General features: G+C 38.5%; 1 non-coding gene across 1 annotated transcript; it reads right to left on the minus strand.

Annotated features, from left to right (window-relative positions):
- Nucleotides 1-67,450: 67,450 nt before the first annotated feature.
- TRNAT-UGU (transfer RNA threonine (anticodon UGU)) lies at nt 67,451-67,523 on the minus strand. Its single transcript has one exon. It is a non-coding gene; the product is annotated as a tRNA-Thr (tRNA).
- Nucleotides 67,524-288,358: the final 220,835 nt, after the last annotated feature.

The following is a 288,358-nucleotide window of genomic DNA, read 5'->3' on the forward strand; positions in this document are numbered from 1 at the left end:
TTACATCTTTGGGATCATGTCCCAACTCAATGACTAAGTCCTCTAAGGACTTGATTATGGTATCTTTGGCCTGTGAAGAGGCCTTCTCCAACTGGAACTGCGCTGATATATTATTCATGGAGTTTTGCAATTGGTGGGTAGCGATGGCTTTCCCTGTCAAGGTGGAGTAAATCATCTCCCCTGTTTGCTTGTGCAACTCAATCTGGTCAATAGGATGAATGTCCTTTGCTAGTACTTTGAAGTCTATCTTTTTGAAGTCTGCTGCTATTCTCGGTTGCTGAGTAGTGGGCTTTATGAATGCCATTTGCATCTTCCCCTCTTCTACATCATAGGTTGACATAAGCCTTGTCTGATTGGTAGGGGTCATATTTAGGTACTGTGCATAGATTTGGGCTTTCAACTTCTCATTTCTGGCTTTTATTTCTTTTTATCTTTCTTTGATGTCCTGGTCTTTGTCTGTTGGCATTCTGAAAGAGGATACCTCCACACTTTGCTGTCTTTCCAATATCTAGGTATGTGATGTGGAAGGCTCTATGATGCCTCAAGAGGGAGTGGCATGCCTGATCGCTTCTCTTTCTGTGATTGTAACATCAATTATTTGCCTTGTATATTCCTGTTCAGAGACAGGATTAACTCTTTGTCTCTTTGCCTGGCTTGTCTCCACATAGGCCTGTGATGTTTCTCTTCCTGAGGTAGTGGCCCCTTCCTTGTTTCTCTTCAGGCTTTTCTCCTCATTTAGAGGAGTCTGTAAGACTATGGGGTTACTCATGGTGGCCTTTGGTCTGTCTGTTTTCTCTGATTGTTCTGGTTCTTCTGGTGCTTATGAATCTTCTGGTACTTCTGATTCTTGCTGTACCTGTGATTCTTCTTGGGCTTGTGATTCTCCTAGCACCTACAGGAAAGAACCCTCATCAACCTGTTTCTGTAGATCAATTAAAGTATTTTCCACAGCAACTTCAGTGATATCCATGTCTTCTAAAGTATTCTCGACCCATTCCAATTGATTGGCATATTTTTCTATTTCAAGGATTTGGTGGTGAATGTAGGGAGCCATCTTGTTTTTCTGTCTTCTATTGCAGATGAAGTCCAAGGGATCATATCTCCACATGAAGCTCTGTTTCAGATTTAGTCTTTGAAGGATTTGGTCTGCCTCCTTTCCAGCTTCTCTACTATTACAAATAAAGGGGCCTAATTGGTCTCTGATCCTGAGTTGGGCCTTTTTTTTGGCTCTGACAAAGTGCACCTCATCTGAATTGATTATCTGCCTGTAGTACTCTATAGCAAATAACCTCATTGGGAGGTATTTGGGTAGTCTGTATGGGGTCAGCTCATAGCCATAAATTCTAATCTCAGTGTGGTTTTGGTATAAGTACCAATCCCCCACTTTGTGCTGCTTTGGGAGTTGTAGGATCCTCCTTATGTTTAAACTGATTCTTGGAGGATGACTTCCTAGCAACATTGTCACAATGGGATGTACAAATAGGTCTATGAAGTCTGTATATGAATATGGAGAATTACATTTATGGATCAATGGAGTCTAGAAAATTACTGATCTAGGGTGACCTTTTGTGTCAAGTTTCTGGAGAGTAAAGGGGAACTTATCTACTTGGTAGTATAGAAAAAGGTGATACAAGATAGAAGAATACTTAAAGACTCTCTCATTACTCATCCTTAGAAATTGGTCATGCATCCTATCAGCTATAAACTTGGCATAATCATACATGACAGCAGGAGGCTGTCCTGGAGTGAAGATGGACATGAAAGCCAGGATGATTTCATCTATATACTCACTAGTGGTGTAACCTAGGACACTAGATATCATTGCTACAATGTCCTGACCAAATGGGGAAAATATGGTAGCCACATATGGAGGAGGATCTTTTGGGATATACTTTTCCTCCTTGATGAAGGTTTGGAACATCTCAGCAAGTTTTGCAGTGGTAAGCTTGGGGAATTGGTCTAATAGGTCTCCAATTGAGATAGGGGTTAGGTTTTGGCTAGGTTGAAGTTGCAACATCTCATTTATTGATTCAACAGTGATGGTGAAAAGTACAGTCTAGTTAGGGGACATCACTGCTCTTTGGCTAGGGATATAGTTTGCATGGCAGTAATGGAAAATTTCTGGGAAAATGTGAACTTCAGGGAATTGGTACTTAGGAAAATTGGACTCCCAAAGACCAATTTTATCAGCATGGTTCAGGTATTGATCTCTATATCGGTAGTATAGTTTGAGAGGGGATTCAAGGATAGAGGTGTCCTTGATTTGGAAATCTTTATCAGCCAGGGGGAGGTGGTCTAGGTCCAGGTGAGGAGTGGAAATAGGTCTCACATCCATGGCAATTGGGGCAACCATTCTCAGTTCTTGTGGATTTGAGAATGGGGGAGGTGATTTTCAGTTTTTTAGGGCAAAGGTGGTTGAGTACAGTGTAAGGTCAAGTTACTTGAGTTGCTTTAATTAATTTTTACTTTAACTAACAAACTCAGTAACTGGTTCTGAAATTTGAGAGGTTTTCCAGTGAATTATGGCTTAAATACCTGGAATTAGGGAGAACTAGCTCTGAACAGGTCGGCTGGCAACTGTGAATGGTTGAAAAGGTTCTGAGTAGGCTGGAAGGAGCTTTGTGGCATCTTCAAGGTGCAATTGTATGTGGGTTGACAGCTTCGACATCTGTAGGTGCGTGCATGGAGGTTTACAGTTGAAAAAACGATAAAAATGAATGATTTGGGGCTTTTTGGCTTTATGCGGGAAAGTCAAAATTGGCGGGTACGGGTGAACATCGGTCGTTTGTCATGTAGCGAGGTGAGCAGTAGTTATTTTGGCGTGTAGCAGGGTGGCGGTAAGTGGTTTCCTTCACACCGCTTTTGGGTGCTTGGTGGTATTGGGGGGAGGCTGCCCGATTCCATTCATTGATCGACACGTAGCCTCAGGGGCCCAATGGAAAGCAACTCTTTTCGGGCAGGTAATGTTCGGACATCGGGCCCTTTCGAAATGGATGAGGACTTTCAGATGTGGAGGGAAGCGATCGGGCAGTGGAGTTGCACAGAAGGTAGTGGGGGGCCCGACGAGTGTTTAAGCACGGTGGTTTTTGATTTAATGAGGGATTAAGGCGGGGTTAAGGTATCGGGGTGATTAGTGGTGGGATTTAATTAGGTTTTTAGACTAACTTAATCATAGGTCGATTAGTTAGTGGATTTTCGGGGTTTTGTGTAATATTATAGTTTATATAATTAAACTAGGGTAGGGTTTATTAATATTGCGGGAGTTAAATATATATGGAGAAAAGGGGTTTTTATTCAGGATTTAATAAATAAATTAGTAATTAGTAAAATGAGAGGAAAGGGGCACAATACCCTAAGTATTTGATATTTCATGTTTCAATGCTTTTCCGAAAATAACATAAAAACTTAGGATATAGTGTTTTTGTGGGTTTTTGATGTGAAAATGAGTTATGTGGGGGAAAAAACACCTTTTCCTAGGTAAAAGTAATTTAACCTTAGGAAAGAGTATTATTTAGGGAAAATGAATGAATTGAAGGGGGGGAATGAATGTTTATGAGGGGATTTAGTACTTATTGCCTATAAGTTATTAAGCCAAGGGTTCGGTCCCTCTAGAAGTCAGAGAAATGCTCTGAGCATCTTTGACTTAGGGTTTTTAAGTACTTTGAACTTTATTGTGGGAAATTAGTTAAGTAAAAGGTGAAATGAATGAGGGAAATTAATTAATTGACTTTGATATCCATCTGCATGCTTGAGTGCCCATTCACATTTGGAACTTTTATGATGAAAAAGATGATACACATGCTTTTGTCTAATCAATCAACATAATTTTGCAACCTTTCTACTACTTACCCATCTACTCATCCTACCATTTTTACTTCTCTTTATTAGGGTACATTTGAGCTAGAAAACCCTTCTCAAATATTTTTCTTTCTCTTTACAATAGTAAACTAACTAATTCTAACCTTATTACATCCAAGGGCTCAGATTAAACAGTTGAGCTCCTTTTATTTACTCTACCTATCTACTTATCTGCCAAGGTTAAACAGTTTGGTCAGATCTTTATTCTCTAGCTATAGACATGAAATTGAAACATGAAATAGCCAAGTTTAAACATTTTGACTATCATGGATTGTGGAAAAGATTAAAAACTGCACACAATCATTTATTTTGCACAAAAAGTAAATAGTAGTGGCATTTTGACTTGCTCACTTTCATGGTCTTTTTATTTTCTTGGGGTTCATATTTTTTTTTAATCTTTTTTAATATTTTTATTCTTTTTGTCTTTTGATTATTATTTTAGGACATACCCTCTTTACATTTTTTAATTTTTTGAATATGGAAAACATTTGCAGAAAGCAAAGGTATGTACATATTACAGGTTTAATCTCAGCCATTAAAAAATTATGACTCCTATTGGTATAGGAACCTAACAGTGGCTCCACTTGGGGATGGAATTTCCTGGTGAAATGTCAAGAACTTTGTAGACTAATGGCCTTCTGAATTGCTATGATGTTATCCTGCAACTTTTATTTCTCACATTTCTGCATTATTACTATATATGAAAGTAAGAACTTTTGAAGCTTAGGGCCTTCTCTTCGAGCTTCAACTTCAAACATTACCATCCAATCAACTCTAAACTTTGAAAGTAAAGTATGTATAGATGATTAGTGAAATCAGTAACTAGGCTCAATATAGTGTTTGAGCATTCGACCATTCACTGGTCCTCCTTCTGCTTCTGTGCCATCCATTTCTCTGAGGAAGAAAGCATTATTGCCTCTGAAAGCATAAATAATATATGGGCCTTTCCATAGGAAATCAAATTTCCCATGTTTACCTTTATCTTCTCTCCTTGAATCCCATTTTAGAACTTTGTCCCCTAGGTAAAAATCTTCTGCCTTAGTCCTTTTATCAAAAGTCTTTTTGATCCTTTCCTACACAACTTGAGATCTGATGTACACTTCTTCCCTGGTTTGCTATAAGTGAATTGTTTGGTTGATTCTTCTTTGGATGTCATTTGGTTCAACTTGTAGCTCTTGGAGTAGCTTCATCACTGGTGTTCCCACAGAAGATGGGAAAATAGATTCCATCCCATAAATTAGTTGATAAGGACTAGTACCAATGGATTTCTTTATGGTTAGCTTGTCTGCCCATAAGGCATTTACTAGCTTCTTGTTCCATGTTTTCTTGTTATCCTCCAATAATTTTTTGATGATATTTACCAGACTTTTGTTTGAGGACTCTGCTAGTCCATTTCCTTGGGGGTAATAATTTGTGGAATGGCCCAAGGTTATATGATACTTATTACAGAAATCAATCATTCTCCTAGATTTGAAAGCTGCTGCATTGTCAGTGATGATTTTGGTTGGGCACCCGAATCTAGATAGGATGTTGGACTCAAGGAAGGTTATTATAATAGTGTTAGTGGCTTGCCTTGATGGTATGGCTTCTATCCATTTTGTAAAATAATCTGTAGCAGTGAGGATCCATTTGTGTTGGGCAGAGGAAGGTGGGTGGATTTCACCAATGAAGTCAAGACCCCATTGTTGAAAGGGTGCTTCAACAAAGATTGGTTTTAGGGGCAGGGGTAAAAGATTTTTCTTTCCTTCAAAAATTTGGAATTTATGACATGAGGTTACAAATTTCTTTACATCAGAAAATAAAGTAGGCCAATAGAAACTGGCTCTAAGAATCTTGTCAGTAGTGGTTTTCCAGTAAAGATGTCCTCCACAGTCACCTGCATGAAACTCTTGTAACACCTTGTCAGATTCTTCTTTCAATAAACAGTTAAGAAGGATACCTTCATGATTCCTCCAAAACAAAGCATTGTCAATTATGCAAAATTTTAAAGATTTCATTTTTAAAAATCTGCTTTTGGTCTTGGATAATTCAGGAGGAGCTTGTAGATTTTGTAAAACATATATGATGTTAGCATACCATGGTGATTCAATAAAGGCTTGGCTGATTGGTGGAGTCGCCATCTCCTCTCCATTATCCATTTCTGCAATAAAATTTATATCTAAGGCCTGACAGTTTGATTCAGCCATGAGCTTGGCTAAACCTTGGCCTTTGATTAACTTTGTTGGCTTGATTTCTAGGTCATATTCTAATATAGTAGCAATCCATTTCCCTCTCTTTCCATCTGGACCATCCTGAGTTAGGATATCCTTGACTACTGAATTGGGGACATAGGCTATTACATGAGAATATAAAATGTAAACTCTAAAATCTTTGATAGCTTTGACCAAAGAAAAAGCTTGCTTTTCCATTATATTGTATTTTGAAAGGGCATCCCTCAGGGCTTTAATGAAAAAGGCAATAGGTTGTTCATAACCCTCATCATTTTTCTGCAGTAGGACTGCAATAATTGTGTGTTTTGAAGCAAAGGAAAATATAATGAAATCTATATCAAACTTTGGACTGATCAAAATTGGTGTTTTTGTTAAGGCTAGCTTAATATCTTCAAAGGACTTCTTAGCCAACAATCCATTTTATGGTCGAATCTTTTCTCAACATATTGTTTAATGACCTGATTAATTCTGCTAAGTTAGAAATGAATCTCCTAAGAAAGTTGATTTTCCCTAAAAAGGCTTGTAATTCCCAAATTCTCCTAGGGCGTTGTATCTGTAAGATGACTTCAATTCTTGCAAGATCTATTCGGATACCATATTTAGAGATTATGTGGCCTAACAACTTTCCCTCTTCTAATCCAAATAAATATTTTTTAGGATTCAAAGAAATTCCATACTTCCTACATTTGATGAAGACCTGCCTTAGATGATCTAAGTGTTGTTTGCTAGATTTTGAGAATATAGTGATGTCATCTAAGTATATTACTAGGAAGTCATGAATTTCCTTAGCAAAAGCTATGTCCATGGCTCTTTGTAAAGTGGCCCCTGCATTCTTTAATCCAAAAGGCATCTTCACATACATGAATGTGCCCCAAGTAGTAGTAAACACAGTTTTAGCTTGGTCATCTGTGTGAACTAAAATCTGATTGTAACTAGAAAACCCATCCAATAATGAGATTCTGGTTGAACCTACTACCCTTTGTAACATATGATCCATTTTAGGGAGAGGGTAATTGTCTTTGAGTGAAACTTTATTAAGATTTCTGAGATCAACACCAAGTCTAATCTCACCACTTTTCTTCCTTGTTAGCACCAAATTTGAAACCCAATCAAAAATCTAATTGGTGCTATTATCTTGGCTTCATACATCCTTCTGATTTCATTTTCAATAGAAGGCAATAGGATGGGATTTATCCTCCTAAGATTCTACCTGAAAGGTTTCTAGTTTTATTTTATAGGGATAGTATGTTGTATGATGTTGGTGTCATAGGACTTGAGGTCTTCATAACTCCAAGAAAAGACATCTTGGAATTCCTTTAATAGTTCAATGTATTTCACTTTTTCGGTAGGAGGTAAGGACTTTGAAAGTTTGATCAATTTGGGATTTTCCTTAGTGCCTATATTACACTCCTCTATATCAGATTTTAAGGGTTCCATCTTTGGTTTTCTAGGGACATCATTTGAATCAAACAAGTCTTCCAAAGGGGTTAATCCTTTGGGCAAAAAGTTGTCTTTGAGATTAATGATTTCAGAATCTTCGTTAATTATCTCATCAATTTCAACTTGCTTTAGGTTTTGTACATCTAATTTTGTAAATTTAGTGGGATGGAATCTATATTTCTTCATCTTCTATTTTATTAATTTCTATTTCATTTTTAAAATCAGGATCTAATGTTATGTCAGTATCTATATTACTATTTACAAATTCCTCCTCTAAGGTTAAAAAATTGTTTATTTGTTGGTCATTAGCAAATACTTGCCAGTTTTTCAAGTTATCTGGGATAGCAGGTCTGTGCCTGACCTCAGCAGTGTACTGATGGTTAGGTTGGAATGGTAACTTACAAGTGCTGGCAAACATTGCTAAACTATGAGCCTGCATATTATGCTTCCTAGGAATTACAACAACTTTGGTTTCTAGGAAAGTGTTTAGTATTTCTATAATGGTTCCTCTGTAACAACTTAATCTAGGGTCTTTGGTCATATATACAACTTTAATTTGATTTATCACTAATTCAGAGTCTCCCATAATAGAAACTCTTATAGCTCCTAACTTTATAACTAATTTAAGACCTAAAAGAAGTGCTTCATACTCAGCCATGTTGTTAGTGCATTTGAAATTCAATCTGTAAGCATGGCCCTCTGAGTGATCATTATCCAGATTATATATCCACACTCCTACTCCTACTCCTAAGTTGTTCATTGATACATCAAATTCAAGGTGCGATAATATCTCATGTTCATAATTTTCATTGTCAAGGGGAAGAAAAGTTTCCTTGTTTGAGGTGTTTTGATCATCTTGTTTATTGGAAATCTCATGAGTTTGGACAGTTTCTTTTTTAGTTGTAACTGCAATTTCTTTTGGTTCTGAAATAATACTACTTGAAGTGGTTTGTTGTGTTTGTTTAACATTATACAAAATGAAAGAATCAATGTCAGAATGCATGGAGTAGATAGGGAAGTTTTGAGGTCTATCCCGGCTACTCACCACATATTTCATTAGGGTCTCTCTGTACAACTTTTTAGGTTGTCCAAAGACTGAGATTGTGGCATATGACATGTCAAGTTGCAAATATCCTTGGAGTTTGGCCCCCCATGATCTAGACAATATCATGCCATATTTAGGTGGGATGTCAGCTACTACTATATCCATGAGAATAGTCTTAGCAGGGTATTGTACTAAGGAAACACATAGGTCTTTGATTAACCCTAGACACTTTACTTGACTTGAATCAAATGAAAACAAGTCTTTGTAAGGTCTAGTGATATCCAAGTTTAACTTTTCCATAACTGATTTAGGCATTAAATTGTGTGAAGCTCCTGAATCTAACATTGCATTGTGTAAGATTTTATCATGAATGCTAAGGCTAATATAAAAGGGTGGTATCCCTCCTTCTAATGGTTTTCCATTAACATCAGAACCGAATATAAGCTCAAGCTGATCATCAAACAAGTTGACAGAGTCTTCATTCTCAATAAAGTTTAAGGTTTTGTTTATTTGAGACTTGTAGGTTTCATTTTTAATCAACTCTGTTAAGGGAACCAAAATTATTAGTTTAGCTACCTCTGCTCCCAAATTGAAGGGCAAAGGGGCTTTCTCTATTTGAGTGCTTGGAATTTTTATAGCATGATTTGGAGTAGGTTGCTCTTATTTTTCTGCATTTGAAGTCTTTTTCTGTGAATTTTCTAATATGGTGTTTGGATATTTCTCCACTGTCTCCTTGGAGGGGATTGAAGTGGATGATTGATCATCAGGGGGTTGGTCATTGGTTATATCTACAATGGTGGGACCAGAAGGGTTCTGATTTGGTCTAGGGAGGATTTGGAGAGTCTTAGTAATTGGAGCTGTTTTGATTTTCTTAGGTTGATTTGGCACTATTTTCTTGGATTGGTCAGGAGTATCAGAATTACTTTTACTCCTTAGATTGTATTTTTTATGTACTTCAAAAATGGCAGAATCATATGCTTTCCTATAATCAAATGATTCTCTAGATTGGGTTTGCAATTGCTGCAGCATATGTAGTTCCTACTCATCTTGGGTCAAAAAGACAGTTTCCTCATCATCTAATCCCATCAAGTTAATTTGTGTGTCTTGTTCAGGGTCTTCTGAATGGGATGTTTCAACATAGTTTTCTTGAAAAGGAGGCCTAATATTCTGATCAGGTCCATTCTTTCCAGTGTTTTGATTTTGATTCTTTCTAAAGTTTGGATTTCTCACTGGAGGTGCCTGTTGATTATCCCAGTGAGGCTTCCTCTCAATGTTCTCTACTCTATCCATCAGTTTTTCCATACCCTTGGTTAGAACATCTATTTTAAGGTCAGAGGGTGAGGCTTCATCTTTGGCAGATCCTCTCCTCTCATTCCTAACCCTAGCTCTTTTTGCTAGCAAGTTAGCTTCTACACTAACTGCTACACTCTGCATATCTTCTAAAGTTGGAGGATTTCTCTCTCTGAGTTGGAAGGCCATATTAGTATCAAACCCATCAGGAAAATTTATCAGAGCTAAGCCAGGTGGGGGTCTAAGATTGACTGGTATTGCATTGTATATATTGTTAAATATGGTATAGTAATGCTGGACTATTTCATTTGGTCCTCTCCTAATGTTTTCATATTCTAAAAGGATCTGCAGAGGGTTCTTTTTCTTTTCCCATCTATTTAAAAATTGCTGATAAAATATTTCTAAAGTATCTATGCTATTATCAGGTAAAGCTCTAAACCATCTCCTTACATCACCAGCTAGAGTTTGAGCAAAAAGTCTCATCTGAACATCTCCAATATCAATTTCATGTAATTCAAAGTAGTTTGTCATTTTGTTTACATGATGTTGTGCTGTATAAGGTCCTATGCCATCAAATTGGACAATTTTGTTCTGGAAATCTTGTGGCATTGGTCTAAGTGGGGAAGGTAACATAAGAGAAGCATATCTATTTGCCATGGATCTAAGTTGGGAAGGGCTAAGAAGTGGGGTTGGGGTACCAGGAGATGATACAGTAGTTGATGAAGAACTGGGAGTAATAAGTGATTGATGTGTATTGATAGGTTGGTAGGGAAGTGAGGGTATAAATGGAGGTGAGGAATGAACTTCAGAGGTGAAAGGGAATATGGGTGAACTAAGGGTAGTTGACACTGGTTCAGAAAGATCAGGGATCTTAGCAGTAGTAAGGGATGACTGAGGGGAATTTAGAATATACTCATCAATTGACTGGTTTTCCTTTTGGAATTCAAGATATGCAATAAACTCTGGATCTAGAACTATGTCATCAAGTGCACATTTAGACCTGGTGTTGGCTAGATGGGGCCTGACCCAGGTTCATAATTGTTTTAGCCAAACAAATCCTGTACTACCGACCCTTTCGGCAACAATCCGCGGAGCGTGGACTGAAGTCTCACCCGAGGTAGTATGGGAGGGTGCTGGAACCAGGTTTCCACACCCTAGGGATTTCTTGATGAGGACTGGAAGGGTCGCGAACCGATCTATGCACTCGCGCTACTCTTCACAGCTCGTCTGGCCTTCGCGTATCTCAGTGGCGAGGCACTTCTTAGATTTTTATTATTAATGTGTTTTATTAACGATCAGATCTAAGTCTTAAGGTCTTCAATCAAGTATTTAACATTTATAACCAGTGCGCGCACCCATAAATCTTACAGATTTGCATAAACTCAAAACATAAGCATAAACATATAGATCTGTGATAAACCACACAATATTTCCAGAAAAACTTATCTTTTATTAACTTTGATCCAGTACAATCCCATTCCACCCAGCACACTCAGCTACAGGGGTCCACACACTCAGCTGCGGACTCTACCAAGCCTCTGCGCACACAACCGTAGAACCTTTATCTATGTATTAACACCCAAGACTCCGACTTACAGAATCAGAGTGAATATTGCAATTACAAACCCATACTACATCAGTTCTTCCAAAAAGCTACCTTCTATCCTTAGAACTTTTCCCTATCGCGGACCATGGGCAGGCCAACTCGCTTTCTATTATTTTACATTATTTTCGGGCGAACAACCCTTTGACTTGACCCATTATAGTTCGCGCTCCACGCACTTCACGGAGCTTTTATAATGTCGTTACCCTAAACTGTGGGCTTTAAGCCCCAAAACCGTTATGCGGGGGATCCGCTACCCAACAGGCCCCCAACACAATCATTGTGACTCGTCCCAAGTCACTCATTAGTGTGGCAAGACACGTAGTCAAGGCGTCGCGATTCACCACCCCTGTTGATGCAGGAGCATCTAACCCCTCCTAAATCAAAGAAGAATTCAAAGCAGAGCGAGGATGACGTGGATAACAAAGTTGAATGAAGGGGGAAAAACACAGAAAATTTGCTTTAAAACAGATTTAAAGCGGAAAAGATGTGATTTTTGCATTGAGATAAGCATGAATCGAGATCCTTACGAGGTCTTAGGGATTCATTGGAGTCGTTGATTACATGTAGGAGGAGATTTCGGATCTGTTGTAATCCATGCTATTTCAAATCTTATATATGTAATGAGACAGAGATCGAAAAGAGAGATATATATCTATAGTAATAGATAGGCATTTGGGAGTGAGTGAAATGTAGTCGAGCAAGCTTGTCTCTAAGGCTGAAATGTCTGGAATGTAAACTGTTATGTATTTATATGAAAACCTATTTTATTGTTGTATATACCTGCGTGTGTGTGTTTTGTAATTGAGTATTGTGAACTTATTGATCGACCATCGATCACTTACAGGATTGATGGTGATCTAATATCGTTTAACTGTTATATATGGCGATCGAATATAATTGTGTGTGTATAATGCGGTTCGGTTTAATGTTGAATTGCCACAGTCGAACATCGTATCGGAACCCAAAAGGTAACCCATATCACAATAGATCGGATGCGAAAAGGCTGTAAACTGGTTTAAATTGAGATCGGGACCGAAAGTTGAATTGACGATAATCAAGTAACACATAACTCGGCGATTAGCGTTTTCCAATGGTAATCACAATCGAAATTGGTAGGATTACTGACGGTTATGATTTTTGCATCCTCCAACTTCCGACTGATTGGATCAGAGAATTGAAGACTGGCATCGGATCAGAGCATAATCGATTAGAACCGAATCGGAGTAGTTGGACGGAGTTGTGGATCGCCGATTGTATGGATCAGAATTGTGGTTAAATCGGGGCTTTAGCATTCAAGTCTTTGCAATGCGCGACTTCCGATTACTTGGATCGGAGGTGCAGAACTGTTGTAGGGTCTTAGTACGTATTTTGTAATATTGCAGTGGTTATTTTAAAAGGCGTTCAAAGACTGCTTTATATAATAAGGGATGGTTCGATATTAATTGAAGATCCACATTTTAAAAGTTTAAAACGCTTCTGATGAGGTTTAGTGGGCCATAACCCACAGGCCCAGGATCGAAATTTATACATGCAGGGGGGTTTTGGCCCATACCCAAGATCTCTCTACGTCAAGTGGTATCAGAGCAGGGAAAGGATTTCCTGCGAGAAGGAAGAAGAATGCAAGCAGAAGGGGAAAAAGGTACAATTGTGTTAAAACTGGAGAGTTTATGGTCTTACTATCGTGCAGATGGCGGCAGCGGAAGGTAAGAAGATTTGCAACAACCTAGAGCAAGGTGTGCTCAATTGGATCTAGAGAAGAGAACTAGAAGGATGCCAAAAGACCGAGTGTGGAGGGCTTGGTGAGGTATCGTGTAACAGAGGAGACTGTTATTGCAGAGGTTGGTTGCAGCTCACAAAATATCATGAAGGTAGTTCCACTGAAGAAACACAGTGGTTAGAATTGCTAAGGACAAGGAGAAGCATATGACCAGGAGGTCATAAAATTTTTGTACCTCGGGAGTCTAATGCAGGAGCATCTAACCCCTCCTAAATCAAAGAAGAATTCAAAGCAGAGTGAGGAGGACGTGGATAGCAAAGCTGAACAAAGGGGGACAAACGCGGAAAATTTGCTTTAAAACAGATTTAAAGCGGAAAAGATGTGAGTGTTGCATTGAGATAAGCATGAATCGAGATCCTCACAAGGTCTTAGGGATTCATTGGAGTCGTTGATTACGTGTAGGAGGAGATTTTGGATCTGTTGTAATCCATGCTATTTCAAATCTTATATATGTAATGAGACAGAGATTGAAAAGAGAGATATATATCTATAGTAATAGATAGGCATTTGGGAGTGAGTGAAATGTAGTCGAGCAAGTTTGTCTCTAAGGCTGAAATGCCTGGAATGTAAACTGTTCTGTATTTATATGAAAACCTGTTTTATTGTTCTATACGCCTACGTGTGTGTGTTTTGTAATTGAGTATTGTGAACTTATTGATTGACCATCGATCACTTACAGGATCGATGGTGATCTAATAGTGTTTAACTGTTATATATGGCGATCGAATATAATTGTGTGTGTATAATGCAGTTCGGTTTAATGTTGAATTGCCATAGTCGAACATCGGATCGGAACCCAAAAGGTAACCCATATCACAATAGATCGGATGCGAAAAGGCTGTAAACTGGTTTAAATTGAGATCAAGTCCGAAAGTTGAATCGGTGATAATCAAGTAACACATAACTAGGCGATTAGCGATTTCCGATGGTAATCGCAATCGGAATTGGTAGGATTGCTGACGGTTATCATTTTTGCGTCGTCCGACTTCCGACTGATCGGATCGGAGCATTGAAGACTGGCATCGGATCGGAGCAGAATTAATTAGAACTAAATCGGAGTAGCTGGACGGAGCTGTGGATCGCCGATTGTATGGATCGGAATTGTGGTTAAATCGGGGCTTTGGCATTCAAGTCTTTGCAATGTGCGACTTTTGATTACTTGGATTGGAGGTGCAGAACTGTCGTGGGGTCTTAGTACGTATTTTGTAATATTGCAATGGTTATTTTAAAAGGCGTTAAAAGACTGCTTTATATAATAAGGAATGGTTCGATATTAATTGAAGATCCATGTTTTAAAAGTTTAAAATGCTTTCGATGAGGTTTAGTGGGCCATAACCCACAGGCCCAGGATCGAAATTTATACATGCAGGGGGGTTTTGGCCAATACCCAAGATCTCTCTGCGTCACCTGTGAGTGACGCACTTCGTTCTGTTGCTCCATCCTTGTCTCTTGCAAAACTCCTTCAAGCTCCTGTTCCATTGCCTGTACTACTTCGCTCAACCGATGATGCTCATTCTGCTCTGCTCGGTTAACACAAAGTGACCCCTCATAGGATTTTAGCTCTAGCTGAGGCACCAAAGGTGGGACTTCTTTGTGCCAAAGAAGCAAGTTTCCAATTTCTGGTCCACTATTCGTACTGTCTATTGGAGCTTGTGTTGCATTTTTGCAAGAAATATGTTGCTGTCCGCGAGATCCCAATCTTCAAGGTGCCTTAGAGACGAACTGTTAATGACAATTCCATCATTTGTCTCAATATTCACGGTCTTTCCCTTATCTTTCATGGGTCACTAGCCAGCCCGTGGTTTAGGCAGCAGCATCCGGACCAGTTCTGCTTCGTGTCTAAGAATTTCCGGTACATCCCCTACCATCGGTGCTAAACTCGGTGCGGCATCTGTAGCCATCGACATCACACTATCCAGAAGGTCCTGCATCTCCATTGGCCATATTACAACCCCTGGGCTTACTCCTTTAGTGTCAATGATCAATAGTTCCATACTAGTGGGAAGGCACAATAGCTCACTTATCTCAATATCACAGATCGTTCGGTGGATACTCCCCTTCAATTTATAGATGTGTTGAAATTCAAATTCAGCCATTCCCTCCTTTTCTGTTGCTTTAACATTAAACCTATGGTAGATCGTTCTAGATCTGGCTCGTACTTTGTATCTTAATTGCCTGCTGCCCGCTCCTTTTCACCGTAACTCAAACATCTTGTCATGAACAGTGACATCAATGATGACCTCTGTGTTTATCCATGTAGAAGCACAGCCCCTTCAACGCAGCTGCGGCCCTTGTGACATGTGCAGCTCCTTAACAGTTTGTTTTACTGTTCCGCGCTCTCTTTCAACTGTCCGAAGCGGTGAGAGAGTGCTTCGGTCGATTAGTCAAGTAGCCGGCCCACCTGTGTAGAGCTTCAGGTGATTGCCATTTACTCTTCCTAGGAAGGGCTCTCCATTAAGCTTGCCAAGCTGGACCGCGCCTCCATCTTTGACTTCCTTGACTACATATGGTCCCAGCCAATGCATCCGGAGTTTTCCAGGGAATTTCTCGAACTTGCTGTCATACAACAATACTAAATGATTTTCTTTGAACGTGCACAACTTGATATGGCGATCATGCCAATCCTTTTCGCGTTGCTTCTGTACCTACTGATGGAATCGTGCTACAAATCATTCATCCTCTAGTTCTTCCATTTGCGCGAGCCTTTCTTCCAGTGCTCCCCAGTTTTCCATGCCTGTCATCAATGCTATTCACAAACTGGGTACAATGTATTCCATTGGCATGATGGCTTCCGTGCTGTAGACTAACCGGAAAGGTGTCTAACCCATCAATTTCTTGCAAGTGGTTCGGTATGCCCATAGCACAATAGGTATGCACAAATCCCAATCGTTTCGCTATGCATTACAGACCTTGGTCAACACAGTCTCTAAAATCTTGTTGAAAGCTTCGACTATCCCATTTTCTTGCGGATGATACGACGTACTTTGTTGATGATATACCTAGAATTCCTCAGTGAGTGCACTGATAGTTTCATTTAGGAAGTGCGTTCTACGGTCGCTCATTAGAATTTTCGGGCATCCAAACCGTGTCAACACATTCTCGAACAAAAATTTCACAGCTGTAGCAGCCGTGCAGTCCTTAACCGGCTGTGCTTCCGCTGAACGAGTCAAGTATTCTGTGCGGTGATGATATAGTGTGCACCCGTCTTTTCTTGAGGTGTGATAGGCCCCAGAAAGTCGATTGCCCATTTTTTGAACAGTTGCAATGTCATTTGTGGATTGAGCAACATTTCGTCCCTTCGCAATGGTTTCCCAGTCTGTTGACACACGTTGCAGGCCCGACAGTGTGCTTTTGAATCTTGATGTAGAGTTGGCCACCATAGTCCGGTGTGCAAAATCTTTTGTGTTGTTGCCTATCTTGCATAATGTCCTCCTACAACCCCTCCATGTGCTTCTGTGAGGATCTGCCCTCTTTCAAATTCAGGTACATATCTACGTAATATTTCGTTGGTTCCCATTTTGTACAGGTGCCCCGCAATAACAGTAAAGTCCATGCACGTATCACCGATTCTTTCTTCTACTGAACTGAATATCCCTGTGGCGCGGTCCCTGTGGTTAAGAAGTATATTATATCCTCGAAGTGGCCATTCGCGACATGTACTGCATAGAGCTGTGCATCAGGTAGTCCTTCTTCTAAATTTGTTGGCTCTTCACCATTCTTAATTCGGGACAGGTGATTTGGGCCTGCGTTTAAGCGTGCCGGCTTCATAATGACTTTGAAATCATACTCTTGAAACAGTAACAACCATCTACAAATGTGCCCCCCCTCCCGCCCCCAACACACGCTTATTCATTAAGTATTTCAATGTAGAATGATTAGTATACATCTTAAAGTTCCCACCGAGTAGATAGTGGCAGTAATTTTGGAGCGCGTATACCATCGCCAACCCCTCTCGCTCAGTAGTGGAGTAGTTATTTTCAGCTTTGGAAAATCGTCGAATTGCGAATGCGATCGGGTGATCAATTCTTCCTGCTCCTTCCTGTGTGAGTAAGTGCCCAGCACGATACATGAAGCATCAACATGGACATGAAATTTGATGTCCCATTTTGGGCAAACCAAAATGGGAGCGGATGCCATTTTCTCCTTGAGAATATCCAGACTTTTCTTACAATCATCATTCCAACAATATGTAGCGTCTTTCTTCAAAAACTGTTCCATTGGTGTCGTGATTTGTGCATAGCCCTTAATAAACTTACGATAGTAGCCAGTGTGTCCCAACGTGGTGCAGAGTTGTTTGACACTGCGTGGTGCTTGCAGATTGAGTATGACAGCAATCTTCGCAGGGTCCACCATCAGGCCTTGTCTGCAGACCACATGACCGAGCAAGTTTCCAAAGGGGACGAGGAAAGTGCACTTCTTGAGATTTAGCGCAATCTGGTGCCATCGGCAGGTATCCAGCATCAACTGTAAGCTCACGATATGTTTCTTGACTAGCCCAAATACATTCCAATCGTCAAAATAAACTTCCAAAAACTTATGGATGAATTCCTTGAATGCGGCCACTACTACGCATGAAAATATCGCTGGGGCATTCTTTAACCCAAAGGGCATAACCGTGTACTAAAAACATCCCCATTCAGTTGCGAAGGTGGTCTTGCTTCTATCTTCTGGCACGATCTTGATCTGATGGTACCTTGAAAACCCATCTGTAAATGAGTACACTTCCTGTCCACCAACATTCTCCAGAACTTCATTTGTAAATGGCGTTGGGAATGGGTCATGAACGCAGGTGTCATTCAGTTTTCGGAGGTCCACGCAGATTTGAATTTCACCCTTCTGTTTCTTCTCTTGCACTATCATAGGACTCACCCAATCAGATTCTTCCACAGGTTCAATAATTCTTGTTGCAAGCATTTTGTCCAATTCTTCACGGACCTTTTCCTTGTACTTTGGATTCAAACAGTAAGGTCATTGCTTAATTGGCTTCGCATCTGGTTTCAGAGTTATCTTCATCATCCCTGGATTGTCGGGAATCCCTTTTAACTCGGTTATTTTGGTTGGTAATAAGTCTTGATATTCACGGAGTAATTTGACGACCTTATTTACTATGGCATTACCCCAATAGTCCCTAAGCATTGCATACTTCAGCTCCTCCTCCGTACTAATGTTCACTTGTTTCATTTTCAGTGGCACGGTGATGTCGAGATCCTCGATCACTAGTCCACGAACCTCGCAACTCCCCTCTGTTTCCAGAATATTGATGTTTCTGGGGTCATCATCATCATCTTCTACCTATACATTGTAACATTCGAGGGCCTGGCTCAGCTGCTGAGACCATACTGGCTGCACTATTTCTTCTGGTTCCAGTGGTATTTTGAAAATGGCGGCCTTCACAATTTGCAGTGCATTGTCAACAGTATCCATCCATTGGTCCTCAAATAAGAACGTTAATAAAAATCCTTCACGCAAGATATCCCATTCGCCTGTACCATGTCGGAGTTCTGTTTCAGTATACCAATTCCTTGGGATGACATCCAAGGTATGATAAAATAAGTGTACCCACTCCGGCTGGGGTTCTTCTCCATAGGCCTTGGTCCATTTGGTGAGGTGCATGCGCGGGTCATCACGTCCATCGTATTTCTCGGTTATTCATAGTTCCAGCTTCCCAAACCTTATCTGCATCATCCGCCTGCAGTCGCACTAGTCTTCAAAGGTTCCTTCATGTGTTCCCCACCAATGTGCAGGCGTTGCGTGCAATGCCCATTTTAATGCATCGAACCTCTGGTGCTCTGGTACCGCGTTCTCAAACTTGGTCAGGAATTTGTCCACCGCTGTCAACCCATCATACGTCGGTAGATCTCGATCCTGAACTGATACACAACATAGTGATTTAGTCATCATATTACAGTTTAGCGTTGTTACTCTGTTCAACCGATTATGCCATCGTTCATCTTCTTCATCTGAATCTGAAGTGCAGGACTCTGCGCACTCCCATGATATTCTTCCTTCTGCAGTCAGATTTACCCAATCCTAATCTCGCGCAGTTATCTTGTAGATATGATCCAAGTCATCATCACTTTCATCGTCGTGTACAGGTTCAGTGTAGCGCACTCCTTCAGCTGGATCTAGCAGAATAACTATGCGTAGGGACTTTTTCTCAAATACCATCTTCCGTCTCTTTAAGTTAATGACTCCATTCATATCTGTGGCCCAATCTATCCCTAAAAATGCGGGGTAAGGGTTGCTGTCATCCACAATTTCTATTACCTCAAAATTTATTTGTGTACTTGCGTCTTTGATGTCCACCGTGACTCCTTGCAATCTCCCCATGGGCAAGATTTTTTGTTGGTTCGCCATCCGTAATTCAATAGGAGACCATTGTAATGCAGGCCTGCCCATGTGTTCCCATGTCTATTTAGGTAGCACATTCACATCCAAACCCAAGTCCAGGATGACCCGATCCATCCCAAAGTCGCCAATCTGTGCCGTCAATCGCATTTCCTGCCCAGTGCGCAAAGCATGCTTTCCTAGTTTTCGAACCACACGCAGTTCGCCCGACCCTGCGCACCTAGTTATTAGCTCCTGTAATCCCTTAACTGCTTTATTGTCCCGTAGCAGCTTTATGCATGTCTCTAAAAAGGTAGTTAGCATAGAGGGATCCATTTCCGGCTTGGGTTGCTCCTTACTACCTAAAGTAGAGACCTCCGCGAAGCTCTTCTTAGCTTCCATAAACGTATCCATTTCACATTCAAAGTCGAACTCAGGTTGCTTTGTAGGGGCCTTGCGAACCCATGTATTTTTTTCCAGGTTGTTTCCCTTTATCTTCCCGTGTGGCGGTGCCACTTCTAAGCATCATGTTCATGTTAGGGTCTTCTTCGTACGGTTCAGACCTCATCATTTGGACATTCTATGTTGGCGTAGGCTGTGTTGCCCTTTTCTTGTGTATCCGTGCTATTAGTGTGGGACAATCTATCATTTCGTGATCGAACTACTCATAGTATGGACACGATATTCTAGTTGGGTTTGTACAATCACGCGCGTAGTGCCCATGTCCTCCACAATTGTAGCAGATTAACTATCCACAGCCTCGTCCAGGTCCCATTCCTCCTCGTCCTCGTCCTCGCCCCTGGAACCCACCACGCACTATTGTTGTGGTTGGATCCTGACCTCACGCCTTAGTCTGCATCCTGTAGGCAGGTGTTCAGTCCATCCACAATTCATAACTCTGACAGTCTCCTTCATTGTGGCCCACAGATCTACAGAAATTGAAAAATAGCTGCTGGGGGATCTGTGTAAAATTCTGCAATAGATGACAGTTGTCTGTAGTGTGCTTCCCTCCCTCCTGACAGATCGCGCACCAAAGCGTGGGCACTGCACTAGGTCCTGCCTGCGCCTCTGGTCTCAACAGCATTGGCCCTCCCCCAGTGAAATAGTTCACGAATACCAAACAATGATCCTTATTGTGGCCTTGGCTTCTACATTTTATGCACCTCACTTCATCTCGCGCTTCTAGCCAGCGCGCCCTATCATGTTTCAAATTTAGCATCTCCAAGCATAGGTTTTGTATTTGCGTGTGGATTTGCTAAACTCCCAACCCTGGATCTTGTATTGGAGTTTCATGCAACCTAATCGCTATCTCTAATGCTTTAGCCTGGGTTGAGATCTTCTACTGTGACAACGACGTCCTCAGATGTGGTGTCAAGGATGCCACAAACCACACGCAGTGCTGTGCATCCGTCAGCATCATGTTAGCTTCGTGGATCGTGCTCTTCAAGTGTTGATCCAAATCCCATGGAGTCTCGCCTGAAAGCATCACAATTTCCTTAAATCTGATGATGGACCAAGTTTCAAATTTCTGTCGACTAAAATCTTTGTTCAGTGCATCCTGGATCTCCGTTATTCTGGCATTTGGATGATTGCTAGAGTGCTTAATATACCACGTCAATGTATGATCCTGCAACACGCTCACCAAAGTAGTCTTTTCAATGTTATCATCCGTAACACCTTGGGCTTCCTATACTGCCTTTACCACAAACTAGAACTGGTCTGCTTCCTCATTTCCTACGCCTCTAAATATGGGCAACTTGATTGCACTCACCATTCCAACCCTTGGAGGTGGTGGAGGGGGGGTAGTTTAAGATGGGGTTGATGTAGGTGAAGTGGGCGATGGCGTGGATGGAGGTGGTAGCTGCGGAATGCGCTGCTTTATCAACCGGACCACACTTCTCGGAGAGAACCTAATGATCTCCTCTTTGCTTTGTCACAAAAGTGAAATAAGGGGATTGTTCTCTAATCCTTTGATCCCTTGGTAGCCTCTTCCGCTCCACGTTACCCCAAATATCAATGGATTCGCATAACCCGTTTTTCACATAACAACATTTTAATCCAGGTATTCAACGATTTGATGTACTTACCTCTCGGTCCTTTGATAAAACGCCACTCGGCTTCGCTGTAGCTCACGGTTCTGTCTATCGTGAACTCATTGATAAACCCTCCTATTATCTGATCCAACCAATGATCTACTGCTCGTGCCATTTTATCTTCAGATGCCTCTAGCCTGTGCACCAACTCCGGAGTCCATACGATTGGCTGTTCAATTCTATACCTCCCGTGACTGTTAGCTAGCCTCGCGATCCACTCATACAATGCTGTCGAGAAGGATGCGAAGAAGATCTCGTGGATTTCCGTGTATAAGTAGTGATCCAGCCACCTCTTCTCAGATATCTGTGGAGTTTTGTTTTCTTGTACCATGAACTCGTGGAGCTTCTGATCCAACCAATCTTCAATCTCTTTCTTTGTAGGGTTCCAGTGTTCCGACATCAGACATACCTTAGGTAGATCCCGGTCCTGACAACGGAACCATTTGTTGGCTAGATTGGGCCTGACCTAGGTTCGAAAGTGTTTTAACCAAACAAATCCTGTACTACTGGCCCTTTCAGCAACAATCCGCGGAGTGTGGACTAAGGTCTCACCCGAGGTAGTATGGGAGGGTGCTGGAACTAGGTTATGTCTTGATGAGGACTGGAAGGGTTGCAAACTGATTTGCACACTTGTCACAACTCGTCTGGCCTTCGCGTAGCTCAGCGACAAGGCACTTCTTAGATTCTTATTATTAATGTGTTTTATTATAGATCAGATCTAATTCTTAAGGTCTTCAATCAAGCATTTAACAGTTATAACCAGTGCGCACACCCATAAATCTTACAGATTTGCATAAACTCAAAACATAAGCATAAACATATAGATCTGTGATAAAACACACAATATTTCCAGAACAACTTATCTTTTATTAACTTTGATCTAGTACATTCCCATTCCACCCTGCGCACTTAGCTGCAGGGGTCCACGCACTCAGCTACAGACTCTACCAGGCCTCTGCGCACACAGCTACAGAGCCTCTATCTATCTACTAACACCCACGACTCAGACTTACAGACTCAGAGCGAATATTGCAATTACAAACCCATAATACATCAGATCTTCCAAAAAGCTACCTTCTATCCTTAGAACTTTGTCCTATTTATACCTTCCCATGGTCCATGGACCATGGGTAGGCCGACTCGCTTTCTATTATTTTACATTATTTTCAGGTGGACAACCCTTTGACTCAACCCATTACAGTTTGTGCTCTGCACACTTTGCGGAGCTTTTACAATATCGTTACCCTAAACTGTGGGCTTTAAGCCCCAAAACCGTTATGCGGGGGATCCGCTACCCAACACCTGGTTCTAAATAGGGAAAGGTCAAATGAATCATCAAAGGGGAGGTCTTCTAAAAACAACCACTCATCAAGGCATGAATTTGATTTGTTTTAAGGTGTTGGACTTACTAAAATTTCTTGTCTTCTGGATCTTCTCGAAAATAGGTTGGGATTATCCACTACTGGTGCAGGATTTGGATTTGGATTGGCCCTAGTATAGTGAGTTCTCCTTGAAGCCAGAGTTTTGAATTTTTCTAATTACTTTCTTTTATGAAATTTTGTAAATAAATTCTAATAAACCCTTAAAGAGGCTTGAATTAAAGATTTGAAATTTTCTCAAAGGTTTATTAACACTGAGGATTTGAGTCCTCAGCGGAGTAGCCACTATGTTATCACTCAGAAGTTTTCCCTAGAAGTTATTAAAAGAAGGAATCATTCGAGGTAACCACAAACCAATCTTTTAGGCTCAGGTTCTAGCCAACCTAAGTCCAGAGAGGGCTCTCTCTTTATGATTTAGCTTTGTTTTTATTAGATTTTAGGCTAGTTATTAGTGTTCATGGGGTTTTGATTGTTGAAAGAAGGTTGGGTGGTGGAATTCTTGGAATAGATGGATAAAACTAGGTCTTCAAGCCATTGGGCTATGGAGTTAATCAAAGGATAGCATAACTGGACCAGATCATTAAAGGGAATGTTCACAGGGCAGGCTAGCAAAGCAAAAGGAAAATCTTTAGGTCTAATGGATGAAATGATTCTAACTAGGGTGAAAGGACAATGAAGAATTCTTGGACCAGGATCAGAATGGAGAACAAAGGGTGATCATGAACAAAGGGTAATTGAGAATCCTTTTTTATGGGCCAAGGGGGAAACTACGGAAGCTAGGGAGCAGTTAAGAATTCCCTAAGTAAGATAGTTTAGTAGAAAACATTTAAAATGTAAACAGTCTAGACAAAGTGCATTCAAGCAGTTTTTGAAATATCATTCCATGTAATACATTTAGATTTTAGACAAACAAACAAGATTACACATAAGAGAAATAATAGTAAACATGAGAAAATACTTATTTGTATATCACTTTACACAAGAATCCTGAAAAATATCTGATCTTTATTCCTTGATCCAGCAAGCCAATCCAATCATTGATACAATAGAGCTTTGAGTTGAGAGAAAAAGTCTATAGAAATGTCATTGAATCCACACCAAATACTTTGAAATGTGAAGTATTTATACAAAAAATATTTACAAAATATCTCATAACAATCTGAGATTTAATCTAGGGAATCAAATTATCTTCAAGCATGAAGACAGAGACAGGTGGAAAACTGCTTCTTGTTGTCCCTTTTATTGTGGTAGTGTTAGCTATTGCAATTGAGTTGGAGCCCTTAAAGCTAGCTGATATTTTTACGCTGGAAATTTCCTCACTTTGATCTTTCACTGATACTCTTTGACCCTGTTACTCTTTGACCCTGTTGATCTGTCTTACCTATTTCATCAATCTGCCTTTAGATCTACTGTGGTAAGTTCCTGATGTAAAAATTTTCATAGTAAATCTGTCATTTTTTCCCACCATTCATCCTTAGGTAACTTTAATTTCAACATTCTTCTGTAAATTTCATCTGCGTCTGTGTATTTTGTAAAATTGGGCTTGGTGACAAACAAATGTTCCACCTCATGTTCTAGAAAAAATAGATTTTCCAAAGTATCATACAATACTTTTCCAGTTGGCAGAGCTTTTATACTTGAAGTACTGGCTTGTTCCTTAGCTGATTTCCTAAGTCTGTCAGTGTAGTCCAATTGGGTCATGAGTTTATCATGGATGACCATAGGATTGGGAAGGCCTTTGTCCCTTCAAATTTGAAATTTGGCCATAAACCTGTCAATGACCACCTACATGTTGTGGCACTTTTCTTCCAAGTTGAGCATAAGGTTTCTTTTGGAAAGAACCTTTTAAACCTCTAGGATGGCTTCGGTCCTATCCTCTATACCAAGCTCATTAAGCTCATGTCTGTTCTTACTGTTCAGGAAGTGGATGAGTCAATTGGCATCCTCAGGCATATCACCCAACTCTTCCCTTACTTTTTGGATAGCCTCAGTAGCTACCTTCACCAATTCAATTTTCTCAAATATAACTTGAATTGATGGCCAAATATCATTGACAGAGTCAATGATATTGGCACAGAGCATTTCTTTAGTCTGTACTAATGACTTCTACAGTGTTAAATCTTTCTCTAGGACTTTAATTTTCTCACCCCATCCTTAGGGCTTTCTGTGTTTCTTCTCTCTGCTGAATTTGGGAAAACTTACAATTAGTTTCTAAGATTGCCACTTTCTCCTTTAACCTTTTGAGCCTTGTTTCTTAGATTGACATCTCCTCCATGGCTTTTACTAGCTCTGTTGTTTTCTCTGTTGGTGTGCTTGCTGTTGTAGATTCAGTTGTGATTGGCAGTGTTGTGGCAGGTGGAGCTATAGGTGCCAATGATGCTACTAGTGTAGAAGGAACTGTTGTTTTCATTGTGGGAATAACAGTTGTGGAAGTTGTTGCTAGGTCAGTTTGCTTGGACTGAATCAAAATGTCCAACTCCTTCTCTATCTCTTTTAGTTGGTCATTTAGCTTTAGGACCAAGTCCATGATCTCTTCATGTCCTTTTTGTGCCTCGAGGACTTCTTATGTTTGTGGGTGATGCAACGAGGGAATCTTGAGCTGTTTCTTTAGAGCAACTATATCATCATTCTTCTTCTTTATTAATTTTTCTATGGCCTTTACATCTTTGGGATCATGTCCCAACTCAATGACTAAGTCCTCTAAGGACTTGATTCTGGTATCTTTGGCCTGTGAAGAGGCCTTCTCCAACTGGAACTACGCTGATATATTATTCAGGGAGTTTTGCAATTGGTGGGAAGCGATGGCTTTCCCTATCAAGGTGGAGTAAATCATCTCCCCTGTCTGCTTGTGCAGCTCAATCTGGTCAATAGGATGAATGTCCTTTGCCAGTACTTCAAAGTCTATATTTTTGAAGTCTGCTACTATTCTTGGTTGCTGAGTAGTGGGCTTCATGAATGTCATTTGCATCTTCCCCTCTTTTACATCATAGGCTGACATAAGCCTTGTCTAATTGGTAGGGGTCATCTTCAAGTACTGTGCATAGGTCTGGGATTTCAGCCTCTCATTTCTTACTTTTATTTCTTTATATCTTTGTTTGATGTCTTGGTCTTTGTCTGTTGGCATTCTGAAAGAGGATACTTTCATACTTTGCTGTCTTTCTAATATTTGGGTATGTGATGTGGAAGGTTCTATGATGCATCTAAAGGGAGTGGCATCCCTGCTCCCTTCTCTTTCTGTGCTTGTAACATCAGCTGTTTCCTCTGTATATTCTTGTTCAGAGACAGGATTAACTCTTTGTCTCTTTGCCTTGCTTGTCTCTGCATAGGCCTATGATGTTGCTCTTCCTGAGGTAGTGGCCCCTTCCCTATTTCTTTTGAGGCTTTTCTCCTCATTTAGAGGAGTCTGTAAGACTGGGGGGTTACTCATGGTGGCCTCTGGTCTGTCTGTTTTCTCTAATTGTTTTGGTTCTTCTGGTGCTTCTGACTCTTCTAGTACTTCTGATTCTTGCTGTACCTGTGACTCTTCTTGGGCTTGTGATTCTCTTGGCACTTTCAGGAAAGAACCCTCATCAATATGTTTCTCTAAATCAATTAAAGTATTTTCCACAACAACTTCATGATATCCCTGTCTTCTAAAGTATTCTCCACCCATTCCAATTGACTAGCATATTTTTCTACTTCAGGGATTCGGTGGTGAATGTAGGGAGCCATATTATCTTTCTGTCTTCTTTTGCAGATGAAGTCCAAGGGATCATATCTCCACATGAAGCTCTGTTTCAGATTTAGTCTTTTAAGGATTTGGTTTGCCTCCTTTCAGCTTCTCTGCTATTACAAATAAAGGGGCCTAATTGGTCTCTGATCCTGAGCTGGGCCTTCTTTTTGGCTCTGACAAAGTGCACCTCATCTGAATTGATTATATGCCTATAGTACTCCAGAGCAAATAACCTCATTGGGAGGTATTTGGGTAGTATGCATGGGACCAACTCACAGCTATAAATTCTAATCTCAGTGTGGTTTTGGCACAAGTACCAATCCCCCACTTTGTGCTGCTTTGAGAGTTTCAGGATCCTCCTTATATCTGAACTAATTCTTGGAGGAGGACTTCCTAGCAGCATTGTCACAATAGGATGTACAAATAGGTTTATGAAGTCTGTATATGAATATGGAGAATTACATTTATGGCTCAATGGAGTCTAGAAAATTACTGATCTAGGGTGACCATTTGTGTCAAGTTTCTGGAGAGTAAAGGGGAACTTATCTGCTTGGTAGTATAGAAAAAGGTGATACAAGACATAATAACTTAAAGACTCTCTCATTACTCATCATTAGAAATTGGTCATGCATCCTATCCACTATAAACTTGGCATAATCATACATGACAGCAGGAGGCTATCCTGGAGTGAATATGGACATGAAAGCCAGGATGATTTCATCTATATACTCACTGGTGGTGTAACCTAGGACACTAGATATCATTGCTACAATGTCCTGACCAAATGGGGAAAATATGGTAGCCACATATGGAGGAGGATCTTTTGGGATATACTTTTCCTCCCTGATGAAGGTTTGGAACATCTCAGCAAGTTTTGCAGTGGTAAGCTTGGGGAATCGGTCTAATAGGTCTCCAATTGAGATAGGGGTTAGGTTTTGGCCAGGTTGAAGTTGCAACATCTCATTTATTGATTCAGCAGTGATGGTGAAAAGTACAGTCTGGTTAGGGGACATCATTGCTCTTTGGCTGGGGATATAGTTTGCATGGCAGTAATGGACAATTTCTGGGAAAATGTGAACTTCAAGGAATTGGTACTTAGGCAAATTGGACTCCCAAAGACCAATTTTATCAGCATGGTTCAGGTATTGATCTCTATATCGATAGTATAGTTTGAGAGGGGATTCAAGGACAGAGGTGTCCTTGATTTGGAAATCTTTATTAGCCAGGGGGAGGTGGTCTAGGTTTAGGTGAAGAGTGGAAATAGGTCTCACATCCATGACAATTAGGGAAACCATTCTCAATTCTTGTGGATTTGAGAATGGGGGAAGTGAATTTCAGTTTTTTTTTAGAGCAAAGGTGGTTGAGTATAGTATAAGCTCAAGTTACTTGAGTTTCTTTAATTAATTTTTACTTTAACTAACAAACTCAGTAACTGGTTCTGAAATTTGAGAGGTTTTCCAATGAATTATGGCTTAGATACCTGGAATTAGGAAGAACTAGCTCTAAGCAGGTCGACTCACAACTGTGAACGGTTGAAAAGGTTCTGAGTAGGCTAGAAGGCAACCTGGGAGCTTTGTGGCGTCTTCAGGGTGCATTGTACATGGGTTGATAGCTTCGACGTTCGCAGGTGTGTGCATGGAGGTTTATAGTTGAAAAAACAATAAAAACGAATGATTTGGGGCTTTTTGGCTTTATGCGGCAAAGTCAAAATTGGCAGGTACAAGTGAATAGTGCGTTAGCCCCCTAATTTGCCCCCTTTTTACCATTCTTCCCTTGCTAAATATTAACCATTTACCCCTGTTTTGCCCCTCTTACACACCCTCATCCTGCACTAGTGCAAGAACGATGACACATTTTGCATTAACTATATATTTTACATTTTAAAACTTAACTTAGCATTTATTAATTATTCATTACGTGATTTCTTTCTTATAATTACTTTCGTAACTTATCAATACCTCCAATGTTATTTGGTAGTTAAATGCTTACGTGACCACTGATCTTAGTGAAGGAGCAGATCTTGCACTAGTGCCAGCATCGCGAATCCTTGCAGCAGATCCGTATCTCCTTAATCACCGCCCAGTTTTGTGCCGCTTTAGCCACGACAACAGGTTAGATCTGAAGGCAGTCGAGCTCCAGTTACGACAGAAAGGCAATCTAGAGGTAGTTGAGATCGGATTTATGAGAAATGAATAGCTAGAGATTGCTACGGTCTGTTCTGTTAAAATGCCTAATTTTGAAGGCCGAAAGCTTAATTCTGCAATCGGTTATGTAATTAGTTGAACGATTTGTGATTGGTCATGTAATTAATTGAACAATCTAAATTCTGCAATCGGTTATGTAACGAGTTAAATGATCCTTTTGGCCTTCAGCCAAGGATCTATATAACGAGAAATGTAAATAGGACGAGATGGTGAATGGTTGATAGAGTTGTATAGAACAGAGATAGAACCAAGAAGGCAGTAACAGGCCTGTATTTCGTTATCGCCCAAATCTGGGCTGGATATGTAATCACGCATGTATTTTCCTTTATGATTTAATAAGAAATGGAGCTTCGCCTTACGTTTCATGAATCTCATTTTTTATGTTTAACAACTGATGAATTGATACAGTACTGAGTAGCGTTTCCATTTGAAAGGGAAATGCACTGGTTGTCTAGGGCCCAACCAACCCAACACATTCTCTCTATTTTCTATTCTTGTAATTTATGTTTTATACTACCAAGTGTGATTTAATTTATAGCATCTGAATTCCTGTTTGAGTGAAAGTAGATCTGCAATGTGAAGTAATTAAATTTCCTTTCCTTGCATCTGATTTTGGATTGGTTTTCCCCGCCTGGTCCGAGTAGGAGAAATTACCTACACCAGTGCACGTTGGTGTGCTATTCATTTTCTGCAAGTCTGTTTGATTTGGTTTCCCGCCTGGTTTAAGCAGAAGAACTGAACCTGCACCAGTGCAAGTTAGTGTGATGCAACAAGCCTTTTTAGTTTACTTCTAATAGCTTTCTTGCTTTCACTAATATTTCATGACAGGATAAATTATAAATATTGTTTATCTATTTTTTTATGCTTTGATAAAATCAGAAACATTCATCTTTTTGGTATGCAATTTGGTTTCATAACACTTGTAGTAATTAAGCATTGAATTCAAGAATTAAATGTTCAAGTGTAAGAAGCTTTGATCTAGTACAAGAACCAGTTTCTTGTTACTGGATCTGGGTGCTTTAGACTTGAGAAAGTTCAAGCACTTGCACGAAGAAAAAATATTTTAGTACAGACATCATTTTACACCCTCTGCATAAATCGTTGTTCCTGCACTAGTGCAAGCAGACTGCACTAGTGCAAGATAGATTCTTGCGAGAAGGAAATCTTTACATAAGCAGGTTTGAAGGGCCCATCTGTTGAAGACTGCTAAAGTGTCTTTGCTAAAGAAAACACACACTCAGTAGTTAATCAATAGTTAGCTAGAGTGATTGCCCTTTATTTCTAAATCTCTTTTGCAAGTGCATTTTCTCTTGTTCCAGTCCTAGATTATTTTGATGATTCAAGTTGCCCTTTTTCTCCCTATAGTTTGATTCTGCAATCCTTCCTTTAAAGAAAGTAGGAATTGATATTAGAAATATTCATACCAACTTTGGCATTGCCTGTGCTTCATCTCTAAGTTTATGAATCCCTCGGGTTGACAATTTAAGTGTTGAGGAGTTTACTTAAGTGTAATTCCTGCACCAAACATTTTGGCGCCGTTGCCAGGGAAGCGATTTGATTTGGAAAGATTTTTCTGATTATACAATAGAGGTAATTTTTCTTTATTTTTTCAATATTGTTTGGAAAAGATTTTTTGAAGGAATTTTACTGGTGTTAATTGATTTCTGACAACATTTTGATTAGAAATTACTTGTTTTTGTTTTTTGTTTTGTTTGTTGTTGTTGTTTTTGTTTGTTGTTGTTGTTTTTGTTTGTTTGTTTGTTTTTTTGTTTGTTTGTTTTTCGTTTTGTTTTGTTTTTTTGAAATGAATGCCTAAGGGTTCAAAGCCCACTAAGGGACGAAAGAATTCTGAAAACAATTCTCATATTGGGTCTCCTTTTGTGAGCAAGAAGCCCAATCCAATTTAAACCCATCACGCAGGAACAATCCACCTTGATTCTGGTGACAACAGCTCAGGTGTGGTTCATCCTATTGAGACTAAGAGAGAAACAATGGTAGATCATGAAGATTATGTGAAAGGGTCTGGTGAAAACTAGGTAAGTGAAGAACAATCCCATTTTGTGTTTCCAATTGTGGATCCTGATACTGTGGCGCAAATGAAGAATGTTCCACAGTTAGCTCTCTCCCATTTCCATGGTAAAGTTCATGAAGACTCTGATTCTTTTCTATTCGAGTTTGATATTCTGTGTAGAAGTTATGATTATTCATCTGACGCTCAGAAGTTAAGATTATTTCCTGATACTCTCAAGGACTCAAATTTACGCTGGTTCATGGGGCTAAAATGAAACTCTATAACCTCTTAGGATCAGATGAAGAAAGTATTTTTGTCTAAATATCACGAATATTGCAAAACTCGGGACATGCAGGATGAGATTTTTACAATCATACAGGATGATGATGAAACTCTTGAAGATTACTTAGAAATATTTTTGTATATTTTACAAAGGTCAAAACTTAAGCTTGATTCTAACACTATTAGAACCTTGTTCTTAAGAGGACTTACTGATAATGCTAGAAATAATCTAAATCTGCTAGGACAAGGTGATATTTCTCAACAAACTTTTGATCAAATTTGTGAATTATGCAGGAAATTTTCAAGAAATTAGTATAGATCTGGTAGAGGAACTCGAAATAGAAATAGAAAAACTGAATCTACTGATGCTATGATTATTGGACTAGAAAATAAAATGGAAAACATGAAAATTGATATAATGAATGCTGTTTCTAAATAGCCAGACTCTTTAAAATTTCAGCAAAAACTTATAAAGGAACAAGAGTCACTATGTATTTTCTGTCCTAAATGTAGAGACAAGCATCCTCCTAAAGAGTGTCCTCTTAATTTAAAAGAAACTAATAAGTGTGCTATTTGTGCAGAAGACCATATCACAGAAAAATGTCCCTCTATATCAAGACTTAAAGCTGTATTTACAGGGGGACAACCTGAAGCTGAATACTTGAATGCTATGGGAGCAAGAAGAAATTGGCCTTAGGTAGGTGCAGGTATGGCTCCTGAATTTTCTCCACATTATTTTGGTTATAATTCACATGCATATTATTATCCTAACACTAATCAACAGTGGCAGTATGGAAATCAATATCAGCATGGGCAACCTTCTCAACCATGGCAGCAAGGTTGGAGAGGGCCAACTCATGCTCCATATTCCTACTAGCCACCTATGCAGTCATATCCTCATACACAAAATTCAATGCCCCAGCTTCTGAGTCAGTCTACTCCACCATTGCCTTTACCTCCACCCTTTCGACCTCCTCAATTGCCTGCTCAACCTATGCCCAATCCTAACAATAACAAGGTAGTGCAAATGATTTATGTAACAAACCCACCTTTACCATTTAAGTACCAATCTATTCCAGTTGGGGTTCATGTAACATCAGAAAATTAGAACCAACCCGCAGTGATTGTTGAAGAGAAAGAAGAGGAGGAAACTCCTAACCATTCTCTGAAAGCAGTCACCAAGCAGCCCTTACCCTTTGGATCCTTGCCGCCTTCTTCAACTAACCTCCCATCCCAGAGAGGCTAGTGAGGGAAAGAAGTGAGCCTATTTCTGAGACTAGCTTGGCATTAGAGCTTCAGAATCTTTTCATTAAGATACCTTTGCTTCAAGCCATCAAAGAGATCCCCATTTGTACCAACATTATTAAGAAACTTTGTCTCAAGAAACCCGGGAGGAAGAAATTGGATCCCCAAACCATTCAATTTGTTGGTAGGGCAGCAAAGTTGATGACAAGATGTGTATCTATGGAAAAATATACTGATCCTGGAAACCCGATTGTCTTAGTTCAAATTGGTAATGTCTGTGTCTCTAATTTTCTTATAGACCTGGGGGCAGCCGTTAATGTCATGACTAACCAAACCATGGATCAAATTCGGTTATCTCATCTTCGCCCTACTCCCACTGTGCTTGAATTAGCAGATAGATCTAAAATTAATCCAGAAGGAGTATTGGATGATGTGATCATCTCATTAGATTCTTGGGAATATCCTGCTGATTTCATTGTGCTTCAGCCAAAGAACCCAGTAGGAGGACATCCCTTGATCTTGGTTCGACCATGGCTTGCTACCCCTGATGCATATATTGGATGGTGATATGTATATTTCACATGGAGACTCTAGGAGGAAAGTTACCTTATATCCCATTGCTAGATCCATTCAGGACCTTCGAGATACTTTATGGTTGGATCAAAGTAGTGATGATGAGACTCAACCCATCTCCCTTATCCATCATTATACTGGGTCTTCACAAGAAGATGAGATTCAAGATTTCCTGAATAATCTAGACACTATGCCTAATTTTGAGCCATTGAGCCAAATTTTTAGCCTATATTTTCAAGATAATCATGATTCCCATTCTTCTGTACCATTGCATTTGACCACTCCCTTGAGTACTCCTGAGCCTGATACTACTCTTGTAGAGATTAGCCCTGATAAATCCTTGTATATTAGTTTATCTTTGGACTCATCTTAGTGAGAGCAGCTTGTGAATTTGTTGTGAAACCATCTTAGTGCCTTTGCATGGGGCTATGAAGATATGAAGGGTATCCCTCCTGAAACCTGCACACATCATATCTATATTCAGGAAGGATCCCGACCTATCCGACAACCCCAAAGGTGAATGAATCCAGCTCTAAGAGATATTGTGAAGGAAGAAGTACAAAAACTCTTGGATGCCGGTTTTATCTATCCTATTTCTGATAGTCAGTGGGTCTCTCCATTAGTACTAGTACCTAAGAAAGATGGAAGATGGCGTATTTGTATTGACTATCGAGAATTAAACAAAGCCACTCTCAAATATTATTTCCCTCTCCCATTCATTGACCAGGTGCTTGATACCCTTGCAGGAAAGGAATACTTTTCCTTTTTGGATGGCTTCAGTGGCTATAACCAGATACAAATTGCACCCGAAGATCAGGACAAAACTAATTTTACATGTCCATGGGGTACATTTGCTTATAAAGTGCTTCTCTTTGGCTTATGTAATGCCCTGACTACCTTTCAAAGGGCAGTCTTGGCTATTTTTGGTGATCTGGAATTTGTGGAAATTTATATGGATGACTTTTCTGTGTTTGGTGATTCTTTTCAGGAAGCTCTTGAAAACTTGGAAAAAGTAATTCTTCGTTGTGGGGAAGCCCATCTCGCTTTGAGTCACAAGAAATGCAGATTGATGTGCAAAGCGGGGGTGGTACTTGGCCATTTTATTTCTAGTAAAGGTATCCAGGTTGATCTAGCAAAGATTGAAATCGTTTTGCATCTTCCTGCACCCAAAACTCAAAGGGAAGTAAGAGGCTTTTTAGGACATGCGAGTTACTATAGAAGATTCATTGAAAATTTTTCTAAGATAGCTGCTTCTCTTTTCTGACTTCTAGCTAAGGATAGTGAATTTTCTTGGACTACAGCTTGCCAACAGTCTTTTGAAACATTGAAGGAAAAGTTAGTACAGGCACCAATTCTAAGAGGTCCTAACTGGTCTCCGCCTTTTCATATTTCCTCTGATGCTTCAGATTTGGCTATTGGTGTAGATTTAGGACAAGAGGAAAATAAGAAATCCTATGCTATTTATTATATTAGTAAGAATTTGTCTTTTGCTGAATTAAATTATACAGTTACAGAGAAAGAGTTTTTAGCTGTAATTTTTGCAATTAATAAGTCTAGGGACTATATTACAGGATATGAAGTATTTGTACATAATGATCATTCCGTGATTAAATAACTCATGAATAAACCATTAACTAGTGGTAGAGTGACTAGGTGGTTACTATTCTTACAGGAATTTAATATTACTATTGTTGATAGACCAGGAAAATCTAATGTTGTAGTAGATTTTCTTTCTAGATTAGATAATCCTGGTGAAACAACTCCTGTTAATGATGATTTTCCGGATGAACATCTTTTTGCTATGTCAACAAATTCTCCGTGGTTTGCTGACATTGCTAATTATTTGGTTACTGGGAAAACACCACCCCACTTGTCCGCTCATGAAAAGCGGAATATTATTCAGAAAAGTGTTGCATACTCCTGGATTCAAGGAGATCTCTTTTACACAGGCCCAGATCTGATTATCCGTAGGTGTGTAAGAGAGGAGGAAGTGTTTGACATATTGAAATCTGCTCATGATGAACCTTGTGGAGGCCACTTCGCTGATAAGCAGACTGCATATAAAGTATTGCGCGCTGGTTACTTTTGGCCTTCCTTGTTTAAGGATGCCAGATAGTATGTCAAGCATTGTGATAGCTGTCAGCAAATGGGCCAGCCTAATCAAACCAATGAAATGCCTTTATGCCCTCAAGTTATGATTGAGCCATTTGAAAAATGGGCTATTGATTTTATAGGGCCAATAAATCCAACATCATTAAGTAGAAAGCATATTTTGGTTTGTACAGATTTTGTTAAAAAATGGGTAGAACTTAAAGCCGTTTATTTTTCTACAGAAAAAGTTGTTATTGATTTTCTTTTTACTGAAATCTTTACTAGATTTGGTGTGCCTAGGGAAATTGTTTCTGACAATTCCGCAGTTTATTTCTAATCTATTATAGGGTGTGATGGAGAAATACAAGATCTGGCACATGAAATCCACGCCGTATCACCCGCAAGCAAACGAACAGGTGGAATCTACAAACAAAGTGATCGAGTCCATTCTTACAAAGATAGTCAATATGTATCGAAAAGACTGGGCTGAAAGATTACTAAAAGCTTTGTGGGCATACAGAACCACTTGGAGAAATATCATGGGACATACACCATATGTGCTGGTATATGGCAAACAGGTTCTGTTACCAATTGGATTCCAGATCAAAACTTTCACGACTGCAGTTTAGTTAGGACTAGATCTCTTTGAGGCACAACAATAGCGTCTTCTCCAATTAAATGAGTTAGATGAGTTTCGGAGGGATGTTGTTCAGCTAAACATACTAATTCAGCAATAACATAAAATATGGCATGACAAGTTTATTCAGAAAAAGCAGTTCCAACCAGGTGATTGGGTGCTCCTTTATGATTCTAGATTTAAAATTTTTAAAGGGAAGTTCCATACATGTTGGATGGGACCTTATGAAGTGATCCGAGTATTTGAAAATGGAGCAGTAGAAGTTAAAACTATTGATGGATAGAATTCAGTATTCTTGGTAAATGGACACAGGTTAAAGAAGTACTTTCAACCACTTACTAGGAAAGATTTTACAGAATAAGTCCAACAACAATTTGGGACAGTAGTGGAGAATGGTAATACCAACCTTTTGAAAACATGAATTCTTATTCTTCTCAAAAATAAAAAATTGTATATAAAGAAAAAAATAGAAAAAAAGTAAAGAAAAAATATTTTCTTGTAATTATGAAAATCAGTTAGCTGACATGATTGCAGAAGGATCAACCTGAAAACCAGCTTCCTGGTAGGGATATCAAAAATTTCTAATAAAAATAAAATGTTGCTTGATCTTTAGATATGCTAGCTACCACCAAGTAGAAGTAGGTTCAACAGAACCAACCTTTATACAATTGGGGTAATAAGCATGGATATTTTTTTATTCAAGTAACGCTTAATTTTTGCTGTAGTTATTTTTCTTGCACCAGTGCAGGCAAATCTTCCAGAAAATTTTCTGCCTTTCTTCATATTCCACTTTCGTAATATCCCTCAGTTTTCTTCTTTAATCCTAGAATTATTAACCTTCCCACATTCTTATGAATTTACCCTATCCACTTCGAAGAAATCCCACTTTACCCCTGGATTTTTTGTTCCCTATCCCACTTCTATTTATTCCCTCTTTTGGTACTTTCTTGGAATCCCTGTAACAGAATTCCTTCCCATTCTAAAAATTCCCCTTTCCCACTTCTTTATTCCCTCATGAATTTATTGCAGGATCTTGCACACAAATAGCAAAAGGATATGCTTTGAAGCATTAAGGAAGGGTGAAGCAAATTTCCAGTATAAGTTGAGGAAATCATGTGAAAATCTAGCCTATACTTAAATTCTCTGTTTAGATATTATGCTTGCACTAGTGCAAGTGTGATGTCCTATGTGATAAGATAAGCAGAAAAGTACCAACAAAACAGTACGATTTTAAGCGGTGCAAGATTAACAGAAGCATGCACCTCGTCAATAGCATAGTACAAGTTATTTTTATATCATATGGCATAAGAAAGTGGTCATTATGGAAAGTTATATGAAGTCTTTTCATTTCACCGACAAGTATTATGCTATCATATTAACTAGGAGGAAATTAATTACAAGTACAAAGTTTTTTTAAGTAGAAATCATGATTTTTTAATGAATGCTAAGTTCCTTTCTTAAATTATGAAGAAATGTGGAAATGTTTAACCGTTGCTTGCACGTAATTACCCCACTCTGCCATAATCTTAAACGTCCTTCACTCATGATTACCCACTCCACCATAATCCTAAACGTCCATTCACACGTAATTATGACTTCAGCTGATTGTTAAACCGCCGTTGCGAGTACCAATTCAGCCAGACCTCAAAGATGTTGTGTATCTATGGTGGATGAACTGGTGATACGATGGAAAGGATGGATGAACAGTTAGATTTCTATTTATGAAGGCTGATTTCCCCAATATTTCATGCAAAGTCTTAGAGCTCGACTGTTCATAGCCGCTAGCAGCAATGCCGCCTGTCCGGAATGAACCCCTGTCTCTCAGCAAAATTGAGCAGACTGCCGAGTATCGCAATAGTCTTGCACTATTGCGAGACTTGGGTTTTCTACAGTTCCTGTAGAAGTTTGATGGGTATGACAAAGAAGTCGCCCTACGGTTTGCAAGAAGTTTTAAAAACGGCCGAGTGAAAATTGGGCCTCTTAAATTCAAAATTACAGAGGAATTCATAGCAGCAGCAACGGGCTTGGACAACACGAGAGAACAATGGTTCAAGAATCAGAAGCTAGAAAGGAAACGCTGGCAGCATTTTGTCATTGATAAAAAGATAGAGGTGGACTGGAAATTAGGAGTTCCGCGCAAAGCCCTGCTGGGACAGTGGCAGGACCTCCTCTTTATTTTGCAGAAGTTTGTGACCTGCGAGGGAAGATACACCCACACCTTGGTGTATCATTTTAGAATGCTCCAACATTTTGAAGCAGGCCAACACGTCCGATGGAGGATGAACTTCCCCTACTTTCTGCTTAAAAGCCTGGAGAAAATGGCTAAAAGCGTACAGGATGGAAGGGTAGACCAAGTCGATACAAGGTTATATCATCATGGCCTGATCAAAATCTTGGTCCTGAAGTAGCTGGAGAAGAAAGGAATGACATGGGAAGCGCTGTTAAAATAGCTGCACGAAGGGACAATCGCTGGAGAAGAGATAAAGGACCCCGCCAGTACGAGCAAGGGCCTGAGCAAAAGCGAAAAGGGAAGTTCTTCTCGCACTGGTGCGAAAAGGAAGAGGTCGGAAGAGAAGGCCTCGTCTTCAGCTAAGGAGACAGCTAGCGCACCCACTGAAGAAACCCCTTCTATGCCATCACCATAGGCACAAGTCCCCGAGCATGAAAACCTTTCAGTCCTTGTAGATGCGGCAAAGATTGCAGAGTTCAAGGACGATACTCTGCTGGCTGATTTTATCAAAAGGCCCTAGAAGAAGAGTAAAGTCTTTGATGCAAGAAAAGAACCACAGCCCCCATAGGGTGTGGAATCCCCTCCTGCACCAGTACAAGAAGAAGCACTAGTGCGAGAGGAAGAACCAGAAATAGAAGAAAAAGCAGAAGAAGAAGAAGATGCAGGAGGAGGAAGAATCGAAGGAAGAAGAACCAGAGTAACAAGAGTCGAAAAATGAGGGAACAGAGGGAGAAGAGTTCTCTAATGTGACCATGGCAGGTATGGAGGTCCTTGAGGAAGTTATAGTCCCTGCTAAAACAGAAGGGGGAAAAGAATTGGTGACTCCTGCTTCTCGGGTAGCTGAATTAGAGCTTCAAGTGCAAAATTTGGAACAACTTGTAGCCGAAGCGTAGGAGGAGAAAGAACAGAGAAGAGGAGAGTTAAAGGCAGAGCTCCAGAAAAAGAAAAGCGAGGTCAAAGTTTGGAAATATTGAGCTGCACAATGTTTCAAGCGATTGAAAAAGATGACAAAGAAGTTAAGGAGCATCAGAAATAAGCAGGCAGAAACAGTGCAGCCTAAGGACAACATGCTAGAGTAGGATTGAGTTGGAGTACTTAAAATTTTGGAGTTTTTTGTAGAGGTAAAGAAGTTGTGTGAGGACACACAACAGTTTAGGGATGGGAGGATGTTAGCCCCCTAATTTGCCCCCTTTTGACCATTCTTCCCTTCCTAAATCTTAACCATTTACCCCTGTTTTACCCCTCTTACACACCCTCATCTTGCACTAGTGCAAGAACGATGACACATTTTGCATTAACTTTATATTTTACATTTTTTAACTTAACTTAGCATTTATTAATTATTCATTACGTGATTTCTTGCTTATAATTACTTTTGTAACTTATCAATACCTCTAATGTTATTTGGTAGTTAAATGCTTATGTGACCGTGATCTTAGTGCAGGAGCAGATCTTGCACTAGTGCCAGCACTGCGAATCCTTGCAGCAGATCCAGATCTCCTTGATCGCCGCCCAGTTTTGTGCCACTTTAGCCATGACAACAGGTTAGATCTGAAGGCAGTTGAGCTCCAGTTACGACAGCAAGGCAATCTAGAGGTAGCTAAGATCAGATTTATGAGAAACAAACAGCTGGAGATTGCTACGACTTGTTCTATTAAAATGCCTAATTTTGAAGGCCGAAAGCTTAATTCTGCAATCGGTTATGTAATTAGTTGAACGATCTGCAATCGGTCATGTAATTAGTTGAACAATCTAAATTCTGCAATCGGTTATGTAATGAGTTAAACGATCCTTTTGGCCTTTGGCGAAGGATCTATATAACGAAAAATGTAAATAGGATGAGATGGTGAATGGTTGATAGGGTTGTATAGAACAGAGATAGAACCAGGAAGGCGGTAACATGCCTGTATTTTGTTATCGCCCAAATTTGGGCTGGATATGTAATCACGCATGTATTTTCCTTTATGATTTAATAAGAAAGGGAGCTCTACCTTACATTTCATGAATCTTATTTTTTATGTTTAACAACTGATGAATTGATACAGTACTGAGTAGCGTTTCCATTTGAAAGGGAAACACGCTGGTTGGCTAGGGCCCAGCCAACCCAGCACATTCTCCCTATTTTCTGTTCTTGTAATTTATGTTTTATACTGCCAAGTGTGATTTAATTTACAGCATCTGAATTCCTGTTTGAGTGAAAGCAGATCTGCAGTGTGAAGTAGTTAAATTTCCTTTCCTTGCATCTGATTTTGGATTGGTTTTCCCCGCCTGGTCTGAGTAGGAGAAATTACCTACACCTGTGCACAAAGGTGTGCTATTCATTTTCTGCAAGTCTGTTTGATTTGGTTTCTTGCCTAGTTTAAGCAAAAGAACTAAACCTCCACCAATGCAAGTTAGTGTGATGTAGCAAGCCTTTTTAGTTTACTTCTAACAACATTCTTGCTTTCACTAATATTTCATGACAGGATAAACTATAAAGATTGTTTCTCTATTTTTTTGTGCTTTGATAAACTCAGAAACATTCATATTTTTGGTATGCAATTTGGTTTCATAACTCTTGCAGTAATTAAGCACTGAATTCAAGAATTAAATGTTTAAGTGTAAGAAGCTCTGGTCTGGTACAAGAACCAGTTTCTTGTTACTGGATCTAAGTGCTTTGGACTTGAGAAAGTTCAAGCCCTTGCACGAAGAAAAATGCTTTTAGTACAGACATCATTTTACACCCTATGCATAAATCGCTGTTCCTGCACTAGTGCAAGCAGACTGCACTAGTGCAAGATAGATTCTTGCGAGAAGGAAATATTTACATAAGCAGGTTTGAAGGACCCATCTGTTGAAGATTGCTAAAGTGTCCTTGCTAAAGAAGACACGCACTCAGTAGTTAATCAATAGTTAGCCAGAGTAATTTCCCTTTATTTCTAAATCTCTTTTGTAAGTGCATTTTCTCTTGTTCCAATCCTAGATTATTTTGATGATTCAAGTTGCCCTTTTTCTCTCTATAGTTTGATTTTGCAATCTTTACTTTAAAGAAAGTAGGAATTTATATTAGAAATATTCATACCATCTCTGGCATTGCCTATGCCTCGTCTCTAAGTTTACGAATCCCCCAGGTTGACAATTTAAGTGTTGAGGAGTTTACTTATGTGTAATTCCTGCACCCAACATTGTGGTCGTTTGTCGTGTAGCGGGGTGAACAATAGTTATTTTTGCGTGTAGCGGGGTGGCGGTAAGTGGTTTCCTTCGGACTGCTTTTGGGCACTTGGGGGTATTGCAGGGAGGCCGCCCGGTTCCATTCATTGATCGACACGTAGCCTAAGGGGCCCAGTGGAAAACAACTCTTTTCGGGTAGGTAATGTTTCGAGCCCTTCCAAATGGATGAGGACCGTCAGATGTGAAGGGGAGTGATTGGGCGATGATCGGGTAGTGGAGTTGCATGGAAGGTAGTGGGGGGCTCAGCGGGCATTTAAGCATGATGGTTTTTGATTTAATGAGTGATTAAGGCAGGGTTAAGGTATCAGGGTGATTAGCGGTGGGATTTAATTGGGTTTTTAAACTAACTTAACCGCAGGTCAATTAGTTAGTGGATTTTGGGGGTTTTGGGTAATATTGTAGTTTATATAATTAAACTAGGGCAGGGTTTATTAATATTGCGGGAATCAAATATATACGGGAAAAAGGGTTTTTATTCAGGATTTAATAAATAAATTAGTAATTAGTAAAATGAGCGGAAAGGGGTACAATACCCTAAGTATTTGATATTTCATGTTTCAATACTTTTCCCAAAATAACATAAAAACTTAGGATATAGTGTTTTTGTGGGTTTTTGATGTGAAAATAAGTTATGTGGGGGGGAAAACACCTTTTCCTAGGTAAAACTAATTTAACCTTAGGAAAGAGTATTATTTAGGGATAATGAATGAACTGAAGGGGGGGGGGGGGGGGGGTGGGGGAATGAATGTTTATGAGGGGATTTAGTACTTATTGCCTATAAGTCATTGAGCTAAGGGTCTAGTCCCTCCAAAAGTCAGAGAAATTCTCTAAGCCTCTTTGACTTAGGGTTTTTAAGTACTTTGAACTTTATTGTGGGAAATTAGTTAAGTGAAAGGTGAAATGAATGAGGGAAATTAATTAATTGACTTTGATATCCATCTGCATGCTTGAGTTCCCATTCACATCCCATTCACATTTGGAACTTTTATGATGAAAATGATGATACACATGCTTTTGTCTAATCAATCAACATAATTTTTCAACCTTTCTACTACTTACCCATCTACTGATCCTACCATTTTTACTTCTCTTTATTAGGGTGCATTTGAGCTTGCAAACCCTTATCAAACATTTTTCTTTCTCTTTACAATAGTAAACTGACTAATTCTAACATTATTACATCCAAGGGCTTAGATTAAATAGTTGAGCTCCTTTTATTTACTCTACATATCTACTTATTTGCCAAGGCTAAATAGTTTGGTCAGATCTTTATTCTCTAGCTATAGACATGAAATTGAAACATAAAATAGTCAAGTTTAAACATTTTGACTATCATGGATTGTGGTAAAGATTACAAACTGCACACTATCATTTATTTTGCACAAAAAGTAAATAGTAGTGGCATTTTGACTTGCTCACATTCATGGTCTTTTTCTTTTCTTGGGGTTCATATATATATATATATATATATATTTTTTATCTTTTTTGACCTTTTTATTCTTTTCGCCCTTTGATTATTCTTTTAGGACATACCCTCTTTACATTTTTTAATTTTTTGAATATGGAAAACATTTGCAGAAAGCAGAGGTATGTACATATTACAAGTTTAATCTCAGCCATTAAAAAATTATGACTCCTATTGGTATAGGAACCTAACAGGGTATATGGAAAAGAGGGGCTAAGAAAAGTTTATCAACTGATTACCGCCATGATGTGCCGCTTGTATGGAAAAGCAGATTGTGATGTATTCCATGGTACCTGGGTCCCTCTCATGTACGTTGTCACCACCTGTGGAACAATATTCAACTGGGCGAGCATTCTTGTGTCGGCCCTAAGGACAAACATCATTGCAGCCAAGCATCCAGAGCCAGAGCAGCCACCAAAATTCTACATGGCTTCATACCTCCTAGATGCCATCTACGCAAGATGCCAGTTCAATAACTAGAGCTATAATTGGGATACATTAGTAGCCAACCCCATGCACCACCACTACAAGGTCTTCTGGGACACCGCCTATAAGGGTATGATAGATTTTATTTCCAAGTCTTTTATCACCCCACTATAACAACAACTATTCATGAAGGAGCCACCATTCATGTTGTGGAGGGATATGGAAACCATTGTCAAGGTGGCACATTGGTTCCCCATCTAGGAAGGTACGTTCATTAGAGTTTTCGGTACCCATAAGGCCCCTCATGCTTTGCCCAGGTTTGTCATAGATAAAGTACTCCTGCGAGAAGTATGCTACCAGATGATGCAAGGTTTCTTGAAGGTACTAAGCAAAGGAAAGAAGAAACCATGGCTGGCCTTCCCACTCATCATCAGAGCATATGTAGTTGAGAACTTCAAGAAAGTGGAAGAAGAAGATGAAGCTTTGAAGGGTAGTCACTTTGTAAACCTAAACTATTGAACATACGATCTTGAGAAAGTTGTGGCTGCCCACTGCAATAGGGAAAAATTTAACTGGTCATATTCGCACACCAGACAGGATCACGAAGATGGGGTCAAGAATTGGTATAACGCCACTAGGGAACTCAGCCCCAGTGAGAAACAGGAAAGAGATGAGGAGCTCCTTGAACACTCCCAGGAAAATGTCAGTCTTCAAGAGAGAGCCTCCACCCTGAAGAAGAAACAACAGGAGACACAAAAATCCATTGGGAAATCTAAGAAGTAAAAGGAGAAAGAGGTCAAAGATATCCCAAGAAACCTAGAAAAGGAGGACAATAACAAAACACTGGAACAAAGGAATGCCACCCTAGAAAAGAAGAAACAAGAGCTCAAGAGAAAAAGGGAGCAAGATCTCAAGCAATCTCAAGAGTCCAGTGACCAGGGCCAGCTCAAAAAGAAGAGGTGACAGGAAGAGGAGGAAAATAAGAAACAATTGGAAGAAAAGAAGAAGGAGGAACAAAGGGCCAAGTTAGAAGAAGAAAAGAAAAAATAGCAAGAAGAACAGAAAGACAAAGAGGAGGAAGAGAAGAAGAGGCTAGTACAAGAGATAAATGAGAAGGAAGAAAAAATTAAGCAGGTCGAAGAGCTCAAGAACGAACAGGCGCTAGTAGAACAAGAGAGGAAGCGACTGGAGGAAGAAATAAGGATGAATAAGGAGGAAGAAAGTAGGAAAATTGAATGGGGAGAGACTAGTAAGACGTCTAAGATGGACACAGAATAAGGTGAACTAGACCCATTAGATGTTCCTCTTTCTACTCCCCTCACTAGAGGGCAGCTTCCCTTATAAGAGTTGGGATTTTTGGAGGAGTAGGAAGAAGAAGTCCTAGATCTCACTAAGCTTACCTTCGACCAAGTCAACCTCAAAATCGTGCAAGAAAGGAAAAGGTATTATGCTAGAAACCCAACGGAGTCCTTATCGGTCACCACAACCAAGGAGATTGTGCCTGACACCACTGTGAATCCTAAGATGATCGCCTCGACTCAAATGACTTTCGTGAACACAATGGAACATAATGTGGCCTGAATGAGAAAACTTATCATAGAACTTCAGAATAGGCTTAACGCATTAGAACAAAGGGTTGCTAGAGCAGAGCAAGAGGGAAGGAGAGTAGAAGAAGAAAATGCAACCCTCTGTTTAATTCACTCCAGCACAACGAAATTCTAGGCAGCAATCAAAGGAGAGGCGGAGGCCCTCGGGGAATCCATGGTGATGGTCTATGAGGAGATGTCAAAGATACACCACATAGTGGCCCCAATCTTGGCTATACAAGCTCACACAAAAGAGAGAGCTGTGATGCTAAAGTAAGTCATGGTCACTCTAGATAGTATGGGTAAGTGGTCTATCAAGTACCTAGGAGCACCGAAAGTAGTCCCCAAGAAAGATTGGATCACCATGAAAAATGCCAAGTTCCAGCTTTGTATCAAGATCCAGTCAAAAGACAAACTAGCCAAAGATGTGGACAGGGTGTTGGCTTCATACAGACACCTTTTTAGAGGCCTAGAGTTTATGATCCAAATTCATGGAGTTCCATCCATCAAGGAATTCAAACATGTAAGGAAGCAGGAAGATATCTCATGAGAAATGAAAACCTTTGTTGATACATATAGACGGGCAACCCTTGCAGAAGATCTTCCTGTTACTAAAGAGAATATCACACACTATGTGGTGGAACTGGTAAGAATGTACACCAAATTGGTAACCTTGAGTAATCAGGTGAATGCCAAAAGGACCACCCTCATACTAAATGCACTTGAATGCCTTTACATACATGATGAAGAGCAGCCGCAGATCACCCACATTGCAGTTGAGTACAAGTTTTGGCGCACATACCTAACGGAGTAGCTCAACCTGGACATCCATGAACTTACTATTGTTAAATTGATAGATTATATTAACAACTTATTTTGTGATTTTGGTAATTAGATAGGATAGGAAATTTTTGGAATGTAGAGAGTGATAAGGAAGTCCAAGAGTCACCAGGTAGTTGAAAGGTCATGAGGAAGCCCAAGAGTCAGGGGTAGGTCAAGAGCCACCCTCATTCTATAAATACACCCTCATGACACATTGTAAAGGACTTTTAGTTGAGGACCCTTTTGGGACAATATTGTTTGAGAGAACTTATGCTCTTCTAATTGATGCAAGGAGTAATTGTTATGTTCCACTATTGGATTCCACAAATATTTTATGTCGTAATGCCATGAGTATTTTTCGCTTGATGGATCATATGTTCTTGAGAGTTCTTTGATATATGATCTGTTCATGCACTGTCTCGTACTACAAGCCTATTTTTGCTATGCGTAGATGGTATATGATTTTCAAACTATATGCTTGTATTGGTGAACTATTTCGTTGATATTGGCATAATCTATCATTGACTGTATGTTTACTTACACTTATAGATGTTTGATTGCTATGAACTACTTTAAAATTGTTAAGCACTTTATTTTATGGACATGAGTCTTATCTGAAGTCTGCTGACAGTTGCTTGGTGTAAGGTTTATGTTGTTTATAATATGGCTATTCATGGTATGCACATTATAGGAAGTTTTTCAATTATTTCCTTGTGTTTATTGAAGTTCATGCGTTCAATTGAGCCCGCATTCCACTTTTGTTTGAAGCAAGCTCAACTCATCTGAGCGGTAGTCGGGCCTACATATTGGAAGAGATCCCTAAATCAAACGGTGTAGGGTCTAATTGGGATTGTACATGGAGGAGAGTTTTGACCTGTTAACAACATGGTGCACCTAATTTGGGACACATCCATAGAGAAACAAGCAATCCTTCCTTTTATATTATCCAGCAAAATGAAGAGATACAACCTACAACATATTCGCTGTTATTTCTTCTTTGCTCTCACACAATCTCCTCTCTCTTTCTCACTCAAAATAATAATCATGATTCACAATACAATTCCCTCATATAAACTGAGGGGTTGCCTTCTAGGGAAAAAACCCTAAATTAAACATAACTTCTACCATCAGTTCATCACCTAATAAATGACCCAGAATGACTACAAAATTACAATATTTTACAAGGAAAATTTTCATCTATTTGTAGCTTCATGGGTGGTTCCCCTGAACCCCCACTAGGGGGGTGGCTCCAAACATGCACCTTCCCCCTCCTAGACCCCCTCGAGAAGCAATAGTGGGGAGGAAAGGCCCCCCCACCCCCTCATCAGTGATTGGGATCCAAACTCGAATTAAACAAGACCTCTGAATTAGGAAAATCATCAAGCTCCACATCCAACAATTTATATAAGAAAAAATCCATTATATATCTAATTCCCCATTCTGTGGACAGTGTTTCCCATTTTTAGGAGTTCTTAATTTGGAATAAAAATGTTAATCATATTTTAGTGATATGCATTAGTTAAATTTCAATTATTGTATTTTTTATTTATATGTGATTAATGAAATTAAAACCACAATAAAATAATACATATGCATATCCATACATTGTGACATTCCTTAAATGATGTGACTTATATCATTAACCTCATCCCTCATTCTTTAAATCTCATTTGATCTATTTTTCTAATTCTTTCTTTTTCATATGGCTAGGAGTAAACAATAAGGATTTGCATATGATCCCAAGAGGTTAAATTAGGCTGACAAAAATAGGAAAATTCCTGCGAATGTCCAGTCTTTGAGGAGGTTTAGATTTGGTAACAAAAGACGCCATAAGGGATAACAGGAGCAATCTAACTCTTAGCCCAATACCCTCTAGTACACAATTACCCACTCAATCAATTAACTATTACAATAACCATCTCTCATTTCCCCCTCAACCCACACAACTCAAGAGGGGATCATCCCTTCTCTATAACTGTATTCCCTCAAGTTAGCTCCCTCTACCAGGGCCCTAATTCATGTTAGCCATGAAAATCTCTATGTTGGGACACCATGGATGCTTCCATGGCAATTTTTTATTAATTCTCTATGTAATTTAGCTCTCTATAATGCACCCCCTTCTACACTTAGAAATCCATATAAATTGGTATGATTGAATGGTATTATCTCCCTAAGATAATACCCATTGCACAACCTTTTTCATGCATAGCTCTAACTTGACACTTGTGATAAGGAAAAGTCTTTCCCAATTACATGGAATAATTCCCCAAAGTTGATCTCCATTAAGGTCAAGGGACTTTAAAATATAATAAAAAAGCGTTTTATCCCTTGATTGTGGCTTTGGCCGCTTTGGGCCCCCTTAGCCTTCTCTTGTTCCCCTCTCATGAAGCCATGGCCCCCCATATCCTTTTCACCCTTCAATAATGCAACTAGTGTGTATTATTATTATTATTATTATGTTCATTGTTTACAATTACATAGCTTTTCCTTGGTCTAATGATCCAACTCACCAACATATATGGAATATTTATATATTAATATAAGCCTTTGATAATCACTTAAGTTCATTATTTTAATGTTAACCTTTCACCTTTATTTTTCAATATCAACCCTTGATATTTATTTTCAATCTTTACCCTAGGTCTATAATTAATCTTACCCTATAATATCACTAGTAATATTACCATTATTTATTTTTATTTTTATTTTGGCTTGACCCATGGGGATTTGAACCTTGAGTCTCATGGTTTACACAATACTTCATAACACAATGATCACAAATTGAGTTGTCCCCCATGGGCTGATGATATTGCTGTTATTATTAATAGTAGTTAGTTTAACTTAATTTTAATCTTTAACCAAGGTTGAGTTGATTCTTAGCTCCTATAATACACTTGAAACACTCCCCCCCAATGTTTCTTGGGGATATTCAATGGATTATGCCAAATTCATCACCATCAAAGGGTCATCATATGTGTTCTTGCAAACCAAAACAAAATCTCTTATGATTTTCAAAACATGCACATTGAGGGTCTTTAACACTTTTCCCTTTTGGGCAAAGTCAACATGTAAGCTAAAGTTTTATAAAAACTTTTGGACCAAGTCAATAGGCCTATTAAGTGTCTTTAAACACTCTTATTTTGTTGTCCAAGTCAAAATACCCCATTGAAGGTCTTTAAACACATCCATGAAGGACTTACACCACATACATCTATGTTAAGCTACAACATATGCTCACATGCCTTTTGAAGCAAATAAAGATGCCCATTGAACGACTTCCCACAATATATGTACCATAGGTTTTATAAATCGAGCATAAACCAACAAAACTTTTAATCATAGAAGAAAGAAGAGGGAGGAGAGAGAGTAGATAGGATTAAATATTCTTATGAATGGGTACAACCAAAAATAGAAGGAGATAATATTAAGAGTTATATTAGAAGATACCAAATGAGTAAATATTCTTATGAATGGGTACAACAAAAAATAGAAGGACCTAATACTAAGAGTTATATTAGAAGATACCAAAGGGTTATCTCAAGTAATAATTTCCAAGTTCTTGGGTATTTGATTAGTTCTATGTTGGTATTTGCTCAACTCGAATTCCCTCTACGCAAGGCACTAGTTTACATCGACCATTTTACTATGGATGCCATCCAAAAATGTGAGAAAACATCCCCTAGATTTTCCTATGAAGTTTCCCTTGGAATAAAAAAGAGATAGATAAAAAATTGTTCTTCAATAAGCAGGAGTAGAAGAGGTAGATATAACATCCACATTCCCCCTTGACGATTACTCTTTTCCTTACATTAGCATCCTTAGCTTCACAAATTTGGGTTCAATAAGTACTTTCCGAATTATATTAACAACATGGTCTTTTGTTCTACAATATTTCAAAACAATGTTTCTATATTGTGCTTTCTTGTCAATGGAATGATCATACACTTCAATATGCTTGGTTCTTTAATAAAATATTATATTTTTCACTAGTTCAATGGAACTATGATTATCACAAAACAATATAAGCTTTCAATTTGTGTGAAAACCATTATGTAAGTACACATCTTGGCCACATATTTCTTGAATTAGATGGTAGAGCTTGTATATTTAATAATGGAGAAGAAGGCAATGATAAATTGCATTATACCATTTTAGGAAATAAAAAATAAACTAATGTGAAACATGTAGCAAAATATTGATTTCCCATTATTACAACTATTGATCTAGTCATACTTTTCGTAACAATAAATTTAAAATAAAAGTTTAAAACATACTCAATACCAAATTCATAAGCTTTTTTGACATCATAAAAAACTTTGTGGAATATTCAGTGTTGAACATATATGTTAGACATGAATCTAGAAACACTATGAAAAGAAAAATAAATATTTGATTCAATGATAAAGACATAATATGTTTGTGTTGTTAGAAAATCATAAAGGTGGGAAAATTTTCTTAGCTTGATAATTACTTGTGATATTCTTGTAATCTTATTATCCTCTTTATATATTCTTTTAACTTCTTTTCATCAAGCAACTATCGAAACATTAATGCATGAAGATCAAAACAAGCCACTGCCCAGAATTTCATGAAAATTCCATAAATGAAAAGTAATATCGAAGCAATGATATTAATGCAAATACTTGAAAAAGGCTTGATTGGACCCCTACTAGACATGGCAAGCATTTCATCAAACATGTCAAAAATATGCATTCTACAGGTCATAACAACAAATCTGAGCATAGAGGTCTCATACTTATCTGAGAATCACTAAGAAGAATTGATGCCTTATCACATTATCTACATTATTATCTTTTAGGTCATATATTCATTATTCATTCATGTACAAATAAAAACATGATGAAAGTCATACATCATCACTGTCGTAAAACATGCTCATAAGCAACATATAACCAATAGAAGTAACAAGTATATAATAGCCATAAAAACCACATATAAACAAGTATATTTACCCATCAATACAAGAGGAAATAAGATCTTATTAACATATGCAAAATGTCACCAGGTATGGGACTTCCACAAACCACCCGACCATAGATTAGGTTGAACCAAAACTCTCTTTCAGCCAATCACTCTTGTGCCATATTCCAAGCATGAATGCGAGGTCTCATGAAACAGATCCAACAAAACCGAACCAGGGATTCCAGAGGCCAAACCACCTCAACCCTCAACCAGTGATTCCACCTCACAGTTGGACATCACTAACCACCACCATATTGGTCTCCACTCAAGGTGTATAGGGCTCCAAAGCATTTGTTCCAAACAGGGCTTCCAAGACTAGTAATTCAACCCACAGTTGTTGTCGGGCTCCAGAGTGTCTGTCCAACCAAGGCTCCAAGGGTAGTAACTCAACCCACCAAGGGCTCCAGGACTAGTAACTCAACCCACCAAGTGCTCCAGAGTGTTTTTCCAACCAAGGGTCGAGGACTAGTAACTCAACCCAAGTTGTTACAGGGCTTCTAGAATGTTTGTCCAACCAAGGCTGTAGGAACTAATAACTCAACCCACAACCAAAGGAATATGAGAACCAAACAGAAAGAAAAAGGAAAACCCACAACACCATGGTTATCTAGGAAATGGAAAGGCTAGGAAAAACCACTATCAATCCAGTAAATCTTCCATTGCCAATGACATAACATTACCAAATAACCACATGCATATGCCATGTATGGCAAAACTAGCAAGGAAATCATACATGAAACTTGATACTTGCAAGAAAAACCCATTATAGTTGTTGATCTCGATGTCCTCTTATTCTTTCCTACCTTTCCTTTGCCTTATTGCTCCAAATCCCACTTATTCCACACTCCTCCAAGAGTGCTGCCAAAAAAATATAAGTGTCCAAGAGTATGAGAGAGAGAGAGTAGAATAGAGAGATCCAAAATTGAACTAACAAAACTCTCAACTGAAAAAAGCTACACACTGATCCTCAGAAGCCTTTTTATTAATTAGACCTTTATTTTCTTCAATTTCCATTATTTTCCTTCAATTTCCTTCTCACACCAACCTGTAACCTTTCACCTCCCTTTTCTCCTAATTTCCATTATTTTCATAAATAAAATGACAATTAATGCCTCATGCCTTTCCAAATCCTTTTCCATTGCCTTTGCCGATTTCAATAGCCATTTATTAATCACAAGTGATCCTCATCACTATGTTTTTTCCCAACATTCATCTTGGAATACATGTCCCATGATCATGGATATTATTTTGCCTTTATTAACTTTTTACATGGATTTTTTGACCAGGGTTGTTGCATTAGGGTTTCACTCATACCTAGGGTTTCATTTTTATGTCACAAACCTAGATACTATCATCCAAACTTTAATATCAAACCTTAAATCAACAATTAAACCATGTTAGGGTTTCATTCCTAGGATCTTATATCAACTTTCTACAAGGGTTTTGTCATAAACCCTAATTATTATCATCAAACCCTAAAAAACCAGGGATTAATTGTATGCCCTATGCATCATCAAAAATCCTAAAAGGATAAGGTTTTATAGTGAACTCTAAAGGTTATGGTTTTACCAAGGTGAACGAAAGATATAGAGTACGAAAAGGGTTGATATGATCAATCACCCTAACAAATAAGAATCTTCATGATTCTATAGCAAAACCATAGACATGAGAGACTTAGTAATATAAATCAAACCTTAAAGAAAAAATGAGCATAAATTTTTATATGAAGAATAATTTCTACAAATATTTATACATACCTTAATTTTATTCTTTTACAAACCTTCTTGGGTTTCCTCTGCAACAAGGATTTTTTCACGATTAATGTATTCCCTTTGAAGGGATCCCTTTTACATAAGAGCAACATTTATTTATGTACATTAGTCTTCCATTATCACAATACGTCTATTGCAATGGTTTCTTCAAGGTGACAAGAATACTCCAAAGATGTCGAAGGCAAGGGTTTCCTTCAAAGGTTTTGCAACTTTCTTTAAGATCTTCTCAAGAGGAATGCTCTACACAAGGTGATTAATTGTGACTTCATAATCCTTCAAGCTTGGTACCAATTTTCTTTCAATCAGGCATACTTCCTTCACCAATATGAATGAAATCTGTTTTTTATTTTTGTATATGATATTCCTTTATTGTAGAAAATGGCTTTTCTTGTGAACTTTAGTTGCCTTGATTGTTGGACTTTATTTATTTTAAATTTGGTCTCTTTCCTTTGGGATTCACTTATATTTGTAACTCTCATGCCACTGAAATGACTTGGAGTCCTTTTCATAATGCCCAAACCTTCAATCTATCTTTCAGAGTTGACTCGCATCACATATTTATATTGTATAGAAAATATTGTTACCATATGAAATTATTGGATAGAAGCCTTAGGATTTCAGATCCTTATCACAAATTTCATGATTTATATTTACTTGAAACTATATACTATAACATACTTTGATCTTCAAATTACTTGTTACGCTCATAAATTTATTAGACCTTCTTAAACACTGAATTTGTTGTAACTCCCTTTTAATGATTCGTCCATCTTTTCAATTTTGACCTAATTGATGTAGATATTGCCTAAATTGTTGTTACCCATGCAAGGTAAGGTCACAATTCATTTTTATTGTTAGATATTGGCATAAATTCACATCACTATCTTGTATCATGTACCTCACATCTATGTATAGTTATGTATCAATCTCCCTTCTCATTTAAATCACACTATAATCCATAGTTAGTAAGGAGCTTGTATCACTAGTAGCCCATAATTCGTATTGTTTCTAGTTAGTCAACCAAAAATTGCTTTATAATTCTAGAAGATCATTTGAATGATTTAACGTTGTGCCAATGATGAAAGAAAAATATTTCAAGCTTCATTTTCCCTTCTACTTCACAATGGCTTTGATACCATGTTAGAAAATCATAAAGGCATAAATATTTTCTTATTTTGATAATTACTTGTGATATTCTTGTAATCTTATTATCTTATTTATGTCTTATTTTAACATATTTTCTTCAAGAAACTATAAAAACAGTAATGCATGAAGATAAAAACAATGGAGACATGAGATGTAGGCTCTTAGCTAGGAAAAACCCCTCTCTAGGGGAAAACCAAAATTATTCTCTTCTTCAAGAACCAAATCAAATGAATCGACCAAGACCCTTAGAATAAGACAAAAACTTCCTCCAATTCACCAAGTCAGCCTCCTAAGATGATTATCCAAAATCCAAAACTCAACTAAAGTCAAACTGCTTCAATCTTGCATCAAACTCAGATTTCGACCCTCCTACATCAAATTTTCGGCCCTATTGCAAACCCGAAACTTCAACCCTCCCACAGCTTCATATTCTTCACATGTGAGTCAAATACAAGAGAAAAAATGTCTTCTTCCTTCGCTAGTGTTCGTCCTTGTTTTCTTTAGGGTTTCTGCTTCTTTTATAGACTTTCTCGCACCTTTTTCACCTTCTTTTCTTGTCACTTCACATTATTCAATTGCAGATCGAATTCCTTGAGTGAATGAACAAATGAGGTTGAGTTCTTGCTTATTTATAGTGGTAGTAACACCCTTAATGAGGTTGACTTGATGAAGGGAAAATTGACTTGGTGGAGGAGCTATAATTGACCACAATACATAAAATAAATTTTGTTTCTTTGACACAATAAGCCAAAGAAGGGTCTAGTACATATGATACATACAATGGCTCATGACATAAACCCTACAAGCACACAATGGGTGCTTTACCCTAGAAAATAAATAAAGCATGAAACCCATGCTTATAAAATATTTTTCTTTTACAATGAATTTTTTTTCTTACTTTTGACAAATACATAAAAATTACATCATGTCATGAGCTAGACAATGATTACGAAGACCAACACTAATTTAATGCCTATTTCAAAATATGTAAAAATGGATTTATAATTTTGCATTTGAAACTTTTTGATTAAAATTAATGATATGACTCTAAAGGGGCATATATGAAATTAAATGCATATATAATAGTGGGTGACTTAATAATGGACCTGCATATGAAATGAGCAAGAACAAATATATATAAGTCAATAGGGTCATTATTGGGACATGAACATATAATTTGCATATATGGTTTTAATCAATGGTACTGAGAGGAGGTTCTCCTGCTTTATAAGGAACAATAAGGACTTATATTTATTATCTCTTTAATAATTGCGTTCCATATTTATATTTTGTATATATTGTGTGTACTTTGGTTTATTATGTTATTTTCAGAATTTGATCTTTTCAAAATTGTGTTCAATGCTTACATATTATGTAAGTTGCATATACTCTAGTTTATTATATCTTTGATAATTATGTTCTATTTTTACATTTTGTATATATTGTGTGCATTTTAGTCTATTAAGTTAATTTTTTTTTTAACTGGAACGGTTATGTTTTATTGATAGAAAACAGGTTGGGCAGAGCCTAAACAACCATTACAATTTTCAGAATTTACATTAGCTCTCTTTCTACTTAGGGGATGATTGCCATGGTTGATGTTTATGCATTTATGCTAATCATTTCGTCCTGTAAAGTGCATCCAATATTCGCCAATCTGTCTGCTTCCTTGTTTAATCCTCTAAGAATGTGGAAGAATTGAATCGATGGAAAGTCTTTCAGAATTCTGGTCACTCTTGAAAGTTGTTTGTTTAGCACCGGGTCCTTGAGCCTTTTCTTGTTTACCATCGTTTTTATTAGCAGTTCTGAATCACCAAAGATTATAATTTCTTATGGATTTCCTTTTCTGGCCATTTGGTAGGCTTTCAAGAGGTTGAGAATTTTAGCTTGATTGTTGGTTTTCATTCCAAGACCCCAACTGAAGTCGTCTTTTTTCCCATTCTGAAAGAAGATCACCCCTCCTGCTCCAGACCTCCCTGGATTGCCTTTTGAGGCTCCATCGAAAAAATGGTGCACTTGCCCTGAGATTTCCAGCACTGCTAGAAGCTATCCTCTGATTCTTGGATCTGCCATTTTCCCTTATGCATTGGGCGGTTGAGTGCTGGAAGATTGGCCTTTCCTGTATAAGCATCCAACCACACCCTTTCTTCGGTTCGCAAGGAGTTGTCATCTTTGACTGAGGAGTGGTTCAGAGTTTCTAATAGGAGATTCTTTGCATGTTCCACCACTTTTGCTGCGGGCAATTCTGTGTTGTTAAATATTATTTTGTTCTGAGCTAACCAAAGTTTCTAGCAGACATACTTTGGTGCAGCTATCCACACCTTTTGCCAAATTGAGTTACTGACTATGCTAAAGGGATATCTGTCATTCCAAGAGGAGAACATGGTGTCAATCGTGCTTTGAGTTGGAGGACACACATTCAGCCTGATGAGGAAGAAAGACTAGACCGCCTTTACAAATTCGCAGGCTAAAAACAGATGATTTGCAGTTTCCGAGGCTCTTTTGCAGAGGACGCATCTATGTGGTCCAGCAATGTTCCTCTTACACAAATTATCTCTAGTTAGAATTTTGTTGTGGAATAGAGTCCAGAAGAAGAAGTTGATTTTGGGAATGCCGAAGCTGTCCCAAATTTGCTTCCACACGGCTTCCGGGTGTGGAGAATCCTTTTTGCTCTACATCTGATAATATCCTTGGCTAGATGTGTATACTCTGGTCTTACCCCAACCCCAAACGTCTCCGTCTTCTGTGTGCACCGGGGCAAAGTCAGAGATTGCGGCTTGAAGGACGTCTAGCTGAGCGTTTAAATGTTCAGGGATTCTGGGGAAAGTCCAACGTTGCTAGTTCCCTTTTCTGTCCTAGCTAGAGATGTCCTCGATTTTCCTTATGCCTTTTGACTGTAGCCAGACTCTTACCTCAGTAGTCTCGTGGTTTTCTGCTAGATGGCGATGTCCCATAACACTGTCTTTCCATAGCTTTGTATTTTTTCCATTACCGGGGATTCGATACAAGTGGGATCTGAAAAATTCAATACCTCTATTATACAGTTTCCAGGCCCGCGTTCCTTTTGGGGATTTCTCCATGTTGTAGCTTTTTATTGACTGATTTTTAAGATATTTCAATTTAAAGATCTAACTAACTGGATGAGAAGGATCTGTGTGGATCTACCATAGTAACTTATAGCCCAGAGCTAAATTTGCATGGACAGGGTCACGGATTTGAAGTCCACCTTCTGCCAGCGGACGTTTCACCATATCCCAGCTTATTAAATGAAATTTGTTGGTGTTTCCTCTCCCACCGTTCCACAAGAAATTGCGCATGAGTTTGGAGATTTGATCTGAGATTAGTTTTGGAGCCAGCATGAGAGATGCTTGGAATGTGGGTAGAGCCGAGAGGACTGATTTGATGAGCGTTAATTTGCCCCCTGAGGTTAGCCAGAAGCCTCCCCATGCAGTGATCTTCCTTTTAAATTTCGAGATAACTTCCTCCCACAGGTAATTTCTGTTGGAGCCTAGCGTTATAGGAAGGCCCAAATCTTTTATTTGTTCCCAATCTGCATGTCCTGTGTACCCCAGATCGTTTGCAATTGTCTCAATCTTGTGTTGCTATGTGTTCCACCCATACACAACACTTTTCCTCTCACTTACCAGTGCTCCCGAGATGCTACAATATTTCTGGAGTATGGTTATGAAGGATTTAGCTATTCTTGGAGAGGCCCCTCCAAGCAATAGTGAATCGTCGGTGAAAAGTGCATGGTTCATAGGGTCTATGCCTTTCACAATTCTAATCCCTGGTAGGCAACCCTTTTGTTTTTCCAAAGTCAGTTTTCTGCTCAAGGAGTCTGGCATCAGAATGTAAAGAAAGGGTGAAAGGGGATAGCCTTGTCTCAAGCCCCTAGTGGCTAAAAAGAAATTAGCAGGTCTACCGTTTATCATGGGCGCAATCTAAATTTTCTCCAGACATGCTTTGATAAGATTAATGAAGTCCTGGCTGAAACCAAAGGATAAAAGGACCCTGTACAAGAAGGAACGATTAACTCTGTCAAATGCATTGCACATATCAAGTTTTATGAGCATACCTTGTTCTTTGCGTGAGTGACTGGAATGCAGAGCTTCCTGGACTTGAATGACATTGTCCAAAATGTGTCTTCCTTTTACAAATCCCCCTTGGGCAGGAGATATTAATTTTTTCAAAAGCGGTTTGATTCTATTCACCAGCAGTTTGGCCACAATCTTGTAGGATGAGTTACACAAAGAGATTCGCCTATATCTGTCAAAAGAGCTTGGGCTTGCTTCCTTTGGAATTAGGGCGAGGAAGGTGGAATTTATACCACCTCCAATCTTTGCCTTCCTCTTGAAACCGTGAACCATTATAATGAGATCAGTTTTAATTAGCTCCCAGCATTTTCTGTAAAAGTGGATTGAAAAACCGTCAGGCCCAGGTGCTTCATCTGGCTCCATGGACCAGAAAATGTTTGCAATCTCTTCTTCTGTGACAGGGCTCAAGAGAGTGTTGTTGTCATCTGCGCTGACTAGATGTGGAATGTTTGTGAGGAATTATGCAATATCCTCCTCACTCCCGTCTTTTTCTGCACTAAGAAGGTTTTGGAAGTGATTCACAGCGGCTTCTTTAATTTTTTCAAATCCTCTGCATACCTGTCCCCTAGTTTTGATGATTTCTGCAATGTGGTTTCGCGAAAGACGAGCCCTGTATTGTCTGTGAAAATATTTAGTGTTTCTATCCCCAGCTTTGAGCCACAAGCTGCGGGACTTAATGCGCCAATATTCTTCCTCGCTTCTAAATGAGTTATATGTTTTCCTTTGAGAAATTTTTTCATTATCTAGATCCATGGATGAGATGTCTTTCTCTTCCATTTCCACTTGGAGATCTTCCAGCTGGTTGACTGCATCTTTTCTCTGACTAGTGGGAGTGTTTGTGACTTTCTTTATCCATTCTTTTAATGCCTTCTTAGTATTTTTCATTTTTTGTTCCCAAACGTAACTTGGGGAGCCTGGAACTTCTATTCTCCATGCAGTTTGAATTGTTTCGTGGAACCCTTCCCTTTCTGCCCAAAGAGGGCTGAAACGAAAAGGAAGGGGGCCGAGGTCTTCTTCTTCCTTTAAGCATAATAAGATTGGCTTGTGATCTGAGGTTAGTTTAGGAAGAATCTTGGAGAAAACAATTCTTTTATCCATCATAATAGAACTACTGGTGAGGAATCTGTCCAGCCTTGCAGAAATGTGGTGTTCCCCTGCTCTATTGTTAGTCTAGGTGTATTCTCCTTTCACTGGTTTGAAGTCTACTAAGTCCCATTATTGGATGAGGTTTTCCACTGTGGCGAGGAAGGGGTCTCTCAGAGAGGTCCCTCCTATGACTATATTCATAGGATTGAGTAGCTCCAGATAGTCTGAGAGTGTTTTCCAACATTCTTTCTTCTCATCATAGTGCACAGGTACATACAAATTAAACAGGGCTAGCTTAAAATTACTTGCTATATGGCGCAGTTCTGTATATATCCAATGTTGGGTCACAAAGGAACTTTCTAAAGAGAAGGAGTTTTTGGACCAGAATGTGCCTATTCCTCCAGCCGAACCTCTTGCGCTAACTACCTTTCCTGAATCAAATTTCCATCTTGTATTGCTAGTGTTTAGAAGGATTTCCCCTTCTATTTTTGTCTCTTGGAGCATGAGTATGTCTATGGATTCCATCTTCATTATATCTCTGATAGCCTCTGCCTTAGTGGGATTCCCCAAACCCCTGCAGTTCCAAGAGACTAGCTGCATCATTTATAACTTGTTGGGGTAGGTCCACCTCCCTTAGGGACCCTTGGTCTGGTGTTCCTTCCGAGAGTCATTTCAATGGTAGCTTGTCTTCCCAGGGTTTATTGTCTTTTTGATTCTTCTTCCCTAGTTTCTCTGTTTGATTTCCTTCCAACTCGCTTTGATGTCCTTTCTAAGGTCTCTTCATCCGATGAGCCCTCATTTTCTACATTCTTCTTCTTTTGTTTGATTATATCAGCATATGAAGGGGATGAAATATTACATGGGTTTGAGTTTGGAGTGTTACTTGGATTTGAAGATTCGATATTGGTCTGCTGGGGAGGATCTTCTCGTTCTGCCTCTGGAGGATCTGAGGGTGGAGTGAGAGATTCAAAAGGATTTTTTTCCTCCTCTATGCTGATGGTTTCCTTGCTTCCAGCATTTTGAGTGCTTTCATTTTCTTGCCCTGGTTTGTTCCCTGTCTCTTTGCCTTTGTTTTTGTTGTTCTGCCTATTGTTTGTTGGTTTCTTTACCTGTTTCCATTGCTCTCCTTTTTGTTTCTCTGTAGTTTCCTCGTTTTTTTTCTTGCAATATCTTGTGAAGTGCCCATATTCATGACAACGTCGGCATTTAAAAGGCAGCTGCTCATAGTCGAGCTCTTGGAAATGAGTCCAGTACGCCACTAAGAGTTTGATGGCTTCGGGTAAACCGACTTCAAGATTGACCTCAATGCAGATACGGGCACAGGAGTATTGATCCTTCCTCGACGCCTGATCTATGTATCTGCCAAGAGCGTTACCTATGGATTGCAACGAATTCTGACTCCAGCAGTGGAGGGGGAGATGTGGGAGGCACACCTAAACAGGTACCGCCGTGGGCATGTCTTGAGCTGGATCGAAGTCAAGAGACCATTTGTTTAGGTAGAGCCCTTGAGGGCCCATGAAGTATGGCCCGTTTCTAAAGATCAGACTTCTATCCTCAGCGTTTTCGAACACAAACACAAAGAAACCTTTGCCAACGAAATGACTTTTTATTCCTTCTTTGACCAAAGGTGTCCAGTTTCGCTTTACCCATTCCTCGACAGCTTTCGGGGATGGCCATAACCCTGTGAACTGGCCGATAAGACCTCTTTCGGTGAGATTCAGCGCTGTTCTACATGTTTCTTCCACCGACAGTGTCACCGTGGGAATGCTTCCTAGTTTTTTGACAAACTTAGACTGAGAGCCAGTCGTCCATTTCCCAGATGCTGCGACTAAGGATTTGAATGCTTCTAGTTCTGGAGGTATTGGGGGGGAAGCACTAGAGCCCCCACCAAGATCCATATCGAAGTAACCCAGAGTGGAAGGGACTGGCTTGGCGCTGCTAGGTCAACAACAGCACCTCCATGCAAGAACGCGATGCCAAAGAGCTCTTGACCAGAAAAACCGAGCAAAGCAGGACCTGGGCCAAAGCGTTGCGCTGATGACCCAGTGCGCCGCGGCAATCCTGAGCGCTGCGCAGGAGCAGGAGAACACACAGAGAGGCGAGCCAATCCGCCACATGCACTTGGTGCGCTGCAACAGTAGCCCTGAGCGCTGCGCGCAGATGAAGCTGAACCTTGACAGGAACCCTAAAAGAGTTGTAGAGCAAGGTGAAGATTTTAGTCTATTAAGTTATTTTAAGGATTTGGTATTTTCTGTATTTTGTTTGATGATCACATCTTGTGTAAGTTGTATATACTCTAGTTTGTAATACTACTTTAAGAATTTGGTCCATAATAACTAATGTATGTTCAAATTACAAGATAAATATATACTTTCTTCATCATAACACTTCAATTTGAGAAAATAACCTAGCAACCATAGATCAATCATATGATGAACCTCACATATATTTAACATATTTTGATGAAACTAACACCATGGGTTAACTCAATTGGTCGAGTTCCCATTGTTAAAGCATCTTGCCAATGGGAGGTCACAGGGTCAATTATCTTCGACGCTCTTAGAGTTAGGCTCTGCTAATAAACTTGTAAGAAATGATCCCTTTGGGTAGATCTACTCAGATAATTTCCATAAACATAGCAGCCACCGATCAATGATGTTCATGAACGACATTAATTAAAAAAAAATTATATATATATATATATATATATATATATATATATATAAAACAAATTATAATAAATTTTATAAATAACAACCCTTACAATATAATATCAATAATATTTTATATATAAATAAATATCAAATAACATTGAAATTAGACCAACACTATGAAATAATTATTAAATTTTCTATATAATCCGTCAGCTTATTTGACTTAATATATAAAAATAAATAAACAAATTTAAGAACTAGATTTCCATTTCCTTCCTAGCAAATAACACTCTTTAATTTAATTTTGAAATAATGCACTCGGAGATTTTAGCATCCATGTCATAGATTTTTACCTTAAAGTTGATACCAATAAAATTATTAACTTAAATAATTTACCATTTTTGAAAGCATTAAAAAATTATGAATAATCAATGATATTTTCTCATAATCAAGTTATAATTTCAACTTTTCTATCATAATTATAACACACCACCATTAATGTTATATTATATAACACACCATTGATATTATATCATAGATCTATTTTTATATTTACATGTAGTCCTAAAAGAAAAATAACCAATTCAAGCACCGTGAAGAGCAACGAAGGTCCATAGACAACCTAACTGACACCAACGAGTCAAATCTCCTTGTGCTTCGAGACCCCATAATAGCAGCAAAGAATGTGCTAAACTATTAGCAGGAGTAGAAACTGCGGCAGTTAGGAAATTACAACCTTCCAGATAGGAACTAGCCAATCTGTGAGTATACCATGAAGTCACAAAGGTTGTACCCGTGAACCATCCACCTAAGGCAAAATAGGCACAAGGAAAGAGCAATAGACTGGACCAACCCACAAAAACGAAACGGTCTCTGCGTAGCCAGTCATCCAAAATATCAAATAAAGTTTTTTCTTCTTTAGAAGACTTTCCAAGGGCTATAGACATAGCGATCCTCCTATTTCACTATTTTGACCATTTCTGAGCACCCTATATGATCAAAAGGTATACGATGAATTGGGGACAATTTTTCATCCATCATCCTTTCAAAAAAAAATAGGGTTCCAAAGATTCGTTGTTGGAACAAATATTTGAAACTCGACCGAACCGATTCAATATAGGTAAATGCATGATCGCTCGATCCTGAGTTTTCAGAGTTCCTATCTGATCCTTGAATCACCTATTGAATAACATCGATGGAACAATTTAAGGGGAGGGAAGTGCGCTTTCTGCCTTCCATTGACCAGATTCTATTCACAATATATATTCCATTCAATATTTTTTATTCATTCTCGTCTTGAACCTTCTGCAATGCAACAAAATGAAAAGGAGTATTTCAATTCTCTCTCATCCATCTCTATGTATACTACATGGTGGTCTGATACGAATGAGTCTACGGGCAGGAACGAGTCGATTTTTTCATAACTCATAGAGCTAAATGAAATGACTCCAAAGTTCTTCTCCTTCTATAGCAAGAAGTTATATATTGAACCATTGTGATCCAAAAGTGAAACCCTTTTTTTCCCTTTTGTTTTCTCTTTTCACATCTTAATTTCAATCCGTTTCTCACCGGTGTAATCACCATACGGTACATTCATATGAAAATATTTAGTACATCGTAACAGAATCACATATTTTATTTGTGTATCAATTTCTTCCAAATAGAGAAAATACGTTGTCCATAATTCGGCTCAGAATGGACTTACTTCAGGATCTATATCTCTTTCTGTCCAGGGAAGGGAGAAGAGATCATAAAAATCGATGCGACGAAACATTCAATCAACAACCAAATAGGGAGTTCGATCAACTAAATAAGATCAATTAATTTCGGATAGGAAAGGTCCACTTTCCAAATCTCCATCAAATTTCAATAACAGAGTAGCTTATATATTCATAAGCCAATGGGTCAGGTTCACTTACTTCTCCTCTGTTTTTTCCACTTCTTTTGAAGACTGGTAATTTGAAATTACCAGGTATCCATAATACCTCTGATATGTTCAAAATTGATAAAGATCGAGTAAACTATATACTGATCCTATAGTAGCATGATGAAGAAGACTATTATTGATAAAAATATAGTGGTCCTCCCCCCATATTAGTTGTGAGACTCCGTCATAACAAATGTTTTGCCTGAAACCTGTCATGACAGATAATTTTCATCCCTGAAAAAGGGTTTTCATCTTGAAAAGATGTGGATCATACGATGAGAAATGGACACCCGAGCCTTCTTTCTTTGTGGGAAACATGAGCCCTTTATCAGACTTGAACTGATGACTTATGCCTTACCATGGCGTTACTCTACCGCTGAGTTAAAAGGGCCCCCTCATCATATATGAATGAGTGAGTCTACTATGGTAGATGGACAAAAAATTGGATATGGATGATCCATCTATCTTTATAGATATCAAGTTGAGAACATATATTATAGTAGCTCGTAGGGTAAGGATCTCTATACTGGAAATTCTGGGCTGAGTTGATACGAAACGAATGGAGACAAGTTATGCCTGAGAGCATTTGCTGAAATATGTTCGTGAGTCCTTCCATCTCTTTTATGGCTCTATCGTCATGTTAGGCCCATGGGATTGACAGAGAGGGTAGGGATGGCTATACTGGAAACTCCAGGCTGAGCTTATATAAAGCAAATGGAGACAAGTTATGCTGAGAGATGATGTTGAATCAACCTTGTCCACAAGGGAGCTATAAGTAATGCAACTATGAATCTCATGGAGAGTTTGATCCTGGCTCAGGATGAACGCTGGCGGCATGCTTAACACATGCGAGTCGGATGGGAAGTGGTGTTTCTAGTGGCGGATGGGTGAGTAACGCGTAAGAACCTGCCCTTGGGAGGGGAACAACAGCTGGAAACGGCTGCTAGTAAGAGATCTCGGTCCATTCTTCAGTCCATTCTTTTGATAAAAAATTTCATTGAATAGAACCTTTTTCAGATTAATTGTACACTTTTATTTCAAAATAAACCAGGTATTCACTGAATCTGAACCAATCGTTTTTTTAATGTTGATCCCAATATGTTAAAACTTCCCTTCGATCCGGTATGAATCTCTGAATCCACCAGAGACATTCCAGTTATAGGAGAGCTATTTATGATCGCGATAGATTCAATCCGCTCTTTCATTGTGGTCGTCCAATCATCTTGATCTTTCACATTAATTGTTTGGGTTTCATATCCAAATTGATCATTAACTTCGGATGAATCATTTGCACTACCCATAGGGGTAGTCTCACTTAGTAATTTATTTTGTATCCAGTCATTAAGTTCACTCTTGTCTATATATCCAACTCGTGGAACGCGTCTTATTCCTGTAGATCCCATCAATCGTCTCTTCACTTTTTTGAAGATGGGTTTTAAAAATTTGGAAAAAATTCCTAGCTTTGAGTTTGGATCACCGAAAGGTATGTCAGTTTCTAATCCAAAGATCGTTAAATAACTCCAACGCAATCTTTTTGCAGATTGGGGTTTGGATCTATGCCAAGGCTTCAAACGAAAAGGAAATAGAAGCTTTATCTGCATACCTTGTGTTTCCCATTTGTTTGGGAATGTTGTTTCAGACAATTATACTAGGAATGGAAACTCTAACAATTTCTTTGTTCTTAACGCCCTGTATTCTCCGGGGATTAATCACTTCAACAATCTCCGATGGTTCCATTATAAGGGTATCCGAAGTACAAACGAGATGGATGTTTGTTGTCCCAACCATTTTCACTACCCTTCAGAAAAGGGTAATGCATATGGGCTATAACGAAGCTTTTGTGTTGTCGATTTCCATACGTAGTGCTTTCTCCCCTCATGCGCACCTATCAAATAGGTTCAACTATACAAGCAAGGCCTATTGCATAGGTGTAACCTTTCGCTCGGTACTAAAATGCTCAGGAGATGAAAGCATCTAAAGGTGCATTGATCGGGGATACACGACAGAAGGAATTGTTCTATCTCCAGAACTCACCTTCACTGAGTGTAAGTTTTATTTTACCCAATTTTTATTCCTGAATACCTTACCTTTTCTTTCCCCAAAAAAGAAGAATGGAAAAAATATCAAATCACACCATCTCTGTAATAGGTAAATGCTTCTTTCTCCCCCGAGCCATCGAGATTATTCGCAATAATATATCTGCTACAATTGTGAAGGTCGTATCAATAAAATTGTCATTTCTCTGAGATCTAGGCATAGTCAATTACAGATTTGATAATTTCCTTCATTCCCTTACGCAAATGATTCCATGAACGAAATTTTTTTCTGGTGCACAATACCATAAAATGGATTTCCTTACAATCGTAAATATGTTCTCATTCTATCTATTCCAATCTATTCTTTAAAATTAGAATAGATAGGGAATAAATTGAATAATTGTTCATTAGTAACATGAATAATAATGGAAAAAGGCTCGTATTGAAAGAATAATAGATTGGGTAAACTCGGGAAGTCCAGTTCGATTATGATCCGAACAAAGAAAGAGTTAAACGATCGAGCATTGCATAATGAGGATGAAATGCCTACCCAGCAATTGTGTGCTTTATCCATATAGATAAAAGAATATCGGGAAAATATAGTCATCATGACACAGGATCATTGCCAAAGAATTAGTTCTTATACAATTGATAAGATGATCACTACAGATCTATATATTATCATAATATGGAACGGATCAGTTAATCTGTCTTAAATTCTTGATTAGGCGATCCGAATATGTCGGATTAATCGGGATGATTGAGGATTTCCTAAAATAAGAGGAAGTTGTAAAAAATGTCCTTTCGTCTTTCTGGGGGGGATTGAATCATTACCTTATTTATTATCTATTTATTTCTGAAAGATTGAACTATTCGTACCTGAACAAAAAGAATTCGTTTCGTAAGGAAGTTGCTATTGAATCATTTTATTAATTAGAACCAAGAGATCTCATAGCAAAGATGGCCGAGCGGTTCAAGGCGTAGCATTGGAACTGCTATGTAGGCTTTTGCTTACCGAGGGTTCGAATCCCTCTCTTTCCGTATCTTCGCCCTACTATCTAGTTTCTTCTCATCCATTGTTTTTCCAATCTATTGAATCCCAATAGGACTATTTCCTAATTCCAGGATCAATCTACCTCTATTTGTAATAGAGAAAATAGAACGAACATCGGTTCGTGGTATGGGAAAAGTAAAGACTATTTTAAGAAGCAATAAAAAAAAAGTATCGCGGATAACAAGTAACGTACGTAAGGATTATAAAATGTCTCCTTCGGGGAAGGGAAAAAGAAGGGAGAAGAACATAATTTCCAGATGCCCAGCAACCAACCCACCCCTCTCTTTCATTTCATTCTCAATTCAAGCTTGACGGGAATAATACTCTACGACCAACAATTCATTAATCTTCAAATTGATCCATTTACTATCTATTATTTGATTGATGAATCCTTTATATTGTAAGGAATGAAAAGTCAAATGATTTGGCAATTTATCCCTCTGGAACAGATCTATATTCTTCTTAATGATAGCTCTCAATCTTTGTTGATCTCTTATAGTAATCACATCTTGAGGTTTGCAAGGGTAACCTGGTATATCTACCATATGGTCATTGACCCGGATATGTCCATGATTCACTAATTGTCTAGCTCCGGGAATGGTGGGAGCCATACCCAATCGAAAAAGAATATTATCCAAACGCATTTCAAGTAATTGCAATAGGACCTGACCCGTTGAGCCTTTGGCTCTTCTAGCAATACGAACATATTTCAGCAATTGTCGCTCCGTTAGTCCGTAATGAAAACGCAATTTCTGTTTTTCTTCTAGTCGGATACGATATTGAGATATTTTCCTGGAAGAAGACTGGTTCATATAATCCTTTCTGTTTTTGGGTCTTTTACTAGTGAGACCTGGTAAAGTTTTCAGACGACGTATTATTTTTAAATGAGGTCCCTGATAACAGGACATAGAAACTCCTTATTCAATTAACAAATAGTGCTAGAAAGAAGAAAGAATAGTATAACCCGTATGAGTACTACTGGAATTCTTTTATATGGAAAACGAAGATCTTTCTCCAATTTGTTATTGATCCTAATAGCTCCAATCATTTCATTCATCCCGTTCCTAGTTGGGAGTAAATGATCATGGCATGACGGACCCGACGAACGATCATAAGAGTATTCTCCATCTTGATCCTAACAAAACTTTGTGGATTATGGAAATGAGAGGAACGGAAAAGAGCCAGCTATCGGGATCGAACCGATGACCATCGCATTACAAGTGCGATGCTCTAACCTCTGAGCTAAGCAGGCTCGATGGAATATCACTCCCCATTTCATTGGGGTGAGATCCATAGATTCCTTTGGAATCCTAACGATTATAGCGCGAATCAGATTCAATGACGCAATCCAGATTACGATTACAACGGAACATTGTTTGAATGTAGATTCTTTCAAGGGAAAGAAAGGAGAAGTAAGGGTCAATTGATATCGATCGTTTTACTCACTCTTCCAAATCGACTAGGGGAGGATAATAACATTGCATTTCAAATGGATAAATAATATAATGATTCCCAGTCATATTCGATTGGGGTAGAGATAGAGAAGGGGAGAGAAGGGGAGTAGGGGAGGATATTTCTCCCACCCAATATTGAGCAAATATCCAATGAATAATGTTGATGGATATTACATAATAAGATTAGATCAAGGTATGATCTTGTTCTTCGAGAAGGGGATATGGTGGAATTGGTAGACGCTATGGACTTGATCGAATTGAGCCTTGGTATGGAAACCTACCAAGTGATAGCTTCCAAATCCAGGGAACCCTGGGATATTTTGAATGGGTAATCCTGAGCCAAATCTGGTTCATGAAGACAATGTTTCTTCTCCTAAGATAGGAAGGGGATAGGTGCAGAGACTCAATGGAAGCTATTCTAACGAATGAATCTCATTTGGTCCAATACTGTAGTTATAGAACGATCTATTTACACCTGAAAAATGGAGAGAGCGTTCGTACATAGTTTTCAATGCAAGTACGTATTTTTTGATCTTCTCGGAGATCTTTGGAATAATTCCTTTGTTGTGTGAACCAATGGGAACGCTCATTTTGAGTTACACAAAGTCTAAAACCAAGTGGATTTATTTTTTGCGCCATACATATCCTTTTTTTCGGGATTCTATTGACATAATCGAATCATTCGATCTGGAGATTTCCTCCAATACAATAGTTATATGACAAGTGGGTTTTTGTATTGGATAACCGCGTCCCTGAGCTCTAGGTTGAATCCTTTTAAAAACAACACCCTCATTCACTTCGACTCTACCAACGAGTAAATTGGCTTTGTTCAAACCCGTATTGTGATTTGCATTCGCCGCCGCAGAATGAATTAATTGTGATATGGGATACAGGCCCCATAAGGCATCAGTTCCAATATCATAAGTGCTTGTCCATATGAACGACCACGAATTTGATTAATTACTCTACGCGCTTTATGAGCAGACATACGTATATTTCTCGCCAAAGCTCGTATCTCTGGACCTGGACTATTATTTCCCATTGACTCCATCCTCCCTAATGAATGACAAGTCTTTCTCAATTAACGACGAGATTTCTTATCGTTTCTTGCATGTCCCTGAAAAAGTAGGGTAGGTGCAAATTCCCCCAATTTGTGGTCTACCATACGATCTGTTACATAAATGGGTAAATGTTCCCTCCCATTATGAATAGCAATTGTATGACTGATCATTGCGGGTACAATGATGGATGCCCGGGACCAAGTAACTATTATGTTCTTTTCTTCTTTTATGTTTAGATTTTTAATTTTCCTCAATGAATGATTAGCCACAAAAGGATTTTTTTCAGTGAACGTGCCATGATCAATTACCTTTCTTTCCTTTTTTTTTAATGGATATCCAACCATTCTTACTCACGTCAACGAAGGATTGAAGCATCACTGTATCTATTTCTCTTCTGACTTTTCTTTCCAAGTGCACTATAGCCCCAGGGGGTCACAGGTTTTTTTCCTGCCAATTGGGGTTCTTCCTTCCCCACCTCCATGAGGATGGTCTACAGGGTTCATAGCTACTCCTCTTACCTCAGAACGCTTACCCAACCAACTTTTAGCTCCGGCTTTACCGAAACTTCTATTGTTTGCAGTGATATTACCCACTTGTCCAATTGTGGCTGAGCAGTTCTCAGATATTAAATGAACTTCTCCAGATGGTAATCTTAATGTGGCCGATCGATCTTCTTTTGCAATCAGTTCTGCTACAGCACCTACCGCTCTAGCCAATTGTCCACCCTTTCCAAGTGTTATTTCTATGTTGTGTATAGTCGTGCCTAAGGGCATATTGGTTGAAGTAGACTCTTATTCCGATGAATAAAAATACCTTCCCAAACTGTACAAGCCTCTCTCAGGGCATACAACTTTCTGGATGTATATTATATTCACATATATTGAATAAATATAATCGAGATGAGAAGGAGCATCTATTGTATTCTCTATGTCCCGATTCTCTACATCCTAGGTCTCTCCTCCAATTTTTTTATGTCGAGCTTCTCGATCTGTCAAAATTCCTTGGGAAGTAGAAAGAATTACGATCCCCATTCCACCTAGAACTTTTGGAATTTCTCGATAATTAGAATAAATTCTCAAACCAGGTTTGCTGGTACGCTTTGACGTGGTCATATATGTCCTTTTCTTCCTTCTCCGATATTTTGAAGTCGATATCAAAAAATATTTTTGGCCTTCCTGATGTTCCCTAACATCTTCTGTAAAACCTTCTCGTAAAAGGATCCTTCCAATGTTCTTGGTAATATTAGTAGCTGTTACTCGAACCGTTCCTTTTTCTACCATGTCAGCGTTTCTTATAGAAGTAATTAGATTGGTAATATTATCGTTACCCATGACGAACGAATTCTTAGGAATTCATGGTCTCGATATAAAAGGTATGTTCTATCTTCTTTGAGGAATATGCCTGAGGTGCAATGAATTTAATTGATCCATGTACCATTTGATGAACCTTAAGTCAAAGATTCTTACAAGATCTATCAGTACTTATAATACTTTGGGAGCCAATGAAACTATTTTCGTGAAATTCAATTGTCTCAATTCCTGAGCAACCGGACCAAAAACTCGAGTTCCTTTTGGATTTCCTTCCTGATCGATGACAACGACTGCATTGTCATCAGATCGTATCATCATTTCATTGTCACGTTCAAATTCTTTACAGGTGCGTATAACTACGGCTCTAGCTACTTCCGATTTTTCCAGGGGCATGTTAGGTACTGCTTCTTTAATTATAGCAATGATAACATCACCTATATGAGCGCATTTACGATTACTTGCTCCTAGAACTAGAATACACATTATTTTTCGGGCTCCACTGTTATCCGCTATATTCAAATAAGTTTGAGACTGAATCATTTTTCCTCCAAAATATTTTTTACCTCGGCAAATAACATGAAAAAAAAGGAAGAGTTCTTACAAACTAGTAATCTTCTTCCACCAGAAATAACTCTTTGATTCTGTATGGATGGGTTGGGTTAAGTAGTAACAAATTGAGTACGTATAGGCATTTTGTATGCAGCTATTCTAGCATCTGCTTTAGCGATGGTTTCAGATACTCTGCCCATTTCATAAAGTATTCGACCTGGTCTAATGACAGATACCCAATATTTGGGAGATCCTTTCCTGGAACCCATACGTGTTTCTGCAGGTCTTATTGTAATAGGTTTGTCGGGAAATATACGTACCCATATTTTTCCGCCACGACGGGCATAACGATTAATCGTTCTTCGTCTGGCTTCTATCTGCCCAGATGTGATCCAAGCGGGTTCAAGTGCTTGAAGAGCGAACCTACCGAAACAAATGCGATTGCCGTGGTAAGATACTCCTTTCATTCTTCCCCTATGTTGTTTACGAAATTTTGTTCTTTTTGGGTTATAGTCGATGGTTAATAGTATTTTGATCCCATCTCTAATCCAGAACCGGACATGAAAGTTTCTTCTCATCCGGCTCCTCGTGAATAATCAATGTGTAGATAAATGAGTCTATATCTATGCATTACACATATTGTATATAGAATCTAATTTATAGGACGAATAACTCTTAAATTTCCAAATCATTTTTGGGGTGAGAGTAGGTAGCTATCATAGTTACCTGTCAAAAATTCTGCTACTATATTGATTCAACCAAACCTAAAAATAAGAAATCGGAAGTCTCGCACCAGGAGAAGAATGAAGGGGAGGAATAGCTAATTCCTGAACACAGAAAACACTTTATTATTCTGTTTCAATTGTTTCGGCCGGAGAAAACAACCTACCTATTCTTTATTCATTCATCGAATGATAAATTACTACAAGTGAAGGAGATATACGATTGAAACGACGGAAGATCCAATATTTAAGAATCGTATCTAAGATGACTGGAAAAGTTGAAACAAGACCAGATATGATTCGTTCATTATGGGCAAATCCATAACTTTCGGAGATCGAATCGATCATCAGTTCCCAAACATGGGGTGAATGAAACCCAATACATAGATCGGTTGCTAAAAGAATTAGAAAAGCTTTCATTGTATCGCTCAGACTATAGAAGAATTCTTGGATCCAAGAATTGATAATAGCGAGTTTATTCTTACCCAGAATGATATAAGCACTTATAAAAGCAAAACCTATTAGATTTGTTAATAAATGTGATATTATCTGGAGACAATCTTCATTGTACATTTCGACCAACTGGATCGTTTCTTTGTGAATCTCTATACAAAGAGATTGTGAATGTGTTCCCAAAGAATCTTCCACCATTCTTTCTAACAAGAATAGTTCTTCTATTTTCTCAAATCTTCCAAATGTTATTTTCACTCGTTCAAAGCATTTATTTCAACCTATATAACATTCTTCATGTGAAGTTTTGATACTATTAAGCAACATCATTAAATACCCATATCTTTGCATTATCACGAAAATATAAAATAATATTTTTAATTTAATTATGATTATTATTTTTTTTTTCTCTAAAGTTCTTATTTTATATATATATATATATATATATATATATATGACATTAAAACACACTTTGAAACCATCATTATTTAAAATATTATTAAAATAGTGTGACTTTTAATTTCTTTTAAAATATCGGTGGTATTTTGAGTTACTATGTAGCACTCATAAATAAAGACTACAATTACAATCACATTGTTTAGTAATGACTATATTACTATTCAAATTTTAATGTTTGGTCTCAATTATGACCTAAATTATTATACAAATTTACCTTAATTACCAACCAAATTGTTCTCGAATTTGGTTGTAATTGTGTGTTATAGTGCATTATTACACCCCTAAATGTATCACAAAATGTATTTAGTTAGAACTAGATTTTTGGTCTTAAATATGTTTCAATAGTGATTTTTTCAATGTCTAGGTTGTTTCTTGTTTTTTTTGGGTTTAAAAAAACTAGATAAATTGATAAAAGAAAATGGGAGATGCATAAATCCTTGCTCGCCATGTCACATGGAAAATACTTTTATATTCCATATGAGGAATATACATGTTCTCATTTTTTGTGAAATTTCTGCGGTTGTAATAACTGGTATTTAATCTTCTACCTACTAGAGGTTATTTTTCTTCAGAATTTTTAATTCGGAAAATAACAATCAAATCACTATTACAATCTTCACAAATAAAAATGTTGTAGAAGATAAAATACTAGGGCTGAGAAAATAATGCACACACACATAATAATATTGACACCATTGTTTTTAGACAAATGCCCTTGGAAAAGCCTCGAAGGGAAAACCAATGCTGCAGATGAGGGTTTTATTATTATTCAACAATGTGAGAAATATTACAACTGGTTGTCGTTAGGGAAAATTTTAAGAACCCCCCCTAAATTTACATGTATAATAAATGGGTGAATCTCCATGGTATATAGGAAAAATGGAAGGCGATTTTATCAATAATAAGATATGTATATATAATTTTTTGGCGAATCTCTCACCAGGCATGGTGAATATTTTACTCAATTATAAAATATTGTGTTTATTGAATACACAAATGAAATCATTGCATTTCTTTAAAATATCTTTTGAAATCAAAATTACCGAAATTACATATCGATAACCTAGTGGGTGTAGGATAAAATTCACCCATGCCATTCACAGAAAGCATGAGAAAAAACCTAATACTATATATGAAACCAAGAAAAAGTCAAATTCATCACTTCTAGGGACCTCGTAACCACCCTGCCAATACACAAGTATGTTCCTATTTGCAATTAGAAAAATTACCCAAATTGCAATCTGTTTACTCCACTTCTAGGGACCTCGTAACCACCCTGCCAATACACAAGTATGTTCCCGTTTGCAATTAGAAAAATTACCCAAATTACAATCTGTTTACTCCAGCATATGTTGGAAAGTTATAGAAGGATGACTAGTGCAATCAATCCATTCCTTTTAGCCCTGGATTTGTTTCAGTTTAAAACAGAAGTATACAAATATACTTGTCCAATGTCTATGCTTTAACCATTCACCTTAAGATGTTTTTACAATATAATTTCCTAAGTCTATTTAATATCTTCATTATCATAAAAACCAACCTATATCCATCTTAACTCCACATCTACCACTCTTAGGGGGATGAAATCTATTTATCCCTCTAAGCACTTGGTAGACCCAGAATTAAGATGGATCTAAGATAGAATTTCCCCTTTAAATAGTCTATGCTCACATGAATACCATGGGTTATCATAAACCTGGAGCTTAAAAATTACTATTAGTAATTTATAAAATTAATAAAACTAATAGTTGATTTTTATTTTATTTTTTATTTTAACCAAGCTAAAATGTTTAACATACATTAAGTTACAACATCCATTTTTACTCTTGATCGGATCAAATATTTTTTCACTCTATCCTAGTTTGCATATCACGATATTTGATACCTCTCGGGGGTTAGTAGATCAGAGTAAAGATGGATCTACGTTGGTTTAATTCCCCATTTAAATAGGCTACATTCCAGGTGAATACCATGGGTCAATACCATGTGCCATTTTGCTGAATACCATGGGTCAATACCATGCCATTTTGGTGAATACCATGGGTCAATACCATGTGCCATTTTTATTTTTGTTAATACTAATATTAGGGTTAATAATGTTTTTTTGCATGGTATTAATAACAATCCAGTCCATGGTATTTGTCCCATAGTATAAATATAAGGTGACTTATGGAGTAAATATAAAAAATGTTTTATTTGTTTACCATACCTCTTGTTTATTTATATTTTTATTACTTTACCATACCATTCATAAATACAAGGTGACTTATGGAGTAAATATAAAAAATGTTTTATTTGTTTACCATACCTCTCGCTTATTTATATTTTTATTAATTTACCATACCTCTTTTACAAATATGGTATTTGGCCCATAGGATTCACTTAAATAAAACCTCTTTCTTGAGCCTTCATAAATAGCATGAGGGTTATGGACTAAATATAAAAAGAGGTTTTATTTATTTACCATGTGTCTAGTTTATTTATATTTTTATTTATTTACCATACCTTTTGAGTAAGTATAAAAAGACGTTTTATTTATTTACTATACCTCCACTTTACTTATATTTTTATTTGTTTACACCCTTGCATGTATATAAGGTGACTTATGAAGTAAATATAAAAGATGCTTTATTTATTTACCATACCTCTCATTTATTTATATTTTTATTAATTTACCATACCTCTTTTATAAATATGGTATTTGGGCCTTTGGCCCATAGGATTCACTTAAATAAAACCTATTCTTGAAAATGGCCGAATGATAGGTTGTAACTCCTAATTTCAAGGGCTAAATTTACCTTTTTTACCCTCTCCCTTAAAATAAGGTGGGCTATTTGAGGTGATTTGTAAAAATGTACTATGATACAAAATATTCACCCGCTAAAAATTTAAAACCCCTTAATTTCGCCAAAGGGCAAACATTCGCCCCTAAAATCACCCCTAGTTGTCGTAGAATGGAAAACCTCTGGAAACTGATAATCTCTAGTAACAAAAATCACTGGAGACTCTCTACCTCCCTATGTAAATAAGTTGGGCTCCTCCAACCAATTCACACTCCTTCCCAACACTTGCACTCCTACCCAGAAATGCACACTACTAGCTTTGGAAATTCGCTTAGCCACTGGGATCATTTCCTAACAAGTTGTATTGTCTCCCTCTGCCTCCTAGACCCACTCGCTCTACCTCTAGGAAATAAATTCGGCCATGGAAATTGAAACGTGGCCTCTCCAGTAACTCACACCGGGAAAATTTCCTACTCACACTAGCTGATGTGCCCTCCTTCTTTACAGATAAATTGATCCCTTCCTGCATTTAGAAACTAGAAATCGTTGTCGAAATTTTCTTTAGAAAATTTCCTCCCAAATCTCTAATCTACTGAATACCTCACTATTGATGTTTCCCTAGCTTCAACTGCACCCATGTTGAATCATTGCATTTGTGTAAGTCGAACTACTTGAACTCATTCGAATGCTTCTCCAAATGCCATCGACTTGGTATCACAATATTGTATTCGGAAACCAACGACCATGATCACATCTCAAACGATGGCTATGATCATATTGACTACACCAATTCACTTTTCCAGAAGTGTCTAGAGAAAAATCAGCCTCCCTCAATTAATCTGATTTAATTAACCACTTTTCCTAAGTAAGAATTAGGAAATATTTAAATATTGGCTAATTAATCTATTTGAGGTGTCTCTAAGTCTTTTCTCATGAAACCTTTTTTTGGTTTTGGCGATTTTGTATTCCTTAACCTCTTAGACACCATAGAGACTAGAACACATGTATATGTCTAACATTTGTTGTGTTCCATGCTACTTGTGTTTAACATATATGATACAACTGGTTGCGATAAATTAGCAATCCTTTGGTAAATTTATTCCTTCACTTTTGCTAGCTGATTTGACCTCGTGGAAGCAACTTGGCCATTCTAAATCAATTTGACCTCCATCTAAGACCCTGAACCAATTCTGCAACTACGTTATGGCAATTTACTGTGTCCTCTTCGGAAAAATATCACTTTTATAAATAACTATGGCCTCCATTATAAAATCAAGCCACAAACTAGGAATTACGTCTCTACTGCCAATTTATTTGATTTGCAACACTTCTCTTTTCCCTAGCAGATCGCTCTGCCTCAACCAAATTTCACTTTTGGAGAGACCACGTCCTCCCTAGAGAAAGTCACACTCTTATTCTGTAGTTAAAAAATTGATCTCCCTCTACCATTGAGAAACTGGAAATCTTGTGAAGAAAATCCTCTGATAATCACTATCCACCATGCTATCATTGTGCTACTTTGATTCTTTTGCTACATGTTGTAGTTGAACCAATTTGTGCTTCCACTACGCTAACCTAATCTCACATTGTTGATGCCCCTGCATTGCCTCTGCGCTGCTACTATCACTAAAATAGTGAGTCTCGATCTCTCATTAAAAAATAGCTAATAAATCTCTTTTCCTTCCAACAAATCAAATCAGACTGCTACCTACTAATTGCACCTATTCCTGCAACTTGCACTAGCTAACTATACTGTGCAACACTTCGCTGGGAAAATTGATCTTGCATCCAAAAACTGTTTCCATCAGTCACTCTACCTCCTGTTGCTCATTGAAGCTGTTATCACTCAGGTTGTCCCTTGGCTCCTTAAGGGATACGGCCGAGGTAACCACAAACCAATCTTTGGGCTACAGGTCCTAGCCTACCTGCAATCAGAGAGGGCTCTCTCTTTATGATTTAACTTTGTTTTGGTGTAATTTTAGGCTAGTTATGGTGTACATGGGTTTTGTTTTGATTTTGGTGGGAAGGATGATGTTTTCAAGCAGAGTTGGGATGCATAGTGTGAGAAGTTCAAACCATTGGGCATGGAGTCATGGATTAGGGCTTGTTGTTGCGTTTTCTTGGTCACAAGAGGAATACAGAGCAGGATAGCTACACATAGAACAATATCAGGCTAGAATAAAGATGGAATGAAGGTAAGAGATGAAAGGCAACTAAGAATCTTTCATTAGCTAACCGAGAGGGAAGGTGAATGAAAGTTTGTCTAGGAGCAGTCAAGAATTCCTAAATAACAGTCATATGTGAAAGAAACAGGGTAAACATGATCATTTAAGTATGCATATTCATAACCATTTCTGAAGAAAACATATAGAAATAACAAGAACTGAGCATAGAGTGTAGTCAAGCAAAGCCTAAGCTATTCTTCTTTCTTGCTATTTAGATGGTAACACAATGGTGGCGTAAACATATATAAACTGTAAACAGAGGTAAGAAAACACTTATTGAGCCATGTAGTAACACAGGAATTCCACAGTCACTCTTTGGCCATTAAATAACACAACAGACAGTTCTTCATCCAAAGCATTCCAGCAGTCTTTGATTATAGAGCTCTCAAAGTATACAGCGCAAGTCTAGAATGAGGATTATCAACCAACGACCCACCCCAAATATGTTCTGTGGGGAAGTATATATACAAAAAATGAGTTACAAAATATCTAGTTGATGAGTTAATAACTCATAACTTCTTTACCAACTCTTGAGGAATAGTAGATGAAAGAGTAAATGATGCAGTAGATATTTAGGGTATTAGCTATCCGTTCAGTCAGAGAATTTAGACTTTTGGGATCAACTGAGTCGGCTGAGGCTGTGCTTTTAATTTGCGTTTTTTGGGCCTGCTGCCCTGGTGCTTCGCTGAGTCACTGCTTTGTTATCCTGCTTTCGGTATGCATACTTGGCCCTTTTATAAAATTTTCGTAGTCATATCTTGACTCTCTCTGCCTGCTGTCTTTTCTTTAGTTCTCTGTTTCCAGCATTGCCTCTTGCGAATTTTTTGGGTTTTTGCAGGTAGCTGAGCAATAGGAAGCTCTCCTTTTTGAGTAATTTTTCTTAGCGATGCGCGATTAGCGCTAAGCGTTAATCGCACATCGAAAACTGCCTCTGTTTTTCGTTTCAGGCATTCTTTGATGCGATTCTCGCCCTTTGCGCCTTTTCTGTGATGACATCAACATGACATCATCGGCAGGTCGCGGGTACTATAGGGTGATGTGGAAGTGACATTAGCGGAGGACAGGTGGCGGATGACATGGAAGTACGGCAGGGTGACGTGGCAAAGGACAGAAGGCGGGGTAGGGACGCTGACAGATGAGCTGGCGGTGACACGGAGCAACGGTGGGTTGACACGGAGGTGACGTGAGCAGCGATGTGGCACAGGACAGAAGGCGGTTTGGGGTTTTATCGGACCGCCTCCTGTACGGGGGTGGTATGTGTTAGAGCCCTCCTGATGCAATAAAAGGCAGACACCTGTCTTCTGTACTGCAGAGAAACCACTACAGCATCGGAAGCTAACTGTCGAACGTCGGGGTGGCTCCGAAATTGCCGAGGGCTGTCGGATGGGGAGGGCCCGATCCAACGGTGGACGGAACTGTGAGCTGCGGGTACGATAATGTACAGGGGCCCGCTATATTATATTGATTTATTTATGCGGCGGGGGTTCAAAAACTTTGGGTTTGTGGGTTATATGGGTTTTATATGGTTTATGTGCCGGTGGTTATTAATTTGACCGAATATCAAATTAATCCCAAATAACATGTATGCGCGGAGGATATTGCTATAAGGTTTATGTGTGAGAGAGGGGGGGGTATGGTTATTAATTTAACCAAATGCTAAATCAATCCCAGGTTTGAACGCGGAAAGGCTAATGCCAAGCCCCAAATGAACTTAGCATTTCCCCAAACTGATGTTATAGGGCTATAGTGCCAGGGGATGGGAATATGTATTATTTTTGGGTTTTTATATAATTTTTTGTATAATAGGGGATAAGGAAATGATCTAGGGAGCTAGATAATAGAGTTAGGAGTTAATATGACCTTGTGAAGTGAAAGTGTAGGGGCATGAAGCTAAGTTTATGGACTGAAACTTAGACATAAGAAGTGAATGGAATGTGGAGAAATGATTTTTACACAAGAAATGTGGCTTCTTTTTATTGAAGAAAGTCAAAGCTTGACTTAGTATTTTACAAAAATGAAGTGATAACAGGACTGGTTGGGCAGATCCCAAGGTCCTCAAGGGGATGTTAGTGAGTGATTTATGGGGGAATAGAAGGGGAATTAGACATTCTTCCAAAGTTCTGCCATCAAAACAACTGCTTTGCCACTTCTGTCATTGATGAGAGGAGCTCTGATTGACAATACATGAGGTGATCAAAACCTTGCTTCTGCAACCTTAACTACCTACCCAGCCTAATACACCTAACATTTTTTCATCCTTCTGAATGGGTGCACTTAGACTTGCAGACCCTGATTATCTTCTTTTCTTTTGACTGCCCTCCTATCTAAGTGTACCCTTATCTCTTCCAAGGGCCCAGATTAAGCAGTTGGGCTCCTTCATTTCTCTACCTAGCTACTCATCTGCCAAGCTTAAGCTGTTTGGACATATATTCATTCTCTATCTTCTAAAACAAGCAATTTAAACCTAGGGAAGCCAAGATTAAGCTGTTTGGCTTTCCCTTAACTGTAAAACTCTTCAAAAATGGTATGATTCTTCAAAATGGAACTTCTTGGAAATATGGAACCTTGCAGCATGAAAAGATGACATATTTGGCATGTAAAACAGTCAATCATGAAATATGAAACCTATTGCAATAGGAGGCTAACAGAAGCTTCTTTCTCTTCCTCCAAATCACGTTCTAACAGTGGCACATGATCTGTAGCCTCTACAACACACATTGGATGACTGTCTAACTTGCACTAGAAATTCATACTACTTTCTTCAGTCTCTTCTGCTGGAAATCTCAACCTCCCTTCCTAACACTGGAATGTTAGACACCTTGCTGGTTGAAATTGTGCCTTGCTCTCCGCAACTTGCCAATTCTCACTGCCTCTCTACTACTTTAATACTTGGGATCCCATAGCAAAGGTATTGGTCCACCTAAGGAATCACATGCAACAATTGGATCGAACTCACTGATCAAGCCCTCCTTGGCTATGATCTAGATCTCCTTGTTTCTCCTCCTCTAACTGATCCAGATCTCTTCAACTTCTAGAATTAACCAAGATCTTTTACTTCTATTATGTTAGAAAAATTTCAAGTGAAAGAGAATAAAATACCACATGTGCATACTGTAAGAAAGATGAAACATAATGATGACCGTCAAATCAAGAACACAAACACATTGATAATGGAGTTCACCCAATGTGGGTTACATCTCCCAACCCTAGTGTCAATAGTGGGGAGGTCGTTTCATTAAATATTGCAAATGATGATGATGTACATGACACAGTCTTTATCATTACAAGGATGAATACCATAAACCGGATTGGCGTGTCTCTCCATGATACTTTCTCGGGAACTCTCACTCATATGGGAAAATCAACAAGAGTGGCATGTCTCTCCATGAGATGTCCTATATGAACTCTCACTCAAATGGGTCTTCCTTCAACATGACAAGACATAAAATCTCACAAGATGTGGCACACAAGTATCCCTCCACTTTTAGGGATGGCCAAAAAATCAAAGATGAGCTGTTGAAACAAACACCACCGTTGAATTCGTGGCACAAAATCATGTCAAAAACTATAAAATTTGCCCCTTTCTAACACTGTCAAATTCTTGACCCTTGGGCATCTTGAAGATTCACCCAAATATTCCTTCCTAAAGATTATGAGCACACCATTGCGCTCCTTGTGAAATTTTGTGAAAAATGACTATAAAGTTGACAACATTCTTCCTCGGTCAAAAATCAGCCTCCAAGGGAATCTTTATTATTCCACAAGATTCTCCAAATATTCCTTGTTGCTGGACACATGCATTTCTGCTGCTCAGATGGAGATCCTGACTACACAGTTGGACTCCTGGTGAGAAAACGTGCAAAAATGAATATTCACTTTTCAAATTTTTTCACTGGAACCTCTGGCCCTCAAGGGAATCTTTTCAACATCTTAAGATTATCCATGTTCAGGGTTTCACACCCTCTGGTCGCTCATGGTTCCGCCTCTCCTTCGCGTTCTCCACCGTCGGTCGATTGAATGAATGATTTTATATGGTGATGTTCAAATGGATATTCCAACGAAGGTCCACTTGGTGCCTTGGTTAGCCTGTCGAGGATAGGCCATTGAGCCCCCTGCAGGTGAAGGGTTCAAACCCCCTCCACGTTTGTTTTGTTTAAATTTTCATTATTTTTGTTGGGCAGTTGGTGCGTTAAAAAAATATGCGCTGTTATAAATTGGTGGTGGTCTTGATCATGGAATTTGTTGCATAACATTTATGTGGAATTACATTATTTTGGGGCAATGTTTGATGGTGTTCGGTTGCACTGCCCATGGAGTGGGCCAACCATGTGGTCAGGTGGGTTCGATCCCAACCGGCCCATTTAATATGGCGTCCGTTGTAATATTTATGTTATATAACATGGTTCCATTAGGGGGTGGCGGGGGTTGAGGCCCACCACCCCGACATTTGATTTTTATAATATATTAAAATATAACATGACTGGTGGGGTGGGCGGGTCCGGTAGGCCTTACTCGCCCTCCATTTTTTTAATATTTATTTGGGTTTTATAACCAACTTAGCCTTTGTTGAAATTTTTCAAAATAGGGGTTAGTAGATAAATTAGGTAGGCAACAATTTTTCTCGTCTCGATAACCAGATTCCGTGCATCGGGTCTTGATCAATTTTGTTGCCTTGTTAAGCCTGCTACTTGGACAAGTTTGACCCAAACTTTCACCATGAATAACTTGACCATATGAAATCGGATTTGAGTGTCATTTACACCATTGGAATCAAGGTGACGAGCACTGTGATAGGGTTGTATTTTTTCTTCCATTTGACCACTTTGATTTTTGAGTTATTTTGAGCCCTCTTTGACCTCTGAGCGTCTTTGGAGCCACCTAGATCATTCCTCTGCACTAAGGATATTTTGGTCCGCTAAAAGCATGAACATAATTTGCAACTGTTGTGTACATCATCTGTGCCACAAGTGTCATAACAGATCACTCTTCCTTCTCCATCACCTTTGTTCTTTGGAGCCATAAGCGATGAACTGACACCTGCATCCCCTACAAACCTGTAGTACATATTTTCAAATTACATGCTCAACTATATGACCAATAATGACCCAGAATCCCTATACTTCTCAAGAGTTTATAAGACACACTCTTTTTTCAAGTTTACATCCTCATATAATTCAATACCCTAGCTATCAACATAAGACAAAAAACATCATTGTTGCTCTAATAACTGATGGAAAACACATCATCACTTTTACAATTTAAATTGCAACACATTATTTAAAAAATGTGGATATGACAAGTTACCAGATCTATTAAAACCATTTCTTACTCAATAGGGTGAACCAACAAGAATGTGGCAGATTTTCTTGTTGAACATCTTCACCAACTAGTTTCTGCATGGGTGCTTTGTCCTTAAGATGCTGCTCTGGATGGAGCCTCTAGCATGTGGTTTTTTTTATGACCACCTCTATTGCAATGACTGCAAAAAGTATTCTTCCTCTAGACCTGCTTAACCTACTTCCTTCCTTGATGTGGATAAGGCCTTTCACACTTTATCCTCTTTCTTGTTGCCATTCTTTTCCAGCACTCACCAACCTAGTGGTTATGTAAAATACAAAAACTACATGTTTTTTTATACCACAATTTTTGTTCATCATTAACATGCTTTTAATCAAAATGAACTCTAGAATAATGAGACTGTCTATACCTCTCTTGAATTTCTTTGATGTGATTCTGGTGATGAGATCTTGCCATAGATCTCCCTTTGCAATGTGCACTGTCATGGGAGGATGGTGATGTGTTCCCATCACCCTCTTTCCTCAATAGTTTCAAAAATATATCGGAAGCTTCTGATACCTTTGAGCACTCTCCTTTAGCGTACCCCAAACCTACAAATCGAGGTCTTTGTACAACCTCAAATCGCTGAGTCATTCCTTGGCGATTAACACCAAGTCCTCCTCCTTTATACCCCATCTTGGTAAGGAGTCTCATGCCAGTTCCTGTAATGGGCACCTCCATGTTTTCAACATAAATAGTTTCATGTGAATATGAAATTGAAGAGTGATCAACATTGTTTACCTTAGTTGTCGATTCTGAAATAGGCGATGATGGTTTCGCTAAGCCTTCGATGCACTTCAATTTTTCCAAGGCCTCTTCCGTGACTTGTAGCTAAAGATGCAATCTATGCTTCTCCTCTTTTGCTTCTCATAGAAGTCTCCTTAATTCAACATTCTCTACTTGAAGGCTCAAATTGATCTCCTCATTTGAATGATGAGAAGTCGATGAAGGAGATGAATGTACACTCGAGGGGGTAGATGGACCATTCTCTTCTGCTCTTTCTTTTCCCCATTCCTCTATTTCCATCTTCTCCTCATAAGCTGCATACATTATGTCTACCATTTTTGACATCTTGAGGAAGTCCTCGTACATATCTCTGTCATCCTCCATTTTCTTTCTTGTTGCACATTCAATTATTCACACTTGAAATTCACATCAGCAAGAATACTGCTGTGATACCAAACTTGACCTGGATCTCTTCAGCTGCTGGAATTAACCAAGATCTTTTTCTTCTGTGATGTTAGAAAAATTGCATGTGAAAGAGCATAAAATTACCACATGTTCATACTGTAAGGAAGATGAAACATAATGATGACCATCAAATTGTTGAGTCCCAAACCTGCATCTTCCCTATATACCTTTTCAGCCTTCTTTTGCATTTACTTGATCCACCAAGCTGCCAAATCATTGCATATTAGTCTAAAAAGAGCTTATGAAATGGTTTCCTAACTATGTTTATGACTGCTGTTTGATTTAGATTTTTGTTCAAGCAGCTGCGGAAACTTGTCACTTTCCACAGCCAGCTCAAGTTTCCGCAGCCATTTTGTTAAATACTATGTTACAGGTGTCCAATGGAGGAACCGGCCACATGGGCAAGCTGCAAGTGACATGTACATGGAGTGTGTCCCCTCAGTTCAGCTGAATCACTCACAAACAGCCATGGTCAAAGACGGTCAAAGGAGGGGTCAAACCAAGAGTTTTGCGGTGGCACGGCTCTGTTTTACCCACGTGAAGGTTTGCGTGGCACGATCCTCAATTTCCGGAGGTGTTGGCACACTTGTGGATCAACCTGTGAGCTGAATCGAGCAGCCACCACTCCATGGATTTAACTGTCATAATTACCATACCGCTAGATCTCAAGCCGTGGAGATTTACGTGTCTGTTTGGCAGCGTAGAATCTAGGAATTAGTTGCAGCACTTTCACTTATAAACAACACATTGGTATACGCTGGATAGTTAGCTTTTCAGATGTAATTTTGACTGTTGTTATAAGCCCACTGTACCGTGCTTTACTTTTGTCTTATTACTGCACTTTTATATATGAGAAGACAGCATTCTTGAATTCGATTTGTGACTGAGTATTGACTGGCTGAGGTTGCAGAGGGCCCCTGTACACCAAGGCTCTGTATCTATTGTATAGTTTCTTACTTGCTTTCATTTACTGCTTTTATAATCATTAGCTTGTATATATTACGCTGTTTTGATAATCATGTTAACTGCTGTCCATATTTTCTTTTATGTTTTCTCATGACTGTTAGCTGATCAGTGCTTTTCTTACAGGTTTTTGTAGGCAGCCCGGGCAAATTTACATATTTTTAATGACTACTGACATGAGATCATCTTGTCCTTTCTGCTGATTTTCATTTACTGAGTTTTAATTCCAGCATTGTCACTTCTTTCAATTTTTCTTTGCTTATTTACTTTTCTGCCACTTAGATATCATATTACTCATCTGTTTATGATTTCCTTCCTATAGCCAAGCGACTCAATTAGTGAGGAATCAGAATATTACTTGATGTAGTATGATTTAGTTTGCTTTCCTGCAAGTTAGAGATTAAATTACTTATGTCATTTTCAAGAAGTGAAATATGAATGAGTAGTTAAATCTTAGTTTCCTTTTATGCAATTTGATTTCCTGCAATTTAGATATCATATTACTTAGCTTGTTTATGATTACTTCCTATAGCCGGAGCGAGTCGAAAGGTGAAGGGTCAGAATGTGGGTTGAAGTAGTGTGATTTAGTTTGCTTTGCTTTCAGTCTTTGAGTTGCTTTGAGTTCAGTTTTTATTTTCTTTTCATACAACAGTAAGGATACTGGACCATTGTCACTAGTTCACTGTTTTGGTACATTTATTTCCTTTTGAGAATTGATTTCATCACAGTCAGTTTGAAACCTTCTTTTTGAGAACTTTAAAGTTTGGGAAATCATTGTAGAAATCACCATTACCATCCATACTTGAATCATTGTAGAAATCACCATTACCATCCATACTTGAATTTCAATTTTGCCATCTCACACTAGGGAATCCACAGAAGATAAACCCAAAAACAAACTAAAAAAACTCAAAAACGACAAAATACTAAGAAATCGGTTATCTCGCATATACAGTGCACTTCACTTCAGCAGTTTACGACTCCCGGATTAACATTTTAAATAGCAATTTAGGACACACTAAATTGACCAAACATTTTGGCGCCGTCGCTGGGGAAGTGAAACTAGGTAGCCAATTTCTTTATAAAAAAAAAGAAACAAGAAAATTTCAAGGAAGGAAAATTGATAACCCCTCAAAGTATGCTCTCCTCTTGCACTTAGTGTGAACTGGAGGATCAGAAAAGAGAAAGTTATTTGTTTAATAATTTCTTGAGTATGCTCTCTTCTTGCACCTAGAGTGACCTGGAAGATCAGAAAGAGAATTATTAGCCCGACTTGAAGAAAAATAAAAAAAATGACATGCATAGAGCAAGAGATTCTAGGGGAAGGTTTTTAGCTAGGGCCAAGTGTTTGATTTTTACAACTCCATCTACTTCAAGGAATAGACAAGAGACACCTCCATCATCTCCAACTCACACTCCTAGCCTTAGGATTCCTGGAATTCAAGAGGCAGTAGTTGAATTAGGAGACTCTCCCACACCATCCATCGAATCTGAATTAGGAAAAGATCCTTTCTTTCCTTCTACAGGGAGACACATTGTAATTGAAGAATTAGAATCACCTGAGGAAGAAGAAGGAGAAATTCCTCCTCGTTCACCATTAGTAGAGGAACCAGAGGACTCTGAATTCTCTGAGGAAACTATCATGACAGAGGAAGTAGTAAACAGATTTGGTAGAGGTAGAGGAGGAGGAGGAGGAAACAATGGAGGAGGTAGAGGTAACAATGGGGGAAATAGGGATGGAGATAATTCATTCGGATTTCCTATAGTTGATGAGGATTCTCGAGCAACAATGAAAAACATCTCACCATATGCCCTCCCAAACTTTCATGGGTTAAGAAATGAGGATCCTAAAACATTTCTATTTGAGTTTGAAGTCGTGTGTCGAACTTATGATTATCTGGAAGACTCTCAAAAACTCAAACTGTTTCCTTCAACATTGAAAGGAGCTGCTTTGAAATGGTTCATGGGATTACTCACTCAATCCATTAGGACTTGGAATGATATGAAACAAACATTTTTGGATAGATACCTGGACTATTGTATGCCCACCAATCACAAGGATGAGGTATTCAAAATGGTGCAAAGAGAAGATGAAAACTTGGAGGATTTACTTGAAAGATTCCAATACAACCTGAAAAGAGCAAAAATGAGTAACTTAGATGAGGAAACCTTGAAAGCCCTTCTATTAAAAGCCATTAGAGATGAATGGATAGATATTTTGAACATGATGGGAAAAGGAGATATATCTCAACTTCCACTTCATGATATAGCAGAGCTATGTGTCCATCTCTCAAGGGGAAAATCTAAAACTAGAATAGGGCCTAGAGATCCTTCTCTCATTAGAGCAAACAAATCTGCAACTGGATCAGTAAGTAGGGTTGAGATTGGCAACATGCTTGATGAATTCAAAACTGATATCTTAGGGAGTCTTAGTGAGCAATTAGACACCCTTAAAATACAAAACAAGCAGAAAGCAGAAGATGAAGCTTTGGCCATCTTTTGCCCAAAATGTAGAAAGAAACATGCTCTAAGGGAATGTCCCTTGGATGCAAAAGTTGTAGAAACATGTGTGATTTGTTCAGAAAACCATGAGACCAAGGATTGTCCTTCAATTCCTGGGCTCAAAGCTATCTTTCAAGAAGATCCAAATACAATTGAGTCTCTCTGTTTTGTTGCAAGGAGACCTTGGCAGGGGCAACAAAAACAAGGGTTTAATAACTCTATGAACTTTCAACCCACCAAATTGGAATCCTTGGCAACAACCTTGGTCCCAACCTCAAAATCCTTTTCAATCATGGGTACAAGGTATGCAAAATCCTTATGGGAGATTTGCTTAATTTTATCAATATCCTCTTCAAAACCAACAAGCTCCACAACTTCCAAATCAAAATCCACAACTATCATTGCCATTTCAACAACAACAACAACCTTCTCAACAAAATCCAAATTCTCAACTCTTGCTTCCATTCCAACAGAAGCCAAATCAACTACCTTCTCAGCCATTGCCAAACCCCAACAATAAAAACCCTCAAAATGCTTACATGGTAGAAGGACAACAATTTCCTACCTATATGATTGTTCCTCTCAATGATGTACAACTCAGATATGGTAGAGTTTTAGATAAGCCTTCTATAGATGCTCAAAAGCAAAGCATTTCTGAGGAAGATTCTCTTGAAGCCAATAAAGGTTCTGAAGCATCTCTTCAAAACCCAAGCATTCAAAAAGAAAAAGAAAAAGAATCAACCCCCACAACTCCTATAGTTGAGCAACCTGCATCTTTATCCACACCTCCTTTTCCTGAAAGACTACAAATTGACAAAGGGGTGGAAAAACAAATCATGTTGCCTGACTATGATTTCCTAGATGAATTAAAGAATGTCTGTATCAAGATTCCCTTGTTACAAGCCATTAGAGAGATTCCTATTCTAGCAAAAACAATAAAGGAGTTGAGTCTTAAAAGACCAGGAAGGAAACCAAGAGATACAAGAAGAATCCACCTGGTAGGAAAAATTGCAGATATCATGATGGGAAAAATTACTATGCAGAAGTATGTAGATCCCGGTAGTCCAATTGTCAAAACACATCAATGGGGTAGAAATTCCAAATACTTTGATTGATTTAGGGGCTGCTATCAACATTATGAGTAGACAGACTATGGAACAACTGAAACTTCCTAATCTTCTTTTTACACCCACTTTACTGCAACTTGCAGATCGATCAATTATCAAACCAGATGGTGTATTAGAAGACATTTCGGTCTCCTTAGACTCTTGGGAATATCCAGTAGATTTCATGATTTTAACTCCCAAGAGTAATTTAGGAGGACACCCTCTCATCTTAGGAAGACCTTGGCTAGCCACAGCTAAAGCTTTTATCAGTTGTAGGTCTGGGGATATGTATATTTCTGATGGTAATTCGACAAAGAAATTCAATCTGTATCCTCCAGCAAAAGCAATTACAGAAGTAGGAGATAATGAGTGGGTTGATGATGAGGATACTATACAACCTGTCTTTACCATTTCTGAAATCAGTGAAGATAGTCAAATTCTGAACACATTAGAAAACTTTGAAACATCTTCAGAATATGACCACACACAATTTCAGTTAGATTCTAACATTGAGTATCTATCATCTAGACAAATGTCTGTTTTCTCAATGGAAGAGTTTGGTAGTTGATGAGCCCCAAAAATGGATAATTATTTGGGCTCATTCAACCTCCTAATTCGACTTAATCCACCATTCTCATTAGTTTATTGCATGTTTTTTATTATATTTATGCTAATAGAGTGAATTGGGTTAGTCATTTTGTAGCCAATGGTTAGTCATTTTGTAGGCAAAAGTTAGCTAGTTTGTAGTTCGATTTTTATGCAGTAGATTAACTTTGCTTTCAACACATTTTCAAGTTTCCATTGTGGACAGTTTTGATGTAACTCTTCTTTTCTTGCTCAATAAAGATGAATCCAGCTTTGTACCAGCTCTAAATCTCTCTTAGGAGGCTGTAGCTCTTGGGGTTGGGCCCATCTCAAGCGCCCAGTACCTCCTTTGTTTACTTTCATGTGTCTTTGCTGCATTCTTAGAGTAAAATCTGCTATTTAGATTTAAAACTTGTTGTGTTATTTAGGTTGCTTTTGATGATTAAAGTAGATTTTCATGTTCAGATTGATTTGGATAGATTAATAACATAAAGGATCCTTGGAAAAAGGGGCTCAAGCACCTCTGATCTTACCTCTCCCTCAGTGGGATCGTGAGTTGGGACAAAGGTGACCTTGCTGCCCACAAAAACGTTGTTTTGCTTCACCATGCAAGTATTAGTGTTGGATTCTTAGTTGTCAAACTTGATATCAGTTTTGACTGCATGCTTCGGGTTATGATTGCTTAGTTGCATAATTAGTTCATCTGATTTTGTGCAAATAAACTTCTGTTCCATTTCTTTTGCTATTATCTAGGTCAGATTAGGTCAAGGTAATTAGGTTCTTGATTTTCCAAGTCTTCATTTGTTAAATTCGAAAAATAACTTGCAGAGCACCTGTTATCCTTCTCTCTCTACCCATAATCCATCAGATAATCTGCTCCAACCCTTAGTCCATGATTCGTACCCTTCATTTGCCATACTTTCCCCACCTTGCCCTAATTCCTACATTCTTGTGCATCATCGCTTCCTCCATCCTTGAACAAATCCAATCGCTCCTTAGCCTCATCCACCAAGTCCTAGACCTCTTCACACCCCTATTTCACCTCCATACTCATTCCTCCACCTTTTTCCCTCCATCCATGCTCCAAAATCCCATTTCGAAACATCCTGTAGAAGAATTACAGAACATCCTGTAGAAATCCTGAACATCCTGTAGAACCCCTGCAGACTTCCTGTAGAAGCTCATAAACACGGTTTCTTGGCAGCCAAACTTTGTGAGACTCTCTGGAAGGGTGTTAGGGACCCCTTAGACCCTCTCTGAACCTTCCCAACCTTTCCCAAGCATTTCTCCTCCTTGATCCACCTCTGCACAGTAAAAAATAGTTAGAAGCACATGCATGATAATTCCAACAACTTAAACAAAAATACAAAAAGATGTTTTCTTCAGATAGAGGTAGTCTAGACACATGTATTTTACCTTCATAGAAGTAATGGCATCTCTTTTAGTAGTTTGCATGCTCTCCTTTGCGTCAGTAGGACTAGCTGGTAGAATTAGGGTTTGCGTTTCTTTTTGGTTTTCAGTTCTTTCCGCAAGTAGATCAACTTCCTTTGAGTTAGATTTCATCCATCAGTTAACAAGCTTCTTCTAAGAGCTCATAGAAGCTGGCTTAAGCCCCTAGCAGACTTGTGCCAGTTGACCAAGTGACAGCTGCGGCAAGAGCTAGTACTTGTGCATATAGCACTGTCGCTTCCAAGTTTGTTACGAACTGCCGGGTTGATAAAATTAAAGAAGGGAGTTCCAGGAGTTGTAGCATTATTGCTACAATACTGGAGCCCACCATCTTTTTGGCGCCGTTGCCGGGGAAGCGTCAGAGTATTGGTGATTGCTGCTTTTCTTCTATTTTCCACTACAATTTTCTGCTAAGTAGTTTATTTCATTTCCATTATGCAATTTTGTTTATGCAAAAGTAGATTAGCATTTCCCGCTTTCATAGATTAGCATTTCAATTCCGCAATTTCATTTATGCAAGCGTAGATTAGCATTTCAATTCTGCAAGCATAGACTAGAATTTCATTCCTGCAATTTCATTTGAGCAAAATAGATTAGTCATTTCCTGCTTTCATTTCAATTCCGCATTTTCATTTCAGCAAGATAGTTAGTTGCAGTTCAATCTATTTTAGTTTTTGCAGGTACAAGCAGAGAAGAAAAGAAAAAAACAACCAAAAATATTTCCTTTCATGCCTTGTAGGAGTAGAGATAAGTTAGAAAAATGTTTGCACAACACCCCCACTGCTTCACACAGCCAACCTTCTCTCTTCTTCGATGGCTGTGATTAAAGAACCCTTAGGTGGATAGCAAGACATATTTGAAGAACCTCAAGGGGAGAAGAAGAAGAAAACATTCCTCTGGAGCGAATGGCTACAAGCAAAAATGTTGGGAGCAGTACCTTATCCAAAAATGAATTTGAAAATCAGATCGAAGATTTCAAGAGTGATATGAGGCAGTTTCTTGCCATGCAACTGGATACATTGCGGATCCAAAAGAAGCAAGAAGAAGCCAAGAGGGCTTTGGCCATTTTTTGTCTTAGGTGCACTAGAAAGCATCCTAGGAATGAGTGTCCATTGTACTCCATAGAAGTGTGTTTTGTCTGTGAAGAATACCATCCTACAGATCAGTGCCCTTCCTTACCCAGAATCAAAGCTGCATATCAGAGAGCCAAAGGAGCCACTGAATCACTCTATTATATGAACCAAAGGAGGCCACATGAACCTAGATCTTATTAGCAGGAACTGCAAGGGACATCCGAGACCTATTATGACCCCTATCAAGCCACTTTCATGCCTTCTTGGGGTCCCCCTGCTCATCCTTCTTGGTTCACACCTCCTCCTTGTACCTTCATAGATCCATATTATGCCCAACCAGCTGCTCATTCGTTTCACTCTTATGCTCAGCCACAGCCTCAGTGGAATGCACCTCATCGGGGGTGGAGGCCCCAGTACAACACTCCTCCCGCTTCTTTTCCTCCACCACCTGCTCAACCGCAACCATCACCTCCTCCTCCACCAAGGCAACCCCAAATTCCTACCCAACCACAACCCCATCTGCATCCATCTCAAATATACACCCCCACTCAGCTACCCATACCACCATTTCCAAACCCGTATATTGGAATAGCTCAACCTAATTACAAAGCTGAGGCACAACATGTCCGAACAACTCCTCTTGAGCTCAATGATCTTCACCATAGCTCAGGAAGAGTATTGCAAAAAAGAGGCTATATTGCAAGCATTGAAGGACCACATCCAGCAGAAGAAGATTCAAAAGGAAAGATCGGAGAACGATGGGCTGCACTTGATGAAGAGAAGGCATCAAAATCAGAGATCGAGAGAGTTCCCTCATGGTTACTGTCAAATCTTCCATGTATTCAAGAGAAAGATCAGCAAAAAGAGGAAGATGAGGAAGTCATGTTAGAAGGTGACATGAAACATGATCCAAATCAGCAAAAGGACCAAGGATATTAGAGCTATATTGAGATATGGTTTCATAAGGTCACTAAGTTGCAGTGGTACTCTCTTCCTCAGCTATGTTTGATCCCTTCAAAGTCAGATCATTTGGTCTCTAAAATCCGAATAGCTGTCCAAGCATGCATTTCGAGCCTCCACATCATTTTGTCTCTAATCTCGATGTGCACATGGCTCCATTGGAAGTATTCTTATACTTGAGAACGATTTTGTTTTTCAAGTAGGGTAGGGTAGAAAAAAAAAGAAAAAAAGGAAAAAATAAATGAAATGAAAAAATGGAAATAAGAGGAAAAATCTAAGGTGAAAACCTCCTCGGAGGCGCCTTAGATTGGCTCATTGATTGAAAACCTCCATGAGGCAGTCAATGGGTTGGGAAAAAAGAGAAAAGAGAATAAGATCTCTGGGTGAAAACCTCCCTTGGAGGCACCCAGGGCAGGCAATTAGGGTGAAAACCTCCATGAGGCGCCCTAGTTGTTTTTCAAAAAAAAAAAGAGAAAAAGAAAAAGAAAAATAAATCTAATTCCCATTGAATAATTTCAGGTTGCAGCAATGACATTGCAGGTCAAGAGGATCACTCAAAACAAAGACAAAGGAGTTTTTGTGCCTTCTAGAGGAAGTTCTATATTTCTACAGGAAACATCCTGTAGAACCTTCAAGCGAGCCAGATTCGATTTTGGAAGGGGATCTAAAGCTTGGAATCCATTGGTTATGCCTGCAAGCATCCATGTTCCCATTCCTCACCCTTTTCCATCATCTTTTCCACCTCATTGTGCTTCTTCATTGTGCTTCTACAGGAAGTTCCTGTAGAAATTGTAGGAAGCTAGAAATGGATTTCAAAAAGGTGGTTTGGCGAACATGGTAGCTTCCTCAAGGGTTCAAAAGTCCTCCTGCACTTTTCAAACTCCTCCTCCATCATCTCCATGCCTGCATCACAACCCAAGCTCAGTTTTCTTACCATGCAACAAAACTGCAAAATGCCTTGAAGAAAAAACACATAGAACAGAATTTGTTTCTTCCATAACTTGAAAACCATGCATCCATTTGAAAAACCGTTTTATGGGGAATTGTACAGGGGTGATGGCAACATGCCTGAGCAGTTTCAGCCAATTCCGGTGCACGGTTTCCAAGAAATTAGCCTCCATCACCATCAGCCATTTTTGCATTTTATCCATATCTGTGCATCTGTTTCAAAACCTATTTCATGGGGAGATGCACATGGGTGATAGTAGCCTACCCAAGAAGTTTCAGCCAATTTCGATGCACGGTTTCCGAGAAATTGATCTCTGAAATCTTCAGCCATTTTCCATTTTTCTCGAAATCTGTGCATCCATTGATCGCGATTTTGCTATGGGAGGTGCATCATGATGATAGGAACATGCTCAGAAAGTTTCAGATCGATCCAGTTTACCGTTTGGGAGAAATGGCGAAAACAAGTTCCAGTCCTGTGAAAATTCAGCAGCAACAGCTTGAAGGTGCAGATCTGAGCGTGGAAATGAACTCTTGCAGCATGCATCTGGCCAGAGGACACCTGCACAAGGAAAACAACCAAAAATTAGCAGCCAAGACACATGCAACCACAAAAACCAGTGCATGCAACAAATCACAGGTCACAGCAGCCATTTGACTTCAGGTACGTGACTAAAACTTGTTCCTCTATTGCATGAATCTAATTAAAGAAATGCATGAACGAATGGAATGGTGGGGTAAGCCATGAATCTAGCAAGGTTAACCCCGCATACAGTTCTCTAGCGCTCAGGCAAAAATCACGCAGCATACGTGTATGGTCATTCACGTGAAATTTGAAAAAACACAGACAGTTGTGGATATTTTAAACTCCAGTGCAACTAATGATAAGAGATTACAGGCAGAGAACAAACAGTTAAGCATTGCAGGGGACCAACAGTTTGCATGAGTAGCGCACGTCTCTGCCACCTCACCACAAATCACGCAGTAATTAAAGGAATGCTCGGCTGAAGACTCACATTAACTGCTGATTCATTTACACTTGCAAACCTCTTCGGCTAAATCCTCTGCCTCTGAATTTTGTTAAACTGACGTCCTTCGCCAAGTTTTTCGGCTTGTTGAAAATTCTCCTGCATACCAAGATCGTTCAAAGGCGCTGAGACATCCTACAGAAGCCGGCTAGCGTTCTACAGGAAGACGTCCTACAAGAAATACAATATATCCTTCTAAAGCAGAGAAACTCGTGTCTGTTGCGTCAGAATTGGAAATCTCAAAACGAGGTAGGCTCGAAACAACCCCTCTATGCATGGTATGTTTTGAAAAGGTGGTGAATTGAACAGCATAAGATTGGGGAATCAGAGAAAAAATTTGCCTGTGAATTAGAAGAAAAACGTTTGCCTGTGTATTGCACTGGGTTTCCCAGTTGTTTATGCATCAAGATTCTCCTCCACGTTTCTTGTTTTTAAAAAAAATTCTCCTATAGGGAAGATATATGCAGCTGTGGAGGCCAGCCTTTGTATGAAAAATTTTAAATTTGCATATCTGTATGTTTGCTGAGAAGAAAACTTGATCTCTGTACTCTGTTTGTAAAAACAAAATTCTTCTTTTCAAAAGCACAGAGTCAAATTCAAGATAAAAGCAGTTTAAAACAAAGGGAAATATTGCAATTTGATGTTGTAAGGAGAAGCACATGGGGAAATTCCTTGTTTGGTTTCAGAAAAAGGTGAAAATTTAGCTATCCCTCTGTTTTCAGTTCTACCTGCTTTCTCACCTGAGCATTTCATTTAGAAAAAAACACTCAACACCACATGGAGGACAAGCTAAAGGAATTAAGAGAACAATTGACCATGGTGAGACACATTGAAAGCATTACAAAAATCCCAGCTACAGGAGGAAAATGCGCTGCTGAAAAAGCAGTTAGAGCAACACGAAGGCATAGAGATTTCTACAGGAAGTGAAGGGAAAGAACAGCAAAAAGAGAAATCCCCTGAAATGTTGGAAAGGGAAGCAACAGCTGTGCTTGCTGCATTAAGGCCAAGAAAAGCACAAGAATTCAAACAAGCAGAATAGGAGGAGCAGTGGAAGGACATGGAAAAGAAACAAAAGACAGACCACCACAGAAGGAACAAGAAGAATGAGTGAAATGCCAAGCTGCTGAGGCCAAAACTGTGGGTGGAATGAAGGCACAAACACCAAGGGAGAAACGATTACAAACATGGGCAGAGAGGACTGAGAATGTCCAAACAAGTAAGGGCACACCCAAGGTAACCAAAATGCAAGTCAAAGAGAAGGCACCCCCAGCTAAGCAAGCCAAATCAAGGAAAACTGTTTCTACAGGAAGCCAACTGACTGCTTCTACAGGAAGCCAGAAAACGGCCTCCCAACACAAGCAAAATGGTCCCTACCAAGTTCCCAGGCATCCTCACATCCATCCCCTCCATGAACACTCATTTTTTCAGGGTTCGGGCACAATTTAGTCATGGTTCAACCTTCTACAGGAAGCTACAGGACTTTCTACAGGAAGTTCTGTATTTTTACCAAAAACATCCTGTAGAAGCCTTTGGGCAGGCCAGAATCAATTATGAAGAGGGATTTGAAGCTTGAAGTCTATTGAGGAGGCATGCAACCACTCTTTTCTTCCATCCTCCAATGGTTTCATCTCCTTTCATATGATTGAATGAGCAGGCAGTGGGAAGAAGCAGAGAGAAAAGCATGGTTTCATGACCGAGAAGAGGAAATCACTTCAGAAGCTTGGGATGATAGGGAGGTCACCAGGGCCATCAAAGATAAGGAGATAAATTGGTTGCTCAGAGGATGAGCAACACTTTCAGTAGGGGGGTGATGGTGAGCCCCAAAAATGGATAATTATTTGGGCTCATTCAACCTCCTAATTCGACTTAATCCACCATTCTCATTAGTTTATTGCATGTTTTTTATTATATTTATGCTAATAGAGTGAACTGGGTTAGTCATTTTGTAGCCAATGGTTAGTCATTTTGTAGGCAGAAGTTAGCTAGTTTGTAGTTCGATTTTTATGCAGTAGATTAACTTTGCTTTCAGCACATTTTCAAGTTTCCATTGTGAACAGTTTTGATGTAACTCTTCTTTTCTTTCTCAATAAAGATGAATCCAGCTTTGCACCAGCTCTAAATCTCTCTTAGGAGGCTGTAGCTCTTGGGGTTGGGCCCATCTCAAGCGCCCAGTACCTCCTTTGTTTACTTTCATGTGTCTTTGCTGCATTCTTAGAGTAAAATCTGCTATTTAGATTTAAAACTTATTGTGTTATTTAGGTTGCTTTTGATGATTAAAGTAGATTTTCATGTTCAGATTGATTTGGATAGATTAATAACATAAAGGATCCTTGGAAAAAGGGGCTCAAGCACCTTTGATCTTACCTCTCCCTCAGTGGGATCGTGAGTTGGGACAAAGGTGACCTTACTGCCTACAAAAACGCTGTTTTGCTTCACCATGCAAGTATTAGTGTTGGATTCTTAGTTGTCAAACTTGATATCAGTTTTGACTGCATGCTTCGGGTTATGATTGCTTAGTTGCATAGTTAATTCATCTGATTTTGTTCAAATAAACTTCTGTTCCATTTCTTTTGCTATTATCTAGGTCAGATTAGGTCAAGGTAATTAGGTTCTTGATTTTCCAAGTCTTCATTTGTTAAATTCGAAAAATAACTTGCAGAACACCTGTTATCCTTCTCTCTCTACCCATAATCCATCAGATAATCTGCTCCAACCCTTAGTCCATGATTCGTACCCTTCATTTGCCATACTTTCCCCACCTTGCCCTAATTCCTACATTCTTGTGCATCATCGCTTCCTCCATCCTTGAACAAATCCAATCGCTCCTTAGCCTCATCCACCAAATCCTAGACCTCTTTACACCCCTATTTCACCTCCATACTCATTCCTCCATCTTTTTCCCTCCATCCATGCTCCAAAATCCCATTTCGAAACATCCTGTAGAAGAATTACAGAACATGCTGTAGAACCCCTGCAGACTTCCTGTAGAAGCTCATAAACACGGTTTCTTGGCAGCCAAACTTTGTGAGACTCTTTGGAAGGGTGTTAGGGACCCCTTAGACCCTCTCTGAACCTTCCCAACCTTTCCCAAGCATTTCTCCTCCTTGATCCACCTCTGCACAGTAAAAAATAGTTAGAAGCACATGCATGATAATTCCAACAACTGAAACAAAAATACAAGAAGATGTTTTCTTCAGATAGAGGTAGTCTAGACACATGTATTTTACCTTCATAGAAGTAATGGCATCTCTTTTAGTAGTTTGCATGCTCTCCTTTGCGTCAGTAGGACTAGCTGGTAGAATTAGGGTTTGCTAGGGTTTGCGTTTCTTTTTGGTTTTCAGTTCTTTCTGCAAGTAGATCAACTTCCTTTGAGTTAGGTTTCATCCATCAGTTAACAAGCTTCTTCTAAGAGCTCATAGAAGTTGGCTTAAGCCCCTAGCGGACTTGTGCCAGCTGACCAAGTGACAGCTACGGCAAGAGCTAGTACTTGTGCATACAGCACCGTCGCTTCCAAGTTTGTTACGAACCGCCGGGTTGATAAAATTAAAGAAGGGAGTTCCAGGAGTTGTAGCATTATTGCTACAATACTGGAGCCCACCAGTAGTTTCGCCATTGAGATCTTTCCAGGTAAAACATTGAATATCATCAAAAACTTGGAAAGATCACAACAGGGAGAGCTAACCAAAATCTTGCAAAAACATTCTACTACATTTGCATGGGAGTATACTGATATGAAAGGTATTGACCATAAAACTTGCATTCATCACATCTACATCGAGGAAAACAGTAGACCAATCAGACAACCTCAGAGAAGGATGAATCCAAACCTTAGGGAGATAGTGAAAGAAGAGCTCCAAAAACTACTCAATGTAAACTTCATTTATCCAATTTCAGATAGCCGATGGGTTTCTCCTTTGGTTATAGTACCTAAAAAGAATGGTAAATGGAGGGTATGCATTGATTACAGGGAATTGAACAAAGCAAATTTGAAGGATCACTTTCCTTTACCCTTTATCGATCAGGTATTAGATACTTTAGCAGGAAAATAGTATTTTTCATTCTTGGATGGTTTTAGTGGCTATAATCAGATTCAGGTAGCACCTGAAGATCAGGATAAGACCACATTTACCTATCCATGGGGAACTTTTGCTTACCGAGTACTTCCTTTTGGATTATGTAATGCACCCGCAACATTTCAAAGGGCAGTACTAGGAAACTTTTCTGATCTAATCCATGATTGTGTAGAGGTTTATATGGATGATTTTATAGTTTATGGTAATTCATTTGAAGAGGCATTAGAGAATTTGGAAAAAGTCCTTATAAGGTGTAAAGAAACAAACCTTTCATTGAGTCATGAAAAATGCTTCATGATGTTTACTGATGGGATTGTTTTAGGACATCATATTTCAAGGGATGGGATTAAAGTTGATAGATCAAAAGTTGAAGTCATCTCCAAGTTGCCTATTCCAAATTGTCAGAAAGATGTTAGAAGTTTTCTTGGATTTACTGGATACTATAGAAGATTTATTGAAAACTTCACCAAGATAGCATCTCCACTCTTCAAATTACTTACAAAAGACTGTGAATTCAAATGGGATCCTGATTGTCAATCTGCATTTGAAACTTTGAAAACAAGAATATCTGAAGCACCCATTTTGAGAGGCCAAATTGGAAACTTCCTTTCCATATTTCTACAGATGCTTCAGATACAGCTCTAGGAGCTGTGTTGGGTCAAAAGGATTTAGCTCCTTATGCCATTTACTACACCAGTAAAAATTTGACTCCCACCGAGTTAAACTATACTGTGACTGAAAAAGAGTTCTTAGCTGTTGTTCATGCAATCAATAAGTTTAGACATTATATAACAGGCTATGAAACTTTTGTCCATACTGATCATTCTGCAATTAGATATCTAATGAACAAACTTGTTACGAATGGCAGAGTTACAAGATGGCTCTTACTTTTACAAGAATTCAATATTACTATGTTGGATAGACCAGGGAAACAAAATATAGTAGCTGATTTCTTGTCTAGAATCCAAAATACTAATGAAGATTCTCCTGTAGAGGATAATTTTCCAGATGAATATTTATTTGCAGTAACTACTAAGACTCCTTGGTATGCAAATATTGCTAACTATTTGGTTGCAAGGAATCTACCTCCACATTTATTTCCTAGTGAAAAAAGAAGAGTTATTTAGGAGAGTTCGAATTATTCATGGATTTCTAATGAATTGTTTAAAACAGGGCTAGATTATGTGATCAGAAGATGTGTTCGGGAAGATGAAATGCCTGACATCCTTAAGGCATGTCATGATGAACCATGCGGTGGACACTTTGGTGACAAAAGGACGGCCTATAAAATCCTTTCTTTAGGATATTATTGGCCTTCCCTCTTCAAAGATGCAAAACAATATGTCAGAAGGTGTGACAGCTGCCAAAGATTTGGGAGACCAATTCTTTCAAATGAAATGCCATTACAACCACAGGTACTCATCGAACCCTTTGAAAAATGGGCTTTAGATTTCATTGGACCCATTAATCCACCATCTAAACAGAAGAAGTATATATTTGTATGCACTGATTATGTTACTAAATGGGTAGAAGCCAAAGCATTGCCTTCTGCCACTGAAAATTCAGTTGTTCATTTTCTTTATGAGGATATTTTTATTCGTTTTGGTGTCCCAAGAGAAATTGTGACAGATCAGGGAAGTCAATTTACATCTAACTTGATGGAGAAGCTGATGGAAGAATACAAAATCAAGCATAGAAAATCTACTCTTTACCATCCGCAAGAAAATGGCCAACTGGAGTCTACAAATAAAGTTCTTGAGAGCATCATCACCAAAACTGTCCATCTACATAGAAGAGATTGGGCCGAGAGGCTTCCTGAAGCCTTGTGGGCCTATAGAACTACATGGAGGAATACAATAGGGAATTCTCCCTATGAACTTGTTTATGGGAAAAAAGTCCTGCTCCCCATTGAGTTTCAAGTCAAGACTTTCAAGATGGCAGTTCAGTTGGGGTTGAATCTATCAGAAGCCCAAAAGCACAGAATGGAGTTGCTGAATGAGCTAGATGAGATCAAACAAGAAGCAATTTTAAGGACTGATCTAGTTCAACATCAAAGAGCTAAGTGGCATGACAGATATATCAAAGAGAAAAAGTTTCAAGAGGGAGATTGGGCGCTACTATTTGATTCCAAGTTTAAAGACTTCAAAGGTAAATTTCAGACCCATTGGCTTGGGCCATATGAGATTGAAAAAGTCTTTAACAATGGAGTGGTAAGAATCAAGACCATTGCTGAATTTCAAACTCCTCTCATTGTGAATGGCCACCGATTGAAAATTTATCATAAGCCACTCTCAAAAGAGGAATTTGTAAAAATGTTTCAAGAGAATTCTGCAATAAGGCCGGTGAAGAAGAATCCTTCTTCTCCACCAGCCTAGCCTTTGTTTCTTTTAGTTAAAAAATAAAAATAAAAAATAAAAAAATAAAAAATTTGTATAAGCCTGAAAACCAATCATAGATTGGTGGTCTTATACAGAAAATATAGAGTGAAAATCAGGGACACCTAACACTCTATATTTTCCAAAAAAAAACCTCTCCTCTCCTTCTTTTTCCATCTTCACTCCATCTCCATTTCATTCTAATTTTCATTTCACTTCACTCCGCTTCACTTTCACTCCATTCCACTCATTTCATTTTCATTTCATCAATAAAAGTCCCTTTCAGGACTATTTTCACTCAGTTAGTTCTTTTCTAACTATCTTTGTTCAGCTAAGTGGGTGTTGTCTCAGTTTCCACAGCTGGAAGCAGTTTCCACAGCCAGAAACAGTTTCCGCAGCCAGAAACGATTTCCGCAGCCACCACCACTCTGTTTTTCAAATTCACAGTCAAAATGTTAGTGCAATAATCATGAAAATGCAGGTGTAATTGAGAAAATTCTATGAAGACATGGAGCATCTCCAAGACATCAAGGAAGAGCAGTTGGTTAAAAGCTATGAGCAAGAAATGACAAGGTTTCCAAAGGTATGAGCAATTTTTTTTATCAAATAGCAATTAAAGTCATGATTATGCATAGTTATCAAACCATAAAAGCTCTACTATGTGCAATGATTCGGTACGATAGCTCCATTACCCACTCCTATTCCACGATATTATTCCACACACCATGCATTCATTTCTTAACGGTCTCATGATTGATTTTCGGGTTTAAACTCAAGTCGACTGCACTTTCATTTACCACCTGTACTCATGAGATGTGACCTATCCCATTACGGCTCCTCTCCACCGCATTTCCCGCAGCCATCCATTAAAACGTGTAATATTTCGTACGTAGCCATTAATTCAAAAATCTCGACTTCACTCCGTTCACTTACCATTCTATTAAGATCATCCTCTTCACATACACACATTTCAACTTGTGAACTCATTTGCGGCTGCTCATCCTCTGTTCCGCCTGTAATCTGAAGCATTCCCGTTACCTACTACCGATTGCAGCCACTGCATTTTACCATAAACCCTGCAACCGAGCCACCTTCCCTCTGCTAAACCCTCACACGCAATTGAATTCTCAGTTGAAATTCAAAATAGAGGAAGGAATGGGAAAATTACTAAGGGCAGAACCAGAAGGACCGAAATATTTAGAAGGTTACCCTCAAGCAAAATATTTGCTGAAGAAAGCCAAATGGTTACGCTTCATCCAAAAGTTTAAGGGCTATAATAAAGAGGTAACCAAAGCTTTTTCACGGTCTTTCGATGGCCAAATGGTGGAGATTGGAGACTTGAAGCTCACGGTGACTGAAACAACAGTAGCAACTGCCACAGGCTTACCCCAGGAAGGTGAGCGATGGTTCAAAAACAAAAGCGTGGATGAATAGGCATGGAGAATTATGCTAAGAAACCCAGGTATGGACACCACTGTGTTTACTAAAGGAATTCCTGTTCATGCATTGAAATAAGAATGGGCCAGTCTGCTGTTAGTTATCCAAAAATTTATCACTTGCGAAGGACGCTTTGGTTCAATGTACATGTACCATGCTAGACTGTTGATGAATTTCTTAGAGAGTCAAACTCTTAATTTGCCTTATTTCTTACTGTTGAGTTTGAAAAAGATGAGTATTACAGTCCAAAAACACATAGGCAATATAGAACCTCATCTATATCATCATGGACTCGTAAAAATTCTCATTGAGGACCAACTAAAGAAAAACAAAGATACCTGGGAACAATTCTTGATAAGAAACTACTTTCAAGAGCCATCTGAGGCATCTGAAAGTAGTACACCAAAGACACCAAGAAAAAGTAGGAGAAAAGAAAAGAGTGCCATAGTCCAAGACTCTCCTACTACAGAAACTCAAGAAGTTGGTCAAAAAGAAAAAGAAAACAGAACTAAGGACAAGAAATAGAAAAAAGTGAAAGGCAAAAGAACCATCCAAGAAGTCTACCAATCACCTGAGCCATCCATAGAGGAGGATTATCAACCACTGTCGGAGAGATTAGTGCATCTTCAAGAACAGACTGCTATAGCAAAGAAAAAGGAAAAAGGGAAACAGAGCATACAAGAAGGGAGTACTAGTCCACCATACTTAAGGAGAAGCACCAGGCTAAGAGGAAAGGGCAGTAAAACACAAGTAAAACGACCCCATTTCATTGACTTGGGCGGTGAGACACCCGAGAAACCTCCAACTGGCCGTAGTCCACCTCGTCCTCAGCCAAGTATTGGAACTAGTCCTCCACATATTGATGAAAGCCCTTCTCGGCCAGAGCTAGAGAGCAGTCCTCCTCCTCCACAAGATTTTGAGCTCAGTCCAAGAAAGACACCTGAAATAGATCCCAATCAATAGGAGTTATATGACTACTTGGAATCTTTAGAAAAATCAGCAGCAGGTCCAAGTACGATTCTGCCCCACATGACACCAGATGCACAAGTTAAGTCCTTAAAGTAGGAGGTATTTGAATTAGAGGTTCTAAACAGGCATATCAAGCAAGAAAATGAAGCACTTAAGGAGTAGAGCAAAGTAGATAAAATTATTCATGATAACACTATGCTTCATTTAGGACTATGGCAAAAGAAAAACAAAAAACTGAAGAAAAAGTGCAGAAAATTGAGCAGAGAATTGATCAATCTCAAATTCAGATGTCTAATAAGGAAATCCAGGATGGTGGTAGCACCAAAGAAGAAGAAAAGAGGGCTAGATGTCCTAGAAGAGGCTTCAGAACATATGGATTAGAGGGGAATGATTGAATTTTGGTTGCATGAGGACATGCAACACCTTCACAGTGGGGGTATGTTGAGTCTCAAACCTGCATCTTCCCTATATACCTTTTCAGCCTTCTTTTCCATTTACTTGATCCACCAAGCTGTCAAATCATTGCATATTAGTCTAAAAAGAGCTTATGAAATGGTTTCCTAACTATGTTTATGACTGCTGTTTGATTAGATTTTTGTTCAAGCAGCTGCGGAAACTTGTCACTTTCCGTAGCTAGCTCAAGTTTCCGCAGCCATTTTGTTAAAGACTATGTTACAGGTGTCCAATGGAGGAGCTGGCCACATGGGCAAGCTGCAAGTGACATGTACATGGAGCGTGTCCCCTCAGTTCAGCCGAATCACTCACAAACAGCCATGGTCAAAGACGGTCAAAGGAGGGGTCAAACAAAGAGTTTTGTGGTGGCACGGCTCTGTTTTGCCCACGTGAAGGTTTGCATGGCATGATCCTCAATTTCCAGAGGTGTTGTCACACCTATGGATCAACCTGTGAACTGAATCGAGCAGCCACCACTCCATGGATTTAACTGTCATAATTACCATACCGCTAGATCTCCTGCCGTGGAGATTTACGTGTCTGTTTGGCAGCGTAGAATCTAGGAATTAGTTGCAGCATTTTCACTTATAAATAACGTGTTGGTATACGCTGGATAGTTAGCTTTTCATATTAATTTTGACTGTTGTTATAAGCCCACTGTACTGTTCTTTAATGTTGTCTTATTACTGCACTTTTATATATGAGAAGACAACATTCTTGAATTCGATTTGTGACTGAGTATTGACTGGCTGAGGTTGCAGAGGGCCCCTGTACACCAAGGCTCTGTATCTATTGTATAGTTTCTTACTTGCTTTCATTTACTACTTTTATAATCATTAGCTTGTATATATTACACTGTTCTGATAATCATGTTAACTACTGTCCATATTTTCTTTTATGTTTTCTCATGACTGTTCGCTGATCAGTGCTTTCTTACAGGTTTTTGTAGGTAGCTCGGGCAAATTTACATATTTTTAATGACTACTGACATGAGATCATCTTGTCCTTTCTGCTGATTTTCATTTACTGAGTTTTAATTCCAGCATTGTCACTTCTTTCAATTTTGCTTTGCTTATTTACTTTTCTGCCACTTAGATATCATATTACTCATCTGTTTATGATTTCCTTCCTATAGCCAAGCGACTCAATTAGTGAGGAATCAGAATATTACTTGATGTAGTATGATTTAGTTTGCTTTCCTGCAAGTTAGAGATTAAATTACTTATGTCATTTTCAAGAAGTGAAATATGAATGAGCAGTTAATCTTAGTTTCCTTTTATGCAATTTGATTTCCTGCAATTTAGATATCATATTACTTAGCTTGTTTATGATTACTTCCTATAGCCGGAGCGAGTCGAAAGGTGAAGGGTCAGAATGTGGGTTGAAGTAGTGTGATTTAGTTTGCTTTGCTTTCAGTCTTTGAGTTGCTTTGAGTTCAGTTTTTATTTTCTTTTCATACAGCAGTAAGGATACTGGGCCATTGTCACTAGTTCACTGTTTTGGTACATTTATTTCCTTTTGAGAATTGATTTCATCACAGTCAGTTTGAAACCTTCTTTTTGAGAACTTTAAAGTTTGGAAAATCATTGTAGAAATCACCATTACCATCCATACTTGACTTTCAATTTCGCCATCTCACACTAGGGAATCCACAGAAGATAAACCCAAAAACAAACTAAAAAAACTCAAAAACGACAAAAGACTAAGAAATCGGTTATCTTGCATATACAGTGCACTTCACTTCAGCAGTTTACGACTCCCGGATTGACATTTTAAATAGCAATTTAGGACACACTAAATTGACCAAACACAAATCAAGAACACAAACACATTGACAACGGAGTTCACCTCATGTGGGTTACATCTCCGTGCTTTGGTGTCAAGAGTGGCGAGGCTGCCATTAAATTTTGCAAATGATGATGATGTACATGGCATAGTCTTTATGATTACAAGGATGAATACCCTCAACCAGAGTGGCGTCTCTCTCCATGAGATGCTATTAGGAACTCTCACTCATATGGGCAAATCAACAAGAGTGGCATGTCTCTCCATGAGATGTCCTATATGAACTGTCACTCAAATGGGTCTTCCTTCAGCATGAAAAGCTATAAAATATCACAAGATGTGGCATACAATTATCCCTCCACTTTTTGGGATGGCAGAAAAATGCAAAGATCAGTTGCTGAAATGGACACCACCACTGAATTCATGGCACAAAATCATGTCAAACAACTACAAACTTTGTCTCTTTCTGACATTGTAAAATTCTGGACCCTCGGGCATCTTGAAGATTCCCCCAAAGATCCCTTCCTGAAGATGGTTGAAAAATCAACAACTCTGATGAAGATTCTGAGCACACCATTATGCTTCCTGTGAAATTTTATGAAAAATGACTATAAAGTTGAAAACATTCTAGCTCAGTAAAAAATCAACCTCCAAGGGAATCTTTAAGATTCCACAAGATTCTCCAAAGATTCTTTACTATTGGACACCTGCATTTTTTCTGCTCAGATGGAGATCTCGATTGCACGATTGGACTTTTGGCGAGAAAATGTGCAAAAATGACTATTCACTTGTCAAATTTTGTCACTGGCACCTCTAGCACTCAAGGGAATCTTTTCAACATCTTAAAAATTCTCCATGTTCAGGGTTTCACACCCTCTACTCGCTCATGGTTCAGCCACTCCTCCACATCCTCCACCATCGGTCGAATGAATGAATGAGTTTATATGGTGATGGTCGGATGGATATTCCAAGGTAGGTCCACTTGGTACCTTCGTTAGCCCGTCGGGGATAGACAGTTGGTCCCCAGGCAGGTCAAGGGTTCAAACCCCTCTATGCGTTTGTTTTGTTTAAATCTTCACTACTTTCATTGGGTAGTTGGCACGTTACAAAAATATGCATTGTTACAAACCGGTGGTAGTCTTAACCATGGCATTTGTTTCATAACAGTTATGTGGCATTACATTATTTTGGGGTGATGTTTTTGGTGTTCGGTTGGGTTGCCCGTGGAGTGAATCGACCACGTGGCCGAGTGGGTTTGATCCCCGCTGACCCATTTGATATGGTGCCTGTGTAATATTTACGTTATATGAAATGATATTTTAATGTCCATGAGACTAAAAATAGTTGATGGGACCATTAGTTCCCTTCTTTTTGCCTTTTACAATTCAATCCTTTTCTTATTCAAATTGATGATGAGTTTTCCCAACCTTCCAACAATCCCCTTGTTGAAAAGACAATTCCAAGAAACCGATTCTAACATATTTCCATAACTTTCTCTGATGTCTTTGAATGCCTCACATTCCAAAATGAAATTTTTTTCCAATTCCACTACCCTAGATGTGTAAAATGTGCACACCCATTCTTCCCAAGCTTCTTTAGGCCTTTTCCACCGTCCTCTTTCATGTCAAATTTGATGCGAGCTGGTTCTTAATTGAACAATAAGAACCTTTTCACTCCATAGAATGATAGCTCCAATGAACTCTTTTTGTTGTAGATCACACGTAGGGTTGAATTCCTCAATGTAGTACTTCTTCTTTCTACCCAACTCTTTTCCCCATACCCGTTTACAAAACTTCTCCATAAAAAGATTCTTTAGCTCCTTGCTATTTGTGGGACATGCATTGAGGTAGATATTCCATTTTTGCATCCATGTATATTTTTTTTCATTCATGTTTTCATTCTTTCACTCATTCCTTCATTGAAGATAACATTAGGCCATCTACTTACTCCCATTTTCTTAATTATTTTTAGATATCTTATGAGCCATGCCATAGCAATTGCTTCGATGGGAGTTTCTCTTGTTTCACTCAACATTATCTCATAAGGTACCGAACATTTTATTTTGAACTTGCTCATGATCAAACATTTTTGGATTTTCTCAATTTGTTTCCATTTTGAGACGAGGGTGTTGTTGGCCCACAATTCACACCCATATAGCATCACTAGACAAAATAGGAGTCCAAAAATCACTTTAATCATTTTTTGTTTGGGGGTGGTGGGGGTTGCGGCCCTCCACCCCGACCTTTGATTTTTATAATATATTAAAATATAACATGACTAGTGGGGTGGGCAGGCCCCACCCACTCCCCATTTGTTTAATAATTTTTTTTTTTTTTTTTTAATTTTTAGAACCAGCTCAACCTTTTTTAAAATTTGTCGCAATAAGGGTTATTAGACGAATTAAGTAGGAAAAAAATTTTCCCACCACGGTGACCAGATTCTATGTCCCAAGTCTCAGTCAATTTGTTGCCTCGTTAAGCTTGCCACTTGGCCAAGTTTGTCCTGAACTTTGACTGTGAATAACTTGACCATACAAACTTGTATTTGAGTGTCATTCACACAGTTGGAATCAGGGCAATGAGTAATATGATCTGGTTCTAGTTTTGCTTCCATATGATCACTTTAATTTTTGAGCTATTTTGAGCCATCTTTGACCTCTGAGCATCTCTGGAGCCACCTCGATCCCTGACCCAACCATATATTTCATACTAGAGTTTCATGTTCCTCCTCCTGAGGATAATTTTTCTATAAGTGTGAATATATCCTCCAGTCTAGAAGACAAATGCTCGATCTTTGTTGAAGCAATTGTATTCTTCCCCTTCTTATCCTTCTTCCTCTTAGGTCATTGGTTGACATAGTGACCAAGTTCACCATAGCCAAAACACTTGACCTTTAACAAGTCCTTCTTCTTCTTTTCTCCTTTCGATTCTTATCCCTGGCTAAGACCTTTAGTCTCTTTTTTTTTTCCTGCAAGAAAATGTCCCTTCTTCACCTTCTGTCCCTTGCCATTGTTGTTAGTAGTGCCCTTGACCTAGTTTAACCTCATCTCCTCCTAAGTGAAATCACTCCATAAGCACTCCAAACATAGAAGTTTGTCTAACCCATAAATCACTTGTACAAATGCACACCACTCCTTGGTAAATCCATTGAGTGTTATACACACTAGCTTGCCACCAACCAATTTCTCTCCAACTACTACAAGTTCATCTCTGACAAACAAAATCCTGGTGAGATAGTGTTATAGACATATTTGGGCACTGCAACCCCAATCAAATATGTAAATAAACCAAGGGCTTCTAAGTCCCTAAAAGTGTTGTTTCGTACCCTAAAGAAGCAAGTTCAGCTGATTACATCATCTCCCAGAAGTTTTCCATGAAAAACTACTCAGAACTGGTCAAAGCAGGACCATACAAACTGCCCAGTGCAAATGGTGTGATGCATCTCACCTGCAGCATGCAAAAAGTGTGATGCATACTAGAAAGCCCTTCTGTAGGGTGTGATGAGCGAGAGTAGACAAATGGCACAAGCAGTTTGCTAAGTGGAGAACCTAAGAATCTTCTAGAAGCTGCTCATTTGACACTTGCCTCCCTAAGTTCACCCAGGGATGAGTAAGAGATCTAAAATCTCCAACTGGAACCAAGAACTACCAGAGAGATGACACTAATCAAAATCCTAGAAGCTGACTCACCCAGCTACAAATATCTATAAATGGATCCCTCATCCCAGAGATCTAAAGGTTGGAATTTGGTAATTTGCAAAGAGGTGATGCTGGTTTCTCTTTGAAGACATTGTTGGGTGATCTTGCTTTGTGTGAGGTGAAGAGGGCTTTCAATCTGGGAGGATGGCGCTGGGTTAGACCAAGTGGTTGTAATCCTCTCTTCCACAACTTTTACTAATAAAGCTACTTGAGTTTCCCTCCATGTTCTTGTATATCTCTGAATATTGTGTTGTTATATGAATTTATATGGTCAATATATATCTAATCCTATATTGTTTACAATAAAAGATCTCTATGCTTTGATGGTATTATGCTGTTGTGAATCTACAGGTGCTCTTTGAAGCTGAACAAGTAAGGAAGCAGTGGCGAGATTATGTCAAAGGGGAAAGGAAAGAAGCAAGGAGCCAAGCGGAAGACTGAGGTTGGTACTCTCTGCTTCTTTCCCATCTCTCTCTCATAAAGGAAAAAGAAAGTAACTTTAATCTGTTTGTTTCTAAGATAGCTACCCGTCTTAGTGGGACTAGCAGCTCTGCATAGACACTAGATTTCCCGGTAACAAAATGGCGACTCCACTGGGGAGCGATTAGTTTGATTGCTTGTCTCTATTTGTTTGATTCATATACCACAGACGGAGCCTGAAGTTAAGCCAGCTAGCCTTCGAACTGCATTTGCTATGCAAGTGCAAAGTAGATAAACGCTGCTTCAGTCAATCTCTGGGTTTGTTTATGAACTGAACAATTGACTTGAAAACATTCTAAGTGCCCTAGAGGTAGTTTGAGTAACCTCATTAGATCAGCCCTGTACTTTGTAGTTACTGACTATCATTTGCTCGGCCTAAATCCTTGAACTAAACTACAAACTATGACCAAGAACCAAGTTGAAGTCTCGTCCCTGGACCATCGCACACTGTCTTCTTGGAAATCTGGATGCATCGCATCTCCCGTGTGCGGTAGGTGGGATGCATCCATGTTTCCCTGTGTTACAGGTGTGATGATCAGACAAGACTAAATCTACCTCCAGATTTTGGTTTCTTCTTCACTGTCTTCAGTTTTATTCAGGAGTTTTGTTGCCTGTGATCAATAGACCACTGTTGAAACCACCTTCTTTGCATCATCCAACCTCCATTGTACAAAGAATTGTGAATGTTTTTATGTATTGTGCGCCATTTACAGTTCTCTTTTACAAAGAAGTAGCTTAATCGAACTATCGTTTTTTGATTTGAAAGTGTCGCAAGTGCCGTTTTCAGTCAAAGAAAAGAATACTACTCTTTTGATAGTCGATTACACTATTAATCTTGTATTTGATCTGAATTCATAAGTATTTCAAGTGTTGAAAGCAGTTTTCAATTCAAAATTGCAAAGTGTCGTCTTTCTTTCCTGTCGTTTTTTGAAAAGAAAATCGTTAGTACTGTCGCTTTGAAAGAAGAAATAATTCAGATTTGTATTTAGCATTCTTTTTGTCATTCACACATTAAGAAAGTAGGAAACAAATACATTGCACGTGCATTTGCATTTATATTTCTTGTTGATTTTGATTTAGGACAGTGCATCTAGTGTGTGCTCTCTGCTCTATGTTGAAAGGATTTCATTTCTCTTTCCTTAGTAGCTAGGATTTTCATTGCAAAAAGAAGATTAAACAACTGTTTATCATCTTAGATTGCATTTTAGGAATTATATATCTACATCACGCAGTGAACCTGAAAGGCAAATTTCTTAAGAAAGATCAACTATAAAATAAATTTAATGAACATAAAAATGCTTTGGAACCTAACGCACAACATTTAGAAGTCTAGGCTAGAGACGTATTCCGGCGTCGTAAAGCTTGGTAACTGTTGCTTTCATTGTAGGTTGGGTGATTCCTCCTCTTTGAGATGACAAGTGCCGATACAGACTTGTTCTCCCACGTACCGTCAAGTATATATTGGGAGACCACAATAGGCTATATCCTTTATCCCTAGGAAGCCATGTCTGCTACCATATCGATCGCAATGCACTGAACACAACATTTGGGAAGATTGACTGCCGTACCATAAAAAGTATTCTGTAGTTTTGTAATTGGTTTGGTAATCCCTCTGTCTAGATTTCCAGAGTAGTCTCTTTCATTCCTTTTCAAACTCTTTAAAGGAAAAGGTCCATCTGAGCACTTGTCACTTCAGGCTCATTAAAATCGAAGGCGACTAGAGTCATCTTTAGCTTTTTCTTGACTCTTAAAAATTGAAAAAGGAAGTTGTGTCAAAGCGTCTAAAATTCATTTTAATATCGGAATAACATCACTGTTCCCTCGTTGGTCTTAGGTTGAGAAAATGGAGTCCACCAACCAAGTATTTCCCCTTGGGGGAAATCCTAGTCCTTTCTCCTCTTGGGGAGATGTTGGTGCGCCTCATATGGCCACATTGTCCCTTCCAGGTCTAATAATTGGCTTGCCGGTATGGATTTTCTCGACCTCTGTCATTCAAAGCACCGTGATTCCTGAGCAATCAAATCAGCAACTAGATGATACCAGAGTTTCCCCCCAACCTTCTACTTCATTTATCTCTCCCTCTCCTTCTTCCTCTTCGCTTGGTAAAGATAATAAAACTAAAAACCAAGTAACTGAGAAGAAGAAGAAGGGGAAGGAGAAGAAGAAGAAGGAGCCAACGGAAAAAAGGGGCAACCGTACATCGTCTAGTGAAAATCCACACATTGCACCGTCCAAAACTAAATCTCCATGTGTCATCTGCAAAGGAGACCACTATCACCGAGATTGTCCTTGCATCCCATGGATCCTAAGGGACTAGTCTCCCCACTTGCACAATCCGGTGTCATCAACCTCTGACGATCATGTTGAAAGTACACCATCAACTAGTGAAAACGAAGTCACCGGTGTTATGAAACCAGCTCACAAAAAGATAGAAAAGAGAGATCCACGCCTTAGAATTCAGCCTCTTCGAGGGGGCAACCTCCTTTACATTACATAAATGAACAATTCTTGGATGATACAAATGACAAAGCCTCCTTTCTATATATAGGAGTCTAAGGAGTCACAATATAATCTAGCCGACCTAACAATAATAATATAAAGCCACAAAAATAATAATAGAGGGATTCTATGGGGCACAGAAATAACAACATGGGGGTAATAGGGGCACAACAATATAAATAAGGGGTATAACTACAATAGTAATGGGGTAATCACTAGTATTATAGGGACCCAACATGCCCCTCTCCTTCAAAAAAGTGTTGTCCTCAACGCTTGAGTAGTTCTGGATACTTCTGCATAAAATTCTCATCCTCCCATGTGGAATCTTCAGCGGATAAGTTCTTCCACTTGATAAGATACCCTGAAATTGATCGATTTCGTAGCTGTCGAGTTCTTGTTTCTATGACTGCTTCCAGTTCCAATATAATTTTTCCTTCCTCATCAAGTTCTGGCAATATTGTTTGAACTGGGAGCTTGTCGCCTATAACCTTCTTTAAACATGAAACATGGAAAACTGGGTGCAATCGAGAAGCTGCAGGAAGCTCCAATTTGTATGCCATAGTACCAATCTTTTGCAACACCTTGTACGGACCATAATACTTTGGTGATAATTTATTATCCTTCTTAGCTTGCTTTAGGGACATTTGCTTATATGGTTGTAGCCGTAGGAATACCCAATCACCTACATCAAAACTTCTTTCACTGCGATGTTGATCTGCCTGTTGTTTCATTCTATTTTGTGCCAACACGAGGTTATCCTTTAAGAGTTGGAGGACTTGTTGTTGATGTTCGATGTGATGTTCCACTGCCTGAACCTTAGAATTTTCTCTTAAATATGATGTGATGGATGGTGGTTGATACCCATAAAGTGCCATAAATGGGGTCATTTTTGTTGCTGTATGGAAGGAAGTGTTATACCACCATTCAGCCAGAGGCAACCATTTGACCCATTGTGTCTGTTTATCAGATACAAAGCAACGAAGATATCCTTCCAAACATTTGTTTACTATCTCAGTTTGCCCATCAGATTGAGGATGATAAGATGAGCTATGAGCTAACTGAGTACCAAGACAAGAAAATAATTCTGTCCAAAAATTTCCAGTGAAAATGGGATCTCTGTCACTTACAATAATCTTTGGGTTTCCATGTAGCTTTTGAATTGTTTCCATAAATGCAGTAGAAACTGTACTGGCTTTAAATGGATGTGATAATGCACAAAAGTGTGCATACTTGGTAAGTCTGTCAACTACCACCATGATGACACTCTTTCCCTCAGACTTGGGTAAACCTGTGATAAAATCCATTGAAACCTCCTCCCAACGTTGGCTTGGAATGGATAAAGGTTGTAATAGACCCGGTGTCTTAATTGTTTCAACTTTATTTTGTTGGCAAACCAAACATTCCGCCACAAACTTTTGAATATCTGATTTAAGGCCATCCCAAAAAAATTCCTTCTTAACCCTGTGGTAAGTTTTTAAAAATCCTGAGTGCCCTCCTAAGGGAGAAGTGTGCAATTCCATAAGAATCTTTTGTTTTAGCTGGGAATTCTTACAGAGGTATAAGCGATCTTTGTACCATAACGAATCATTTTGCCAGCTAAATGTATCAGACGTACTGGAATCTTGTTGTAGCTTTCGAATAAGTGCCCACACTTCTTCGTCATTCTTCCATTCCTCCCTTGCTTCGTTTATCCAATCTGGTTGGATAATAGAAATGGCGCACAACAATGCTTCCACATCCTCATCCTTTCTTGAGAGTGCATCTGCCACCACATTTTGCTTCCCTTTTTTGTAGATGATTTCAAAGTCATAACCCAACATCTTTGTGACCCACTTTTGTTGCTCTTCAGAGGATAATCTTTGTTCTAAAAAGTATTTAAGGCTATCATGATCCGTTTTTACCTTGAAGTGTCTTCCCATTAGGTAGGGTCGCCATTTCTTAAGTGCATGGAGTATTGCCAACATTTCCTTCTCATAAATAGCTTTGCTTAAAAACTTTCCCTTGATTGGACGACTTTCAAAAGCAATGGGTCTTTCATCTTGCATTAGAACAACACCAATTCCATTTCCTGAAGCATCACATTCCACAATAAAGGTTTTTGTGAAGTCCGGTGTAGCTAAGACCGGTGCTTGGCACATTGCCTCTTTAAGATGTTCAAAGGCCTTTGTTGCTTCCGGAGTCCATGAAAATGCATCTTTCTTCAATAATGTTGTTAGAGGTGCTGCTATTCTCCCATAATTCTTAACAAACTTGCGATAATACCCTGTCAACCCAAGAAATCCTCGCAGATGCTTTATGGATGTGGGAATTTTCCATTCCTTAATGGCTTTAATTTTGCTAGGGTCTACCTTAACTCCTTCATGAGATACAATATGACCCAAATATTCCACCTCCTGGACTCCAAAGAAACATTTGGATCTTTTTGCATATAATTGTTTCTCCTCCAATAGTTGTAGCACCCTGTCAACATGTTCAACATGATCCTTCCAAGACTTGTTGTAGATTAGTATATCATCAAAAAATACTAACACAAATTTTCTAAGGAATGGTTTGAAAATTGAATTCATCAAACCTTGAAATGTTGAAGGTGCATTGGTAAGGCCAAAAGGCATGACCAAAAATTCATAATGACCCTCATGAGTTCTAAATGCCGTTTTCGGAATGTCTTCAATCTTCATTCTGATTTGATGATATCCCGAACGAAGATCCAACTTGGTGAAGTAAATTGATCCATGCAATTCATCCAGTAATTCATCAATGACAGGAATGGGGAACTTATCTTTAATAGTGAGCTTGTTGAGCTCCCTATAATCCGGACACATGCGCCATGATCCATCCTTCTTGTGCACCAATACTACTGGAGCAGAGAAAGAACTTTGACTTGGTTGAATTATACCAGCCTCTAGCATTTCTGCAACCATACGTTCAATTTCACTTTTTTGGACATAGGGATATCTGTACGGCCTGATGTTTGGAGGAACACTTCCTGGAATCAGATGAATAGCATGATCATGATCACGCATAGGGGGAGACCTTTGGGAGTCTCAAATACCTTGGAATGATTGTCCAGGACTTTTTGGAGATCTGGAGAAATAGATGATTCCAATGTGGAAACATCTAGCGAACATAATTGTGCAATTACACCTCTTTGCTCCTTTTTTAGAAGCTTTGTCATACCATTAGAGCTGATTATCTTTCCTGGTTTCCCTGCAATACCCCTTAATTCAACTTCCTTTCCTTCCATAGAAAATTTGATGAAAAGTTCTTGAAAATTAAAAGCTATTGTACCCAAGGATTGTAGCCATTGGACTCCTAGTACAACATCAACACCTCCCATTGGAATGGAAAGCATTGGGCTAGTCAATACATATTCTCCCATGGATAGCTTGATATTATGGCACTTTCCAGAGCAATTTATTGTTCCTCCATTTGCAATCATCACTTGACACTCTGGTGCTGGATATAGGAAGCAATTCAATTCTTTTGCTACCCTACAATGAATAAAATTGTGGGTGCTTCCTGAATCAATCAACACTATTACCTTTTTCTTCTTGATTTGTCCTTCTATCTTGATGGTTTGAGGAGTGGTAATTCCCGCCAATGCATTACAAGATATGGTCGGATTTATTTGTTCTTCATCTAGGCTTTGTTCCTGAAGTATATCTTCTTCTTTTGACCTTTCTTGCTCCTTTTCTTCTTCCTCTTCACAATCTATGTAGAATAATTTCTTCTCAGCACACTTATGACCTTTAGTGTATTTGCTATCACAACTGTAACAAAGCCCTTTTGCTCTTTTTTCTTCCAATTGTTGTGGTGTCAACCTTATAGGTTGTGGAAGACTAGGGGCAACAACACTTCCGTCTTTATAGTTGTGAGTGGTATGCTTCCTGGTTGCCATAATTTTGCTTTCCATTTTTCTTGCTAACCTGAATGCCTTCTCTAATGAATCAGGTTCCCAAAGGCGAACATCATGTTGGATATTATCCTTTAAAGACCCTATGAACACATCAATCCTATGCTCCTCTGGAATATCTTTTACCCTTATGTTCAATTTTTGGAACTCCTCAATGTGCTCCATTACTGAACCCTTTTGTTTGAGACTTATCAATTGGCTAAAAAAAGTGTTGCTTTTTGTATCTTCATAATGTGCTATCAATTCTTCCGTAAAAATTGCCCAAGTGATAAATTTTTTACGAGAGCAAAGCCATTGATACCATACAAACTGATTTGGTTCCAAATATACAGTTGCCATACGTACCTTTTGTGTGTTTTGCACATTATTGAGATCGAAGAATTGCTCCATCTGTAATATCCATGTGGCGGGATCCTTGCCATCAAACTTCCTCATATCGATTTTTGGAATATGGTGGTCTTCGATCCAACATTAGAATCTATGGAATCATGATTAACATTCTTTTGTTCACATCATGAGTTTCCTTTACAACCTTTTCACCATTAGTAATTATCTCTTGTAGAAAATTTGTCAAATCTGTCTTCAAATCTGCCATGTCTGTCTTCAAATCTGTCTTCAAATTTACCATGTCTTTCTTCAAATCTGTCTTCAAATCTATCTTCAAATCATCCATCTTAGCTTCCATGCCCTTTATCTTAGATTCCACACCATTTATCTTAGATTCCACACCACTTATCTTAGCTTCTGTTAGCTTTTGTGAGCGTGACATTTGTTGCACTTGTTCTTGTAATTTTGATATATCATGTAGCATTTCTTCCTCTTCTTCATGAGTCATGCTAGAGCTTTCAGGTTCCTTACTAGGTGTTTGCATTTTCTTTCCTCGGGGCATCAGTTACCGATAATAATGCTTTACTATGCCCTTTGAATTCCGTTAAACCAAGCTTACACAAAAATTAAAAAAAAAACTACACAACTTTTTTCACTTTATAGAAGACTGATATTGCATTTGATGTATCTCTGTAATTTCGGATCATCCAGTTCTGAAATTTCTACCTGTAGTAGCCTTCTGCGTCCTCTTTCCAATGCCACAAGTCTGAGCCAAATTGGATTCTCCAAGGAAGAGTTATGTGAAATCTCCCACAGTGACTTGCTTTTAGACTGGTTCAGTAGAGCAAACTTGTACAATGTGCCACGAGTCACTGTTTCAACCTTTGAATCTAAAACAGACACACAAGGAACTACAGTCCGTCCTCCTTCTGTAACTTCTTACGAAATTTCAATCCGATCCCCAGAGAGAAAGTTATGACGATTTTCCCCAGGTCACCTGTTTTGAATGTAATGCAGGAGTTTGCAAAAAGACCAACTTCCTCAGATCATATCTCCGCAAATATCGCGCGAAAAGCTCTGAAATTTGGTCTCAATGTTCAGCGTAATTTATTCTCAAATGGGTTTTTTTTGTGACTTCTGAAACATCACAGAAAAAAAGTTATAGAGAAAATTCCACGATGACCTGTTTGGAGCAGCGAAACCCTAGAATCCAAAGCTCTGATACCAAATGTTATGAAACCAACTCACAAAAAGATAGAAAAGAGAGATCCACGCCTTAGAATTCAGCCTCTTCGAGGGGGCAACCTCCTTTACATTACATAAATGAACAATTCTTGGATGATACAAATGACAAAACCTCCTTTCTATATATAGGAGTCTAAGGAGTCACAATATAATCTAGCCGACCTAACAATAATAATATAAAGCCACAAAAATAATAATAGAGGGATTCTATGGGGCACAGAAATAACAACATGGGGGTAATAGGGGCACAACAATATAAATAAGGGGTATAACTACAATAGTAATGGGGTAATCACTAGTATTATAGGGACCCAACAACCGGACAAAAGGGAAAATCTAAATTTCCCTGCAGACTGTGCGAAGGCAATCATGCCCTCCACCGTTGTCCCTTCCTGGACGAAGCTAAAAGAGTCTTGGATAATCATCCTATATCACCGCAACGACTCCCTCCTGGGTACAAGAAAATATTGCAAAGTCCATTGCTAGTAGAAAATCCGACTGACCCACCTTTGGAGTCGGTCGAAGAACCTATCATTGAAGATAAAACCTCTAAGTCCACGTCGGACCAAAGTCAACAGGCCAAGATGGCAGTCGACCCCATCTTGACTTCAGAAGATTTACCTTCGGATGATACAGTCACCAAAGAGATTGAGAACGACACCGTTCAAATTCTTTTCGTAAACACAAACTCCGATGAACATGGGGGCAATCTGACCGTTCTTTTACCACAGCAAGGAAATTCATCAGAGTTGTATCTGGCCATTTATTCGGTCCCACCTCCAAGCAACCTAGTCGTTTCCTTCGATTGGAATCTACTAGGCAGACCCTGCTTACCATCTAATGTACCATTACGAATCATAGTACAAACTTATAGAATGGTCATGGTTGGTACCATCATAGATGAAGGGGCTTCTGTGAGTATCCTTTCCTCAACTGCTTCGAAAGTGCTTGGTTTGCCATTGCTTTTGCCTGAGATGCGAAATCTGACAGGCTTTGATAAAGGAACCAGTCGACCGTTAGGGATCCTTCCAAATTTACCTATAACTTTGAGAAGGAAAACCATTTATCTGAACATAACGGTAGTCTAAGGACCTTTAGATTGCAATCTACTCCTTGGGCACGACTACATTTATAGCATGGGAGCCATCGTCTCCTCTCTCTTTCGAGTAATGTGTTTTCCGCATGAAGGCAGAGTGGTCCAGCTCGTAGACTAGATTTCATCCCCCGGTTCACACATAGCTAATAGTCAAATGCCATCCTTAACAGGTCTTTTTGCACAAGGAATGTCTCGTCAATCTCCAGTCTGTCCACCTGATGACTGCGAGTGATTCGGTGGTCATGATTGAAACCTAGGGGGCATGCGCCCTGGTCTGCTTCGGCAGGAAAAATTTAGGTATAGGGTTGGTTTCCACAGAGGATATATGACTGGCCTGACACAACCGTCCGTTTAGGAAAATGGGATTAGACCGGAATAAGATACCTCTGTTAGAAGGTAGGCCTTTCCCGATAGAACAAATGTTTTGTCTACAAATTGAGAGGTAACCTGGGAAACTCTACTTCACTATACCTGGGGGCATGCAAACCTTTTTGCATGCAAGTGAAAAGTGGCCAACGTGAGTCTAACCCCATAGTTTTTCTAACTTCGACTACTTCAGTTAGGTGATTGGTCTAATGAACCATTCACCTTTGTCGGGACTAACGGAAATGACAGAGTAAAGGATATGTTTCTCGACGGGAAGCTATCCTACCTAATCTTAGTAGTCCTTTAACCCGTAGGACAGTAGTTGGTCATTCTTGGCTTGCATAAAGAAAGGATCCGGAGCATAATTTCGAATGGTGAAAGCTCCCTAAAAAATGAACCTATCGATGAGACATCCTTATTATACGACTGGCACGAGCAGTTTCACGCGAAGTTCAAGCTCGTTAAAAATTAAACCTAACAATGAGCATATGTTCCACCAGAGTTTAAGCTCATTAAAAAATGAACCCACCTCCGGTAAATCACCATTGTGAATGACTATCTTCAACTTTTGAGCCTTGGTCGTGTTCTTACCATCACCTCCACTCTGTTTTAGCTAATCATTCGCCTCCATTTGATTGTTTACCCCTTTTGAGGAACAGCTACGATGAGTGATCCTATTAGCCACCTTTTTACACTACCATGATTAGAAAGTTCCAAATCTTACCTGGAACCAGCTGCTATCTGAAAACATCACTCGTTCCTCAAAAAATGAGTCTCCTTTAAGCTCTTTTCATTTGACTCGTAAAATATGAAAAGATTGTCGAGCAATTGGCCTCTCCAGCTCGTTAAAGTGATCGGAAGTGCTATCCCTCCTCTATATTTTAATCTTTTTGGACCCAAGGGATTATTACACAAAAGATCAAGCTTTTGTCTTGTTCGGCTCATTAAAACTATCGAAAAGTCATTCCTTTCATTTTGTTTTATACTTTTTCGGACTTAAGGGATTATATTACGAAAAAGGAATATTGGAGTCTTCTTTCCGTCTCTTTTTAGACTCTCTAAAATTGAAAGGGACCGAGTTATCCTTGTCGTTAAACTCATTAAAACAATAGCGACAAACTTGTCCATTTAGACAAAAACGAGTTTCACTGTCGCTAGGCTCGTTAATACATAGCGACGGGTTTGCCCGAAGGGAAAATTATAGAACAAGCATATGTTATCCTCCTCAAGCTTGACAAAAATAAAGAGGTACTGGTCAGAAAGGACTGGGGAAAATTGGTAAGAAAACTCGAGGAAAATTTATTGGTAGCAGGTCGCTCTTGAACATGACACTTTCACTCCATCACCATGATTGAGTCAGGTTGGGTTATTCCGTTCACTGGTCATATCAACATTGGTCCACCGCACCATCCACTTTTGTGGTTAACGCTACCAATCCATTTCAGTGTCGCCGATATGTTCAAGAGAAGTCGCTCAGAGAATTCACCTAACCAGCTTGTGTCTCATCCGCTACAATACCTTCACGCTTCATTCTTTCATGACCGCCACCCTGAACCTTGTATCATTGGATCGTTTTCACCTCTACAAAATCATTTGGTCTGTTCCGTGTCATAGATGTGGGATCCATTAATGCCCTCCTACTAGGGGTCACTTCTTGTCGACATCAGCTCCTTATCTAAGAAGCCGACCTAGGGGCAACCCTTCTAGTACTTTGAAGCTTGCATGCCTCAATGGCAAGTTTCTCACTTCTGGCGACAGGTTTACACTAATGGCCTTCGACAGAAATATTTTGCGTGGTGTTCGACATCAACTCTTGTATTCACACCATGTGAATTGTACTGTAATACCTTGAGGATCATCATCATTATCAGTGATTCCTCTCACGTCTGTTAACAACTTACATCATTGGCTGGTAATCAGACGATGTCCTTCCATGTTCGACATCAGAACATCTATTCACATGGATCGACTTGTACTTTCGGGTGAAGATTGAACGAGTTTTGAAGACCACGGATCTAGTTTCATCCATCCGGGCTGCGATATATTCAGGAAAATAAAGACATCAAATGTACATCATTTCTGCACAAATAATCATCCAAACTAAGGGATGATGGCTCTACTAGAATCATCAGTCTGCACACAAACGGTTGTCTGTCCTATGTACATGAAAATGAATTTATCAAAGCTGAGCATGGGAATGCCTGCCTCAGCTAGATCATGAAAATATTATGAAGATAATGTATTGTATTGTATCTTATTACAGGTCACCTTCCAGCGCGAAAAACCTCGGATCCTCACCATAAAGCATTTCACTCGACATCAAAAGATTTACGACCTCATGCTTTAGGGGGCAACTGTTATAGACATATTTAGGCACTGCAACCCCAATCATACATGTCCATAAACCAAGGGCTTCTAAGTCCCTAAAAGTGTTGTTTCATACCCTAAAGGATCAAGGTCAGCTGATTACATCATCTCCCAGAAGTTTTCCATGAAAATCTACTCAGAACTAGTCAAAGCAGGACCATACAGACTGCCCTGTGCAAAGGGTGCGATGCATCTCACCTACCGCATGCAAAAAGTGTGATGCATACTAGAAATCCCTTCTGTAGGGTGCGATGAGTGAGAGCAGACAAATGGAACAAGCAGTTTGCCAAGTGGAGAACCTAAGAATCTTCTATAAGCTGCTCATTTTACACTTGCCTCCTTAAGTTCGCCCAAGGATGAGTAAGAGATCTAAAATCTCCAAGTGGAACCAAGAACTACCAGAGAGATGACACTAATCAAAATCCCAGAAGCTAACTCACCCAGCTACAAATATCTATAAATGGATCCCTCATCCCAGAGATCCAAAGGTTGGAATTTGGTAATTTGCAAAGAGGTGTTGCTGGTTTCTCTTTGAAGACATTGTTGGGTGATCTTGCTTTCTGTGAGGTGAAGAGGGCTTTCAAGCTGGGAGGATGGCACTAGGTTAGACCAAGTGGTTGTAATCCTCTCTTATATGACTTTTACTAATAAAGCTATTTGCGTTTTCCTCCATATTCTTGTGTGTCTCTGAATACTGTGTTTGTTATATGCATTTATATGGTCAATATATATCTGATCCTATATTGTTTACAGTGAAAGGTATTTATGCTTTGATGGTATTATGCTGTTGTGAATCTACAGGTGCTCTTTGAAGCTAGACAAGTAAGGAAGCAGTGGCGAGATTCTGTCAAAGGGAAAAGGAAACAAGCAAGGAGCCAAGCGGAAGACTGAGGTTGGTACTCTTTGCTTCTCTCCCATCTCTCTCTCATAAAGGAAAAGCAAGTAACTTTAATCTGTTTGTTTCTAAGATAGCTACCCATCTTAATGGGACTCGCAGTTCTGAATAGACACTAGATTTCCTGGTAACAGATAGGTGGTTACATCTTTTCCCAAGTTCATCTTGAATGTCCTCAGTTTCTCCTTGAGGATCATTTTCTCGTTCTTTAATGGATATTGGTACATCTTGGCGATGGCATCCCACATCTCCTTTGTTGTTCCCTTTTCTACGATATGTGGAATCAGGTGATCCCTGACTCCTTTAAGGATCATCCTCTTTGCTTTGAAATTATTCCTCCTGTATTCATGAAACTAGATGGGATTTTTGGCACAACAATATTTTTTTTTGGAAACTCCTTCAGACCATGCCCATCCAATAGAAGCAACATCTTGGCCTTCTAGGAACCAAAGTTGGAGGCTCCATCCAACCTATCCTGATCTCTCAATTCTATCGCAACCATCTCTAGAAAATCTACTAACCGCAAATAATCTGGAGAAATTAATAAAATGGCTTATAAAACCCTCATACTTTCTCTTTCAGGGCCTACACTGATTTCCTCTTGCAAAACCATTTTACGGAAAATACTTTGTGATAGATTTGCTTTGTTATATTCGATTTTCCTCAGAAAATCCTTTCTGGAAACCTCACTACCTGTTGCTACTCACTGACAGAACTCACACTTCCTCTGGATCACCTCCCTGGAATGGAAATCATTTTTTTTTCCTTTGAAACACGCATTGGTTGATTGGCCTACACAAATATTCTCTTTAGTGCACTAATTTCTCTAATTTGTGCCATCCTCACTCTATACCTTCTCTGATCTAAACCTGGCTCTGATACCATGTGAAATTTCCATGATTGCAATAACTAGAATTTAATATTCTATGTACTGAAAATTATTTGTCTTCAAAACTTTTAGTTAAAAATATAATGATTAAATCAATATTACAATATTCACAAATAAAAACATTATGGAAGATAAAATACTAGAACTGAGAAAATAATGCACACACACAATAATTTTGACTCTTTTATTTTTGGACAAATGTCCCTAGAAAATCCTCGAAGGGAAAATCAGTGCAATGGATGAGGGTTTTATTATTATTCAAAAATTTGAGAAATATTACAACTTCTTGTTGTAGAATGGAAAACCTCTGTCAACTAATAATATCCACTAACAAAAAAATAATTGGAGAATCTTTGTCTCCCTCTACAACTCATCTAGCCTCCTACATCCAATTCACACTCCTTCCCGACACTCGCACTCTTGCCTAGAAATGCACACTACTAGCTCTAGAAATTCACTCAGCCACTAGGATCACTTCCTATCAAGTTGTACTAATTCCCTTTGCCTCCTAGAACCACTCGCTCTACCTCCGCAAAATAGATCTGGCCACTGGAATTTGAAACATGGTATCTTTGGTAACTTGCATTGGGAAAATAGGCTACTCGCACTAGTTGATGTTGCCTCCTTCTCTATAGACAAATTGATCCCCTTATTGCATCTAGAAATTAGAAAGCAATGTGGAAATTTTCTCTAGAAAATTTCCTCCCAAATCTCTACTGAATACCCCACTATTTTGTCTCCCTAGCTTCAACTACGCCCTTGTTGAATTACTGCAACTGCATAAATTAAACTCCTTGAACTCACTCAAATGCTTCTCCAAACCCCATCGACTTGCTCTTATAATATTTTTTTGGGGAACCAACAACCATGATTACATCTCAATCAATGACTATGATCATATTGACTCTATCAATTCACTTTTTTAGAAGTATCTAGAGAAAATTCGACCTCCCTCAATTAATCTGATTTAATTAACCACTTTTCCTAAGTTAGACTTAGGAAATATTTAATTATTGACTAATTAATCTAATTGAGGTTTCTTTAATAATTTTCTCACAAAACCTTTTCTGGGTTTTGGAGATCCTATGTTCCTTAGCCTCTTAAACACCATATAGACTACAACACTTATTTGCTGCTACCTCAAAAACTAACATCCTTGAGGGACTATTCATTCTCAACAACAAGGCTCGAATCCATTACTTAAAGCTCATCATGTCACTAGAGAAGATTTTAATTTGGGTGGGGAGGATCCCAATCATTTCTCCTAACCATTCGACATAAACCGAATTGACACACACACACACACATCACCTTAAAGGTTATGTTTTCATTCAGAGAAGGGATAAACAATTGGGCAAGGGTAAACTCTTTATGAATGTTGATGTGTCTGGCTATAAAGAAAGGGGCCTTACAAATTCATACTATAATAGACTCTAAGTTAATCATAAACTAAATCAATGTGAAGGAAATCTTCAAAATTTAACCCTCACTTTAGAGTTTGAAAAAAATTCAAGGATTTGAAATAAATAATTTTAAAAATATCCTTTTAACGTATTTATAGAGAAATTAATGTCCAAGCTGATGAAATATTAAACAACATCTAACTCTAAACACAAGTATAATATCTATAAAGGAATAACAAACAATATTTTAGTATCCAACCATTCTTAGATTCCTATATGATTAACCTTAAGGTTGATACCAACTTCAGTAGCGAGGCACAAATTTAGGGGAATACTATAACATTTATAGTTTATTTTTTTAATTATGATTTATTAGGAACTCTAAAGACATTTTTATTGTTGGAGTAGAGTGGAAACTAAGTTGGAGTTGTGATGTTTCCATCACTATCTCATGACCATTGTCAGGAGACCAAGAAGCTCAAGGAGTGAGATGGAAAAGGCCAGCCATAATATACAAGGAGAACACATAGGGACATTTGCATCATTTTAGAAAGGCCAGGTCATTCATTTGAGAAATCTTCATTCCTAGGTCTTCCAAAAAACGAACCTTAGTCATGGTATCTCATCCATGGCACATCCAGAGTTCATTAAAGATGTTGTTTCATGCTAGCTAGATTTGGAGTAGAGTGAAAATTGCAGTGGAGTTGTGACGTTTCAATCATTGTATCGAAATCATCGTAAAGAGGCCGAGAATCTCAAGGAGTGAGATGGGAAAGTACAGCCATAAAAATATGAGTAAAACACATAGGGACAGTGTCTCTGCAACATTTTAGAGAGGTCAACTCATTCATTCTCTGATAAATATTCATTCTTAGGTTTTCTAAGCAACAAACCTTAGTCGTGGTATCTCGTCCATGGTGTGTGTAGAGTTCATTAAAGACGTTATTTCACATAGGCCAGATTTGGAGTAGAGTGAAAACTGCGAGGAATTTGTAACATTTCGATCATTGTCTTGGGATCATCATCAACAGACCAAGAAGCTCAAGGAGTGAGATGGGAAACGGTAGCCATTAACATATAATAAAAACACACAGGGATAGTGTTTCTAGAGTGTTTTAGAAATTCCAAGTCATCCATTCTCCAAGAAATATTCATTCTTATTTTTTCCAAACAACGAACATTATTCACGGTATCCTAAGATTGAAGATTTCTTAGAGAATGAATGACTTAGCCTTTCTAAACTGCCACAAAGACACTTCCCCTTTGGTTTTGTCACATATATTAAGTTTTAAGCTCAATGACAAATTGCAATCATGGGACTAGATTCTTCTTTTCGAGAGGATCAATTTTGACTTTTGAAGTATTTGATTTATACAAGGGAAATTGTATTTTAGAATTGAAGCCCACATGTGCACAAAAGGACAGGTCATCCAAAAAGATAAATTGGATGACCTCGTATGGCATAAATACAAGTTAAGTGACCCTCATTTGGACATCATCATGATCATTCTTCTTTATTTTGTTTGACTGGCATAGGTCTGAGGTGGTTCACAAAGATTGGTTTGTACATAAATTGCAAGGTCTGAAGATCACACGTGAGATCTAGGGTTTTGGTTTCCAGTTGCAGGGATGACACAAACAATTTTTGGTTGCAACTGCAGGTCCATGAGTGTGGTTGGAAGGTTTTAGTCGCACGCATGTATGTGCAGTTGGAAACTATGTTTTATTTTTCAGTTGACCGCAGTTGACTACAAAATTTGGTTTTGATAAGCTTAGCAATTTTGTCAATATGGTAAAATTGGATGTCTCGACTTGATGGTTGAATAATATGATTATGATCCTTGGAGTATGATGATACATTTGTTAACTGCCCTAATTATATGAGACTAACCCTTTATGAAAGTTTGATATCATGTTCATATGTAGCTAATGCTAATATGTTATGATATTAATCCAATATAGTTTGATTTCATGATCTAACAGTTTTGTTGATGCATGACAATATTATGATAGACAAGTTGATGTTTTGAATGATGATGACTAAAGTGGCTTCCCATTTAGAGGGAGAAACTTTTCATGAGATTTTAACACCTATTATTATTTGAAAAGAAGATACTTGACTGTTGGAGGAAGGATTCTAGACATGAATATACATCTGATGTGGTGTGTTACACATCATTTTGTCACTATCCCTATACTCCCCGTCTACGATCCTGGAGGACCTCTACAGTGTACCCAACATGATTTCCCATCATGAAGAAACTCCCAGTATGTCCCTCTTCATGAGCAGAATAATTCCCCTTTGCATCATTTCCCAAGAATCTTCCTTCTATCCTAGTTTACAAGACCAGTGCTACTAACCAGTTTTCTCCTCACGCCGATTTACAGAGGTTAAAACTAACCCTCGCACTGATCGGATCAACTGAGCCCTTTTCCAGTTGTGCCGATCCTCTTTTGGAAGGTTTTTTAAATAAGGAGCCGAAGCTTCCATGTCTAGAAGCTTCGTAACGGAAGTCTGGTAGATGGTTGGGCCAGATAGAGCCGAGGAAATTAGTTTGGGCTCCTTTCCCCTATTAGGATGGAACAACCTCAAGAGATAAGACCTTCTCCCATGATGAGAGGAACCATCTCCCATCCATCCAAGCTATATAAACCTCTCTTTTTCCCAAGCAAAAGCTAGTTGGAGTTTTGGAGCAAGTTTGAATAACCAACAAGTCATTTATAGCTTGTAGCTTTCTAGTGTGTGTTTGAGGGAGAATAGTGTGATTTTGGTTTGGTTTGAGACTAGAGGGAAAGAGGCCTTAAAACTTCCATTGTTGGGGCTATCCATGAAGTGCTAGCAGAAGTGTGGGAACCTGGATACATTGGAGGAGACCAACAACGTCAAGGCACCGATTGTAATCTCTTTCTGATTTATATTAATGCAACTATCGATTGATTTCCTACATGAAGTATCATTTTACATCTTTATGGCTTAATGTTCCTTGACCTATTAAGTAGGTTGAATACAATATTGCATGTTGTCATGTTTGTTGTTGTTTTTGTTTGCTTGTTTCAGGTATTCGAAGGAAGGAAACAGAAGATAGCTAGAGTGAGGAAGCGGGATCATCACATAGATTGTTTGTTTGTGGCTAAACCCGCTCTCTCTGGCTAGAGGAAATTTTTGTGTCAACACTGAGAATTTACCTGCACCACAAATTGGCGACTCCACTGGGGAGCCAATCCTTCTGTTTGATTGATTGTCATTTTATGGTTTTGTGTGAACTTTTCTACTATCACCATTTCCATTTAGTGTTCTCTGCTTTGCCTAGTTTACTGCCCTGAGCTTGAAATTTGTAGTGGCAAGTCTGGTCTTAGCCTTTGAAAATTTTATTTTTTTCTTTGAATCCTTGGTCAACGCATTTATTTTTCTAACAGTTGCACCGATCAGCGCGAGTTTCTCAAAAACAGTGGCGCCAACCCCCTTTTGGCATGTGTTGTCAGTTAGGAAGTCATGCTGATTCCTGTAGGTGAAGATCCGGGTTTGCCCTAAATCATAGCCAGTGTGTCTTTCCCTTCTGATTTCTGCCTCTTAGCTTGTTTTGACTGTGTTTTGCTTGGTTGGAAAGCTCTTTTAGCTTGGTTTGTATGATTAGTCGATTTGCATTTCCTTCACTTGGTTTCTTGAGTTCTTGAATGGTGTATAACCCTAGGGCATCTAGGTCGTCTCCCATTCACCTTTTTGCTTGCTCAGAAAGTCAAGTCAATAGTCAAATTTTCTCCTTGCATTTTGTTTGATTAGTCCTTTTGTTGCTTCGATTTCCATTTAACAAGTTTGAAAAGTTTCGTTTAGTGTTTGAGCATCTCTTTTCGGGCATAGATCACATTGCTCGTATTGTTTCTTGGTTCAATCTTCGCTTCATTAGTTTTGAAAGGAATTCTCTTTTATGTTTGTTTGTGAGTAATTGTATCATGAATATTTCATTGAAGTGTTTGTGAAAGATTCATTCCGTCATTTCATTGAAAAATACACAATTCTAGTTTGCTGCATCAATATGTTGTTAGTTAGCATCATTGAAGGCTAGCGTTGCATCGTCACTTGCATTGGAAATGAAATGAATTCTCTTTACCAATGAAAGGGCTACTTGAAGTGCATTTGATAGGAAAGTTAGGAATTGGAAAGAGTTTTTCATCATTTTTGTTTTGAAAAGGCGAATTAGTGAAAAACCATTTTTCTTTCAATTTCTTGTTTTGTTGCAATTGAGTGTGTTTTCTACTCTCATTAGTGTAGACAATTCATTGAATTGAAAGGGTCTTGTCTCATTTAGCTGCATATAGTTGTTTTTGAGTCACATCGATAAGGCCTGAAAACTGAGACATAATTTCAAGATAAACTCTAAAATTACTCAATTAACCTATGGCACATTTGAAATCTAATTATCACATCTTAGAAGGTCTAGGCTAGAGACGTGTTCCGGCATCTTAAAACCTAGCGGTTGTTGTTCACTTCTGCACTAGACAATGCTAGTACGGACTTGGGCTACCATCGAGTATATAAAGGGAGACCCCACTAGGTTGCAATCGCTTATCTATAGGAATTCGAGTTTGCCGCCTTTGTAAACGTGATACACCGAACACAACATTCGGGGAGATTGCTTGCCCGTACTTCTCAGTTCGCTGGGAGGTATTCAACAGTTCATGGTTACTTGGTAATCCTTTTTACCTAGTTCTTCCTGAGTAGTCATTTTGATCTTTTTGACTCCCTAAATATAAAATATCATCCGAGCACTTGTCCTTTGAAGCTTGTTTCAAACCAAAAATGATAGAGTCACCTTTTATTTTTTCTCGACTCTTAAAACATGAAAGAGCACCAGCTTGTTTTTGCGTCTTAAAAAATTGTTGCCCATGATCTTATAACGTCCCTATTAGTCTTTTTTAGACCACATCGTGAGTATACCTTTAAATACATTTTAAAGCCCTTGAAATAAATCTCTCTTTTGGTTATTTGAGACAAGATCATCGTGCTTGAACTAACTGGTTCGCCTAGTTCCTCTTCCTCTCCTCTGCCTAAAAGATTGTCTTAGGAGCCTTTTCCTGAATTGCCGCAATCACTTGAGGACCAAGGTGTTGAGCTTGGAATTGTTTTGAGTATTCAAATTTTGTCAACTCATCCTCCCCCTTCAGATACTTGGTCACTTTCTGACATTGGCCTGGAATCTCTGGATAATCCTATCCAGACACCCGAGAGTGCGCTGACTTCTGAACGTCACCTTGGACTAGTTGTTTATCCTTCGAATCCTTTGTTTGATCTTGTTGTGATATCACCGCAGCGCCCATGCAATCCGTACGATCAGCCCGGTATTCCTTTGGAATTATCCCCTCAAACATCTTCGGTAGTTTTTCGTCATCTGTTTTCACCCATGGAATCAGAAGGCGGAATCCCAGTCTCCTCTTTGGGTCACTCTGAGGTTTCTACTCTGCGCACAGTCGAGGAGCAGGAATATTCTTTCCCTCTTGAAGGTTTCCCTTATGCAGGAAGCATTCCGACTAGTGTTCATCCTGAGTTACCACATAATTACGTGACTTTAGCTCAGTTGGTTTCAGGCATGCCTACTACCTCATCATTTTATCACAACCCTATTTGGGTGTCTAGAGCTATGCCTACCATAGGTCCATTCATTCAGAACCCCAACCACCAAACAAACGATGATTTCTGTAGTTACTTCAGTCCTGGTGCAACCCACCATTCCCAATCCTCTTGTTTCGTCGATCCAAGTGACCCATCCGGTTCATCTGGTGATCTCGAGTCATGTAGCTATCAGTTCTTCGATCCCTCTAGTAAGTGGAAAAGCTATTCCACCGCCTGGGGGGTAGAGTTCGAATGTTTCTATGATGTTTGGCACAACCAATGTGAGTGGCTCACAACCTCACATGGTTGGGATGAACCAACCCTCTTCGAGTGTGATTTCAAATCCTACCAGATCAAGTAATGTCGAGTACCAACAACCTAATGTTGGTTCGTTTAGGTGAAGTCATGTTCAGTACCAACAAACCAATGTTGGTTTGTCTGGGACAAGTCACATCTAGTGCTAGCAGCCCAATATGGCTCAAGGTCAGTACCAACCTCCTATGTTCCATATGGTTCACAAGCGATGGCTAATCTGTCACACATCCCTTAACCTGGACCCTATGTCCAACCTAGTCCTTCCGTCGTGCCTAATGGGTATGGCCAGATACAATTCAGTAACTTTCAAGCTGTCATTCGGGGAACTGTTCAAGTACCTTTGCAGCAGCAAGGACAACTCCTGCAGTAGCAAGGGCAACCTTCGTTACAGCAAGGGCCATCCATGCAGCAGCAAGGGCAACCTTCGTTGCAGCAGGGGCCATCCATGTAGCAACAAGGCCAGATCATGCCGCAACAAGGACAATTGCAACAACCGCAGGGGAAACCCTTGCAATAGTTGCAACAAACCATGTAGCCGCAAATGCAGTATGCACCACAATCCTCCCAGCCTATGCCTTTGCAAGGTCAACCTCTGTAGCCACAGGGACAACCTTTACAGTCACAAGGTCAACCCTTGTAGCCACAAGGTCAACTTGGGTAGCAGCAACCCTTATACTCATATCAACAGGGTCAACCCTTGTAAGGGAAGGGCTAGGGTCAAGTCCTGCAGCAACAGGCATAGAATCCTTTTGTCCAAGGACAACAAGTCCAAAATCCTTATGTCCAAGGATAGCAAGTGTAGAATCCTTACGTCCAAGGGCAGCAGGTCCCAAGTCTGTTCGTCCAAGGGCAGCAGGTCCAAAACCATTATTCTCAGGGACATCAGGTGCAAAATTCATATGTCCAAGGCTAGCAGGCTCAAAAACCTTTTAACCAGTATGGTACTTATCAATAGCCTTTGACCGGACAATTTCAAGGATTTCAAGGTCAAAATCCTCCCTACAGGCAAGGTAACCTACAGTGGGGACAAAACCCTCCACTTTGGGGACAAAATCTTTACCAGCAGGGATGCATCCTGCTAGTTGGACCCCCTTATTGACCTCAAATGACTTTCAATACTCAATTGCCATTCTTGGCTATGTTGGAATTGCCATATGTGTTTAGACTCATGATAGATTGTCCAAAGTTTGAAGGAAAAGCGAAGGAGGACCCTCAAGCCCACGTGATGACATATCACCTCTAGTGCTCCTCGAATTCCTATGTTGATGATTCCATCTGTCTTCGAATTTTCCAACGAACTCTTACAGGGGCTACAGTCAAGTGGTATATCGAGATCCCTCAGAATACCTATCATGACTTTAACACTCTCGCCATGGCCTTCCTCACACACTTCCAGCTGCCAGTTCACTATGAAACTGGCACCCATCTATTAACGTCACTCAAGCAAGACACTGCGACTCACATCTTCGATCACATCCATGAATGGAGACGTAGGTGCCGTCTAATTAAGTTTGAAATTGCTGATCAGTTGTTGACCAAGTGGTTTACCAAATCATTTGTCAACAAAATTGCTGAGGACATTGCTATGGGTGGATGCATCACTGAGGAACAAGCCATCGCACGTGCCTAGTATCTAGACCTTGTCTATTCATAGTTCGACACATTATATGATGTGTTACCTGATGTGCCCAGACCATCATCTGATCTGATGACATCTAAGTCTCCCACTACCCCTCCTGTTGATGGAGTAATTGGTTCAATGACTCAGACCCCTGCAAAATATTCTTCCAAATAAAAGTCGGTCTCCAACACTACTCCCAATGACTCCTCTCGCAATGAATTCGGCCTTGGTAAAACCTCAGAGGTTCATGCTATCTAGTCTACCACGGCAGATAAATCCTCTAAAGGTAAGAAGAAAGGCAAAGACAAGGGTAAATACGATGCCCCAAAATAGGGTCCTCTTAAACCATCTGCTAGTGATGCTTCCCAATAGAAACCTAAGTATCCATGCCTCATCTGTGAGGAGGATCACTATACTAAGGACTTTCCCTAATGGTCTGAAGTTGGCCGTTTGCTTAGAGGGACCTCCGCAGTCCTGAAAGAGCCCTTTCCGTCCCAACAGACTCAAATGGTAGACCAGCCTCAGTCATCCAGTTCCTTGGGTTCACAAGTGTTCATGATTATCAAACTCCTACCCCATCAGTAGGGAAAGAGAAAGAAGGTACCCCTTCTTCTTCCACCCCATCCAGTTATGGTCTTCTCCATATAGAGCGACCTAATCCTGATTCTACGATTTGACCACCTTCTCGAGGTGTGGTTCGAAAGTCCTTGTACAATCCCAACACTTGAGACGCTCAACATTATAACATTGTTAAAGATTTGGCTCAAGCGCCATCAACTATGTCTCCTCCCAAGGTCCTTCAAAGATGTACTTCCCAGCAGAAATCATTACTGCTGGCTATTGGGGGTATTGATCCAGTTGACTCTAATCTCATATGTTTTGACCCAGAAAACCACGTTCTGCATTTACCTCATCAAATTTCATTTCTCATTCAGGTAATCATAAATGAGAAAACCATTCATAGGACTGTCATCGATGAAGGTTCTTCTACCTGCATCATGTCTATCGCTTTTTAGAAGGAAATTAGTTCTCCTACTCTAAACCAATCCCCTAACACTGGAAGCTTTTGACGGGCGCGATTCACGACCATTCGGTGTCCTTCCCAACCTTGCCATTACCTTGGAGGGCAAGATCATACATGTTGAAGTAGAGATCATTGACGCTAATCTTAACTAAATATTCTACTCTGACAGAGCTGGACCCATGCCATGCATGCTGTACCCTCCTCCCTCTTCTGCGTGATTCGTTTTTCCCATTAAGGGAAGATAGTCATAGTCGATCAACTATCCTTCTTTGTCTCTTCCTCCTCGGATGGCAATGTTCCGTATGTCAAGGACACTGGTGCTCCTTATGAGAGTGTGGGTGCAGGAATTTTCAAAGATCCTGCCTTGATGGGCATATTTCCGCTCCCACCTCCTCATGTTGCCTCTGTCAATATGATTTCGGTCAAGTCTGATCCTTGGGTCATTCCTTCACCGGGTCTTGTTGATACATGGGGTGAGGCTATGCCATTAAGTAACACTGAAATTGATTATGTGGAAATTTCTTAGGCTTCACCTTCGGTGTCCTCTGATCACCCTATTTCAAGTTCATCTCCCGATGTGTATTCTCATTCTTCGTGGCCTGGTTCTGGCCCGTCAGTCATGTCTATGTGTCTTGAGAATTCGTGCTCTTCGCTGCCTATTGACGTGTTAGTTTTTTCGACCATTGTCAAGATCTTTCAACCCAGGGCACCTTTATCTCTTCATCAATTCAGGTTTTTTCTCCCTCCCTGAGTTTTTACTGATTGCCCATTCTTGCAATGGGGTTGTCATCTTCAGACTCGTAACCCTCCCTTGCCCAGGGAGCATGGGGGCACAACCTTATATGAGTTCTACTCTATTATTTGGTCGAGTTGATGCTTCCTCGTCATGTCAGTAGTAAAATTCTGGTGTTCATCTGTGTTGATTGATTACCCGAGTCCGAGCATGGACTCTCTTAAAAAGTACTATGCTTAGGTCATCTTGCATGGTTACTTTTGTATAAAGTGTGTCATTAATTTTTGTATAGTGTGGTTTGGTGTGTTATTTTGCAAGCATATTTCCTTCTTATTATGTTTTTTCCTGCTTTGCAGATCTCGATGTCTCCTCACATCGGTTTCGCTGATGGTGCTTGTCGTAGTAATCGAAATCTATCATCCGCTACATGGGCCATTTATGACCCCCATGGTGAGTTGATTGATCTTAAAGGTATATGTTTAGGTCGAACAACTAATAACATCACTAAGTATACCATGGTTATCGAATTCTTGTAAGAAGCCATTGCTCTTGGCATTTGGGAATTGGTTGTCAACCTTGATTCACAACTTGTTGTTCTTTAACTTAACATACAATATTCCGTTAGAAACCCTTAGATATTGGGAATGTATCTGCGTATTCGTCTGTTAGAGAGAAATTTTGATTACATTACATATCATCATATTCCTAGACACATGAATACATTAACAAAAGTATTAGCTAATTATGTGTTGGATAGACATTTGCGAAACATGTAAAAAATCGGAAACAAAAACATTTGTACCATAGTAAGCAAGGAAGTACAACATATATATATTTGTGTGTGTGTGTGTGTGTGTGCTAGTAATGTTTGTCATACATCAAAACCTCAAAAAATAATATGTGTGTTCGAAATACATTGGTGGCTCGCATGCCTTATACACCCATGGCTCACAGGCCTAAGAAATGTGGAATACTAGACATGTGCACTAAACAACATGATTCTCATGATAGAATGTAACTTCTCGGACTACGCGAGTCAACAGTCGGCTGATCTGATCTGACACCCCCACCGTATGCCTCTAATACTAGCGTGGGACATCACCCATCCGAGCGTACTCTGGGATCCCATGTGTCAAAACCTCAAGATTCTGCGTAATCTCCTCCTTGTTTTCTCTCCCCTCTTGATAAGGAGCGACATCAAACTGCCGAGCGACACGTTTGGCGATTAGGGACATCCTGGCAAGGCGTTCTGGTCCAACATCTGCATTCATAAAATCAAAATTTCATGAACACATATATCTCAAAAATAATAAAAACATCAAGAAATTAAAAAATAGTTTGTTTTTTTACCTCCATCATCAAAATCCTCCCCCTCTAGTGGTGGTATATCTGGACCTCCGTGGAATTTGGTACTACTGTAAGGCCAATCCTCCACTATGATCAACTGTCGTTGTAGCCACGAGAAAAATGCGGGCTTATAGGACATCTGTTGGCCCCCCTTAACCTTGGGCATCAACTCACTTGAATGGACCATCCGTGGGTCTCGTGGCACCGAAGGATCTACCTCAGTTAGCTGGTATTGGAACAACATAACCTGTTCGAGGAAGAATGTCACTAGCATAGATTCGAAGCAAAACTGGTTCAAGTTTCCCGCCTTATATTTTGATAGCTAGTGCTTCATGTTGAATTTCATAGCTTCTGCCCAGTTAAAGATGGTGGGCGCTGTGCAGTTGATAGTGTATTGAAACTTCAACTTGTTTTTCTCATGCAGCTCTTGGGACCCAACCACTCTATTGATGGTCAGAAGTAGCACTCTCAACACAAGATCCTGAACAATCATAATCTCGATCTTGCCAATTTTGGATTTAAGAGATTCTGGGCAATGTTCGGTAAGTAGCATGGTCATAATTTCCCCAATCAGCCTCGACTCATATAGGTTGACTGGCTTCCCTCTCCAGGACAATCCTCTAATGAAATAAATTTCTGAAGTTTCCAACTCCAGCTCTTGGTCACCGATGATGAAAATTTCCCAATTCACGCCCTAGAGACTGATCAGGTACCATAGCAACTCAGGTTGGGCTCGTAGACCTGGTGTAAGAAATAATTTGAGGAGCCCACAGTTCCTCAAATCTTCCAGGAAATTTGGGTCAGCTATTGCTTGAGTATCAATATCCTCATGCTCACGTTCTTTCCAATCCACCATTTTTCACGATTTCTTCCTCCAAAAACCATGTAATCAAGTCAATGATTATCCTTGGCTGAAAAAATTTGGGTTCAAACGGTCGAATTGAGAAAAAAAACATGAAAATTATTTGCTCACGACGCCTGCGCGACTATTTTAAAAATAGTGGCACCGACAGTGCGGTCGGTAGTTTTAGCAACCCCCAATCGACGCAATTCCATGCCCAGAAATCGCGCCGACCGAGGGTGAAAAAGTTTTTCCAAAATCCCCCCAAGAAACCCAAAAAATGAATAAAAATAGGAAAAATCAGTATGAAAATGGAGCTTAAGGTCTTGAATCTTACCTGCAATTGACAGCTCGACGAATGACCTCCCAGATCTCCCATAATTTGCTCTAGAAAAATTAGGGCACAAGTGCATAAAAATCTCTTCACATAAAGGTAAAATGGTAAGTGGTAAAAAATAATTACTTTTGCCCCATTTATTTCATTTTTTTCATGAAATATTAGGGTTTTGAGTATTTTTTGACCTATTTTTGCCTCAGAACTGGATAATGCATTTACCTTTATTGTGCAGTGACAGGTGACAGATTGTTGATGATGGTATTAGAGTCGCGTTTAAACTCTTTTCTTGACTTGTAAAACTCAAATGAAAATATCACTGAGTATTTTTCCCTTTTTGACTCGTAAAAGAGAATAAAATGGGGGGTTTGCTTTCAAGCTCTTTTTCGACTCTTTAAACACGAAAAGGTTGCCGAGCTCTTGTCATTTTGAACTCGTAAAAGGTTGTGAAACGTCATGCACCCAGTATACGTTTACCCCTTTTTTGGGCTGGGATGCACTCCTTACGAAAAAGGTACTCCTTGACTGAAATGGTCAAGTGGTTCTCTCGAGTATCGTTTTCTAATTTTTCAGGCTCGAGAGACACAAATGTACGAAAAGGGACCATGTGGAGTTTTCTTTTCCGTGTCTTTTTCGAACTCTCTAAACATGAAAAAGATATTGAGTAACCCATTTGTTGGACTCGTTAAAACATTAAACGACATTGGATTTGTTGCCATGACGAACATGAGCTTCTCCTTCATAGGGCTCATTAAAATTACTAGGTCGGATTCATCTGAAGGATGAACTTACAGTGCAAGCATATGTTATCCCCTTCAAGCTTGTGATAAAAAATAATTTGGGTACCTGCCAGAAAGGGTGGGGGAAAATTTGAAAATTTGATCAGTTGTGTCGGTAGCTCACTCTTGAACATGACACTTTCTACTTCGTGTCGAGATGGGATACCCTCCTTTTCATTTGACCTTCTTGGGTTGGGCCACTCATTTTTGCCTTCCATTTGATCTCTACCATGCCCTCCTGACCACCGATCCTATGGATCCAACAACTGCTAAACTCCGGAATCGTGTCGCCAATATGTTCAAGAGTCAGTCCCTCTGCAGTTACACTTACTCTTGATTCTCTGTATCGTCTAAAATCATTCGCATCTCTTTTTCTCATGTCGATGACGTGGGATACATCATGGCCATCCATCGACATGGTTGCTTCCTGTCGACTTCATCTCATCATCCAGGAAGCTGGCCGAGAGACTCCCTTCCAGTACCTTAGAGCTTGCATTCCCTAATGGCAAGTTCTTCGTACTTGACGACAAATTCACATAATTGGATTTCGATTGGGTGATTTCATGGGTGTTCGACATCAGTTCCTTTATTCACATTACATGAATTGTGTTGCCTATACCTTGAGACCCATTTTCCTTATTGATGGTTTCTCTTGCGCTTATTAACGGTTCACATCATTGAATGGTAATCAAGCGACTTCCTAGCATGTTCGACTTCAACACATTCATTCACATGTTAGGATTTGTACTTTGATCGGGTCATTTGGAGCGCAAGACCCTGGGCTAAGATTACACAAGTCTAGGTTGCGAGGTGATGTGACATGGTCATGTTGATATACATGTCTCTTTTAGATGGATGGCTACGACCATACCATGAGTTGTTATATGTGATCCTTCTCATTATTGGATGGCTGTGACCATACCTTGGTTTCATTATGATCCTTTCTGCTGGATGGTTGCGCCCATACCTTGGATCCATTTACATGATCATTCTCTGGATGGCTGCATCCATACCATGATTCATGTATCATTATTTAGAGTTTTTAGTGATGTATATGTATCTATGCTTGCTTGCAAGTTTTCTGATGACAGACTCCGGTTCCCCACTTCCACTTATAAAGCATTTCACCCCTCACTCTAGTTCGACCTTCACGCTTTAGGGGGCATCTATTGCACAACATTTTTTCACTGCCCCAGTACTCCCATCTACGATCTTGGAGGACCTCTGCAATGTACCCGACATGCTTTCCCATCATGAAGAAACTCCCAGTATGTCCCTCTTCATGAGCAGAATAATTCCCCTTTGCATCATTTTCCAAGAATCTTCCTTCTATCCTAGTTTACAAGACCGACGCTACTCACCAGTTTTCTCCTCGTGTCAATTTACAGAGTACCTCGTGCCGATCGGATTGACTGAGCCCTTTTCCAGTCGCGTCGATCCTTTCTTGGAATATTTTTTAAATAAGGAGCCGAAGCTTCCATGTCTAGAATCTTCGTAATGGAAGTCTAGTAGATGGTTGGACTAGATAGAGCTGAGGAAATCAGTTTGGGATTCTTTCCCCTATTAGGATGGAACAACCTCAAGAGATAAGACCTTCTCCCATGATGAGAGGACCCACCTTCCATCCATCCAAGCTATATAAACCTCTCTTTTTCCCAAGCAAAAGCTAGTTGGAGTTTTGGAGCAAGTGTGAATAACCAGCAAGTCATTTATAGCTTGTAGCTTTCTAGTGTGTGTTTGAGGGAGAATAGTGTGATTTTTGTTTGGTTTGAGACTAGAGGGAAAGAGGCCTTAAAACTTCCATTGTTGGGGCTATCCATGAAGTGCTAGCAGAAGTGTGGGAACTTGGATATGTCAGAGGAGACCAACAACGTCAAGGCACCGGTTGTAATCTCTTTCTGATTTATATTAATGCAACTATCGATTGATTTCCTACATGAAGTATCATTTTACATCTTTATGGCTTAATGTTTCTTGACCTATTAAGTACGTTGAATACAATATTTCATGTTGTCGCGTTTGTTGTTGTTGTTGTTTGCTTGTTTTAGGTATTCGAAGGAAGGAAACAAAATATAGATGGAGTGAGGAAGCAGGATCATCACCAAGTGGAATAGTGTTCTAAGAGGTAGGCACTCTTAATTGATTCTAGCTTAAGGAGATTTTCCATAGATTATTTGTTTGTGGCTAGACCCTCTCTCTCGGGCTAGAGGAATCTTTTGTGTCCGCACTGAGAACTTACCTGCACCACATGGTGGAAAAAGGTTTTAGCTGGTTTTGATTATATCACAGAAGGGTTCTCCTAGTCTAAGCCAAATTGCACGGAAGAACACTTTAGTATGTGATTGTAAGCCTCCCGACCGCACAGAAGAAGGCCTATGGGTGTGGTTGTGCCTATAGGACACAAAACCTGAAGCCTTATACATGATATCATGACTACGCTAGGAGTATGACAATCCTATAATTGTGAAGATAAATCCCCTCTGTGGACAGAGGTGATCTCTCTAGCCCAATGAGTGGGTCTAGCAACAAACTGAACAAACTAATCCAGACTTTCGTATTTTATGTTTAAAATGGAGAGAGAGAGAGAGAGAAACCTACCTTGCTCTAATGCTAATTGCTCAATCCTTTGGTGATAGCTTCAATCCCTTAGCTTCTAGGCTCACTCCTTGTTTGTTCCTTACATCCAAGTACCTACAAGAGAGATCAACAGACAATACAATATACAAGAGCATTCATAGTGTTTATCAAACATAAACTACTTGATAGATCAAGGAGTATCAATCTAAATGCATAAATATTTATACATTTATGGAAAGTGAACATTAGATGTATATATTCATGAATAAAAAAGGGAAGCATACAATCATTTCCTTTATGTTGGAGACCTCCTTTTGGTGGATGTCCAAGTCCAAGCCAAGAATGTTCAAGCACTCCTTCTCCAAGTTAGATGGGTAAGATTTAGGTATAATTGCAGCATAGGAATGCATGCAATCGATGAACAAACATTTGGGGATGGAGGGGATTTGATTTATAGGAAGGGAGAGGGAGTTAGGGATCCACAAAAGAGGGAGGAAGGTCCACATATAAAGGGGAAGGCATTTAAAGCTAGGATCATGAGATCCAATGGGAAAGCTCAACCATATCTCTATCCAACAACATCCATCTCACTGTTCTCGAAGTTTCTCCTCCATTTTTAGAAAAACTGCCAGAAGAGGTTTAGCGCAGGATTGCATATAACAACTCACAGTGGAAGTGCTAGGTCAAAGAGATGTAGCCTGCCATTAGCACAGGAAAGAAGTGGAGCAAAGAGTGCTAGTCCTAAGATTTAGGGTTTATATCAACCTTCTCCAGAATTGACTCAGGGCCAAAAGGAGGTATCCAACATCAAGGCAATGGTTGTATGCTTCCCTTTTTGATTCATTAATATATACATATAATGTTGACTTTCCATAAATGTCTAAATATTTATGCATTTATCTTGATATTCGTTGATCTATCAAGTAGTTTATGTTTGATATACACTATGAATGCTCTTGTACCTTGTATTTTCGTTTGATCTCTCTTGCAGGTACTCAGACGTAGGGAAAAAGCAAGGAGTGAGACTAGAAGGTAAGGTAATGAAACCATCACCAAAGGATTGAGAAATTAGCATCAGAGCGAGGTAGGTTTCTCTCTCTCTAAATTTTTAAACATAATCTCGGAAAGTCTACATTATTTTGTTTAGTTTGTTGCTAGACCACTCATTCGGCTAGAGAGATCGACTCTCATACCACTCAAGTTCTTCTTGTTTCTTCAGTTTCAAATGAACTGGAGGGGAATCCTCTCGTTCCCAAGGTGCATAGGAGTAGTTCTCCTGTTCCCATAGCACAAGGAGACAACTCTCCTATTCCTATGGCACCCTTTCCCAGTAGATTGGTCACTTATTTTGATTGGATTCGACTAGAATAATATCATCTTCCATCTTATGTGCCTTTCCAGATTACAGTGTAGGCTTATAATATGGAAATACCTAGCACAGTCATAGATGGGGTGCATTTGTTAGTATTATTTCCTCCACTGCTTGGAAAGATTTAGGTTCTTCGCAACTTGTCCCCGTCACCCAAGATCTGTTGGATTTTAACAGAGGAACCCGTCAACCATTAGGGATCATTCCTAAGTTGCCTACTACTTTGAGAGGCAAAAATGTCTATATAGACGTGATGGTTGTCCAAGGCTCATTGGATTTTAATCTACTCCTTCGTTGTGACTATGTTTATGTCATGGGAGACCTTGTCTCTTCCCTCTTTCGAGTGATGTGTTTCCCTCTTGAAGGAAGAATTGTGATCATTGATCAAAACTTGTTTGTTGGTCCTGGCATGGCTCATGATCAACCATCTTCCCTGAATGGTTCTTCTATTCAAGTGGTATCACCTCCACCACAGGTTAGTTATGTGGCTATTTGTTCTATGTTTGCATCTACTAATGATCTAGTCAGTGATATAGTGCATCATGTACTAGGGGCATTGGAACCTGATATTTCCATTAGATCCCTTGATAGGCATCCTTCTAGAGTGTTGATCTCCCATTTGATGAGAACCCCTTGGAAGCCATGGTCTCTTATAAACTGTGATTAAAGTGCCTTCAGGATAGTTCTTTTACTATGTCAACCTCGTTAAAAAATGAAATAGGTCCCCTTGAGGATAGTTCATTTACTATGTCAACCTTGTTAAAAATGAAATAGGTCCCCATGAGGATAGTTATTTTACTATGTCAACCTCATTAAAAAATGAAATAGGTACCAATGAGGATAGTTCTTTTACTATGTTAAAATGAAATAGGTCCCTATGAGCATGGTTCTTTTCTTGTGTCAAGTTTGTTAAAAAATTAAACAAGGTGTTGTGAGCATGGCTCTTTTCCTATGTCAAGCTTGTTAAAAAATGAAACAAATCCCCTTCCAATTTGAGTATTTGATTAGATCTCATAAAATCCCAATCGAGTCTTTCACTTGATCTTGTAAGTAAACCTTCATTCCATCCACCTGTTAGTAACTAGTAGTCTATTTAGATGAATGAAATGAAGCTTGGGGGGCAAGCACCTTGAATTGAGTCATTATGTTGGGGGCATACAAACTTATCTCAAGCATAGTTTTCTTTGTTTCAAGCTTGTGTAAAAATGATACCAAACCCAAGCATAGTTTTAACTCATGTTTCAAGCTTGTGAATAAATGAAACCATATTCAAGTATACTCAAGCATAGGTGTCCATGTTTCAAAATTGTGTAAAAATGAAACCATTTCCTTTTTTACCTCTCGTGATTGTCGTTTTATCACCCCGTTTTTGCTACATTAGCCATGGTTTTTTCCTTTCCATCATCACCATCTCCTTGTCAGATCATACACTTTGACTTGGTTGTTTTACCCTGGCCCGAGGAACATCTGCAATGAGTGGTCTTATTAGATAGCCTCTTGAACTTTAAATATTTTGAGAATTTTGATCGTGACCGGAACCAATTGGTATCCTTTTATATCACTCGTTCCTCTAGATGGAGTCAGCTTTCAGCTCTTTTCTGACTCTTGAAACATGAAATATTGTCGAGTACTTGTTGTTTTGAACTTGTTAAAGCAAATGAAATGGTGTCTACCCAGTATAAGTTTAACCCTTTTCTGAACTGAGATAGACTATTGTACGAAAAAGGAATGCCTTAGTCGAACATGGCTAAGAGGTTCCCTTGAATATTGTTTTCTAGCTTTTCGGATTTTAGAGACTATCTACGAAAAGGGAGCTTTGGATTTTTCCCTTTTACCTCTTTTTCAAACTCTCTAAACATGAAAAAGATGTTGAGTTACTCTTCCGTCAGACTCGTAAAACTAAAATGGTGAAGGACTTGTCACCATGACGAGACTGAGTTACTTCTTCCTAGGGCTTGTTAAACTTACTAGGATGAATTCATCCAAAGGATGAACTTATATGACAAGCATATTCTATCCCCTTCAATCTTGTGATAAAAAATAATGGGGTACTCGCTAGAAATAGTGGGGGAAAAATGAAACCAAACATCCCTTGTATTTTGTGTAAGTGCAGCATGTTGCTCTTGAACATGAAATTTATCTGTTGCTCATGTCGGGTTTGGGATATACTCACTTAGTCACTTTCCTTCCTAGCTTTGGGAAATCCATTTTTCCTGTCATATGATTATATTGCTTTGTCATCATGACGTTTGATCCTATGTTGAGTCAAATGCTGCCAAATTTCGAAGTCATGTCACCGACATGTTCAAGAGAAGTCTTATATGCAGTCTTTACCGCTTATACATTGTCTGACCTTTTTCACCACAATCCTAAATCAATCTTACCTTCTCTACTATATCCTTTGTTTCGTGTCGATGATGTGGGATACATTATGGCCCTCCTTCGATGGATCACTTCTTGTCAACTTCAGCTCATTATCTAGGAAGATGATATAGAAACTCCCATCCAATTCCTTGGGGCTTGCATACCTCAATGGAAAGTTCTTCACATTTGAAGACATGCTTACATCATTGGCCTTCGACTGAATGATTCTACGTGTGTTCGAATTCAAATTCATTATTCACACTTGTGGATTGTGCTGATTGTATCTTGAGAGCCATTGTCATTATTGGTGGTTTCTCTTGTGCATGTTAATGGTTTACATTATTGACTAGTAATTAGGTGTTTCTCTATCATGTTTGAATTCGACACATCTATTCGCATGATATAATTTGTACATTGATTGGATCAGGACAGAGCTCAAGACTTTTCTTTCCATTTGATAAAATCCAGGTTGCTTGGAGTTGTGAGTTATTCATGATTGTACACATGATTATACAGATGGCTGCGACCATACTGGGGGTCCATATATATGATCCTTTATATTCGGATGGTTGCGCCCATGTCATGGATTCATGTATTATTAGATTCCTATTCATGTATCATTAGGCATGTTTATATTAGAGATGTTAGATATGTATATGTATATACTTGATTTGCGGGTCTCTTAATGGTGTTTCTCCGGTCCTTCCCTTGACTTGTAAAGCATTTCACTCATCACCTTGATCCAGGTGGATATTGGTGGCCACCCGCTAATTCCACTTGGATCCCCTCTAGTGCTTCTTACAGTTTTTTTCAGTTTCCTTAATTATAGCACAGTTTACTATTTTTAGCAGTTTTTCGGGTCCTAAACTTCCGGAGCCGTTTTAAGGCCCTAAACGATGTTTTTTGGGAAATCCACCGCCAGCGATTTTTCTGATAAAAAATCATCTTTTCCGTCGTAGTCCTCGGAGATATCTTTCCAACGGGCTATCATGCACGTCAAACGGAGATAATACGACCAATTCGCGACCCCAGGAAGTTGATGTACCAACTTACCCAAAAACGTGGCCCACAATTTGGCGTTTCATCTTCTAGGGTTAAGTTTTGGAATGTGAAGGGTTTTCCATTGTTTCTCAACAATAAATAGGCCTTCGAGCCTCATTGTAAGACAGTTTAGAGGCATGTAGCCACCACATCTCTTCTAAGAGATAAGCTACCATCGCCCTAGCTGGTTTATTTCCATTTCTGTTTGTAAGCATATTTCAGTATTTTACAGTAATGAATTGAGGTATTATTTCTGCTTCATATCTGTCTTTATGGTTATCTCTGTATTTTATTGCGTTCCTGTTTAAATCCGGATCAGTGGTATCAGAGCGATCTGCTTTTCTTCTCTGTTTTTCTTTGCATGTCCCCAACGAGGTCGGGATATAAGGAGTTAGGGCTTGAATTGGTCGAACCTTTGCAATACCAGCCTCGCAAATCCCGACGACCTCCCATGGCGGATGAAAAGAAAGACGAGGGGGCAGGAGATCCTATCAAAATCTTGCTCGAAGAAGCCCTCAAGCGACAAAGGAACGCGATGATGGACAACTTTGCCCAAATCCTTCAGCGGCTACCCAGGGGCGACGCATCGGCTTCCAACAGCAACTCTGGAAATGCCACACCATTTAAGGTACAAGTTAATTTTGAAATCCCCATATTCGAGGGTCAGATAGACGCAGATGCCATCGATAAATGGTTAAATGTGCTAGAGGGTTATTTTTCTGTTCATGATTTTTCCAGTCCGGAAAAGATTATTTTCGCTCTTCTCAAAGCAGCCCCCCACGTCAAGGATTGGTGGGAAACCTACCGCGAGCAGAAAGATGAAAGTACAGGCTCACTATTTTTAGTCGCACCGACTTGGGATTCATTCTGAGATGCCATCAAGGAGTAGTACTACCCTGTCAGAAGCTATGAGGATCAATACATAAAGTGGACCACGCTACGGCAGGGAAGGGACCAAGACGTACCAGAGTTTACCAATATCTTCCATACCCTTCGCACAAAGTTGGGTATCAAGGATACAGAGCAGCATTTGGTACTAAAATACTGTGGCTGCTTGCACAAGTACATCCAAGAAGAAATAGAATTCCTGAACATCTCTTCGCTCGGCACGACATACCGATATGTCGTCAAGGTCGAGCAAAAGTTTAAACAGAAGAAGCGAGACTTTGGGTCTGCGAATCCGAAACAAGGGAAAGGTGCCCCCAAACCGCAGAACAAAGGACAAAGCCAAGGCGGGGCGACCCAAGACAACCCGCCAAAGATGCAAGCAAAGAACAGTGCCGCGAAGCCGAAAAAGGACACCGGAAAGTGGTGTGAGTTCCATAAGAGCTCCACTCACAACACAAGTGAGTGTCGGGCCAAGTAGTCACTGGTGGCTGAGCTAAGGTTTCAGAATCAGATGCATGTTCTGACTCTGAGTCAGAACTCGATAAGGGGAATGACAAAGGGAAGCAGATTATCCATGCGGAGTCCAACGCCACTGTTGCCACCACGAAGATCCAGAAGGAGGAACCTGAAGATCCAGAGGAGGAGGAGCGTCTCTTCCACTCCCAGATGTGGGTAAAGGGCTCCTCGCTACAGTTCATTGTTGACAGCGGGAGCCAAAAGAACCTCATTTCGGCAGAGGTCGTGAAACGGCTGGGCTTACCAACCACAGCACATCCACAACCATACACCATTGGGTGGCTGCACCAAGGACGGGATCTTCGCGTGAGCCAACAGTGTCGCCTTCCATACAACATCAAGCCCTTCACGGATGAGGTATTGTGTGACATTGCACCCCTTGAAGTTTGTGATGTGTTATTAGGACAACCATACTTGTGGAAGCGACATGCTGTGTATGAGTCAAGGCCCCGTGCTGTTATTGTTACTTTGGGAAATAAGTTGTACAGGATACCAGAGGTAGCACCGCCTACCGCAATCTCGTTGGTTACTACAAAACAATGCAGTAAGCTCATTTCCAAAACCAGGAAGTTTGTTTTCCTGATGATACGCCCTCAAGAAAAGAAGAAGACAGTGGCCACGACCTCCAGACAGGGCCCCTCCGCATGACAACTACAGATGGACAAGGTCGTGGAAGAGTATGAGGACATCTTCACCTCCCCCGCAGGGGTTCCTCGGCACTGTCAGGTCAAGCACTCCATTGATCTAACCCTAGGTTCACCGCTGCCCAATGGACCAATCTACCGGCGCTCTGTTCTGGAGAACGATGAAATCAAGAGGCAGATTCAGGAGCTGCTGCAAAAAGGTCACATACGTCCGAGTTCATCGCCCTGTGGGAGCCCGATCGTGCTGGTACAAAAGAAGGATGGGACTTGGAGACTCTGTATTGACTATCGGGCGCTGAACAAGATCACTGTCCGTAATAGGTACCCAATCCCATGGATTGATGACCTCCTGGACCAACTAAAGGGGGCAAAATATTTCAGCAAGATCGATTTGAAGTCAGGATATCACCAAGTACCAATCGAACCCTCCGATGTGTGGAAGACTGCCTTCAAAGCCAAGGAGGGCCTTTTCGAATGGTTGGTTATGCCTTTTGGATTGACGAATGCTCCTGCAACCTTCATGAGGCTAATGGACGACATATTGCGGCCATTCACCAACTCATTTGTAGTGGTATACTTGGATGACATCTTGATCTTTAGCAAGACTTGGGAAGAGCACATCCACCACATCCGACAGGTTCTCCAAACACTGCGACAACACAAGTTATGTGCCAATTTGGAGAAATGCACCTTTGGCATGACCCAGGTTCAGTATCTGGGATACATTATCGATGAACGGGGGGTGCATGTGGATCCAGCCAAGATCCAAGTCATTCGAGATTGGCCATCTCCAACCACTCTGACAGAGCTTCGTAGCTTTCTAGGCCTTGCCAACTTCTACCGCAGGTTCGTGTTGGGATTTTCTCATATCACTTGGCCCTTGAGTCAGGTCACCAAGGGAGGAGCGAAAGAAAAAAAAATTTGGTCCGAATCTCAATAAAAGGCATTCACAGAATTGAAATATCGACTCTGCACAGCACCAGTTCTTGCGTTACCAGACTTGCAACAACCATTTGAGGTCGAGACAGATGCCTCTGACTATGCTATTGGGGCAGTCCTTACTCAACACGGGCATCTAGTGGCATACCACAGTGAGACACTTTCAGACACAGTCCGAAAGTATCCCACTTATGACAAAGAGATGTATTCCATTGTGCAGGCCTGTCGACAATGGAAGCATTACATTTTGGGGAAGGAAACGGTCATCCACACAGACCACTGACCCCTGCAGTTCATACAGACCCAAGGGAAATTGCAGAATGATCGCCATCAGAAGTGGTCCACATACCTGCAACAGTTCCATTTGAATATCAAGTATAAGAAGGGCAGCACCAATAATGTCGCAGATTGCCTCAGTCGACCACCGATCATGGCATTAAGCACCGTGCTCAACTCTTGTGGGCATGAGACTTCTGATTGGCCACTGCTCTACAAAAGCAACCCGGAATTCGTCCACACATACCCGACACTCTTGGAGGGTCAACATGTTCCAGATTTTCACCTCCAGGATGACCTGTTATGCCACCTGGGTCACCTTTGTGTTCCTTCAAGTGAGCGTGCCAAGATGATCTGGGAAGCACACTACAATCGGGCCGTTGGGCATTTTGGGGTTGAAAAAACGGTGGCAGTACTGCAGAAATATTTCTATTGGCCGAATCTTCGACAGGATGTCGGGAAGTACATCAGATCATGCACTGCTTGCGCCATTGCCAAACCAACCATCAAGAAACAAGGCCTCTATACCCCGCTGCCTACCCCTAGTCAACCTTGGGAATCCATCTCCATGGATTACATGTCAGGCCTCCCTTCCACTAGGCATGGAAATGACTGTGTTTTTGTGGTCGTCGACAGATTCTCGAAGATGGCCATTATGGCGGCTTGCAAGAAGAATATCACAACAGAAGCCACTGCTAAACTCTTCTTTGAACGAGTATGGGTACACTTTGGGATCCCACAGTCTATCATTTCGGATCGGGATAGCAGGTTCCTCAGTACATTTTGGTCTAGCCTCTGGTCAATGCTGGACACCAAACTCACTAAGTCCACAGCCTTCCATCCTCAAACTGATGGCTAGACTGAGGTCGTCAACAGGATTATCATACACATTCTACGCATGTACAACTCAAAGCATCCACGCACATGGGACGAGAGCCTCCCCTATGTTTAGCACAGCTACAACCGGGCTCTCCACAGCTCGACTGGCCACAACCCTTTTCAGGTGGGATTGGGATTCCAGCCACTATGTCCCATCGATGTGGCCATGCCATTTGTAGCTACTCACGCAGATTCTGCTCATGTCCAGTCTGAAACAGATAAGGCAAACAGCTTCATTGAGCACATCCAACATATTCGCCAGCAGGTCCATGACATTCTGGAGAAATCAAATGCCAAGTACAAGCAGCGACATGATCAACATCGGGTGCTACACAAGTTTCAAGTGGGCGACAAAGTCTGGTTGCATTTGCAAAAGGAACGCCTTACCGGAGCCTATCGGAAACTCAGACCACTCCGATATGGCCCTTACACCATTACCAAGGCTGTGGGAGACAATGCATTTGAGCTCAGCATTCCCCCATTCCTTGGCCTGCACCTGGTGTTCAATGTCGACCGCCTTCGGCCATACTTTCCACCATTACTAGACACGTCCGACATTGCAGAACAACTCACACCCACAGAGTTAAATCCAGCTTGCATGGAACAAGCTGCAATTGATCGGATCATGGACACACAGATCAAGCACACTCGCCAGCAGAATATCCAACTGTATCGAGTTGTCAAAGCAGGACAACTCCTTCACCATGGCAAGTGGCTCACCAGGGACCAAGTGCAGCAGAAGTTCCCTCATCTCATGGAGGAACTCAACGCAATGGGGACCATTGCTTCCTAAGGGGGGAGGAATGATCCAGGTGGATATTGGTGGCCACCCGCTAATTCCACTTGGATCCCCTCTAGTGCTTCTTACAGTTTTTTTCAGTTTCCTTAATTATAGCACAGTTTACTATTTTTAGTAGTTTTTCGAGTCCTAAACTTCCGGAGCCGTTTTAAGGCCCTAAACGACGTTTTTTGGGAAATCCACCGCCAACGATTTTTCTGATAAAAAATCATCTTTTCCATCGTAGTCCTCGGAGAGATCTTTCCAACGGGCTATCATGCACGTCAAACGGAGATAGTACAACCAATTCGTGACCCCGGGAAGTTGATGTACCAACTTACCCAAAAACGGGGCCCACAATTTGGCGTTTCATCTTCTAGGGTTAGGTTTTGGAATGTGAAGGGTTTTCCATTGTTTCTCAACAATAAATAGGCCTTCAAGCCTCATTGTAAGATAGTTCAGAGGCATGTAGCCACCACATCTCTTCTCAGAGATAAGCTACCATCGCCCTAGCTGGTTTATTTCCATTTTTGTTTGTAAGCATATTTCAGTATTTTACAGTAATGAATTGAGGTATTATTTCTGCTGCATATCTGTCTTTATGGTTATCTCTGTATTTTATTGCGTTCCTGTTTAAATCCGGATCACACCTCCTATTTTGACTTCATGCTTTAGGGGGCATCTATTATACAATATTTTGTCACACTCCCAGTCTCATATCCTAAGTTTCACACTTTTTGTCGTCCATGTTGCAAGTGTCATAAAGTGATGAAAAATGTGAAGTGTTATCACTATGAAACACATACTGAAACATCCCCGAAGAATGGAAGAAAAATTTCCTTGAGTCAACTCTGGAGAAGGTTGACTAAACCCTAAATTTTGGGACCAGTGCCCTTTTCTCCACTTCTTTCCCATGCTAATGGTAGGCTACATCTCTTTGACCTAGCGCTTCCAGTGCGGGTTTTGATATGAAATCCCATGCTGAACCTCTTATGGCAGGTTTTCTCAAAATGGAGGAGAAGCTTGTATGCTATAAACTTCAAGAACAATGAGCTGGATGTTGTTGGATAGAGATATGGTCGATCTCTCCCATTTGGAGCTCTTGATCCTACCTTTAAGGGCCCTCCCCTTGATATGTAGACCTTCTCCCTCTTTTTTGGATCCCTAACTTCCTCTCCCTTCCTATAAATCAAATCCCCTCCATCCCCAAATGGTTGGTCATTGATTTCCTACATTCCTATGCTAAGATTATGCCTAAATGATGCCCATCTAACTTGGAGAAGGCGTGCTTGAAGATGTAGGAATCTACAGGGTAACTTCCTTAGATAGAACACCAAAGGACACCACTCACAAACATATCACATATCGGTACACCAATATTCTTGACGTGGTTAAAACCCTCAAAGAGGGAAATAATCCATGACTTGAGCCAATGCGGCCACTTCAGACAATTTAAAAATGTAAAATAAAGAAAATTTACATAAGTTTCTCTCATGAACGGTCACCTTACAAATGACCCTCCATGCTCTTTAAATAGAGATCGTGGACCAATCAGGTGTTAAGCAATGGATCAAGTGTCGTTAATACCGAGGAGAGAATGAATCGTTAGATCACTTCATGTCTAGAACATATCGTGACCATCAGATTGTAAGTTACAAAAATTACATAGTAAAGAAACACACTTTACCTAACTATACACTAGACCAAGTTATACTTAACTATTTCATATTTGTCGGAATATCCTAACATCCTCCCTTAAGAACAACTTGGGATAGTATTGAAGGATGTACAAAGATGACACAATAGGAGAAGGAAGCAGGCATTAGAGCCTATCCCCCCTTAGTGACAACTTCCTAAACTCCAACCATAAATTGAAGTTTAGTAAACTTCGCCTCTATGAGAGCCTTTGTAAATATGCCTGCAACTTGATCATCAGTTGAAAAATATTTCACTTCAAGAACATGGTCATGAATGAGCCTTTTAATAAAGTGCATGTGTAGTTCAATGTGTTTTCTATGCTTATGTTGGACTAGATCTTTGCATAGTTGAATGGAACTTTTACTATCACACCAAAGTGTAGTCGGATGCTGTTGCTGAAAACCAAATTCTGACAGGATCTGACGAAGCCACATGGCTTAATCCTTACTAGCTTCTATGGCACCACGATACTCTACTTCTGCTGAAGAAATAGAAATGGCACTTTGTTTCTTGCAAGCCCATGTAATAGGTCCAGAACAAAGAGTGAAGACATAACCTGCAGTAGACTTCCGATCATTAGGGTCACCAGCGCAATCAAAATCAGTGAAACCAACCAATAGAGAAGATGCTTTTGCACTGTAATGAATCCCAAACTGAACTGTACCTAAAAAATAATGAAGTATTCTTTTAGCTTCTTTCCAATGCCTTTCATGTGGGTTTTTCATAAACCAAGCAATAAGGCCAACAACAAAGGAATGGTTAGGACGGTTATGGGTCGGATACAAAAGTTTTCCAACGAGTGGATGGTATAAGGTAGCATCAACTTCAGGGGAAGTACAAGTGACTGAAATTTTGGCCCCTGACTGAAAGGGAGAAGGGGTTGGCTTACTGTCTTCCATGTGAAAGTGGCATAGAAGATCACATGCATACTTGGATTGGGAAAGGGAAATACCTTCTTTGGATTGCAAGACTTGAAGGCCAAGAAAATAATGCAAGTGTCCTAAGTCTGTCATTTCACACTGCTTTTTAAGGCTGGGCTTCACATGGTTTATAAGGTTGGGATCACTACTAGTAAGGATAAGATCATCAACATAAAGAACAAGAATGATAAGAGACTTACCCACTTTCTTGGTGTAGACAGTATTATCAGAATGACACCTAGAAAAGCTAGTATCTAAAAGAAATCTATCCATTTTGGCATACCAAGCCCGAGGGGCTTGCTTGAGACCATAAAGGGATTTCTTAAGCTGGCATACAAGGCTGGAGTTTGTTTGTATAAATCCAGGAGGTTGTTTAATATATATTTCTTCATGCAAGTCCCCATTCAAGAAGGCAAATTTAACATCCATTTGATGGACTTCCCATTTGAAAGAGGTAACAAGGGAAAGAACAAGGGGGATAGATTTCATTTTGGAAATAGGGGAGAAGGTTTTAGTATAGTCAATGCCTTCAACTTGTGAAAATCCCTTAGCAACAAGATGAGCTTTATGTTTATCATTTTTTCCATCTGGTCCAAACTTGGTTCTGTAAACCCATTTACATCTAACAAGTTTTATTCCCTTTGGTAGAGGAACAAGATCCCATGTATCATTTGCCAATAATGAACGATATTCTTCAGTCATAATTGCATCCCAATTTGGATGGCTTGAAGCTTCTGCAAAGGTGTTAGGATCATAATTAGCTGAAGCTTGAGCCATTAAAGAAGAGGCTCTATCAAACTGAGAACGTGTACATCGTTGATCTGTATGATCACCTGCAAGAGAAACCACTGCATCCCGAGTAGCACAGACCCATTTTGGAAGCTGAGGAGCTGAAGGAGGATCCTGAGAAGGTGGGGGAGGATTATCATCCTCACTGTAATCATCTGAAGAAGAAATATTTTTAGAAGTAGAAGGGATAGAGAGAGGTGGCACATCCACCGAACTAGGCTCGTAGGCCGATATATTTTCAGCAAACTTTACATCTCTTCTAATGATAACATTTTTGCATTTAGGTTGAAGAAGTCTATATCCTTTGACATCTTCAGAATATCCAAAAAAATACATTTTTCACTCTTAGGTTCTAAGGCTTTATGTTTCTCATTTGGAATATGGGACCATGATTCACTTCCAAAAATATGAAAGTGACTTGCATATGGTTTAATTGAGCTCCATGCTTCTTCTGGAGTGATATTCTTTAAAACCTTAGTAGGAGTGCGATTTACTATGTAATTTGCATAGTTAATTGCTTCTACCCACAATTTAAGACTAAGTCCTTTAGATTGAAGCATACAATTAGTCATTTCTTTTAAGGTGTGATTCTTCCTTCCAGCGACATCATTTTGTTGTGGAGTATATGGAGCATTATGTTGAAATTGAATTCCATGCTTAGTGCAAAAGTTGACGAATTTGTTGTTAACATATTCTCCACCATTGTCAGATCTTAGCTTAAGAATTTGATGTCTAGATTATTTCTCAACAAAGGCCTTAAAGGCCAAGAACATGTTAAAGACTTCACTCTTGAGTTTTAAGAAGTATACCCAAGTGCATTTGGAGAAATCATCAATGAAAGTAAGAAATACTTGTAGCCAAATAATGAAACAACTAGAAGTGGACCACATAAATCACTATGCACAAGATGTAAAAGGGTTGAGGCGTGCCAAGAGACACATTTTTCAAAACTCTCCTGATGATGTTTTCCAAGTACACATCCAGAACAAACACCATCTTTGCAAGATACCATAGGAAGACCTGTCACCATATTTTCTTTACATAGATTTTGAAGGGAGAGATAGTTTAAGTGACCAAATCGCTCGTGCCAAAGTTTTCTCACTTCATCATTATGAGCAACAAATACCGAGGGAAGAGTTGATGACCCAAAGTTGTTAAAATTATACAACCTTGTAGAATCATCAGCAATCCTAGTAGCTAAAATCTGTCTAGGATCTCTTAGGTCCTTAATTACAACATCATGAGGTGAAAATTCAACGATTTTACCTTCACTTGAATGAGTTATCTGATACACAAATAGAAGGTTGCAGGATAAGGTAGGAACACATAATCCATCATTAAATTGGCCATTGTTTAGATGAATAATTCTAGTCCCTACAACATGAAGAGATATATTATCACCAACATATATATTTTTGGTGTTACAATCATTTAAAGAATAAAACATGGCTTTGTTTTTGGGCATGTGATAAGAAGCTCCAGAATCAATGAGCCACTCATGAGAATTAGAAGAAGAAGATACATTTAGTGCATAACTAGACTGAGATGCTTGACAACCTCATGCATAAAGTGTTATTCCTGAAGATGAAGTTGAAGTTGAAGAGCACTCCAAATGGATGTTATGATTCTTCAATGTTGCTTCCAAGGCTTCCATCTTCTTAAAGCATTTGGATTCGAAGTGGCCATCACAATTACAAAAGTTGAAATGTCTATGAGTCTTCTTTGCTTTGTTTTTATTTTCGTTATCATTTTGTTGAATTGATTTTTCATTTTGAGACTGAAATTGCTTAGGACCCTTGTTTGGTTTAGGGTCATTATTTTTAGGATGCTACTTCTTAGGATTCTTTGAATTTGGTTGCTGCTGAGCTTCTAAGGATTTATTAGAAGAGTTTCCAGTATTAAGAAGACCAAGATGTAAGAGTTTTTCTTGTTCTATTATTAAAGAATCACAAAAGGCATCAAAAGAGGGGGACTTGTAGGCTTGTTCTTGAGAAATAAAGGTTTCTCTAGTAGAATGGAAGGTGGAAACAAATACAGAGTAGGCTTGTCCTAACTTAGTAAGAATGTTGGGTCCCTATAATACTAGTGATTACCCCATTACTATTGTAGTTATACCCCTTATTTATATTGTTGTGCCCCTATTACCCCCATATTGTTATTTCTGTGCCCCATAGAATCCCTCTATTGTTATTTTTGTGGCTTTATATTATTATTGTTAGGTCGGCTGGATTATATTGTGACTCCTTAGACTCCTATATATAGAAAGGAGGTTTTGTCATTTGTATCATCCAAGAATTGTTCATTTATGTAATGTAAAGGAGGTTGCCCCCTCGAAGAGGCTGAATTCTAAGGCGTGGATCTCTCTTTTCTATCTTTTTGTGAGCTGGTTTCATAACATTTGGTATCAGAGCTTTGGATTCTAGGGTTTCGCTGCTCCAAACAGGTCATCGTGGCATTTTCGCTATAACTTTTTTTCTGTGACGTTTCAGAAGTCGCAAAAAAAAACCCATTTGAGAAGAAATCTCGCTGAACCTTGGGTCCAAATTTCAGAGCTTTTCGCGCGATATTTGCGGAGATATGATCTGAGGAAGTTGGTCTTTTTGCAGACTCCTGAATTACATTCAAAACAGGTGACCTGGGGAAAATCGTCATAACTTTCTCTCTGGGGATCGGATTGAAATTTCGTAAGAAGGTACAGAAAGAGGACAAACTGTAGTTTCTTGTGTGTGTGTTTCAGATTCAAAGGTTGAAACAGTGACTCGTGGCACGTCGTACAAGTTCGCTCTACTGAACCAGTCTAAAAGCAAGTCACTGTGGGAGATTTCACATAACTCTTCCTTGGAGAATCCAATTTGGCTCAGACTTGTGGCATTGGAAAGAGGACGCAGAAGGCTACTACAGGTAGCAATTTCAGAACTGGATGATTCGAAATTACAGAGATACATCAGATTCAATATCAGGCTTCTATAAAGTGAAAAAAGGTGTGTAGTTTTTTTAATTTTTTGTGTAAGCTTGGTTTAACGGAATTCAAAGGGCATAGTAAAGCATTATTATCGGTAACTGATGCCCCGAGGAAAGAAAATGCAAACACCTAGTAAGGAACCTGAAAGCTCTAGCATGACTCATGAAGAAGAGGAAGAAATGCTACATGATATATCAAAATTACAAGAACAAGTGCAACAAATGTCACGCTCACAAAAGCTAACAGAAGCTAAGATAAGTGGCGTGGAATCTAAGATAAATGGCGTGGAATCTAAGATAAAGGGCATGGAAGCTAAGATGGAGGATTCGATGGCAAATTTGAAGATAGATTTGAAGACAAACATGGAAGAATTGAAGAAGTTGCTACAAGAAAGGGTCACTAATGGTGAAAAGGTAGTAAAGGAAACTCATGATGAGAACAAAAGAAATGTTAATCATGATTCCATAGACACTAATGTTGGATCGAAGAATCACCATATTCCAAAAATCGATATGAGGAAGTTTGATGGCAAGGATCCCGCCACATGGATATTACAGATGGAGCAATTCTTCGATCTCAATAATGTGCAAAACACACAAAAGGTACGTATGGCAACTGTATATTTGGAACCAAATCAGTTTGTATGGTATCAATGGCTTTGCTCTCGTAAACAATTTATCACTTGGGCAATTTTTACGGAAGAATTGATAGCACATTATGAAGATACAAAAAGCAACACTTTTTTTAGCCAATTGATAAGTCTCAAACAAAAGGGTTCAGTAATGGAGCACATTGAGGAGTTCCAAAAATTGAACATAAGGGTAAAAGATATTCCAGAGGAGCATAGGATTGATGTGTTCATAGGGTCTTTAAAGGATAATATCCAACATGATGTTCGCCTTTGGGAACCTGATTCATTAGAGAAGGCATTCAGGTTAGCAAGAAAAATGGAAAGCAAAATTATGGCAACCAGGAAGCATACCACTCACAACTATAAAGACGGAAGTGTTGTTGCCCCTAGTCTTCCACAACCTATAAGGTTGACACCACAACAATTGGAAGAAAAAAGAGCAAAAGGGCTTTGTTACAGTTGTGATAGCAAATACACTAAAGGTCATAAGTGTGCTGAGAAGAAATTATTCTACATAGATTGTGAAGAGGAAGAAGAAAAGGAGCAAGAAAGGTCAAAAGAAGAAGATATACTCCAGGAACAAAGCCTAGATGAAGAACAAATAAATCCGACCATATCTTGTAATGCATTGGCGGGAATTACCACTCCTCAAACCATCAAGATAGAAGGACAAATCAAGAAGAAAAAGGTAATAGTGTTGATTGATTCAGGAAGCACCCACAATTTTATTCATTGTAGGGTAGCAAAAGAATTGAATTGCTTCCTATATCCAGCACCAGAGTGTCAAGTGATGATTGCAAATGGAGGAACAATAAATTGCTCTGGAAAGTGCCATAATATCAAGCTATCCATGGGAGAATATGTATTGACTAGCCCAATGCTTTCCATTCCAATGGGAGGTGCTGATGTTGTACTAGGAGTCCAATGGCTACAATCCTTGGGTACAATAGCTTTTAATTTTCAAGAACTTTTCATCAAATTTTCTACGGAAGGAAAGGAAGTTGAATTAAGGGGTATTGCAGGGAAACCAGGAAAGATAATCAGCTCTAATGGCATGACAAAGCTTCTAAAAAAGGAGCAAAGAGGTGTAATTGCACAATTATGTTCGCTAGATGTTTCCACATTGGAATCATCTATTTCTCCAGATCTCCAAAAAGTCCTGGACAATCATTCCAAGGTATTTGAGACTCCCAAAGGTCTCCCACCTATGCGTGATCATGATCATGCTATTCATCTGATTCCAGGAAGTGTTCCTCCAAACATCAGGCCGTACAGATATCCCTATGTCCAAAAAAGTGAAATTGAACGTATGGTTGCAGAAATGCTAGAGGCTGGTATAATTCAACCGAGTCAAAGTTCTTTCTCAGCTCCAGTAGTATTGGTGCACAAGAAGGATGGATCATGGCGCATGTGTCCGGATTATAGGGAGCTCAACAAGCTCACTATTAAAGATAAGTTCCCCATTCCTGTTATTGATGAATTACTGGATGAATTGCATGGATCAATTTACTTCACCAAGTTGGATCTTCGTTCAGGATATCATCAAATCAGAATGAAGATTGAAGACATTCCGAAAACGACATTTAGAACTCATGAGGGTCATTATGAATTTTTGGTCATGCCTTTTGGCCTTACCAATGCACCTTCAACATTTCAAGGTTTGATGAATTCAATTTTCAAACCATTCCTTAGAAAATTTGTGTTAGTATTTTTTGATGATATACTAATCTACAGCAAGTCTTGGAAGGATCATGTTGAACATGTTGACAGGGTGCTACAACTATTGGAGGAGAAACAATTATATGCAAAAAGATCCAAATGTTTCTTTGGAGTCCAGGAGGTGGAATATTTGGGTCATATTGTATCTCATGAAGGAGTTAAGGTAGACCCTAGCAAAATTAAAGCCATTAAGGAATGGAAAATCCCCACATCCATAAAGCATCTGCGAGGATTTCTTGGGTTGACAGGGTATTATCGCAAGTTTGTTAAGAATTATGGGAGAATAGCAGCACCTCTAACAACATTATTGAAGAAAGATTCATTTTCATGGACTCCGGAAGCAACAAAGGCCTTTGAACATCTTAAAGAGGCAATGTGCCAAGCACCGGTCTTAGCTACACCGGACTTCACAAAAACCTTTATTGTGGAATGTGATGCTTCAGGAAATGGAATTGGTGCTGTTCTAATGCAAGATGAAAGACCCATTGCTTTTGAAAGTCGTCCAATCAAGGGAAAGTTTTTAAGCAAAGCTATTTATGAGAAGGAAATGTTGGCAATACTCCATGCACTTAAGAAATGGCGACCCTACCTAATGGGAAGACACTTCAAGGTAAAAACGGATCATGATAGCCTTAAATACTTTTTAGAACAAAGATTATCCTCTGAAGAGCAACAAAAGTGGGTCACAAAGATGTTGGGTTATGACTTTGAAATCATCTACAAAAAAGGGAAGCAAAATGTGGTGGCAGATGCACTCTCAAGAAAGGATGAGGATGTGGAAGCATTGTTGTGTGCCATTTCTATTATCCAACCAGATTGGATAAACGAAGCAAGGGAGGAATGGAAGAATGACGAAGAAGTGTGGGCACTTATTCGAAAGCTACAACAAGATTCCAGTACTTCTGATACATTTAGCTGGCAAAATGATTCGTTATGGTACAAAGATCGCTTATACCTCTGTAAGAATTCCCAGCTAAAACAAAAGATTCTTATGGAATTGCACACTTCTCCCTTAGGAGGGCACTCAGGATTTTTAAAAACTTACCACAGGGTTAAGAAGGAATTTTTTTGGGATGGCCTTAAATCAGATATTCAAAAGTTTGTGGCGGAATGTTTGGTTTGCCAGCAAAATAAAGTTGAAACAATTAAGACACCAGGTCTATTACAACCTTTATCCATTCCAAGCCAACGTTGGGAGGAGGTTTCAATGGATTTTATCACAGGTTTACCCAAGTCTGAGGGAAAGAGTGTCATCATGGTGGTAGTTGACAGACTTACCAAGTATGCACACTTTTGTGCATTATCACATCCATTTAAAGCCAGTACAGTTTCTACTGCATTTATGGAAACAGTTCAAAAGCTACATGGAAACCCAAAGATTATTGTAAGTGACAGAGATCCCATTTTCACTGGAAATTTTTGGACAGAATTATTTTCTTGTCTTGGTACTCAGTTAGCTCATAGCTCATCTTATCATCCTCAATCTGATGGGCAAACTGAGATAGTAAACAAATGTTTGGAAGGATATCTTCGTTGCTTTGTATCTGATAAACAGACACAATGGGTCAAATGGTTGCCTCTGGCTGAATGGTGGTATAACACTTCCTTCCATACAGCAACAAAAATGACCCCATTTATGGCACTTTATGGGTATCAACCACCATCCATCACATCATATTTAAGAGAAAATTCTAAGGTTCAGGCAGTGGAACATCACATCGAACATCAACAACAAGTCCTCCAACTCTTAAAGGATAACCTCGTGTTGGCACAAAATAGAATGAAACAACAGGCAGATCAACATCGCAGTGAAAGAAGTTTTGATGTAGGTGATTGGGTATTCCTACGGCTACAACCATATAAGCAAATGTCCCTAAAGCAAGCTAAGAAGGATAATAAATTATCACCAAAGTATTATGGTCCGTACAAGGTGTTGCAAAAGATTGGTACTATGGCATACAAATTGGAGCTTCCTGCAGCTTCTCGATTGCACCCAGTTTTCCATGTTTCATGTTTAAAGAAGGTTATAGGTGACAAGCTCCCAATTCAAACAATATTGCCAGAACTTGACGAGGAAGGAAAAATTATATTGGAACCGGAAGCAGTCACAGAAACAAGAACTCGACAGCTACGAAATCGATCAATTTCAGAGTATCTTATCAAGTGGAAGAACTTATCCGCTGAAGATTCCACATGGGAGGATGAGAATTTTATGCAGAAGTATCCAGAACTACTCAAGCGTTGAGGACAACACTTTTTTGAAGGAGAGGGGCATGTTGGGTCCCTATAATACTAGTGATTACCCCATTACTATTGTAGTTATACCCCTTATTTATATTGTTGTGCCCCTATTACCCCCATATTGTTATTTCTGTGCCCCATAGAATCCCTCTATTGTTATTTTTGTGGCTTTATATTATTATTGTTAGGTCGGCTGGATTATATTGTGACTCCTTAGACTCCTATATATAGAAAGGAGGTTTTGTCATTTGTATCATCCAAGAATTGTTCATTTATGTAATGTAAAGGAGGTTGCCCCCTCGAAGAGGCTGAATTCTAAGGCGTGGATCTCTCTTTTCTATCTTTTTGTGAGCTGGTTTCATAACAAAGAATGGAATAGATAAGGCTACCATATTTTTTCTTAACCTTAACACCTTCCAAGAGAAGTCTAAGGGTCTTGAACTTGGACAAAAAATATTCAATGGAAGAAAAACTATTGGGGTCCAACGTAAGCAACTAATTTTCAAGTTGATGGGCTCCAATTTCATTTTTAATTCCAAAAACTTTATTGAGTTGTTTCATTGCTTCATCAGGGGTATCAAGTTCTGCAATATGGAATCTAAGGTCTGGAGAAATAGACATCCCTATGAACCCACATGCTTGATCTTTCTTATTTTCCCATTTGGCTAGATTATCTTCATCTTTAAGTTTAAATTCTTGGCTTGAGGATATTCTATAAATACCTTTACTTCTAAGTAAAACTATAATGTAGGATAAGCATTGGAAGCAGTTGGTGCTGTCAAGAAAAACTAGGCATGGAATTTCCATTTTAAAAGAAACTAAAGTTGAATATGTTGAAACTAAGTGTTCCAATGGAAATATCTCGAAAAATTAGGCCGATTAAAAAAAACGGCTCTGAAAACGGCTTCTGGATGAAGAAGTTATGTTTTTTTTAAGAAAAGTTGTTGAAGATGCCGACGAACTACGTGAGTGTTGGGAAGTGAATGATAATGTTATATTTAAAAAAAATTGCCCCCCCCTTTCCAAACCTAATGTAATTAGCTCACTTTTAAAAAAATATTATTTTATGTGACCCACTTTTATAAATAAGTGAAAGTTACTTTTACAATGGTACTTTATGAACTACCCACTAAATTGTAACTTAAGTAAAAGATAAAGTGACTTCAGAATTATAAGTGACTCACTTTTTATAATGCGTGAAAACACTTTTATATAAAGTAACTTTAAAACATAAGTTAGTAACTTTGGACCAAGTGAGCTAGTTTAAAATGTTAGTAATTTTTTGGTAAGGAGGAAGGGGATTTTTTTTTTTTGCTGGTTAAAACCCTCAAAGAGGGAAACAGTCCACAGTCTGAGCCAACGCGTCCACTTTAGGAAATTTATTAATGTAAAATAAAGAAAATTTACATAATATTCTCTCATGAATGGTCACCTTACAAATGACCCTCCATGCTCTTTAAATACAGATCATGGACCAATCATGTGTTAAGCCACGAATCAAGTGACGGTAATACCGAGGAGAGAATGAACCGTCAGATAACTTCATGTCTATAACATATCATGACCGTCATATTGTAAGTTACAAAAATTACATAGTAAAGAAACGCACTTTACCTAACTATACACTAGACCAAGTTATACTTAACTATTTCCTATGTATTGGAATATCCTAACATAAGAGTTTTGGCTTGGACTTGGAGATCCACCAAAAGGAGGTCTCCAACATTGAGGCAATGGTTGTATGCTTCCATTTTTTATTCATTAATATATACATCTTCTTTTCACTTTCCATAAATGTCTAAATATTTATGCATTTAGCTTGATACTCCTTGATTTATCAAGTAGTTTATGTTTGATCTACACTATGAATGCTCTTGTATCTTGTATTGTCCTTTGATCTCTCTTACAGGTACTTGGATGTAAGGAACAGGAAAGGAGCGAGCTTGGAAGCTAAGGAATTGAAGCCATCACCAAAGGATTGATAAATTAACATCAGAGTGAGGTAGGTTTCTCTCTCTCTACATTTTTAAACATAAGCTAGGAAAGTCTGCACTAGTTTGTTGCTAGAACCAATCATTGGGCCAGAGAGATCCCCAGTGGAGTTGCCATTTTTTTGTGAAGATAAATCCCCTATGTGAAAAGAGGCAATCTCTCTATCCCAATGAGTGGGTCTAGCAACAAATTGAACAACTAATGCAAACTTTCCTAGCTTATGTTTAAAAATGCAGAGAGAGAGAAACCTACCTTGCTTTGATGCTAATTGCTCAATCCTTTGGTGATGGCTTCAATCCCTTAGCTTCAAGGATCTCTCCTTGCTTGTTCCTTAAGTTTTAGTACTTATAAGATAGATCAAAGGACAATACAAGATACGAGAGTATTCATAGTGTATAAAAACATAAACTACTTGATAGATCAAGAAGTATCAAGCTAAATGCATAAATATTTAGACATTTATGGAAAGTGAACATCAGATGTATATATTAATGAATAAAAAATTGAAGCATACAACCATTGCCTTTATGTTGGAGACATCCTTTTTGCAGATGTCCAAGTCCAAGCCAAGACTATTCAAGCACTCATTCAAGTTAGATGGGCAACATTTAGGAATAATCTCAACATAGGAATGCAAACAATCAATGACCAACCATTTGGGGATGGAGGGGATTTGATTTATAGGGAGGGAGAGGGAGTTTGTGATCCACAAAAGAGGGAGGAAGGTCCACATCTCAAGGGAAAGGCCCTTAAAGGTAGGATCTAGAGCTCTAAATGGGAGAGCTCAACCATATCTCTATCCAATAGCATCCAACTCGTTGTTCTAGAATTTTCTAGCATACGAATCTTCTCCTCCATTTTGAGAAAACCTGTTAGGAGAGGTTCAACATGGGATTTCATATCAAAACCCGCGCTGGTAGCACTAGGTCAAAGAGCTGCAACCTTCCATGGGCATGGGCAAGCAGTGGAGCAAAGAGTGTTGGTCTTGAAATTTAGGGTTTTAGTCAACCTTATCCAGAATTGAATCAGGCCATTTTTTCTTCCATTCTTTGGGGATGTTTTAGTATGTGTTTCATAGTGAGTACACTTCACAGTTTTCATCACTTTGTGACACTTTCGACATCGACGACACAAAGTGCAAAACTTAGGATATGAGACTAGGAGTGGGACAAAATATTGTATAACACCTACAGATATGGAGCAGATAATAGAAAGTTCTATAAGCAGGGAAGTTTGAATGTTTGACTTACTATAGAGAATTTGAATGTGTTGACTAAACTTGTGTTTGTAGGGGACTGGAATTTTCATTTTAGTGTGTTATTTTGATTCAATCATTGAATATAGTATATGTTAGTATTTGATAATGGTTGCAAGGGTATGACAAGATTTAGCTCATTGGTTTAATATAAATGAGCAGTATTGAAATTTTGACATGATGCTTAACATTTATGAAAACATCTTTCAGTAAAAATCACATAGGAGACAATCTCGTCGACACATTTAGAACCAACCAGTGTGTTTCATCTTTAGGAAAAGATGAGGAACCAGATATAGGCAATGAAATAAATAGATGAAGAGAGTGAGTCTCTACATCTCTTTAGGAACGCTAGATCTGATTTCATCTTTGAGACCTACAAACATGCCTTTTAGAAATGATTAACCTTAATCACAATGGACCTCCCGTGCAGGGTTGTAATTTTTAAATTTAAACTTCTGTGAACCATAATATTTATGAAATCATCTTTGCTAAAAATCACACAGGAGACAATATCGTTGACGCGTTTTGAACCAACCAGTGTGGTTCATGTTCAGGACAAGATGAGGAATCAGATTTAGGTAATGAAATAAATAGATGAAGAGAGTGAGTCTCTACATCTCTTTAGGAATGCTAGATATGATTTCATATTTGAGATCTGCAAACATGCCTTTTCGAAATGATTAACCTTAATCGCAATGGCCCTCCTGTGCAAGGTCGTAATTTTTGAATTTAGACTTCTGTGATCCATAATATTTATGAAAAAATCTTTCGGTAAAAATCACATTGGAGATAATCTTGTTGACGTGTTTCAAATCAACCATTGTGGTTCATCTTTAGGACAAGATGAGGAACCAGATCTAGGTAATGAAATAAATAGTTGAAGAGAGTGAGTCTCTACATCTATTGTGGAATGCTAGATCTGATTTCATCTTTGAGACCTGAAAATGTACCTTTTGGAAATGATTAACCTTAATTGCAGTGGCCCTCCCATGCATGGTTGTAATTTTTGAATTTAGACTTCCGTGATCCATAATATTATGAAAACATATTTCGGTAAAAATCATATAGGAGACAATCTTGTTGATGCGTTTTGAACCAACCAGTGTGGTTCATCTTCAGGACAAGATGAGGAACTAGATCTAGGCAATGAAATAAATAGATGCAGAGAGTCAATCTCTACATATCTTTAGGAACACTAGATCTGATTTCATCTTTGAGACATGTAAACATACCTTTTTGAAATGATTAACCTTAATTACAATTTCCCTCCCTCGCAGGGTTGTAATTTTGAATTTAGACTTTGTGATCCATACTATTTATGACATCATCTTTTGGTAAAAATCACATAGGAGACAATCTCGTCGACGTGTTTTGAACCAACCAATGTGGTTCATCTTCATAACAATATGAGGAACCAGATCTAGGCTATGAAATAAATAGATGAAGAGAGTGATTCTCTACATCTCTTTAGGAATGGTAGATCTAATTTCATCTTTGAGACCTGGAAACATACCTTTTTGAAATTATAACCTTAATTGCAATGGGACTCCCTGTGTAAGGTTGTAATTTTTGAATTTAGACTTTTGTGATCCATAATACTTATGACAACATCTTTCGGTAAAAATCACATAGGAGACAATCTCGTCGACTCGTTTTGAACCAATCAATGTGGTTCATCTTCAGAACAAGATTAGAACCATATCTAGGCAATGAAATAAATAGATGAAGAGAGTGAGTCTCTACATCTATCTAGGAACATTGGATTTGATTTCATCTTTGAGACCTACAAACATGCCTTTTCGAAATGATTAACCTTAATCACAATGGCCCTCCCGTGCAGGGTTGTAATTTTTGAATTTAGACTTCTATGATCCATAATATTTATGATAGCATCTTTTGGTAAAAATCACATAGGAGACAATGTCGCTGACGCATTTCGAACCAACCAATGTGGTTCATCTTTAGGAAAAGATGAGGAACCAGATCTAGGAAATGAAATAAAAAGGTGAAGAGAGTTAGTCTCTACATCTCCTTATGAACACTAGATCTCATTTTATCTTTGAGACCTACAAACATTCCTTTTCAAAATGATTAACCTTAATCGCAATGGCCCTCCCATGTAGCGTTGTAATTTATTTCATTGCCTAGATTTTGTTCCCCATCTTGTCCTGAAGATGAACTACACTAGTTGGTTTAAAACACGTCGACGAGATTTTATCTTATGTGATTTTTGCCAAAAGATGTTGTCATAAATATTATGGATCACGGATGTCTAAATTCAAAAATTACAACCCTACACGGGAGGGACATTGTGATTAAGGTTAATCATTTCGAAAAGGCACATTTGTAGGTCTCAAAGATGAAATTAGATCTAGAGTTCCTAAAGAGATGTAGAGACTCACTCTCTTCTTCTATTTATTTCATTGCCTAGATCTAGTTCCTCATCTTGTCCTAAAGATGAACCACACTGGTTGGTTCAAAAAGCATCAATGAGATTGTCTCCTATGTGATTTTTTCCGAAAGATGTTGTCATAAGTATTATGGATCACAAAATTCTAAATTCAAAAATTATAACCTTGCACGAGAGGTCCATTGCGATTAAGGTTAATCATTTCAAAATGGCATGTTTGTAGGTCTCAAAGATGAAATTAGATCTAGCGTTCCTAAAGAGATGTAGAGACTCACTCTCTTCATCTATTTATTTCATTGCCTAGATTTGGTTCCTCATCTTTTCTTGAAGATGAACCACACTGGTTGGCTCGAAATGCGTCGAAGAGATTGTCTCCTATGTGATTTTTATTGAAATACGTTGTCATAAATATTATGGATCACAAAAGTCACAATTCAAAAATTACAACCCTGCATGGGAGGGCCATTGCGATTAAGGTTAATCATTTAGAAAAGGCAAGTTTGCAGGTCTCAAAGATGAAACCAGATCTAGCATTCCTAATGAGATGTAGAGACTCACTCTCTTCATCTATGTATTTCATTACCCAGATCTGGTTCTTCATTTTGTCCTGAAGATGAACCACACTGGTTGGTTCGGAACGTGTCAACGAGATTGTCTCCTATGTGATTTTTAACGAAAGATGTTGTCATAAATATTATGGATCACAGAAGTCTAAATTCAAAATTGCAACCCTTCACGGGAGGGCCATTGCGATTAAGTTTAATCATTTCTAAAAGGCACATTTGCAGGTCTCAAAGATGAAATCAGATCTAGCATCCCTAAAGAGATGTATAGATTCACTCTCTTCATCTATTTATTTCATTGCCTAGATCTGGTTCCTCATCTTGTCCTAAAGATGAACCACACTGGTTGGTTCGAAATGCGTTGACGAGATTGTCTCCTATGTGATTTTTAACGAAAGATGTTGTCATAAATATTATGAATCATAGAAGTATAAATTCAAAAATTATAACCCTGCATGGGAGGGCCATCGCGATTAAGGTTAATCATTTCAAAAAGGCACGTTTACAGGTCTCAAAGATGAAATCGTATCTAGCGTTCCTAAAGAGATGTAGAGACTCACTCTCTTCATCTATTTATTTCATTGCCTAGATCCGGTTCCTCATCTTGTCCTGAAGATGAACCACATTGGTTGGTTCGAAATGCATCGACAAGATTGTCTCCTATATGATTTTTACCGAAAGATGTTGTCATAAATATTATGGATCACAGAAGTCTAAATTCAAAAATGATGCTTAACAATTCATAAATATGTTTTTCCTTATAGATTGATTGAAGTCACAGTGATAATGAATTAGGTTTTTGATCAAATTTGGTTCTTGATAATGGTAATTTGCCTTGATGTGAAATAACAATGCTATGTAGACATAATTGATTTTGTATTGGCATCATTGGTTGAATAGTAAGAAATTATGATTCAGTATGCAGTGATCTCACTAGGAATGGATAAAACTGATATGACTTATTCTTGGTGTATGCATTTACATCTAGGGACATAAATGATGATCATAAGGATGACTTGATGAAGTCTGGCTTGATATTATAAATAAAAATTGTTGACAAGTCAAATAGATAAGGTTGTAACCTGGTACTTGGATGTGAGCTCTACTTGGGGACTTGGATTAAAAGGTTTAATAGTGATACTGGCAACAACTTTCATGGCTTTGATATTTGTTCTGGTTTGAAAAGTAGATGTGGTTGGTTTGATGGCATAATATTGATTTGCTTGAGGTTGAGTGTATTGGTTTGGTCAAGTATTATTTTTGCAGAAAACATTGTATGAAGGAAGCTCCCCGAGCCTGGTACGTTTGCATTGACAGTTACCTAGTAAAGACTTAAAGATGTACCAATCCAAACCTTTACTTCAAAAGTGGTCCAAGGTATGCCTTTGATTTTGGTTTTATATGTTGATGATCTATTCTTGACAGGTAATGAGCCTTTGATGATCAAAGGAAGAGGGAGTTGGCCTCTGAAGTTTGAAATGAAGAAATTGGCATCAATTTGGAAAAGGGAAATATATCGTGAAGCTATTAAAGAAATTTTGGAAAGTGGGAATGCAAATCCTTGGACACCTCGATGGAATTAAGTTATGTAGAGTTATTGTTGAACTTGACTTGGCAACCGACAGTTGATTGAAGCATTGATGTTCTATCTAGATATTTGTTTTACAAAGAACAACTTAAGTCAATTCATGATTGAGACACTTCATACACATTAGGTTGCTGCCAAGAACCCTTCAAGATATTTTCATGGGATGATCAATTTTTGTTCTAAGATATTATTCCTATGATATATGACTTCACGGATGTATTGATGTTGTTTTAGATCGTTATTGATGAGATGAGAACATCTGGGTGTTGATTTAGTATGAGATTTTCCATGATATTTTGGATGAGAAGTTCGTAGCTTTAAGCACAACCGAGGTTGAGTACAATGTTGCTAGCATGGCTATCAATGAGGTAGGTTGAATAAACTCTTTGGAGTGACTATTTTGAATAGATTCTAAATATGACAGTGATACATTATGATAACAAAGAGTGTGATCTGATTGGTAGAGAATCTTGTATATAGCTAGGAATGAGATATCTTCATATATTGAGATAGTTTTACTCTACGAGACAAGATTAGGCTTGTGGTTGTTGCCTCCATGAGAGGGAGGATGAATACGGTATCATTTTGTGAAATATATTTTCTTAACATAATATTTTATTTTGATGACCTGCATAAATAGGAAATTAGAGGATTTCTTCTCTTTGCGATGTTTGAGGAAACTCTTTAGTGAGTTGGTTAAGTTGGTACATGATGTGATCATGTTGATATGTTTCTGATCTATAGAGAGCATGACTGATAAAGGACACTGAGCTAGCTCTTCCCCCCTGTTTGAGCTCCCAAGGTGAGGAACTGATATGTAGGGCTCTTGGGGTTGAGGGATCTCTAAACAATAGGGTATCACCCCTATCTGATACCCATAGGGAGAAAGATGTTGATCCCTTACCTTGGTCTATGTAGACTATACCTTAGTTGTAATCATACCCACAAGTTGGGCTTGGGATTATGGCTCCCCGTCTGGCCAACGGGTTGAGAGAACTTGGAGTTGTGTGACCCAAGATGATTACGATGCAGATTTTCTACCACATGACTTTTGAGGGTCATTATTGGGAAGATCAATGGGCAATAGGATGGATGAGATATTGTTGATCAACATAGGGTGGAAGATGTTTTCTCCCTCATATGATGGCTCGTATTTCTCGACATAGGGTCAAGGAAAATTTTAAGAATCTTCATAAATTTATATGTATAATAAATGGGCGAATCTTTGTGATACATAGGAAAAATGGAAGGCGATTTTATCAATAATATAATATGTATATATAATTTTTTGGGCGAATCTCTCACCTAATTATATTATCTTGTAAAATCGTCATGAATCTTTCAAAAAATTGTAAAATCTTTGAAGTCTTGGTGAATCTTTCATTGAATAATAAAGACTTTGTAAAGGGCTAACAAAATTCATAATGAGTATTTCTTGTAATGGCTATGAGCCTTGTTGTCTAAGAAATCCCTCGAGCACTGAAATATGTATATTCCTCATATGGAATATAAATATATTTCTCATGTATTAAAAAAAGGGAGGATGTGAAATAAATGATATAATTACAAACCCATGTGACGATGTACTTAACATTGACTAGTCACAATGGTTGGGAGGTTAGTCATGTACTTTAGTTAGGATGTGTCAATTCATTTATTGTTTTAATTTTTATATTATAATTATTATGTGTTTATTACAACTTGGTACCAACACACATAATTTTGGTAAGGCAATGTGTGGTATAGTTCCAAGTTAGAGTGTTTGTCATGGCGATGACCTAGGCTCAAATCTTCCTCAGTAGGCTCTAGTAAAAATAACTACAACAAAGAAAAACATAATTACCTTAGGTATCATGAAACATCTGAAATGTGGATTTAAAATATGTGATTTTATGGACCTTATAACAAGCTTCCTTAATGGTCTAAATACTAAAACCACCTAATTAAGAAAAAAAAAGTTTTTCATAGCTAGGAATGTGATTCACAAATACAAATGCATTTCATTAATAGAAATCTAGATGAGGGAGAAAAATCAACAAACAAAGAAGCTCCACGTATGAATGATGGTGATATTTTAGAAAAAAAAGGAGATTTCAAGAGGACCTTGGTGATCAACTTCCAAATCCTAATCTATTTCATGTGTTGTTTAGCTTTCTTGTATTAAGTGTCCCAAAATTTTTGGATTGGTTAACAATCACAAATTAAGCTACACAGGAGATAAGACAATAATTTGGAAAGTTAATCATCCCATCATATACTCCACTTCCAAGAAAAGGGAAGTTCCAATACAATTTCTTCCTTTTATTATTTGAGGAATTCATCCCATCAAACGTTGCACTTAGAATGACATTCTAATGTACAATGTTGAGAAAGTTATGTTGTACCACTATTAAAATGAGAATATAATATCTATAGATGTCCTAGATAAGTCAACAATTTTAATAATCTAGAAACATAAGAAATAGATCAAAACACACTTTGTCTACAATTGAATCACTCACAATGCTCTTATTGAAGTTTGAATACAAATGTAATAGGGTATAGTGCACATTGTACATTTGTTTTTCCCTTTCCAATATAAAATCTCAACTCATATATCACTAAAAAATAACCTTGATCTCTTAGGCATACATCCGTGTTGAAATATGGCAACAAGAATATTCCAATTTAATTTGTCCTTGAATTAAATTGTGAATTAAAATCAAATTTAGTCTTAACAGCTACTTGTAAATAATTAATTAATTAATTTTAAATTAATTAGTTGGAGAAATTCAAGTTAGAAGTCTTTTTGAAGTCATGCAAGAGTTATCCCTTAAATTAAGGAGATGAGATTGAGTTATATTTGAGTTGTAATTAGTTAACTCAGTTTACTTAATTTAGTCAAGTTAAATTAGTTCCAAATTGTTTGAGGAACTAATAGTGAGTTAATAGTCAGTTGATGCATTAATGCACTCAACTGGTACTATTCCAGTTAACTGAAGATTCCCTCATCAGAAACTCATGCATGTCTATTCTAAGAAAGACCCAGTTGACATAAATGTTCAAGGACAGTGTACTATCAGTTGCATGTGTTTTCTAATGGAGAAAATTCATGCATGCAGTCAAGGATTCATCCTTGAGGATTGTGTAGTTTTGAAGGCTTGTTTTTCCACTTGGTAATAGGCTAGTCATCCACAAGGAACAACGCAAGGAAATAAGAGCTTGGAGGGTAGAGAGGAAGGCTGGAGAGAAGCCAAGATTACTTGTGAGCATCTGTGAGGATTGTACTGAGAGCTGGCTAGTTGTGAGAGCTAAGGCTTTGTATAATTCCTATGTATTTCCACCACGTATGATAATATAATAGTGTGGGGTTTTTATCTGAGGATTTCCCCAAAGTATTTTCATGTGTATTGTGCCATTGATTCTTCTTCTTTTTGTTATATTGTTCAACTTGATCTTTAAGCTTCCGCAAATTGATAGTAGAAGTAGGTTATAGTATTCTGCTTTGATTTATATTGCATTATCGGGTTAACCTATCACATATTTTCTACATGGTATTAGAGCTATGAACAGTATACTGAGAAGAGAATTCGAAGTTTGAATTTCGGGGTTGAAGGTACAAATCGAATTCATATCATACTTCAAGGTTGGCCAATGGTGTTCTATGGCTTGAGACTCGAATATGCCTTGGACAGTAGCTCAAATTACATAGCATGGAAAAATAGAATGGAGGCTATATTAGAAGACACTGGCTTGAAGGAATTCATTAATCAAGAAATCCCAAAGCCAGCTTCAACTAATGCACAAGAGTTGGCTGAGTGGAAGAAGTGTGTGGCGAAGGCGAGACAGATCTTCCTTGAGGGATTTCGAGACCATATTGTCTCGAGTCTCCATGCGAAGGATAGTCCATTTTCAATGTGGAAGACATTGAAGGACCTCTACCATAACAGTAGCAACCAGAGGAAATTTGCGCTCAAGGATAAGCTTTCGAAGAATCAAGATGGAGAAGGGTGATACTATTTCCACATATTTGAACAAGCTCACCACCTGCAGAGATGAGCTTGGCAGTGTGAGAATAACCACTGCCAATGATGATATGGTGAGCCTCGCTCTCCTTGGCCTTCCAAAGAGTTGGAATAGCTACCAGGACTCTGTGAATGGAAGGGAGAAACTACCGGATTGGGAACGACTGCAGTTGGATCTTATGTAGGAGGAGATCAAGAGGAGCACACGAGATGGTTCTTCATCCAAGAATGATGATGAAGAAAATCTAGCCTTAGCAAGTAAGGCAAGGAAAGGGAAGGGGAAGGCTTCCCATTTCAAATCAAATTCTTCGCATGGAGGGAAGAAGGGTGACATGTCTAAAGTAAGATGTTGTAATTGTCACAAGATGGGACATTACGCGACTAATTTCCCATCGAAGAAGTCCAAGAAGGGATCCTCGGAAGGTGAGGCATTAGCCTCTCAGTTCGAAATGGACTTTACCCTCATCGCATGCATGATTTCATTGATGATGGGTTGTGTCTGGTATCTTGACAGTGGAGCCTCATTCCACATGACTGGTGATAAAAATTTATTCAGTGCCTTGGACCTCAAGATGCGCATAGAGATGGGTGACGATAGAAGGTATAATGTTTTAGGAGTGGGCACGATTTCTTTTAAGAGGGAGAATGGAGCTCCTCTCACCTTGACAGATGTGATGTATGTTCCTGGACTGAAGAAGAACTTGGTATCGGTCACTATGTTGGAGGACAAAGGCTATGATGTTGTCTTCCGTAAAGGAAAGGTGTTCCTAAGACACATAGCCATAGGTTAGACCAAGAGGATAGGGATTCGGGTGAAGAATCTTTATAAACTAGAGGTAGATGATTGTGTAACATTGAGTACGAAAGTAGAATTGGTGCAAAGCCAAGACATTGATGAGTTGTGGCATAGGCAATTGGGCCATTTGCATCATGGGGCTTTGAAGATAATGTAGCAGATATCTATAGGACTTCCCAAAGGTAAACTTGAGCAAGTTGACACATGCAAAGGTTGTACCTTGGGAAAGTACACCAAGTCTTCCTTTCATGATCGAGACAGTCGAGCAGAGGCTATCTTAGAGTGAGTTCATACTGATTTGTGTGGACCATTCTCAACGGCATCCACAACGAAGCAAAGGTATTATGTGATTTTCATTGATGACTATTCTCATAAATGTTGGATTTATTTCATGCAGAAGAAGGACCAAAATTTCACAAAGTTTTGTGAGTTCAAAGCTTTGGTTAAGAAAGATTCAGGGAAGAAGATCAAGGCCTTGAGAAGCGACAACGGTGGAGAATATGTCTCTCAAGAGTTTAAGGACTTCTGTGCAGCGGAAGGAATTAAACGAGAGTTGACGACACCTCATAACCCACAGAAGAATGGGGTGGCCGAGAGGAAGAACAGAACTATTGTAGGGCCAACACAGGCAATGTCACATGACCAAGGCCTACCACTTCACTTGTGGGCTGAGGCATGCAACACAACGGTCTATTTGCAAAATAGAAGCCCGCATTGCATACTTGGGATGAAGACACTAGAGGAATCTTTCTCCAGTAAGAGACCATACATGGGTCACTTCAGGATCTTTGGCTCATCAGTATATTGCCATGTGACAAAGGATGCACAAAAGAAGCATGAGCTAATAGCAGAGTTGGGGATATTTGTGGGGTACACTGATACACCTCACAACTATCGGGTGTACTTGCCTACCAGTCGGAGGACAGTAGTTCGTAGAGATCTCAAGTTTGATGAGCAGAAGACCATGCGAGCTTCCATTGAGAGGGAGCTCCAATTACAGGCTGTGGAGGAACTGTTGGTTCCTAAGGAGAAGGAGCCTTAGACTGATGCGGAGCAATTGCATGCAGAGGTTCCAAGAGTGGATACATCCACTCAACCAGTGTCTTCCAGAGATGGACGGAAGCACACAAGAGAAGCTGACAGATTGTTGGAGGATGCGAGAGAGAATGTGGGAGCACCGTCTTCTCAACACAGATAGAGGAGGTCACCTAAGAGGTACACTGGATACATGGCCCTTGCTGGGGAATGTGTTGAGATTGAGCCATATTCCTTTGAGGAAGCATTGCAGTAGCCGACTTGGGTTGATGCTATGGTGGAGGAGTATGACTCCATAGTTCGTAATAGTGTTTGGGACGTGGTTCCGAGACCAGAGAACAAGTTAGTTGTGAGTTCCCGTTGGATTTACAAGGTAAATCAAGCTGCTGATGGTAGTGTGGAGAAGCATAAGGCAATATTTGTTGCCCGTGGCTTTTCACAGGTCGAGAGGATCATGTTGCTGCAATATATTTCAACAAAGGAGCAAGATGTTGACATTTTGACAAAGGAATTGTCAAAGTGTAAATTTGAGTTCCATAGAGATAGGATTGGGGTGGCATATAATCCCTTTCTTGTTGAGAGGAAGTGTTGAAATATGGCAACAAGAATATTCCAATTTAATCTGTCCTTGAATTAAATTGTGAATTAAAATTGAATTTAGTCTTGAAAACTACTTGGAAATAATTTATTTATTTATTTTAAATTAATTAGTTGGAGAAATTCAAGGTAGAAGTCTTTCTGAAGTCATGCAAGAGTTATCCCTTAAATTAAGGAGATAAGAATGAGTTATATTTGAGTTGTATTAGTTAACTTAGTTTACTGAGTTAAGTCTAGTTAAATTAGTTCCAAACTGTTTGAGGAACTAATAGTGAGTTAACAATCAGTTGATGCATTAATGCACTCAACTAGTGCTACTCCAGTTAACTCAATATTCCCTCATCAAAAACTCATGCATGTCTATTCTAAGAAAGACCCAGTTGAGATAAATGTTAAAGGATAGTGTACTATTAGTTGCATGTGTTTTCTCAGGGAGAAAACTCATGCATGCAGTCAAGGATTCATCCTTGAGGATTGCGCAGTTTTGAAGGCTTGTTTTTCCACTTGGTAATAAGCTAATCATCCACAAGGAACAACACAAGGAAATAGGAGCTTGGAGGGTAGAGAGGAAGGCTGGAGAGAAGCCAAGATTCCTGTGAGCATCTGTGAGGATTGTACTGAGAGCTGGCTAGCTGTGAAAGCTAAGGCTTTGTATAGTTCCTATGTATTTCCACCTTGTATGATAATACAATAGTGTGGGGTTTTTATCTGAGGATTTTCCCAAAGTATTTCATGTGTATTGTGCCATTGATTCTTCTTCTTTTGGTTATATTGTTCAGCTCAATATTTAAGCTTCTGCAAATTGATAGTAGAAGTAGGTTATAGTATTCTGCTTTGATTTATATTGCATTATTGAGTTAACCTATCACAGATTTTCTACAGAGTGTGTGTGTTTTTGTCTATACATATATGCACATGTCCATATACAATAAATGCTCCATATGATACACATCCATATACAAAATATAGTACAATGGTACATTTCTTTCCATTGCACTTAGTAGAGAAAGAAGTTGTAAGCTCTTAATGAAGCTTGCAATAGGTCTATAGGTTCTTTACATTGGCTTAATTTTTTATTCTTTGTGTTCAAACTACTCAAACAATTCTCTTGACTAGGGTTTAAAGAAGTCTACCATGGAATCATACAAATTTTTTTTTTTTTGTCTATACACTCAGAATAAAATCAAGGTGAGCATAGGAGTCCAAATAGACCAACATTAGCTTACTATTCAACTGGGCGAGTGTGTGGTTTACATCCACCAAATATCCCAAAGCATCTTTCCCTCCATATTCCATCCATAAAGGAAGTGATTATGGGATTTGAGAGAGATCATAATGCATTGGATTTAAGCTTCTATAGTGCTTCAAATTACCCTAGAGTCCATAGTCAAACAATAAACTTTGCAAATGTTCCCTTTCAAATCACTGCCAAGTTACAACAAACAAAAAATTTCAGGAGTCATCTAAAATGTACTCTAGAGTCTAAACATCAAACTATATAATGAAAACCTACAATTCTTATGTAATTAAGCAAGCTCAGGTATTACAAATAAGAGAGTACCACTCTCTCTAGATATCTCTCTCTGTAAGTGGAACAGATTAAAGCTTACAAAAAATCACCAGACATAAACCTATGCAGAAGCCACAAAAACATAATTTTTTGTAAGATATTTATTATATTAATAGAAAAATAAAGATACAAAGAAACTCAATTACCTCACTGCTTCCAAAGAAGCAATGAGATGAAAGTAAGCCCTTGTAGAGCATTCCTTGACATCTTCTTCTTAGAAAATAACTCTTTTCCCTGACTTGGTCAGATAAACAATAAAAAACAATCTTCCTAAATGAATCAACAGACCCAGTCACACCCTCAAATACATTTAAAACAAATGCACCAAAAACCATATAAATGAAGTCAATCCTATAAATGACAGAAATGCCTAATTACATATAAAATAATAGCTGATTTGAAAGGCACCGATATGTTTGCAGCTTAATTGGTCAGCAGATTATATGGAGAAAAGTAATCTTCACATTTTAAAGTGGCTTGGGTGCCATTGATCCATGAAATCACAGAACGAGGAACTGTTTTCAACTGGGCAACCATTCTATCCCATTCTTTGTAGGAAGTTATTAGGAAGGCCAAGCCTGGTGCATCCACCAATCCTCCAGAATTTGATATGTCATCTTATCTATTGGATGTGGTTTGTGCTTCTAACTCATTTGTAGGCATGGGTTGGTCCTAGACACCCGACCAACCTCCTGTTCATGTGTATTGCAAGGATATTTGGGAGCATAAATACATAAATAATTATGCTCATATTAGTGATTACTTTTTGCACCTTTGTATGAGCTGATATTTTGCAAACCATGCCCAAGACTATCTCAAGAAGCTATAGAAGTGTTGCAAAATATTGGAGACTAGTATATAGATGAATGGTCTATTTATATCAGGATATATGGGGAAATGAGACCTCCCCACACATTTCTGACTTATGTTCCCAATAGTTTGTTCATTTGAGAGATTGGCTATCAAATAACTCTACATGGTTTCAACACCTATCTCTTGAAGCATAAGAAGTTATGTCCCCCATATCCAAAGGCCCATTTTGAAAACTTGTTTGAGCTCCACGAGCATTTGTAGTCTCTAGAAGAAATAAAAATAAGTTTACAAAGGCCTTTAACAATACCTATATGGACCACATGAGCCCAAAAGAGACCTATAAATAACCTTAGATGATGGAATCCCAAAACTACAACTCCATTAACTCTTGAAATGGTGACACAAAACATGAACTGATAATCAAATAAATTATCTAGGAAATTACTAACCTTTGAGGCTACCTCAGTAGGAATACCACTTGCATGGAACTGGTGACCTTGACAAGATATCCCAACATCATTGCAAATTGTAATAATTTTTGCTAGAGTTTCTAAATTTTCCTCCATATTATGTGTTGGCCAATTCAATATTCTTCCATCCTCAAGATTATATGTTGTTCCTTCAACATTAAACTCTCTAAGTGAACCAACACTGTGCCCTATGGCTATAAATTCACTGACAAACATTTGATTGGTTGTAAGAGTGTTTGTCTTATCAAAGAAAATCACTATGGTGCAACCCTATGTCTCCACACTAGGTAGCTTATGCACAATAACATTCTTTTGTGCTATCTTATGAGTTCCAAGAGCCAAACATGTAGTAATGACAACAGGAAATCCTTTTGGTATAGCAGCAACTACTAGAGAAACGACAATCTTAAAGTAGTACGTACAATTCTCAAATGAGAATCTAATATTTTTTGGCCACCCATCTATGACATCCCATGAGAGAATATATTTGTAGTTCATGATCCAAACAAGAATACAAACAACACCAATAATTATTGTTAGTCTTTCACTTATCAGGGATCCGTATTTTAGCTAAAAAATGAAAGTGCTAAGAATTTCTTCATACCTGAATGAATGGATAGATTTTGTCTCCAGGATTCCAATAATGTGAAAATTTAGAAAAACTGACATCATATGCAAAAGTTAGAGCTTCTGAAAGTTTGGTAAAAAAAAGCCCTACGGGCCAGCCCCCACCCCATGTGACCAAGCGCCCGAACCAGGAGCTAGGGGCCAACTGTTAAGCGGGATTAGTGCGCCAATGATTATTTTATCATTTAATTAATCTATAATTAAGTTGGCGGAATTTATGGTGGAGCCACTAAATCTGAAACTGCCACCAAACTTGGCGGACTTAATTGGAGTCTCTCCAGATTTAGTGGAGGTTTTCTAGGAAAAACTGTTTGAGCCATAACTTACTCAATTCTCAGCGAAATTTCAAAAATGAATAGTCATTTTTGGCTAATTGGCATGTTTTGAACTCATTTGAGTAGGTTTAAGAGGTAGAAGAGGTCATCTACAAGTGTTTTTGGTCACTTGAAGATTTTTGAAGCCTAGGGCCACCAGGTGTTAGAGGCCATTCCCAAAGCAGTTGGTAACCAAATTGAGTAAAAAAATAGTCATTTATGATAGATTTGAATGTTTTAAACTCATTGGAATAGGTTCCAAGAGCATTGGATGCATGTAACAACAATTTTAGCACTATTGAAGCTAATACAAAGGCCCACACTATGAAGCTAGACCAAGGAGATGTAGCCCAGGAGGGGTGAACTCCTTCAACAAAAATTTGTGTATTGAGCTTTGTTATTTGTGCTTGCTATGTTTTTATATGTTGTTGTTCAGTAATTTAAATTCATGCTTTTAAGTTCATGCAAAACACTAAATTTCACCAAGTTTGATGAATTGACAATCACATGCTCATGGACAAACTCTTGATGGATAAGCAAACCAAAGCAAAGAAAATTTTATATCCGGAAATGATAATAGCACAACATTAACTACAAATAAAATTTAGATCAAGTTAGTATCAGAGCACAAGTTTGCTTGCTTGATTTGCTTGAAGGGTTTAATAGTTGCAATTGTTGTTATCATTACAAGGTTGAAGTTGCAAAGAGAAGAGAAGCTACTAATAGCTAGTCCTGAGATTAGGACAAGAAGGATGAAGGCTGAGAAAGCACCATCATCACCCAAAGGACCACTCAAGGTAGCACCTGAACCACCTCAAGTTCCATCTCCATCAGTTGAGATAGAAGAGGCACAAATTGCATAAGAGGCTAGAAGAGGTACAATCAGTACAACTTTCTGAGCTTGAATCCATAGTAAGTATGTCTGGAGAAAGACAGCAAGAAGGTCCCTCTTCAGAAGAGGAAGAATTCAAGAAAGACTTCTATAATTTGATTGAGATGGTTAAAGTCCTCTATGAAGAGAGGAACACCATAATGAATGGAGAGAGTTCTAAACCTCCACATCGAGAAGGAAGCTTAGAGGACAAAAAAGATGGAAAGAAGGACTCCAAGGGGAATGGAGGAAAGCCACATCCATCTCCACCATCCTCATCCTCATCATCTTCACCACCTCACACAGCATCATATTCCACTACCACAATAGCCCATACTCATTCCAAAACCCCAAAAGGAAAAACTCCATCACTGAAATTGGACATAAAATTCGAACTTCCCATGTACAATGGAGAAGTGAATGTAGAAAAGTTTGACAATTGGATTCGACAGTTGGAGGTATATTGTAGAATTCAGAACCTTCACGAAGACGACATAAAGATCCAGCTGGCTTCACTGAGGCTAGAAGGAGCTGCACTAGTTTGGTGGGAAGCAAAGACTCGAGAGGAAATGCAAATCCATTATAAGATATCCATTTCTTGGGTTGAATTTGTTTATGCACTAAAAGACAATTTTATCCTTTAGCCTATATGCAAAAGCCATCATGAGTTGGCAGAATTTTAGGCAGCTTAAAGGCCAAACAATTTGATTATACATAGGAGTTTAGAAAAAGAGCTGTGTTATTAGGAGTAAAATTGAATCACAAGACACACTCTTGAAATATATTGGAGGTTTACATTTCTATTTTCAGCATACTATCCTTATGTTTAACCCAAGCAACTTAGATGAAGTACTATGTGTGCAATCCATGCATCTTGAGGAAAGGGGAAAACAAAACGTAGAGGGGAAAGCTGAAAGTGAGGGTAAGGGAAAAGAGAAGGGAGGAAAATGGAAGGGAAAGAAGAATGCAAGTATAAAAAAAGAGAAGGAAAAACTCATATGCAAGAATTGTTCAAAGACTGGCCATGATGAAGACCATTGTTGGCAAAATCATCAAGAATTAAACCAAGATAGATTGAAAGCCAAAGACAAGGGAAAAACTGTTGCTATAGCTGAAAAAGACTTAGGGTTAGATTGAGGAGATGAGACAAAAATTACAGCTATGGGTTTGAAAGGTCAACATGTTGAAAGCTAGTTCCTCAAATAGTCACAACAACGCTCCAAATGAACACAAAATGGAAGAGTTGTTCACTGTGAGAGTAATCTCAAATCATAACAAGATTGATGCACTCATTGATAGTGGATCACAAGCAAACCTGATTTCAAAAGACTTAGTTAAAGAGCTTAAACTTGAAACCATACCACATCATAAACCGTACCCTTTGGGTTGGATAGTTAAGGATGCCAATTTACAAGTTTCAAGGAAATGCATTTTTAGATTTTCTATTACTGCAAACTTTGTTGATGAAGTCGAGTTAGACATGGTTCCACTTGACATTTCTGGAATTATCTTGGGAAGTCCATATTTGTATGACAGGAAAGCGGTGTTTCATCGCTATGAGCACAAATATAATTTTCTTAAATATGGGGTGAAGTATATTGTGAGAGCTCATCGCAAAAATCTGAACATTTCTTTAGTTAATGCAAGGCAAATGAAGAGGCTAGTGAATGCAAGTCAAAACTTGACATTGTTGATGATCAAAAAAATAGATGTTTTGAATCATACTTTTCATAAAGATGCTTATATTTGTAATGAGTTGTTTCAGAATGATAACAGGTTGCCTTTGAAAGAAGGTGAAAAACATTTGCAGCAACCAACATTGGTGTTGAGCGGTGTTGAAAACAAGGTGCCGGTGCAAGAAGTTGCAAAGGTCAAAGAGAATATTACAAAGCAGCTTGTAAAAGAAGGCATGGGTTTCAAAAATGTTCATTGTTGGTTTCCAAAAGGCACATTACAATGGCGAAGAAGCTTGGGAAAGAGTTGACTCAAGTACAAGGCAAAAGCAGCTAAAAATCACCATAGAGATAAAGTGCAAGGTGAGAAAGATTCCAAGTTTCCTGTGATTTTTGACCAAGTTAGGAGCAATATTTTTTCTGCAAAATTAGATTGTTGTTCTGAAAATTCAGAAATATTGTAGCATGACAATGTCAAAGACAACAATAGATGGTCATCAGAATCAAGGAAAGAATTGACTTTTTATGAAAAACTCCAAATGATGAAATTAGGAAAATTTCAATGGATAAAGACTGGAAGGATGAGGGAATAGTCCCTTCATCAACATAATCAATGATCAAGAGAGTTTTTGGGATCCAAAAGGATTCTAGTGGGGAGGAATGATCAGGGATCAGTATTTTAGCTAAAAAATGAAAGTGCTCAGAATTTCTTCAGACCTAAATGAATGGATAGCATTCGTATCCAGGATTCCAATGTTGTGAACATTTCGAAAAATGACATCGTATGCAAAAGTTAGAGCTTCTGAAAGTTTGGTAAAAAAGAGCCCCACGGGCCAGCCCCGACCCCATGTGACCAAGCGCTCGAACCAGGAGCTAGGGACCAACTGTTAAGCAGGATTAGTGCGCCACTAATCAGTTTAGCATTTAATTAATCCATAATTAAATTTGCGGAATTTATGGTGGAGCCAGTAAATCCGGAACCACCACCAAACTTGGAGGACTAAACTGGAGTCTCTCCAAGTTTAGCAGAGGTTTTCTAGGAAAAATTGTTTGAGCCATAACTTACTCAATTCTCAGCCAAATTTCGAAAATGAAGTCATTTTTGGCTAATTAGCATGTTTTGAACTCATTGGAGCAGGTTTCAAAGGCAGAAGAGTTCATCTATAGGTGTTTTTGGTCACTTGAATATTTTTGACGCCTAGGGCCACTAGGTGTTGGAGGCCATTCCCAGAGCAACTAGTAACCAAATTTAGTAAACAAATAGTCATTTCTGATAGATTTGAATGTTTTAAATCCATTGGAATAGGTTCCAAGAGCATTGGATGCATGTAACAACAATTTGAGCACTATTGAAGCTAATACAAAGGCTTACACTATGAAGCTGGACCAGGGAGATGTAGCCCAAGAAGGGTGATATCCTTAAAAAAAATTGTTTATTGAGATCTATTATTTGTGCTTGCTGTTTTTTTATATGCTATTATTCATCCATTTACATTCATGCTTTTAAGTTCATGCAAAACACTAAATTTCACCAAGTTTGAAGAATTGACAATCACGTGCTCATGGATAAGCTCTTGATGGATAAGAAAACCAAAGCAAAGAAAATTTTATATCTGGAAATGATACTAGCACAACATTAACTAGCAATCAATTTTAGATCATTCACCAAACTCATCTAATTTTCTTTTCAAATGGGTATCACGAGCTGTTGAACCTTAGAATTACCTTCTCCTTGACATTTGTTCTCACCTTTTTCTCTCATTTTCTCATAAGACTACGGACCCAATCAATGATAAATGCTAGGTTTTGTCTTAGGGAAAGCATTAAAATGATCACCATATTATATTTTCATGTTCTTTCTATTTTAATAGATTTTTGAAAATTAGCTACAGAACACAACCTATTTTGCAGCTAACTGTGGATTACGTAGCTACTCTCATGGTTTGGTAGGTTACAGGTGTCAAATGAAGAACTGGGCCACATCGACATTTCTAAAATCATGTCCACATGGATTCTATCCTATTCACTCGGTCTAGATTGACAGAAAAGCAAGCCTAAGGTCATGGTCAAAGATGGAGTCGAAATACGTTATCTAGAAGCTGTAGGACTCTTAATTTTCTCTTTCGTAGCTAATCAAGAGTCTAACAATTCTGCCACCTGTAGCTGATCAGAAGTTAAACAGTCATGTTAGATTTAATTCGAAATAGCCACTTGTAGCTGATAAGAATTTAAACAATCCTATTACAATTCGAATTAAGCCACTTATAACAAGTTTTCCTCATAAACAGTTATGTTATTTTCCTATAAATATTGGTTGCATGGAACCAAGAAATAGTTAGAAATTAGAAGGAATTACAGGCTTTTTGCTAATACTCTGTATTCAGACTTCGTTTTGTTCATAATACAAAATTCGTTTTGTCAATGATGGTTTAAAGTGCATCCTTAACTAGCTAGCATTCTAGCCACATCAATTGTAGAGGGCCCCTGCACTGAAGGAGGTTTTTCACTTGTTGTTTTTAGTGTAATTTCTATTACCTTGTTTTCAACAAGTTTGTTTTCTAATTTAGAATGATGTTTCATTTCAGTTTTTAACCAATAAGTGTAGGGATAAAATCACAACTATGCAACCTTGTTCTTCTATGATATTTCATGAAAAAAGAATTTGTTTCCAAATTGAATTAAGATTGAAGCAATAAGAATACACAGTCGCTTAGTTTTTCTTATTATTTTGTTATTCATTTTCTTAGGACAAAATTGTCCATTAACTGTGTTAATGGATGTTTTAAAAAACCATTTCAAAATGATGATGACCCTAACTTAAATGGTTAAATATCTAATTCATACAGTGATTGAATTTACTCAGTACAGTGTTAAGTTTTACATGCTTTTACTTTTTTTTCTGCTTTCAGGTCCTTACTTAGTTGCATCACTGACATTCCAAAAAATCATTTCAAGGAGATTGATTTCATCATATTCCAAAATTGAATGGTTGAATGTTTAAATGAATGCAATTACTGAGTTACCTTCTGCATCAATATCACTCTTGGTTTTAAGAATTAGATCGATGGATTAGGATTAATGATAAGATAAGATAGATACTTCGTTTTCTTGTTAGATTCTAACTAGTCAATAGTTATTGGTCCATTTTTAGGAAATCAGATTAACTTAGGAACCTTTCCTTTTCTTTAAAAATTCATTAGATCCATTTGAATTTTCTCATAGGTTGTACATTATTAGACATCAAAGAACAGAAACCCCCAAAACAAACATAAAATACAAAACAACAAAGTAAGAGAAAGGTTAACTAAGCACATATAGTGCATAAAACTTCATCAGTTTACAAACCTCGGTTGATAATTTATGCAAGAAATTTAGGACACTAAATTGACTAAACATTTTGGCACCATTGCTGGGGAAGTGTAATTAGGTAACTTCATCTCTTACATCCAAAAAAAATTGATATGCGTAGAGAAAGAGACCCTAGGGGTAGCTTCATAGCTAGAGGCAAGAGTTCAATTCGTACAACACCACTTACTCCACCAAGACTAAGAAGAGATACACCTCCATCTCAAACTCATATTCCTAGCCATAGACCTCATGAAGTTATAAGGTTAGAAATCCAATCAAGAGGATCTCCTACTTCATCTACACAAGCAGTCCTAGAGGAAGAAAATCTTGGATCTCCAACAAAAGGAGTAGCCTTTTTCACCTCTACAGGGGAACATATTCTAGTTGAAGAATTAAGAATACCTAGTGGAGAAGAAGAAGTAGAACCTTTCTTCCACATACCATTGATAAAGGAACCAGAGGAAGAGAATTAACCTTGGAGGTTGAATCTTATATTAACTCTGAAGAAACTATAATGGCAAGAAGAGAAGAAGAAGGAGAGGATGGAGAATTTTCACTATTTAGAGGAGGAGGAGGTAGAGGAGGAGGTAGAGGAAATAATGGAAGAGGTAGAGGAAATAGGAAAGTTGATAATTCTTTTGGATTCCCTATAGCTGATGAAGAAACATATGCCACAATGAAAAATATCTCACCTTCTGTCCTCCCAAATTTTCATGGATTAAAAAGTGAAGATCTTGAAACCTTCTTATTTGAACTTGAAGTTTTGTGCAGAACTTATGATTATTTGCAAGACTCTCAAGAACTCAAATTGTTTCCTTCAACATTGAAAGGAGCTGCTTTAAAATGGTTTATGGGATTGATCACTCAGTCTATTAGAACATGGAATGACATTAATAAAGTGTTCTTGGACAGGTATTTGGATTATTGCATGCCTATCAATCATAAAGATGAAGTGTTCAAAATGATGCAAAGAGAGGATGAAAAATTTTGGGATTTAATTGAAATATTCAACTATAACTTAAAGAGATCAAAAGTGTGTTGGCATTTTGGCACAGGTGTGGCGCTCTGGAACAGGTGTTTTCCTTGATGGAAACTCTCTTTGATGACAGATCTCAGTCCAGACTACAAGAATGAAGAGAAATTTCATATACGCAGGTTCATTAAGCCCAAGTTGCGTATACACGCTGGTACGTTGTATACTAAGTCGCGGATACGCAGGTTTGCTATGTACGAAGTCGCGTATACACGTTGTTTCATGAACAGAAAAGAGCGTACATGTCGAGAAGCTTCCCTTTGGTCCGTGGTAGTTAGTCCTCGGTACTTGAGCCTATGTCTTTGGACCAAGGTATCTCGACAGACGTGTTGATCCCTAGTTTTGAAGTTGATGGTATTGGATTTCTATGGTTTTGGCCCGTGGTATTGAGCAAGGCCTAAGGCTATATAAGGAGAAGAAGATCATTAGGCAAGTGTATTGAAAAAGTCTTGAATATCTAATGAAGAAAGAGATCTAGTATGCAGGTTCTGGGTTGATGATACATTGCTTGATCTGAGCTAAGGAGAGATCACATCGGTTGATGGAAGGATAGATCGGGATCAAATTGTTTGAAATGAACTATCGGTATATGGTTGATTACACATATTTTTAGATCTGCATACTGACGCAATGTTATGTTCTGAGTATGACTGATGACTGGTACAGCTGCAAGTTATGAGAAATTATTTTTAGATCTGTACGCAGGTTGGCTTCGGTAAAAGCGCGTGTATACGCAGGTTTGTTTCATTGAAGTAGAGTATATCTTTTGAAGCTAAATTTTTGGGTTGCAATTGGGTCTATCTGTTATTGCAGGGTTCTGTAGTCTGCTCTGTGTTCTGGTGACTGGGTGTTGACAGGGTTTCAGTGGTTCAGTGATTCAAAGTTTGATGATGCTAGTATTGGTTGTTTTGTGCTTCTATGATTTGCTATGAAAAGTGAATGAATCATGGTCTTCAGATCGAAATGTTGTGCTTCAGGAGTATCCAGTCTGAAAATTGATGAAAAGTGGTACCTGAAGGAAAGAAGATTGTAGGCCAGCACCTACGTACTAGTATCTTAGCTAGTACAAGAGCAAAGGGGGTTGGAGCTCCCTTCCAAGAGAGTTTGGAAAACGAGAGAAGGTTGTAGCCTTCTGCAGGTTATAGCCTGCGTACTGGTATAAGGCTGCACTAGTACAAAAGATTGTAAACTGAAGTTTCTTATTAAAGAAAGATAGAGACGACTTGCAGCAGGTGGTTTTCACCCACATTGGGTTTCCACCTTATATCATGGTGTTCATGTGTGTGGCTTTTGTGTGATGATCTGTTCTGCACCTGTTTACTTTTAATATGGTTAATAATGTCATGATGCATTTACTGAAGATAAATTAACTGAATCATAAGATTTCTGGTTATACGCTGGTTTCTTTAGACACAGTAGCGTGTACATGCTGGTTCACTTAACTGAAGTAGCGTATATGTTTCTGAGTATTGAAAAAGTTTTATTGATCTGATAATACTGATTCACCCCCCCCTCTCAGTATTATTTCCAACAATTGGTATCAGAGCAGGTCCTTCAGAGAAGCTTGATCGCTTGAAGGTAGATCGTTCATCATGAGCAACTACGAGAGAGAAGCATCAATTAGGCCACCGGTTTTTGATGGGACAAACTTCAATTATTGGAAGGTAAGAGTTACTGCCTATCTTCAATCTCTTGGTACAGAAGTTTGGGACATTGTAGAGACAGGCTACGCTTTTCCTTCAGCTACTCCTACAGATGCAGCCGAGAAAAAGAAGTATGAAACAAATGCAAAAGCAGTCAGTACCCTATTAGGATGTATATCCCAATCGGAATTCATGAAGGTAATGCACTATAAATCCGCAAAAGAAATATGGGACAAAATTGTCACAAGCTATGAAGGAGACGAACAGGTAAAGCGTGCTAAACTTCAAACTCTCAGGATTAAGTATGAGACTCTCAGAATGTATAATGATGAAAGTGTGGCTAACTATTTCCTTAGGGTAGATGAGATTGTTAATTGCATGAAAAACTTGGGTGAAGAAATAAAAGAGGCTATTGTGGTTGAAAAGGTTCTAAGATCATTGTCCCCCAAATTTGAATCTAAAGTGTCTGCAATAGAAGAAAAAGAAAATCTATGAATTCTTACTATGTCTCAGCTTCACGGAATTCTAACTGCTTATGAAATGAGAAAAGGAGGTCCATCAGACAGAAGAGAAGCTGCTTTCAAGGCTTCGGGCAAAGAAGATTATTATGAAGCAAGTCACGTGCCAGAAGGTGAAGAAGAAGAATCAAATTTTGTCAGAAATCTTCAAAGGGGTTCTGGAAGGTTCAGAGGTAAGTTACCTTTTAAATGCTTTGCTTGTGGAAGAGTAGGTCATTATGCTGCCAAATGTCCTCACAAAGACAAGAATGACAAGGGAAAGGAACCTGTTAAATGGAACAAGAAACAGAATGAAAAGAAGAAAAGCTATTACACTCATGAAGATAGTGATGGTCTTTCAAATAGTGACGAAGATGAACAGGGTTATAGATATAAACTTTTAATGGCTTTTGAAGATGATGACTACATGGATGCTATAGATGTAGAAGGCTTTTATGAAGAAACGAATAATCTCAAAGTTTGCTTAGAAGAGAAAAGTGCTATTATTGATTCTCTACAATGTCAACTAGCAGAAAAGGAAAAACATCTGGAAAAATTGGAATGTGAGATTGTTTGTCTTAGAAAGGAGATTGAGAAAACAAAAGCAATTAATCTTAAATTTGTTAAAGGATCTGAAACCTTGGATGAGATTATCAATGTGCAGCGTTCTCCTCTGATCAAGACAGGTCTGGGATATAATGGAGAAACATCTCAAGCTTCTACCTCCAAAAGTTATCTTGATGCAGCAAGGAGGAGCGAACAAAGACCAAATAAAAGTCATCAGGTGAATCAGGGACAGTTTACCTCAAGAACAAATAAAGACTATCAAGAAGTTCAAGGACAAGCGGCCTTAAGGACAAACAGAAGCTATAATCAGCCACAGGTAAAATCTTCCCAATTTTCCCCAAGAATGGATGTCAATAGAAGCTACAATCGGTTGGATGATAGATCTGATTATCGGAGAAATTTCTTTAATGGCCAATGCTTTTCTTGCCATAACTTCGGTCACAAAGCAGCTCAATGTGTTGCCTACAAGACAATCATGACTAGAGAAGCTCAAAAGCAAAGAAGTATGACTGGAACCATGAAAAGAACTTATAACAACTTTTCGGTTCTTGAAAATGAAGTTGAATGCTCTATTTGTAATAACTTTGGTCATGAAGACTCTGAATGCAGGAGCAGGTTCTGGAAGACAACTCAGAAGGAACAAACCTCAAATGTCAGAACATGGAGAATAAAGGAACCGCAACCAGAAAGATGTGGGATAGCCTTTTATGCAGAAGGTCAAGAAAGTCTATGGTACATTGACAGCGGATGTTCGAAGCATATGACAGGGGACAAAGATAAACTTGAATCATATACCGCATTAGAAAAGGGAAAGAAAGTTTCTTTTGGAAACGATATCTCTGCAGCCATAAAAGGAAAAGGCGTTGCTCCGTTGAAAGAGAAGGTCAAAGCTGGAAATGTTCTGTATGTTGATGGATTGAAGCATAATCTTCTAAGTGTCAGTCAGATGTGCGATCAAGCAACAGAGGTAATATTTAGATCAAATGGATGTTGTGTTCGTGATCTTGATACAGGTGAAACAGTGATCAAGGGAAGAAGGACTCCAAATAATCTATACATATTTGAAGAAAGACAACAACAATGTTATTTGAGCAAGAATGATGAACACTGGCTATGGCATCGGAGGTTGGGGCATCTAAGCTTTCCACAAATAAGGAAAGCATGCAAATATCAGGCAGTTCATGATCTTCCAGATATCAAAATTCCAGACAACACCATATGCAAATCATGTCAGTTTGGAAAGCAAACCAGAACTAATTTTCCTGAGAAGGAAGGATCAGCTAGCATGCCTCTTGAGCTAGTACATACAGATACATGTGGTCCATTCAGAAAAAGAACACCTCGAGGAGAAGAATATTTGATATTATTCATTGACGATTTCTCCAGGTTCGTCTGGTTAGGACTTATGAAGCACAAAGATGAAGCATTCGAAAAATTCAAATCCTTCAAAGCCTTAGCTGAAAATGAATCAGGACACAAGATTAAGTGCCTCAAATCTGACAGAGGTGGGGAGTTTACCTCAAATGAATTTTTCGATTTCTGTGAAGAACATGGGATAAGAAGAGAATTCTCTACAGCTAGAACTCCGCAGCAAAATGGAGTTGTGGAAAGAATGAACAGAACAATCCAACAAATGGCTCATGCTATGCTTGATGAATCAGGTACTCCTGCAACTTTCTGGGGTGAAGCTGCACATGCTGCAGTTATTATTCTCAACAAAACAAATGTCCGAGTAAACAGCACTCAAACTCCTCATGAGCTCTGGTGTGGTAAGACTCCTTCGGTGAAGCACTTCAAAATCCTTGGGAGCAAATGTTATATTAAGAATACTGATGAGCAACTTGGCAAACTTGAACCAAGAGCAGACGAAGGTATTCTTCTTGGTTATTCTCCACATAACAAAGCATACAAGTGCTACAATAAAAGACTTGGCAGAATTGTTGACAGCATTGATGTTGTGGTTGATAAGAAGGGATACATTCCTAGGCAAGTTCATCATGAAGACATCGAAGAAGATGAAGGCTACCCTCAAAGACAGAATGATGAAGAAGAACCTCAAGAAGAAGAAGAACCTCAAGAAGAACCAGAGGAGCAGACAAGAATAGAAGAGAAGACTCCATCCAGATATGTCCAGAAGAATCATCCAGAATCTCAGATTGTGGGACAGAAAGAAGCAGGAGTACAAACAAGAAGAACAATTGCAGAAGCTTCAAGCTATTTGGCATTACCCTCCTCCATTGAACCACAAAATGTGAAAGAGGCATGCAAAGATGAATGTTGGGTCAAAGCAATGGATGAAGAACTTGAGCAGATCGAAAAGAACAACACTTGGGAATTGGTTCCTAGACCAAAAGATAAGAATGTCATAGGGACAAAATGGGTCTTCAAAAATAAATTGAATGAAAATGGAGAAGTAATTAGAAACAAGGCCAGACTTGTTTGTAAAGGGTATGCACAGCAAGAAGGAATAGATTTTGAAGAGACCTTTGCTCCTGTTGCAAGACTTGAGGCCATCCGAATGTTCCTTGCTCTCTCAAGTTTTCAAAACTTCAAGGTATTTCAAATGGACGTGAAATCAGCCTTTCTGAATGGAGACTTAGAAGAAGAAGTATACATTGAGCAGCCAGATGGTTTCATTCTTGGGAATGATCCAAACCTTGTGTGCAGATTGAAAAAGGCTCTCTATGGTCTCAAACAAGCTCCAAGGGCTTGGTACTATCGGTTGGACAAATATCTTCACCAACAAGGCTTTTCAAAAGGAACAGCAGATAGCAATCTCTATATGAAAGTTGAAAATAACAAATTGCTAATACTTGTTGTGTATGTAGATGATATTATCTTTGGCAGCAATGAAGAGGTTATGAGTCAAAACTTTGCCTTGGTTATGCAGAAAGAATTTGAAATGTCATTACTTGGAGAATTGACATACTTTCTTGGATTGCAAATCCAACAAAATGAAGGAGGTATTTTCTTGTCTCAAACCAAGTACCTCAAGCAGATCTTGAAGAAGTATGGCATGGAAGATTCAAAGCCAGTATGTACCCCCATGGTTACAGGATGCAGCCTCAGTACAAATGATGAATCAGCAGCAGTTCATCAACCAACTTATAGATCCATGATTGGGAGTTTGCTTTTTTTGACAGGTACCCGACCAGACATCATGCATGCAGTAGGAATTGTTGGAAGATTTCAAGCCAACCCAAAGGAAACTCATCTTCAGGCAGTCAAAAGAATCTTCAAATATCTTCAAGGGACTCAAAACTATGGCCTATGGTATCCTAGAGATACAGATCTCACTCTTCGTGCTTACACAGATGCAGATTGGGCGGAAGTGTGGATGACAGGAAAAGCACAAGTGGTGGTGCATTCTTCATGGGTTCCAGATTAGTATCTTGGTTCAACAAGAAACAGAGTTCGATTGCCTTATCTACAGCTGAAGCAGAACATGTGGTTGCGGCATCTTGTTTCACACAACTTCTTTGGATGATGCAGACCTTGCAAGATTTTCAAATCACTTGCACTCCACCAGTCTTTATCTTATGTGATAATACAAGTGCAATCAGCATTTCAAAGAATCCAGTCATGCATTCAAAGACCAAACACATACCAATCAAGTATCACTTCCTCCAGGAACAAGTGCTTGAGCAGAAGGTCAAGTTGGAGTATGTTCCTTCTAAGGAACAAGTTGTTGATATTCTCACAAAACCACTGCCCAGGGAAACTTTTGAATATCTCAGACAAAAGCTGGGAGTAGTTGATGCTTCATCTTGCTGTTGAAGCTTGTCTGTTCTAAAGAAAAGTTGGTGTACGCGTGTTGTATAAAGGATATCCGCGTACATACGCTGTTTTATGAGGGGAAAGTCGCGTATATGGTGTACGCGTGTTGTATAAAGGATATCCGCGTACATACGCTGTCCTATGCAGGTGAAGTCGTGTATATGGAGTTCTGAACAGCAAGGGCAGACTCTGGTTGGAGAAGGTCTGAGATGGGTATGCCAAGATCCTTCAGGCACAGTTTCAGGGGGTACAGCAGGCACAGTTTCAGGGGGAGCAGCTTAAAGTCTAATAAAGCATTGTTGGCATTTAGATGTTTTTGGTTCTAGTTCACAACGGTTGTTGGTTTCAGGAGAAGGAGCACAGAAGGAAATCTTGATTGCTAATCTAAAAGATGATTATCAGATGCAGCTGATGACGTTCATAAGTCTTGATCTAGATCTTTCGTCTCTATGTCATGTATCTCTTTTGTGATATCTCTTTTATGGTGTCAAGGTCATGTAACGGCCTATGTTGGTTTCCCCACTATGCCTGGGATGAATGATGTAATATAATTGGTTGTTATATGTAAATTTCTGATGTATCCCCTCTTGGTTGGGAGTATGGATGTATGTATTGAGTCTTTTGGTGATAGGAAGGTCCTTTATGGTGTATAAGTCTTGGTTCTTTTTGAAGAACACCTTTTGCAGATCTTGCCTACAGTCAGGGGGAGCATGTTCAGCACAACAGAGCAGAGATATCAGCATGTACTCAGGGGGAGCACAGCCCTTTGCCCTTGATGACAAAGGGGGAGAATGATTCTAAGGATCTTGGGGTTGCCATCAAGTCCAAAGGGGGAGATTGTTGGCATTTTGGCACAGGTGTGGCGCTCTGGTACAGGTGTTGTCCTTGATGGAAACTCTCTTTGATGACAGATCTCAGTCCAGACTACAAGAATGAAGAGAAATTTCATATACGCAGGTTCATTAAGCCCAAGTTGTGTATACACGCTGGTATGCTGTATACTAAGTCGCGGATACGCAGGTTTGCTATGTACGAAGTCGCGTATACACGCTGTTTCATGAACAGAAAAGAGCGTACATGTCAAGAAGCTTCCCTTTGGTCCGTGGTAGTTAGTCCTCGATACTTGAGCCTATGTCTTTGGACCAAGGTATCTCGACAGACGTGTTGATCCCTAGTTTTGAAGTTGATGGTATTGGATTTCTATGGTTTTGGCCCGTGGTATTGAGCAAGGCCTAAGGCTATATAAGGAGAAGAAGATCATTAGGCAAGTGTATGGAAAAAGTCTTGAATATCTAATGAAGAAAGAGATCTAATATGCAGGTTCTGGGTTGATGATACATTGCTTGATCTGAGCTAAGGAGAGATCACATCGGTTGATGGAAGGATAGATCGGGATCAAATTGTTTGAAATGAACTATCGGTATATGGTTGATTATGCATATTTTTAGATCTGCATACTGACGCAATGTTATGTTCTGAGTATGACTGATGACTGGTACAGCTGCAAGTTATGAGAAATTATTTTTAGATCTGTACGCAGGTTGGCTTCGGTAAAAGCGCTTGTATACGCGGGTTTGTTTCATTGAAGTAGCGTATATCTTTTGAAGCTAAATTTTTGGGTTGCAATTGGGTCTGTCTGTTATTGCAGGGTTCTGTAGTCTGCTCTGTGTTCTGGTGACTGGGTGTTGACAGGGTTTCAGTGGTTCAGTGATTCAAAGTTTGATGATGCTAGTATTGGTTGTTTTGTGCTTCTATGATTTGCTATGAAAAGTGAATGAATCGTGGTCTTCAGATTGAAATGTTGTGCTTCAGGAGTATCCAGTCTGAAAATTGATGAAAAGTGGTACCTGAAGGAAAGAAGATTGTAGGCCAGCACCTACGTACTAGTATCTTAGCTAGTACAAGAGCAAAGGGGGTTGGAGCTCCCTTCCAAGAGAGTTTGGAAAACGAGAGAAGGTTGTAGCCTTCTGCAGGTTGTAGCCTGCGTACTGGTATAAGGCTGCACCAGTACAAAAGATTGTAAACTGAAGTTTCTTATTAAAGAAAGATAGAGACGACTTGCAGCAGGTGGTTTTCACCCACATTGGGTTTCCACCTTATATCATGGTGTTCATGTGTGTGGCTTTTGTGTGATGATATGTTCTGCACCTGTTTACTTTTAATATGGTTAATAATGTCATGATGCATTTACTGAAGATAAATTAACTGAATCATAAGATTTCTGGTTATACGCTAGTTTCTTTAGACACAGTAGCGTGTACACGCTGGTTCACTTAACTGAAGTAGCGTATATGTTTCTGAGTATTGAAAAAGTTTTATTGATCTGATAATACTGATTCACCCCCCCCCCCCTCTCAGTATTATTTCCAACAAAGTGGATAATTTAGATCAAGATACTTTAAAAGCTCTTTATTAAAGGCCATTAGAGATGAGTGGATAGACATCCTTAACATGATGGGGAAGGGAGATATCTCACAACTCCCATTAATTGACATTGGAGAATTATGTGTTCATCTCTCAAGAGGAAAGTCCAAAACTAGGAAAGGTCTAAGAGATCCTTCTCCTGTTAGAGTGAATAAATCTGCAACTGGATCAGTGAGTAGGATAGAAATTGGAAACATGCGAAACTTATGTTTTAGCTATTTTTTGTCCCAAATGTAGAAAGAAGCACGCTTTAAGAGAATGCCCTTTAGATGCAAAAATCATAGAGACTTGTGTGATTTGTTCAGAAAACCATGAGACCAAAAGTTGTCCTTCAATTCCTGGTCTTAAGGTTGTTTTTCAAGAGGAAACAATTTCAAATCCAACATAATCTCTTTGCTTTGTCTCTAGAAGACCTTGGCAGGGGAAACAAAATCAGGATTTTAACAACCAAATGTATATTCAGCCCCCACCAAATTGGAATTCTTGGCAGCAACCTTGCCCTCAATCTCAATATCAAACTCAACCTTGGGCTCAAGGAATACAAAATCCCTATGGAATATTCTCTCCATACTATCAATATCCTCCATCATGTCCAAACCATCCTCCCCAAAAAATTCCTCAACAAAATCAACAGCCCCAACTTCAAAACCAAAACCCTCAACTTTCACTACCATTCCCATAGAGACCAAATCAGTTACCTACCCAACCATTACCAAACCCCAACAATAAAAATCCTCAGAATACTAATATGGTGGAAGGACAACAATTTCCAACTTATATGATCACTCCTTTAGATGTCAATGATGTCCAACTGAGATCTGGTAGGATATTAGAAAAGAAAAAGCCTTCTGTAGTTATTCAAGAACAAGACAATTCTGAGGAAGATTCTCTACAACAAAATAAAAGTTTTGAAGGAACATCTCCTCAAAACCAGAATACTGAAAATGAAAAATAGAAAGAACCAATAAACTCAACTCCTATCATAGAGCAACCACTAGCATCCACTTCTACACCTCCTTTTCCTGAAAGATTACAAGTTGATAGAGGGGTGGAAAAGCATATTATTTTTCCTAATTATGATTTTCTAGATGAATTGAAAAATGTCTATATCAAAATCCCTTTGTTATAAGCCATTAAGGAGATTCCAATTCTAGCTAAAACAATAAAGGAATTGAGCATGAAGAAACCAGGAAGAAAAACAAAAGAAGTAAAAAGAATTCAACTGGCAGGAAAAATAGCAGACATAATGATGGGAAAAATTGCCATACAAAAATATGTAGATCCGGGAAGTCCAATTGTAAAAACACACATCAATGGAGTTGAAATTCCGAATACATTGATTGATTTAGGAGCAGCAATAAACATCATGAGCAAACAAACCATGGAACATGTTATGAAACCAGCTCACAAAAAGATAGAAAAGAGAGATCCACGCCTTAGAATTCAGCCTCTTCGAGGGGGCAACCTCCTTTACATTACATAAATGAACAATTCTTGGATGATACAAATGACAAAACCTCCTTTCTATATATAGGAGTCTATGGAGTCACAATATAATCCAGCCGACCTAACAATAATAATATAAAGCCACAAAAATAACAATAGAGGGATTCTATGGGCACATTAATAACAATATGGGGGTAATGGGGGCACAACAATATAAATAAGGGGTATAACTACAATAGTAATGGGGTAATCACTAGTATTATAGGGACCCAACATGCCCCTCTCCTTCAAAAAAGTGTTGTCCTCAACGCTTGAGTAGTTCTGGATACTTCTGCATAAAATTCTCATCCTCCCATGTGGAATCTTCAGCGGATAAGTTCTTCCACTTGATAAGATACTCTGAAATTGATCGATTTCGTAGCTGTCGAGTTCTTGTTTCTGTGACTGCTTCCGGTTCCAATATAATTTTTCCTTCCTCGTCAAGTTCTGGCAATATTGTTTGAACTGGGAGCTTGTCGCCTATAACCTTCTTTAAACATGAAACATGGAAAACTGGGTGCAATCGAGAAGCTGCAGGAAGCTCCAATTTGTATGCCATAGTACCAATCTTTTGCAACACCTTGTACGGACCATAATACTTTGGTGATAATTTATTATCCTTCTTAGCTTGCTTGAGGGACATTTGCTTATATGGTTGTAGCCGTAGGAATACCCAATCACCTACATCAAAACTTCTTTCACTGCGATGTTGATCTGCCTGTTGTTTCATTCTATTTTGTGCCAACACGAGGTTATCCTTTAAGAGTTGGAGGACTTGTTGTTGATGTTCGATGTGATGTTCCACTGCCTGAACCTTAGAATTTTCTCTTAAATATGATGTGATGGATGGTGGTTGATACCCATAAAGTGCCATAAATGGGGTCATTTTTGTTGCTGTATGGAAGGAAGTGTTATACCACCATTCAGCCAGAGGCAACCATTTGACCCATTGTGTCTGTTTATCAGATACAAAGCAACGAAGATATCCTTCCAAACATTTGTTTACTATCTCAGTTTGCCCATCAGATTGAGGATGATAAGATGAGCTATGAGCTAACTGAGTACCAAGACAAGAAAATAATTCTGTCCAAAAATTTCCAGTGAAAATGGGATCTCTGTCACTTACAATAATCTTTGGGTTTCCATGTAGCTTTTGAATTGTTTCCATAAATGCAGTAGAAACTGTACTGGCTTTAAATGGATGTGATAATGCACAAAAGTGTGCATACTTGGTAAGTCTGTCAACTACCACCATGATGACACTCTTTCCCTCAGACTTGGGTAAACCTGTGATAAAATCCATTGAAACCTCCTCCCAACGTTGGCTTGGAATGGATAAAGGTTGTAATAGACCCGGTGTCTTAATTGTTTCAACTTTATTTTGTTGGCAAACCAAACATTCCGCCACAAACTTTTGAATATCTGATTTAAGGCCATCCCAAAAAAATTCCTTCTTAACCCTGTGGTAAGTTTTTAAAAATCCTGAGTGCCCTCCTAAGGGAGAAGTGTGCAATTCCATAAGAATCTTTTGTTTTAGCTGGGAATTCTTACAGAGGTATAAGCGATCTTTGTACCATAACGAATCATTTTTCCAGCTAAATGTATCAGACGTACTGGAATCTTGTTGTAGCTTTCGAATAAGTGCCCACACTTCTTCGTCATTCTTCCATTCCTCCCTTGCTTCGTTTATCCAATCTGGTTGGATAATAGAAATGGCGCACAACAATGCTTCCACATCCTCATCCTTTCTTGAGAGTGCATCTGCCACCACATTTTGCTTCCCTTTTTTGTAGATGATTTCAAAGTCATAACCCAACATCTTTGTGACCCACTTTTGTTGCTCTTCAGAGGATAATCTTTGTTCTAAAAAGTATTTAAGGCTATCATGATCCGTTTTTACCTTGAAGTGTCTTCCCATTAGGTAGGGTCGCCATTTCTTAAGTGCATGGAGTATTGCCAACATTTCCTTCTCATAAATAGCTTTGCTTAAAAACTTTCCCTTGATTGGACGACTTTCAAAAGCAATGGGTCTTTCATCTTGCATTAGAACAGCACCAATTCCATTTCCTGAAGCATCACATTCCACAATAAAGGTTTTTGTGAAGTCCGGTGTAGCTAAGACCGGTGCTTGGCACATTGCCTCTTTAAGTGTTCAAAGGCCTTTGTTGCTTCTAGCTAAGACTTGCACATTGCCTCTTTAAGTGTTCAAAGGCCTTTGTTGCTTCCGGAGTCCATGAAAATGCATCTTTCTTCAATAATGTTGTTAGAGGTGCTGCTATTCTCCCATAATTCTTAACAAACTTGCGATAATACCCTGTCAACCCAAGAAATCCTCGCAGATGCTTTATGGATGTGGGGATTTTCCATTCCTTAATGGCTTTAATTTTGCTAGGGTCTACCTTAACTCCTTCATGAGATACAATATGACCCAAATATTCCACCTCCTGGACTCCAAAGAAACATTTGGATCTTTTTGCATATAATTGTTTCTCCTCCAATAGTTGTAGCACCCTGTCAACATGTTCAACATGATCCTTCCAAGACTTGCTGTAGATTAGTATATCATCAAAAAATACTAACACAAATTTTCTAAGGAATGGTTTGAAAATTGAATTCATCAAACCTTGAAATGTTGAAGGTGCATTGGTAAGGCCAAAAGGCATGACCAAAAATTCATAATGACCCTCATGAGTTCTAAATGCCGTTTTCGGAATGTCTTCAATCTTCATTCTGATTTGATGATATCCTGAACGAAGATCCAACTTGGTGAAGTAAATTGATCCATGCAATTCATCCAGTAATTCATCAATGACAGGAATGGGGAACTTATCTTTAATAGTGAGCTTGTTGAGCTCCCTATAATCCGGACACATGCGCCATGATCCATCCTTCTTGTGCACCAATACTACTGGAGCAGAGAAAGAACTTTGACTCGGTTGAATTATACCAGCCTCTAGCATTTCTGCAACCATACGTTCAATTTCACTTTTTTGGACATAGGGATATCTGTACGGCCTGATGTTTGGAGGAACACTTCCTGGAATCAGATGAATAGCATGATCATGATCACGCATAGGTGGGAGACCTTTGGGAGTCTCAAATACCTTGGAATGATTGTCCAGGACTTTTTGGAGATCTGGAGAAATAGATGATTCCAATGTGGAAACATCTAGCGAACATAATTGTGCAATTACACCTCTTTGCTCCTTTTTTAGAAGCTTTGTCATACCATTAGAGCTGATTATCTTTCCTGGTTTCCCTGCAATACCCCTTAATTCAACTTCCTTTCCTTCCACAGAAAATTTGATGAAAAGTTCTTGAAAATTAAAAGCTATTGTACCCAAGGATTGTAGCCATTGGACTCCTAGTACAACATCAGCACCTCCCATTGGAATGGAAAGCATTGGGCTAGTCAATACATATTCTCCCATGGATAGCTTGATATTATGGCACTTTCCAGAGCAATTTATTGTTCCTCCATTTGCAATCATCACTTGACACTCTGGTGCTGGATATAGGAAGCAATTCAATTCTTTTGCTACCCTACAATGAATAAAATTGTGGGTGCTTCCTGAATCAATCAACACTATTACCTTTTTCTTCTTGATTTGTCCTTCTATCTTGATGGTTTGAGGAGTGGTAATTCCCGCCAATGCATTACAAGATATGGTCGGATTTATTTGTTCTTCATCTAGGCTTTGTTCCTGGAATATATCCTCTTCTTTTGACCTTTCTTGCTCCTTTTCTTCTTCCTCTTCACAATCTATGTAGAATAATTTCTTCTCAGCACACTTATGACCTTTAGTGTATTTGCTATCACAACTGTAACAAAGCCCTTTTGCTCTTTTTTCTTCCAATTTTTGTGGTGTCAACCTTATAGGTTGTGGAAGACTAGGGGCAACAACACTTCCGTCTTTATAGTTGTGAGTGGTATGCTTCCTGGTTGCCATAATTTTGCTTTCCATTTTTCTTGCTAACCTGAATGCCTTCTCTAATGAATCAGGTTCCCAAAGGCGAACATCATGTTGGATATTATCCTTTAAAGACCCTATGAACACATCAATCCTATGCTCCTCTGGAATATCTTTTACCCTTATGTTCAATTTTTGGAACTCCTCAATGTGCTCCATTATTGAACCCTTTTGTTTGAGACTTATCAATTGGCTAAAAAAAGTGTTGCTTTTTGTATCCTCATAATGTGCTATCAATTCTTCCGTAAAAATTGCCCAAGTGATAAATTGTTTACGAGAGCAAAGCCATTGATACCATACAAACTGATTTGGTTCCAAATATAAAGTTGCCATACGTACCTTTTGTGTGTTTTGCACATTATTGAGATCGAAGAATTGCTCCATCTGTAATATCCATGTGGCGGGATCCTTGCCATCAAACTTCCTCATATCGATTTTTGGAATATGGTGATTCTTCGATCCAACATTAGCGTCTATGGAATCATGATTAACATTTCTTTTGTTCTCATCATGAGTTTCCTTTAGTACCCTTTCCCTTAGGGATGATTTCTTGTAGCAACTTATTCATATTTATCTTCAATTCGTCCATGTCTGTCTTCAAATCTATCTTCAAATCATCCATCTTAGCTTCCACGTCAATCATCTTAGCTTCTATGCCTTTCTTTAAACATTCCATCTTAGCTTCTACACCTTTCTTTAAACCATCCATCTTAGCTTCTACATCTTTCTTTAAACCATCCATCTTAGATTCTGTTCCCTTTTGTGCAAGGGACAGTTGTTGCACTTGGTCTTGTAATTTTGATATATCATGTTGCATTTCTTCCTCTTCTTCATGAGTCATGCTAGAGCTTTCAGGTTCCTTACTAGGTGTTTGCATTTTCTTTCCTCGGGGCATCAGTTACCGATAATAATGCTTTACTATGCCCTTTGAATTCCTTCAAACCAAGCTTATGCAAAAATAAAAAATAAAAACTACACACCTTTTTTTACTTTGTAGAAGCCTGATATTGAATCTGATGTATCTCTGTAATTTTGAATCATCCAGTTCTGAAATTGTGACCTGTAGTAGCCTTCTATGTCCTCTTTCCAATGCCACTAGTCTGAACCAAATTGGATTCTCCAAGAAAGAGTTATGCCCAATCTCCCGCAGTGACCTGATTATAGACTAGTTCAGTAGAGCGAACTTGTATGAAGTGCCACGTGTCACTTTTTCAACCTTTGACTCTGAAAAATATATAAAAGAAACTACAGTCCATCCTCTTTCTGTACCTTCTTACGAAATTTCAATCCGATGCTCAGAAAGAAAGTTATGACGATTTTCCCCAGGTCACCTGTTTTGAGTGTAATTCAGGAGTCTGCAAAAAGACCAACTTCCTCAGATCATATCTCCGAAAATATCGCGCGAAAAGCTCTGAAATTTGGACCCAAGGTTCAACACGATTTCTTCTCAAATGGGTTTTTTTTGTGACTTCTGAAACGTCACAGAAAAAAAAGTTATAGCGAAAATTCCACGATGACCTGTTTGGAGCAGCGAAACCCTAGAATCCAAAGCTCTGATACCAAATGTTATGAAACCAGCTCACAAAAAGATAGAAAAGAGAGATCCACGCCTTAGAATTCAGCCTCTTCGAGGGGGCAACCTCCTTTACATTACATAAATGAACAATTCTTGGATGATACAAATGACAAAACCTCCTTTCTATATATAGGAGTCTATGGAGTCACAATATAATCCAGCCGACCTAACAATAATAATATAAAGCCACAAAAATAACAATAGAGGGATTCTATGGGCACATTAATAACAATATGGGGGTAATGGGGGCACAACAATATAAATAAGGGGTATAACTACAATAGTAATGGGGTAATCACTAATATTATAGGGACCCAATAGAACAACTCAAGCTTCCTAATCTTCTTTATACACCTATATTACTACAATTGGCAGATAGATCTATAATCAAATCAGATGGTGTGTTAGAAGATATTTTAGTGTCCTTAGACTCTTGGGAGTACCCTATTGATTTTGATCTTAACCCCAAAGAACAATCTAGGAGGACATCCACTTATATTAGGAAGACCTTGGTTGGCTACAGTTGATGCTTTCATTAGCTATAGATCTGGTGATATGTATATCTCTGATGGTAATTCAACTAAGAAATTCACTCTATATCCTCTAGCAAGAAAATCACAGGGATAGATGACAAAGAATAGATTGATGATGAAAATGATATTCAGCCTCTCTTTAATATTTCAACCATTAATGAAGATAGTCAAATCCTAAATATAATGGAAAATTTTGAATCATCTCCAGAATACAAACATGATAAATTTCAAGAAAAATCCAATATTGAATATTTGTCATCTAGGCAGATGTCTCTTTAATCTATGGAAGAATTTGGTAGCTCTACAGTTGAAATCTTTCTAGGAAAAGCATTGAACATAAACAATAACTTGGAAAAATTACAACAGGAAAAACTAATCAAAACATTACAACAACATTCTTCTGCATATGCATGGGAATACATTGACATGAAAGGAATTAGTCCTAAGACTTGTATACATCACATATACATTGAGGAAAATTGTAAACCTATCAGACAACCTCAAAGAAGGATGAATCCAAATCTTAGGGAAATTGTGAAGGAGGAGTTGCAAAAATTGTTGAATGTAAACTTCATTTAACCAATTTCAGATAGCCAATGGGTTTCTCCTTTAGTGATTGTGCCTAAAAAGAATGGTAAATGGAGGGTATGTATTGATTATCGAGAATTGAATAAAGCTACCCTAAAAGATCATTTTCCTCTGCCCTTTATAGATTAAGTGTTAGATACATTAGTAGGTAAAAAATATTTCTCATTTTTGGATGGTTTTAGGGGTTACAATTAGATTTAGGTAGCACCTGAAGATCAAGATAAAACCACATTCACCTGCCCATGGGGAACTTATGCCTACCAAGTACTCCATTTTGGATTGTGAAATTCACCTACAACACTCCAAAGAGCAGTATTAGAAATTTTTTCTGATCTAATACATGATTGTGTAGAGGTGTATATGGATGACTTTACAGTTTATGGGAATACATTTGAAGAGGCTTTAGAAAATTTGGAAAAAGTTCTTAAAATATGTAAGGAAGCAATCCTTTCACTAAGCCATGAAAAATGTTTTATGATCTTTACAGAAGGGATTGTTTTAGGACATCACATTTCAGGAGATGGAATTATGGTTGAAAAATCTAAAGTTGAATTCATCTCTAAATTATCAGTTCCAAGTTGTCAAAAGGATGTTAGAAGTTTTCTAGGATTCACAAGATACTATAGAAGATTTATAGAAAATTTCACTAAACTAGCATCCCCACTCTTCAAATTACTCACTAGAGATTGTGAATTCAAATGGAATCCTGATTGTCAGTTGGCATTTGAGACTTTAAAAGCAAAAATTTCTGAAGCACCCATCTTAAGAGGTCCAAATTGGAAACTACCTTTTCACATTTCAACAGATGCTTCAGATACATCTCTGGGAGTTGTGTTAGGACAGAAAGATTTGATCCCCTATGCCATCTATTACATAAGCAAGAATTTGATTCCCACTGAGTTAAATTACACTGTAACTGAAAATGAATTCTTAGTTGTTGTTCATGATATCAAGTTCAAACATTACATAACAAGCTATGAAACCTTTGTTCATACATATCACTCTGCAATTAGGTACTTAATGAATAAACCTATTACTAATGGCATAGTTACAAGATGGTTATTACTCCTGCAAGAATTCAACATCATTGTTTTAGATATACCTGGAAAACAAAACACAGTTGCTTATTTCTTGTCTAGAATTCAAAATATCAAAGATGACACTCGAGTTGAAGATAAATTTCCTGTTGAATATCTTTTTGCAGTAACTTCTCAAACCCCTTGGTTTGCAGATATTGCCAATTACTTAGTCACAAGAAAATTACCTTCACAATTGTTTCCTAAGGAGAAAAGAAAAATCATTCAAACAAGTGCAAGTTACTCATGGATTACTAATGAATTGTATAAAACAGGTCCAGATCTCACGATCAGAAGATGTATTCGGGAAGATGAAATGCTTGAAATTCTTAAGGCATGTCATGATGAACCTTGTGGTGGACACTTTTCCAACAAGAGTACAACCTATAAAATCCTTCATTTAGGATATTATTGGCCCTCCATCTTCAGAGATGCCAAAGAATATGTCAAAAGGTGTGATAGTTTCCAAAGGGTAGGGAAACCTGCTCCTTCAGATGAAATGCCACTACAAACTCAGGTACTCATTAAACCTTTTGAAAAATGGGCCTTGGATTTTGTTGGACCAATTAATCCTCCATCTAAACAAAAGAAGTATATTTTGGTATGCACTGATTATGTCACCAAATGGGTAGAGGCTAAAGCATTACCTTTTGCTAATGAAAAATCTGTAGTTAATTTTCTTTTTGAGGACATCTTCACTCGTTTTGGTGTTCCAAGGCAAATTGTGATAGATTAAGGATCTCAATTTAAATTTAAAATGGTTAAAAGACTTGTGGAAGAATACAAGATAAAATGTAGAAAGTCTACTCCTTACCATCCACAAACAAATGGTCAAGTTGAATCTACCAATAAGGTGATTAAAGGAATTCTCACTAAGATTGTACATCTACACAGAAGAGATTGAGCAGAAAGGCTTCCTGAAGCGTTATGGGCCTACAAAACTACATGGAGGAACACAACAGGACATACTCCCTATGATCTTTTTTATGGGAAACAAGTCCTGTTCCCTATAGAGTTTCAAATCAGAACCTTCAAGATGGTAGTCCAATTAGGACTAGATTTATCAGAAGCACAGAAACATAGATTGGAGCAACTCAATGAGCTTGATGAAATCAGGCAAGATGCAGTTCAAAGAACCAGTTTAGTCCAGTAGCAAAGGGCTAAATGGCATGATAAGTATATCAAGGAGAAGAAGTTTCAAGCAGGGGATTGGGCACTTTTGTTCAATTCAAAATTCAAAGATTTTCAAGGAAAGTTTTAGACTCATTGGCTTGGGCCATATGAGATTGAAGAAGTCTTTAATAATGGAGCAGTGAGAATAAGGACAATAGATGAAAGAAAGGTACCTCTTCTTGTGAATGGTCATCGATTAAAGATATATCATAAGCCAATTTCAAGAGAGGATTTTGTCAAAATTTTCCAAGATAACACTGAAATGAAGTTGGTGAACAAGAATTCTTCTTCTCCACTAACTTAGTTTTTCCTGTAAGTATATATCTAAAAAATATATATATATATAAGTAAAAAATTAAAATTAATAATAAAATATATAAGTGTGAAAACCAATTGTTCATTGGCATACTTATGCAGGAAATATAGGGTAAAAATTAGAGATTTCTGACATCCTATATTTTCCATTTTCTTTCTGTAATAAGTAGTGACATAAAGCTACATTCTTTTGCAATTCCTAATCTACAAATTCATTTCATCTCATTCCATCTCACTTCACTTTGATTCCCTTTCACTATCATAATCCATTTCCATTTCATTTCACATTCATGTTCCATAGCCATACTTCATTTTTATCATGTTCTACAGCTAATTTGATTCTGCAACCATATCTCATTCAATAGCTTTGTTCCAAACAAATGATGAGTGCAGGGAATTGAAGAATATTGTTTTTGAAGACCGATATGATAAAAGGGTATCTGTGGATCAACATCAAAGAAAACAACAAACAAGAATCTTAAGTTCTAAAAGGTAAAGTGCAAAAATTTGTTTTAAATAGCAAGGTTAAAACCTAGAGCATATATAATATGGATATTCATATGTTTCCTTGATGAATCACCATTTGATTTGATTGCAATCTCCGTCATACTACATTTCTGCCACATCCTCCATATTTTGTCACATAACAGTCCATAATTAACTCCCTCATTGTTTTAACGGTCATGACTACAACATGACATACTTGTCCACTTTTCTCCAAAACCCCTACCATCTACTTATTTCATACAAACTCATAGTTCCTTTCACCATATTCACAGTCAATCCATTTCATAAAACTAGGAAGGGTAATTCTGAAGGTTGAGAACTCTGCGTAGTAGAAGGCATGGGGATAATTGTCAGATCCGAACCGGTAGGAGCAAAGTACATGGAAGGATACCCATAGCTCAAAGAAATGTTTCAGAAAGCTGGATGACTTAAATTCATCGAGAAATTTGATGGTTTTCATAAGGAAATTATGAAATCCTTTGCTCGATCTTTTGATGGCATAGAGGTAGAAATTGGAGATATTAAGTTTGCAGTGACTGAGTCATTCATAACTGAGGCTACAAAAATTCCAAGGCACAGTGAAACATGGTTCAAAAACAAGGAGTTCCACAGTGAATCATGGAAAGTAATACTCAAAAACCCAGGTATGGATGTCTATGTTTTTAGAAAAGGAATTCCCATTTCAGCTCTTAAAAGTAAGTGGAGGAACATGCTCTTGATATTACAGAAATTTATCACCTGCGAGGGGAGATTTGGTTGCATGTATGTCTACCATATCCATTTATTGATGAATTTCTTAGAAAATGGAGAAATCAATCTTCCTTTCTTCCTGCTAAATAGTTTATGAAGGATGGCCTCAAATGTGCAAAATAAAATAGAGTTCATAGATACAACCATGTATTATCATGGGTTGATAAAGGTATTGATTGAGTTTCATTTAAAAAGCATAGGAGATACCTGGGAGAATTTCCTCATTAGAAACCATTTCCAAGAAGCACCAAAGTCCCCTAAAGAAGATAATGTTAGAAGCAGAAGAAAGAAGACTGGTATAACTATTGTAGACAAACCTGAGTCTTCATTACAAAAAGATGACGAAAAGTTAATCTCTGAAGAACTGACAGAAATGAGGAAGAAAATTAGGGCAAGAGGAAAGATAAGAAAGGAGAAAAAGGTCACAAACGAGGAGAATGTAAGTCCTCCACAACTTAGAAGAAGCTCTAGACTTTGAGGTTTGGTTAAGAAAATATCATCAAAAGGGACAGAGTTTATAAATTTAGACGAGGAAACCCCTGAGCATGTACAAAGGGCGAGCTCAATCAAAAATTTCAGCATGTACTCAGGGAGAGTATGGACAAAAGAATGTATATCAAGGGAGAGAATATCTTGGTCCACCCTTTGCCCTTGATGTCAAAGGGGGAGAGTGACTTGGTGTGGTTGTTGTTGCCATCAAGTCCAAAGGGGGATATTGTTGGCATTATGATATAGATCTGGCACTATGACACAGGTGTTGTCCTTGATGGCAACTCACACAGATGACATATTACAGTTTAGGCTCACAGAATGAAGAAAGAAATGTATACGCAGGTTCACTATATACCAAGACGCGTATACATGCAGGTTCACTATATACAAAGGCACACATATCGTACACACGCACTTTCACAGAAGGAAAGGCACGTACATGTTGGAAAACTAAGTTTTGGTCCGTGGTATTTGGTCCGAGGTATTGACCCCAGGTATTGGGTCCAAGGTATTAGTCCTACGTGGTTTTGGACCATGGTATTGAGAAAGGCCTAAACTTATATAAGGAGAAGAAGATCATTAGGCCAAAGTGCATGTGTGCAAGTGATGAATATCTGATGAAGTGGGAGATCTAGTATGCTGATTATGGGTATGTGATGCTTTGCTAAGGATGCACCTATGTGGCAAATGAAGGTTGATGGACCGGGATCATGAAGACTAAAATGAATTATATGGTATGATCATGAATAGTTCGGATCTGAATATTGACACATGTCTTATCCTTTATATATGATGATATAGGTATATCTGAAGTAGAAAATTGCGGCAAAGTATAAGTAATTATTTTCAAATCTGTACGCAGGTTCCCTTTAGGGAAAGTGCGTATACATGCTAGTTAGACACAGCCAAGTAGCGTATACATCTTGAGATTTGATATTTGAGGTTGCTGTTGTTTCCAGTGGTTGTTGCAGTGTTCTGGGTTCTGCTATGTGTTTTGGTGACTGTGGGTTTCGGTGATTTAGTAGTTGGGTGATTCAGAGATTGATAATGCAGATATAGTTGATGGTCGCATTACAGTGGTGATTGGTTTTGTATTGATGGATCTAGTCTGAAAATTTATGAAACGTGGTCCCTGGAAGAAAAGAGAAGGTTGTATCCTTTTGTAGGTTTGCGCCTATGTACTAGTAAATATATCGGCCAATACAAAAGCTAGGGGGTTGTAGCTCCCTTCCAGTAGAAGTTGGAGAAAGAGAGAAGGTTGTAGCCTTCTGCAGGTGGGTGCCTGCGTACTGGTATGAGTCTACGCCAGTACAAGATTGTAAACAGGTTTTTATTATCTTAAAGAAAACAATATCAGGTGGTTTTTTTCCCACATTGGGTTTCCACCTTATATCATGGTGTTCATGTGTGTGTCTTATGTGTGATGATCTATTCTATTTTTACTGCACCTAGTTATTGCTTATATGGTTAATGAAGTTATGATATGATGAATTAACTGAATCATAAGTTTACTTAATATACGCTAGTTGCATTAAACACAGTTGCGTATACACACGAGTTCCCTTAACTGAAGTAGTGTATATGAATTTGTATATGAAAATGAAAAGTTACTGATTTGATAATACTGATTCACCCCCCCCCCCCTCTCAGTATTATTTCCAACAATTGGTATCGGAGCAGGTCCTTCAGAAGAAGCTTGATCGCTTGAAGGAATATTTATCATCATGAGTAATCAGGAAAGAGAGGGATCCATCAGACCACCAATCTTCGATGGGAGCAATTTTGCTTACTGGAAGATAAGAACTTCAACCTATCTACAATCACTTGGAACTAATATTTGGGGAATCGTGGAAGGAGGATATACCTATCCATCAGTAATTCCTACAGATACAACAGGTAGAAAGAAATATGAACTCAATTCCAAAGTTGTTACTATCTTGTTGGGAAGTTTGTCAAAATCAGAGTTTGTCAAGGTCATGCAGCTCAAATCAGCCAAAGAAATATGGGACAAAATCATTCTAAGCTATGAAGCAGATAATCAAGTAAAACATGCTAAGCTTCAAACTCTCAGAATATGGTATGAAACTCTTAAGATGCATAGTAATGAAAGCATAGCTAATTACTTCCTATGTATAGATGAGATTGTCAATTGTATGAAGAATCTGGGTGAAGAAATTAAGGAAGTTGTCTTAGTTGAGAAAGTTTTGAGATCCTTGTCTGCTAAATTTGAATCCAAAGTGTCTGCCATAGAAGAAAACGTGGATCTGCAGAATATCACTATGACACAGCTTCACAAAATCTTAACTGCTTTTGAAATTAGAAAAGGAGGACAATCAGATATGAGAGAAGCCGCATTTAAAGTATCAGCAAAGGGAAAAGAAAAACTCAGTGAATCAGGATACATTTCAGAAGAAGAATATGAGGTAAATTTTGTCAAGAATATTCAACGGGGATCTGGAAGGTTCAAAGGTAAGCTACCATTCAAATGTTTTTCTTGTGGTAGAGTTGGTCATTACGCTGCAAGATGCCCTCAGAACAAAGGAAAGATGTCTGAAGAAGGTAATGGAAGTTATTATACTCATGATAATAGTAATGACTCATCAAATAATGATGAAGACAATCAAGAAATTAAACTTCTCATGGCATATGAAAATAATGACGTAGAAAAAGAAGAAGTTACCAGATTAAAAGATCAGCTAGAGATAATAACCAAACTAAGGGAGCAGCTGCAGGATGTAGTAAAAGATCAAAGACAATCCAGAGTCTTGAATCTAAGAACCTCTCTCTAAAAGAAGATCTTGAAAAATCAAAGAAGCAGAATGAAGGAGCTCTTGAAGAACAAGAACATGAAGTGCTCGAATTAAGGCAACAAGTGGAAGAAGGAAGAAAAGCTGAAGAAAAAATAAAGAAGCAATATCTGGAAAAGGCAGAACAACATTAGGTTGAGGTAAATATCTTAAAAGGTAAATTAGAAGAAAAGGATAAGTTGTTACGATTTCAAGATAGCACTAAGATTTTGGATGATATTCTTAGTAATCAAAGATCCCCTACTATCAAAACTGGTCTTGGCTTTTATGAAATTGTTGAAGGTGAATCTAGCTCAGAGGATGAGGTAAGGAAATCTAATGCAAAATCTGAAATGCTCAACAAAGAGATAAGAGGTCAACCCTAGCAACACCAAGGAAAGAAATTCTTCAAAGAAAATCTTTTGCTCCCAACTGTGGAAGTGATAGATGGTTATTTCCTCCGATGAGTAATGCTAAATGTTATGAATGCCATAATATTGGACATGTTGCAGTCAGATGCAGAAGTAGAATGGTGCAAGACCATCACACAAAAAGACTATCACGTTCCAGGTACTTTAAGGGATATTGTTTTTCTTGCAATATGTTTGGTCACAAAGCTATTGATTGCAATAAAAGGAATATGAAACATGTAAGATGTTATGCATGTAACAAGTTTGGACATAAAGTAAAGGAATGCAGGATCAAAATTCGAACCAAAGCAAAAGGAGCATACATCATCTCAGGAGACAGAATTAGTTTCAGAAAGATGTGGCATAACTCAGTTAGCAGAAATAACAAACCCAAGGGAAGCTGAAATGGTAAAGCTTCAGTATTCCAATTTGCATACGCAGATATTATGAAGAGAAATCGTGTATATACGTGAGTTAAAGGCTGCATAGTCGTGTATATGGAGCTTTGAAGAAAAAGTAGTAGGACAGACTCAGGAAAAGAAGAATGATATGGTTCAATCATGGTATATGTTGGTTGGCATAGGTTCAGGGGGAGCATATGCTTCGAATAATGCATTGTTGGCATTATGGTTAGAAGTCTTTGGTGATGATGCTTATGATACATCTTGCTACTTATTGTTGGTTGGCCAAGAGAATGATATTGCAGGTTACAGGTTTGGATGCTGGTGACAGATGCTTATGGTGCAGATCATATATGGTACTCGGCATGGGCTCAGGGGGAGCATGAACGGATTGATACATCTGAGCATGTACAAAAGGGGAGCTCAATCAGATATTTCAACATGTACTCAGGGAGAGTATGGACATCAGAATGTATATCAAGGGAGAGAATATCTTGGTCCGCCCTTTGCTCTTGATGTCAAAGTGGGAGAGTGACTTGGTGTGGTTGTTGTTGCCATCAAGTCCGAAGGGGGAGATTGTTGGCATTATGATGCAAATCTGGCACCATGACACAGGTGTTGTCCTTGATGGAAACTCACATAAATGACAGATCACAGTTTAGGCTCACAGAATGAAGAAAGAAAGGTATACATAGGTTCACTATATACCAAGCCATGTATACACACAGGTTCACTATATACAAAGGCGTGTATATCGTACACATGCACTTTCGCAGAAGGAAAGGCACAAACATGTTGGAAAACTAAGTTTTGGTTCATGGTATTTGGTCCGATGTATTGAGCCTAGGTATTGGGTCCATGGTATTGGTCCTACGTGGTTTTTTACCATGGTATTGAGAAAGGCATAAACCTATATAAGGAGAAGAAGATCATTAGGCCAAAGTGCATGTGTGCAAGTGATGGATATCTGATGAAGTGTGAGATCTAGTATGCAGGTTATGGGTATGTGATGCTTTGCTAAGGATGCACCTATGTGGCGAATGAAGGTTGATGGACCGGGATCATGAAGACTAAAATGAATTATATGGTATGATCATGAATAGTTCAGATCTGAATACTGACACATGTCTTATCCTTTATATCTGATGATCTGGGTATATCTGAAGTAGAAAATTGCGGCAAGGTATAAGTAATTATTTTCAGATCTGTACGTTGGTTCCCTTTGGGGAAAGTGCATATACACGCTAGTTCGACATAGCCAAGTAGCATATACATCTTGAGATTTGATATTTGAGGTTGTTGTTGGTTCTAGTGGTTGTTGCAGGGTTTTGGGTTCTGCTATGTGTTCTGGTGACTATGGGTTTCGGTGATTCAGTAGTTGGGTGATTCAGAGATTGATGATGCAGATATAGTTGATGGTCATATTACAGTGGTGATTGATTTTGTATTGATGGATCCAGTCTTAAAATTTATGAAACGTGGTCCCTGGAAGAAAAGAGAAGGTCATGGCCTTTTATAGGTTTGCGCCTACGTACTAGTAAATATATCGGCCAGTGCAAGAGCTAGGGGGTTGTAGCTCCCTTATAGTAGAAGCTGGAGAATGAGAGAAGGTTGTAGCCTTCTGTAGGTGGGTGCCTGCGTACTGGTATGAGTCTGCGCCAATACAAGATTGTAAACAGGTTTTTCTTATCTTAAATAAAACATCAATAGGTGGTTTTTGTCCCGCATTGGGTTTCCACCTTATATCATGGTGTTCATGTGTGTGCCTTATGTGTGATGATCTGTTCTATTTTTACTGCACCTGGTTACTGTTTATATGGTTAATGAAGTTCTGATATGATGAATTAATTGAATCATAAGTTTACTGAATATACGCTAGTTGCATTAAACACAGTTGCATATACACGCGGGTTCCCTTAACTGAAGTAGTGTATATGAATTTGAATATGAAAATGAAAAGTTACTGATTTGATAATACTGATTCACCCCCCCCAGTATTATTTCCAACATCTGCATCAATATCACTCTTGGTTTTAAGAATTAGATTCACGGATTAGGACTAATGATATGATAAGATAGATACTCTATTTTCTTATTAGATTCTAACTAGTCAATAGTTCTTGGTCCATTTTTAGGAAATTAGATTAACATAGGTGTTAGCACTTGAAATTTCACCTCAGGCTGAGAAAGGTAAACCTCAAGGCAACATCAAACCATTTAGCCTCGTAGCTAGCCCTACGGGGCAGGAGAAGGCTCTCTCCGGTCTATCTCGTGAAATCTTCAATAAAAGAGATGACTAATAAGGTAACACTGATATTAGGCTAGTAAACTGATCAAAGAGTTTGATTTGGGGCTTTTTGGGTTTTTGGTGGCAAATTGAGGAGAGGGCAATTTTGGGTGCGGGGATTGGACACAGTTTCTGCAGGGGGTTCCTTGGGGCGAGGTAGGAGACAGCGTTGATGCCTTTAACTGAGGTGGATGGTCACGAATGAAAGATAAAGAGCTAAAGAGAGCAAACAATAACTTTGAATTCTCTTTAGATAGAAGAAAACATTGAAATTAAACAAACTTAAAAGCAGAGCATGGCAGGCATGAATTCTTACTTTAACACTTCATTTGTTTAATGTGCAGAAGTAAAAGAAAGGAAATGAATCACATAACAAGCTTACAAGTACATTGAGAAGCACACCATCAACACATGAGTCCATAAGAATCCCAAAGAGGACTGCAAAACCCTGGTCTTCCTTAGCCAAAAATTGCAGAGATACAGTGAATAATACAATGATAGCTTCTCCCTCAAGAGTCCAACCATGAAAATGAGCAAGAAAGTACATAATATAGATTATCTAACCTCTTTCCCTGCTTCCATGGGTCGAGCTCACTATCCTAGGAGCTGTTTCAACCACTTCTAAACTAAGCACTACAATCTAGGCAGTCAAAACAACGTGCCTCTATAAGCTAGGAAACCAATCCATTCATTAAATATTTACCCTTTACATGAATGAATCTTCTAGAAGTGTTAAACAAGAGTAAAAGTGTCTTAGAGTTACAATAATTACATCAAAGGTAATCATCTTCCACCCCAAAAAGTCAAACTGGGTCAAAACTGCGTTTTCTGGGCTGTACAATGCAATCTGGCAAAAACTACCTGATGGGTCGCGCGCCCCTGCCTGACAGGTCTTGCGCCTTTGGAGCGATGTTTGAGGCACTTTCAGGTGTCCAAATTGAGCAAAAGTGGGCTTTTTGGAAAGGTATGTGAGTCTACTTTCCAACCCAACTGGAATTTTTGAATTTGGAGGTCATTTTCCTTGTCAAAACTTAATTCTCCCAAGACTGGTTTCTGCAACTCAAAAAAGGGCCAGAAAGTCATTTTTTGGTAGTTTTTTGACCTTTTGGGGGATCAAAACCGCACAAAATCTCAAGCCCATCCATGGGCATATGTAACTTTGCATGAAAAATCTAGAAATGCTAAGTTTTCGCCAAAAGGAGTTGCCATGATGAAGGGTCGCGCGCGGGGTGAGACCCGTTAATGAGCAAAAACCTGTAAATTGCACAAAAAATTCACAAATGACAAAATTTTCTCCAAATTTCTTGAAATTTGGGTTGGGAGTCCCCAATCAAGTACCTTGCTCATTCAAAGAGGCTTTGGCAAAAATTTGGAGTGGATCAAGCGTTTTCCTTCGTTTTTGTGCTTTGGCCAACCGTCCTTGGAGCACCTTCGTTCTCGCCGGTATTTTTGACATTTCTTTAAAACCATGACACCTGTACAAAAAGTGAAGGAGGTTTTTCTTCCTTGGCATATTTTGGACAAAAACCTCTCTCAGTTTTTCAAAATTCATCTTTTATTGCTCTGGAACATCATTTGAGTGCGACTTGTCCCGATGTGTGAAACAAGGAATTTTGTCGAAATGGAGCGAAATGAAGGGAATAGGGGGCTTCTAAATTCTTGGGGAAATTTTTGGAAGTAGGGAGGGATGTTAGGAAGTAGGGGAAAGTTGAACCTCAGAGATTGAGTGAGGGGAAGGGGTCCAAAAGGGCAAAACACAGGCCCAACCTAGAAAATTGCCAGGTTGTAGCTAGAAACTAGGGTTTGTGCAAAAATGAGGAATTTGGCGGATCTAAGGGATGGGAAGTGTTTGATAAGGTACTTTAAGGATAGGGGAAGGTGTATGAACATCAGGAAACAAGTTTTTCCGGTGATTTGACCATCCAAGAGAAATTGCCTTCAAAACCCTAGGAGAGGGAAATGACCTTACCTAGGCACAACTGAAGCATGAATAAGGTGTAAAATGACCCAATGGAACATGACATGATGATAGACTCAGCTGAATAGTGACATAGATTGGCATTTGGGCAATTTTAGAAGGAGTGAAAGCAAACCCTAGACCTAATGCCTAGTGACCAAATTTTGCTTGAAAACTCTTTGAAATGACAAAATTTGACCTTGACACTCTGAGACCACTTTGTAAGAGCATATTTGATCACTGGAGGAAGGCTGGAAAGACTGACACTAACATTGGCTCCAATGGGGATGGTAGCTCCTTGGAGGTGCCAAGAACCTTAGACCTCTAGGAGAGCAGACCAGTGCCTTACAATCATTGGGCAATGGAGTCATTATTTTGAACGAAGAACACAAAACCTTTGACACATTTATTGAATGAAAACTTGACTGAAAACTGACTGAAACTTAACTGGAACTTGACTCAAACCGACTCGATGGCAAACTGAAATAACTTGAAAAAATCACTCAACAGACCAAACACAAATGACTCATGACTGACTTAACTAAAACAAGAACTTACAAAGCTTTTTGAAGGGCAGCAGTCCATCAAGATTTGAAATCATGATGACAACCACCTGTGTTTCTTACAAGACAATATACCATCAAACTATATCATAATTCCAATGCAACCAATCAAGAAGATGGCTTCTTGATTGATTCTCCTGATCAGATCTTATGATCAACAATAGATACTGGTAACTGGGCTTCCAAAAACATAGTTGACCATGATCTCCTTCATCACTGAACATCGCAATAAACACTGTCACTGCTGGCTGCAACAAACTTGCTAGAGGATCGTGAAAAACATAAAGATTTGCCACTGCCACCTTCTGTTGAAAGAACAAGTAATCCTTTATTTCAAATTTTGATCTGCCTTCATCATGTGCTTCAGTAAAAGTACGCTCATGGGCTTCAAAAAACTCTGAACAAATGGATGAGCAGATCTCTTCTTGGAAAGACATTTCAACACATGAAACATATGAAGAATCTGAAAGGAAATCCTGAATGTTTTGATCTTCTGTGGTGTGAATGTGTTGTAGGTCATTTGTATATGACATGAGGGCCAGGTTATCATGTTCCTTATTACATTCATCAATCATAAGATAAGAAACTTCAGATGGTCCTTGAAGCACAAGATGATCATTTATATCGTCTACCACAAATTCATGCAGAAAAACTTTTTCACTTGCTTGAGCAAAGATCTCACCTTGTTGTTCATGAGCTGACTGAATGACCTCCTCATGAAGATCTAGTTCCGGTGAGGTGGGAGCACTTAGATTTGTAACTTCGTTTTCTTCATGCCAGCTAATCTCAACAGTCGAGTTCTTCTTTATAGGATTCAACACAAGGTATTCTTGGTCACCATGATCTGAATTTTGATCTGAAATAGCTGAGTTGACTGCATTACATTCTAAAATTGAATCTTGGCTACCCTGCACGCTATCTTCTTCTGTGGGCAGATCTGAAACAAGCTCTTCTCTTTCATCAATTACAGCCATATGGCCATCTTCAACCTGCTGATCTTGACAAGTATCCTCTAAGATTTCTATGTGCTGCTGAAACGGCTTTTCATACAGGGCTTCCATGATCTCTTCATCCATGAAATTATCATCTTCATAAAACTTCTCAAGGCTTTCAATAAAACTATAGGCATGCTTGCAACAGTCTTGAACTAAATTCAATGATGGATAAGAGTCCTTATATCTTTCAATGAACATAGCATGAAAATCCTTTAAACAGTAAATACAAGCAGGTGGCAAACTTTCATACCATGATTGGGCTTTACCTTCCAGAGTGGCCAAGAATATCTTAATCAAGCAATCTTCAGGAAAATCCACCTTCAACTTGCGAATATGCATATGAAATCTAACTAGATGTAAAGTAGCATCCTTCTTACCATCATCATTAAATGTAGGCAAATTCCTTGACCAATCTACCTTCGGAATTTTATTCGGAAAGCCTGGAATGTGATCTCGGCTCAGGGGAGCGTATCTTCTTGCGATTCGGTCCATCTTGAAATTCTCACAGCTACTGATCTCTCTGCAGTGAAGTCACCATGAAGCATTGATCTCTGGAGTTTTCAGTGAAGGAGTCGCCAATGAATGATTTCAGCCTTGTCAGTGTCTGATCGTTGTCCACTATCAACAATCAGATCTGAACTTGATACATGTACTGGGGTAAAAATGCAAATGAAGTGCTGTATCCACAAGCTCACGGAGATTGACTGAAGCAGCGTTTATCTACTAACGCTGATGTAAAACAAGAGCGTTTTCGAAGGCTACCTGGCGTAACTTCAGGCTTCGTCTAAGACTTATGAAACAACACGTCAATGAGCAAACGATTAGTTTGTTCTCCCCAGTATGGTCGCCAGTATGTTAGCACTTGAAATTTCACCTCAGGCTGAGAAAGGTAAACCTCAAGGCAACATCAAACCATTTAGCCTCGTAGCTAGCCCTACGGGGCAGGAGAAGGCTCTCTTCGGTCTATCTCGTGAAATCTTCAATAAAAGAGATGACTAATAAGGTAACACTGATATTAGGCTAGTAAACTGATCAAAGAGTTTGATTTGGGGCTTTTTGGGTTTTTGGTGGCAAATTGAGGAGAGGGCAATTTTGGGTGCGGGGATTGGACACAGTTTCTGCTGGGGGTTCCTTGGGGCGAGGTAGGAGACAGCGTTGATGCCTTTAACTGAGGTGGATGGTCACGAATGAAAGATAAAGAGCTAAAGAGAGCAAACAATAACTTTGAATTCTCTTTAGATAGAAGAAAACATTGAAATTAAACAAACTTAAAAGCAGAGCATGGCAGGCATGAATTCTTACTTTAACACTTCATTTGTTTAATGTGCAGAAGTAAAAGAAAGGAAATGAATCACATAACAAGCTTACAAGTACATTGAGAAGCACACCATCAACACATGAGTCCATAAGAATCCCAAAGAGGACTGCAAAACCCTGGTCTTCCTTAGCCAAAAATTGCAGAGATACAGTGAATAATACAATGATAGCTTCTCCCTCAAGAGTCCAACCATGAAAATGAGCAAGAAAGTACATAATATAGATTATCTAACCTCTTTCCCTGCTTCCATGGGTCGAGCTCACTATCCTAGGAGCTGTTTCAACCACTTCTAAACTAAGCACTACAATCTAGGCAGTCAAAACAACTTGCCTCTATAAGCTAGGAAACCAATCCATTCATTAAATATTTACCCTTTACATGAATGAATCTTCTAGAAGTGTTAAACAAGAGTAAAAGTGTCTTAGAGTTACAATAATTACATCAAAGGTAATCATCTTCCACCCCAAAAAGTCAAACTGGGTCAAAACTGCGTTTTCTGGGCTGTACAATGCAATCTGGCAAAAACTACCTGATGGGTCGCGCGCCCCTGCCTGACAGGTCTTGCGCCTTTGGAGCGATGTTTGAGGCACTTTCAGGTGTCCAAATTGAGCAAAAGTGGGCTTTTTGGAAAGGTATGTGAGTCTACTTTCCAACCCAACTGGAATTTTTGAATTTGGAGGTCATTTGCCTTGTCAAAACTTAATTCTCCCAAGACTGGTTTCTGCAACTCAAAAAAGGGCCAGAAAGTCATTTTTTGGTAGTTTTTTGACCTTTTGGGGGATCAAAACTGCACAAAATCTCAAGCCCATCCATGGGCATATGTAACTTTGCATGAAAAATCTAGAAATGCTAAGTTTTCGCCAAAAGGAGTTGCCATGATGAAGGGTCGCGCGCGGGGTGAGACCCGTTAATGAGCAAAAACCTGTAAATTGCACAAAAAATTCACAAATGACAAAATTTTCTCCAAATTTCTTGAAATTTGGGCTGGGAGTCCCCAATCAAGTACCATGCTCATTCAAAGAGGCTTTGGCAAAAATTTGGAGTGGATCAGACGTTTTCCTTCGTTTTTGTGCTTTGGCCAACCGTCCTTGGAGCACCTTCGTTCTCGCCGGTATTTTTGACATTTCTTTAAAACCATGACACCTGTACAAAAAGTGAAGGAGGTTTTTCTTCCTTGGCATATTTTGGACAAAAACCTCTCTCAGTTTTTCAAAATTCATCTTTTATTGCTCTGGAACATCATTTGAGTGCGACTTGTCCCGATGTGTGAAACAAGGAATTTTGTCGAAATGGAGCGAAATGAAGGGAATAGGGGGCTTCTAAATTCTTGGGGAAATTTTTGGAAGTAGGGAGGGATGTTAGGAAGTAGGGGAAAGTTGAACCTCAGAGATTGAGTGAGGGGAAGGGGTCCAAAAGGGCAAAACACAGGCCCAACCTAGAAAATTGCCAGGTTGTAGCTAGAAACTAGGGTTTGTGCAAAAATGAGGAATTTGGCGGATCTAAGGGATGGGAAGTGTTTGATAAGGTACTTTAAGGATAGGGGAAGGTGTATGAACATCAGGAAACAAGTTTTGCCGGTGATTTGACCATCCAAGAGAAATTGCCTTCAAAACCCTAGGAGAGGGAAATGACCTTACCTAGGCACAACTGAAGCATGAATAAGGTGTAAAATGACCCAATGGAACATGACATGATGATAGACTCAGCTGAATAGTGACATAGATTGGCATTTAGGCAATTTTAGAAGGAGTGAAAGCAAACCCTAGACCTAATGCCTAGTGACCAAATTTTGCTTGAAAACTCTTTGAAATGACAAAATTTGACCTTGACACTCTGAGACCACTTTGTAAGAGCATATTTGATCACTGGAGGAAGGCTGGAAAGACTGACACTAACAATAGGAACCTTTCCTTTTCTTTAAAAATCCATTAAATCCATTTGAATTTTCTCATAGGTTGTAAATTCTTAGACATCAAAGAACATAAACCCCCAAAACAAACATAAAATACAAAACAACGAAGTAAGAGAAAGTTTAACTAAACACATATAGTGCATAAAGCTTCATCAGTTTACAAATCTCGGTTGATAATTTATGCAAGAAATTTAGGACACTAAATTGACTAAACATGAGCTTCCATTGAAGCCTCCTGCATATGTGCATAGATTTTACCTATTTTTGTAGACATGCCAATGCTCACAACAATGCAAGTGCAACAACCATTGGTAAATATAGTTCCTTCAAACACCATGCATTCTTTTGACTACAAATCATAGTCACTGATAGTGACTAGATATTCTCTTTTGACCACAAGTATGCCTTCTCCGATTAGATAGCTCTACTCCATCCTAAAGGTGGATGTCTTAAGGGGCACAATTCTCATGTCTGTGGGAACCTTTCCTCCCACCTTCAGTTCCACTATATCTCTTAGAACAAGTTCTCTAGAGGGGATATCTGGAACATAATTTCCATCTCTCAAGAACTTTGCATGATTAGACTGCATTTCTTTGAGAGCATTCCCCTTTACATGACCAGACTATGATTCTTTGAGATGTTTTCCTAACTTCCCACTATTACTACCAAGGTAGCCACTATGAAAATTGTCTAAAATACAACTTTTGCATCCAATTCATCCGAAAATTAACACTCATACAAGTGTCCTAGTTCGAAAGGCTTAAAAATTATTTTTGGAAAAGAATACTTGGAAGTCTTTAGGACCTCGCTATGACCATTTTTTTTAGAAATATACAAGTCTTTCTAGTTTAGCAAAAAAAAATTATGTTTTTTTATTATATAAAATACAACTTCCTACATTTCCTATATTTTCAAGGCATAATGGACTCATATGCTATCTCGACAAAAATGTTCTCACCTGGTATTAACAAATAGAAGATTCTTTGCATTTCCTCTTGTGTTGGGAAAGAAATGCATCCTTCCCAGGTAGGTGAAAATCAATTAGGGATAGACAACTCCTGTGAACACTATCTACTATTACATACCCAAGTTTAAATTGATTGTTTCTTATTGGATCTTAAGTGTGTGTTTTAGTCATGGAACCAAAGACATTTTCTCACCTTGATTGAAAACTATGAGTGTCCCAAATCAACAAACATAACCTCAGAATCCATCAATCATGACTATTATTCTTCAATATGATCACAAGAAATAAAATTTCTTATGTAATTAACAACTAAAGAGTTTTTTGTTTCAGTTGTAGTGCCATCCATTTGTTCAAGTTATTTTTATTATACCATATCATCATGCCAATTCAATTATTTTAGCATTCATTTCCTCAAGAATTTTTTTTTGCAAAACTGAAGATTTTATAGAAATAATCATATCCATTTGAAAAGAATCCTAGGTTTTACAAAGGAAATTTTTGTATGCTCTCACAACTATTTGCTAAAAACATTCCTTTAACTTTTTAAATATTTTCTAATAAGATAAACTTGCTTGGGCCCTCTTCTCATAGGGGATTTCTAGAAATATGTTAAAAAGAGGCAAACTTGTAATGCAAATCTGAGAAACTCTCAACGTCTACTTTGGTCTTCCAAAGGAAATTAAACATGTAGTAGGGTTAGATGGCTTTGAAACCTTGGGGTTCCATTGGATTATGTTGTAAATGCCAATGCTAATGATGCAGAGAAGCCAAGTTATGACAATGGGTGCAAATATAAAACCCACATTCCAAGTGCCTAAGTGTTGAAGTGCAAAGAGTCCCACTAGGATGACACAGGAAACGAGCATAATGTACCCTGCCAAATATCAAGTCAATAAAATATTATCCTCAAATTCAATAACAAACAATTAAAGATTGATAGGGTTTTTAGGGTAGAATTGTGCTCACTATCATTGAGATGAGCAACCTTAACTTTTATGCCCTAAGCTGCTGACAAAAATGCCCAAAAAGGAAGAAGATAAAAAACTCTAAAGATCTGATATGAACCTAACCCTAAAATGTCCACTTAGAATTAAATATCTAGGACCAATTGATGTTAATGACCTAAATTTGAAATAGAAACTTGATGATATGTTGAATAATGAATGTTATAATAATCATTAATGATGATGACAATGCTTATGTTGAATTGATGATGATGAGTGTGTATTTTTAGATATAGCATCTAGATTCTAAAATATTGATGGTAATATGAATTTTCTATTTTGTTATGTGTGTGTGTGTCGTTTCCTTCTTGTTTCATATCCATATTTTTTGAAAAGTTGTTATGTTATTTTAAAATCCCGTATCTGTATCTATTCCCATGCAACTTAGCCTAGACTAAGTTTGTAGAAGAGTTATTGAAAAGCTTTAATATGGCTAACAGTCTCAACTCTTATAGAACAGGAATGTAGTTATCATCTTGCATTGATTAAAAACCAGTCAACGCAACATTATATGGGCAGCCATTAGGAAGTTTCAATGTAACCTAATATAATCATACCGGATTTAAGTTATTCAACAGGGATTGAATTTCATATAGTATATCCCAAATATGTTCACAAGAGAGAGGCTTATTATCATGATATGTTTATTTGGATTGTATCCTATTATGACATCTATTTTTTAGTCTTCATGTTAGCATTCATTTTATGATATATTTATTTAGTTCTAGTAGTCATTCTCCCTCCAAGAAAACTCTCATTTATAAGCTCCTAAGAACATATACTAATTAGAATCAATAAACACACAATATAATCCAAAACAAAGATTTGATAGCAAATAAATCATGACAAAATCATACCCAACTTGCCAGTCCTTCAAAACCTGTTTGCAAACATCATGGATGGTCACCAATACAATGATATGGGTTGAAACATGTAAGTTGATTAATGGATTCTCATACAATCTCTTAAAAACCTGCATTCACAAATTTGAACAGATATTAGACTAACACTAATAAATATGATAGAGATGTAGTGGTTTCTAAAATAAATGTCAAACCTTTTGTGTTATTTCTAGATCTACCTCATCTCTACTAATACATTGCAAAATAATCTCTGGAATATCTGAGACAAGTCCCTGCAAAACACCTTTTTTGGTTAAATAACATTGCTCAATTATAAGTTAAAATTAACTGATATTATGAAAATTTGACTACAATAATTAAAAATACGATTTCAATGAAAGGAACCATGCCTAAATTTCATGATCACTGGCACCCTTTGAGATTGCAGCCTCCAACTGCAAGAAATTAACCATTTGGTAAGACTAAACATGACAGGACAAATGTTCTATAGAGGAAAATAATATAATAAACATCATATTTCAGGTGACGACAATAAACCCCATCCATGGGAGACATTTTCAGCTAAAACCCTACCAAAGAAGGACACTAATATAACCTTTAGTCATATGTTTATAATAGGCTTTAATCAACCTTCATCATTGAGAAACAAATGGACATCCCATGGAGCAAAAAAAGTAATAAAATTCAAGAGTAGCTTCATACAAAGCAGGCATACCTAGTAGTTGCATCAAAGACCACAACTGTTGTAATTGATTAAAGTAATTAACCTAACTACCTAAGTTTCCACTCTTAAACCTACTATAGAATATATATTTTTCATATTTTTTCAAGCATTTTTGTACAAGGTATTCATCTCACATTTAAAAATTATGTTTTGCATTCATCAACCTATGGGAAAATCCACCTTAACACCATCGAAAAATTTAACAACACATGCATTTCCTTTATTGGATGATGTGCAAATGTGACTAAGTAAAAATCAACAACATTTTTTCATTTCCACATTAAAATTATGCACACACATCCACATCTATATTTTAATTTTACCCTCATTTTTTCTAGCATAAGAAAGAAAAGAACAGTTGATCAAAATTATTTTTAAGCAAAACAATCATCCTCATCTAATCAAATTACTTTTTGAGACATGACCTAATACTTGTCCAATGCTTCCCCTATGTTTAGTGAGGGATCCAATCCACTATAACTAAGTCACTCTATAGTTTACGAAGGGGTTGAAGGTTGTCCCATTGATGCAAATTCCTTCATGAGCCACAAGATGCAAACTTTATTTCCAAAAAACAACAAATTCACCAGAGAGCTTAGTATGGTGCATGCCTACATCTCCCATGGAAACTTTACTAGAAGATACACTGTAACATTTAAAAAATTGAGTTGGAATGAAATCAATAATCCACATCTCTAATCATTAAATGGAAGGACTAAATGATATTCACTCTAGAACAACCTATGAGGTGATGTAGCATGAGAATCCATTTCTTCCACTGACTGTTCCAGTGATTGTGCAATGCCACTCAACCCTATTGTATCTTATGTTGCATTATAGCCATTTGAGCTTGCCTATTCTAAATGAGAACCATAAACAACATGAGAGAAACCATAACCAATTGAACCAACACTAGAGCTTGATGGAACAACTGGTGCCACAAGAATACTCTGCATAGATTGGTTCTACCATGGAAGTCTAGCAAAATCCTACAATACCATAGGAATTAGGCATTCAGTAAAATCAAATTATTTTATAGCATGTGTGATTGCACTAAGCATGTGCACACATATAAGTTCAATAAACACAAATACCTCATAAAACCATTGCTATGTTGGAGAGAGTCGACCAGGCTTTGGCCTAAGTGCCTCTAGCAAGCGAGCTAGGTTGCCTTGAGTGCACATAGTAGCATCATAATATGCAGGTCTAATTGTTTCCCTTTGCTTTCTACATCTCCCTATTGTTTTAATACGAAGTTCTGTTCTTGGTTATGTTGCACATGCAAAGATAATTTATTAAACCAATGAAATAACACAAAATGAATATTATTAAGTTTCTTCAAGGTTTAGTGCACACTTCAGCATAAATGTTATGACATTATAGATAGAAAGGAACATCTTACTTTTTCTATTCCATCTTACTCTCTTAATGCAAACCCAGATCTACATTGTCATTTGTCATAACAAAAACAGTTTGATCAAGAACATTATTGGTAACATTAAAGGCTTGGAGTAAAGTTTTCAAGTGAGTGACCATTGCAACACGAAGAAGTTCCTACACACCAAAACTCATCAAATGTTAAGTAAAATAAAAACTTAAAAGAAAGTTAACCAAATTATCTAACTTGAGAACCAAATGGTAAAATTGAACTAAAACTATTTAAAATAAATGACATTCCTCACATAAATTGAATGTGAAAATCACCTTGCAAGTTACATGTGCCAAACTCCCAGCAAGGCTTGCTATCATTAAATTTAAGAATGGCATATGTGGCTTTGTTTAGTCTCCATAGCATAGTCCTATATTTAAAAACTTACATTAGATGCAAGAAAGGTCTCTCCAATTGTGTAACCCTGAAAATAGTTTCCAGTTTTGCAACTCTCTAAATAAAACCTAGCATGAAATGCATGCGAGTATTTGTGGGGAAAAAAACGAAAATTTACCTTTGTTACAAGTTAATGAGTTTTCATGCATGTAATGGTTACACTACGTTCTACAACAAGAGACATGATCTCTTGAATAGATTTGTCCATGCCCATATGAACAATTATAGAACAACAACTCTCAATATAGGTTACCAATCTCAGAAAGAGTTAAATATGTCAACAATACCACTTTGATGTTTTACTTTGTAACAAGCAATTAGAGATGATGGAATGACTCACTAATAGAGAATTTTTTTCATACATTTAGAATGTTAATTGTTGGCCAATATCAATAAGATTTGTATTAACAAAAATGAAGGATGGCCCCCACTTCTTTAAGGATATCTTCATCATCATTATTGTAATGAAGGGTTGTGCTCCTCTAGGTTTGAAACCAAGAAAGATAAGGATAAAATCCTATAATGGTGTTCTTGGTTAATTAGATACAAAAACATCTACCTTAAGGTCTTGAAAAATTGGTCTTGGATCTTTGACCCTCAGAGCAGACATCAATCCCAGGGGAATTAAAGACCCTGGGATTGTAAGCCTATTTTTATAGCTAAAAGTGAGTCCACAAAGAAAAACTCAGTGGACAATAAAATCAACAAAACATTTCTACATGTATTTGCAAGCATAGAATCTGAAAATGTTAAACCCTCAATTCCTATCTTGGCTAGATGGTCTACATTAGAGAATAAAATTGAGGTCCATGAAGATATGAAATCAGATCTAAGGATCAATGATGATGAATTGAATTTTAATAAAATTTTTGAAGAAGAAAAATTAAACGTCAACAATCTTTGGAAATAAATGGAGCATATTTCATCTAGGCATCTACTTCTATCAACAAGCATGGTATGTGATAAAACTACCATATTTATCTCTTTGGAAAGGTTCTTCCTTATTTTACTTTGTTAATGGACTTTTGTATTTGAATACACTAATGGTAAGTCTACTGATTTTATCCATGTACTTTAGAATATGAAGACATGTGATATGCTTTATGTGGTTACAATTCATGAAATATAATAGATGCAAAATGCTTCCCACCTTCCCTTCCCTGCCCCCACACCCACAGAAGATAAAATCTCCATGCACTTAAGAATGGAATTTTTCAAATAGTGGTTGGAAAGATGTTCTGGAAATGGATAGAGGAAATTGATTTGTAACTTGCATGGTTTCTTGGATACAAGTGTCCTTAAACTGGAATTATTTCAACTTTTTAGTTATCAATGAACTAAGAGGCGAAAAATCCCATGAAAGGTTTTTGTTGTAGCATAGTCAATTACTCTTTTCTAAGCATCAACAATTATATGGGAGGTGATTGGTTTTGCTATTATTGAATTTTATGATAAATTTGTTCATATAGAAACTGAAATTTCAGCAATGCCAAGTGGCACTAAAATTCTTGCAATGGCTTGAAGAAATGAAGATATTTCCTCATTTTTTTCTTTTTCCACATTTACTTCCATTTCAGTGCAACTCTAAAAACTAGGTATTTCAACAAACTAGGCTAGAATAAGATTTTCATCTACAGTTTGTCTTTAATGTATATATTATCCAATGCATTCCATTTACACTAGAATATTTTTTTATTTCCTTGAATCTTTTCATATTCATGATCTCATATAAAACTGTTATATTTCATATGTGAGTGTGGAGAATAAGACACGAATACTATTTAGCAAGACTTCACTAGATAGTGTTTGTTCCTTAGCATAATAGTAACTCATAGAAATACACAATCATGAACAATTATTGTTCATCTTCGGACATGATTCCACACTAAAACTCCACTTATTATCCAATGTTCCAACTAATCTTAGAAGTGGGTTACCTGGTGCATGGATTCACAAGCATATATGAGTACAATTCAAAATACGATTAAATAGAATCTGGACTCTGTGGGATAGGAGGTAACTTCTATTAAAGAAGTGCATGGAAATAATACTTTAAAATAAATGTTTTGTTTTAAAAGATGTAGGACGACTTTGGTTAGGTAACCATACTACTTCTATTGTGAATAATGGACAAAGTAACTCAGCTTTGTTGCAACAGGTGAATGCCCAAGCCAGGTAGACATCTGGGAAGAAATATTGTTTTCCCTCTACACAAGTGCTGCAACTAATGGCATAAAGTGTATCAATTTCAGAAACATGTCCAGATATAAAGAACATGGCAGTAGAGAAAAAAGACAACAAAAATTTCTCTAATTTACCCCAGGGCTCTTCACAAAATCATGTTAGTTGGTTTCATCCAGCAACTTGTGCCTCATCTGGGTTAATGGAGATGTATCAAAATGAAACATTTAGTGGCACTGAAAGAATGTTTAGAGGTTCAAAACCCATTGAAGGTAGCACACATATGCATGAAAAAATCATAAGTTTAGTTAAAACTAAACCTCTTGTTCCAAAGTTCATGCCTTCTGTGCATCTTGTATCAAATGGGTTCTTTGGAATTTCTACCCCTTCTTGGACAGTCCCTGGCAAAGGCAATAATGCTTTTCTGGAATCCTCTCTTTTGAGAACAAAATCTCTCTTCTATGGTACACCATTCCCTAAAGAAAAAGAGAAGGGATTACCATGTACAAGTGGTTACAATGGAAATATACATACATATTCTATTGTTCCTCTTGCTTCTCATAGTACAAAGGTTGTAAAGGGCTCCAGTTCTATGAAAGGCTTAAGATCATATAGGCCAACACCCACTAGTACGCATCTAAATAGATATCAAAGATTTGATCTTGATATTTATCTACAGAACAAACAAAAATGCCTCTAATCCCCTTGGTTGTTGGGATCTAATCCTAGACAAAACTTAAAAAGGAACCAAATAAAATAAAAGCATTAAACAAAAAAATTGTGGAATTTGCTTTATGCAAAAAAAAAAACTTGCAATGTTGAAATATGCACACTGAATAAGAACCCAACTGAAATCAATATAGAAGAAGAGGATGGATACAATTTTGGTTATGATCATCCAACTTCATCTCATAGAGATTTTCCATATAGTGATAGAAAGATAATTATGGGAATCCCACAAGTGCAAAAACATCGAAGAACCTTGAAGAAAAAAAACTTGCAAGAATTCCTTGTTCAAAAGGATGCTTATGTTGGTGAGATTTCCAACAGTAATGTGGATAATCTGGACTCTGTGGGACAAGAGGTAACTTTTGTTAAAGAAGTGGATGGAAACAATACTTTAAAATAAATGTTTTATTTTCAAAAATATAGCACGACTTTGGTTAGGTAACCATACTACTTCAGTTGTGAACAATGGACAAAGTAATAGTTTATTTCAATGGACAAAGTAACTCAACTTTGTTGTAGCAAGTAAATTCCCAAACCAGGTCGACATCTCAGAAGAAATATTATTTTCCCTCTGCACCAGTGTTGCAGATAATGGGGAAAAGGGTATCAATTCCAGTGACATGTGCAGATAAAAAGAACATGGAAGCAAAGAACAAAGACAACAAAAATGTATCTAATAACTTTTCCCAACAACTTCCTAAGTATGATTGTTGCTCATATCTGAAATTTGCATATTCCTTTCTATTGATGCTTGAAATTCACATAAAACTATATCGTTTAGCTTCTGAATTGTTTTAAAGCTACTAAGTATCATGGAGACCTTGCTCTTGAGCCTTATGTCACCCCTCAGATCTACTAGAGATTTTTAAAAGAGTCATAAAACTATTGGTTTATGATTTTATAAGGGTATATATCATCTGCTTGATTTTTTTATGTTTTTCAAATAACATACCAGAATGGCATAAATGTTTTAGTAATTTGAGGGAAAAAAATTCCTAGAATGATTTCCTTTAACCACAATCCACTACATAAACTAAGCTAATTCATAAAATCTCATCTTTTTGACAATAACATAAACTAAGCTAAGATGATAAAATAACATACCCATGTTCCCTTTCCAGGATGGTCTGGTGTTTAAACTAAATGGAGATATACACTTCTATAAATCCATAGGTCCAATACTCTGTAATAATCCACAAGTATAGCAGCTTCATAATCACTAAAGAAATTAAGTGCATCAATTACATATGTGTTGGAGGTCATCATACGTTAAGAGTTTGAGGATAAAAAGAAGTAGTAGTAGATTTATGCTTGGCCTTATATATAGAGGAGGGGATTCTTATTACAACCTCCTCAAAGACCATTTTTATGCATTTTATCACCACTCCCGGTTATAGGTTGAATTTGAGAGGTAGCTTATGGTGGGAATGATGGGGAAATTCTTTCTTGGGTATGGATTGAATGAGAAACAAGAAGCGTAGATCCGAACATTATTTTACTGAAGGGGATGTTTCTTCACCTACAACCTTATAAAGAGACATCACCCACCTCACAATCCAAACCACCACTTAGTTACCAAATGCCTGCGGTTCTCAAATCACTAAACACATAAGCAACATTTCATTGGTTGTTGCAATAGTGAACTAAACTATAAACCCAAGTTGCTAAACAAAAAATGTATTAAAATTGAATTTTTGTTTGCTAGATTAGGGATGGTAGCTCTGTGATATAAAAGTGAAATTGAAAGGGTAATTAGCATTGAATATGTAATTACCTTTCATTGTAATCTAATGCACCAATTCAAGTTTTCTAAACAAAATAAGTCCCCTTCATGTACACTACTATACTCTTAATCCACTCAACCTGTTTAGAAATAGTTTCCAAATTGGTGCTACTTGAGTCTAGAAAGGGAGTAACACGTCTTACTCCATTAAGCATATAAGCAACTGGGGAAGCTGGGTAAGATGAATATGTAACTCGATTTGTGCCTACCTATGATGGTGTTTGTCGCTTTGGTCGCTCAACAATTCATGCTTAACAAAATGAATGGTGAAACAGAGGGTTAGATGGATGATCACATCCTTTTGAAACCCTCTCCAAGCACAATTTGTTCATTGACTGTCGTGACCCATGTTTACTGGCAACTCAACAATGAGGAGGACTATAGATACAAATTTATACAGGAAAAACCCTAAATTCCTGGGTGAACTCAACCCTAGCCTCGATTTATAGGAATGGTAGAGGGTGAAATATCCCCTAACCAGTGCCATTCTTGGAAATCAGGGTGATTGGAGCAAATATACCCTGGAAATCGGGGCGATTGGAGCAAATCTAACCTGAAAACCAAGCTAATCGGGCCTTGGAATGTTTATGGTGCTTATTTCTCATGGCTAAAGTATAAAAAATATTTATTTTTTAAATAATTGTTTGGGTAACTATAGAAAATGGTTGTAATATAAAAAATGCCCCTCCAAAATATAAAATCTCTTAAATTTCACCCATGGGCTTAGGTGAGAGTGTCCCATAGGACCTTCCTCATTTTCATTGGATTCTAGGTTGAGACTGAGCTCCCCTAGGTTCAGGTTGAGATGTGCTCCCTGATTTTTCCAGAGTTGGAGCATTGAGCTCCCCTCTAGGAGATGATTTTGGGTGGTAGCAATGGATCCCCTATGAATAGAGGGTGGTAGCTTGGACTCCCCTCCGATGTTAAATTCTTGTTATTTTAGATTATATAATGTTCAACATATGAGCATAGATAAATAAGAGATAAGCAGGGATAAGCAGAGGTGAGTTGAGATGAGTAGTGATGACATTTGATGATGAGATACTTGAGATATGACATGATTTGATGACATAATACTTACGATGATTACATGATGTAGTTGGAATTTCTCCCTAGCTGAGAGGGGGTGTTAATTTGGTAGCTCAATGATAAATTCCAATCATGGGACTATATTCCTCTTTTCGAGAGGACCAATTTTGACTTTTGAAGCACTTGATTTGGACAAGGGAAAGTGTATTTTTGAATTGAAACCCACATGTGAAAAAAAGGACAAGTCAACCCAATAAAGAAATTGGATACCCTCAGATGGCTATAAATACAAGTCAAGTGACCCTCATTTTGACATCATCATTATCATTCTTCTTTCTTTGGTTTGGCTCGCACATGCCTGAGGTGGTACACCGAGAATGATCCATACATGTCTGAAATTGTAGGGTTCGAAGCTCACATGTGAGATCTAAGGTTTTGGTTTCCAACCATAGGGATGACACAAGAATCTTTCAGTTGCAACCACAAGAACACAGGCTCATGTGTGCGGTTGGAGGGTTTCAGTTGCATGCATGTACACTCTCTGTGTGCGGTTGGAAACTAGGTTTGATTTTTCAGTTGAATGTAGCTTTTGGCAATTGACCGTAGATAGTGACAATTGACTGCATACTTCTGAATCAGGGTTTTGGTTATTACCATTGTTGGGTTCATCTCTTGGATTTTGATTATTTGATTTTTATAGATAGTTTTTTGGTTGAAGATATGGATCATTGTACTTTATCTTTGCTAAACATTTTATGACAATTTAGTAGGAAAAATTATTTGAAAGGGTTTTCCCCGTAGTGGGTTTTTCCCTGGTCTCTGATCAATCCTAGTGTCTCTATGTGTTAATACTTTTCTTCTATTGTTCCTTTATGTTCTATTGCATTGATAATGATAATTTTCTTTCTATATAATTTCATATGTTACTAAATAATATTGTAAATCTGAATAATATTATGATGTTGTGGGATGAATTCAATATGTAAATGATGAAATGAAATTAGCTAAATCAAAGAACAATAAATCCATAAGATAAATTAATAGTATATTCATGGTTGGCATTTATCGTCTCACTCCTTGAGTTTCTCAATCTACTAACGATGATCCTGAGATGGTGATCAAAACGTCACAACTCTAGTGTAGTTTCCACTCTACTCCGAATATGACCTGTTTGAAACAACATGTCTAATGAACTCTAGACTTGCCATGGATGAGATACCATGACTAAGGCTCATTGTTTAGAAAAGCTATAAATTAATATTTTTGGTATAATGAATGACTTGGAATTTCTAAAACACTGTAGAGACATTGTCCCCATGTGTTCTACTCATATATTTATGGTTTTCCTTTCCTTTATCACTCATTGAACTTCTTGGTCTCCTGATGATAATCCTAATATGGTGATCAAAATATCACAAATCCAAATAATTTTCCACTATAATACAATCTTAGTTTTGTGAAACAACATGCTTAAATAACCCTAGACCTACCATGGACATATAACACGACTAAGGTTCACTTTTTAAAAATCTTAAGAATGAATTTTTTGTAGAGAATGAATGACTTGGCCTTTCTAAAACATTACAAAGACACCATCCCTATGTGTTATGCTCATATATTTATGGTTTTCCTTTCCCATCTCACTCCTTGAGATTCTCAGTCTCCTGTCAATGATCCCGAGATGGTGATAGAAATGTCACAACTCCAACAGTTTCCACTCTACTCCAAATATGACTTGTGTGAAAGAACATGTTTAGTGAACTCTGGACTCACCATGGATGAGATACAGTGACTAACTACTTGGAAAACCTAAGAATGAATATTTCTTGAAGAATGAATGAATTGGAATTTCTAAAACATTGTGGGGAGATTGTCCCTATGTGTCATGCTTGTATATTTATGGATGGCCTTTCCCATATCACTCCTAGAGCTTCTTAATATCCTAACAATGATATTGAGACAGTGATCAAAATGTCACAACTCCAACACAATTTCCACTCTACTCCAAATTTGACGTATGTGAAACAACATGCTCCTCTGACATTCTTCATTCCAGCAGAATGTAAAACCCTTTTTAACAGTTTCGCCATCGATGCGGTGATCTGGGCATAACTTTTGATGAACTTTCTATAGTACCCTGTATGCCCCAACATTGAGCGTAGCTGTTTCACACTCCTTGGTGCCTCCAAATTGATTATAGCTACGATCTTTGTAGGGTCTACTGTCAACCCTTGTCTGCATACCACGTGACCCAACAAGATCCCAAAAGAGACATAGAACAAACACTTCTTTAGATTGAGTGCGATCTGGTACCTCTGGCATGTATCTAGCATCAAGAGCAGACTAGCTACATGGCACTTTACCAATCCAAAGAATGTCCAATCGTCAAAGTATACCTCCAGAAATTTGTGGATGGAATCTTTGAACGCTACGATGACTACGTGCAATAAGATCGCCAGCGTGTTCTTCAGCCCAAAAGGAATCATAGTATAATGGAAGCATCCCCATTCAGTCATGAAGGTCGTCTTACTTCTATCCTCTGGCGCGATCTTGATCTGATGGTACCCTGAGAACCCATCAGTAAACGAATATTCTTCTTGGCCACCAACATTATCCAGCACTTCATCAATGAACGAAGTTGGGAAAGGATCATGCACACAGGTGTCATTCAACTTCCTGAGATCTACGCATATCCATATCTCATCCTTATGTTTCTTGTCCTGAACTACCATTGGGCTTACCCAATCAGACTCTTCTACTGGTTCAATGATGCTTGCTGCAAGAATTTTATCCAATTCCAACCAGACCCTTTCTTTATACTTCGAATTGAGGTGGTAAGGTATTTGCTTAACTAGCTTCGCATTCGGTTTTAGAGTGATCTTCATGACACCCAAGTCCCCTATTATCCCTTTCAAATTTGAAAACTTTGTAGGGAACAGATCCTGATATTCACAGAGAAATTCAACAACCTTATCTATTGTTGCGTCATCCTAGTAGTCCCCAATCTTTCCAAACTTTGACTCTGCCTCCGTGCTAATGTTCACCTGTCTAGTTTTGAGCGACTTGGTGATGTCTGGATTCTCTAGTTGCGGTCCTTCAACTTCGCGGTGACCTTTAGACTCTGGAATATTAATCTTCCTTGGGTCTTCATCTTCTTCTTTCATTGTTATGTTGTAGCACTCTAGCGTGTGGCTCAATTGGGTAGTCCAATCAAGTTGAATCAAATCTAGAGGATCTTGCAATATCCTAAAGATCATTGCCTTGACCTCCTGCAATGCTTCATCAATAGATTCAAACCCATCCTCAGAGCTGAATGTCATAAAAAATCCTTGGCGTAAAACATCCCATTCTTCAGTGCGATGGTGGAGCTCTATCTCCAAGTACCAATTGATCGATATAACATCCAAGGTATGACAAAACAAATGTACCCACTCTGGCTGAGACTCCACTCCATACACTTCAGTCTATTTGGCCAAATGGTCATGTGGGTCATTCCTCCCGTAGTATTTTTTTGAGATCCGCACTTGAGGGTGACCAAACCACACTCTCATCATTTTTCTATATACACGCCAATCATCAAAATTGTCCTTGTGCATGCCCCACCATCTCGCAGGCGTAGCGCGCAGCGCCCAGTCCAGGGCCTAAAAGTGATGCTTCTCTAGTACTTCTCTCTCGAGTGCATCCAAAAATTTATCAACATCAATTAAACCATCATAGTAAGGTAGATTTCTTACCTCTGACGATACATAACACAACAATTTGGTCATCATATTACAGCGCAATGATTTGATCATCATATTATAGTGCAATGCGGATACTTCATGCAATTGATTTTGCCAATGCTCCAATTCTTCATTTGAATCTAATGTGAAAGAACTTTTGATGTCTTGTGCAATACGCCCATCTACTGTCGGATTCACCCAATCCTAATCTCGCGTCATTATATTGTAAATCTGGTCCAAGTGGTCATCACTTTCATAATCGTGGACCAACTCAGTATAGCGCAGTCCTTCTGCAGGGTCCAGGGGCACCACTACATGAAGCAATTTTTTCTCAAATATCATCTTCTGCTTCTTCAAATTGATTACCACATTCATGTCAATGGCTCAATCGATCCCAAGGAGCACGAGGTAGGGATTGTTGTCATCCACAATCTCGAATACTTCAAAATACGCTAGTGCGCTCGTGCACTCAATATCAATCTTTACTCCTTGCAACATTCCCATGGGGATGATTTTCTATTGATTCACCATCCTTAACTAAATCAAAGACCACTATAGCACAGGTCTCCCCATTCTTTCCCATGTCTACTTCGGCAAAACATTCACGTCCGACCCCAAATCTAGAATAACTTGATCCATCTCATATTCTCTTATCTACGCGGTAAACCTCATCTCATGCCCTGTTCTCTCTTTATGCCTGCCAATGTTTACGACTACGTGCAGTCCGTCAGTAGCATTTTCATTCCCAACACACCTATTGATCAAATTCTGCAGTCCCTTCACAACCTTGCGATCACGTAGCAGCTTCATACATGTTTCTAAGAAAGTAGTAATCATGGACGAGTCCATTTCTTCAGCCAGCTTCTCTTGGCTTCCTGAGGTAGAGGCCTCAGCGAATCTTTTCTTTGCTTCCATAGACGTTTCTCTTGTGCATTCTAGATCAAACCCAGTCTCTTTTTTTGGCGCTTTGTGGACCCACTAACCTTCTTCAGGCTATTTCCCCTTATCTTCACCAGTCGTCGCTCCACTCCACAACATAATATTTACCTTAGGATCTTCCTCGTGAGGCTTAGCCCTCATCATTTGCAGGTTCTCAGTAGGCTATTGAGGTTGCGCCCCCTTTTCGTGTATCTTAGCTAACAATATAGGTCAATCCTCTGTCACGTGGTCAAACTTAGAACAATAATGGCATGAAAGACACGCAAATATTCAGACAGTTTTGCACGTAGTGTCCTGGTCCCCCGCAGTTGTAACAAATGACTTGCACTCAACCTCTACCAGGTCCTCCTCCACCTCAGCCTCGTTCGCGCCCCTAATACTTTCCTCATGCTCCCCCAGCACCTTGTTCCAAAGATTTGGTTTCTGCTTGCACCCTATATGCAGGCATTCTATCCATCATTGATTCATAGCTATGACAATTGCGCTCATCATGACCCACTGATTGACAAAAGTTGTAGAAAATTTGTTGCGGTGTCTATACGATTTTCTGCAGCAAGTGGCAATTGTCTGTTGCATGTTTTCCAGCATAGTGCGGGTCCTGTACTTGGCCCTACTGGAGCTTCCGGCCTTAGAGGCATTGGTCCCCCTATTGGAACATAATCTGTGAAAAACAGACAGTGATCTTTGTCATGCCCCTGGCTTTTGTACTTTAGGCACCAAAATTCTTTGCGCACCTCGAGCTAAGTTGTTCTACCTTTCTTCATATTTTGTATTTCTAGGAAAAGGTTCCTCAACTATGCATGAATCTGTTGAACCCCCATATTAGCATCTTTCATCGGTATCTCATGCAATCTCATCATAATTTCCAGGGCTTTATCCTAGGTCCCAATATTTTGTTGTGATAGCGTACCCTTAAATGAGGTAGGAGAGAAGCGACAAACCATTTGCAGTGCTACCCATCAGTCAGATTCATGTTAGTTTCATGGATCGTACACTTCAATTTATGATCCAGATCCTAAGGTGTCTCACCAGGCTTCATCATGATCTCTTTGAATCCCACAATTAATTGTGCTTCAGACTTAGGTCTACTAAATTCTTTATTCAGCGCAATCTGGATGTCTAGCAACATGGACATCGGGTTATCAGTGCAGTACTTAATGTACCACGTTAGTGTGCGATCCTACAAAACACTAACAAACATCGCTTTCTTCATTTGATGATTTGCAATACCCTTAACTTCCCATATATCCTTCATGACGAACCAAAACTGGTCCAGAGCTTCATTTCCCATGCCCTGGTCTAGATCTTCATTTCCCACACCCCTGAACATGGGTAGCTTTACTAAGTTCGCCATATTGAATGGTCGTGGAGGTGGCGGTGGTGTAGGCAAAGGTTTATGTGGCAGAGTTGAAGATGGAGGCAGTGTGGGTGGATGGGGTATTTGTAGGAACCCATGCTTTATCAACTGAACAACGCTCTGTGGAGATTTCTATGTTGCTTCCTCATCGTCACTCAGAGGAGGTTCAATTAGCATGCTACATTAAAGGCCTATTTTCCCCTTGTTTTTTAATGTCCATCCACTTCGCGTAGCCCCAAACATCAAGGTAGCTACATAACCCGCTTTTCACACAAGAGCATCTTAGTCCAGGTATTTAATGATTTTAAATACTTATCTTGCGACCCTTTGAATAATCGGCGCTTTGCTTCACTGTAACTGACCAAGGTATCAACCGCAAACTCTGTCATGAACCCTCCTATGATACGATAGAGCCAATGATCAACAGCGTGCGCGATCTTATCTTCAGAGGCTTCTAAGATTCGCACTAACTCTGGGGTCCAGATTATTGGACCATCAAGCCTCCACCTTCCTTGGTCGTCTACCAATTTCATGATCCACTCATACAACTCAATCGAGAAGGAACATAAGAAGATCTCGTGTATTTCTGTGTACAGGTATCTATTCAACCACTGTTCTTTCATCAATCCCGGATTCCTATTCTCTTGCGCCTTGAATTTGTGGATCTTTCTATCCAACCAGTCTTCGATCTCCTTCTTAGTTGGATTCTAGTGATGTGACATCACACATCTTGTTATGGATATCTCAATCCTGGCAACAGAACCATTTGTTGGCATGATGGTCCCTAACCCAGGTTCAGAGTTAATTAGTCAAGAAAATTGTTACACTACTAGCGTTTTCAGTATCAATCCGCAGAGCGTAGACCGAAGTATCACCCGAAGCAGTATGGGGGGATGCAGGAACCAAGTTTCCACATGTTGAGATAGTTGTGATGTCGTTTTTTACCCTAACCCTTCCTTCACATAAACCGATAGGGCTTATCAATGCACTTCCATTATTCAGCCTCAAAACCTTCGTGAAGGTTTGTGATCGTCCTTCATGGGCCCTAAATAGGTAATTCAAATGCTTATGTTCCTCTGTAATTACTCTTACTTCTGTTTTGACCCAGATTAGCTTAAGTAGTGGTTAACTTCAACATACATTATGATTATCTTCGTGTAAATAGATATTAGTGCTTGTGTTCATATGACAAAGTAAAACACATAGGTTTGCACATCAATACAACCTTAAATCATAAACTCAGTATTTAGCATAACAGGAGTAAAATAGCTCACACATAGATCTTTTCTGAATAATTCTCTTTATTGATGGTTCAGATCTCTAGTACAGACTCTAACTTCCTTGTGCACATAACTGCAGGGGTCCGCACACTCAACTGCAGACTTCTACCCTAGGCCTCTACGCACTCAGCTACAGAGCCTCCTTTCTACGCTAAGACTCTTCACTTTTAGCTCTTATAGACCCATTACATCGATCAATTACCCAAAACTTACTAAGAACTGAACTGCCTTAGACTCTTCTAAGACTCCTTTTTATACATTCCCATGGTCCACGGACCAAGGGTGAATCTCATCAAGCTGACACAAGCTATTTAAAGAAAGGGCAGAAACCCTTTTTGATTGTTTACATATTCACGCTTTACGAACACAAAATGCGGAGACTTTACATTCTTTATACAAAACATGGGCCTTTAGCCCCAAAAATTAGGTTTTTAACCCCAAAATTGACCCTAGGGGGCCCGTTCCCAATAATTTAGAACTTGCACTGGGCTGAAGGACCAAGAAGGGATCCAAAATGGCTAAGTGTGGGATCGACAGAGTAAAAGAGAGAAATTCATTCAGACATGATTCTATCTTGGATCACACACATAACACCATCAATACAATCCAGAAGAATACACAAGACTCATGAATAATGATCAGACTTCTAAATGACAAAAAAGAAACACTTATTTCTAAGTGCGACAATTGAAAAAACACATTACGGCACTTAGAACCCAAGTTACGACAAATATGACAAAAATTACCAAAGAGGTGCGCTAAGATGTAATAATGTGTCTAGCACATATTCTAATGATATATAATACTATTTAATGCATAAAAGTGTCCCAAAACTAACTTTGGTGATGTGCAAATGTGTTAGGTCCCTATACTACTAGTGTAACCCTTTATTTTTATTAGTACAACCCCCTTATTGTGCCCATGTAGTCCCCAAATTGTTATTATTGTGCCCCATAGAAGCCCATTATTGTTATTATTGTGCCCTTACATTATTATTGTTATGTCGGCTTTGATGATATTATGACCCCTTAGACTCCTACATATAGAAAGGAGGTTTTTTTATTTGTATCATCCAAGAATTGTTCATTTGTGTAATGTAAAGGAGGTTTCCCCCTCAAAGAGGCTGAATTATAAGGCATTGATCTTTCTTTTCTATCTTTTTGTGAGCTTGTTTCAAAACATTTGGTATCAGAGCTTTGGATTCTAGGGTTTCGTTGCTCCAAACAGGTCATCGTGTCATTTTCGCTATGCCTTTTTTTTGCGATGTTTTAGAAGTGGAAAAAAAAACCCATTTGAGACGAAATCATGCTGAACCTTGCGTCCAAATTTTAGATCTTGTCCCACTATATTGTTGGAGATATGATCTAAGGAAGTTAGGGTTTTTGCAAGCTCTAGAATTTAATCTAAAATAAGTCATCGTGGAATGTTTGTTAAAACATTTTCACTATGAAGTTTCAGAAGCTAAAAAAAAAACTCATTTGAGAAAAAATTGGTCTGAACCTTGAGTCCGAATTTCAGACCTTGTCTCGCTATATTGTCGGATATATGATTTGAAGAATTTATGGTTTTTGCAGACTCCTGAATTACATCCTAAAGAGGTGACCTTGGGAAAATCGTCATAATGTTCTCTTTGAGTATTAGATTGAAATTTCGTAAGATGTTCCAGAAAGAGGACGGACTGTGTTTTGTTTGGGTATAATTTCAGAACCTAAGGTTGAAACAGTGACACGTGGCACGTCATACAAGTTCACTCTACTGAACTAGTCTATAATTAGGTCATCGTGGGAGATTGGGAATAAATCCTTCTTCAGGAACCCAATTGAAATCAGACTTGCAGAGTTAGAAATAGGACTTAGAGGGATATTATAGGCAGAGATTTCAGAACTTAAAGATCCAAAATTACAGAGTTACATTTGTTTCAAGATCGAGCTCCTAAAATCAAGAAAAAGTGAGATGAGGAAGTTTGATGGCAAGGATCCGGTAAATTGGATACTACAGATGGAGAAATATTTTGATCTACATGGTGTACCATTGTTACAAAAGTACATATTGCATATAATTATTTAGAACTGAATCAATTTTTATGGTATAAAGGGCTTTGTTCTCGTAAACCACTTGTTACGTTGTCAATTTTGACGGAGGAAATGAGAGCACATTATGAGGATACAAAGAGAAACACCTTCTTTAGCCAATTGATAAATCTAAAAAAAAAGTGTTCAAGGGCAGAGCACATTGAGGACTTCCAAAAATTGAATATAAGGGAAAATGGTATTCCAGAGAAGCATAGGATTGATGTCTCCATAGGGACTTTAAAGGATAACATTCAACATGAGGTTCATCTTTGGGAACCTGATTCATTGGAGAATGCATTCAGGTTGGCAAGAAAAGTGGAAAGAAAAATTATGGCAACAAGGAAGTCTACCCCTCACAACTATAAAGATGGAAGTGTGGTTTCTCCTAGCCTTCTAGAACCTACAAGGTTTACACCACAAAAATTGGAAGAAAAAAGAGCAAAAGGGCTTTGTTACAATTGTGATAACAAATACATTAAAGGTCATAAGTGTGCTGAGAAGAAATTATTTTACATTGATTGTGAAGAGGAGGAAGAAAAGGATCAAGAAACGTCAAAAGAAGAGGATATACACCAGGAACCAACCACAGAGAAAGAAGAAATGAATCCAACCATATCTTGTAAAGCATTGGTAGGAATTACCACTCCTCAAAATCTCAAGATAGAAGGACATATCAAGAAGAAAAAGGTTCAAGAAGTGGAAGATCACATCGAGAAAGAAGAAATGAATCGGACCATATCTTGTATTGCATTGGCCAGAATTACCACTCCTCAAACTATCAATATAGAAGGGCATATCAAGCATAAAAATGTTCAAGAAGTGAAAGATCACATCGAGTGTTGTTGGGAAAAGTATCTACTCAGAACGCCCCTATCCCACTCTAAGGTGTGACAGTGCCTTAGCAACAAACAAGGAAAACTACTTTCGTATTCTTCTTTATGAAATGTAAACGAAGAGGAAGGATGTAACTAACCTGTGTCTTGCGCTAGTTTGTTGATCCAATCACTCTCCTCTTTGTTTACTTCCCGCTGCCTGCTCCCTTACTTGCCCAGCTTCACCAAGTTCCTGCAAGATCACAGAAGAGGAAAACTACACAAAAGACATAGATTTACATTCATAAATAGCTTAGGATCAGATTTAAGCTAAACATGCAAATATAACAAAACATCATTGATATACAAGCATGTAGGAGAAACTCAAATAGTTTTATTGATATAATAAGAAGATCCAAGAGGAGATACAACCAAGTGAGTCCCGATCCAGCATCTACCTCCCAGCAAAGGAATCCCTTCCTCACCTCCAACAAAGCATAAATCACCCAATGCACTAATCTCAATCTCAAAACCAACAGCAATTCTCTGCAAAGTACAAAATTCCAGCCTCCTGGATCTCTAGGATGCGGGATCCATATATAGATGTATGCAAAGAGGATGAGTCAGCTTATGTTTTGACTTGTGGCTTCTCTCTGTCAGTTCTTGCTTCCACTTGGAGACTGAGAGCCTCTTACTCTTCACTGGTCGAATTCAGTGAGGTAAGTGTCATTGGAGAAGATTCTGGAAGCTTCCATTGTCTTTCCACCTCGTTGAATGACTTTGCCATTTGTCATTTCCCGCTCAACGCACCCTGGTAGTGCATTCACCTGCGTTGCAATGCACCTAGCCAGTGTATTTGGGTGCTTTGCAACGCAGGCAGCTAGTGGAGCATCTGAATTGATCCTGATTTGACTAGTTTTGAGCAGTTTCTGGTGGAGAACTTCTGGGAGAAGCTGTAATTTGTTGACCTTGTTTCTTTAGGAGCTGGAACAACATCTTTAGGGACTTAGGATCCCTTGGTTTATGGACATTTCATGCTTATAGCTGTAAGGCACAAAAATGTCTATAACAATTGCCCCCTAAAGTATGAGGCCGTTTATCGGGTGAAATGCTTTATTAGGAGGATCCGAAATTCTTTCAATGCTAGGAGGAGACCTATAATAAGATACAATACAATACATCATCTTCATATTATTTTCATGATCTAGCTAAGGCGGGCATTCCCATGCTCAGCTTTATAAATCCATTTTTATGTACATAGGACAGACAATCGTCTGATGGTAGACTGATGATTCTGATGAAGTCATCATCCTTTTGGTAGGATGATTATCTGTGCTGCAATGCTGTACATGTCAATGTTTTTATTTTTTCTGAATATATATCGCAGCCCGGATGGATGAAACTAGATCCGGGGTCTTCAATCTCGTCCGATCTTCACTCTAAGTACAAGTCGATCCATGTGAGAAATGTTTTAAAGTCGAACATGGAAAGACATCGCTTGATTACCAGTCAATGATGTAAACTGTTAACAAGCGCCAGAGGAATCATCGATAATGATAATGACCCTCAAGGTACTGCAGTACAATTCACATGGTGTGAATAAAAGACTTGGCGTCGAACACCACGCAAAATCTTTCGGTCGAAGGTCATTGATGTATACCTATCGCCGGAAGTGAGAAACTTGCCATTGAGACATGCAAGCTTCAAAGTACTGAAGGGGTGTTCCTAGATCAACTTCTTGGATAATGAGCTGATGTCGACAAGAAGCGATCCGTCAAAGGAGGGCCTTGATGAATCCCACATCAGTGACACGGAACGGAGCAAATGATTTTGATGGAGGTGAAAACGATCTGATGATATATGGTTCAGGGTGGCGGTCATGAAAGAATGAAGTATAATGTATGGTAGTGGATGGGACACGGGTGACTTCTCTGGATGACTTCTCTTGAACATGTCGGCGACACTTATATGATGGATTGGTAGCATTTACCCCAAAAGTGGATGGTATGGCGAGACCATGGTGATGTGACCGGTGAATGAAACAACCCAACCCGACTCAGGAACGGAGTGGAAGTGTCATGTTCAAGAGCGACTTGCTACCAATAAAGATTCTTTGAGTTTCTTCCCAATTTTTCCCCAGTCATTGTTGACCAGTACCTCTTTATTTTTGTCAAGCTTGAGGAGGATAACATATGCTTGTTCTATAATTTTCCCTTCGGGCAAACCCATCGCTATGTTTTAACGAGCCTAGCGATAGTGAAACTCGTTCTTGTCTAAAGACAAGTTTGTCGCTATTAATGTTTTTAACGAGTTTAACGACAAAGATAACTCGGTCCTTTTCCTTTTTAGGGAGTCTGAAAAGGTACGTAAAGGTAACTCCGGAATTCCTTTTTCGTCATCTAATCCCTTAAGTCCGAAAAAGTATAAAACAATACAGAAGGGATGAAATTTCGATAGTTTTAACGAGCCGAACAAAACAAGCACTCGATCTTTTTGTGCAATAATCCCTCAGGTCCAAAAAGATTAAAATCTAGAGGAGGGATAGCACTTCTTGTCGCTTTAACGAGCTGGAAGTCCAAAACTCGGCAATCTTTTCATATTTTACGAGTCAGATGAAAAGAGCTTAAAGAAGACTCATCTTTTGAGGAACGAGTGATAAAAAGGGTAGCAGTTGATTCCAGGTAAGGTTTGGAATTTTCCAAGCACGGCAGCGTCACAAGGATGGCTAGTGAAATCACTCTTCGCAGCTATTCCTCAAAATGGGTAAACAATCAAACGGAGGTGAATGATCGACCAATGGAAAAGTGGAGGTGACGGTGCAAACACGACCAAGGATTTAATGGCTGGAAATGCTTCATTCACGGTGGTTATTTACCGGAGGATATTTCATTTTTTAACGAGCTTAAACACGGGTTGAAACACTTGCTCAGTCTTATGTTTATTTTTTAACGAGCTTGAACTATGTGCTAAAACTACTCGATAAGTTTGCATGCCCCCAGCATAATAACTCAAATCGAGGTGCATGCCGCCCAAGCTTCATTGCATTCAACTCAGTGGTTGGAATGAAGGTTTACCTTTGAGACTTGGAAAGGGGATTTGTTTCGTTTTTTAATGAGGTTGGCACGGTAAAAGAACTATCCTCATGACTCCTTGTTTCATTTTTTAACGAGGTTGACATGAGATAAGAACCATCCTCGAAGTCCAAATCCATTAGATATAGAAGGTTTCATATTCCACTGTGGCCACTTCCGCCAGATTACTCGGAGGCGGTAGGGCAAAAGTACCCATTAAGGCAGGGTCTTTTAGGAGACCTACTCTGATATTTTGGAGCGAATGATTGCTTCCATGGATCATTGGAATGCTTCCAGTAACTTGAGAACCATTGGGGAGGAAGTTTTGCTGATCGACGATTGTAATCCCTCCTTGAAAGGGAAATGCAATCTTTCTGAAATAGGTCGACACAACAGCTGCCATGGCATATATCCATGGTCTTCCTAGTAGGATGTTGTAATCAAGATTCCCATCTATGACTTCAACATCTATTTCTACTGTTTTCCCTCCTAGTTCAACTTTCAAGTTATTTAGGATACCATATGGGGTATATGTCCTTCCGTCGAATGCTTTTAATGTTGTCGCAGATCGCGACAAGGTTGGAGATCCTAAAGTTTTCCAGCAGCTCATCGACATAATACATGTAGATGCCCCCTCATCAATAATTGTTCGATGAACAGTTTTGTTGAGGGCTTTCACTTGAATAAGGAAAGCTAGTTGGGCTGGTAACTGAGGATCGTATCCTTTGTGGTCGAAGGATACAAGATTGGAATCCTTTGGGTCAACCCCACCAATGGCTGATAACAAAGCCTGCCTTTGGGATGGGCAATTTTGTACTACTTCAAGAGTCGACATAGCGGATGGCGATTGGGCCAAATCTTCCACTATGTTATAATGCTGCGCCGCTCTAGCACGGGGATTAAACGTCGACTTGTGTACTACTCCCTTTGGCGGTTTTATTGTTAATTCAGGAATGATGGGTGGTACAACTTCTGTCAAAGTTGTTGTCGAACTACTTGGTTGATCTTTGTCCTTGTTGTTCGATAGCTGAGGATTCCCGTAATCTTTGTTCCTTGTCGAAATCAAAGCATCATTTTGCTGTTTTGAAACCGACAACATTAGCACTTGAGACGGGGAAGCATTTCCACTATCAACCAGATTTGTTCCTGGATTCGGAAACGGATCAGTTAACACAGCTGAGGTTTTCGAACTCTTAAAGAATCTTTTAAGCTCAGCTTTGTATGGACATTCTTTTGTCCAGTGATCCTCATCACATATTTGACACCCTGAAGGGGGTTTCCTATTTCCAGGAGGGTTTGATGAAGGTTTTTCAGGAGATGACTCATCCTGTTTCTTCTTCTTCCCTTTTCCTTGTTTCTTCTTGCTTCCTGGTTGTTTGGTTTCTTTGCCCTTATCTGTCGATACGGCATTTACTTTCGAAGCAAGAATTTCGTCTTTTGCATTTTGATCTGAAATCTTACGGGCCTTCTTGGATGTAGCCTTTGTCGATTTCGCGTTTGTCGTTCCAATCACGCCATCGCCGGCGTGAGAGTCATTGTTTGATTTAGGAGGAGGAGGAATTGAGAATTCCGGTCTAGGGGCGTCAGGTATTTTGTCATAGAGCGTGCCAGACTGGGTATAGACCAAGTCCAGATATTGCGCACGAGCGATAACTTGCTCTTCCGTTACAACTCCCCCCTTTGCCACATCTTCTGTGATGGCAGGAAGTAATGACTTGATAAACCATTCAGCTAATAGGTGATCGGGAACGTACGTTTTTACCATCCTACGACGACGTCGCCACTCATGTATATGATCAGATATGTGAGTGGCCGTTGTCTGTTTGAAGTTTGTGAGGAGTTCCGTTCCCGTTTCATACCTTATCGGTAATTGAAAATGGGTTAAAAATGTTGTGGCTAAGGTACTGAAGTTGTCGAACGAAGCTCTAGGCAATTCAATATACCATTTTTCCGTTGGACCCGTTAACGTCCTCTGAAAAAGGCGAAGCCTTATCGAATCGTCGTTTAGGGTGTTTGATGAACACTAGAGATGAAATGTCATCACGTGATTCGATGGATCTTCACCTGGATTTCCATTAAATTTAGGAATATCTGATGGAAGTTTATGCGGAATCGCTGGCCACCAAGGGGCGTAAGCAATTGGATCGTTTGTTAACCGGTGTAAATCAGGTAACTCTAAAGTTTCCACGAATGGTAACTGTTGATTCAGGTTAGGTGAAGCATACCCAGGATACGATGGAATCACCTGAGCAGTTGGCCTTTGCATACCAGCATAATGCAGTTGATGCTGGTATGTCTGATACGGTTGGTGGACATGATCATTGTAAAATGGTTGATTTTGACCATTTTGAATGTACGGTTGTCCACTGTTCGCAAAGATCTACTGCTCAGAACCTTGGTATACTTGTTGGAATTGTGGTTGTTGGTATTGCACCAGCCACGGTTGTGAAGCCATGTTCTGTTGCGCTATACTAACCGTTGGACCAAGGTGTGGGGTAATTGTACCCGTTTGGACCTGTGTCGCCCCACCAGTCGGCGATTGTGGTTGAGTCACAGGGTCAAGGGGCTGTTGCATTACAACCTAAGAAATCTAAGGTTGACATACAACAGGCAGTGTTTGAACTTGTGACACTGTCACAATAGCCGGTGTAGTAGGTATATTCGACACAGGTACACATTGTTGCATCGAATATACAACCCTTGGTTGTTGGGGTAGTATAGGTACCCAACCACTTGATGTAACTCCAGTATAACCTGAATACTGTTGTGAACTCCCGTATGGATATCCTCCCGGAGGGGGTAATGAAAGGGCATACTGCCCCCCATACGGTGGTAATCCGAAACTCAAGGGGATTGTCTGCCCTTGGGGACTGGATTGCCCAAATTGACCTCCAAATGGATCAATTTGTCGAGACTCAACATAAGAGTTGCCGGATATTATTCCGGAGGAACAAACAGGAACGGACCATACTGTCGAAATAGCCCCTGGATGGACTCCTTCTAGCGGTTGTGAGCTAGTCGGGACAGATGGTACGCCGGCAAACATTGTCGGAGTGACGGCAGGGAGTTCTGTTGTCGCTGTGTCAGTCGACACAGTCCTAGATGTTGACGGTTGTTCAGACATTTGGAGTCTATCCAAAAGATTGCCTAGTGATTCCACAGGAACTTCCGCTGGTGGTAGACCAACTTCTGACGAAGAAGGAAATAGAGTGACCCCGACTCCAAAGTGTGTTGGAGTACTTGCTTGCGGATCTTCTACAATTTCCTCTATCGCAATCAAACCAGGTGGAAGGGGAAGACCGTCAGGTCCGTAAAATATTTCTGGTGCCGAAGAAGGGGTTGAATCGACAGCGACAGATGTTTGAAGAGCAAGACTCTCCGAACCGGTTGCAGATGGAACTGGTTTAGTAACACAAGTGTTTACTCTCAGACTAGGATCAGTATCACTGTCCCTCTGTGGCTGTTGAACTTCTTCTATAGAGGCAGGGTTTCCAGAAATGTTTGGAGTAACCGGAATCTCGGATGTTGTTGGAACACTTGTTCTAACTTTAATAGGAGATTTCGAACCGGTTAAACGAGTTTGCTTTGTCCGTACTGTTTTCGATTCTGGAGACAAAGACGGTTGACCCGTAAGCCTCCGCGAACAACAGGGTTTCAATTGACTTTCTTCCACGATTGCGGATTACTCGATCAACTAAAATACAAAAGGGGAAATATGTTTCCGAATTAAATGAATTTTAGACGCTTTAGACACAACTTGTTTTTTCAGTTTTTAAGAGTCGAGAAAAAACAAAAGATGACTCTAGTCTCCTTCGATTTTTAATGAGCCTGAAGTGACAAGTGCTCAGATGGACCTTTTCGGTTAAGGAGTCTGAAAAGGAACGAAAGGGACTGCTCTGGAGGTCTAGGTAGAGGGAGTGTCAAACCAATCGCAAAACCGTAGAATACTTTTTAGGGTACGGGCGGTCAATCTTCCCGAATGCTGTGTTCAGTGCATTGCGATCAGTAGGGCGGCCGACACGGCTTCCTATGGAAAAAGGTTTTATGCCTATAGGGGTCTCCCAATATATACTCGACGGTACGTGGGAGCACAATCCGTACTGGCACTTATCGTCTCACAGTGGAGGAATCACCCAACCAACAGTGAGGACAACAGTTACCAGGCTTTACGACGCTAGAACACGTCTCTAGCCTAGACCTCTATGTTGTGCGTTAAGTTACAAAGCGTTGTTAAATTCATTCAATTTATTTTAGGTTGATCTTTCTTAGAAGTTTGCCTTTTTGGATCACCACGAGATGTAGATGTAATTCCTAAATGCAGTCTAAAGATGATAAGCAAGCTTTTATCTCTTTTCAACAATGAAAATCCTAGCTACAAGGGGAAAAGAAAGACACAATCTTTTCTCAAAGAGCAAAGAGCATACTGTAAATGCACTTTTCCTAAATCAAGCCATACAAACTGTCAATATGCAAATGCACTTGTGCATGTATTTGTTTTTCACTTTCTTAATATTGATGCCTAAAAAGAAAGTAGTTTTACAAATTTGAATTCGATTTCAAGTGAAAAACACAAACAAGCTTCTTTTCGAAATCAAAAAGGTAGAGACGATTACGACACTTTATGATTTTGAAGTAAACACTTGTTTCGACACTAGAAATTCACAAATTCAAACCAAAAGGCAAAAGTAAAAGTGCAATCAACTGTCAACAGCAAATAAACTTTCTCCTAAGATCAAAACGACACTTACGACAGATCTAGATCTAAGGGCGACAGTATGATCAGTTTACTTTTGCAATGGGAAACTGTAAATGACGTAACAAATACACAAAAACAAATACAGTTTCTTTTATACAACTGAGGCGGAATTAAGGCAAAGAAAAGGGGTTTTTAGATAGGTACACACACTGATAATAGGCTGCAAAAATCATAGGCAAAACTGGAAAAAGTGAGCAAAGAACCTCAGCTAGGCAGGGCTAGACTGACCAACGCACCTGCTACACAGAGAAACTGAATTGCAACGCAGGTAGCCCTCTCGGGAACTGCGCTGAAATGCAGAGTCTCTTCACAGAGCCCGCGCTGAAGCAGAAACGAGAATTTCTTCTGGGTTCTGGGTCACGGTTTGCAGTTTAATCTATGGTTTTTTGGCCGAGTAAAAGCAATCAGTAAGGTACAATCAGAGGGATGATTTAAAGGAGGACTAAGAGCTATCACAAAAGGCAATTAGAGCATTTTTGGATCAATTGTTCATATCATAAACAGGCCCAGTGAATGGACTAGAGTAGCAGATCTCTACTTTGCATTTGTAAATGGCAAATGCAGTTCGATTCGCCACTCCTGAGTTTATGAGATGAACAACAATAGAAACACAAATAAACTAACTAGACACGATCCCCAGTGGAGTCGCCATTTTGTTGTTGGGAAAAGTATCTACTCAGAACGCCCCTATCCCACTCTAAGGTGTGACAGTGCCTTAGCAACAAACAAGGAAAACTACTTTCGTATTCTTCTTTATGAAATGTAAACGAAGAGGAAGGATGTAACTAACCTGTGTCTTGCGCTAGTTTGTTGATCCAATCGCTCTCCTCTTTGTTTGCTTCCCGCTGCCTACTCCCTTACTTTCCCAGCTTCACCAAGTTCCTGCAAGATCACAGAAGAGGAAAACTACACAAAAGACATAGATTTACATTCATAAATAGCTTAGGATCAGATTTAAGCTAAACATGCAAATATAACAAAACATCATTGATATACAAGCATGTAGGAGAAACTCAAATAGTTTTATTGATATAATAAGAAGATCCAAGAGGAGATACAACCAAGTGAGTCCCGATCCAGCATCTACCTCCCAGCAAAGGAATCCCTTCCTCACCTCCAACAAAGCATAAATCACCCAATGCACTAATCTCAATCTCAAAACCAACAGCAATTCTCTGCAAAGTACAAAATTCCAGCCTCCTGGATCTCTGGGATGAGGGATCCATATATAGATGTATGCAAAGAGGATGAGTCAGCTTATGTTTTGACTTGTGGCTTCTCTCTGTCAGTTCTTGCTTCCACTTGGAGACTGAGAGCCTCTTACTCATCACTGGTCGAATTCAGTGAGGCAAGTGTCATTGGAGAAGATTCTGGAAGCTTCCATTGTCTTTCCACCTCGTTGAATGACTTTGCCATTTGTCATTTCCCACTCAACGCACCCTGGTAGTGCATTCACCTGTGTTGCAACGCACCTAGCCAGTGTATTTGGGTGCTTTGCAACGCAGGCAGCTAGTGGAGCGTCTGAATTGATCCTGATTTGACTAGTTTTGAGCAGTTTCTGGTGGAGAACTTCTGGGAGAAGCTGTAATTTGTTGACCTTGTTTCTTTAGGAGTTGGAACAACATCTTTAGGGACTTAGGATCTCTTGGTTTATGGACATTTCATGCTTATAGCTGTAAGGCACAAAAATGTCTATAACATCGAGCATCAAGAAATGAATCCGACCATATCTTGTAATGCATTGGAAGAAATGACCACTCCTCAAACTCTCAAGATAGAAGGACATATCAAGAAGAAAAAGATTCAAGCAATGAAAGATCACATCGAGCATCAACAACAAGTTCTCCAAATTTTAAAGGATAACACCACTTTGGTGCATAATCGAATGAAACAACAGGCAGATCAACATCACAGTGAAAGAAGTTTTGATGTAGGTGATTGGGTATTTTTACGGCTACATCTTAAGAAAGCTATTTATGAGAAGGAAATGTTGGCAATACTACATGCACTTAAGAAATGGTGACCTTGCCTAATGGGAAGACAATTCAAGGTCAAAATGGATCATGATATTCTTAAATACTTTTTAGAACAAATATTATCTTTAAAAGAACAGAAAAAATGGGTCACAAATATGTTGGGTTATGACTTTGAAATCATCTACAAAAAAGGGAAGCAAAATTTTGTTGTAGATGCACTCTCAAGAAAGGATGAGGATGTGGAAGAATTGTTTTGTGTTATTTCCATTATCCTACCAGATTGGATAAACAAAGAAAGGGATGAATGGAAGAGGGATGAAGAAGTGTGGCCACTCATTCAAAAGTTACAGAAGATCCCAGTTCAAACAATATTGGCATAACTTGACGAGGAAGGAAAAATCATATTGGAACCTGGAGTAGTCACAAAAACAGGAACCTGATAGCTATGAAATCTATCAAACTCAGAGTATCTCATCAAGTGGAAGAACTTACCCACTGAATATTCCACATGTGAGGACAAGAATTTTATACATAAGCATCAAGAACTACTTAAGTGTTGAGGACAACACTTTTTGAAAGAGAGGGGCATGTTAGGTCCCTATAATACTAGTGTAACCCCTTATTGTTATTAGTACAACCCCCTTATTGTGCCCATGTAGTCCCCATATTATTATTATTGTGCCCCATAGAAGCCCACTATTGTTATTATTGTGCCCTTAGATTATTATTGCTATGTCGGCTTTGATTATATTATGACCCCTTAGACTCCTATATATAGAAAAGAGGTCTTGTCATTTGTATCATCCAAGAATTGTTCATTTGTGTAATGTAAAGGAGGTTGCCACCTCGAAGAGGCTAAATTCTAAGGCATTGATCTTTATTTTCTATATTTTTGTGAGTTAGTTTCATAACATTTGCTATCAGAGCTTTGGATTCTAGGGTTTCACTGCTCCAAACAGGTCATCCTGTCATTTTCGCTATACCTTTTTTTTGCAACGTTTCAGAAGTGAACAAAAAACCCATTTGAGATGAAATTGTGTTGAACCTTGGGTCCAAATTTCAGTTCTTGTCTCCCTATTTTTTCAGATATATGATCTAAGGAAGTTAGGGTTTTTGCAAGCTCCAGAATTTAATCTAAAACAAGTCATCGTGGAATGTTTGCTATAACGTTTTCGCTATCAAGTTTCAGAAGCTAAAACAAAAACCCATTTGAGAAGAAATTGGTCTGAATCTTGGATCCGAATTTCAGATCTTGTATCGCTATATTGTTAGATATATGATCTGAGGAATTTAGGGTTTTTGCAGACTCCTGAATTACATCCTAAACAGGTGACCTTGGGAAAATTGTCATAATGTTCTCTCTGGGTATTAGATTAAAATTTAGTAAGAAGTTACAGAAAGAGGATGGACTGTATTTTTTTTTGGGTATAATTTTAGAACCTAAGGTTGAAATAGTGACACGTGGCACATCGTACAAGTTCACTCTACTGAATTGGTCTATAATTAGGTCATCACGGGAGATTGGGAATAAATATTCCTTTGGGAATCCAATTGCAATCAGACTTGTAGAGTTAGAAAGAGGACTCAGAGGGCTATTACAGGCCAAACGTTCAGAACTTAAAGATCCAAAATTATAGAGTTACATTTGTTTCAAGATCGAGCTCCTAAAATCAAGAAAAAGTGAGATGAGGAAGTTTGATGGCAAGGATCTGGTAACTTGGATACTACAGATGGAGAAATATTTTGATCTACATGGTGTACCACTGTTACAAAAGGTATGTATTGCATCTAATTATTTAGAACCGGATAAATTTTTATGGTACAAAGGGCTTTGTTCTCGTAAACCACTTGTTACATTGTCAATTTTGATGAAGGAAATGATAGCACATTATAAGGATACAAAGAGAAACACCTTGTTTAGCCAATTGATAAATATCAAACAAAAGTGTTCAAGGGCAGAGCACATTGAGGACTTCCAAAAATTGAATATAAGGGAAAATGATATTCCATAGAAGTAGAGGATTGATGTCTCCATAGGGACTTTAAAGGATAACATTCAACATGGGGTTCGTCTTTGGGAACCTGATTCATTGGAGAATGCATTCAGGTTGGCAAGAAAAGTGGAAAGAAAAATTATGGCAACAACGAAGTCTACCCCTCACAAATATAAAGATGGAAGTGTGGTTTCTCCTAAGCTTCTATAACCTACAAGGTTTACACCACAAAAATTGGAAGAAAAAAGAGCAAAAGGGCTTTGTTACAATTGTGATAACAAATACATTAAAGGTCATAAATGTGCTAAGAAGAAATTATTTTACATTGATTGTGAATAGGAGGAAGAAAAATATCAAGAAACGTTAAAAGAAGAGGATATACACCAGGAACCAAGCACAGAGAAAGAAGAAATGAATCCAAACATATCTTGTAAAGCATTGGTAGGAATTACTACTCCTCATACTCTCAAGCTAGAAGGACATATCAAGAAGAAAAAGGTTCAAGAAGTGGAAGATCATATCAAGAAAGAAGAAATTAACCCAACCATATCTTGTAGTGCATTGGCCAGAATTACCACTCCTCAAACTATCAATATAGAAGGACATGTCAAGAATAAAAATGTTCAAGAAGTGAAAGATCACATTGAGCATCAAGCAATGAATCTGACCATATCTTGTAATGCATTGGAAGAAATTACCACTCCTCAAACTCTCAAGATAGAAGAAAATATCAAGAAGAAAAAGATTCAATCAATGAAATATCACATCGAGCATTAGCAACAAGTTCTCCAACTTTTAAAGGATAATGCCACTTTGGTGCAGAATCGAATGAAACAACAGGTATATCAACATCGCATTGAAAGAAGTTTTGATGTAGGCGATTGGGTATTTTTACGACTACATCTCAAGAAAGATATTTATGAGAAGGAAATGTTGGCAATACTACATGCACTTAAGAAATGGTGACCTTGCCTAATGGGAAGACACTTCAAGGTAAAAATGGATCATGATATTCTTAAATACTTTTTAGAACAAAGATTATCTTTAGGAGAACAAAAAAAATGGGTCACAAATATGTTGGGTTATGACTTTGAAATCATATACAAAATAGGGAAGCAAAATGTTGTTGCAGATGCACTCTCAAGAAAGGATGAGGATCTGGAAGCATTGTTTTGTGCTATTTCTATTATCCTACGAGATTGGATAAAAAAATAAAGGGATTGTTAAACACACATGGGAGCGAGAGAAAATATGAAAGATAAATCATGCAGTACATTTTTTATTAACAACTGATATACATTTATAGTACAATATCTGACCATTGGGTTCCACATCCCAAGGTCTCTTGGACTCCTTTTTTCCATTCGGCTTCCACACTAACCCATTTAGGATTAGGTGTCCAACATTCCCCCCCTTAATCCGAAGGGTTATGTATGAGTCCAAGAAGAGAGCTGAAATAAAAAATGTGCAAAAATGCATGGCAGCACTAGGCTGAATGTGCTCTATGAAATGTTGGTATAAAGGGTGGTGGTTTAAGGATGACCACCAACACTGGAACGCTTAGTGTAGTTCCCGGAACTCTTCCAAAACTGGCAAGAAACTAAATTTTTCTACTAGAGGAAGTGATCCTATTCTTTTAAAGAGGGAAACCTTCAACCATAAAAGGGAGGTCTCACCCCGCATAAAAGGTAAAACTTCAACCTGAAAAGGGAAGTCTCAACCTGTGATGGTTTAAGGATGACCAACAACTTTGGAATGCTTAATGCAATTCCTGGAACTCTTCCAAAACTGGCAAGAAGCTGGTGTCTTCTGCTAGAGGAAGTGTCCTCAATTTTGTTACTGGAATTCTTCCAAAGCTGGCAAGAAGCTGAAGTCTTCTGCTAGAGGAAGTTTCCTCAATTTTGTTACTGGAATTCTTCCAAAGCTGGCAAGAAGCTGAAGTCTTTTGCTAGAGGAAGTGTCCCAGATTGCCAACTGAAGGCATGTTCACAGGCATCTTTGTCTCTGGCTACAACTCTGAAACTGGTGTGGCAGGTTGTGGCTCAGGCTCGCTTGATGTGACTTTGAAGCTTGTGGATGACCATCATTTCCCCCCCTGTCAGATACAAGGTGAGAAGATGGAGAAAACTCAGCTGCAAGACTTTTCAATACTCTGGAACAAGTTCTGACATGTGTTTGGAATATCTTCTTGGTTGTTGATGCCCATTGCCAAGAAGCGATCCATCCAAGATGAATCTTTGTTCTTGCAGGACGTTTGTTTCTGAAGCATCTGTGTGAAGAATGGCTGGTTTTATGACAATGCTTACATGGATGAAGATCAAAACAGTGATCTTTCAAATGGCCAACTCAGTCACAGTGTTGGCATTTCACAATCTGTTGTTGTTGTTGTTGTTGCTGTGGAAGAGAGGCAGAGTCTGGAACAACTGAAGCTGAACTGTCATGAGGGGCAGGTGAACTGTCATGAATAAATCCAACACTCTGAAACTGAATGGGCTTGGCATAGTCTGGAATATGAAAGGACAAGTCCTTGTCATATCCAAGACCAGTTTTGTGCTTGTTGTGGACAAGCTATTCCCAAGGTCTGATGATGGGCTTGGGAAGTGCAGACTAAGTTTCTACATCTGCATGTACAACTGCTGCTTTATTTGAATGAACGGTAACATTATTGACTTGCTGCTGATGGGTGGTTGTCTCAATGTTCTGAACAAAAACAGGTTCAGAATGATGTCTATTTTGATGTAGCTCTTCTTGCTGTAGCTGTGATTCAAGCTGCAAAAAATCAATCTTTTCATGTACATCTTGTAAACAACTATGAATATCGGTGAGAAAATCCTTGCTGATTTTGACTGTATTATCCATAGTAGAGAGTATTAGATTGTCCAGTAACTCTAATATTGCACCAATTGGAGCCATTTTTAACCTCAAAAAATAGTAAAATAATGAGGAAAAGATGGACACCAATTGCTCTTTTATATAAACTTATGGCAACAACTTCAAATCAATCAGCTTGCAATAGATTCAACACACAAAGAATGGTGATATCCGGAAAACAGACTCCTCATTCAAAAATGAATTTTCTTCAATTCACCTAAGAATTTAACTTCCAACAAAGCTACAAGCAATTTAGGCCTCAAAAAGATATTTTCCTGTACCAGCCTTGAATCCAAGGGAACTTGTCCTGGCAACAACTTCAATCTAGTTCAATAACAATCTCTGATATGAACAACCTTTAAGAAAATACACCAATTCGATCTACAAAGAATAGTCTTGGCTTGAAACAATTTTCACTGAACTCCTAAATAATGCCAAATTGCTGCAACTTTAAAGAATATAAACAGTCCCCAATTCTTATGAACATTGAACTCTGTCATTCCCAAAAATCCCCCAGCATAATCACTTTCAAAGCAGAAATGATGGCTATCAAAAGGCAATACCTTTATGGATTATCTTCCTTTCGAATGCAAGTATCGAAATTAATAAAATAATTATTTGAAGTACCTACACCAACATTTCTTCAGATATATCCAAGTCAGGGGACAAACGAACTGCTGAAGATTCACACACCTTCTTGTTCAACTGGTTGGAAAGATTCCCTCAATATAAAAATTTACGATATTCCTTTAAGTTTATTGTCTCAAGCATCAAAATTATGAATACTTCCTTTATTCATACCCATGTCTTAATTCCCTCATTCTTTAATCACCAACATTCACATGTGTTTATACACATCATCCCAAATTACAATCTGCATTTCCAATCCCCGTTTACATGCTTTCATATCAAATAAACATCATTCAATCCAAAGTCCAATCTTGTACATGCGCCTTTTCGCAATCTGCTTATCAAGCTTATAAAATCAAATGCCCATGCTTATTATACTTATCCAACCATATGAATGTTTTAAATCAACATTTTATCCTCCAAACTCAACACAAATTGAATCGATTCAAGACTCTGGAAAACGCAGATCAGTTTAAAACACTGATCGATTTCAACCAGACTCTGATTAAAAATCGAATACCAACACATTAAACTTACCTCTCCTTATTCAAACTCGCAACACGCATTATCAACTCAGCATTCAACGCTATCATACATTGAATTCTCCATCGCTTACTGTTCTGACTTCTCACAACAGCCCTTCAAAAATTCAACATTTTGCTGGACTCCACAGAACTTGTGACTATACGCTGGACCATTCTACAAACTCAGTTCAATACCATATGAATGCTGTAATGGATGCAGCGCGCTTCTTTGGAGGCATAGACCCATCTAAACGGACAAACTTGAAGCCTGACTTTTCCAAAGGTTCCTGCAAGAGATCAGCATTTTTCGAAATTGTGAAAATACAACAGATTTTGTAGTTGGATCATGATCCTGGGACTCTTTCAATAGAGCTATTAATGCATTAATTTTTGAACCAGTTTTGGCTACTTTTTCTGATGTAACTTCATTCTCGTCAGCAACCTTTGGTGAACTAAAAAGATCAGATGTTGTAAGCTGCTTACGGCACAATGGACACTGTGGCTTTAGATGTTTCAATATCTTCTCAATGCACTTCTTACTAAACACATGTGAACAGATGGTTATGATAGCCTCTAATGGTGGTGATAAACATACTGGACAGTCAAAGTCATCTCCAGCTTGCAAAACTGAAAGTAATTTCTTCAGCAAATTGGGATCGCCTGAAGCATCTTCTAATTTGAAAGACGAAAACAATGACTCCACATCAGATGGGCACAACTACGCATCATCACAAATTTGACGTAGCCGTAGAATTATCTGAAGGATAGAAGAATAATTATTTAGCACGGTGCCTGAATTAATGAAGTTTTGAACCACTTTTCTGCCTTCTGTTTCTACGTTATTGTAGAGTTCACGCTCCTCATGAGACAGTTCTACCGGATGGATCTGCACATATTTAGGTGGAGAAAACTCGATTCCAGATTAAGAGAGCCGTGGAATCCATGGTTTTTCAGTGAGTAAACCCACAGCGTTAATACTCAAACGCATTCAACTACCACAGCGTTTCAAACGCATTCAACAGCGCATTCATTCAACATCGTTAATATTCAAAAAACCATTCAATAAATCAAACGTTGATACCATTGGACAATCAGAGGCGCACGAGGCCACTGCCACGGCGACGTTTTTTTGGGCATTCTAGATTTGTTTCGGCTGCAGAGAAACGCAGGCTTGAAGAGGCGGGTGCTGTCGAAAAGGCCCTGACATGGCGAGCCAGCATATACAGAAAGGGCCTAAGAGCTATTCCACCTCGTCTTCAAAATAGAACTAACATGAAGCAGAACATCACAGATGAATTGAATGAAAGGGCTAGAATAGAACGCCGATTGGAACCTTGGATTCGTCGGGAACTGGAGGCCATCCTTGGGGACCAAGATCTGACAGTCCTTGTTCACCTTGTGCTTTCTCTTTGGTTCTCCAGAGTCAGGAAACAGGAGCCAAAAAAAGGAGCCTGGGACCTGTGCTCCGATACAGCGTGCCACAATGTTCAAGTTTAATGGCTATTCAAACACATTCAGTAACGCAGGTGAGAATAATCAGGTGAATTGTCAGGCAGTAGAGGCGCAGGTGTAATGATGCTCTTTTTTTTAAACGTTTATGACAGTCAAAGAGCGATTATTGTATTCAGAAGAACAGGCAGGCAGAATTAATGGAGTGTTACAGGTAATGAAGACTAGGCCAGCACTATTCAAGGCAGCTCAAACCGGTTGCTCAGGGAATAACAACATCTCATTTTTTTAACTAAACGATAAACCCTGAGGAAGAAAACTACACAGGCCACACATCATGGCTCTGATACCATGTTAAACACACATGGGAGCGAGAGAAAATATGAAAGATAAATCATGCAGTACATTTTTTATTAACAACTGATATACATTTATAGTACAATATCTGACCGTTGGGTTCCACATCCTAAGGTCTCTTGGACTCCTTTTGTCCATTCGGCTTCCACATTAACCCATTTAGGATTAGGTGTCCAACAGGGATGAATGGAAAAAGGACGAAGAAGTGTGGCCACTCATTCAAAAGTTGTAGAAGATCCCAGTTCAAACAATATTGGCAGAACTTGACAAGGAAGGAAAAATCATATTGGAACTTGGAGTAGTCACAGAAACGAGAACTCAACAACTACAAAATCAATCAATCTCAGAGTATCTCATCAAGTGGAAGAACTTACCCACTGAAGATTCCACATGGGAGGAAAAGAATTTTATACATAAGCATCAAGAACTACTCAAGCATTGAGGACAACACTTTTTGAAGGATAATGGATGTTAGGGCCCTATACTACTAGTGTAACCCCTTATTTTTATTAGTACAACCCCCTTATTGTGCCCATGTAGTCCCCATATTATTATTATTGTGCCCCATAGAAGCCCACTATTGTTATTATTGTGCCCTTATATTATTATTGTTATGATGGCTCTGATTATATTATGACCCCTTAGACTCCCATATATAGAAAGGAGGTCTTATCATTTGTATCATCCAAGAATTTTTCATTTGTGTAATGTAAAGGAGGTTGCCCCCTCGAAGAGGTTGAATTCTAAGGCATTGATCTTTCTTTTCTATCTTTTTGTGAGTTGGTTTCCTAACAAAATGTGTGACACATGAGAAAAACATAAGATGACACTTGCAAAATGCAAATGAAATTGAAAGTGACACATGTCACATGAAATGACACTTATTAAAGTGAAAAAAATCAAAAGTTGCAACCACAAATGTGAAAGTGACGCTTTTTGAAGTGAAAGTGCACAAAAGCGACAGTTGAGAAAACTCATCAAAATAGAATTACAAATTCAACCGTAGTGAGGGGGACTATAAAAAAAAGTGCACACTAACTGTCAACATTTTATGAACATCACACATGCACTGTATTTATGGATGGTACTATTCTTTTTCAAGATAGCATAAAGGAAGTGCGCTCATAAACTCATTGAATACTGAGCATGTGTGTGCAAGTGACTTGACAGTTTAAAACTAGGAAGAAGACTTAAATACTTTGTGAAACATCAATCAACCATGAAGGGATTATGGAATGATAGATTGTAAGATCCTCATTAGGCTCTGTTGAGGTAAAAACAAAACCCCCCCATTATTGATGTGTTCACTTCAAATAATGGGGACCCTTTCTATTAAAATTTTGGCTAAACACCTTTTTGGATTTTTATTTAGTTAATTGCCCTACGCATTTGTCAATTTTTCATTTTCTTTGGATTCTTGTTTTGATTGCTTTGTTAGAATCGATTTTTTATAAGCTTCCCATTGACGCTTGTTTCGCCTCATTTGGTCAACTGGTTTGAAAATGACACTCCTTTGAAAATCCGATTATTTATGTAGCCTGGGTCAAAAATGCTTAAAATGTACAATATTGCATTTTGTAAATAAATTAGTTCAATAACGCATTCATTTTAAATATTAACCCATAGCGAGTTTTTACTAACATTTTTCCATTTTTAGTTATGCGGCCAAATCATTAATTATTGGGATTTCTAAGAAATTCACTCCAATTTCCAAATCAAATCCTAATCTCGAAAACCCAAACATTCAAGTCGTTGTAGTTTAAATAATTTCACAACTTAACTAAATTTTTAAAATAAAATCAAAACAAAAAAATAATATTAAATCTTAATTTAATTAAATTTAATTAATATATAATTAATTTAATTTAATTTAATTTAATATATAAAAAAATTAATAAATAAAATAAATTTTAATCGGATCGGAAGTTTTATTCGGAACACATTTTAAAAAGTCCCGATACACATCATACCCCCGATGCGATATCGGATCGGGGATTTTGTATTGCATTGTAATAAAAGCTCTGATACACATCATACCCCGATGCGATATCGGATCGGGGATTTTGTATGGTTTTGTTTTAAAAGCCCGATGGCCAAGCCCCGACATTTCATATCCCCGATCGCCGATCATTAAAAGGGCATGTATCGCATCGGAGGTTTGTTACGTGACACATTTGTGAAACCCCGATATCCCTTCATTCCCCGATCCGATATGCCGATTGCGAAAAGTTAAAAGGCATGGGGGTTTTTATTATAAGCTTTACGTTTTGGGTTTTCATTTGAATTTCAAATGAATCACCCATACGTGAGTGTAATTTAGAGTGAAGTAGGGTAGTTGTGAAATGGGAGTGGTAGGATTAGTTTAATATTAAAATAAATATTTAATATTTAAATAATAAATTTTAAATTAATTAAATTAATTAATATATAAAATTTAATTAATTTAATTAAATTAAAATTTAATTATTATTAATTATTAATTAGATTAATTTGTTAATTATTATTTATATTTATATTAATTAGTTTATAAATAGTTAATATTTTAGTTAATTAGATATTAATTAATAAATAGATTAATATTAATTAACAATTAGTTTAGTTTATAATTAGCAATTAAATTAGAATTAATTAGAGACTAATTTAGGATTAGTTTTTAATTACAATATTTTTAGCCCAGCAACAGAATTTCCAGATTCATGCCAGATTTGACCCATCAACTTTGGAGGCTCATAGATTGGGTTATACTTGGCCAAATGAGGCTCAGGATGGCTCATTGGAAAGAGAAAATCAAGGAGAACATTTTTGAGGAGGTTTCACTAACAGATTTAATCATTTATTGGGTCAAAAATCAGGCAGAAGATCAAGCTCCGAATTTTGAAAACAAAATCAATTTTCTGAGTTATTTTCTTCATTTTCATTTGTCCAAACCTCTTCTAATTGCAGATCCATTGGTTAATAATATCTTTGGCCAATCAAACCATCCCATGCATCAATTGAAAGCTTACATTTTATTTTCAAGTATTTATTTAAATAGAATTTGATTGGATTTGATTTCTTTTGCAGGAAAACAGCGGAAGAAATATGGAGAAAAGAATCTCAATCAATGAGAATGCTCCAGCAATTGAAGATCAGGATTTTTGAGCAAATAAATTGGATTTGGCAGATTTCTCTTCACTAAAACTTTCCTCTCAAGAACTCCTACACAAATAGTATAAGTAATAGATTGCAGAATGTAATAAGGGGCTGCTCTCCTCTGCAATTCTAGACTTCTAAAAGCACTATTGTAATAGGAATTTAGAGTTGTAGGAGAGAGGAGAGAAAATCTCAGATCTGGGGATTATTGAGGATTTTTTCTTTGTATCTTGAATTATGTATGAGGGGCAGAGTTTGCACTATTGTGGCTCTAGTTTTGAAGACAGAAGTTCAAGCAATGTAAAGGACTGTTGAAGACCAAGATCAGAGAAATGGATGCAATAAATTGGTATTTTTAATACTACTGTTTCAAATATCAGTTTCATTTTTATGGTAACATGAATGTCTCATTTTATTCATGTTTGTGCACTATTGTCAACATGGGTAATTTGTCTCAATATTGTTATTAGGTATCTCTGTTCTTATGAATTAAAATCTGATTTTTGAGTAACTATTTACTCAGAAATCTGTCTTATAAAACTGATTTGTTGAATGGTAATGTGTTGTGAACTATTTCCACATATCATTATTCAATTATTGGATTTATTGATTTGATAATCAATATCATTTTTGTGAACTACTTCCTGGAATGTTGTTGATTTATTATTTCAAGTTATAAGGTCTTAATAGGATGTGTTTTGGTAACCATAATATCAGTTAATTGAACTACTTCATTAACTTGATATTCATCATAAACAAGACATATTTAAATCCCAATACTTTAATTATCTTGCTCTTAGTTGGGTTAGATCTATATCTGCCTAATTAAGATAGGATTTAGATTAGTTTCTTTTGCTTGCATTATACAATAAGCTTGCATTTAGAGTAAATTCTACATTGTTTTAAGTCCTCTCCTCAAGGAGGCAAAACTTTAGTTGTGGCTTGGCTGAACCCAAATAAGCTTAAGGGTCATTCTCTTACTTGATCATCAAGAAGAAGTGATCTGATATTCCTGTCTATTGGTAGGTAAAGTTACGTCATAAACCAATAACAATAGGGAGAAGGTAACTGGACCTAGTTAAACCAGTCGGAGCCACCACACCAAATGGAAAAGGAGTTGCTTTAAGGTCCGGACCGGGTGGTTATCCCCCATTGTTGTTGCAGCGATTTTCGAGGCATCAATAGGCTCCAAAATTCAAGTGTAGAAAAATTTTTGGAGGGTATTGATCGCAGTGTCAACACTTGGCGACACACTAATAAAGCTCCAGCCTCTCTGTTTAGGTTTAACTCTCTAAGTGCAAAGTCTCAGTATTTCAGGAAGTATTGATTCATCTTATGGATTAGCTTGGCTTCCCTACTTAACCCAATTACAGATATAGTCCCTTCCATTCCCTTACTCAGTTAAACACATTTTGAATCTTGTCAAATCAAAATTGTTTCGATCTAGGAAAGGGTAATATATACATGCGAGTTTAATATTATCACACTATGAGTTTTCATCTCTGGTGTTTCTCCGCTACCAGCAGGCCTGGACAGTACCTCAATGGAGTCATTACAGGAACACAAGCATTTCTTCATTGCCAACAAGCCTGAATAGTACCCCAGGGAAGTTACTTGTTTCATCTCTCTATGTAGGAATCCTTTCTCTTCTTTCACCATTTATTTATTTTATTTACGGAGGTGTGCTTAGGCACTTATTTATTTACCAGGGTGGAAGAGGAATCCTAACTTGTTGAGAAAATGAGAGGTTGTTCCTTCAGAGAAGGTAATATAAACCTTTGATATTGGTTTTCTCGTTAATTAATTTTCCCCTTTCCTTTATCTACTCGATTGGACTAGTAAGAAAGACACTATTTACTTACAATGTCAAGTTCAGGAATGAAGATCCCAGAACATATGTGGGTTTATAGTTCAACCAAAGGATTTCTATTTGAGTGGATTGTATTTTCCATTCAGACATCATTGACTTTAAATATATGTAAGCCCGAGATAGAGAAGAGGTAATAGATTAGCCAAACATTGTTCATCCTCACAATTTGTCTTTTCAAGTTGTGCCACATTGTGTTTTGAGCCAAACAAGAGCATCTTTCATGCAAAGTACAAAAGGAAAATACATGACCAGACAACAAATCAAAACTGAAGAACAAAGCAAATGAAGGCTGAAAATAGAACAACATGCAAAATATACAATAAGAAAACATAAATTAGAGGCAATTTCAACCTAAAAGTGGCCTCCTAATGAAATAATAATAAAATAAGAGTTATAAATTTTGGAGGGATTGAAGAAGAAAACTACCTTTTTAATTATATTTTTGGCATATCTCCTTTTAATTTTACTGAAATTTGAAGTGTATACATTCATTGGATGTGGAATTTCATTCTACATCTAACGAGTACCCATTATGCATACTTTTGAGAAGAACCACATTGATAAAAATTTAAGATATATTAAAAAGGTTTTTTCAACACTCTTTTTTAATGTATCTTTAGTTTTTATCAATGTGGGTCTTCTCAAAAGTATTCATAATGGGTATTCGTTGGATGTGGAATTTAATTATGCATCCAACAAGTGTCTGTACTTGAAATTTCAACAAACCCATAAGAAGATAAGCCAAAAATACAATTAAAAAAAGTAGTTTTTGTCATTTTCCCTCCAAAATATTTAAATGTACCTCTTTTTAAATTTAAATGATTTTGATTGGTTTACATATTTCGACATGGAAATGACATGAATATTTCATGGGCACTTTTAGACTAAAACTTCCTATAATGCAAATGCAGAGATTCGATGGAGAGCAGGATAAAGGGTGGATGCAATGCAAGGGAAACTAAATGCAACTAAGCCTACTCCTAACCTAATTATCTAGAAATTCAAGGCTAATTGTAATGAAATTTCCAATGTATCCATCATTTTTCCCAACCTGCAACCACAAATACACAAGCAATTAAAAGCAATATAAAACAATGTGCAATAGAAAAGATAAGAACTTTGAAAAGTTGCACAACTAACTGAAGGTCTGACTTATTACCAAAAGGACATGGTATACCAACTAGTTTGAGCCAGTTTCAAACTTTACCTTGTTCTTTGAAATTTTGATTACACAAACCTTGCAGACTGCTTTTGAATACACATTCATCTAAGCTCTTAGTTCTTGCAAACATTAAAAAGGATTGAAACTTATTATTTGCAATAGAGCTTGCTAGGTAAGATTTCTATAATCATTCAGTGATTGGATCTCAATATTCATAACAGCCACTTTGAATACCCTGATACTGATGAGGAGATAAATTCTTAGTTAAAACATTCAAACCACAAAGATAATCTTTGGTATAATGAACATATTGGTCGATTAACATACAAGGTTCTCGATTCTCTATTGGTTCCCTTTGTGTCCAATTACAAGCTAGACCATCAACATGAAATCTTAGGGTACTAACAATTGTTGACATCATAGAACCAAGACACCAATTAGGATACTAAGTTGACAAAAAATTAGAAACATATGTAAAATAAAACCTAGTGTTTGTATCAACACGAGGGTTTTGGTATGCTGAATGATTAAAACATTTGCACACACTCAAGCAGCAAAATTGCGTAAGGAAGATAATTGACTTCAAAACATACACAAGAGAGATGAGAAGGTAATTGGATTCGGAAGGTTCTAACATAGAGGAATCCTTCAACACAAAATTACCTTTATCTTGATAATCAAAATGATAGGCTTTGAAGTTGTGGAGATCCGTGAAATATGTTCTTTGCAACCCTTAGTATAATACAAGGGATTCACATGAAAAGGGATTAACCAAACAAGAATCCTTTATCTGATCAAAAAGTCTATCTTGATCATCAGTAATATTAATTTGGAAATGTCGAATGTCCTTTAAGGGTAAACTCACATATAGTGGAAGAATGTTAAGGAAATAATTATGAGTGAAAATATGGATCCAACTTAGTTCAGAGATCTCAAGAGGAATGTGAGGACCTGACATAACCATTAGCAGGGGCTGAAGTGCCTCAACTTCCTGACAGGTCTTAGAATCTTCTAATGGTGAGTCAGCAAATTTGGGAGGCTTAGAAAAATCAACAGGTAGACATGCACCACTATCATTTAATGTATCAATAAAAAAATTGTTAATGCCACTGATTAGATCGGATGTAAGATTAAACACATCATATTCTTGATGGATAGAGAATTTAAACACATTGATCAAAGAATTCCCTTGATTAGATGAAGTAGGAACATCTTCCTCCTTACTTACAAAATATTTATAGTTGAATAGATCATGAATAATAGATTCAAACTTTTCAACCTTTGATTATAGTATCATGCCATACTTCACCTGATTGCAACCATGATCAGATGGATAAATATCCAAAGGGTTTAGGGGTTCTGCTGGTGTGGCAAACTTATCAAACATATATGGGTATAATGAATAATTTGTTAGTGACAAATAAATATTGAAAGACTCGAGAGGAGGAGAAGCAGTTGTACTTAAATAATATTGAACTTGAAAGAACAATAGATCAACATCATTGTCATCAATATAATGGTAAAAGATAGGCATACCAACATGACACTTAGATTGACCAGGATCTTCCAAATATTAAAAAACCTTACAATTTACCACTTCATATTTGGCATCCAAGGATGTATGAATTAAAGAGGATTTAGGATCATTATGAATTAAAAGAACATCCCAATTCACAAATGGAGATTGTAAACTGTGAGAAACAAATTCTAAATCAATACCTTGAAAATCCAAGCCCTTATAAGAAGAGAATATATCATTTAATATACTTGAATGTTCACTGCCATATGTGTTAATGGAAGCTAGGATTTCATGGTGAGGGTTATCCAAAGTCTCAAATCAGATGCTAGGTTCAGAGTCATTTGAAAGGTTATCAAGGTTAGAAGATCAAAGATCAACCAAAAAGGAAAGATTATCATCTTGAAAGAGGGTGGAAAGATAAGGCATACCTTCAACGATTTTCTCCTCTACATGTGAAATACAACTACCTCATTCTTCATTACTACTTGAAAAAATGGGTTGAACATCATTATGAGTTATAGTTGAAATAAGTAGTTCATGAAAAAAGGAATCATGGAACATAAGTAGTAGAGGTTTCATATTATCTGCAGAGACAATCAAGTTTTCATTTGGATTAGATTCAATATTGGACTTATGTACATTTATATGATCTTGAAAACCAAAGGGATCAACTTTCATTTTGGGCTCCATACAATTACTGAACCATTCCAAGTTTTATTTAGTAGTATGTGGATCATAAAAATTGGATGGAGGTTGAATGGAAAGATCAACAGTTTGATTTTCATATTTCCCAACTTTAAAATCATCACAAGGGGGCACCCAAATTGGTACTGGAAAAGGAGGGAAAGGAACAAAATGAATAAAAGGTTCCTCCTTAGAAGATTGAGGTATCCCATGGTTATAAAAGGTTTGGGAGAGAGAATCATCTGGGGGTTCAAATTCAAAAGATCTCAAAGAGAGTAGAATAAAATTTTGAAATTTTTCCATAATGAAATTTGAATCAATAACTCCCTTGGGAAATTCACATAAAGGTGAAGAAATCGATTAAGAAATCCTTTGCAGATTCACCAGATTCCATTCTAAGTAAATCAATTCTATCACATACACCTTGATAATCATACCTATCAAAGGCTTCATGAAGCTCCTTAACAAGTTTCTTGAGTTAATGGATAGAAGCAACAGGTAACATATGGCACCATTTCTTAACTCTACCTTCAAATGTGAGGGTGAAAAACCTAGCCATGGAATATTTACAATGAATTCCATTAGAGAGAGAAAAATGCATAAATTGAAATAAGTGTCCAAGGACAGTAAGTTCACTCTCGCCATCAAATTTGAATTGAGACAAGTCATGAATGATTTCCGCAGGGAGGGTAAAATCAAGCTGCTTATAAAAACATCCTGGGATTATTATTTTGGAAAGAGAATTTAAGATAAGATATTCAAAACAAACTCAATGGGCACAACTTGTCATTTGGCCCTCCTTCTAGCTCTAAAATCTTGACAGTGTTGGATACTGTCAACATGTAGGGGGTCTCCCTGATGTGAATTTCCAATTACACCTCATATAGTTTGGATTAGGAGACCCCATCTGAAGTATCGGCCCAACCACCATAACACAAAAGTTCATCTTGGTTTCAAAGGTTAACATAAAATATTATCAACATAAACCTTGAATAAAAAAGAAAGTTAACATTGTGAAACACCAATTACAATGTGTAAAAGGATACCTTCACGAGCGAGAGACAAAAAGTGAGTCTCTAGAAGGAAGTAATAGTACTAATCTAAGAGAGACACACAAGAGCATAAAAATATTCATTAAAAAATAGTTCACATAATGATTGCAAATCGAATACAACACACATTCAACAAGATAAGTACCAAATCCAATGAAATAGTTCAATTTCTCCAATACATATGAACACAACATATACTGTAAACATCCCAAGAGTAGTCCTAAAAAATTTGTGATAAATGCATGAATATGCATTGGCTCATTGAATTTAAATTAGGTGAAAGATCCAAGTACACAGTTACAATGATGAGGCACTAGTTCCAGTAGTGGAACATTAAGTCACTTCTTGCTTATCCAAAGAATAGTTTTCTCTTTTATGCCAAGTAGAGAAGCCAAGACTAGCTCTCCAAAGCCTAAGCCTCCAAAATTCCTTTGCTTGATTTATTAGGTTACTTTTATAACAAGAGGAATGACATTTCATATCCTCATGACTCTTGGATTTTTAATATGTCCTTTGGACTTCTGAACAAATCTTGAACTTCTAAATGTCTTTTGGACTTCTTTGTATGACTTTTAGACTTCTATACAACTCTTGTCCATATATGGCTATGTGACTTTTCATATTCCACATATGACTCTTGGACTTCCACACATTACATTTTGTCCTTTTCCTTGAATAAACATCATTGCATTCCACGTGATGATGTGGCATGATACATGGACATGTATTGACCATTATGATGACACTTGTACAAGTTACAACTCAACAATGATGACATGGATCTCATGATGAGGTGGGAATGCCAAGTTGTCTTCCTTGTTGCTTCATCTTGCATTCTTGATGGTAGATATTATCTATGCTTCATCTTCATGAAATATATGCTTTGTTTCATATCTTCACCCTCCAAAGGGTCTTTGATCAATACCAAAATCCTTCGAGTCGTTATGAAATGTCTTCTTTCAGTCTTGGTCCATGATCTGCTTCATGTCCCCATGATAGCTCTCATTTGTTCTTCTTCTCCGTAGTTGTTTCTTTATGATTCCTTCTTTCTATCTTATTTTAGCATTACCTTGTCATGCTAGGAAGGTAATCCTGCCAATGAAAATCATCCATGACAAAGAAAAATTAGTCTTAAAAACATCTATTTTATGATTACCTAACTCACGAAATGATTAGCTCGTGATATGCTTGTGAGAGGGTTAAAAGAAGAAGGCTTGATTAGGAGGGCACAGTCAAACTCATCAAGGAACTAGGAATATGCAGTTCTTCAAGTGAAAGGAGTGTGCTCAAATGAAGGCTTCAGGCTTCGTCATTGTGCCATGCACTCTTCAAAATAAGTATGAAGGCTTCATGCTTCAAGAGTGCACCATGCGCTCAAAGGCTTCAGGCTTCGAGAGTGTGCCATGTGCTCAAAGGGAAGGATGAAGGCTTCATGTTTCATGAGTTCACCTTGTGCCTTAAGACATTGTGCTTTGTGTTGGAAACAATGATAATACTGAGAGGGGGGTTGAATCAGTATTAAGGCTAATTTTAAACTTTTTATGCCAATTTACTTTTCTTATTCAAACTTGGCAACCATCCATATAATGAGCAACAACATGTAATATAGCAGTAAAATGAAATCAACATACAAGCATACACATGATGAGCATCATACACATGAGACACAAGGTTTTTCACGTGGAAACCCTTTCCGGAAAAAACCACCAAGATTTTTGTTGTTATTGATGTAAAATAAGAGCACCTACTCTATTACATTAATATTTTTTGTGAGCACCCACCCACAGGAAGCACCAACTCCATTTGATTATTTGCTAGCACTAGCTAGCAAGAAGCACCAACTCCCTCTATTTGTAGACACCTGTCTAGCTTACCAGATGCACCATGTGAGGCACCGACCTCATGGTTTGTTGCAAGAACCAATTTCCATCTCCTTGGACTTTTGCAAGCACCAACTTGCAGGAGGCACCAACCCCCAAGCCTTCTCAAGAAGCCACTAGAGAATGGAAGCACCAACTTCCTATATGCAAGAACCAACCCACAAACAAATAATAATTGAATGTTATCTGTAATTTGGTAGCCACTTTGCCTGATAACAATTTCGTTCTCTACTCACTCTGCACACTTTGTAACAACCCACTGATCTGCTCAACAACAGTCACTCATCACCATCCATGCATCTTTGTCCCCTCTGCTCTTCATCATCATACATAAACTCTCAGCCTTTTTCTCTCGAAGGCACACACAATTCTCGACCTTATGTTCTCCACAACGCACACTCAGCCTTTCTCACAGCATAGGCAACTTCCACCTTTACTCACAGTGCACAGGAAACTTTGGCCTTTCTCACACAGTGCACAGGAAACTTTCGGCCTTACGCATAGAGCACTTCTCTCAGGGTCACTTTACATCTGCATAGGATCCCTTGACCTCTCTCTCTACAGAATAGGCTCTTACTCAGCCTAACATAGCATAGCACTAACACATAGAATTTTCCACTTAGCTCTCTGGCCACTATGTTTCTTCGCCCCCCACTTTTCTCATCTGAGCTCTTGGGTTTTTTTACTCTGTTGTCCCCCTAATTGATGTTACCACATTATCATGTGTCCATACTGCAAATTGTACATCGACATGGCTCTTCCATGTTGTTGTTGCATTTTCCACTTCATTAACCATGAGAATGGGCACTTTGACTGTTTCTCCATACTGAGAATGAAATCTCAATCCACCTACATACTCCAACCAGGCACAATCCTCTCTATTTTCAAATCTCCCATCACTGAGGCTCTCCATGCTTATTCATGGTTTCAAAGTACTTCAACATGGCTTCTCTACAAACCATTGTCCTTGTTTCCTTGTCTCAGATATCTTTGACAGTTGTCATTTATTCCAACGACCAACTCCTCTGCCTCATTTACTCTTTAACTACCGACTCATACACCTTTAACTCTTTGTACAGCCTTATCAGAGCTTTTACATCACAGTGCTATATCGGAGCCCAAACATTTCGTAACTCTATAAAGAATATGTTACAATATTTCAATATTCTGATATTGGGCTTTAGCCCCTTATGCTTAGCTCCTTATCGCATATTTCATCATAGGACTGGGTGTGGTGACCAGAGGCTTAGCCTTAAGGTGCTAAGTCCTTTAGAATTCTATCAAGGGCCTTTTACCTTTGTTAAGACTTTGTGCCCTTGTTTCTATTAGTTTCCTCTTGACCATGCACTAACACATCGGAGCCCCCTTATCAGCATTTTTCAATATCCAACTGTTATAAAGTGTCAACGTCCTCAATCCTTCGATCACCGACTTCTGATATGATGTCATCACTACTAGGTGACGCTTCCTAAGTGGTGACATGTTTCACCTATATATGGCCCAATAGGCCCCCTCAAAACACAAAAACTACCTACCACGTGTCCTTCCATACCGCCACATCATGCTAATGTCAGCTACCACTTGTCCCTTATTAGATCCAATCAAATGATGTCATGTGTCCTTGTCAGATCCAATCATATGCTATCATGTTTCCTTATCGAAGCCAATCACATGCAGCGACATTTCCTGCCATAGGAGAGATAAAAGGGCTCACCCACCTTTGGTTTTGTGATGAATTCCTTTGTTATTTATCTGTTGGAATTCTGGGCGGCTTTTAATGCTATCAACGTTTTAACATATCGCAACTCTTTTTAAAGGGTTCACACAAAGAAAATTTGATTACCGATATGTCTGATGTGTCAATGCTCCGATATGAAAGACCTCTGATGCTGCTACGTGTCCTGCTAGAGGAGAGAGAAAATGGTCTACACACCTTTGGTTTTACACCAAAATCCTTTGTTAATTTTTCTTTAGCATTCCTCAGTGCTTTTAATGTTATCGACGCTTATCAATATCGCAACATTTTAAAGGTTCACCACTGAAGAAGTTCTGATGTTGCGATCACTGATGTTCCATTCTCCTCTGAGCTCTAATGTTGCCTGCTCCAATGTATTGGACCTTCGACATTGTGACTGCTGATAAAGTGATGTGCCGCTATGTCCGACCTCTATATGTGATTTCTGATATGGTTAATCTCTGGGGTTGTGATCGTCAATTATGCGATGTGTCGATACACCATTGTGTCGATTTCCTCCGATTGTCGATATTACGATCTCCTTTGATCGCCGATATGCCTGATATGCTGACCTCCAATATTCCTTCTTAAGGCTTCAATCCTTGAACTTTAGCAAGTCATAACTTTTGAACCAGGAATCCATTTCTGGACTTCCACATATCGTTGGAAATCTATTCTAGAGAAATTTCCAATGGAGAGGGTTCGATGTAGTCTTTCACCCCATATGCTACCTATAAGATGGCTCCAAACTCTCTGACATTATTCTTCTCCTTGACTCTCCAGACAATTGGAATCACAACCACCAAGGTGATCCTCTACATGAAGCCTGCAACTACCATGGACTTCCTCCTGGTCCATCAATGTAATCATCATTTTATGTCTTTTCCACTAAGCCTGTTTCTATGATGATTCTCTACTTAAATCTTGCAGCTATCATAGGAATGCTTTTGAGCCATCACTGCCAACATCTGCTGCAACAAGCATCCAAACTAGTCTGGTTGACATCAATGCCAACACTCCTTCCAACAGTTAGGCATTGCTCCTGCGAACAGTTAGGCAATTCCAACTTCCCAACACATATTCCTAGCATGATTGTTGACATCAATTCCAACACATTTGCAGTTTCCTTCACTAGGCCACTGGCCATCCAAACAATGCCAATTGTCCAACTTTGTTAGTGCACCATGCACTCTAAGGGAAGGCTTCCTACTTCATAAGTTCATCATGCACTCAAAATATTTAGGCTTCAGGAATGTGCCATGCACTCAAGAGGAGACAAGGCTTCATGCTTCCGAAATGTTCTTCATTGTTCTAAAGTGCGCTTCACTGTTTCGAAGTATGTGTTATCACCAAAAATTGATCATCTAGCCATAATTTACTAGATGGATCGAAGTACGCCATGTAGGGCCAATTTTACCATAGTAAAATTGCTTTCACTGTGATAGAATTACTTAATAAGCCACATTTGTTAAGTCATGTAATTAAACCCATGAAGAATAATTAAATAAATCACTATTTATTTAATTATCTTCTAGGAATAATTAATTAAACCATTGTTTAACTAATATTCCTTGTCATATTTGACCCAGTTATGAGAAATAAATAGATAAATCATTAATTATCTTATTTTTCTCTATGAATAATTAATTAATCGCTAATTAGTTATTATTTCTTGTCAAGTTTGACTAAATCCCCTAGGAATACTTAAATAAATAATTATTTGTTTATTATTCCTTAACCATATTTCTTGAGATGATAAATAAATCATTTGTTTATTTATTATTTCTAAATCAAATTTTACATACTTTATCCCTCCAACCAAATATAATAAAATATTCCAAATGGTTAATTCTAGAATTTGGTTATCTAATATTTTGTTATAAATAGAAGGGTTTTACATTCGTTCTTCACTTTTGATCATTTTCATTATTGCACTCACTGTTGTAGCTCTAATTATTTTTGTCACACACCATTTTTCTTTTTCATTTGAGTTCTCATTGAGCTCAAACATTTTGTTTGTTGGGTTTTACACATTATAGAGGAGAAAGACTCTACAAAAGCTAAAGCCACTGAGGATAGCCAAGAACCCATCCCATAAAGGAGGACTGGTAACATTATTTGTTCCCTTCACAGGTGTTGTTTAATCAAATATATTTTTTATATATCTAGTTTCCATTGGATTATTGGAGTTACTTGCGCTTATTTTACTGTTCCATTTTGTTGTTTAACTAGTTCTGTTGCATAGATCAGGGCTTTGGCAGGTTTTGTTTCTATCATTTGCTACAGATCCACATTGTTTAACAACCATTTTTTATTGTTAGGGTTGTTTGTCATCCACAACCTTAAGTGATTTATTTTTGTACACCTTCGAGAAGAATACTTATTAACAAATTTTCAACTCCATTGGGGAATTTCTTATTGTCACTAACAAATTGGCAACTCCACTGCATTTTTTATTCTGATTCAAAAACCTGGGTGACCTCCAGTTTCTAACCTGGTTATTTAGGTAGGTCACAGCGACCAGCCGCTACAGAGACGATAAATTTTTCTAAGACTTGCCGCCCAAGAACTGAGGAGCAGAAATCACACTTTTCTACCCCAAACCTGCAATCTAGAGGTCCAAAGCGCACTTTTTGGCCCAAAAAGTGTGATATCCCCCTAAACAGGTCAATACCTGCGATTTTAGGGTTTCTGGGATTTTTTCTGATATTTTTCTTGGTTTTGCCGAGAGAAGTCCGTTGGGTTGGTTGACCACTGTCTTAGCCCGCTTAGGCCTTGATCTACTCTATTTCACTCGTTGAAGTGGAATTTAGCCCCTTAGGGCTTCTAGTACGCTTCCACCTTTATAGGAGGAGTTTAGCTGAGTAAGAACTTTGAGTTTCTACAAAGCTTTCAGCCATATTTTCCACATTTGTACCTTCCTTTTTCAGATCTTCATAGATAGGTTGTTTCCATCCAAAGTTCCCTCTTAAACCTTGTTTGGTACTTTGCCTTAGGCTGCCACTGTTTTCCCTAGGCTTCACACCCATCTCCCTATCTTTTGCAGTGATTTTCCTCACTGCATTTTTTCTATTGCTACACCACTTTCCAGTAGCATAGTGTCATTTGATCCCAGTCACATCAACACTTAGATATTTTGGCCTTTTTTGTGTGTTTTCAGTTTTTTTTGCCACCAACTAGCTCACCTTTACAAAACCCAGTTTGGGTGTGGTTTTAGAAAGTTGATTTGTTCTTAATTTTATGTTTTTAATTTCAGTTTATTTCAACAATCTTTTTCTTCTTTCAAACACGATCTGGGCTTAATTAATAAACACACTTACACACACAAGCACACCTTAAGCGAAGGGTGCTTGGTTTACACAACCAATCCAAGACATAACTTAATTAATTTATCTCCCCACACAGAGACAAAAATATATTTTTTATCTCCCTTCACCATTTCCATGTCACTTGTGTCTTAGAGCCATTGCACCACCAAGGCGTTTGTTGCAGAGATTCTTAGGCCTTCATCCCCAGTTTCTTCTTGGGCGTATTAGTCCTCCCTGTAGGGTTCGAGTTCATCCTCCCCGAAGTCCCCATACCAACTCTCCTTCTAGTTCATTTGATTCCTCATCTAATTTTGAGCCTCCTTTACTGCATACTGTCATCATGTCAGGACCCACTGCAAGTGCAAGAAACCAACCTAGTGTTGGCTCTTATTCTACCCTGGTAGTCATGTCTTGCAGAACCTTTCCGGCCACTCCAATGCTACCTTTCATGGCTTGGTTGAGCCTCCCAGATTTTAGCTAGTTGATTAACGACCCTATACACAACGATGTTGATTGGCCAGCTATGTCGACTAAGCTTCCCTTAGACATTCCCAAGCTTGAGGGTAACTTTGGAGAGGACACCACCAAGCAAGTCCACTCCTTCCATATGTGGTGTTCGTTTAATTCCATCACTGATGACTCCATTTCTCTTCGGTTGTTCCAATGCATACTCACTGGAGATGCTGCAAAGTGGTACATTGACCAGCCCTATGCTTCTCATTCCACTTTCGCGATGCTTTCTAAAGCATTGCTTTCATACTTTCAGTTACCTCTCCAATACGACACCGGTATGAAGCTCTTGATTGCATTTCGTCAGTCCCCTACCACTCATCTTTTTTATCATGTTCAGGGATGGTGTAGAAGGAGGAGCATGTGTCGTGCTCCACCCTTCGAAGGCTTTTTCTACCTCAATTGGTTTCTTAGGACCCTGTTAATGCCTATTGCCAAAGATGTTGCATCTCACTTTCCTTAGACAGAGGAAGAGGCTCTCTAGACTGCTCTGAGATATGATTTTATTTATGCTCAATCTATTTATGTCTATACAGTTATACCAGACCTCCCTCATCCTAGTGGTGCCAATGCACTGGACGCGTCTCACGTCGTCGATGGTATCATTGGAGCTATTTTACATCCTTCACCATATACTCAGTAGAGTTATGGGTATCCGTAGGGGGCACTAGTTCCTCCAACACTTATCCCCCTCTTATTAGCAACGTGTATTCAGGACAAAGCACATCTTATGCATTTACCCAACCAAATTAGAAGATGTTAGGGCCAGATAGTACTCAACCTGTCTACCAAACAATTGCCCCCTCACCATCTTACACCTATGCATTGTCAAGCGCTCCAGCCCCCTAGGCATTAGCGCCGCAGCTTCCCATGCATCCTCAGCCCCGAAAGCCACCGCCCCCAAGGTCAAGTGTATGCACAACAGAGTGCGACCAATCCCCAAAATTAGAAGAAAATGAATAAGGGGAAGGGTAAAAAGGGTAACCAGGGTAACCAAGGTAATGAACCCTAGGGGAACTAGCCTAACACCAACAACCAACAACAGGGAGACCAGCTTAAGTACAAAAAGGCTATTCGTATGAACAAGCCTTGTGCATGTTGTGGTGTGCATGGAAATTATACTCATGAGTGTCCCCTTTTACCCCAGATGCATCAAATGTGGGAATCCCAAGTAGCTTCTATACGTCAACTGTCCATGCAGCAATCGCCTCAGAATCCTGCCATGCTCACAAATCCTTTCCCTTAGTAAGGGTTTTTTGTTGCTCAACCTCAGCAAGGTCAAGAAGCCCACCCTCCCCAACCTTCTAGTCCTGGTGACTACCAGATCCTCATGATGAATTCTGACAAGGTCAATACCTCCGATATCAACTTGCAAACTCGGTCGCGTCAATATAACAAGCCATCGTCTTTGTCCGCAATTAAGACCAAAACCAAAGCATTTACTGAGCCTCTTATGACACAAAATGGTATGTTACATATCCCTCAACCTAAATTTGAGACAATTCTAAATGATATCCAAAGGACCATTACACCGTAACACAGCTTCTAACCGAGTTTCCCATACATACAATATAGTATATGACTTGGCGCAATCACCTACTACAATGTCAACACTGGAGGTGCTCCAGTCGTGCCCATCTCAAAAGAAATCTCTACTAACTTCTTTGGGCATAGTAGATCCTTTAGATAATCGTTTGATTTTCTTTCCTGTTGATACGTCAGAACATCCTCCATTACCTCCATCCGTTGCCTTCCAGATACCAGTTTGAATCCATAATGCCATCATCTCCCGATGTATTATTGACGCAGGTGCATCCACCTACATGATGTCTGTTTCCATTTAGAAGAAACTCAAGTCACTTGAACTGTCCCCATCGACCATCACTTTGCGTGCTTGGGACGGTCAGTGCTTGGGACGGTCAGTCCTCCCAGCCTCGTGGCATGTATCACAATTGCCCAGTGACTCTTGCGGACAAGACTATTCATATAGACATTGAGGTTATCAATGCCCCTCTAGATTACAACATTCTATTGGGTTGTAGCTACACTTACACCATGTCAGCTGTCGCGTCTGCGGTTTTCTGCAAGATGTGTTTCCCCCATGAAGGGAAGATTGTCACTATTGATCAGTTGACATATTATGAGCCATCATCCTTAACCTTCCCTGAGTCCATTATCTCATCGATATTCAACAAGCAGTTTTCCACCCCTCTCACCGGTGTTCCACCTGGAGTCTACAAAGATTCCACCATGTTGGGTGCTTTCCCTGGTCCTCCCCCTCCCATCTCTGAGACTAGCTCTTTGAGTGTTTGCATGTTACAAGCGTCACAGACTACTCAAAAATAGTCTGGTACCTCTGGTCAACATCCAGCTCCTCATCACCCTACTATTACCATCTCAACTGATCCATCTAGATCCACCCCCCAGGACCTCCTCCATTTGTGGGTACCTCTCCTTTGTCCCCACCAGGAACTACTCCTCTAAGTCTTGACCATCTAGGAGTTGTTCCACTGGGACATTACCCAGTAGGACAGATCCCTTTTTTGTTTCCTCCTCTTGGAATATTTTCTGTCCCTATCATGGCTTCATTTACTCTCCCTAATATGAATTTGTGGATCCTAGTCTGGTACATTGATCCCCCAGCAAACACTTCGCCTCGTCAAATCAAATTGTATCATGCTTTGATCCCAGTTCAACTGGTCCCTATGACCCCTGTCGCTACTTCAGTTCCACTGCAACCTCAACAGGAACCCATTCCTGTTGCAAAATCATCCAGACAGGGGGGAAAAGCTAAGAGGAAAGAACCTAAGGACAAGGCTCCCCAAGCTCCTCCAACCCCCAAAGCTCCAAATTCAACACCTCTGTGTGCTCTGTGTGAGGTTGTTGGGCATGCCACCAATAACTGTCCTGAACTTCCTCATCTCAAACCTTTGGTTCATGAAACGTTTCCTGAGTCTAATATTCTTGAGGTCCAAGTTACCTTACCAAATTCAACCAAAAGACTTAAAACATTGCGCACAAATCACCTTTGTGCTTTGTGCGATCATTATGGTCATTATACCCATTTTTTCCCTCATCTCAATGAATTTTTTTATTGCCTCCAGGTGCTTCCCGACTTCGAGGCCACTCGTACTGGATCATCTACTCCTCCATCTGTGGATTTTATACCACTAGTACACCAGAACAGGGGGGCTCTTGTACCACCATCATGATCCCTCCCCCGATGTCGATATGACAGACTCCACGATCCACATCCTTTACCTGTCCTCATCCTTGAGTTCCTCACAGGAAAACCTCTCTGAGGTTTCTGTGCGCGCTTCTATCAAACCTCCTTCATTGGAAACCCAGGTCTCAACATTGGTATATTTTCCATCTACTAGCTCATCATCTACCACTTTAGATGATGCATATGTGAACCTTCTTTCTCATGAGGATGCACTAGGTCCCACCGTTGCATCATGTAGTCAGTCTTCCTCCCATCCGCCCATCTTCCATTCTGATGAGTATTTCCTGGAAGCTATGTCTACCCCTGATTACCCTTGGGATTATTTGCACCATCGTGCATACTCCCTTTCATAGCAGTCTCATGACCAATATGTTGTGGAATCAAAAGACTTCATCCATAGTGAAGTCGATGGGTTTAGATACCCTAGTCTCGGCCTAGACCCCACTGGATCTAGGTATGGTCGATTATCCTCCCATTCATTGGATAGTTTGACCTACCGGCTTCTCCGGCGAGCCATATTCACATCGCATATCATAGACATTTGATACCATATCTTCAAATATTCTACTCTATGTCATACCACCTTTACCACATAGTCCCCATGTTTGAATTAGTGGGTGAGGATGATTCTAGACCTCCTCTAGTAGTTCATTCTCGTTTTCCTCTTCCCTTAATTCTTCACCAGGAACCATCATTCCAAGAATAATTAAGGCCATATTTAGACAAGTAAGGCCACTTTCTTGAGAGTCAAAAACCTTGATTCCGATGGTCAGTTTGTCCCGCTACGATCTCCACAAGATTTAGGGCCTTCTTCTCCTCTCAAATTGGAGGGAAAACACCCTTTTATAGGAAAACCCACAGTTTTTATGTCACACATTGTGACCAGATCGTAGCTCGATTTGACAAACCTTCATCACCATTGGAAATATTTCATCAAGTACCATAATGGGTCTTTCTTAGTTTTTTATGATTTGACACCTCACTCGGAAGCCATTTTTCCAAGAAGTGTCACTTCGTTGCCTCTCAAAATCGAATTTGTTCATATACGACACTTTTACTTTGGGGACCACCTCCCCTTAATGTTTTTCATCTCACGTGTTGATTTTAGTCATGAGTAACCATCATTTTCTCATGTCTTCACAGTCCCCACCAAGCCTATTCTGTGTGGAAGCGTCATCGAGTCACCCTTATTGAAGAGCATTCGCGATGAATCACCCTTGCATCCATGGAATCTATTTCACATCCCATTGTATCATATCACAATATTCCATCCATTTTTTCATACCACTCATCCTGTGTTGCCCATTTTGGCCTTCAGTCATACTGTCCACATCCCCTCCGGAGTCAAGTCAGTCGTTGCCAGGTCAACCACACAATTTATGCTCTGACATGGGAAGTCGTGTGTTTGTCCCTCAATCCCATTTTCCTTTTTTCCCTAGTGTTATTCCATCAGTCAAATTACTATTTTCCCCCGTGCCTTAGTTGAGGATCCTCATTTCCTCACCTATGGCGGGCCCTATTTTGTCGACATATACACGGCCTAGAGGGCGGTGTATCTTGGTTCCAGCTTCCACTCTTGTTCGGTGCCTTGGATAAAGTAAAGGGAATCATTATTTCCCTTTGAATTGGTCCTAATTCATACACATGATGGTCTAGTGATGCAGCAGATTATACCAATGATTCCCAGGTGTGTGTGAGATGTTTCAGACCTCATGAGGGGGTGGCCCTTTAGGTAGCCCCTCACATGCCCGGATGCCTTCATATTATGCTACAACCTCAGATGCAGTTCCATAGATTTGATGGGTTCGGTTCCTACCACTTGCAGCGCTCATGACATACATGTCTCCTTCAGATGATCCATTCAGTTTTGTAGAGCCCTTTCTTGTTCAGCATGGCTTCTTTGGTTGTTCTACCCTCCCTCCCACCCATTTTTTGAGGGAAGGGCCATTATATCTCATGTACTTAGATGTTATTGTATTCAGTCATGGCTCATGTTTTTCCAGACGTATTATGTATATGAGACACATTGTATTATTTTCTGGTTCATTTAAGCCAGCATGTCATGTACCATTCAGTATGTACTTCATCGCTCAGCTTCATTTTCCTGGGAGCCTTATTATTTTTGTACTAAGTTATCTCGGCAGGTATAGGTATGCCTCCCTCGCCTCACTGAGATCCAATACCACAATATAAAAGGAGACTTACATTGATCTCACCCCCTCTGTCACTATACTTTGTTGCTTCAACTCCATTGGTCTCTCTCTCTCTAACTCCACTTCGTTGTCTAGTGATTGTGTCCTTACAACGTACTTCGGTCATACGTTTTTCTCCTAACGCTCATACGTTGGGGGGCAATCTGTTATCACCAAAAATTGATCATCTAGCCATAATTTACTAGATGGATCGAAGTACACCATGTAGGGCCAATTTTACCATAGTAAAATTGCTTTCACTGTGAGAAATTACTTAATAAACCACATTTTTTAAGTCATTTATAATTAAACCCATGAAGAATAATTAAATAAATCACTATTTATTTAATTATCTTCTAGGAATAATTAATTAAACCATTGTTTAACTAATATTCCTTGTCATATTTGACCCAGTTATGAGAAATAAATAGATAAATCATTAATTATCTTATTTTTCTCTAGGAATAATTAATTAATCACTAATTAGTTATTATTCCTTGTCAAGTTTGACTAAATCCCCTAGGAATACTTAAATAATGATTATTTGTTTATTATTCCTTAACCATATTTCTTGAGATGATAAATAAATCATTTATTTATTTATTATTTTTAAATAAAAGTTTAAATATTTTTTCCCTCCAACCAAATATAATAAAATATTCCAAATGGTTAATTCTAGAATTTGGTTAATAATATTTTATTATTTCCCATTATTCAAGAATAACCTAATATTTTGTTATAAATAGAAGGGTTTTACATTCATTCTTCACTTTTGATCATTTTCATTGTTGCACTCACTATTGTAGCTCTGATTATTATCATTGTCGCACACCATTTTTCTTTTCCATTTGAGTTCTCATTGAACTCAAACATTTTGTTTTGCTGGGTTTTACACATTATAGAGGAGAAAGACTCTACAAAAGCTTAAGACATTGAGGATAGCCAAAAACCCATCCCATAGAGGGGAATTGGTAACATTATTTGTTCCCTTCACGAGTGTTTTTTAATAAAATATCTTATTTATATATCTGGTTTCCATTGGATTATTGGAGTTACTTGCACTTATTTTACTATTCCATCATGTTGTTTAACTATTTATTTTGCATAGATCAGGGCTTTGGCAGGTTTTGTTTCTATCATTTGTTGCATATCCACATTATTTAACAACCATTTTTATTGTTAGGGCTGTTTTTCATCCACAACATTAAGTGATTTATTTTCATACACCTTCGAGAAGAATAATTATTAATAGTATGCTCAAGCTTGGGAAGGCTCAATTCTCTCCAAAAATGGCTACTTGTTCATCTGGAATGTGCTTTTCACTAAGGGAGGCAACAGAAAGCTAGGTGGCTCATCCTTAGGAAGTATTAATGCACTTTGAGGGGGAGGATACCTTAGAAAAAACTTAGTGCATGAGTATGGGAGGAAAAATATGTCAATTAGGCTCATGAATAATTTGTGCTCATCACCTAGTAAGAGGGTTAATGAGTTTATAACTTACACTTGGTTGAAGGACCAAAAAGGGCTCTAAAATGGATAAGTATGGGATCGACAAAGTAAAAGAGAGAAATGCATCTAGACATGATTCTATCTTAGCTCACACACATAAAACCATCAATACAAGCCAAAAGAATACACAGGACTCATGAATAATCATCATACCTCTAAATGACAAAAAAGTGACACTTATTTCTAAGTGCGACAGTTGAAACGACACATTACAACACTTAGAACCCAAGTCATGAAAATTATGACGACAATGACCAAAAAGGTGCACTAAGTTGTAGGAATGCATCTAGCACATAATTTAATGATATATAAGACTACCTAATGCAAAAAAGGGCATCATAACTAACTTTGGTGATGTGAAAAGGTGTGACACATGAGGAAAACATAAGACGACACTTGAAAAATGTGAACAACCTTGAAAGCGACACATGTCAGAGCGAATATAAAATGAAATTGACACTTACTAAAGTGAAAACAAGTAAAAGCGATAATCGTGAATGTGAAAGTGAAAGTGCACAAAAGCAACAATTGAGAAAACTCACTGAAGTAAAAGTAAAAATGAAACCACAATGAGGGAGACTGTCAATGAAAGTGTGCATTGACTTTCAAAATGAGTTGAATATCGCACATGCATTGTCTTGATGGAAGACGTTATGCTTGTTCATGCTAGCATAAAGGAAGTGTGCTCATAAACTCATCAAATATTGAGCATGTGTGCAAAAGTGATTTAACAGTTTAAAATCAAGAAGAATACTGAAACACTTTGTGAAACATCAATCAACCATGAATGGATTATGGAACGACAAATTGTAAGATCCTCAATAGGCTCCAAAATTCAAGTGTAGGCAAAATTTTGGAGGGTGTTGAAGCATCAACAAGGTAGGAGGTAGCTACTAAGTTGACCCAACCTCCAAAGTCAAGTTATGGAAATGGGCTCTAATTTTTTTGACCTTTCTCAGCTTTATCAAAACCCAACGTGGATGACATCATTTTTTTCTTCTCATCAAGACATTACAATGATATAAAATTTATCCAAATGAGTCTCTTGGATCAAAAGATATGGCCTTTCTAAGATTAGCCTATTAGATAGTGCCATGTGCTCCTGACTTGCCACATGGTGCTCATGGTGTCCCCACGTGGCTACCACGTCATGCAACATGTCATCACCCACATGACAATTCCACACTGTATTCAACCCATTCATGTTTGTCTCATGTAATCCCTTTACTATGGCCCACATGGACCAACCTATAACATATACATACACACATGCACACACACACACACACACACACATAGATATATATATAATATTCAAAGGTATGTGGGTGCAGGCCCTCAATGATCATGTCACCCTAGGAAAAAAATCTCAGGTGAAACCTATGAAGTCCCTCATTTAAAACTGACAGGGAAAAACTTGTCGAGATTACGTGGACTCCTGGTGGTACCTCTTCCATGTGCTCTACTGTTATTTTCTATGGGCATTTGCGTGGGCTCCACCATGCCACATCTTCCCGTTCCATATCCATTTGAAAGGTTTCTAAACTACTAGAGTTACATGGAGAAGCCACCTGCCACCTCGACTTTGTTTAACCAATCACATTACCTCATTTTTGTTCATGCTTGTGTGTGTGGGCTTCACATCACCACATCACCCTAGGAATTAATTTGTGGTGGGATTGTACCCATGTCCATTGGAAATAGTCAAGGAAAAATCATCAAGGTGACGTCACCAACCCTTTATGCCGAGGTGACATCACCTTCCACGTGGCTCCAATACAAGCATGCTAGGTGTCACTCACTTCCATTCCGCATGGTCCCAACACCACATCACCTGCCACACTAGATGTGGGTTTCGCTTGGACCTTTGTTTCATAGTGAGTTTACATTTCCACATTATAATAGTTTGAGTCTTTTTACACTATGTTAAAGTGCCAATGCCTAACTATCAGCCCCACTTGCCAAGTCACACCAGGAACAAATCCTGGGAGTTTCCCTTGGGACTCCCCTCTAAATATTTGGGGATAAAACTTTGGTACATGTGGACAATGCCTATTCTTTCTCTCCTCTATGACTTATATCTCTCCTCCTTCGTGCTTGGAGATGGCTCTTGTCGATTTCATGTTTAAGGTGTGTGTATCTCAGCACTTCTTTGCATGCTAACTTCCGGCCCCCGCGGCACAAGTGTTAATGTGTATAGTGCATATTTTCTTCCCTCAACGCTTAACTGTTAATGCAAGCATAAAGTGCCTATCTAAAACCTTGGTCACACAGTTTGTAAATACATATAGGGGCATATGTAAGCCCCTATGGGCCCTCCTAAACTTACTAAGGCCTCAACCCAACTTGCAAATACGTAGATATCTAGATGTACAAATATATGTATGTCTAAACACTATCCTTCCTGACATTTACTGCTACATATATCTCTCTTGATATTTCAACAGGGCTTGGTCCAACCCATGCAACATTTTTATAAATGTGTGTGCACATGTATGTGTGTGTGTGTAGAGATATCTCAATCTATTCCTCCTAATAGTAATATTTAAAAACAAAGTGTAATAACCAATCATTTTTATTACATAACCCACACACAGAGATCTACTTAGATTAATTATGGGCCATTAGAAAAATTTGAAGCTCATAAAAGTTGAGAAAGATATAGGCCTCTCAAGCCAACGATAAGCAGAAAAAACCTAGGGATACATGCAAGAATCCCTTTCATTTACTCAAGAAATATACAGGGAACCAACCTTCCTTAAGAAAACAGAAAATCACACTTCATGACATATCACATACATTGAACCAACACATTGAAACCATATCAATACATGCCCTATGCCAACACAAAGACTTAAACCATTCCATATCCATTCCTTTAAAACAACAATGTTCAACCAGACAGGTTAATCTCATTCCTTTGCATTGCAAGCCATGATAATCAATACATTAAACATGCAAAAAACATTTAGAACACAAGAGTCATAAGCAGACACTTATCTTTGATATATTGAGTCAATAAACTGAGATTATGACTTTGAATATCCACCAAACCTTAGACACACTATAATCAAAATGTTCTTATAATAGTCACCCCTGAGCCATATTCTAGAGCTTGAGGATGAGTGCTTAATGGATTAAACCAATTTCGTCAACTAAATCAGGGACTCTAGAAGACCATCCACCTCCACCCACCAGATATTTCTTGCAATCGATATCTCATGGGGGAATATAGAGGTCAACCACCTCAACCCTTCAACTAATTCAATAAGAAAATGTGGCTCTACCATTATAGGCTAAAGCAGGGAATCCAAAGGTTCACCTCCATCCAAAATTGAATGAGGGAATCTAGAGCTTTATCACCTCCACCCTCAACAAATTCTTCACACAGTGGTTCCACCCAATCTAATAAATCTAGAATCCATTGTAAAAGCCAATAAACAAGAAAAAATGGAACGATAAATAAATCTCCTTACCGAAATCCAAGGAGCATGCCTCTACCCAAGTTGTCATGGGAATCTAGAGAAAGCCTTCTCCATCCTCCAATCTTACAAGGAATTCATAAAATAATTTCCCCGCCTAGAAGATATTCTTCCACCTCCCAATGCTCAACTCAATTTTTACTCTACTCCTTTCCTTTTGGTAGAAAGACAGAGCTATGTGCTCTTTTACTCTTATGTTATGCTTTCTTTCCTCCTCTGTAATGCAACCAATGCTTCTGCAAACCTGTGCCTGAGGAAATATTTCCATTTTATTTTTCCCCAAGATTATTTCTTTGTTGTATTGTGTTTAATGTTGTTCTCTGTGTGTGTAGAATGATCCTCACGACATACGAATTCTCCCATTTCCAATGCATTCCTCCCCCTATAATGGAATTCCTGATACCTCCTTCTAGTTCCTTCCTTGTGATCAAACACTCTTGTCACCCATGACTTCTCCTCTCAATCACAACGGTTCTTATTTCTCAGTGGTGGTGGGGATGTTGTTGTGTAAGCTCCTTGCCCCACTATCATGTTGGTTGACCTCAACTATCCCCATTGCTAGTGCAACCCATCCTTCTTAAAATTTTGTCCTATTTTCCTTGTGGATTCATCTAAGGCAAGTATGGCATCTTCTATCCTTCTTTACTTCTTAATTAATTTATAAAAGATAGTCCTTTCAAGGCACACCTTCCAACCTTTAATGGTTTTCATGAAACTAGTCAAGGTTCCTTCAAATCCAAAGCAATATCATTCCTCAAAATTTGGAATCCATGTCCCAATTCTCAAGCCTTTTAATTTAAAATCAAAATACATGAAATAATTACGATGTTTGTAAAGGGGGGTTTTCCCAAACGGGTTGTCACAATCCCCTCCCACTTGGAGGAACACTATCGTCGGTGTTCTAATCTTGAACATAGTGCAAAACATGCTTAGTCCTGTCATAATCACTATGAAATCTAGCTCAATTACAATCACATTATATATATATATATATATATATATATATATATATATATATATATATATAGATATATAGATATAGATATATATATATATATAGATATATATATATATATAGACACACACACACACGCACAAGTTGCTTGCTCAACAACTAAATAGACATGAAATTTTTTCCTTGAATTAGCTACTTTTTTTGGCTCCTTGTAGTCTGTCTGGTGCTTTTGTTGTGCACTCTGATATCGTCAAGATGCTACTTATTTTTCCTGCAAGCATTTCCATTCACCCAAACTAGGTAATTCCCATGCTTTCCTGCAACATGGCATACAATCTCTCATGATATTAATCATAAATAAATTGCAATGATTTAAATTATACCTCACTTCTTGTTCATTAGTCTATTAAGGGATTCTAGAGGTGTCCCACTTCCACCCTCAATCAACAACAAGGGAATCCAGAGGCTTATGCCTCCACCCTCAATTAGCAATAATGGAATCCAAAGGCTTATGCCTCCACCCTCAAATAAACAGCAAGGGGATCCATAGGCTTATACTTCCACCCTCAATCAGTAACAAGGGGATCCATAGGCTTATCCTTCCACCCTCAATTAGAAACAAGGGAATATAGAGGCTAATGCCTCCACCCTCAAAGTAGCAACAAGGGAATCCAGAGGCTTATGCCTCCACCCTAAAATAAACAACAAGGAAACCCAAAGGCTTATGCCTCCACCCTCAAATCATCAACAAGGGAATCTAGCGGCTTATGCTTCCACCCTCAAATTAGTAACAAAGGAATCCAAATTCTTATGCCTCCACCCTCAATCAACAACAAGGGAATCCAAAGGGTTATGCCTCCACTCTCAAATCAACAACAAGGGAATCGAGAGGCTTAGACCTCCTCACTCAATGAGCAACAAGGGAATCCATAAGCTCATGCCTCCACCCTCAATGAACAACAAGACAATTTAGAGGCTTATGCCTCCACCCTCAAATCAACAAGAGAATATAGAGGTTGATACCACCACCCTCAAGGGAATCCAAAAGCTTATGCCTCCACCCTCAAGGGAATCCATGTTGAAAATTGTAACTAGGTTAAGTCTTTATAATTATCTTTGTACTTATATCAAAGTATATTTATTGTAAAAAAACAAAAAACAATTATTATTATTCTAGATAAGCGTGTTCTTCATGCTTCTAGGGTTTCTTGACTAAATAAGAAAAAAATCCATGCTAATCAAAATCCCTTTCGAGCAATTTGTAATCAAAAGAAAATATTATCTTTTGGTCTAGAAGAGTCATTATGACCGCCAAGGCCAAGTCGCCCCTTCTAAAAGAAGTTGGCCTAGATAGGCCTATTCAACCACATGAAAAGGGTATATATAGGAGACATGAAATGTTTTCCTTGAATTAACCACTTTTTGTGGATCCTTGTAGTCTGTCTGGTGCTTTTGTTGTGCACTTTGATATCATCAGGCTACTGCTTGGTTTTCTTGCAGGCTGCTCCATTCACCCAGACTGGGTGATTCCCATGCTTTCCTGTAACATGACATACAATCTCTCATGAGATTCATCATAAATAAATTGCAATGATTTAAATTATACCTCTTGCATTGTCCATTAGTCTATCAATGGACTCCAGAGGTGTCCCACATCCACCCTTTTTCAAAAAAAATGAATCTAGTCTTATACCTCCACCCTTAATCAACAACAAGGGAATCCAGAGGCTTATTCCT

This window comes from Pinus tabuliformis, chromosome 4_2, assembly GCF_031772625.1.
Source record: "Pinus tabuliformis cultivar Carrire ecotype Pingquan chromosome 4_2, CPIR1, whole genome shotgun sequence".
NCBI lineage: Eukaryota > Viridiplantae > Streptophyta > Pinopsida > Pinales > Pinaceae > Pinus > Pinus tabuliformis.